This window comes from Didymosphaeria variabile (genome assembly GCF_027946475.1).
Source record: "Didymosphaeria variabile strain IMI 356815 chromosome Unknown scaffold_7, whole genome shotgun sequence".
Classification (NCBI taxonomy): Eukaryota; Fungi; Ascomycota; class Dothideomycetes; order Pleosporales; family Didymosphaeriaceae; genus Didymosphaeria; species Didymosphaeria variabile.
In genome coordinates, this window is record NW_026611626.1 from 3,161,037 (window position 1) to 3,370,144 (window position 209,108).

Sequence of the window (209,108 nt, forward strand, 5' to 3'; positions counted from 1 at the left end):
GACTGGGGCGCGTGTTGCGCTTCTACGAAGCCTTGCGCGTGTATAGGTACGAGTGGCAGCTGGCACACGCTCCTGTTCCTGATGATTGTCTATTGACTACCTCAACGACGTATAGTATAGTTGTGCGCGATTTAGAGATATACAAGTGCACCATGAGATGAGGTCTGACATAAATGCCGCTGTATCCTAGCGCTCCCCCCAATAAGACCAGTATGTCCCGTTTTGCTCACCGACTCTTTTGAGCGTTTTTCGTGAATTTCTACGCAGTTATCTTTGGAAGATGGGTCTACAGTACATTGCGAGCGGCATCCTCTCGTGGACTGACTTGACCGACTTTAGCAGTCCTTTACATCCGTTGAAGATCGCTTTTCCCTTTTCCCTTTTTTCTTTTCTTTCTTTCTTTCCACATGTCCACGGCTATGCTACCTTTGGACGTCTACATTGCGCCGTCTTCCTGTGGACTGTACCTGCCCTGCCCTGCCCTCCGGTGAGGCTCGCTCGCTTTTCCGTCTAATTCCAAAACTGGAAATTCAGCACGTGATCGACCAACACTTACCCCTCTGAGCCTAGCCTTTCTTTTTTTCGACGCGTCGACTCGGGGAGGGCACTTCCATCAGCGAGAGCGCCGCGGTGTCGATGCGTGGGCTGCTATTTCTGTGCTGTGAACTGTCTTTTTTGGGCTTTTAGATTGGCTGCCGGCAACGTTGTACGAGGTCGCTGCGCCACTGTGTAGTACATGTAGGCCTGTAGTCAAAGTTTCGCGGATGAAGCAGCACGTCTGGGGATGGCTATAAGTAACCCTGGGCTCACATAGCGAGGATGCTTGGTTGGTAATGGACTGGATGGGATATACTCTGCTCGAAGCTGATACCGGTCTTTGACATTTGCTACCAGCGACGGCAGACGGGGTCGCTGCTCCACTGCGTAACTGGCCGTAATTAAGTTTCGCGCTGCTTCACCCGCGATCACACCCAGGGACGGCGACGTCAATCTGCCTGATTTGGAAGGGGGTTTCGGTTTGTTTGGTGTTGGACTTGAGGGACATGTTCTGCTCGAAGCTGATGTCGATGAACATACCAAGCTACGGTATGGCGCAATATGTCCGTGGAGAAGGCTGATGGCTTTACTGTGTAGTGTAGTAGCTGCGGATGAAACACTCGCTCAGAGCAGTAACTTATGAGGAAGCTCGTAGATCTCCACTGCGAACCTTGTGAAAGATGGCTGCATGTTAATCCAATGGCGCTATTGGAAGCGGCGGTCTCTGTCTCTGGCTCGCTAAGCTCGAAGAGGAACTCGAAGAAAACCTTTACTTCTAAAGCAGCATCTCAAACGAGTCCGCCGGGGGATACTACAGTAGGTAGGCTCAGAGTCGGCCCTGCGACCGGGACAAGAAAGAACAAAACTAATCCCCATATCCTAAGAAAGGCCCGGTGTCGCGTTGTATACTGCATTTGTAATACTATTTCACGTCCTCAGTTCTCGCGAAGATGGGATTGTTGTTATGTTTCGTAATATGGAGATGTAGGATTATTGTCTACTATCGGTTGAATTGAGCACTCGAGGTGGTGAGCGTTGCATTCGGAATTTGGGGTTTACCGGATGACAGGGAACATGGCATTATTGGCGCTTTGCGATTGTACATGTACAAGTCTCCTTTCCCTTATTGTCAGAAGACGGATTAGCGACGCGCATTGAAGCGAGCGAATGTTATACCCGGCCCAGCGGCTGAATAACTGGGGTTGTTGAAGTCTTAATCTGGGAAAACAGAAGAGGATACGCCCGACGGTCATCTACCTCTCCACTTCGTACATGCTGTATGGGCACTCAGCACCCATAGGGCTGAGAAAGGAACCATCATACCGGCTTTCCAACTTCTCGGCAATTGCTCGCCTCCGCATCTCATCTACGGCTTACCCTAACATCAGTGTTATACATAAGCATGCATACCTGGACAGCCCTTGATGCTAAGTGCTGTTCAAACTGCCATAATCGCCAGAATGCTCCTCTCCATTCTCACCTTCGTCCTTGCCGGACAGGCAGCCGCGGAGAGGCCTCCAAAGCCCATCGTGCTATCGAGCTCAGGTGGTTTTCAAATCGGCGGCACAATAATCCACAGTCCTTTCCAACCGAATATCACGCTTTCCTGCGACCATGGCTACATGGAATACTTCCTCCCCTACCGACCACGCAAGACCTCTTTAGTAATGTGGCATTCCTCCTCCACCCAAGTCTGGCAAAACCGCTGGGACGGCGGCCCCGGCTTCAAAGACCTCTTCCTCCGCCGCAACTACCCCGTCTACCTCTGGGACGGCCCTCGCGTCGGCCGCGCAAACTGGGCCTGCGAGCCTACCATCTACATCCCCTCTTACATGGACACCGCGAACTTCGCCGCCTGGAACTTCGGGCCCAGATACAAGCAATGGTGGCCGGACGTGCAGTTCCCAACTGCGAGTGAGGACGCGTGGCAGCAAGCTACCTCCGCGCGGTACGTCGAGTACGACACTAAAGCAAATGTGGGATTACACGCGCGCGCCGCGGCTGTAGCTGCGGACTCTGGTCGCGTGGGGAAGGATATCGTATACCTTACTAATTCCGCGGGCGGGCTGCGCGCACAGCTAACTGCTACACTGTCTAACACAACGAATATCAAAGGCATCGTAACCTACGAGTCTATAGGGTACGTCTTCCCCGATAACATCAACGTCACCGCGGGCAAGGGAGGGTTTGGACCGTACGTCGTGCCGGTGGAGCAGTTTAAGAAGTTGGCGAGATTATTGGCTGTTCAGTTCGTTTGGGGGGATCACAGGGCGGAGAATATGAGTAGTGTGGTGGAGAGTAGGCTGGTGGCGAAGTTGATTAATCAGTATGGGGGGAATGCGAAGGTGCTCAAGCTGGGGAATGCGGGATTGAAGGGGAGTACGCATATTCCGTTTGCGGATTTGGATAATGAGGAGGTGGCGGGGTTGCTTGAGGAGTTTCTTGGGGAAAATGGATTGGATGGGTATGTGGATGAGGGGGATGATGATGGAGAGGATTATGAAGACGAAGACGAGAATGAGGAACAGTGAGATATGTTGTACACAAGCAGACCCAAAGTTTGGTAGTAATACTGGACTCCTCATCCGTGTTCAGGAGAATCTTCCGCAGAACTCAGTGTGAGCAAAAGCGCGGTTAATTAACACGACAGTTACACATAAGCTATAAGTGCTAACGTCTACACTAGGTGTGCGTAAGAGCGGGGTCAATAAACACGGTAGTCGCACAAGACCTATAAGCATTGACATTCACACTAGGCTCTTCATCCGTGTTCGTCGACCTAAGAGTTCCTCTTCCAATTTCCGTCGCTCTGTGTACCCTTTTTGCATTCTTTCAGCCAGCCTAGAACAAATCGCCAGATATTGGTCTACTTATCTTAGTAAGCTAATTTTACCAACTTAGTGCCCTTTTTCAACGTCTACTAGGCCTAAGAAAAATAAATTAACAGAACTCAGCTAATAATCAGCCTCCCACCGTACGAAAATAGGTACTTGCAGGTATCAAAAGGTGGGAAGGGACTTTTGTAAAGCACCGATAATTATTGGTATAAGCAAGTGCGTGGTTATTCGATAATCAACACAACTGTCGCACACAAGCTATTGATATCCCCACCTGCCGAGCGCCTCCATCGTCTCTACAATACACCTTACTTCAATAAACTTTACCCACGAGTACGACGCGCGGTTGTAGCTTTTAACTCGCTACGATCCGTCGCTGTTTTCACTGATCGCATGGATATCCTGGCGTACCTCCCGCATCGATCCAATCACCTAGTCATCCACCACGCTGAGCCACGCCAACGTCAGAGCGGTGGAAGAGTGAAGCCACGTTGTCATCAAGGGCGCATACATGATCTGTGGCGGTATAACGAGACTTTTATAGTCATATCCTGGCTGATCAATGCAGATCCGGAGCGCGGACGTATATGTAACAGGAGGACCCAATGCGCCCCAGAAGAACACCCCGCTGCTACCCAATATCTCGCTGATCTCCAAATACCAAGCACTGATTTACTTGAAAGTGTCCTATCTGAAAGACCCCGAGAGTAATCAAGCTCATCGCTCCTCATCATCGCTCCTCTTTCATCTGGTGCTTATTTGGCCATATGCCGGAGGCTTCAAACTTGTCACACCTCGTGCGTCGAGTCAGGTCCCAAGAACTCATTATCTATCGAAGTTATGATGCTGGGAGACGGGATCCCGCCTTCAGAGTGGTTTTTCCAACACCGCTGATTACTGAAGTACGCCAAGCCAGCAGATGATGGGCTCCAGAATTGCCTTTCAGAGTCATCGCGGATCATCTTTCGATAGGCTCGATCGTCACCATGACCCGCGATAGAGTCAACTCAGGCGGATTTCAAGGTACTGAGTCTACAACATCGCACTGTGGAACTGGGATCGAGTCATAGTGAAGGCATATATAAGTTTGTCGCAATGTTCTTTATCACCTTCCTAAAACACTACCATCAGTCTTTACAAACCTCTTCACAGTATTAAAATCTGTCAAACCAAGTCCAATTGCTCCCTTTCCACGAAAGCTCTCTGATCTAGATATTGCATTATCATGGATAACCACAACACCAACGTACAAAACCGACCCCTATGGATCACCTCCCCTCTCGCTCGACTCCGTATCCCCATCATCCCCATCACTGACCACAGTCACTATGCACCCTGCACAGACCCCGATCACCCCTGGACCGAAACCATCGTACGCGCTGATGAACCTTCCATGAGGCAGGACCTTCTCGACTATGCACTTTTGAACTCGGACGAAGAAGTGACAGATACACACCTCAAGCAATGCGCGGAGAACCAATTCAGGGCGTTGTTAACAACGCTTGGAATCGACCAAGATCCAGGAAACCCTTTCCGCGCATGGGAGGTAACTGTCGACGCGGCCTTCAAGCCAGATCCGAAGCTATGCACCACAGGCTTCATCTCGCAGGTGACTTCTAAAGGAACCAAGGGTACGCCTCATAAAAACAACCGCTGGATTCTGTACACACTTCTGTGTCTATCAGTCGAAGTGGGGATTCAACTGGTGTGGCCGGTGGATGAGGTGAACATCGAGGCGAAGGAGCGCGAGGCAGAGGGCTGGAATAAAGATTTGCAAGTGGACTTGAAGTGTAGGTCAAAATTCTCTATCTCTATTTGCGCGAGTTGAGAGACGCTAACGGAAGTGCAGTCAGGAGGATATACCAAGCTGTCGTGACCTACTACCTGATCAAGAAGGATGGTAAAGACGCTATCAAGACTGAGTTTATCGTTCCTCTTCTCTTGCCGCCTAAGCCCCCAGTCGATAAGATCCGAAAGTGCGAGCTGAGAGAGGTGGACACGAAGCCTTGGTTGGTGGAGGACCCGTATAGTTTATGAGGATCTGGGCGATCCAAGACTTAGGCGGGAATTCTTTTCTCGTAGTGTTGTCTCCTTTTACGAGTCCACGGCCTGCTTCCTATATATGCTTTGATCAAAGCTGTATTATACTCAGAGATACCAAAAGGCTTTGCCTGCATCAATCATTTCCATTCACTCTCAACCAACCATGCTATAGCGATCCATCAGGCATGACTTCACCCTCGATGTGCACCAATAAACCCGACTAACTCTCGGAGCTGCACGCACCGCAATAACTGCATCATTCTACTCAATAAAACCCAAACGACCCATCCTCCCTAACATCCCACTCCCCCTCAAACCTCGGCTTCGCCAACGAACTTGGCTCCCTCTTGATGAACTTCCCGTATCCTTTCTCACCGAGCAGTCCACCATTCTCTCTATCCCACACAACCTTGCCCCTCAGAATCGTATACCTTGGCCACTGCTTCAGCGTCCGTCCTTCAAAAGGCGTGTAATCCACGTTATGGTGTAGCATTGAGTTTGTAAGTGTAAACAGTGGCATCTTGCCCGGCGGATACCAGATATTGATATCCGCATCAGACTTGCCTTCTACCAGTCCACCTTTCAGCGGGTACAGTCCGTACAGCTTCGCAGGGTTTGTAGAGGTCAACTCGACGAACTTCTTGACATCTAGCCGGTCTTCTCCCAGTGCTAGTGACAGTCGCGTTTCAATCCCTGCGATGCCGTTGGGGATGTACTTGAAGTGGCCGTCGGGGTACTCCTCGTTAATACATGTCTTCTTCCCATCGACATTGTCGTCGTAGCGGAACGGGCAATGGTCGGAAGAGAGAATGGTGAAAGTGCCGTCCGCGAGACCGGTCCAGATGGCGTCGCAATCTGCCTCGCTCTCGCGTGGCGGGGGTGAACACACGCATTTTGCGCCTTCGAAGCCGGGTTTATCGAGGTCGTTCTTGGTCAGGAAAAGATACTGAGGGCAGGTCTCTGCATAGATGGGGATGCCACGGTTTTGAGCGGCCTTGATGTACGCTGTTGCTTGGGGCGTGGAAACGTGCACGATTAAGATGGGACTGTCCATGAATTCTGAGAGGCAGATCGCGCGGTGCGTGGCTTCTATTTCTGCCATGGGGGGATGGCTCGGTCCATGGAACTTCGGCGCGAACATCTTGCGCTTTTCGAGCTGCTTGGTCATCCAGTCTATCAGTTCGCCGTTTTCGGCGTGGATCATGGTGGTGATTTGGTTTTTCCGTGCTTCTAAAAGGACGTCTAGGATCTCGCCATCGTTCAGCTTCAAGGCTTCGTACGTCATGTAGATTTTGAGGGATGTGATGCCTTCTTCGCGCAGCGTTTTGAATTCTGAAAGAGCTCTTTCGGAGGGGTTGCCGACGAGAAGGTGAAATGAATAGTCGATATAGCAGTTGTCTTGAGCTTTGGCGTGGGTGGCGTGGAGGGTGTCGAGGAGGGTGTCTTCGCTCTTCTTTTGGGGCGCAAAGGGCACCATGGTGGTTGTGCCACCGCATACTGCGGATCTACTTCCTACACAACTTAGCTTGATTACACTCAGCTTCTTGAGAACATTCCTTCTTACCGGTCTCGAAATTGTCCGCCGATGATCCTTTGCCGAATAGTGGCGGCTCTTGTAGATGGACATGCCCGTCAACGCCGCCAGGCTGCGTATCTTCAGTGCTCGACCTTTTGATGGCATTCTGGAGAACCAACCATTACATAGCCCCCTTCTGCATCAATTGTTCTTGTCGCCTTTGCATCCTTCAGCTCCCCTCTCTTGACCACTTTCGCTATCTTCTCATCCTTGATTGCGACGTCATACTCGCCAGCCTCGGTGTCTGTCACCACGACACCGTTCACGATCAGGAGGTCAAAATCAGCGAACATTTTCGCAATCAGCTCCAGGATGCGTACGAGAAATATCCCAGGTATACATAGTAGCCCTCACTGCCGACGGCGAACGCATGGCGGCGAAGAGATCCAATCAATGTGGTAGGAGAAGCGCTAGCCAGAAGTGTCAGGTCTATCGCAGCCCCCTCATTTGCGCCCCGCGCCGAGGAACTGCAACACCCATCATCGTCTTCCTCCGCCTGTCTTATCGCCCTGCGTGATGCACCTAACGGCTCCTACGACGCAGTCGTTCCGGCAGTCATTGGCTAGACATTTGCCCGACGGAGAACGTTCGTGTGTGTGATTCGCTACTAGAGATACCATCTACAACTTCCGGATCGGCGAAAGTGCAGGACACGCTTCAAAACATGGCGTTTTCAGCGCTGGAAAAGTGCAGATTTGTCTGAAGAGGACGATATGGCGAACACACGCGAGTTGAAGATCAATGCGCAGAGACTCAACGATACGCTGCAGAGTACGTGTACGTCGTGGGGCGCGTTTGCCGCTCCATCCACGGGCATGTGTCGCTTGACACTCAGCCAGGAAGACAAGCAAGTACGAGACTGGCTCGTCGCAGAGTGTAAGAGCTTAGGATGCGAGGTCAAAGTTGATCAGATTGGTAACATCTTCGCGACTCGGCCCGGGAGCGTGAAGGGTGTGAAGCCGATTGCGATGGGGAGTCACATGGATACGCAGCCAGCAGGTATGAAATGATTCGCTGTACTGACGTGAAGGCAATACTGATTGCAACTTAGGAGGCAGATACGATGGTATCCTTGGAGTTCAATCCGCTCTCGAGGTCCTTCGCACTCTGCACGACAACGATATTACCACACACCTGCCAATTGCCCTGGTCAACTGGACGAACGAAGAAGGCGCGCGCTTCCCAGGCGCAATGATGGCTTCTGGCGTCTGGTCGACGCATTCTTCAACTTCTCTGGAGGCTTGCTGGGATCTGCAAGATAAAGAAGGCATACGCATGAAGCAAGCACTCGAAGACATTGGCTATTTAGGCGACACAAAGGCCGACTACAAAGACAACGGGCTGGAATGCCATTTCGAGCTGCACATCGAGCAAGGCCCATTATTAGAAAAAGAAGGAAAAACCGTGGGAATCGTGACGAGCGTGCAAGGCATGAAGTGGTTCGCTGTCAGGGTTGAAGGGGTGGAAGGCCATGCTGGAGCGACGCCGATGCCTGGCCGTGCGGATGCGATTGTGACCGCTTCGAGGCTGATCACTGCGGTGCGGGATGCGGCGCTCAAGACGGAGCTGGGCGTGGCTACCGTGGGAGTCATCAAGAGCGATACTTCGAGTCAAGCAACGATATCCGCGGGTGTGGATTTCATCATCGATGTTCGCTGCACGACCGACGATATGGTTGATGAGCTCGCGTCTGCGGTCTTCAAAGCCTTCGATAAGATCATCGCCGAGGAAGGTAATAGCACGTCCTACGCCATTGCAAGATCCTGGGGCATGCCGCAATCAGTGTTTCACCCAAGGTGCATCGATGCTTGTAGAAGTGCGGCAATCAAGACCGCTGGCGAGGATCAGATCATGGAAATGAAGAGCAGGGCTGGCCATGACACTGCTTGGACATCTCGCGTATGTCCTTCGAGTATGATATTTGTACCCAGTAAGGATGGGCTCAGTCATAATCCGAATGAATATACGAGTCCGGAGCATTGTGCGATTGGGGCGCAGGTTCTGCTGGATGCTGTACTGGAGTATGATGAAAAGGCGAGGACTGGCCAGTATCAGAGTAGTTAAGGAGCGGTAATACTAGCATGAATTATAAGTTCTGATCTTGTGAATTCAGTGCCGATGCTACAAATATCATCTCGTCGGCGTGCTACGAGACCATCTGAAGGATGGTCGGATATACGCACCGTATCCCCGCCCTCTTATCGATCGCTCCCCCATCTTTGCGTCGCGCATCTCCCACGCGTCGAGCTGCATACACCCCAACCGCGCAGTTGCGCGCCCTCGCTACCCGCATCCTGTCACGCCTGCTTCATTTGGCGCCATGCGCTTATCGTACGACCGGGGTTGACCTCATTCCGACGGAAACCCTCGATTCGACGATTACCATGTCGATAAAATGCGGTGTCGTGCAGCTGCAGTGTCAACTGGGGCTCAACTGCAAGGGCCATAATTCGTGAATCGAACATGACTGAGCCCACAGTTGAATATGTGGATGTGCTCGTAGTTGGAGGAGGACCCGTTGGTACGCGCCGCGCTCGCATCATAGGGTAGCTCTAACAGCCATCAGGTCTCATAACCGCGTTGCAGCTTGCGCGCAACCTTCCAAAGTCCTCGCACGCGGTCAAGATCATCGAGAAACATCCCAAGTCTTCGCAAGACCAATATGGCCGCGCCATCACCTTGTTTCCTCGGTCGTCCGAGATGCTCGATCAGCTGGGTCTTGCTGAAACGCTGGCCCAGCAGTGCTTCGCATGCCGGGAAACGGTCAATTACGATAAAAATGGGAAGGAGTTCCCGGGACGAGGGTGGAGCTTCATGGAGAACATGAAGGATACGAAGTGGGACTTTGCACTTGTTTTGCGGCAGAAGTATCAGGAGGAGATATTTCGACAAGCGCTGAGGAAGGAAGGGGTTGAGTTGGAGGCGCCTTGGGAGTTAAAGAGTATTGAAGTGTTGGAGGGCGTCGTTACGGGAGGTCACAAGGTGCTTGCAAGCATAACGAACCCTGAGACAGGTGTGAAGAGGGCTGTGAAGTGCAGGTACCTCATCGGCGCAGATGGCGGACGGTCCTCTGTTCGGAGAATGATGGATATACCTTTCGATGGCTCCTCGAGCGAAGACCAATGGGTGCGTGTGGATGGTGTGATTGAGACCGACCTTCCAAAACCACGGACATACTGCGCCATCGAGTCCCCCACTCACGGCAACGTTCTCTGGGCCGCGCTAGACCACGGCGCAACTCGGATAGGCTATGCATTCACGCCAGAGCGAAGGAAGGCCTACGACGTTTTCGACGAGGAGGCAGCAGTCAAGGAAGCCATTGCATCCGTCAAGCCATTCTCACTCAAGTTCAAGCAGGTGGATTGGTGGACCGTTTACGTCGTCGGTCAACGCATAGCGCGCAATTTCTTCGTCAAAGACTGCGTTTTCCTCGCCGGGGATGCGTGCCACACACATTCATCGGGTGCCGCTCAGGGTATGAATACGGGCATGCACGATGCTGTCAACCTTGGGTGGAAGCTTTCCCTTGTCCTCCAGGGGCTCGCCAATCCAGACATCCTTGACACGTACGAGGCAGAACGACTGCCAAACGTCCAGAAGCTGATCAACTACGATAAGGACATCTCACGGCTGATGACCATGCAGCTGCCCGAGAACTGGCAGGGCGATCCAGACGCCGATGTGAACGAGGTACTGGGTCAAGTCATGACCGAAGCGGCAACGTTCAGTAGCGGGCTAGGCATCTACTACGAGCCAGACACATACCTGAACCTCACCCAGTCTTCTGACGTGTCGACCGTGCAGCCGGGGCAGCGCGCGCCAGACGTAGCGCTTCAGAAACCTGCGACATTCGAAGCTACGCGCTTACAGACTGTAACGCCCAACACCGCACGCTTCTACATCGTTCTTTTCGCAGGCGACGTCGCGATTACAAGGCACCACCTCTCTGCTTTCACCAGCTCCTTTCCCCAATCGCATTGGCTATTTGATCCAAAGTACCCCGTTTCCTGGATCACTATATTTGATGGCCCTGGCGGACCCTCAACATACGAGTCTCTAGGTGGCATGCCATTCGGGAGCGTCTTTTACGACGCGGACCACAGCGCGCATGAGCGGTATGGCGTGTGCGCTAATAAGGGGGCGATTATCGTGTTGAGGCCGGATGGATGGGCGGGTACTGTCACCGAGCTTGGTTCAGCGGGGAAGGCAGCGCTGGAGAGGTACTTTAGAAGGTTTTTGGTGAGTCGCTCGGGGACGAAAACGCCAAGGGAGCAAGTACTGATTACAGTCTAGGTAATTGAGGCAGGATCGAAGCTGTGAGTGGTGCCTGAAAGGACTTGATGTATGATGCAGTCGACATACGTGCGAGCTGTTTAAGTTTGGGACGCCGTCGTGGGCCTCTATTCCTAGACTCTCAACGAATAACCGAGATGCCCCTTCTGGAGAAATCAAGACATCGCTAGCAATCAGCTGTTTGGATCCATTGGAGAACCCAGCGCACTTTTGTGCCGGCGTTTAAAACCCCACTCCTCTCCTGTTCTGTACCTTGTGTCTTTCTCTCGCTTCATCACTTTCGCTTTCTGACACTCGCTTTCCACACTTCCTTCGGAGCCCACTTGGCTCTTCAGACATGATGAAGTACCTTTCACTCTTCCTCACCGCTGCGTCTGCAGCCACAATCTCTCTTATTCCTCGGCAACTCCCTCCCTCGCAAGATTTGCCTAGCGGCTGGGCATATACTGGTTGCTATGTTGACAACCAAAGCAATCGCGCCTTGAGGTACGGGTTTATGAGAAGCAATGACCAGAGCGGAGCGAACTGTATCAATTATTGCCAGCGTATGGGATTTAATATTGCTGGTACTGGTATGTTTTCCCTGTTCCTTTGGTGACACATCCGGCTTCTCTGGCTTGGACACTTGCAGCTGAATCGACGCTAACAAAGGACAGAATGGGGCCGCGAATGCTTCTGCGACTTCGAGAACAATGCTGTACAGGTTGACGACGAGGACTGTGATTATGCCTGCACGGGCAACGAAGACGAAGCTTGCGGCGGCGCTCTTAGAATTTCCGTCTACCAGTACGTCCTTCCGTCTTCGATCCCAGTACTCTCAGCTACGCAGGCTAACCGCTCTAAGGGGCCCAGATAATCTCCCCCCCGTCACCAACCCAGGCGACGGCTCCACCTTCATTTACGAGGGCTGCTACGCTGACTCGGTGCAAAACCGCCTTCTGCGGTATGCGGCATTTTCTGGACGGGGTGTGACGGTCGGTCGATGTGTCCAGGTATGCCGCCGTGCTGGGTTCGTTTCGCGTGGCAATACTGTTGCGTATGCAGGTGTCGAGTATGGCCAGGGTACGTTATCACCCTCTTCTTCTCTACAAGCTTGTCAAGTGCGTCGTCAAACGTTCGCTACCCTGTGTTCACCAAGCGTGAGCAATGGGGACTTAGCTTTTGGCCCATAATTATGTTTGTGCCCGAACAAGTGTATGGCTAATGTCCTTGCTAGAGTGCTTCTGCGGCCGCAATACCCAGCTGGGGACTGCGTTCACCGGGAATCCGCATGAAACTGGATGTGACATGCCGTGCATTAGCAACGGTACTGAATACTGCGGCGGTAGCAACAGGCTGAACGTCTATATGGTCAACTCGAATACGCCTACTACCACTTCGACTAGTTCTACTTCCTCTTTACCCACGGTTTCGACGACGTATACTATCTCTTACACGTCATCTACTAGCACAACCACTATTACAACCACGAGTACAACCACGCTCACGTATCCTGCGACTTCGACGACATCGACCAGCACCACTTCGTCTTCGTCCAGCAGCCTTTTGCCAACAACAACATCGTCGACATCGACATCGACATCGTCTAGTACATCATCGACGACGTCACCGACATCAACGTCGACTTCAACTTTGACATCAACTAGTACATCGACATTGATATCGACATCGACATCGACTAGTACGACACCGACATCAACTAGCACGTCGACATCGTCGTCCACTTCGTCGCCTAGCTCAACTACCACAACTACCAGCACGAGCACGGGAACTAGTACGAGCACATCTACCAGCACGAGCACAACTTCCACCACGAGCACCGGTACGAGCACGAGCACAGTTACCAGCTCAAGCCCAACTACCAGCACGAGCACGGTTACCAGCACAAGCACGGGAACTAGCACTAGCACAACTTCCAGCACGAGCACGGGAACTAGCACAAGCACGTCTACCATTACGAGCACGGGAGCTTCAACTACAGCTACCAGCACGAGCACGGGAACTAGTACAAGCACTGTGACTACCTCAAGCACAGCTACCAGCACGAGCACAGTTACCAGTTCGAGCACGGGAACTAGTACGAGCCTCACCACTAGCACGAGCACCGGCACCAGCACGAGCACAATTACCAGCTCAAGCACAACTACCAGCACTGGCACCAGCACCAGCACGAGTACTGTGACTACTTCATCAACGAGCACGGTTTGAATGGATTGGGTGCGCCGGATATGGGGTTGGTTGACAATGTAGGTGTCGTTGGGTCGTATCAGGGTGGATATTTCAAAATGGGTAATGGGGTGGAAAGTCAGGGCATTGTGGCGTAAGGCTTTGGGTTTCTGGGTTTCATTCCTTCGTTCTACCAGGGCTGCTTGTGACTTTGGAGAGGACACTGGGTCGGCGTTCGGACCTGGGTAATGGAAACGGCGCAAAGGATAGACTCATAGGTTCGGACAGTCAGACTCTTTCGGTGTTAATCCAAATTTTGGTCTTTCTTCACTGCACTACAGTCATACTCTGTCGCTTACCAGCCCGCCAACCCTCAGCTCCCACGCATCCCTCACGACAACTTCGGAACCGTCCAATCAACCCACCTCCCCTCATCAATCGTAAACTTCCCATCCGTCTTCCAAATATCCGTACTAACCTCCTGCTTCAGCAGAAATCTATTGATGAATGCAGTCAACGGCGCCTGGCTCGCACTCGGAAAACCACAATGATCCGAGTGGCTAACCTGCGTCAACCCAAACCGATCCTTCACCCCTAACGCCTCATGCACCATCCGCCCCGCAGTCGCACAATGGTAATTACTCGTCGGACCCAGATACTCAATCGCCGAGTTCTCGATAACCAAAAGCCCCCGCGGCGGATCCGCATACAGCGCGTGCATCATGTGGTTATCCCACGGCAGCGTGGGCACCGCATCGACGTACTTCGAAAAGTCGGTGCTGAACCACGAGTCGCCGTTGACGATCTGGTGCGCGGTTTCTACTTTCGTGCCGTTCTTTTGGATCTCGTCGGCGATGCGCCAGCAGCCTGCGGCGGATTGGCCGCCTTCTTGGGGGAGGGCGAGGGCGAGGCGGTCGACGAAGGCGCCGGCGATGATGGAGCCTTTGCCGTTGCGGGAGCAGCCTGTTACGCCGACGCGCTTGGGGTCGATCTTAGCAGTCGGTGTCATTTCGAGGGCGTCCATGATGCGGTCGACGCCCCAGGCTGCGGCGATGAGGCCGCCCGCGTTGTGCGAGCTGCCGTAGAGGTCGTAGAATTTGCCTTTTCCGCGCCCGTTGTCGGCGGCCATGTCGAAGTTCTGGTACGTGATTGTGGCTACGGTGTTGGGGATCGGGATGCTGGCACCTCCGTAGGCGATGATGGCTGGGTAGGGTGCTGTGCCTGAGGTTGGGAGCTTGATGGTTACGGAGAAGCTCATTGATTTGCCTCCGTCGGCGACCTTGATGGTGAGCGTTGTGCCCGACATCGTTGTCGTGACAGTTGGCTTTGTTGTAGGCAAGACACCATAGGAATAGCGCTGCAGCAGCTGACGGATCTCTTCTTTGCGGCAAGGCCATTGCGCTTTGCTAGTGATGCGACTGCCACTCAGAGGCAGGAACGGATCAGGAAGCTTAGGATTCGCAGCATAATTGATTGTAGTTGGGAGACTTGGGCAAGTCGTATTCTGCCCAAGAGCTGCCGTGGCAGTCAAAATTAAGGTGTAGAGGAGCGAGAGCATGATGAAACTGACAAGTCCGGTATCAGCAGACTCGAGGCGGCTATGAAGAGCTCACTTATACAACGTGATAGTCCTTCCCGATGTTCATATTCGTATTCAGTTCCTCTTGGTTTCTATTTCAGTCCACCAACGACAATTTGTGCAGTTGAGACGGGTATATCCATCCTTTTATCCATATGGTAGTTGGCTTGGATGATGTTCATATCAATCAACAGCGCAGAGAAGCCATCACCCGTGATCAACATGTTCGTGCCTTGAAGACTGCAATGCTTTCTGGTATAGAAAAGCAACTACGTGATTGCTGGAAAATTGAAATCCTTTGAAATGTATGAGTGATGGAAGGTTAATCTGTTGATGGAAACACTTTATCGGTTGGCGGAGATATCTCGGTCGAACCCCACATAGATGGCTAGGTACGACGCTAGCACTGATTACCTTCGTACAACACTGTGAACTCATAGCTGGAAGCCTTCTGCGTCTTCGCCATAACGTGGCGACTTGAACAACAAGCCGTGGACACGATACCGTGCATGCCAGGATGCAATGAAGTATGTCCACCGTTGCAGAACCTAGCTAAACTACGAGCATCTGGACGACTGACCCGTTGAAGAAAACCTCTACTATCTTCCATACTCCCCTCGCTCGTCATACACATTTTATCACCCGTGGTGGATCCATGTATCTCATCTCCCGTTGCTACGACGTTCCAGGACACCATCTATCAAGGAGGAATGACGCGTGATCCCATAATAAACGAAAACCTGCATATCCATTATTCGACCGCAAGTTAACTTGCATCTCCACCCAAAGACACACATCCCCAAGCCCCGTCTCGGTCACGTGCTTCTCAATACGCTTCTGCAACAACGAACCTAACTCCCCGCGTCGACCATCAGTATCATAATAAACAAAGTCTGGAAAATGCTCTTCCACCGCTGGCACGGGCTGGTCTTCGCCGATGGGTAGCGGTATCCAAACCATTTCTCGCATGAGATATACCTCCTTCGCTGAGAACGATTTGACTGCTGAAGCCCATTCTGCATCGGGTAGTCGTAAGAGACTCCATAGCTGGTAATATGTGCGGAAGAAGCGGCGACGCTCAGTCGGAGTGAGGTGCTCTGGACGACGTCCCTCGTGGTCGCCGTAGAAGTTTCGCCAGCCGACCGCTTGATGACTGGTGTGAGTTTACAGTGCAAAGCCTCTTATCGAATACATACCATTGAAATTCTTGACCACCTTCTGTTCGAACTGCTCGGCGATAGAGCTGGCGAATTCTGCGCGGCGGCATACGCGCGCAGCATCTTCGGCGCTGATTCGAGAGCGTCCCGACAGCTGCAGAGCGCGCGCATACTTCTCCCCCTCGATGCATCTCGGTGCGAGTTCGTGGTAGATCTTGTCTGCATGCGCCAGCCATACGTTACGGAAACTACACGAGGTCGCCGAAAGAGCAAGAGCGTCGGATAGAGAGTCCAGATTAGAGTAGATCTGAATAGTAAGTTCCGCAGGAAGAGGTATATGCGAAGCCATCGTTGTGAATATTTTGTTACCTCAAACGTCGAAGAGCAAGACGCAATGAAATCTGGCTTGAAGTAATGACGTAGAGTGTTGGTGACGTGTTGGTGTTGTGGTTTCTAGGGTTTATCTCGGCTACGTGGTCTCTAGTCTTATCCAACGTCCTGCGGCGTAGTCGTGCAACTTCGTAAGCTGACAATCCCTATCTGTAACTCCTTAGCAAGGCTTTTTCGAGACAAGCTTCAAATAACAGGTCTACACCCACTACGCCACACGCCCTTCAAAAGGTTGGCATCGTGATTTCTAGGGTTTGTTTTAGCAACGTGGCCTCTAGTCCAATCTAACGTTCCACGCCGTAGTTGTGTACGCGCAGGAGCTAGTAGTCTGTATTTACCTCCCTTAGCAAGGCCTTTTCAAAGACAGCTATAAAGAGTAGGTCTACACTCACTGCGTCATACACCCTTCAAAAGGTATGAATGATCAATATTATTGATCATCGAGTGCAGAATATTCATAACTAAACCTGTACAATAGCTGTCTGCTACACTCGTACGCGAAGGCGCACAGAACGTCGATGCGTACGGGATCCGACTCGGAGAATAAGCATTTGTGATTGTTGGGGTCAAAGGTGCCAGGGCAAACGTGGTAAGAATACCTGGGCTGGGACTTTGCCGCACACCGGGCCCAACAGGCGCTGGCTTGAACCGCCTGCCGCCCAGCGCCTGAGTCTCGACGAGCATTTCTTTGGCTGCTTTAGAAACTTAGCTGACAGTCTGCATGGACTTTACTTACTGTGCCCATTTCTTCAGCATCAGGTATCCACCATGGCCAAGCCACGATTCCTACGAGGGCGAAATGTTCGTTCATGTCTCTGCATTTTGGTGATCGTATGAGATCATACACAGAAACTTGGATCTAGAGATGGTCTGGGTATCGGACGAGTCAGATGGACACTTGTATGGTGAAGCCTAGTCATAATATATAAAGGGTTATTTTGAAGCTCATCACAAAGCAGACAGCTTAGCATCTCATTTCTTCCTCTGATCTCTTCACGCATTGAGCAAAGATGCATTCACAGGCATCTCTCCTACGGCTTTCCCCGCTATTTCTCTTCCTCGTCAGTTCCATGCCACGTAATGTTGCATTGGCTGGACAGTGTTGCTCCGGAGAAGACAATGGCACCCCTGAGTGCACCACCGACGGCATCAATGATAACGGTGATCAGACGCCGGCGAACAACGCCGCTAAGATTGGGTATGAGCTCGAAGCAGGGCGTATCAGGCTGGCGCTTGAGAAAGATGGATGTACCGAGGCCCAGACAGATCAGGCGAAAGGACACCTCCTCGCCGGACGTAAAGGGAAAAATTGGATGTTAACAGCCGACAATATTGTAAATGCGTGGGCCTATCAGAAGGTAGATCCGGAGTACATCCTGGATGGCCAGAATATCAAGCTTGGCGCATCGGATCTTCAGAACGCAGCCAACGCTGCGGCTGCTGATTTTGTAAGTTCCATTTCCAGTAGGAAGCAACACCTGGGAAATCCTTCTGACAGCCTATAGATAGCCTGGAACCCATGGATGGGAATGGATTCGAACTCGTTCGAAATCGAAGGCAATGATTGCAACAACTGGAAAGTTGTACGGCCATTCCAACCCGAGGTAGATGAGATTCGATTTAATGCCCAAGCCACGGCCCCACTGCCTCTCGAAGCCGTTCAAGACTTATTCAGAATCTACAAAACAAAAATTCAATCACCGTTGGTACCCGCGTCGGGCGATGCGTTGGAAGCAGTGTACGTGACCAAGGACTTTTTCCAGGCCTCTCCTGGTGGAGTTACATCAGATTCACTGAAGGATGACACGCTGGCTTTCTTCTCAATCGTCATGTCCTACGCCAAGACTTCAACAGATTTCAGCTCGGAGCCGGGTAGAAGTATCAAGAGTATCATTCCGATAATGCCACGCAACGATTTCACCACGATCTATAAGAGATTGAAGGAGGATAATGCCATACCCACCATCGACGGATCACTGTGGGACCTAGTCAGCAAGCTTTCATGCTACAAGAATGAAGGCGATGATGGCACCACTATAGCGTATGTTGAACGCATCCCAGCTGCACTGCGATGCTAATATTTGCAGCTACGACACTGAATATTGTGACGGGGCTGATCTCAAAGATCCAAAACCAAAGGACGGGAAATTGGAGGGTATGATCTACCACGCGAAATCGAGTAGTGGCGAAGACCAGTGCACGATGAAAGAGTGGATTGAAGCAGTGGAAGCTGAGAAAGACGATCCCATCACAAGAGTCGACAAGAAGATTGATGGTTCGGTTGGAAAGTTCGGAAATCACTACGAAGTGGTTCTGGACACCAACCGCGAAGTCCCTGTCTTCGAATTTCGAGACCTCTTTGCTCCTCGGGCAGACGAATTCGGCCAGGCCGTCAAGAAAGTCGAAGACGCCATCGTAGGATACCACAGAAAGTTCGCTAATGGCCCACGAAAGTTCCGCAGGCGGCAAGACGCAAAGTACTCACACATCCGCCGCAACGCTCCTAGAGACGACTGCGCAGCGCCCACACCCGCTGACGTCACGACTACAACCGCTCCATCAACAACGCCCCCACCCACGATCTCCTGCGAGCTGCAGCACGAAGATCCTGACCAAGGGATCAATCAGATGGGCTGCATCTGCGGGTCTACGACTCTGCCTCTCCTCACCGTGACTGACGCAACAATTGACTGGCAATCCTGCGACTACACCGTGCTCCCCACGTCCAGCATCGCGAACCCCATCTCCATCGAGCACCAGACATACATGGCTAACTGCTACCTCTGCACGCTCATCGGTGGCATCGCTGACACGCCATCCTGCGCCACTCAGCCTGTCGACGGCTGCACCCCAACCACACCCGCGGTCCCAACAGCAACAGTCTTTCTCTCGAACAACAGCGTACCCATCGGCGATGAGAACAACAAGAACAACGGTGCCGATCTCCGAACGGATTTGTTCAACAAGTTGAAAGCTCTATGTCCTGATAATGCCAGTACTTGCGACTCAAAGACGCCCGCCGAATTCGACAATATCGAGACCGTCACCGGCGACGAGCCCGTCGAAGAAACGATCAAGTTTGTTATTCAGGACAGCCATTACGATAGCGGACAGGAACGCGACCAGATGATTGCAGCCGCGGTCGCATCGTGGCAGCAGGGCGTCGCCAAATCGTGCAAAGAGGTCGAGTACGAGGACACTGAAGATCTGACGGCGAGTGGATGCGGGACTGGTATCGTCAAGCGTGGCAGTGTCTTAAGAGCGCTTATGACGCCTGAAGAGAGGAGGGCAACGCCGTGGGGCACACCTTGGAAGAAAAGGAGCGCGATTCCGGAGCCGATATGCGATAATTGCGATCCGCCCCCCGCACCTGAGTGTCATTATAAAGCGACCATTTGTTCGGGGCCGGATCATATCGGTGGGTTCTCCTGGTGTATCACCTTCCTTGCCTCCCCCTCCATCTGTTCTGACTCCGCATACTATCTGCTTGCTGACACTCTGCTCCCTAGCCCCCGTTTCAGGCAACGCGCGCAATGGCCCATACGCAAACCACATGGACATCCAACTCGACTACAGCATTGGCCACGGCGACTCGGCCTTGAACGGATTTATTTGTGAGATCGTTGTCGACGGGCTCACCGCACTAGCTTTGGTAGGTACTCCCCTTGCCCTTTCCTTACCCTCTCCTATTCCCTCAGAACAGTTATTCGAGATTGGTCTTTGTGAAAAACGACAATCCATTTACGTGAGCATTGGTCCTTGAGTGTAAGATACTAACAGGAATACAGGCTCTTGCCCCAGAACTAGCAGGCGCAGAGGTCTGGGAGGACATAGAATTGCAAGCGCTGTGTGCCGATCTAGCGGAGCATATTGGGTCGAGGGATATGAATAGTACTATGACGAATGGTATGCTGATTGGAGCTTAGGTCGCAATAGTTATGGCTCTGCAGGTAAGTAGTCTCCTTTGTTAGTGTAGATGCGTGTTATGTTTTGCGTACTGAAATTTTACGGCGTGTGCTTTCATACTATATTCACGGGCATAGATAGATTTTGAGCGTTTTGGATAGATGGACAGGTGTATATTGAATCATTATTCTAGACAGTCTTAAAAAAGTGTGTACTTTCTCTTCTCTAAGCATCAACAGTAGGCTCGGAGGTCGAGGTTCGAGATGGGGTGCGACCACCGTCGATGGAGCCCATCTCTGTCCCTTCAGGCTCTTCAGCAGTGGGATCGTGGCGATGCTCTGTTTGATGAGTCGGATGCGCGATGCGGAGAGTTGCACCCGCAATGATAACCCCGATAATTGTGAGCAACGTGGCGATTGTACCGAAGATGATGGCGTTCCGTGCCTTAGTGTCAGGCACATATAGTGTAGGAGCATTTGGAGGCTGCGGAGTGGTCGACGGCATTGTGAGCAGAGACGTTGCCGTGGATGTGAGGACGAATGATGGAAGGACGGACAACGGTGCCATGGCCAAGCAGTACCGAGGAGTGACGAGATAAGTTTCAAGAGAGAAGTCTGAGAGTTTGATATCCGAGATAGATCTGAAATGTTTGTCAGATTAAAGAACGGCTAAGCGGATTGAGTGATGGTCTCTGAAAGCTGGTCGTTGTCAAGAGAGGTGGAGGGTCCGGCAGGATTTACGTCCCAGATCGCCCATAATCCTAGGCACACAAGTCTCCTGGAGAAGAAATCTTCAGATGCGAGGAGCAATCCGCTGCAAGTTGGGGAGGCTATTCCTCGCCGTGAGGCGAAAGAAGCGCACCTAAGAGTGCGTAGCCAATCGAGTGTTCTTGTGCCCAATAGGGCAGCTGTGGCTGATCATCACTGCCCCACACTGCGCTTATAGCACTCTACAATTCTCTAAGCCTGAGCCTTCAACTGCGCTTGCCACTTGAGTACGAAGGTGCGGAGCCTATGGGGAACTGTCTCGAAAAGAACGTTGGTGTGGCTAGGCCCATTGGAGTAACGCTGGACAAACGAGCCACAGTGAAAATATCAAGCAGCTTGTCTTGCATCCGTATTGGACCAAGATCCGATGACGGTTTCCTATAATCTGTCGCACAGTCAACCAGGAATTAAGGTTGATCCATATGTGCGCAGGTGCGTGGCCACTGAGAGTGCTGCACCGCTGAGGCTCCGGCTGACCTGCAGATATGCGAAGGTGCGAGACCAGTCATCTGTATGCGAGCCATCATGGATTTCGAAGGTCGGTAAATACGAAATACGCCACATGCGCAATATAGACTACTGACCGGATCTTGTCGAACCTGGAATTGTGAAGTGCGAAGGTGCGCAACCAATGAGGAGCAGGACCGGCACAGCCCCCACGAATGTTACAAAACTCACGCGCGCCACGACAGCCTGGTTATCTATGACCAGCGCACTTTGGCGCACTTTCTTCATCTCAAACTACTCGCTAAACTTACACTCATCCGACAGCGCTTACGTATACATTCCTCCATCGACGATAAGTCACTTACTACCAGGTACCTTGGTTGTGAGTCAAGATGAAGGCAAAACAGAGTCTATCTCATACTGTGCAGGTGCTTTTAGCCTGGACACAATTCCATGGCGTCGCCCATGCCAATACCTCGCGCAGAGGTCGCCAAAGTGTCGAAAAGAGTGACTCGCGACAGGGGCTCACTAAGCATGGTGCGCTGCACTCATTGTCGTGAAGCAAAGCAGAAGGTGGTGTATACTCGATCTAAGCAAGGTAGTATCAAATCTGATTGTCAAGTGTTTACCGATTGTTCGAAAATGGCCTTTGAAATGTGATCGATGTATGAAGAGAGGGCTGCCATGCTCGGAACCTACAAGGGCAATCAAAAGACAACGAAAAGACACGACTATCGAGACTGGTACATTGGAGTCCTCATTGGGTCCCACGAATGATCTCAAAGTCTGGCGCACAAGCCCAGATATGTACTTAAAGCTGAGAGATCTGTACGTTCCATGCAAAACTCACCTCGTATGCCATGACTGACAGAGCGCTAGGATTGACATAACGCTTCTCTACAAGAACATCGAATTAGCTTTGGTCTGGCTCTCAGAGAGAGGTCACGATTTGTCCAAGTTGTTCCCAACTTGCCACGAGGAATTCATCACGAACACCCCAAAGATTGAAGGAAATTTGAAGGAGGTTCTGCTGAAAACTGGTTCACTAATTGACGTTAAGCTACGAGAGCTCGGTGCGCTGGCCGACTCACTTGGAGGAGGCCAATTCTCTGCCAAACTCCAACTGTGGCGAGCGTTCCAACTCGGAAGGAGGGAGTGTGAGGTGTGTGAAACGATGACTGGAGTCTACCTGCTCGACCCAGGGTTGGAAGAAAACATTGTGGAACTCATGGAAGCAGAGATATTCTTTCTTGCAACACTTGCAAGTCGTCGCCTCTGTGGACGACATAAACAAGAATACGAGTTCAATATGCCGTTGGAACGCAACAGAGGCATTTACTATGAATGCATGAAATCCCACGGCATCTTGTATCTGCTTCCTCCCATGGCTAGGACGACCCCTAGCTATTTTCCAGACACGCTCATAGAGTGTACATACTCGGATCTCTTTGGCTTGACAGTAGAAGACCTGCTTTCGCGATGCGACCTGCTAGGAAGAACTTTGCTTCATCAACTTCTCGATTCACACAACGCACGCTACGAGACAACCTTGGCAAGAATCATAAAAGCCGGAACAGGAGAGCAATACAAGTATGATCACCAAGATTGTCTTGGTAGGACTCCATTACAAGTTGCATGTCAGAAAGGCAGCATTTCTGTGGTGGAGCACTTGCTGCAGAAAGGAGCTGACCCCACAATCGCGTCGCATGCTGGAGTTCTACCGATACATATTGCCGCAGCAAGAGGGTCTGTGGAGATCTGTCAAATGATAAGGAGTCATCCAGACGCAAGCATCCACGTCTGTGGTCCTGACGGAAGAGTTGCAAGGGACTATGCCATACTGAACAACAACTTCGCTACTGCCACGATCGTGTCCGCTGAGTACGATCCAATTCAAACCGGCCGGTCGATTGAAATGAGTTATTGTTTGCTTCGAGCGATCATGCAAAAGTCAGCCACTGCCGAAGCCTTGATAGCTGGCGCCAATCCGAACGCTTTATTTGATCCCACGTTCTCTGGAGGGAGGCAGTCGGAGAGCGCTTTGATAATAGCTTTGCATCAGGATGGAGGTCTGCTAATAGCTGGGATACTTCGACGGGCTGGTGCTGATCTAGATGCAAGAACGGAAAAGGGCGAAACTGCTCTACATGTATGTGTGCGAAGACTCAATAGAGATGGAGCACGTTGGTTACTCGAGAACGGTGCTGATGTTCTGGCCGGCGATGGTAAAGGCCAGACTGCAGTTATGTTAGCTGTGAAGAAAGGGTGGGAAAGTATTCTAGAGATGCTCATCGAGTTCGCGAGGAAAGCATCGAAGTTGTCTGAGATGGTGTACGCTACGGACAGAGAAGGACGCACTGTACTAGAGTATACTCTTTGGCACAAGAATATGTATGGTTCCAGGCTGATTGAGATGGCCAAAGGGTATGAGCCGGACTGAGACAATTGTCTGACAACTCGGCTCGCAAGCGTTTAAGCTTGATGAGACAAACATTCTACCAGAGTCTATATGCGATTGATAGAGGGTTCCCTTGTCTGCAAATTCAAAATACAACTTGAGCATAGATCTAAAGCTCTGTCTTTCATAGCCTTTCTAAAGAATCATTGCATACATTATTTCCGAGCCACTCTGCAAATTTGTCCAACGATATCATGTCGACCAACAACGACGCCCAGCAGATTATGATACACAATACTACTACCTCGACCTCGAACACGAACAATTCAATGAATTTTCTCTATCAATGGCCACTGCGTAAGATCCATCGAGCATGTCGCTCCGGAACCCAACCCCTGGCCATCTCACCCAAACACGACTCTATCAACACAGCGACCAAGCCTAAGGTTCTTCCACAGTAAGTCTATCTCCAGTACGCACTCGTGCCGAGATACATGCTCATCTCGACAGGACCTACAGCACGTCTCCAGTGACCCGTCGGGGCAAAGGAACCTTCAAGTACCACACCGCTATCATCAACGGCTTCGAGGATTCTGACGGTGAGAATGTCAATGCACAGGAGAGCCATGACTGCCAGGTCAATGGTGCGAAGAAGAAAGATCAGCACAGCATTCAAGTGCGCAATGGGAATGGATGGTTGGAGGTGGAGGAGATGCAGTCATCGAGGTCAAATGAGTGCCGCAGTGGTAGACACTGAGACTTGAACTTCTGGTCTGAAATTTACTTCTTATGTAAGGTGGTACAGTGGTTTGTGGAGACTTCTGGGAGGTATGATAGCTCGAGTTGACATAGATTACACTGTTAGGGTCTGATTTATAAGCACTTTATTCAGCATGCTATGAGAGCTTGACTGGGTACCGTCATTGTGATTCGCGACTAGGAAGGTCATTGTGATGACTTTTTCTCAAGGTGCTTGTAGCGATGATCGCTCTTATTGCAAATGTCCTTAGTTGTGATCGACTAGCGAGCCGCGAGCCACTTCGATTGCGATCGAGATCGAAACCAAGCGTGGGTGTCTCCTAGATATTGTTCTTGAGTTTTCAGATGAGAACTTGAGCTGCGACGTCTACAAGACGCATATGGTAAAGGTCCCAGGAGTAGTACATTACCCTATCAGTGTAAACATACACCTTCTAGAACACTGCCTCTGCATCTGACCATGACGACCTTGAGCTTATGCAGGAGTTTATTTAAGGCTTAGTTGATCTCAATGTCGCCGAGTTGCGCTGACTGAACACTAGTCAGACGACCTCGTGCGAGGCCGGTGTAGACATGCTTAAGCGAAAAGCGGAGGATAGTCGCGTACTTCGGCTGTATGGAGTCAAATAGTGTAGGTTCCAGATCACTTGGTCACTCGGCATTTCGAAAAGTCTGCCAGCTTAGCTGCACAAACATGACCAGATTTTAGCGACAAGTACACACATGCAATCTGTTTGTAAGGGAGGATCTGCACATTTAGCTGCAATGCAACCAGTGTGGCCTTTGTCGCTTCAATGTAGACATAAAAAGGTGCTTTCAAACACTCACACTCACCATTAATTAAAGTTTTTAGGCTGGCTGACGACTGCCACGAACATACGTGTACCTGCAGAACAATATCAATCTAGACGAGGCTGAACTAGAACACAGCTGAATGGGGTGGACCCTTTCAGGGGTCCTGGGGACTTAGCGCCAGTGAGTACGACCGATCTGTCCTTCCTAGTCTCAAACCATCCTAGACGACACCCACAACTCGCCAAATCGGGCAACGGACGAGCTGGATCACATTCACTCGCTCCGCTACACCAATTTTGTTCAGGATGGCGTCGCGGAGAGACCGTCGCGGGCGCTCGACCAGCATCGCGACATGAGAGTTTTAATGTAGGTTTTCAGCCTCGTCCAGAACTAAGTGGGGAGAAGCGAAGCCATGTGCCATAGCATCGGGCTCGCCGCCCATCTCTGGATGTTTATCAGGGTATAAAGACGACGGCATCGCGTTGTTGGAGAAGAACCTCAGGAGCAATTGACCGCTAGACAAGCACACATCCCACCTTTGATTTCAATCGTTGTCAGCACCAAACATGCGTGGATCCATTGCACTTCTTCTGCCCGTGGCGGTCTCTGCAGCCCCAACCATCAACCCGAAGTTGATCAATTCTCTCTTCTGCAAGGCCAACAACCTTGTCCTCACTGTACTAGAGAAGGATGCAGCGGCCACCCAGTACTGCTCTAGCTTTCTGTCCATCCCAACCTCAACCTTGTAAGTAGACCCAGGCTACTATTAATCTATTTCTCCTAATGATTGCAGCTCGACGACTGCTACCATTACGCCCGCCAGTGTGACCACGACAACTCCTCTCACGATCACGGCAGACACGGTCACTTCAACGCAGACGCAGACGGCCACTATCACGGAGACGAATACCATCACATCCACCAGCACAAGCGTAAGCCATCTTCCCAACCCCATCAAAAGTCATACTGATCATCGTAGACTGACTACGCCACGATTACCTCCACGACTTCAACCTCTACAATCACCTGCTTAAACAGTGCTTACACCTATACCGCACCTGTCGGTGTAGTACCTTCAGATGGAGAAGATTCTTCTGCTCCAGCCCCGGAAGGAAAGCGTGGAGCCGCCACCTACGGCAAGCCGAGTGCCATTCCTAACAACTGGTCAAATCAGTACATCTCTAGCGCCTGCTCTTGCCTTTCCATTCCCACACCTTCTGTCACCAGCACTGCCACCACAACCTTGGTTCCGGGTACCGTCACGGAGACTAGCACTATTAACGAGACCCCCAGTGCTACAGCGTGAGTGCACATCGAAACGCTGATACAAATCACGACTGACAGATCCACAGCACGACCACCGAGACCGAGACCGCAACCGAGACTTCGACCGCCACGGCGATTGAAACGACCACTTCCACTATCACCGCTTACGCAGTCGCAACCACGATCGCCTCCAACGGCGTCCAATACCGCAAGTACACCCACACCTTCAACGCCAACAACGGAGATGGAGGCTTCACATCCACCTACTTCAAAAGCCGCACCGCCGACTTCAGCGGCGCCCTAACCTCCCTCTCCTTCTCCACCCCCAACTGGCCAAGCGGCAGCTCGACCCTCACCCTCTCCGACGGCCGCTCCTTCGTCTCCGACCAGGCCGCGCTCCTCCTGCAGGGCTTCTTCATCGCCAAAGAAACGGGCACTTACACGTTCTCATCCTCCGGCAACGACGTCGATAACTACGGGTATGCGTGGTCGGGCGATAGTGCGTATAGCGCGTGGGATGATACCAACGCGGGGTTTAAGTCTTCGCGGACGGCTGCTGCGTATATCTCTGGAACGACCTCTCTGGTTATGAATGCGGGTGATGCAGTTCCGTTCACGTATTTGTGGGCGAACGGTGGGGGCGTTGGACAGAGTAAGGTGTACATCAGGAGTCCGAGTGGGCAGACGACGACGAACTCTGCGGGATACTTTGTTCAGGCTTGTAGTAGCGAGGTGTTTGTGTAGGAGGAGGTGATACCCCGTGTGATGAGGTCGAGATAGGATGATCAATAGATTAGTGAATGTTTAATGCTCTGGTTTGAAAGCTTGTTGGTTAATAAGTAAAGCCGCTCTTGCTGTTCTAAGCCGCGCTCGTAGGATTGATACCGCTTTCATCTTCTTGTGCCCCGTGTTGATGCTGGTCGCAGATGAAGTGCTGGCATTATTCCAACCAGACTCCAACAGATCTATGTATACTAACGACTCTTCGAAGACTTTCTTATCTACACATTCTCCACTATGCGTATGCGTTGTGTGGTGTCGTCTATATCCGTCCACCTGCATGTGAGTCACTTTGCACCTGCAGTCGAGCAGAAAAAGCGGGCCAACACGACACGCGACATGCACACAAACACTGCTGGAATCGCAGCCAAACGCCTGAACAACTGCAAAGACAGGTCTCTCCAAGATTTATCGCAATAGTGACGTTTACCGCGGGTCTTTGCCGAACTCGAAGGGCCTCGCACTGGCCAGGTAGCAGATGACTGTGATCTTCGGCCCCTCAGTGAGCTTGAGCCATGTGACGTCGGTTATTGAGAACCGTCATCCGGGTCTTCCCCGCTGTCAAACGCGCTGGAACTCTCACTTCATAGAGGACTTACCGCGAGCTGTTATCTGCTGCATTTCCTACATGGTGCTGCAGGCGCCGCGTGACTCTTCGCAGTGAGCTGGCGCATCGTTAGCGTTCTGGCCTTCGCGCCCCGCCTCGTACGTCAACCCGAAACGCCGCCCCTGCCAGGGATCACGCCGACTAGCTCACCGCATCCCCAGCCTATAAATCCCCGCCTACCCGTCCTCCCCTCCTCCTCCCCACCACCACCGTCGAAGCACGAATCCCGCCCTACGCCCGCCGTCCCCGTCTCCCCGAGCGATGCCGTTCCTCCCTGTCCTGTTAGGAAAGGCCGTCTGAAGATGAGGACTCTCCTCCGCCGCCGGGTCCATGTGCACACTGAGCCCTGTGGTCGCCCTCCTGCCCGGAGGCTGGTCGCAAGGGAATCGTGGCGTGGTGGGCCCGGCGGAAGATGCCACAGATGTGCGACTGCAAAGTCGCGATAGGCCGAAAGGTCCTGGCACATGAAGCTTCAGACGCACCCTTCCTCCTTTCCCCGCCGTTGACGCGCCTGTCTCCACGGCTGTCCCGCTTTTTGCAGGGCAGCCGTGTCGCAGGCGCACCTGCGGACCGCGTGGATGTCCTCCATGCGGTGTGCATGCTAACTGTGCACGAGCAGATCGTCTGTTCGTAGCGTGAGGCGCCCGCGCGCGCGACACAAAGCACAGTGGGTACAGTGTTGTCGTACGTGGTACGCTTCCTGTCTCCGCCGAGGGCATTGGATGCCATGCCTTCGGGAAACCTGGCCTTGGCCGAGATCACTGGGACTGCCTGCGTGCGTCCAGTGATGACGGCAAGTGCGCAACGTGACGCTCCGCCGTCAAAAAGAGACCTTGAAACAGAACTGCTTTTGAGCAACTACTGAGTTTTACAGTTGGTGTATCGCGAGCGCGGACAGCCGTCGAGCTGATGGCGTAGGCCTACCCAACGAGAGTCCTGAGAGGGTGTCACCTGTGTGCACCCTAATGGTCCAACACCACGCGTGTCGGAACCTACCCTTTGTCATGTCAAGAAAGAAAGAGGTCACCGACCCAACCTTTCAGATTTCAAAATGATTTCAAACAATGATAACTTTTTTGGTTTTGGATCTCTCGGAAAGCTCCCATCTTGGAAACTTTCCGAGAGATCCAGTCTTTGCGAAGGCCGTTTGAGTAGGGGCTTTCCCCCCCCGCCGCTGGGAGCCGACAACGTTTGTTCCATCCGTATACGCTCCCAGAGGAAGATGCCTACAGATATGGAGTCCTTGACTCTGACAGGCCGCAAGGCCCTTGGCAATGCTCGCTCTTGCGCACCCTCGCACCTGCAGCCATCTACAGATGGGCATGCAGTGGCCATCATCCGCTTTGTCCTATGATGGTCAGCGCGGCGGTAAAGTACCGCAGGGAGGCGTAGCTAACGTCCCGCGCACCACCGACCTCGACCCCGTTCGTCCGTCGCGTGCTCCCTCCTTTTTGGTTCCGCAGCTAGCTCTGCACCTTTGATGAATACACCTTTCATTTAAGTTATCTCCGCATGAATTTCATGTGGAGATGGAAAAAAGTGTTCCCTCCTGGGTTCACTGGGCACAAGAGCAACGGAGGACAGGACATTGGAAGACATCTGCTGGGGGTGGATCGAAACGGTGTGTGTAGCGGGGTGGTCCGGACGTGTCGACAATTCGTGCTCGGGTGAAATGGGTCGCGGCCTGCGGGCGGGCGGGCTGGGCGGCGGCAAGAGGGGGCGGGAGATAGAAGTCGGATTCTTGCGCCTCCTCGTGGTGTCTCCTGGATGTAGTCTCGCTGAGACGAACCAAATGCAAGAAACGCACGTGCTGGGGGTGGCGAGCAGGTGGTGGCGGCTACTACCTGTGACTCGCGCCTCCGCTGTAGATGTTGGACTCTGAGGTTGAGAAGGGGGTGGTTCGCGCGTGGTGGTAATCACGTGCGTTACCTTCCCTCATTGTCTACTGTGAAGGACAACCTCAGATCCTGGGGAAAGAATTGCGCGGTGTGGACAGATATCCGCATCAGTTCTTCCTGTATACAGTAGAACTCGGGGTGCTGTTCCATCATCGCATTGTCTCTAAATTGGCGTTCGGTGTGCCTCCTGCAACTTCCGGTAGTGACCATCGTATCAGCTCAATAGTATCACTATGCCCTTGGCTTCACCTCGTTTTCGCTGCGTGCATTGATCAGCCGAAATGGGAGGCACCTTCCGCTTGCTATTAATGACATGACGTGCGTCTCGCCTCCATTCTTAAAGCTCTTGTTCCTAGCATATAGTACGTCTTGAAGGTGGAATAGCTTCATCCATTATGCCTAGCCACGCAGTCTCAGTGGGTGCTCCTGGTTGATCCATGGTAGATATTCTAGGTTCAGTGGCGAAACTACCCTGTGAATATATGTCCGGGTTACGTATCCGCGCACGACGCACGACGCACGACGAACGACGAACGACGAACGATGAACGATGAACAAACTAATAACGGTAGTTCAGAAAACGTGCCAGAGAGCTTGCACTCAGCACCTCGTTACAACTCTGTATGCGAGGCTAGCACTATATCTAAAATCCACCCCTTTGGCATGCTTGCACCCGATGCAGAATATATATCGATAGTTTCGTCCAGGGTCATAAAAACCATCAAGAGGAGCCCCTGAATCCTTGATTTGAGAGAAGAGAAACGACGCAAGGGCGTGGTCCTAGCAAAGGCTTACCCTACCATACGTACAGGAGACTTGACTTGTTTTCAATCCAGTGAGATATACCTACCGCTTCGCTTGACGCTCTATCTACGGAACTAAAACACCAAAGAGCCTGTCTTGACCTTCGTCGGGATACCTGCGCCCTTCATGCCTTTCTCTACTAGCTGGCACAGGAGGAGATCTGTGCCTGCGTGGGGTCTATTCAGCTTGTGCATACTGTGGTAGGTCATGATGACGTATACAACGTACCTGGGGCACCTATGAGGGACGCAGCAATGGGGAGACGTTCTTCTCGTTGCGTGACGAGGGATTGGTAGGGGATGTCGCCGACTGGGTTTTATCCGTCAGGTGCTTTTTTGAAAGCACGGGGATACGTACCTGGGGCGGTGACTTCTGGGGCTTGCATTATGGGGGATATGTGCAGCGGGTTGAAGCCGCTTGATAGGGAGTTGGGGCTGGGAGGCTGTTAGCTCATGGGGGTCCGCTGGTGGGTGAAGGGTACGCACGGGATCGGGGCATCACGGTAATTGGGATGTCCGGTCTCGATGGGGAGGAGCATGACGGATATGGAATGTGGGGATGAGGCCTTGAAGATTCTGGAAAGGAGCCAGGCTCGGTACAGGTTGCAGCGGCGGAGGCATTCATTGCGTTCTTCCCTGGTTATTGTTTTGGCGATGTTCCTAGATAGACCGTCAGCATCATAATGAGGGGTTTATAATATCGTAAAGTAACCATTTACCATTGCCAGTGAAGCGCCCTATGAACAAACGGCGGTTTCCCGTGTTCTTCCTCGTATCTGCTTCTGAAATCCTCTAGATTGTGATATTGGTCGTAATAGAAAGGATAGATCCCAGCCTGCCGGTCAAAGGTCAGGTCAGAATGAGATACTGAAACCTAGGATAGCAGATTCCATACAGTCTCAAGATACTTCGCGATGTTTTCGTGCTCCTTACCGTCTGGACAGTCTTTCTTCCAAAGCCCGGCAAGAGATATCTTGGTCCGCTGGGTGCCCAGAGCAGATTCAAGTCCACATATGAACTTCTTAAGTAATGCAGACTGGTTAGGATCTGTAGTGGGAAGATAGTCTAGAGGATAGAGTATCTTCACAGAAGACTAAGACATGATGTAGGCCTCAGATGGGTAATAGCGAGAGGGTTAATAAGACCTTAGATGGCATCCGGAGCAAGGGAGATACCCCATACCAGACGGAGATGACATCGGGGAACCTTGAGATATCGCTGCCGAACAAGGCGGGCATGTCGAACTCCCTGTGATGAGTAGATGATTAATAACGCTCTATGTGAACGAAGCTGGGAGTGCACTCACGGAAAGAACGCAACCAAGCCCTTAGTGTCCAAGATACCAGTTGACGGCCGAATGGAAAAGCAACCGTTATATGACGCGGGCTTGCGACAACTCCCGTTCGCTACGGTAATGTTACCACAATCAAACAAGCTATAGGAACTTACTGTCCGAGCCTATTGAAAAGTCAAGCCACTCATATGAGCATATACCAGCGGCGCTGCCATGGCTACTTCCAGAAGGCACCTGATACCCATCGCCCCGCGGATTGAACGGAGCTGTGAACTCAACGCATTCTAATGGCTCTTCTCGCATAATCATTGCTTGCAACTTCACTTTACCCACAATGACTGCTCCCGCATCTACAAGAGCCTGGACGCAGGCAGCATTCTCGTCCCTAGGAGGATATAAATCCATCCAAGCACGATTGCATAGCGTATTTTTGTGACCTTTGATGTCGATGCTGTCTTTCACGCTAATACGCACGCCATCTAGAGGGCATGAAACAGAGCCTGGGTTGAAGTAACAACGAGATGGGACCATAATTCTTCCATTCAGACCAGCTTGTGAGCTCTCAATGGCGACAAGGGTAAGCAGCCGTCAGTATGACGTGCGCTTAGATTAGGAACCAAATACTTATCTTCCGCCGGGCTTCCGCGCAGGTTTAAATGCTTTCATAAAGCATGCGTTGAAATCGTGATATATTCTCCACGGCTGCCAGGTCTTTCCCTCCGCAATGACATATGGACCGGATGGCACTTTCTCGGCCGAGTGACCGGCGAGAAATGTTTGGATTTTGACGCCCCAGGTGTGAAGCTCTTTCTGTGCATCAGGTATGATGTGTACGTCTTCTTGTTTTGCCCCATAGAATACCATATGCTCAAAGAAAGTACGCTGAAAGACGTCGTCACGCTCGAGGCGTGCGGACCGAAAGTCGAGCAGGTCAGCTTTGGTGATAGACTGACCTGGGGCTACGCTGTGGACCAAGACTAGGGTCGTGCATTCTTTGTTGCGCGGAACGGCTTGGAGAAAGTTCTAGATGTTTGTGGTGAGTTAGGTATGCGAAACTGAATGTACTGAGCTTGGCGACAATGATGAGTGATGGTTGGGTTAAGATGCTGAGACTTGGGTTTAGGGATAAGGTACAACCTCTTCATTCGGGATCAGGTAGTATTCGATTTCGCCAACAGATAGCTGGAGATCTGCACGACGATGGAAGTCTGAATTCGAGGATAAATTGGAAGACATGGTCGTCGCTTGTGGCGTGACCTTCTTGAGCGTCATCTTTTGCTTGCTTGGGATCGGTGCTATGATATTGTAAGAGAACAACTGCAAGAAGACGTGCAGTGTGGCAAAATTGTCAAGCTGTTTGACGAGCTGTTAGCACCATTTCGCGGCCGGTGCACCTGGTGTCACGGCAGAGCGTAAGGCAGCAATATCCCGCGTTTCTATTGCACGGTCGTTCAAACAAAGGAACAGCGTGCTCAGGCCGCTGTCTTCACCGTTCCTGCATTGCTATGGATGCGGCCATGTCCGAACCGCCTACCCCGCTTCTGCTGTGAATTGCCAAACACAAATGGGCCAATGCTTTATGTAGCTCGGGCCAGCTAAGCTCGGCACGGCACGTTTTTGGTCCACTAAGTAGTGAAGTGAATGCTGATAATTCTAGAGGAAATTGCTAACTCGACTAAACGTGGCTAAGGATGCGAACTTGATATTTCTGTGCGAGTGGTCGGACCTGTTGGTAAGACCGATCCACGAACAATGTACATCTATTGATGTAGTGACCATAGCTAGAACACCGAACCAATGCTGGTCCCCGTATATACGGTCTTTACTTTTAGAACCCCTTTTCGCTACCAACACACATACGGCAGCTGAACACGCCCTTGGGGTCAACAGCCTTTTTGATCTTCAAAAGACGTTCGTAGTTGGTGCCAAAGAAGGTTTCTTGCCAGTTGTCCTCGTGGTAGCCCTCGTTGTAGTAGGCGGCTTCTCCGAATACCTCGGTCATGTTTGCAACAAGGGCAGTGGAGGAAGCGTTCTGCGCAGCGGTAGGCCCTGCCCAAGTACCAAAGTTCCTGCTTCGATGTCAGTACTGGAGCATGGATAGCAGAGTGGGTGGGGTGAGGCTTACACGACATCGATGAAGGCGAAGGCGTTGCGCCAGGCTGGGTGAACCGAGGTCTAGGTACTGTGTTAGTAACACGCGCTGGACAGGGTAGGTATTTATGACGGGATCACTTACCGCATCAGTAGGAACCGACTTAGTCACTCCTCCAACATCTGTTTAATTATCAGCCAGATCGTCCCAGTTCAGACTCGGTGCACGTACAGTTCTGCCAGATGAATGGGATCGACGCAGGCAAGCCCACAAGGTAGTCCTTGATTTTCTGCAAGCTAGCTTCATCATCGACAAGCTCTTGCGAAACAATACGAGAGAAGTCCTGGATATTGATGCCCACGATCGAGCCACCCTCGGCTGCGGGCCAGTATACTGCCTGATAAGCATCGTTCCAGGAAGAGGATCCCGTGAACTGGCGCGCTTCGAGCGTTGAAGTGCATCCTTCGGTCTGTACGAGAGGGTCATATGCGGCGAAGTCTTCAGCCGCGCTCTTCACTGTCTCGTTGGCTTCGTACTTTACTATTGAGGCGAGACTCAATAGATAAGAAGATCCAACGACCTCCCATAAACCCTGGTTTCGGAATGTTAGATGAGCGCAACATTATAATCGCCTGAGTTGGACACTTACCGTGTATCCTGCTTCGCGGAGCGGCTTTTGCAGATCTACGAGCGTGCTGATCATGTTCTCATAGGATTCTCGATCCTTGCAAATCACAGCGCCTGTTGCAGTATTGACTGCTTTCAGAGCCGGGTATGTCTGGAGCCAGACCCGAGTGTTAACTCCAAATGCTCCTCCACCTCCTCGCATAGCCCAGAAAAGGTCTGCATTTTTGCACTTGTTGGCAATTTTGATCGCGCCGTCAGCGGTGACGACCTCGTATTGCATAACATCTAGAGCATCATGTTGGTCATTATTCGTCAATGGTTGCGGAAAGGTCACTCACTGTCAACACCCATGCCATAGTAAGGTACGAGCGGTCCAAGTCCTCCACCGAGGATGTAGCCGCCGGTGGCGCCCACAGTGGTCGTGGTACCGCCGATAGTCACTCTTCCGTTCTCGCCACCCCACTTGTATAATGCTTCGACATCAACACCAGGGCCAGCTTTGACGACATAGGTCGCGTCACTGTCGCATCCTTCGGGGACGAACTCAGGCACCGCCTCGGTTGAATTCAGGAAGTGAGTCCAGATCGAAAGGGCACCGGCTCCCGTTGAGCGTCCACTATAATCATGGCCAGTCTGCATCAAGCCGAATTAGCTTCTCTTTTGTTGGTGGCGTTTGGGAAGACCGTACGTTCTTGATCCGCAGACGGAGATTGTGCTTTGCAGCGAACTTTACAGCTTTCGAAACATCTTGCGCGGAAGTTGCTTTGACAACATAAGACGCCATGTTACCGAGCGTGCATTCGCTCTCGACCGCCGCAGGAGCGCTCCCGTTAGTTAGGGCGTCGGGAACTGGGCAACCGACGTTTCCATATTGCTCAGAGTCTGTGTACATAGTACCGGCTGTTCATTGTCAGTCTTACCAAGATTACGAAAGCTTGGAATATCAGTGCTCGCCTACCTGGGAGCTCAATTCTGTACTCAGGATCGCGCTTCTTTGCGGCCAGAGCGGCGCAAGCCTCTGCGTTGTACGTGGAACCGTAGCACTCGGCACCGTACGGCGTTGCCTTGATCAGATTACCCCCAATGGTGCTGTTAAATTTCGTGAGGACTTGTTGAGATGGAAAACAGTTATTGCCAGGAAGGCAGTACGGTGCCGCCCCATTGACCGGAAGGACGGCAGCAGCAAGGGCAACTAAGCCTGCAGTAAAAGAAGCCATATTGAAAGCAACGAAAAGACTCTCAAATGAAGGTATTGATGCTCGACTCCATACTATTCTACTAAGTATTTATCGACTTCACTGTACAGGCCGCTCATCGCATATTTTCTACAAGTAGTAATCGGCGTGGCCGCGTCGACTTCTAGGGACGGTGTTGTGAATAGTGGAGCTGTTACACCATCGAACTTCTCCTTGCCTGTTTGAACGTACGTTTTCTTGCGGTGTAAGTTGCTAGCGCTCCGAAGACGGCACTCTTCCGCTAGCTTTTTGTTTCCGCCCCCGAAGGACTGCAAACTAGCCTATCCTGTCTACGAAAACGAATTTCCGTGTCCCACAATATTCCCTACTCCATCATCCGACATTCTAGCTCCCTTACAATTGTAGACCATACTTATTCTGGCACCTTTCCCTAGGATTCTGGAATGTCACTCCCCAGTCGCCTAGTCGGTTATACCATAGTAGCAAGGAAATGTAGAGCGCTCATTTCCGAGGCTTGAACTAGCGCAACGGTTTGTGATGTGTGGTGAGGCTCTGCTAGAGCTGTACTGTGATACGCGTATTGGAGATGGTATAAAGATGTGCGGTCGTTCCGATCAAGGTCCACATCACTCAGTGAAAACCAACACACACACTTCTCGAAGAATCTTCAGTACGCACACTCCTTCAAACAGAATGCGGAATCTCGCTCTACTTCTCGCCACGGCGGTTACTTCCCTCGCTGCTACAGTCACCGTCACAGAGGTTGCAAACCTTACACTAGCCGCAAATGCCAGTACCGAGGTCTTCGACAAGGCTGCCAAGGTCTTCCTTGCGCAACCTGGCGCAGTAAAATTCCGCAGCTCTCGACTCGTCGAGAATAGCGACAGCTTCCGTCTGTTCGTCGACTGGGAAACGATTGAGGCAAGCCACGCTTTCGCCAAAACGAAGGCATACAAGCACCTCCAGAAGGAAATTCAGCATGTCCTAGCGAAAGACCCTGTGTACTACCACGTTGCATTCGAGCCCTCGCCACCGGTTGTCTTCGATAACTATGAAGGCAAGGGCGAGTCACCTTTCACCGAGTTCCTGAACTTCTTCTTTCCCGGCGGTGATGGCTACAACAGCACGCGGGAAGCCAACGTAACGGAGACTATGACTGCCATCCTAGAGAAGTACGCTCCTACTGCGGACGGCTTCACAGGACACACCGCTCTGGGCTGGGGTCTCGACGAGATCGCGTACATGGGGGCGCAGCGCCGTGTCTTCGCAATTGGTGTGGGTTGGGAATCGGTGGAGGCTCACGAAACGTGGGAGAAAACTCCGGCGTACGCGGAATTCCTTCCTCAGCTGTTAGGCTTGGACAGCCTTATTGGTATTGAGATGCGCCATGTGAGCAACAAGATCGTGAAGAAAGCCGAGGCCTAGAGTTAGGTGGTGACATACAAGCACGCGTAGACTTGGCACAGGGATGTGAATCCACAGGAAAAAGCAGAGGACGTGGTAACCAGCAAATGAATACGATGGCCAGCTTTTGCACAGATTAGCAGTATGCTTAGAGAGTGAACAATCATGTGTAAAGAGCCGTTGACCTGAGAGTATATGTGCGATTGAGGGAAGCAGTTTGTCTACTAGTACTGAAGCAAAATTGATTCTGTAATATCCTCGAGTAGGGTCAATTGTTTCATAAACAGGCCCGGGCGTTATATGTCTAGTACAGAAGACGTTTAGATCCCGAGGTAATTTCGAGTCCCCAACCAAAAACCTGGCGCGTCGAGCTACCTGGCTCGGTGTAACCGCTGTCCCGCTTCGATTCCTCGTCATGGGACCCACTCATCGCTTGCTGTCATCCGTAGGCAGGATAGCGTACTCCTTTTGAGAGATGACCTCGTATCGAGTGACAACCTCATTCTGATCAATTTCCTCGTTCAAGTAGCAGCACTGTCCAGGTAGGTTGAAGAGTCTCACGGTAAGTGTGACGTGAGTATCAGCTTTGGAGATACTCCACGCCATGGAAAAGCAAGCCTCAAACAGCGACTAGGTAACTCCGTGCCACGATGAACTGACTCGCGCTATAGTACAGTACACGGTAGCATCAAACACGTTTGCAGCACAGTATCCTGTGAACAACGCGAAGAGAGTAGTGGCAACAGTATAGAAGAGTTTGTCTCGCATTTCTAGGCCACAGACAGCGGCGTTTAAATCGAAACAACCACCATTGGAACCTCTCGATATCAGGCGAGTCTGCGCACTTGCTTCTTCTACCTTTCTCTAACGCATGATCTCACCTACAAGTCTGGACTGTCGAGATTACAGACGTGCTAGGTGAGACTCTATATACACGAGGGCAGCACTGCATCTAAGACACGCCCCTCGTGATGCCCTCGCGCTCGATCCATATTACCCGACCAGAAATCTGGGGTGCGTTTGATAACTTCCGCGGCATATAGCCTGGGGTGCATTGCGCTACGAAGAAACCGACTGGGCGGCTGATTCGGCAAATAAGTAGGCGCCGAGCCGCAATTGAGTGCTCTGTAAATTGGGGCGCGCGATCTTACCAACCACCATCGAGATGGCTTACTTGGCGGATAGTAGTCCGGGTTTGGATAGATGAGGGCGTGTGGAGTGGGTTCCTTATATCGAGGATTCAATTTGGGTGGTGCGGTATGACGATCGTAGGCAAACCGGGCCGGGTGGAATCGAGTAGGTAGGACAGCGACTTTAATCAAAGTGAATGGTCTTGGAGGAGTATAAATTGGCTGCGGTGTTAGGGAGGAGCGTGTTCGTTGTGGCGCTTCTGTTCAGCTCTTCGGTCGATATACTTTCGCTTTACTCTTCGCTTTACGATTAAGCCGTTTGTCAATATGAAGTCTGCTATCGTGCTCCTCGCTGCGGCGACTGTTGCCTCTGCGCACTCAACATGGCAGGATCTGTGGGTTGGGACTACGGACAAGGCGACCAGCTGCACGCGTACCGTCAAGGACAACAACCCGATCGACTCCCTCACCTCGAAGGACATGTTCTGCGGTCGTGGACCTGCCACCCAGTCCGGAGTTTGCGAAGTCGCTGGTACGTCTCCCAGCTTGTCCTGATCTCTGAATGGGATGACTGACAAAAGTACGATACAGCTGGCACTGCCCTCACCGTCGAGATGCACGCTCAACCCGGTGAGCGCAGCTGCTCCCAGCCCGCCATCGGCGGCAACCATTACGGTCCCGTCTACGTCTACATGGCGAAGGTTTCCGATGCGACGACCGCCCAGACTGCGTCTTTCTTCAAGGTCGCAGAAGATGGCTACACTGGCACCACTGCCTCGTGGGGCACTGAGATCCTCAACGCAAACTGCGGAAAAAGGGCATTCACCGTCCCCAAGAGCCTGGCTTCTGGCGACTACCTCGTCCGCGCGGAGGCTATTGCGCTGCATGCCGGTGCGCAGAACCCGCAGCCGTACGTGTCGTGCATGCAGGTCAAGGTTACTGGCGGCGGTAGCGCAAACCCGGCTGGTGTCAGCTTCCCTGGTGCCTACAAGTTGAGGTGAGTTAGAGGTTGATGTATGATGCGGTACGTTATGCTAATGAGTTGCAGCGACGCACTGTTCACCAAGGCCATCTACGACTCGTCTTTCAAGTACACCAGCGTTGGACCGGCGGTCTGGACCGGTTAGAAGGTATGTAGGATAAAGTGGCGCGCGCAGCTCACAAGACGCTTTCTTCTTCATGTGTTTATTCAATAGCATTGTCGAATCTCGCTCGTAGTAAATAAATCATTGCATTTGGAAGAACACCCTATGCTCTTGCTCATGATGCGCGCTCATAAAGGTGTATCATCCATGCTGTGGAGAGTCCAGAACGCCAATCCATGCACCCAAACCCAGTTTCGAACGACTTTTTAGAGTCCATCTACGGTTCACTCACGGCGCCGCGCAAGTACCAAAACATGCCCAATCGGTACAATGCCTCCCGAGCCTCCACGAACTCCGTACGATCGCTCTTGACGATTGCCAACGCCTGTTCCAGCGCCATTTTGTATGATTGTTGCGTCTCTTGGTCGTTTAATCTTGCAGTGAAGTCTCCGTAGGGCAACCAGACGCGTCCTTCTCCGTCAATGCCTTCGAACATCTGTCCATAGATGCCTTCATAGCAGACTTGGTAAAACAATTCTGTTTCGGGAGTGACGGGTTTGGTCACTCGGCCCGCGAGCTCCATCAGGTCGAACTCAAATGCTTCTCGCTGGTTGGTGTCGTCGAGAATGTGTTGAATGATGGTGTCTTGTGGAAAGTAGTTTCTCGGCGCTCCGAGCGTCTCAGAGTATTCGTATGCAGATTGAATCATGGTAGCGATTGTGTAGCGCAGTGCTACTGATCTTGATAAAGTTTTGGAGAATCGAATATCGTGGTAATCGTAATTCGTCGTAGTTCTTCAATGCGCGAGTCGCAAGAGTGCAAGATTTCTGATGCGCACGTTTAACTCCGGAAGATCTGAGATTGAACCCAAAAAAATTGCAGCCGATGATCGGTGTAGCAGATGCATCTAGTGAGATTTATAGATGGTGGTGTTGTTGCCTCTCAAGCTGTCGTGTCGTAGTCACGCCGTCACGCGAGATTCTCCGACGTTGCCACGCGACTTTTCCCGATCACGCCAGAAATTTTCGAAACCTCAACGAAAACGTGTCGCCTCACCGTAGCATCGAATCCACTTCACCGCATCTTGAATTGACGTGGACTATGACGCTTTGACGAAATAATTTGCCAACGTGTTCGACTGTGTGGGTTTCTTCTTCTCGGCGGTGTCTGCTTCCGTTTTCTTCCGTATGTTCTCACCGACTCCCATTAGCTTCTTGAATTCTTCCCACTCTTGGGTGTTGATAATACCACCAGATGCCTCTTTGTGACCCCTAGCAAAGCTTTCGCCAAGCCGGGCTCGAAGGTCTGGATCGTCTGCTACAATACTTTCTAGCGTCTTGATGATGTCGACCTTCGCGTCACCTTCTCGCGCTCGCGCGTGCTTTGCAATCCTGCATGAGAAATTGACCTTGCCTGGAAGATAGCCCTCGTTCGCACACATAACAATCTCTAATTTATCCGACTTCAGAAAGCCAGCCCAACGTGTAGCGACGACGGGATGTACTTGGGCGGCCGATTTGATTGTCAGCACAGCAATGGTCGCGTCGCGAGAGAACTTTGGAGGCACGTGTGACCACCGCTCCGTTTCTTGCTTGACTTCAAACTGTGCGTCGCGAAGTTTTCCATTGCCAAGTAAGGGCTGTGGTCCGTCAACGGAAATCACAGCATCCCATGCCGCGTCGACATTGTATGCTGCTGACCGCCTTGGCGCGTTTACGAGGCCAACTGCGTCGTTGATTGACTTCTTCGGATACTTTTTGAATGTCGCTGTCATATCGGGGAATGGTGGTTGCCACTTCAGGGTGTTGCCTAAATCGCCGTGTGTTCCTAGAGCTGCAAGCCATGAAATTTTGGTTTCCAAATCGGGATGTAATGGTAGACAGATGTTGTAGGTTAGAAGCGCGCTTGTTGCGACCGGCGGACAGTCATGAGCCGTCACATAATCTGCGCCTTCAGGAAAGCCACCTTCTTCTGCAAAGTGATGATCGATGATGAGCCCCGTATGCTGGCTGTCGTAAAGCGGTCCAGTCTTCCGGCTTCCCTGATCCAGAACGAAGACATATGCCGGAGACTTCTCAGCGATGGCACTGCGTGTGTCTTCGTCATGTACATTGCTTCCTTTTGGTGGAAAGTATACTGATATCAGGTCTGGTGAGAGACCGAGAGTTGTAAGCGTATGGTGAAGGATGGCTCCGGAAGATAGACCATCTGCATCCTTATCTGGAAGAACAAGTGTGGGCTTATGGGTGTTCGCACACTCTTTGATGATTTCTCTCGCCCGCTCTATCTGCGCTTTTGGTGCTGGCCACACAATCTCTCCATCCTCATCCCGCCTCGATGGTGTGAGATGATATTCCGGTATCTTCGTCTTTGGTTTCTTCGCCTTCGTCGGGGTTGCTTGCTTTTCTGCTTTGCGCTTGGCAGGGCTGGCCATTGTGGAAGTGGTGTCAATGGTGCGCTTTGTAAAGGGGAACGGAGGGCAAGCAATTGGTGAGTAGGCCTTGGGCTTTGAAACACATGAAATCGTCAATCTTCGAAAGGCGCGAAACATGCTCTCATGTAGTACATGATCTGGCGTAGAGGAGGGTAAGGGACATATCGTCGGCCAGCCAATGAATCGATGACGTCTTCCCACATCCAGGCCAAGCTAGTCCGCTTTTGCCCAACATCACCAAACCTCTAAGACGGCCCGATCAAGCGCACTGCCTCGATACGAACGATTCTGGTACATTAACACTACCTCCTGATATAACTCTATGCTTTTCACTGCTGCAAAGTTCTCGTGGAATTGCTGCGCTTGGTATGTACAGAGATATCCATGACGTCACCAGTGCGGCCATCTTCAACCTCGGCTCAATGTCTCGCGAGCTATACTCAGACACGTTTGCTACATAGCAAAGAGCGAGTACAACAGGATATGTCTGAGCACACTAGGTCTGCTAACATGGAGAACAATCCAGTGTGTGGCGATCGTTCAAGCGGCCCCACTCGAAGCCGTGCCTTTGCCCCGTCTAACTGGCAACCTCAGAGCGGGGCGACATCGCATCTATCACATAAAACTGCGGGGTAGCCGAGCCCTTCGCACAAAGCATCACTTCTCCTTTGACATAAGCCTACTTGTATATTTCTGTGCTGTCCCTGACGCCAATCTCATTCCCCGTGTGATCAAGTGTGATCCCAAACACCAGGCTTAGTGTACAGCAAACGTGCAAGAATGACAGAGCAAAAGACAACAGCAAGCCAGCGCCTCACACAGATCAAAGACTTCCTCACCATGAACAAGACCACGACAACAATCCCCTGGGATCCAAACAGCACGAAGTTCCCGACGAGAAAGGAGTTGCCAAAAATCGAGGGTGCTCCAGACGATGCTGCATGGGTTTGGGGTGCCGATGATAACGTTAGTATATGCGTTTTGGAGATGTGCTCTTGCTGACGAAAGTAGATCGGCCGATTGAATCTCCTGACGCCGTCGCGCGTAGCTGCTGCTGCGAAAGAGATCCGAACTGGCGAGATCGTTCCGGTGAAGTATGGACACTTTTCGTAGACAGCGATGGATCACGGAATAAGGGAGGCCCTAGAACCATAGTACTGATGCGGGACAGTCTACCACTCGATGTACCAACTCAACCGGCGTTTGGTCGGGAGACATTCAAACATGAGATCAAGGTCCTCCATGAGAACCTTGCATACGATGATACTTATCATCTGAACACGCAAAGCGTATGACCTCCGCTAAAACTGCATGGAGTATCACTGAACGCACGCAGGGCACGCAATGGGATGGCTTCAGACACGTACGCTTACTCAGGATCATAATCCGGCCCTATCTAACATATCCCACAGTTCGCCCACATCGCCACAGGAAACTTCTACAACGGCACCAAAGGCTCCGACATCATCGGCCCCTCAGCCAACAACAAATGCTCCATCCACCACTGGGCCGAAAACGGCATCGCCGGACGCGCCGTCCTCCTCGACTACCGAGCCTACGCCCACAGCAAAGGAATTGTTTACGACTCTTTCGAACGCCACGCTATCACCTACGCAGAGCTTGCCGCGTGCGGTAAAGCTCAGGGCATAGACATCCGCCCTGCCGCCCAGGGAGGCGACATCCAAATCGGCGACATCCTCCTCATCCGCAGCGGCTGGAAAGAAACTTACGACAGCAAGACGCCTGAGCAACGTAGCGCGGCGGGGCTCCGCCACGGGGACGGCAACGACGGGCAGAGGTGGACGGGCGTAGCGCAAGAGGAAGAGATCCTAGACTGGCTGCACGACAGCTATTTTGCGGCCGTGGGGGGCGACGCGCCTGCATTTGAGGCGTGGCCAACGCAAAAGACGTGGCATGTACACGAGTATATTCTTGCGCTTTGGGGCATGCCGTTAGGGGAGATGCTTGATCTGGAGAAGTTGGCGCAAAAGTGTAGGGAGAGGGGGAGGTGGACCTTTTTCTTTACGAGTGCGCCGGCGAATTGTCCTGGTAAGTGGTCCGCCTGGGCTAGGCAGGGGAGTAATTGCTAATGAGTGTGAATATAGGTGGTGTTAGTTCGCATGTCAACGGCACTGCGATATTTTGAGATGCGCTTAGTTATTGTATCGGTAGGCGCGGGCGCGTGCTACGTCGTGACTTTTTAAAATGCTATGGAGAGATACAAATATCATTTAATGCAGATATCCTTCTTATCGTCCTGCTATAACATGCCATTCCAGCTCGTAACATCATTTCGTCTTCATCTCGTTTATTTTCCGTCCAACCACGGGAAAGCGGTGCAAGCGGTGAACCTGCCGTGGTCGCTGCAGCAAGTCCGGTAGAGGTTGAATTGATCCAATGTGGTAACGTCGCAGTTTCCGCCGCCGAGGTAAGGAGCACCCGACTTGGTGCAGCACTCAACCTCGTAGTTAGGGCAGTTGCAGTATGCCGAAGCTAGGCCAGCGGAGGCCGCGAGTGTGGCGATGAGGGTGAAGAAGCGCATGGTTGTAAGAGGTGGACGGGACGGTGACTGATTGGTCCGTTGATTGGGAGCTAAGGCGGTCGAAAAGTTTCAGGGTAGAATGAATTGCGTGCTTGCCCTAAATTTTGATGAGTATATTTACTACGCTTTATACTTGTAAGATGGTTCACACCGACTGTTTACCCAAGTAGGCTCATCTGTCGCAAGGTCACGACGAAAGAGGCTTGCCGAGAGGGCGTACGAGAAGGATGTAGTAACATGATGCCTCCTTCCCTGTCAGAGGAAGTCCGATATGGCAACTAGACTAAGCGGGGCTAACATAATCCTGCCGGGGGCCCGAAAGGAATCTGTCTCTCTGGGTGGGCGAGTTGAGCGAACGCTAGCAGAAAGCTACCCAGGATTCCATAATACGAAGCGCTATCCTTCTTGTAAGTCGAAAAGTCAGAAGGTGGTATGGTGCTAATGCCGGGACCCGAGTTGGGTTTTTCCGCGCACACCTCTAGCTTCTATGTCGTTCGCGCGAGTGAACGAACGGCGGTCGAACGAGTAGCACAATGTGAGTGATACGAGGCGAAGGCGTTGCGGCTGGTCGGTCAAAAGCGCAGCCGATGTAAAAGCTGGGTCTCTCGGTATGAAGACGTAACGCTCTTTGATGAGCTTTAACGAACGAGGTGAGCTTTAACGAGGCTAGCTACTTCTTGACCCCCAAGCCAGCCTGCGCCCAACGCCTCGCTGAGCTATTCTCGTCAGCTTATTGTATGAATGACGTCTCGAAGAGGTGTGCGCAATGTTCAGGAATGAGTCAACGTATTATGTGGGCTGGGATGACTCGATTTTCCATATATCTCTAGAATGGCGGTGCAATACCGCAACGTCCATTAACACATGTAGTAGTCCGCACCCGCAACTACTGCCTAGGAGCTTCCGGATGCTGTCCAGAGGTACCGTGTTCATTTGAGAATGGGCAACGTTCTTCACACCGCGGCTCACCGTGTTTGATAATCGCGGCTCACCTGCTCTCGGTGGACGGACTATAACAACTTCACGTTATTACACTGCTCCTGCTGTTTGACGTTCAAGATTCAAAGAACCTTCTCGAATGTTTCCGTAGCAATTGAGTCCGGAGTCATTAGGAGCGGGGACAAGGACGATGAGACCGTATCCCAAACCGTCTCCAAGTCGTGCAAGGTGAACCTGAGTATGTTATAGTTACCGGTGGACTCGTTATTGAAGTCATCACAGTACTGGACACCGACGTTCGACCTTGGTACTAGCATCATAGTCTAGCGAATGGTATGCAAATCCTCGCACCATCTCACCCCAGCTTCGGTTGTTTGTTGAGAGGGAATCCTAGCCCATGACAACGAACAATATACGGAGCTGTGGCCATTCCCTGGGCGGTGGTGAGATAGTTGTGCACGACTGGCGCCAGCTGGCTGCACAGCGTTGATTGGGACGAGATGTCTGAATTTTCTGTCCAGATAAGACTATGCCAAAGCTCAAGGGAGACTTCGAGGTGCACGGTTGACTCTTTGAGAGAGGTGTTGAAAGGTCAGAGATAACAAGTTGTATCCTGGATTGACTCAACGGTTGATGCGTCTTCATAATTGTGTTGCGATGCTGTAGGCTCGGTCTCCATACATGATGTTTCGCGTGAAGGGACCGAACACACATGTGCAGGTTGGCTGGCAGTAGTATGAGCCGGTCATAGAATAGATGTATCGTTGCTGGATCTATTGGACCCAAGAAAAGCATGTCGTAAGCGAAGTTCCGTGACTGCAAAGCAGGTCCTGGGTCAACTCAGTTCTCAATGTGCCTCTAAGATCGTCATGCGATACTATAACTTCAGCAACGACAGGTACTGATGTTTGGATTGGGAGGACAAAAAGTTCCAACTGTAGGAGGCAGCGCGGTGGAGTCATTTCCACATGGTGGTGCGACTGTCGGTCGTATATACTGGCTATCTCTGACTGACATATATGATCGTACTTAGAATTATCGCCTTGAGCTATCCGAAAGCGATAGTTTGGAAGTAATTCAGTCGTGCATTTGCTCGTCCAAAGTGGTGTCGAGATCACGGACATACCGAGTGGTGTCCTTGGGTCAACTCAACGCGCAATGCGTTTCCACGAAGGCGGCGTGATACTGATGCTCGGCTCTCCCATGCATTAGATGTTGGCATGCACCCGACATTGCGTTGCTGTATGCGCGGCGGTAAGAGATGTCATTTCTAATTAGATGGCGTAGGTGGTGGAGTGAACGCGTCTGGGGCGGCTCATGTCGCGAAGCACGTTTTCTTGGCACAGCCAATCAGGGGTCGCTGGTGCCTTCCGCACGTGCAGTCTCATTCGTCACATTCCCCGCTCCATCTCTGCACCTTTCCCATCCATCAGCAAAACACTCGGTCCGCTATACTGCAGATACTTTTTACGCATGCCGTCGTGAGGTTAACAGAGAGTGTCGGACTAGTCATGGCTCGCCTCTCGAATCCGTTCGCTTTCACGCCGCTTCCCGTCATCTTCCTCGTGACGGGAACATACATCGCACTTTTTGCTGCCCTGCTCACGGTCCATCTCACAGTACCGAATGTTCCTTACAAGACCCCGGCAGGAACAAATTTGACACAGGCTTGGATCGATCTGGAGCACATAACGCGGCGATATCATCCATACAACAGCCATGCCAACGATGACGTACGGAAGTACCTCTTATCACGCGTCAAGGATATTGTGGCATCCAGGAACCTCGACAGCGACCGCGTTGAAATTATTGATGACAACGTATCGAACGCAACGTTTTCAGCTGGCAACACCACTGTTTACTTCGAAGGGACTAATATCATCGTCGCAATTCGAGGGTCGTACGATAAGGAGCCCTTTTACTCGCCCAACGGAGATCCATTGACAAGTACCCGTGCTTCCAAAAATGGTGGCGTGCTCGTCAACGCCCACTACGACTCTGTCAGTACCGGCTACGGAGCGACCGATGATGGAGTTGGCGTTGTATCTGTGTTGCAATTGCTTTCGTACTTCATCGAGCCCACGAACAGGCCGCACCGGACGGTAGTCCTACTATTGAACAATGGCGAAGAGGACTTTTTGAATGGAGCCAAGGCCTTCATGCGCCACCCGATCTCTCAACTTCCGCATACCTTCCTCAATCTCGAAGGCGCAGGAGCAGGTGGTCGAGCGACGCTGTTCCGGAGCACAGATGCAGAAGTCACCAGTTTCTACAAGGCAGCCAAACACCCGTTCGGCACTGTCGTCAGTGGTGACGGGTTCAAGCAGGGCTTTGTTCGTAGCCAGACTGATTATGTCGTCTTCAACGGGGAGCTTGGACTCCGTGGGCTTGATGTGGCTTTCATGGAACCGCGGGCGCGGTACCATACGATCGAGGACTCCACACGGGAAACTTCACTGAATTCAATCTGGCATATGTTATCTGCTTCCATTGCTACCACTTCCGGACTGGCCTCAGATACGAGTGATCGATTCAGCGGGACAGATGAGGATCGCAAGAAGGGCAAGGTCAACGCTGGAACTGGCTCCGACGCCGTCTGGTTCGATCTGTTTGGAAAGGCCTTTGTGTTGCTGCGGTTGCACACTCTGTTCGCTCTGTGCGTAACATTGCTCGTTGTCGCTCCCATCGCTCTAATCGGACTGACTATTGCACTCTCTAAAACTGACAAGCAATACCTGTTTGCACTCAAGAAATATGTGCACTCCTCTGATGATGACGAGCCAGTGCGTTTGTACGGCTGGCATGGCTTCTTCCGGTTTCCCATCAGCTTTGTCGTGGCTACGGCAGCTGTCATCGGTCTGGCTTATCTTCTCCAGAGGGTCAATCCGTATATCATCTACAGCAGTCCCTATGCAGTATGGAGGTAAGTCTACCCAGGCTAAATCAGCACATTTCAAATGGACCACGGCACTAATTTTGCGTGCTAGCATGATGCTCTCGGCATGGTTCTTTTTCGCATGGTTTTTGCTTCGTGGAGCAAGTGCAATGCGTCCTTCAGCACTGCAACGCCACTACGCTCTATTATGGACGTTTGTTGGGAATTTTGCACTACTCGTGTTCGTCACGGTTCTTGCTGAGAAATACCAGCTTGCTGGCGGTTATTTTGTGCTGTTCGGCTTTGCCGGGACATTCTTCGCACTGCTCCTATCATACATCGAGCTGTTCTTCCTCCCTAAGAAATCTGCTTATGCAGCTCACTTCGATCAAGCCGGAGAACCAAACCACGATCGAGAATCGAATAGCAGGCCACTGTCTGGCACCACCAACGGTACGCGATCAGAAGAACAACTTCCGGAGGACGACGATGCGACGGAGACTACATCGCTTTTGCGCAACGATCGAACAAGCTTCCGAAGAAATTATGGAAGCCGGCGACAATCTGTTGGCGACGGTGCAGAGACTGATGACCATCATGCGTCGTCAGACCTCGGTAGCCCATATGAAGGAGAGCAGGAGTGGAGCGGCAAACTCCCCAGCTGGCTTTGGCTCATCCAGTTCCTACTCACAGTGCCCATAACCGTGATTCTTGTCGGCCAGATCGCACTCATACTGACATCCGCCATGTACCAGACTCCAGCAGATGGCAACTCGACTCTTTTGATCTACATCTTGTTCGCAGCCTTGACCGCGATCCTTGCTGCCCCGGCAGGGCCTTTCATTCACCGCTTCACGTACCATATCCCGACTTTCCTATTGTTCGTTTGCATTGGCACGGTCATATATAACCTCGTCGCATTTCCGTTCTCTCGCGATCACAAGCTGAAGGTGTACTTCCAGCAGCAGGTTGATCTCGATACTGGAGCGAATACAGTATCCTTGACTGGCGTCGACGGGTTCGTGCAAGACATCATCAAGGAGATACCCAGCGCACAGGGCAAGGATCTTAACTGCACGACACCTGACGTTGCGACTCGCAAGGAGCTTACCAAATGTTCTTGGGCTGGCTTGCCGGCCCATGTGGTGCCCAATCTATCGCCATACAGCAACCACACCAAACCTACGTCATGGTTGGACTACTCGTTGCAGAAAGGCAAACATGCTAATGAAGCCACAATTCGTGTGGTCGGACAGAACACCAGAGCCTGCAAATTACTGCTGGACACGCCGGTCGTTGATTTGGGGGTCGCTGGCGTTGGCGCGGTTTCAGACCCCCGCTTCAATGCGACCGGCGAACATGGGACCCGTGAGCTGCGCCTTTGGCATCGTGAATGGTCACAGCCCTGGAACGTTAGCGTGACTTGGAATGACGACGCGAATTCGACGTTTTCTGGAAGGGTCGTCTGTTTGTGGTCCGATGCGAATGCAGGCGGCATTCCGGCGTTCGAAGAGTTGCAGCATTATCTGCCTGTATGGGCCATCGCGACGAAGATTGCCGACGGCCTGGTCGAAGGGTCCAAACGTTTCAAGCTCTAAAAGGCTATCCTGCTCGCCCAATGCATCTGGGTCAATGCTGCTTTGCCTCCTTTTCTTTTGCTGCGATATCCTTTCCGGCTGCATATAAGCAGGGCGTTGTGGTATGCGTACTCGGCGCGTCTCTTTCGTGTCATCTGCGGCACCGTCGTCCCCTTTCTGTTCTTTCGTTCCTTCGTTCTTTCATCATTGTTCATACTTGTCGTGGTTGTGCATAGCATCTTGTCGCGTCTCTACACCTTCAATGACAACGATTATCACGACCGAATCTGCACTACGCCGCTCACGCGATTACCCTATGAATGACCGAGACCTGATCGTATACGCTTACTGAATATTTCATTACATGCTTCGACGTCGCCATTGCTAAAGTTCTACGGCCGACAGGATCAATACATCCGCTGGTAAACGATTCTATTCCAGGTCACGTGCAGTATAAATTCTCAAGGCCGCCTTCACGACATCACGAGTACCATGTTAGACAGCGTCCGAGATTATGCGCAACATAACCCACTTCAAGTGGCGGCAGGATTGATTATCGCATTGCCGGGAACCTACCTCTACATCACGGGAAAGTCTCTCTGTGCTACGGGACTTTGCACCAACGCGACAATGTCGAATCAATCACTTCTGGACAGCGTCACGAACAGCTTGTCCGTCTACGATACGACATCGATAGACCAAAATCTCCGTCTTCCAATATCCAAATGGAGCGACAAGCCTACGCCGACATTCGTAGTTCAAGTCATACGAGGCACCTGCAACAACGCGGTTCTAGTCTTTACCGCCGTAGGAGAACGGCTAGGTCTTGATGTGCGTCAAGTAACGCGAATTATTGAGGATCGCTGGACATCGTGTTTTCCACTCTCGCGCATGGTCTCGGTCGCGATTACCACCGCGTTACCGGGCGTATTTCTCACCTTCATACGAAGACACCCCACCTCATGGGCAGCGCGACACCAGACTAAGATCGCAAATGCGCTGCACGTCTTTGCCCTTGTGACGGTCGCAAACCAGCGGCTGTCGATTCAAGACTTGCTTGTCGCAGCCTTAGTCGTTGTCTCGTTTGAGGCTCTGCAACGAGTCACGCACGAGTCGGAAGTTCCGCACACCGTTGAAACCCTTTTGTCGCAGGCACACGGCGCGGTCGCCCGGTCGGAAATCTCTGGGTCACCCCGGCCTGTCAACTTAACGCGCAAGCACTCGGCATCAAATCCGGAATCGCTTTCGCTGTCTAGCGGGAGCAAGGATGCTGAGATCGACAGGATGCACAAACGCCTCGCGGAGTTCAGGATGACTGAGAAGGCACGGGATATCGATCTGAAGCGCACAAAGGCTGAGCTGCACAATGCGCGTGCGACGCTGGACGAGACTTTCGCGGAGTATGCGTCTTTGCGCGATGAGCTGAAGACCATGAAGCAAACGCTAGGTCGGGACCATCAAGCCGTGATTTATCGGAAGGATATCGAATTATTTGCTTTGCGCAAATCGAATGAGCAGAAAGAGAACTATATCAAAGATCGCGAGGTCAAACTTGATGACATTTACCGACAGCACAAGGCCGCGCTGGAGCTCAAGGACGCTGAGCTTCGAAACGTGAAAGAGCGTATCTTGTTCCTGGAGAGGCAGGCAAGTCCGAAGTTCCAGAACGACGATAAGGTCGACAGCGCGACTGAGAGCGATTCGCAGGCTGCGCTGCAGATCAAATTTCTCCGTGTGAAAGGGAGAAACTCGACGGAGGTCGATGACCGAACGCTTGATGAGAAGGACACCGAGATTGCCAAGTTGAAGGCCGAACTTGCAGATGCTGTTGCTGCCGGCGATGCTATGAACAACACGCAAATCGAGCTGCGGCGAGCATGGGATGCAACATCCGAAGTACAGCAGGCGCTTAACGACGAGCGAAGACAACACCTCCAGAACCAAGAGAAATTGCGCGAAGCAGCCCTACAAATCGAAGAACTTATCAAGAACACCCAAAGACCTTCTCCAATCAGGCTCGACACCATCGAGGAGCAGAATGCGCAAGAGCTGGAAGCCATGTTCAATACCGCACAACAAGACAACTCCCGTCTCTACGGCGAAGTCGAAGCCCTTGAGAAACGCGTCCGCGAGGCAAACGCCCGAGTCTTCATGTCCGAACAGGCCGCCGAAGCGATGCGCGAACAGCTTCGCCTCGAGAAAGCTATCAACGACGATATGGAGACCGCGCGCCCGAGTATCGTCCATCGCGTGCACTTCCAGCGTATGGAGGGTCAACTCAAGGAAAGTCATGAAGAACTCGAGACCAGGAACGAGGAGATCAAGAAGCTGCAAATGGCGGCCACGGAGAGGGATGCGAAGGTTGAGGAACTCCGCAAAGCTGGTGAAGCGTCTTCTTCCGCGCAGACCAAGCTCCAAGAAGAGAACGAGCGCCTCAAGCAGAACGTCAAGGAGCTAGAATCCACTAAAGAACAACTCATGCTCGACCACGAGCGCCTCGCGCGCCACCGCGCACGCAATAGAACTACCTCAGCCGAACACACATCCGCCCGTTCCAGCAGCGCAACACTCATTCATGAACCTCCCCAGCCTCCTACAGTCCCTGCAGAAGAAGAGCCACCTCTACCCGCGCGCCCCGTTCCAATCACCCCGACAACGCCCACGCCGAGCAGCATCCAAGGCACGCCTGAGCGACATCTCCGCCGCGAACCGCCGCCAACCCGTCTCAGTATGATATCCAACGATGTTCCACCCGCCGAGCTGCGGCATTCTAAACGGAAGTCGCTCACGCTAAAGGGCCTGATGCGGAAGATCGTACGCAAAGATGAAGACGAAGTAGCGGACAACCCTGTAGTAGAAAGCCCACGCCCCAAGACCGCCCTCGTGCCGAAAGACAAGAATGCGATGCTAAGGCCGAAGACTGCCGCGCCGGACAGTACCGCAGGAAACAAGGCGAAAGAGGACAGGCCCAAGACCGCTGCGCCGGCGAAAGAGGAGAGCGGGCATAGGAGGTATTACTCTGAGGGGAGGCCGAAGACGGCGGTTACGGGGATTAGAAAGGAGGGGAGGTGCAAGGAGAGGGTGGGAGGCCTAAGAGTAGGGGTGGGCTGCTTCGTAAGTGCCTCTGTTTTGGACTGCTTTTATGTGCGGATGTGCTGACGATGTGTAGGCGGAAGCTTGTGAGGAAGTCGATCGCTTGATGAAGTGTGCGCTAAGGTATGCATACGAGGGTCGAATAGTTCGGGCTCTGTGCTTGTGTTCGTTATTGTGTTTTCGGCGTGTTTGGGCTTTGGGCAAGATATCATGGGTCGGGCAAATAGTCGGCGTTGTAGTAGACAGGAGCATCCGCGCGTTCTTCCAGTGCACGGCAAGATCTGCTCCTCAAGACGAAAGAATTCTTATGCTTTTGCTCGACTCTGTTTTCCCTGTTCGGAATTGTCGTCCCCTGTATAATTGCGTGCTACGATATTCAGTCCGCCGCATAGAACTGGATTTGTTGTCAGAGAGACCTCGGGAACGTAATTTACACGTGAGCTACAGGAAAGACTATCTCAAAAGTAATCATCAAGCAGCCCTATTATCGCTGGAAAAGCAACACATCCATCCTTCTTGGCTCTACCCAACCAGCGGGACATACTCCTTCGAAAACATCCCCTCAGGCACCCTCTTCCACTGCCCCCTCCCATCCAACTTCCCCTCCACCTTCGCCCACTCCGCCCTCACAGCCTCCGCCTTCTTCTCGCTCCTCGGCGTCACAACCGCCGGGAACGCCTCCGGCCGGACTAAGACCCCATCTGTCAACGCATCCGCGTCAGGCACGATGTCGTTCCCAAACTCGTCTTTCTTCATGCTGAAGTCGAACGCCCAGAGTAGCCGCGACATGGCGAGGAAAAGCGAGCGCTCGGCGATGTGCATCCCCTGGCAGAGACGCCGGCCAGCGCCGAAAGTGTACTGATCGCGTTTGGAGAAGTCCGCGTTGTGCGCTGCTTCGGAGGAGGACTGGAAGTCGGCGGCGTAGCGTGAGGGGTTGAAAGTGCGGGGGTTGGGGAAGTGCGCTTCGTTGTTGTGCAGGGCCCTGCGTAGGCGTGTTAGTTCTTTTTGTACCTTGAGATCTAGGTATGGGAGATGGATGGGTGAGCTTACCACACGTTCATCATTACCATTGCGCCCTTGGGGATTCGGTAGCCTGCGTATATGTCGTCTTTTGTGGGGGCTCGTACGACGCCTAGGATGGCGGTTGGCATCCATCGGAGACTTTCTTTTACGCAGCCGCGGATGTACTGCATTTTTGGCTCATCTTCCATCGTGGGCAAGCGGTCGCCGCATACACGGTCGATTTCTTCCTGTGCGGTGCGGGCAACGTCTGGGAAGAGGAGCATGGCTTGGATGAAGCCTATTAGGGTGCTCCATGTAGTGTCTGAGCCGGCTTCATGGAGACTGCCCAGGAGGTATGCAGCCTGGTTATCGGTAAGAGTGTCTGCCTTGTCTTGAGATTTCGCTTGAGCGAGGACCATGTCGGCGGCGAAGCAAGGCTACTGGTAAGTCAGCGGTGGTCAAAGTCTGCGGGCCGGAGGTTTTGAGTGGATCATAGGTTCCGCTTACATTTGCGGTTCCGTTCTGCGCATCGCGCTTTAATTTGTTCCAATGAATGAGATACAGCTCGAGCTCCTTCGCGTGCAGAACCTTTGCTTTCTTCTTCACCGGCACAAGGACGTCGGGCAGGCGCTGCAGAACGGGAAAGATATCCAAGAGCTGGGCTTGCACGGTGCCGAAAGTAGAAGCCCAGTCCTCTACACACTATCATCTTGTCAATCCCATTCTTGAACAGCCGAACTTCCAGATCCGGTGACTTCGAAAAACCTTACCTCAAACAACCGGTGCATATCCCCATCATTGATATCCACCGTCCGAAACCCAAACACCATCTGCGTCGTCAACGCATTCGTATACCTCCGCATATGATCCACCCACCTCTCCGGACTCTCCAAAAACCCCAGCAACATCTGCCTATTCTCCAGATCCTGGTACGGCACATAGCTAATGCTCGCTTTGATGTTCAAATGCTCGTGCACGAGGCTTCGCACGAACCTCCACGTCTTACCGTACTCCTGCTCGCGATCAGCTGCTTTCCTTTTCCGGATCACAGTGCACGTTACCATTAGCAACATCCTCATCCACCCGCTGATCAGGTTCCCGATGTACAAAGGCGGTCTACTGCTATATACGCCGCTGCGTCTGTCTAGCAGCTCTTTCACCGCTTCGTCTGAAGAGCACACTATCATGACGTTGTTTGGACCGAGCATGAGGGAGTAAATCGGGCCATACTCTTCCGCCCATTTCTTGAACTGGTGCCACGCTTTCGAGGACGGCATCTGGTGCAAGTTGCCGAAGAAAGGGATGGTAGGCGGGCCGGGAGGAAGATCTTTGGGGCGACTGCCGACATTGCGGAAGCGGTAGAGGAAAGCAAAGAAGGTGGTAAGGGCTAAGATGTATGTGTACATGTTGTTTGCGCGGGGGAAAGAGGAGAGTGCCCAGGTGGTACGCGAGCACGAGGCTGCCATGTTCGAATTTATATTGTACCTACCTATCTTTTGGCATGTGCCATGATACTTGCTGTGCAGCAGCCTCACCGCTTGCCCTGCATGTACATGCGATGACTGGATGCGGTATCGACTGCGTGCGTGTCGCTACATTGGCCGTGTCGCTTGACTACGCCTGACGTTAGCTGCTGACAGTACCATACCCTTTGCGCCCCGACGTAAGGCTTAGCGTATCAAATATGGTTCCATGTGGGGATTCGCCAAGGGTAAGCAGCTTTTGTGGTGTAGTGCAGTCTAATTCTTCTAGGGGAGGATTTCTTAGTATGGGGCTCTGTGTGCGGGGAACCTTGGAAGCGATAATCAACGGCAGTGGTACTGGTGGCCTGGGACAGGCTGGACAGGGGACTTGCGGTTGTGGTCGCATTATGCTTCTGTCGGGGGGCGTTCATCTGCATTAAACCCGCACCAATGGCTCTGAGGAGAGTGGAGGTGAAGCATCGAGATGGGCGATGGAAGTGGTATTGACTCGTAGGAGCATTAATTGCAAAACGCGCAGTGCTTACGCCTCTGTAAGACGCATTGCCAACAGAATACAAAAACAGGAGCTACTTTATCACTTTCAAATATCGTGATCAAGACTGCGTCGAGCCGTAGGACGAGTCGTACGTGCTAAGCGAAACTTCCCATTCCGGCATTTTCCATTGGCCGTGGTTTGCGGCAGAACTGTCAAGAAAGGTCTGTGCACCGAGGGAACCTTCCTATCTCGGCATTTTTCCATAGCCATCGAACACCGCGAAACTGTACTTAGCGTCATTGAATGGCTCGTGCACTGCAAGTCGCTCTCACGAAACACTGTAAACATCGCCCTCACGAAACACTGTAAACATCGCCCTGTCTTAACGGAGGAATGGTCGAGCGAAGTAGACCGAGAGAATAACGTGTACAACAATTAGATCAAGCGACTACTACGCCGTCCCAGGCCTCCTCACCTCCCAGCCCCTCTCCCACACCTCATCTCCATCTCTGCTTCCACTGCCCCTCGCAAAATCCATTCTTCTCGGTCTACTATTGACACTAACAATCCTCTTCAGCCTTTCCCCATCCATGTACTTACTCAAAAACTTCAGCCCTCCTTCTGGAACGGGCCGCCTGCTGATCAAGCCGCGTCCTGGCCTGTCGATCACACTCCTCTTGCGAACAGGCTCCTCCGCCTCGAGCGAGCGAATAGAGGCAACCGACCAGGAGCGTGTGGCGCGGCGGCGCGGCGTAGGTGTGCGTGTGAGGGTAAAGGATTGGATGAATTGTTTCGTAGTCGGGCTTTGGCTGTAGGGAGGGGACAAGGGAGGAAATCGTGCAGATGGGAAGGCTGCGGGCTTGTCTTTAGGAGGAACTGGTGGCCTGGTGTCGGTGGGAAGGTCGGCCCAGAAGTTCGGGCCAGGGAGGTCAGAGGGAGATGGGTCGGTCCAGAAGTCGAGGAGCTGGAGGGATGTGTCGGGGATTGCTGCGATTGTCCTAATGTTGCCTCCCAAGGAGGCGATGCTGTATGCGCCTCCCCGCATCTCGGGATGCTTCTCCTGCGGCCCTGGTTCTGTCGCACTATTTGCCAGACCTTCTCTAATCACGGGGTGTAGACTTGGTGATGGTGGTAGATGTGGACTAGAGGTGCGCTGCCTCTCCAGCTCCGCATGCATGTTAGTATTGGCGATGCTTGCAAGTGCTTTCGGATGAAGCCTCAGAGCTTGAGGCAAGTGACCGAACTGGTCCTGTGAAGATGATTGCATCCTTGCGAGTCGTGTTGGCTTGCGGGGGATTGCAAGAGAACCTGGCCTCGGCGCAGGCGCATCTTTCCTGTATTGCGATCTCCGGCTCATCGGGGCTGCGACCACACCATCGGAGACCCACTGGATGGTATATGGAGGATGCCGTATTTCTGATCTAGCTTCACCGTACAAAGAGCATGGCGTCTTGTCGCGATATACCGGTTCGCGTCCTAAGGTCCTTTGCGCAGCCGCGACTTCCTCCGTTACCGATCTCGAGGCTGCTTCTTGTCCAGCTCCTTCCATCTGGTTTGGATAAGTATCTGAAGCTTTTCGAGTCCGCGTGGTGCTTGCTCCTATATCTTGTCTCCGAGAACTCCCAGTACCCTCGATGGAGTCCATCATTCGCCTCCCTCGATTCAACCCCGTCATCCACGCCACCAGCACCCTCACCCTACTCGCCTCCATATGAAACATATGACCCATAACGAAACACAATAGCTCTTCGCCTACAAAAGCCCTTTCTATCTCCCACAGGTAGTCAAGAAGCTCAAGATCAGGCTCTTGTTGCGGTGCAAGCCATTGATCAAACTGGCCAAGTATGTACCGCTGGAAGTTCGCGTCGTCGAACCTCGATCCAAGGATATGTGCTTGTATTAGATCGAAACACTCGCGCCAGATGAGGCTGCGACGTGGCTGCGAAACAGGGCCAGTCTCGTCATGTAGGAAGAGAGGCGCATCTCCGAACTGGAGCCACCAAGCGTAGAGTTTGAGAGCTGCAGGCTCGACGACAGGCACTCCGACAACGATGGTATCGCCATGTTTAGATGACGAAGGTATGCGTGCTCTGAGGTACGATGATTTTTCGGCTACTGTAATAGGTAATTGTATAAATTGTTGCGCGACATGTACTCCAGAACCGAGATCCCCGGCCCGTAGATGGACTACCTGGGGTGTTTGTCCCGGAAATGGATTTTCAGTGTTCTGACTCGGCATGGCGGGAAGTTGCGGTGGGTTAGTAATTGTTTGGTGCCTCGCGAAGGCGCGGTGCTCGTGCTTTGCTCCTTTGACTGGACCTGTTGTGCTGTGATTCACTTAGTGTTGTAGTACAACTCGTGAGTCAATGTTATCCTTGTAGAACGCAACTCACCGTGAAGAACCGACGACCTTCATATATGCCTCATCACCGCACCTGTTCTCGTACCAACGCATCATAGTGCAACCCACCCTACCTTCTTCAATTGTGCAATTCCATACCTCACTGCAGCATGCTGTGTCGTTGGCCAAACCGATTCTCTAGACACATTAAGTGGCGTACGGGATCTAGTATAAAGCTCTGGATATGCCCTCGGCCATCGCCATGCAAGGACTTGAACATTCGAAAGCGACGAGAGACACCAGCACATCGCTCCAGCAGCCATAGGCGTCGGGCGAGACAACATCGAAGCCCTTCACAGTCCAGTCCAGATAAGAGCCCTGTGCGGAACTCTCCATCATCATCCGCTTGCTCTTCTAACTCGTCTTCCGCCATGGCTCGGAAACTAGTAAAAGCGATGCCAAGTGTGAAGAAGCGGCCAAAACAAGGGAACACGCCACTCGTGATCGGCAACCCCCAGGGTTTTAGGAAGGGAACCGAGGCCGCGGATTTATTGCTAGAATTGGGAGTGCCAACTTTGAGAGGAGGATTTGATATTGGAAACTACCCAGGTTCCAGGTCGGAGTCGCCGGACGACGATACAGCGAGAGTGTCATTGTCGAAAGCGCCTGCGAACGACTATAGATTGCCACCGCGGACGAGCTCGATGGCGCCTCCGCCCTTGGCGCATCGACATACGGCACCGCCAAAGGTTTCGCTACCCAATCCGCTCAAAGCGAATCCGCCAGAGCCATCGCGATTACCACCGCCGCCACCTGCAGTCGAGTTGGAAGGCACGCCAATAGTTCCGGAAATCCGCAGTCGCGACATCAACAACAATGGATGCAGATCTTCGAGATCGAATCGCCGCAGCGTGATTTATGGAGGCTTCGAACACGGGTCGCCTTCCTTTCCGATCATCGAGCAGGTTGAAGATATACCGCTACCAGAGTCGGATTCGTCTGCTTCCTCAGGTCAAGTCTCGCCCATGAACAGGTCTACAGGCCGAAGCACGCCAAAGAGTGCCAACCAGACACCAAGCTCCCGCCTTCCAGCTATTGGACCGCTTCCGCTCGAAATGCGGGAGCCGTTGAAGATTTGGCAGAAATATATGAAGACAGGAGTGATAGACGTAGAGATTTGCCCTGAAGCTCTCAATGGCGACGGAAACTACACCTGGATGCACTGCTGGGGTCTCTTCAATCTCTACACATTCGGCGCTTCGTTCATGAATGACGTCGAATTCGCCGATCGTGTCATGGACATGCTGTGCGAGAAGATCAAACCGGGCAACGCAGCTGATGTCGATACGATATGTTTGATCTTTACCGGAAGGCACATCTCATCGCGGTTGAAGCAGCTTGTCATTGATCGGTGCCTCGATGCTGGAACGAAGAACTTCCGCCGCAGCTTCACCAGGAATCTGCCTCATCAGTTCGCAGCCTTTGCGCTTGAGGCGGCGATGGAGCGTTTAGCAGATCCGGATTGGCGCCAGCGAGTGGAGTCACCTTGTCGTTACCATCGACACAAGAAAGACGAGGATTGCTACTTGCGGGACTTTGCTAGTGAACGTGATAAACGCATCATAGAGAATAGAAAGGTGAGGAGAAGTCGAAGCAGTACCCACATTCGCTTCGAGCACGACACAATCAAATTCAAGCAATTAGTTCTTGACGATGTCGTGGAGTTGAGTGGAGATGCTGGCGGAGATCAAGTATCGTCCGGGGAGCCTGCGGTGGTTGTTGGGGGGCAAGAAGATGACCAAATGCCGTTGACGAACAGTGAGCCTAACGGTATTGCAAGCGTACAAGAGGCGGACGCGGACACCAGTGTCATCGAAGCCCTGGATGTCGAGGACGATGGCGCAACGACAGCGAAGTTTTGCAAGATTGTCAAGCAGATGGAAGCACCATTAGTTGTCAACATATCCGGCAAGAGCTCTCCCTCATCGATAATTCGGCATGAAGGCAGGCACGCACCGCCCCTGCTAAAGGAATGGTCGCTCTTCAGCGAACTTGGCGTATCCGAGGATTGTTCGCCCCCAGGGGCGTATCCAAAGTCTTGCAGTTCTCGAACAGGCCTGAATGAGTACGTGGTCTAGGTGTGCGTGGGAGCACCATTGAAGCCGCGAAGTTGGGGTCACACTGACCACGCGTGGTCGTCTGGTTCGTTCGATTAGCGATCTCTGAAGCACTTTCAGTGCTGGTTGTAAGTAGTTGAACTGCGTTCTGTGGTTTCGATACATAATACCATATGCGTGGCTGCTGTCGAGTGCTTTGATTGATCCATGTGCCGGTCAGGCTGCTTCTGCTGACGAGTTCCTTCGGACCCGACATCATCGCTTCAAAAAGCGAACTTCGGCTCGCGAGTGAGGGTCTCGGTGCGGATCCCCGTGCGGCTTACTCGTTCTTATCAATGTAGACGCGTCGTGCGAGGTGCGAACTGGAGGAGGAAAGGCGTACGAAGCCCAACACCAGCTCGGTCCCTTCCCCACGCTAACTCCGTGCCTAATTCCGGGGCGCAGTCGCGAGCCTCATGTCAATCCGCAGATATATCGCTCCCCTCCTCCACATAACCTGCACAATAATGTGACACGCACACCCCTTGCGCCCACGATGTGGCTCCTCCACCTCCTAGAATATTGTATCGGCCGTCTCCTTTACCGCCGCCGCGGCTACGACGCCGATTGCCTATTCAACACCGCGCCGTTCGCATCCCACCCACAGCCCACGATACCACTCGAGTCCCCCGACTGCGGCGCTTCAGGCGCGCAGCTTAGAGACGACTACTCTGCTTTCGGCGCCGGCCGCATCCCAAGCTTTACATGGCCCGCTGCGTCACCGCACATCAAAGAATACCTCTTCCTGGCTGAGGACCCGGATGCACCGCTCGGCCACGCAAATGTGCATGGGATGTACCTCGGCATTCCTGCTTCTACGACTTCGCTGTCACCGGAAGACTTGGAGGTCGTAAGGGAAGAGGATGGCGTGAAGGTGGTTAAGAGTGGGTGGACCGTAGGAAAGAATCGGAGGGGGTGGGTGTATATTCCTGCCAGGCCGCCAAGGGGGCATGGGAAGCATAGGTATTTCTTTATGCTGGTGGGTTTGAGTGAGAAGTTGGATCTCGGGAGGGTGGGTAAGGTGCCGACGAAGGAGGAGGTGGTGAGGGAGATTGAGGGAAAGGTGGTGGAATGGGGCCTGTGGGAGGCGACGTATGAGAGTCGGGTGTGATGGGTGACGCTGGAAGTGACTGCATGGATGGATACGACTAATGAGTGATGTGTCGATATGGGATTATGTCGCGCTTGTGGCGGCCCTTCTTAGGCTATAGTGCCTTGCGTATACTTCTCCGTGCGAGATCAGTGTCCTTCAAAAAATGGATGGTACCTGACGACACTCGGTTTAGATATCAGCAAAGTAAAAAGATGGAACATAGCGCATGTTGTTTCGGTTCTACTGTCGCCCGCAATCTACACCTACCTACCCACACTAGTAGGGAGACAAAGACAAAAAATAAAAGTTCCAAAAGCACTGGTGTATTTCTTGTGCGCAGCGACTAAGAGGCAACAAAAAATGCCCACACCCCGAATCGAACGAGGGATCTTGTCATAACGCAGAGAATACGAGTGACACGCTGTACCACTAAGCCATGCTATAATTTGTCAGTAGAGATCAGACTGCGAGAGAGCAGTGAAACTTACCGGGCTGAGAATTTAGAACTTTTCCAAGCATTATCATATATATAGACAACAACATGAGGACACTGTATTGCGGGTCCAATCGAGGCGGCGCAGTGTGGGAGTGGAGTTGGGCGAGCCCCGCAGTGGATGGCTGGCTCGCTTGATCGGCGCTCCGCGAGTGGTGGGGCAGAATGCGTCTCCGCTTGAATGCCTGAATGCTTGAACGCTTGAACGCTTGAATTGACGCATCAAGGTAGCCAGTACATCGTAAACAGGCATCAGACAAAATAGGCGCCCGCTTGTCTACGCATCTGATCCTTCCGCTCAGAATTCAAGATGTTCTGTTTAGAAAGTAGCCCTCCCACTGTAAGCTTTTCTTTGTTGCTGTGGGAAACGTCTCGAGCCTCGTCCTTGTCGGAGTCGAAAGAAATATACGTAGCGCAGCTAAATATAGGCCACCTATCTGTCTCGTGGTCATTAATGTCAACAATAATGACACCGTGTAGAGAGCGGAAGACTCGATCAACGTGCCAGCAGCCTTTGGATGGCCGCTTCTCAAGACGCGTCCTAACTCCGGTCTATGTCCGACGCGTCTTCGACTTCTGCTTTCGATGCGTCTTTCCCTCTCTCTACTCGCTACCTAGACTTGTGATCAGTCTGTGCTTGTGTGAAGACTTACAAAGGAAGCGGATAGACGGTTGCGACTCCTGTGCAGTGCGTACACCCCATCGCCCTCGGTCACCAGAGCACATCCGACCACGCTGCAAACACCCCAGGCCCGCCACCATGCTCGCAAACAGCCTCCCCTTCGACCCCGAGTACGACCCCGAACCCTCAAAGCCTTCCCTCCCGCAGCTCTCCCACGCGCCCACCGTACACTCCGCCTGCTGCCTCGCCCTGAGCACCCCACTCCTCGCCCACCTCGCGTCCCTCCTCCCGCGCTCGCCATCCCTCACCCTCTCCATAGGCAGCGGCTACGGCCTTCTCGAAACCCTCCTCCTCGCCCCACCCTACAACCTCAACGTAATCGGTGTTGAAGTCCAGCCCAGCCCGAACACACATCTACCACCCACACATCACCGTGAGGTAGCTGGGTCGCGGTTCCTGGAGCCGCTTGCGGGTGAGGCGGAGGCGTGGCTGTTTGTGTATCCTAGGCGGGTGGGTTTGCTCCAAGAGTATATTAGGGAGTTTGCAGTGGGGAAGGTGCGGGTCGTTGCGTGGATTGGACCGACGGCTGATTGGGATGATTACAAGGGCGTGTTTGGGGGTTGGGATGTTGAAGTGAGGAGCGCGGATGAGGTAGGCGGGAGGGCGTGGGAGGTTGTTGCTGTTGCGAGGAAGCAGGCGTGAGGTGGTGTCGAAATTTGAATAAGGCGCCGTGATATCAAGGAGTCGACAAGTGGCTATGACGCGACATCTGTGGGAAAGAAAGAGAGGAGGCTCATTGAGCTGATTCGCAGGGAAAGCGCACGCCAGCACAAGAGATTGCAGAGGTTGCCCTTCTCGAGCACCTGAACAAAACGCACGCAGCTGCTGGCTGGAGAAGTGGAAGCGCTCAAGTTGCGACAAATCCCAGACGTTCCGACATCGTCGCACTCTGCCACACCACGCGAAGTGCGAATGCTGCAAAGAGCCTACATCAGGCTTGAACTAGGGGAAACGCATTGCTCAAACATACACGGAATTGTCTCGTCGTTACCGCGTTGTGCATTATACCTCACGACCTCCAGCCACTGGGATAGGGACTGCGCTTTGAGCGGCCGACTGCTGTAATCACAACACACACAGCCCCGACTTGTGTGGCTGATGTTGGACAGCTCATTGCAACAAGCTGATGTGGTGATGCTTGTTGGTAAAAGGCTCGCAAGCTACTGAGCTAATTATAGCACAACCTCTTTGTTCACAATTGACACGGCTGTAAACGTCGTTCAGAATGTGTAATGGAGGACTGACTCAATCTCGAGCTTCTCAAGACCGTCTGCCGGTATCAATAAAACTATGGTGTGCGGCGTCTGCAAATCTCGCGATGCTGTGCGAGGCGCAACGGGTGCGAAGTGCGTCTTCATGTGCTGGTAATTGACACTGAAAAGAGCCACCGCGAGACTTTTCAATTCGTGCCTCAATGAATGATTGCTAACAACAGCATCTTCACTGGAGAAATCTCGCGTTTGGCGTGTATGATCCGGCCTTCGGTCTTCTGCGAGGGGTGTGCTCTCACGCATCTTTCCAGCATCACTATTCCGTTCCAATCTTTGCTTACCTTGTGCAGGTCGCGTGGCTTCTTTCTTTTCGTTCCATTCTCCTTTGTCACTTTCTTTCATCCACCGTGCAACACCAACAATTGGACGGTAACCTCGATGGCTTGCTGCTTTCGTCGCCGTCTCATTGTGCGCAACCTTTGTCCTCCATATCACACTGGACGCCACTTCCCGTTCAAACAAACGTAGAGATAAAGTTTGCCGTCCAGCATGGCTGCCGTCCGCTTTTCCAACTTCCGCAATTCCTGCAATTCCTGCAATTTCCTGCAATTTCTAGAGTCGAGACACTCGTCCGATACTTCGACATCGCGTTGCACGCGAGATAATCTTTCATTCTTCATTGCCCGATAATCGATAAAACACTTTCCCGCCAGTATGGCGCAACTATGGCCCTGCGCGCAGGCTGCTGGGCAGTTCGTGACCGAGTTTCCTATGCCGGCGGCCTATGCCTACGCAGCTTTCGTGGGCTCGCTAGCTGTACCACACTACTTTCCTAACATCACGACTATTCGAACACCCATTGATCCATATCCCATCAATGCTACCGACATCAACAATCTTTTGAATGAAATCCAACGGGAAGAAATCGTCACTCGCGACAGCACCATAGTTGAGATCATGTGGCGCAAATTCGAAACCTCAACTAACAAGAAGCTACCCACAAATGTGGTTGACTGTGAGAAACTCAGCCAGCAGATTGGATCCGTCCTCTCCGCGCGCGGATTTTACCCCTGGCTCCTAGACCATGTCAACTGTACCACTCGATACGAGGGCTACCAACCCCCAAAGCCTTGGACGTTCCCCGATATCAATATCCTACCATCTTGGTTAAAGAATAATCTCCAGGGGTCCAAAACCCCGGATCCAGGACCCGGGCCACCCCCAGGACCCGATGTTAAACAACGACCTTCACTTACTACTATGACGACTGTCACTGTCACAGGGACTGAGCATTTCACCGGCACTGCTTCTGAAGCCTCCTGGATAGAGGAACCGCGAACAGCTCAAGCCGACGCCGACAATTCGTGTTATTTGCCGAGCTGTCTGACATTGACTTCGACGAGGTGGGCGAGGGAAACTGTGTCGGTGACTCATACCACGACTCCGCCTTCGGGACCGACTGTGGCTCCAACTTCGAATGTAGATTCAGAATCAAGTGGGAGTTCAACGTCAACTGACTCTACTTCTCATGTTGCAGATGGACGTCCGACTGACGAGCCTGACTGGAAGGGCGCAGGTTCGCAAGCTGGATCTGAGCCGACAACGAATCACGCCCAGACAGATACAGATACTTCGGATTCAACCAATGAGCCTCCAAGCAAAGACTCCCAACCCGAGCCTCCCGGGAAGCCAAGTTCTACCACGCTTTCGAATCTACGGGACTATCTTTGGGCGCAGGTTTCTAAATCCGCTAATCAGTTAAGCTATTACTACGGATTTACCACCAATAGTAGCCGTGTCGACGATCTGGTTGTAAAAGATTTGGACTGGCTGGCTGGTGGCCACTCTGAGAACATGATCGAGAATGATGTCGCCTGGATGGTCTTCAAAGCCATCACTATCATACCCTGGTCCTCGCACGAAACGGGAGCGAAATGGTGCAGTGACAAGATGGCCCAGGTCTTTGTACCTGACCTGTTCGTTGATGCGTGTACGCATGTTGATAAGGACCTCAGAAGTGCGGCGTTCCGGCGTGCCGTGCTTGAGCTTCCGAACACAAAGAAGCGGAACTGGCAAGTTTGGGCAGACTGGCTGGCCACACCTTTTCAGAAAGCTCGCGCAGTCCCGGCGTCCATTACTGGAACTCTATCGAAGTACTGGCGCGTTGTCATTGACGACCAGCTCAGGGATGATTTTTCAGCTGCTGGGGAAGTGGTGACATTCTTCACTCGTGAATGGTTGCCATGGTTATTCTCCGAGCTCTTCGGACCCCCTAGATTTGCCGACGAACTTGCTCGCTCTGTCCTCATCATAGCAGCGACCATCATCGTCCATGGCTTCCCTCCCATCTACGCTCAATTGCAAACCCATGGTAAACTTGCATGGATGATCCTTGGTGTCTTCATGGCCTGGTGTATCCGAGTGCTCTCTGCCAACCTGGGTGGCTTTTGCTATTTCGATCTCGCGTGTTTCGGCATCGGCTATGTCGCTTCGGAGATCCTCTATCGATTCACGCAACCTGAGTATAATACGCCGAGGCGACTACGCCAGTTCATCTTCCAGTACGTCGATGGCCTCTATCGTAAGGTGCAGGGCTGGCGGCGCGTCGAAGTTGTGGCGGTTCTTGCGTACGTGTACTTATTGTTAACTCCGGCGAAACAATGCCCACACCCTAGGATCCGGCTGCCGCTTTTCTGTACTCTCAGCGCCATGACTGCGTACCATCTTACGCGCCTATACGTAGCTCTAGATCCTTGGACACTTCCATACCAAAACGACGAGGTCTTGATCGCGGCCGTTCAGCACCGATCTAGGCCAGTGATGGGAATGACCAGACTCTATCCCTTGGGTGTCTTGGTCCTCACGTCTGCGATATGGGTACTCTGCTACGAGTGTCTCGACTGGAAGATAATGATCTTCATTGCCTATCTCAGCGGCCGCATTGGCTACAGTCTACCACCTCCTCCAGACAATGAGGTACCAGTGCACGTCCAGATCCTGACTCGCCCATTGGCATATGCTGCGGAACTACATCTCGATCTCGAGGTACTCCAGCTCGGCAGCGTGGGACATCATCATATCCCCTGGAATTGGTGGTGGACCACCATGTACGGGACTACCCTAAATCTCGTTCTCCATGCTTCGTCCACCTACTACTTTCACAGAGTCGAAGGACAATGCTCTCCCATCAACCCGGATCGTTGGCCAGGCATAGCTATCCTCGCCTCCGTGCCGACTGTCTTTTTCATACTCAGGCTTTATTTCCGCGATATTCCCGGCAAGCAAGCGCTCGAAGGCCCAATACAGTACTGCTTCTGGTTGAGTCTCGTCGCTTCGTGTGCTGTGTACTCTATCTGGTCAACCGTATGGGATTCTTGTGGTCAAGATGCGTCAGTGGCGATCATCACAGTCCTGCTTTGGTCACTGGTGCGCTGGAGGTTTGGTGCGATTGGCTCCATCTGGAACGAGCTTCCTACCATTCCACCGACAGTCAGGAGGAAGAAGGAGGCAAAGAACAAGCAACCAGGCCCTCCGGGTTACATTTCGGATCCTCTGGATGCGAACGATGGAGGTTTTGCAGTGCGTGATAATGCAGCCATTGATGCAGGGGCCATCAGTATTGGAAACCCTCCTGTAACTTCGCATGGGTCAGTTACTTTACAGGACGGTAGCCAGGCTAACTTGTACTCCGCTCCCTTGCCTGCCAACGCGCAGCCTACCAATGTCATCATTTCGGACGGCCAAAATCGACGGGGTCTCCCGCAAGAATTTGATCCGGAGACTGCGGTGGTCCTCGACGTTGTCCATGGTGAAACTGTTGCTATACCGGGATACCCCCACATCAAGATCACGTATAGAGGCCGTTGTGATGGAGACAATGAAGGCGATGGAGGCGATGGAGGCGATGGAGGCGATGGAGACGATGGAGACGATGGAGACGATGGAGGCGATGGAGACGATGGAGACGATGGAGACGATGGAGGCGATGGTGGTGATGGGCCAGGCGGTGATCGAAGGAATGATGGGCCAACTGTACCAGATGAAGGTGAAGGCTCATATGGTGAAGAGGACCCAGCTGGTAGTCCATCTGCCCCAGCGCTATCATCACCACGATCTTCGCCGCAACCAGGCGATGAACCAGAAGATGAACCAGGAGATGAACCAGGAGATGGAGGAGGCGACAGTGATGTGAGCGATGGAACTGATTACGGTTCATTAGGGAAGCTCCCGTTCAAGCACAGAGCTTCCCAATGGTCTGATTCATCCGAATCGGAAGGTCCATCGCAGTCGCCTAATCCTTCTCCTCATCCACCGCGAGATCCGCCATCAGGTTTATTTGACTCTCAGCCGGAAGCGCCTGAAGGACAAACTCCCTCGAACACGCCTCCGCTGGGGACCTCAACATCGCCTGAGTCAAGTACTTCGCCAACGTCAGCCGTACATTCTGTCAACGGCGCAACGGAAGACGAACCTGATGAAAGCGAAGATGAAATAAACGATCACCTGCTCAACAACCCGAAGCTAGGAATGCCAAAGCCCCCGGGGCGCCAATTTATTGCTGATCGAGATCGAGAGCCTCAGTCCACAGGAAGTGGCTCTGAGGTGACAGCACCAGGAAAGATCGATGACACCGCTGGCACTGGAGACGAACCGACTAGCGGCACTGACGGTGAGGATATGGCACCCGGGGCTAGCGAGGGAGAAGGGTCTTTTGAGCAAGAAGGTAGTGAATATCGTGGAAGCGAGACTGACGAGGGTGAGTCCGGAACCGCCACAGCAGTAGTTGACAAGAAGCAGGATGCCGCGCCCGGGAGTGAAACATCGGAGGCCAAGACACATACTGCTACCCCATACAAAGACGAACGTGATCCAAGTGTCACCGACTCAAATAACGGCGGGAAAAACCTGACTACACCTGATAACACGACTGCTGGGGTTATGTCTACCACAGGGATCCAGAACGAAGAGCCTGAGGGTACAGAGGCTAGCAAGGACACCGAAAGTGAAGCATCATCGGAACCGCTAAACGCACTGCCCATACGGAGCCAAGGAATTACGCTAACGCCGGTGCTTTCCCCGTCACGTGCTATATATCGCTCAGTCTATCTGACCGAACTGCGGGATGAAGACAACCAACGGTATTGGCGGTGCGACCTTTGCAACTTCATCGTAAAAGTTGGCGAGGACGATCTGCGATATCATATGTCAACAAGAGAACATGTCAAGCGCTCTAATGAAAAACGATTGGAAGCGGAGGCATTAGTTGCGAAGAACAAGCCGTCAAAAGAAACAGCGGTCAAGCCGGGACACTCCACCAAACAGGACGACAAATCTGAAACGGGTACGTCCGAAAACGACGTGCAGAAACATCCTACTTACGAAGAGCTTCAGACCCTCTTGAACCAGTTTCTTCATATGACGGTAACCACGGACATAGCCAAGGCGGGAAAGTATCTCAACTTAGCCGACGGTAATCTCAACAATGCTGTAGCCTTATTCTTCGATCAGCCGGATTACTATTTCCCGACCCCTGAAGAGGTGGAGGAAGAGAAGGAGCAAGAACGAAGGAGAGCACAAGAGCAGGCGGGGAGTCCCTCTCGTGAGACGATGAGGGAGAGACAACAAGAACGAAGGCGAGCACAAGAGCTGAAGGAGGTGGAAGAACGCTCGGCCGAGATCAAAGAAGGCCGGCGCAACTGCAAGACTTGCATAACAAAAGTGCCGGACGAGGTTTGGGACGAGCACGTACGTTCTGTTGATCACCGGAAGGAAGAGGATTCGTATCAACACTGGAAGTACTGTATGATCTGCGACTTATTTTACCGCAACTGGTATTCGCACAGAAATTATAGTTGTCATCAAAGGCTCGAACCTGACCGCTCGGAAGTACTGATCGATGACGGGAGGAATGGTTGGATGTGGTGCTCTACCTGTAATGATAGAGTGGGACAAGAAAACAGTGATCAAGAACACTTTGGCATACAGAAACACAGAGATGCTGAAGAAGCGGTGGCTAGAGGGCGTCAACAACCAGAATACTACCGGTACTGTTGGCCTTGTGGATATGGTGTGCCAGTAATCGCATACTGGGAGCATGAGAGGTCGGAAGAACATCGCAGAAATATAAGCCGACGCGTAAGCGGAGGCCCAGATGGAGGTGGAGGCGATGACGATCAAGGGAACGGAGATGGAGGCGATGGGAGTAAGAATTGCAAAACTATAGCAGAGCAAGCGAAGAAGGAAGGAAGCCCTAGAGAAAGCAAGCTTGATGAGCGAAAGGCAGACGAGAACACTGGTGAGGCGCAAGTTCCTGGAAGTCTTGCGTATAATTCAGACACTGAAGGTATGTACAACGGAAGTTCTGCCCACACGGATGACGGAAAGAACTAACGAGGCGCACAATTGTCAGGCACTACATCCATAGATGACCAAATAGGATCTCAACCTCAGATTCCATCAGGCCAAGGCAGTGAACCTGATACAAAGGATACCGCGGTCAACGCTGATAACGATGTGCCGCAGCCTCAACCTGCCATTTCCACGGTTGTTTCAGAATCTGGTAACGAGCCGGCTCCCTCCAGTCCCGCGCTTCCAGAAGGACCCAATCCTAGTCTACCCGACAACGGACAATCTACGCAATACATCGAGCAAGAACCCGCGCCGAAGACAACTTCATCTCGTGGATCTGAAGAGGACACGCCAGAAGATGCGCCTGCGTCAAGTACTGGCGAAGCAAGTGACCACAAAGGCGATGGTTTACCTATGTCGGAAGTATCGCCCGAGCACAACATTGACAAAGCGTCTGCTTCTGGGCAAATCTTACCAGAGGAAGCATCGAGTCCCCGAAATGATGCGTCTGGTCCTGGCGAAGAGGTCAAGCCTGTGGTTACCGAAGAAGAACATCGCCATCAAACGGATGCACCCGTAAAGGAGTCGATAACATCAGCTGAAGAAAAACAAATCGACCATCCTGACCAAGATCGCTCCAATGGGGTCCAAGAACAACATGACGACAAAGAGGCTGCTACCGTTAGCGAGGCAGGGACGCCTATAGAGGACGACGGAGACATGAAAGAGGAAACGAAGACCAGTCGCCGGAATAGTAGGCAACAGAAGAGGAGGAGTGCTCACAGAGGCGGAGAACACCATGAAATTGATGTGGAGAAGAAGTTCCTGGAGCAAATGGCGACAAAGGGTAATACAAGCGCGAGCGATCGAGAGCATGAAGCTGGTACTCCAGCTGCGACACGTTCGCAAGATGTCACGCGTGCGGAACATCCTAAGCCTACCAAAAATGAAGATCACGCGGACCCTCAGCCCAAGAAACCTAACGGCGAAAACGGCCCACCATCTGAGGCCATTGCAAAAACTGCGCACACGAAGCCTGTAGATGAAAAAAGGCCGGATCAGAGAACTAGAAACAAAGAGAAGGCGCGTCAGGAGGCTGAGGCGAAGAAGCTGGAACCTGAGGGCTCCAATCAAGTGATCTTTGGGGCGGGTGCAAAAACAGCAGGTGATAATACGGCAAGTATGGCTACGGAAGCTGGTAGGGAAAAACCGAAGCAGCATCGTGGAGGGCAGAAGGGGAAACACAGCAAGGATATCTATCGTGAACAGCACGGCCTGCCGCCTTTCAAGAAAGATGTTCCCGCTGACCCATCTGGGAATTTAAAAGGCACTGCAGGGACTCAAATCGGCATTGAGGACCAAAGTCGCGCTGTGAATGGTGGTAAAAATGACGGTAATGGCGGTAGCAACGGGCTTGATAGTGGAATTGGCGGACAAAGTGTGGATGTACCTCCCGCCAAGAAAGTAAGAGGTGGTGGACCTCGCAAACGAGAGGACTTTGAGACATTTGAAGAGTTCGAGCAGTATCAGCGAAATAGAGCGGAGAAGAGTAAGGAGCAAGCAGCTCTGAGAGAGAGAGCTGAGGCGCGTAAACCGCAAGCAGCTCTTGAAGAGACTGGAAAGGCGGATGAACGATCGACAGACAGTACCCAACCAATCGCTGGTCCATCTCAGCCCAAGCCCAAGCAGGAACAGGGTACTCAAGCTGCTGCTTCATCTGATCTTCAATCAGGAAGGATACCGTCAGCTGGAGGTGAAGAAGAAGAGCACGGTGAACCTAAGGGAGACGAGCGAAAGGGAGACAAGCGAAAAGGAGACGAGCAAAGTAGTAAAAAAGCATCCAGGAAAGGTAAAAAGCAGGCTAAAAAGAAGAAGGGGAGGTGATTTCGAGACAAGTTCGATTTGGAGATCAACCATTTCTTGGCCAATCGTCGCGAGATCCTAGGGATGCCGCGCTTGCTGAACTGCTCAGACGGTCCCGGTTCGGCAAATTCGTCGCGAGATGCTGAATCGACCGAAAAGCTTCGCTTGGAACTGGAACAGAGAAGATGAGGTTCGACTGCACGTCAGCCAGCGAGTGATCTACCTTTGTCCGATGCAGCACTGCGGTACTTCAATTCTTGATTCCGCTTCAACCCAAACCCTGTCGATAGAACAAGCAAGGGAGATTGAGGGGACTTTCCCGTCCCATCCATGTCTCCCCTTTATCCAATTTTCACCGCTCCAACTACCTGGCGCAAGTTTGAATGGGATGCGGCAATCGCAGATCGTTGCGGGGACGAAGCGGCGAAAGGAGAGCATTATATCGATTACCCATTTGCCGTGGCACCACATCCTACGCCAGTACGAACGCGTTCAGTTGCTTCGCACCACAATGTTGCAGCATGTTGATGGATCTACACAATAGCGTAATATTTGTTTATGTTCAGGCGTTTAGAAAGTACGTAATTCTGCGTTAATTTGTTTATGATGAAAATGAGTATTCGTGTGCGTATAATCTTATGGTAAAACCTACTTGATATCCAGCACGGCTACATCCTACCACGCGCATCTGATTGTGCTCGAAATGGTGGGCACCATAATACGTGTTTACTGCCCACCGTTGGGGTCTTCACCGTTCTGACAGAACATTGTGCGAACAAATCCTTGGGCTTTTCACTGTTGCCAAGGCTTTCCATTCCCGAGATTGTGAACTTATAATGATTTTCCCAGAGTAACCTGGGTTGCTCAACTTGGGCTCGACTTGCCGTGTTAAGCCTCTGGTTATACCCTTTTCCAACTCCTCTGACTTATCAACCCCCACCGTCAAAGGTAACCGCAACGACTACGTATGCTCTCAGAGAAGTGCAGGGCACCAATAGACTATATGGCTGACATCCTCCACCAGAACAGTTCTCATTACTACGAGCCTGCTAAACGCCAGATCTCGATCGACGAGGATTACAGCGACTGTGACGAAATGTCTCAATCTAACAACCCCAACCTAGTGACTCCGCCTGACGACATGGAAGGCATTATGACACAGCTTTCGCAACTCACCATGAACGCGCAAGGTCCACAGGATCAACTACAGAGTCAAGCGCCTGCTCAATCCATCTCCGAAGCCGTACTAGCCGCCAACTGGGTCCGCATCTTCGAACACCATCACCCCACTCAAAAGCACGTGTTGAACCCATACCGTGACTCTGACAAGCAGATGACCAGCTTCATCCGCTCGTGGTTCGCCTTCTCCGAGCTCAAAGGCTTCCTGCATCTCGATTCTTTGGTCAATGCAATGTCTACTACTATGGAGCCAGGTTCCGATGTAGAGGACCCAAGGAAGAAGTATACGTCCTTCGAGCAGTGGTATGGTGATGCAGAGAAGCCGCCAGGCTGGATATTTGATGGGGAGACCGAGAGTCTTGTGCTGTATTCGCGCTGGCTTGCAAGTAAGGGTTTGGGTGCGCAGATTGCTGAGCAGGGGCCTGGTGCTGGGGTCGAACAAATCGGGACGCAGACGCAGACCGATGATGTCGAGGGTCAAGATGCAGGCCTTTCGGACCAGCTTCAGCGGATGCAGATCGATGACATGATGCTGGACTAGGTACTTCGAAGGCAGTCCACCTTTCGTGGTTCGGTGTTGACTTTGGTGTTGCCTGAAGGCTGTGCGCGTGGATTATGTGAAAGCTCGGGAGACGATGTAAGCTGAAAATATTTGTTGCGCTGGAAATGTTCGGGGATTGCATCATAACCGTAACCCCAATATGTAGAGAATACCATGCTTCAAAGTCATGAGAAAATACGAAATTGATCAAAATTCTCTGGTTCGTGACAGGTATCATTAATTCATCGACCGAAGGCCGTGCATTATGCATTAGAATTCTATATAGATCGACGGACAATGTAGTATCTACAAGAATGGAAGCTTGTCGGTAGTGATGTATATCTTCCCAGGTTCTCCGGGTGGCACCCTCGCTATTTCCGGTGAAGGCGGCGATTCGGCATTCATTGGGTTATAAAGCAAAGTAAAAACACAAAGCCGCTATTGCCCATAACGGCGCTGCCTTGGACCCATATCCCCGGGAGGCAGCGCCCTTTGCAGATTCAGAAGGCGAAGAGCCTCCTGTCGCACTCGGCGTACCAGTCGATGTCGTAAACGTTCCGGTCGCGCCTACGTACTCCACTACGATCTTTTCAACAGTCATTACTGCGTCTTTTGCGGGCGGGCCTCCTGTCCAGCCGGGATTGGCATCGGTCCTAGGAATGATCAGCGGATAAGTATGTACGGGCATGTGGAAAGGACTTACCAATGCGCAATCATCAACTGCACCGGCTCCGTGGGGATGTTCTTATCAAACGTGTTGACGAGCTTGCCGTCCATCAAGAAATACGCTTTGGACTCCGTCCGGACGAGTTTGTACGTGTGAGAGTCATCCGTCTGGTCTGTGGTGACGTTTAAATTGACCTGCTGGATCGGTTGGTCTTTTGACATGCCCTGGACGACTGCCCAGTTGACGTTGGTGCGGGTCAAATATTCCATGTCGACTTCGTTGTTGTCGCTGCCGTAGAGGAAACCGCATTGACACGTGCCAGCCTCTCCACTCATCTTGACTGTCATTTCGAGCGAGCCGACGGATATTTTCTTGGTGCTCATTATCTGGGCGGAACTCAGACCCACGGTGCTTTTAGGGTCGTATGTTTGGCCGCCGGGGACCTTGAGCTTTAGGGCGCCGTCTGCAACTTCGACGTTTTTCGGGTCCATCTGCCGCAAGTAAGGGTTGTCGTTGGAGCCGCCATAGCCTCTGGTGTCGACGATCCACTTGCTGGAATCTATTCCGTTTTCGAAGGTTGTGGTTTCGCTTGTGACTTGGTCTTCGGAATAAAGGCCTAGCATGGGCTGGACGTCGTTAGCGATGGTGCGTCCCTGCAGTTTCGCAGAATGCGCGCTGCAATCGTGTAGGGCGAAATACCTTTGACGCGTCGGGAGTCTGGTCGTTTGAGACCACATCACTTCGTGCTCTGATTATCGGTATCTCATGGTGTGTCTCTGCTGGCGGTCTGGAGGGAAGAGTAGTTGTTGCTGAAGGTGTCTGTATAGGCACGCGAGGCGCATGTGGTACTGATCCGAGCGTAGGGTAACTGACAGCGGCACGCTGCCGGGGATGTTGTGCTACATCAGTGGCAGCTGCCAAGGCGCTGAGGGCGTAGTCCAAAACCTTCATTGCAGGTGTTTCGCAGTGCGAAAATCTTTATCCTAGAGAGGTAGAATTTAATCTGCAAACAAGCGGACCCCCTATGCATTTTATTGTGACCCGTCAGACTCTTCTAAAATCTCCGAATATTGAAAAAACCCTAGTCCCTGATTAGGTCGCAATTTTATGGGTTTAATTAGCTTTGGAAGGATAAGGCGGCATGGCGACTCCGGTCCTTGCCACCGAAGGATTTAATCGCAAGGTTTGATGTTATCGATTTGACTGAGCACATAGCTTAGGTAGGAGCAGGTCAAATAAGTGTACACAGATCAGCATGCCGATCTCATACATTGTGAAACCGTACCGCGCGCGTGGGTGGAAAACAAAGTGGGTGCAGTGGGCACCGTGGGAGCTTGTCAAAATGAAGGCGTGCTAGTCCCATAGGGGACATGTCAAGCCCAAAAGAGACCTGTCATCCGAAAGAGGATTGGTCAGTCGACCAATCAAGGCTGCCCACGCGATCCGCAAATGTGGGGAGACGACCAATCAGACGCTGCTCACGCGATCCGCAAATATGGGCAACAGTGTGGGTGCTCCCCTGATTCCTTAGCCCCCAAATCAAACCTGCGTTCTTCCTCTCTGCTAGCCTGCCTGCTGTGCGATGCTGAGAAGCGCGTGGTAACAACGTTAGTCTGGTCTTGTCAGGCTTCTTTCCGGACTGCCTACGGAACGACTCCGGCCCAGGAATGGACCGGTCGCGTGCTATAGCATATATACTATGGTTGCAGCCATAAGTAATGTTAGTGGGTCCGCCGAAGGGGTGTTTAGCGGCTACTTCTTAGCAGTGAATTGTATTGATTTTGGAGCTGTAAAATACATAACAAAGCTTAGAGACTTGCCCTGTTAGGTAAGCGTCTATAGTACATAATAGCTGAGACCTCTAAGGATAGCTATAATTTCTTAGGCGTGTATAAATTGCCTAGTAAGCCAAAAATAACGTTACATTACTAGGTCTAGAGGGTTCTGGTAGCTTCTGTTACGAACCAGGTAGCAGTGGGGAGATCCGAGCGCTTATGAAGGCAGAAGATGCAACGACCAGGGTTACAACAAGACAAAGACACGCCAAGTCGCTTAGATAACAGTCACGTGACTCGCTCAGCTGCTCAGGGTTCCTGAACACCTGAGCAGCCAAGAGATGCCACGTGACCTGCTCAGTTGCTCAGGGCTCCTGAACAGCTGAGCAGGATCTCTACATAAGGAACACGAGAATGGACCTACATCCTCGTGTTCAACCTAAGTTTCAATCTATCGTTTGGATTCACTCAGGCCTCCCTTATTGACTCGTTACACTTCGCAAGATACTTCCGTATCAACAAGAACCCCTTTCTCCTTCCCTCAGTAAGTCTTGCCCGAGAACCAACCTTAACCCATTTAGGACTAGCTACCCTTTCTGGATTTAACAGCTTCTCTCGGAGCCGTCAGATGTCGGCCAAAACTAACATTACTTACCGTCGCAACCATAGTACAATCCTAAGGCTACTCCCTAAGTATTCACCTTAATGTACACGTGCATCCCGATTTCGAGTTGTCTACTACTTGGTGTGACCACGTAGTATTACCGAGAACGGTGGCACCCGTTCCTTCAATGGCGGACGCACTTTCCCATGACCGGAAAGCGAACAGAATCAGCTCCTGTGAAATTAGCCTTTCTAAGTCACGCTGCTTACAATTTCACCTTCACCGCGTTGTGGCGACGAGATTTGTCGCAAGGCAGCGAAAATCACGTGCTCGCTTAGCCTTTGCTCCACTAGCGTGTTTATATTGGCTGTCCCACAACTTCCGGCGATCACCTTTACACTTTACTACAATATACCCACTTGAGTCGTCCTCTGTTAGGGCTCCACTCAGTATGCCGACCTTCCATGGCCGGCTGATAGCCGCAAATGTATTTATAGTATGTACAAGCCATCGCACAATTCGCAATCTTTCACTGACTCGCGATAGGCATCTGGCGGCTGAGCACGCGTTTGACTCACTGCGTGGCCGATGCAGTGGGCTCGAATCTGTAGTCGCCCCGCTAATCACATGGCCAAGCGTCTCGACGTCGTCAATACCGAACTGTGCGGTACACGTCTCGCAGTGAAAGAACTACGTCAGAACCGCTGTGAGCTTCCACCAGGGTTTTCTCTGACTTCACCCTATTCAAGCATAGTTCGCCATCTTTCGGATCCCAACAGCTATGCTCTTACTCGAATCCATCCGAAGACACCAAAATCAGTCGATAGTGTGGCTAAAGGGTTCCGACCTCGTTTCACTTTCACTGCGCGCCCGGGCTTGATACCCAAACACTAGCATAGTCTTTGGTCCGTGATTCAAGACAGGCCGCTTACAGCCATTACGACGGGTCGACGTCTTGTCATATGATGCATTGCTCGTGGACAACTCACCACGTTCTCTCTCTCTCCCTCACTTCACCTCAACCCCAGTCTCGACCTCAACGACAGTTCGCCAGAGCGGTCCGCCGCTAGCCTTACCGAACACCATGCACCAGCTCATGTGGCGGCTTCGGCTCGGGTCAATCATGGCTGGCTGCGTGGTGGGCTCAGTTGACAGTACAGACCAAGGGCATTCCCAGCTCATGTTGCAGGCCGTGTGGAATCTGAGGGCTTCGTGCCTGGCCTACCTGCAACCTCTCACCTGAGACCCCTAGCGGTTTGCTGTCCTCTGATGCCTGGTGCTAGTACGCTCTTGTCGCTCGCCTTTCCCCCCTGGGTTTGCTCGGCATGTTGAATGGCAAGTGATCGCCATCCTTGACCTTACCGGCGACCAGGATTCTAATGTTCTGGAATGCACCGTGGCCGTTTTCATTGCGTGGCACTGGCTGGCAACACTTACTGGTCTCATTCTGAGCTGCTTCACCGACATCGCTCGTTGTCAACCTATCCGCTCAAGCTCATCATTGGTTGGTTCCATTTACTTGCCCTTAGCAACACGGGCAGAAGACATCACTCAACACGCACCACAGCCACAACTACCAAAGCCGCAGCCTTTCCCCACTTCAGTCCTCAAAGTTCTCACTTGAGTATTTGCTACTACCACCAAGATCTGCACTAGAGGCCGTTCGACCCCGGGTCACCCCCAAGGCTTCGGCAGCTATCGCCATGGCCACCGCGACTGCCACCAAGTCTGCCACCAAGTCTGCCACTGAGACTGCCACTGCCCACCAGCATTCATTCCATCTAGCAGACGGCGCACCATTGTATCATCAACAAAGCTAGAAGCCACGCCATCAACTTGACCTCAACTTCCACTTCCCCGCCCAACAACCTCAACGCACGCTTGCAGCTTGGACACACCATTCAGGACGTTGACCTTAATCACGCCGACCCAGCGCACCCGACCGACCGAACGGAATGTGTGAAAACCACGGCACCGGACAGAAGGCGACTTTTCTCCCGGGCGCTCGCGATCTGCGGATTGGTGCAGCGTTGAGCTCGGTCGGATGAACGTTAAGGATTTGGTATGGAGTGTGGGTCGAGGATGCAGGATCCCTTGCGCTCGGAAGATGGGATCGGTTGGTTTGGATAATGGTGTCGTTGGATAAGAATGATATTGGTAGACGGATGTGGGAGCAGTAGCATGGGATTGGGTTCACGAGTTACGATCACGAGTCACGATCATGTACACTACGAGCATTTGCATTTGCATTGGATGGAGTTTGGGTCTGGGGTCCGCGCATACAGTCACGTCTTTTAGGGTGTTGAGGATACTCTACGTTCGCCTTACGCGTGCACGCTGTTGGGCGTGGTCCTGCTGAGGCTTGGGATGTTTCGTGCGCATATAAGACAGATCAAGACGATCAATCAAAAACGGTGGCTTTCAAAACTCTTTGTTTCGGTCACTTTGTCTTCATGTCTTCTTCTCTGTCTCCACCATCTAGGCTTCCGCTCACCCAATCGTGAACGTTCCATTCAGCCTCAAATCCCGGCTACTCGCCCCAACCCAAACCCCATACTCTCCCTTCTGCAATTTCCACTGCTGAGCCACTACATCCCAAATACTCAGATCCCTCCTCGTCAGCTGAAACTCGACTGCCTCCGTCTTCCCCGGCTCCACATGCACCTTCTGGAACCCGCGGAGCTGTCTCACAGGCGCGTCCGCAATGCCCACATACAATTGCGCGACTTCCGCTGCGACAACATCTCCCGTATTCGTAACATTCGCCATAACAGTAAGCACCTCCTCCCACAGCTCCGGATGCCCACCCTGCACAATCGCCACGCCCTCATCAGGATACTCCTTCGTCCCATTCTCCACCCCACCGATCTCCAGCGCCCCATACTCAAACGTAGTATACGTCAATCCAAACCCGAACTCGAACCTCGGCTCGATGCCATTCTTGTCGAAAGCGCGGTAGTCAATGTACACTCCCTCCTCGAAGTCATCCTGCGGGAAGTAGTCAAATGAAACCGACGAGTTGAGCAGCGCGCCGTAATCTTCTTCCTGCTTAGCTATTGTGTACGGCAACTTGCCGCTCGGTGCGACGTCCCCGTAGAGGATATCAACGAGGGAGTTTCCGCTTTCCTGGCCGGGCAGACCGGCGAAGAGGACGGCCGTGATGTTCGGGTGCGAGATCCAGGCGTCGACTGTGCGGATGCCTGCGGAGTGTATCACGACGATGGTGTTCGTGTTATTTGCTGCGACGTTTTGGATAAGTTTGTCGCTGAACTCGTCGGTTAAGGTTGTGCGGTCGAAGCTCTCAGATGCGTACGCATTTACGAAGACTATGGCTGCCTCGGCATTCACGTACGGCGGGTATGGGTTCTCGGAGTCGAAGTCCCAGCGGATGGTGCCGCGGTTCTTCGCGATGCGGTCGGAGATGGCGTGGAAGGGGCTGATTACGTAGGAAGGTGTGTTGCTGCCCGAGCCGCCGCCGGTGATCATCGTGCCGTTGAGGATGTTCCAGCCGAAGTTTACTTCGTAGCCGCCGCCGAAGCGGGAAGGGTTCTCCCATGGAGTGGACTTCACAGTAGCGTCGTAGCCGTAGACGCTCAGGAACTTGGGATTTTTCAAGGGCAGCGTGTTATTGACGTTCTTCACGAGGACGGTTCCAGCTGAGCCAATTTCGCGGATCAGCTCTGGGTGGTCGTCTTGTACTTCGATGGGCTGGTGCTTGACGGTGTTGGAGTACACGCCCACAGCAGGGTAGTCCTCATCTTGTTTGAGTTGGTACCAACTGGCCAGTATGCGGGTCGCCATGTCATCGAGGCGTTCGGCGCTGACGCTGCCATTGTTGACGGCCTCAGTGAGGTTCTTGCCCCAGTATCCGCCATCTGGCATGACCATGTCCAGCCCAGCATTTGCCGACGCAACTCCAGAGTGGTGCGCGCCCCAGTCGCTCACAACAAAACCTTCAAACCCGAATTCGGTCTTGAGAAGGCCATTAAGCAGCTTCGAGTTCTGGCAGCCATACGAGTTGTTGGCTCGCTGATAAGAACACATGGCCGAAGCTGCACCCTCGCGGAAGGCGTTCGCGAAGGGGAACGCATACAGCTCGTGTATCGTGCGATCATCGACATTGCTTGATACAGCGTCGCCCAGATCGCTTTCTCTTCTGCGGAACTCTTGCTCGTTCAAAAGCCAGTGCTTTGGCGTAGCAATGACACCGTTGTCTTGGATACCGCGAGTGATGGCGCCCATGCCCGCACCTGCAAGATACGGATCCGCGCTCAGGCCTTCCCAATTGCGTCCACCTCTTGCGACGCGACCTAAGGGTCCTGCGACTGGGCCGAGTGCTACATTAATGCCCTTTCCACGATACTCAGCGCCTAGCGCATGCCCGTAGCGGTACATGAGGTCGCGGTCAAAGGTCGCAGCTACGTGAATTCCTGCTGGAAAAGCGGAGACAAACTCCTGCCCACGAATTCCATCCGGGGCATCGGCGAAGCAAAGAGGTGGGATGTCGAACCTCGGGATGGCGCCTGAGTTACCAACGCATTGTCCCGTGTAGCCGCGAGTGATGTTCGCCTTCTCTTCTAGTGTCATCTGAGCGACAAGCGCTCGCGCTCGAGAGTAGGAGTTTGCCCATGCTTCATTGCTTGTCCCGTTACCAATTGCTGCAAGATGTTAGTTTCTTTGGCTTTGGATGTCTATATTACACTTACGGGTTGGGTATACTGCAGGGCTCTCGCCGTACAGCGGAACCTCGGATGGGATGTAACTGCTATTCTGGGCTGCACACAGAGAAGCAAGCGCCGCAATCGGCGCAATGCTGGTAATAGACCTCATATTGTGTTGCGGTCGGCTCCGGCCTGTCGTTCGATTGCTGAGGTTCCCATGGCTTTCTTTTAACATCCGACATCCTGGAAAGTCTTCTACCGAGAACCCGAAGCTTGAGCCGCACCGGTCCTCGTTACGAGCACAATTTGCGGGGAAGAGGTGACATTTGTACAAGAACGGGCCGTTTTACAAGCCGTTGCCTTGGCAGACATGGTGTTAGTCCTGTTGTTGCTCGTTTGTGAGGGGCGGCTGAATGTCGGATGGCGATCCCTAAGCTGCATATGCGGAATCGGCACCTGTATGGTAAGGCGCGGTTTCTCGCAGCGGATACAAGAATGTGAATGTCACGAGAAGCCTTGTCAAGGTGCCATCGTGGGGCTAAGACTTGCTTGGTAGTGGGGATGCGGTGGTGTTGAGATCGGGACCTGTGATGACGTCAGCATAACGCTAGCCTCTTCTGTACTGGAAGCGCCTTTCTCCTTCTACCAGCCGCGCATGTGGAGACAGTCCGGCATGCTACACTTTTGGACATGCTGTATCACATACACAATATTGGCAACTTTAATTTTAACATTCATCGCAAATAAATACTGTGCAAATGTACTGCCCAGCCTTACAGCTGAATCGTTCGTAACCCAGGCAGCCACAGCCCCCACCGCACCTCACATCCATGAATACACATAGCACACTTGTTAAGAAGACTAACACTCCATCTTCAAACCCTATCTACCAACCATGACCGTCTACCGCTCCCACAAACCCCCCAAAATCACCCCCCTCGACAGATATCTCTACACCCTATGGTCGCGCCCCCATCCGCCGCCGCTGCGTGACCACCTTCTTCCATCTCGCCTTCCTCACCTCCTGGCTCTCCGACATCTCAAACTACTTCCACTCCCTAGCCACGTATTTCGAAACCGGAATATTGCGACCTCATGGTGTGGCGATCCGGCCTGATATGAGATATGTGAAATTTGACTGTCTGGAGAGAGAGCTTGGGAGGAGGGGTCGATCAGCATCTTGGACCCTGGTACCGGGGCTGGGGATGGGAGGAAGTGTGCGGATCAGGGGATGTGTGTTGTTTGACAAGATGCCGGGTGAGATTAGGATGCAGATTTATAAGGAGGTATTTGCGCTAGATCCGCGTGTGCATATACGGCATCCGTCGCTGGAGGGTGTGATTAGTGTCTCGCGCTGTCGAAGGAGAAACGATGAAGGCATGGAAATGGAAAGTCTTCAACATCTGGAGTGTAGGAGTGGGGAAGGAAGGAATGGTAAGGAGGCGGCGGGATTACCTCTGTTATTGACTTGTCGAAGAATGTGAGGACAAAATGCGGGAGATTCGTTTTCCAATCAAGCTGACATAAGAAAGATACTCCGAGACTGTAAATCTATTTTACACCGCCAAAACATTCGACTTCTCACTCGACACCTGCTTTACCACTTTCTTGCAATCCATTCCCCAAGCACGCCATAGACAGCTTAGATCTATAGTGCTGTACGCCGTGCCAGAAACGAGGCGCCTCACCAACGATGGGGATTACCTCTTTACCATGGTCAAAGCGCGCTTGGAGAAGTTGACAGGCTTGCGCAGCTGTCGGATTGTTCTTAAGCAGGGTTATCGTGCGGTTAGCCTCGTCTTGGATACGCTGCACAATCGGATGGCGGAGTGGCCGCATAGGCGTGCTTTTTCCGTTGACATCGTGCAGCATGAGGAGGTGGAGGATGAAGATAACCCGTGGGGCTCTGAGGGCAGCGTGGATATGGTGTGTGTTGATAGGTACAAGCTGCTTAAAAGGTGGACGGCGGATGATGAGCTGAGCAAGGAGGATATCCATGAGTTTTGTTCGTGTCGTAGAAGGTGAGAGCATGAAGGGATTGTTTCTGTTCTGTAAATGGGAAGGATACATCACCAGGTCACTGAATCAGCTTCAAGAGGCAGCATGTCATCAGAACGCAGTCAAATTTTCTATCTTACAAAAACAAAAACAAAAACCCTTCAAAAACCCATAATGCCCGAAGGCCACCGTACTCCCAACCCCCACCAACCCCCAAGAACCACCACCGCCTCACTTACGTACGAGCACACGAGCCCGCCGCAAGTGAGGCGGGGTGTTCTTATCAAACACCAGCGCCTCCCCATCCCCACCCACAATCTCCACAGAGCCGTCGCTCTCATTGCTGCCCGACGAGTCGATGAGCTCGGGCGTCCCCGAGCGCATCGAGAGCTTGGCCTCGACATCCCAGGTGATGTCGTGGAGCACCGACCACGTGCTCATGCACTTGTAGTGCACCTCGTCGAGCTGCTGGAGTGCGGAATCGGCCCCCGCACGGGCATGGCGGAGCTGTCGCTCCAGGGTGGCGCAATCGCCACAGGTCTTGTCGGCGGCGGCGGCGAGGGAGGAGCGCGCCTCTTCGAGGGCCAACTGGGCGGCAGCAAGCTCGCGCTTGCGCTCAGCACCAGCGGCCCTCTCAGAGGCGAGGTCCTGGGCGGCGACGGTGGCGTCCGCTTGGGCGGCGGAGAGCTCGTGCCGCACGGTGCGGAGGTCCTCGCTCGCCCGGTCGAGGGTGCTGTGGAGGGAGGAGGTCTTGGCCTCCAGGCCGGCGTTGGTCTGTTGCGCCTGTTCCCAGGCGGACTGGTACTGGGCGAGCTGGTGGTACGCCTGGGCGGCGTCGAATTGCGCCGAGACGGCGGCTTGGTGGTTCATCTGCTGGGCGGCGAGGCCCTTCTTCAGAGCGGCGATCTCGCCGTTCTTCTTGGAGACTGTACGGGAGTGCTTGATGCCCATCTCCTTCTTCTCCTTCTTGAGGGTGTCAAGCTCGGACTTGACAGCGGCGAGATCAGCCTTCACGGCGGCGAGCTCAGAGGCGTCTGCGACAGGCGTGATATGCTCAAGAGCCTTCTTCTTGAAGACCTCAAGCTCAGCCTTGGAGGCAGTGAGCTGGGCAGTGATGGAGCCAATCTCTTCCGTCTTCGAGGCGAGATCACGCTTCACGGTGGAAAGCTCAAGCTGCGCGAACTTGACTTCGAGGGCGAGGAAGTCGGGGTCCTGGAGAGTATACTTCTTGGGGTCGTCCTCACGAGTCTCCATCTTGGCGTCATAGAGCTGCAACATGTCAGTATGTGAACAAACGGCACAGGGAGGGTTAACTGACATCGGCACGAAGCTGCTTGATCTCCTCATCGCGGCGCGCAAGGTCCTCCTTGGCCTTCTCCAGGCTCTTCTCGGCCTTCTCCTTGCCCTCGTACTCGCGCAAGACCTCCACGTTGAGGTCGGCAACTTTGGCTCCGACCTTCTTGCAGCAGGCAGGGGTAGTCAAGGGCCTCGTGATACGCACGAAAGCGCGGTCAACGTACTTCAGGCTTGCACCGTCGCGAAGGAGGTCAGCCTCGATGCGGTCGACTGTCTCAGACTCGCCACGGATGAACTCGACGGTGTAGGCCTTGTCAGATATCTTGTGCTCGAAGGCGCCAGAGGTGAAGTCGGCGGCGTGGGTGTTGAAAGACGTGTTGTGGTCGAAGGCGCCAGAGGTAAACTCGGTGTCGTAGGTGCCGTAGGTGCCGTAGGTGCCGTAGTTGTCGTAGCTGTTGAAGGTGTCGTAGTTGTTGAAGGTGTCGTAGCTGTCGTAGGCGCCGTAGTTGTCGTAATTGGCATAGTGGGCGTAGCTGGAGTGGTTGGCGTAGCTATCGTAGGAGCCGTAGGAGGTGTAGGAGTCGTAGTTGTCGTAAGTGTTGTTGGTGTTGGGAGACATGTCGTGCTCAGAAGCGCCACAGATGAACTTGGTAGCGGAGATCTTGAAAGACATCATGGTGAGTGTTCAAGGGTTGGGATGTATTTGAAAGGTATGAGGTAGATGTCGTGAGACGATTTGCTGTCGCGAGACAAGCGTAAGTGTCGTGAGACGTAAAGTGTTGCCGTTAAGCAGAAAGGTGAGCTGTTAAGCAGGAATTGTCGTGAGACAGAAGAGTGCTGTTAGGCAAGAGTTGGGGTTGGAATATGTGAGGTTGTTGTCGTGAGACGATTTGCTGTCGCGAGACTAGCGTGAAAGTCGTGAGACGAGAATTGATGCCGTTAAGCAGAAAGGTGAGCTATTAAGCAAGAGATGTAGTCGTGAGACAGAAGAGCGCTGTTAGGCAAGAGTTGGAATTGGTAGACAAGAAGCTGTTGCGGTTGCAGAAGAATTTGCAGTTGCAGGTGTGTGTTGGGTGGAAGACTCGAGAGAGCGCGACGGCGGGTTGATATTGTCCAGGCAGCAAACGCCGGCCTTGGCGTTTGCCTTTCGCAAGTGCGCAAATTTCGAGGGTGAGTTGCCAGAGTGACGGTGAACGGGAAGGCGCGCCGGGAAGTGACGCAAGTCAAAGGGCGAGGCGGTGAAGGGGGGTCGGTGATTCACTCGTACACTGCCGGCTGGCAGAGCGCAATGTCAGGAGTCATCTGAACTCCAATGATATAACAAAACCTAGAGCCGGGATGTATGTTCAAGGGAAGGTCCGGCTCCAGGTGTAGTTGACCTTCTCCGGCTCTTTACGTCCCTTCTTGCTGTGCCACGAGACGGCTAGGGAGAGTGCTTCAATCATGAAAGCATCTATATTAAACCTTTCCGCACAGCCCACCTCTTGCAACTCAAATATAACTCTTTTAATCCATCCCACGGCGTCTCCTACCTGGCTCCCGGCTTCGCACGGCATCTGTACTTGAGTGAGGATCTTAGCCACATCGAACTCCGAGTTACCTTCTACCATCTTCCCAATCATAATGCGGCCTAGCATATGTGATGGGAGAGACTTGTGCTCGTCGATGTGCATGCGCCAGCCGAAAGGGCTGGAAACGCTGGAATAGGCGATCGCATCCTCCAAGTCGAAGGAGGTTCCATTTCCGGTGCTGCCCTTAGGCTCTAACCAGAGACCCCAATGATACTTCTGGGGAGTAGGACGAGGCTTAGAGGATGAAATGGTAGATGAATTGGAGGAAGTGGGGCGAGTGTAGACAGCGATAAAGACGCGGATCTTGTCGCTCATGGCTGACGAGGATGCAATAGCGATATGGATGAGCTTCAATGCAAAAATCACGATCAAATATGGGGTATTGGGAATGCCCGGTTTAAACAGAGGATGTACAAAGGTATATCTGATGGGAGATCGAATGTAGGAAGTCGGCACTTGTGCGGACGCTAGACCTGCAACTGTTGATGCGCTACATGACTCGCGTCGGCGCTTGACTTCTGCAGTGATGATTAGCGACCGTCAAATTCGAAGGCTATTCATTGGGCTGCTTGCCGCTAGAACAATCGCAGCCATTCGCGTCGTCGCAACGAGGGCCAGAGCCGCCACCCACGCGCTGAAATGCAACGGGTGATGTACGACGGCCCCTAATGCACCGAAGTTTTCTGGAAGGTTTTCGCACTGGCGGAAAAAGCACCGAATATCAGACCACGACGTGTCGGATGTGAATGTGTTGAGGATGTGCAAGGCCAGGATGAGGCTTGAGATGCCAGTATCCGAAGGCCACTAGCTGCTATTTTCAGGAGCTGGAGATCTTGATTGGCCTTTTCAATGTTAGTCGAGCAATGAGGCTGAGGAGGGTGTGCTTACGGGCCGTCTCGTCATACCGTAACATTGTGTAAAGCGCGATTTGGCGGCGGAGGATGCTCGGATTATATGGAAACTTTCCGCATCCTCAGCCGACGTGCGCAAATGCAGGACAAGCAAATAAACTTCCCTTTTGAGTAGAGTGAGGCTTTGCAATCATTCAAGAGTGCTTACACTACACCACAGGACGCGGCGATGCTTGTCGCGTGATCCGCGTGGGTTTCTCCGAGGGCATGTTGAGGAAGGGTACCAGGTAACACGAGTCGGTCGGTGGTCGGAAAGACAGGTCGCGGTCTCCGGAGGATTGCCAGACACTCTGAAAGCATTAGAGACCCCGTACAGAGTGTCGGGTAGCTACCTGAAAGGTGTCGCAGATCCGCCGATGGAGAGGTAGTGTTGAGGAAGAAGGGCGGCGGAAGTCACAGAAGTCAGGGAAGATTGTCTCATTGTTCGGTTAGCGTTTGCGCAAACGTAAGAACGGAAGGCACGACCGACTATTACATGTGCAATTGGCTCGCGTAAGTCGTCTGAATAGCTGCCAAGATCACATGGAATGAAGATTGAAAAGCAAAGTATAGATTGCAGACACCCGATATCGGTCGATGGGGCCGAAGAGGGTAGATCTGCCTATGAAAGGTACAGGTATCCTATGCAGATGAGCGTATCTCATCTACCTATCCAATAATCGCAAATATCCGTTTCGCCATTGCCGGGTCATACCATGACCATCCGTCGCGAATGCCGCGCTGATGCAAAACAAACCGTGATTATCGTTGAAAAAGAAAAGCCAGTATCCGTGAATATGTCAAGGTGCACTTTGTCACCTGTCATCCATCATCCTCAGAGAAGCCTCCTAGCTTGAGACACGTTCACCAAAGCCAGCCCTTCTTGTTCGGAGCTGGACGCTCGGAACCCTCAGCACCCTCCTCGTCATGCTGTACCTTCTTCCTGTCCGATACGTCCCCCAGCTCGATCAAGAAGTCCTCCATCTCCTTCATTTGCTCGTCGCGCTCGTCAGCTTTCGAGGCCCAGTCGTGCCCGAACTCCTGCACCAAGTGCGCATTCCAGAAACGCTTCATGATCTTGATCATCGTGCGACGAACGTCGGCGCCACCCTGATGACGACGTGTCTGAACCATCTCGTTGAGAATGTGCGTGGTGGGCTTCACGTCGGCAACCTGGAAGATCCACTGAGGCTTGTTGCGCGGGGCACGAGAAGAGCCTGTCCACCAGTTCTTGATGACGCGGGTGATAGGCTTGCGCGCACGAGGGTCTTCGGCGGCTGTGGCGCCGTTCTTCAACTCGGGGATGGCATATTTGCGGATGTCAGCGTGCCCGTCGAATTCAGCGTAGTACTGTTGAGCCTCATCGTCCGGGATGTCGAGGTGGATGATGTCGCCTGTCTGCTCCTCGAAAATCTTTCCGTCGGAAGCGGCACGAATTGGGCCGCTGGTCTCCTCGACCTTGGATGTCATACTCCAGGCCGAGGCAGGTGCTGCCGACTTCGAGTCCGGGTTTGTGACGGAGGCGATAGTAGCGGCGTCCATCTGGATGGCACCGATGTTCTGCTGAGACGGTTCGGTCGGTGTTGACATATTCTTCAGTCCTTCTGTGGTTGACGTTGGCACAACCAATGCTGAGCGTGAGTGTTGCGCTGAATGATTGTTCGCGTAGTTGAGGCTGTTGATAAAACAAGCGGAAGACGTGTGGAAATCTTGACCGATCTGTTCTACAGTTGAGAAAGCTGCTCGTGGTGGAGTGGGTGAGTACCAAGATGCTGAGTGCCTCATGTGCGGTGCGGATTCGATGCTGATATGCGCCCCATTTGACACAAATGCACAGGTCCGTGTCTGAGGAGTGAAATACTGGCCATACTCACAACCTTCATACTGTCCGTGGTTTTCACCGATCACGCCATTTGTCACCCAATTTTGGTCAATCTGATGCATGACGTTGCCAGACGACACGGCCGTGATGCATGAAGCAGCGGTAGATGCCTGCATACCCTCCTGCTTCGTCGGGTGACCTACCCCATCCATGTTCTTATCATGTGCAGCGAGTGCTCCCTCCGTCAAGAGCGTGTCTGATGCTCGAGGCTGTAGCTGTACAGCATCGTCATTGTTCACGCTGTCACGGCGCTGTCGATACTCCAATTGGGTTATGTAGGCGGGATGTAGCATGCGCTGTTGCAAAGGCAACGGGGGACACAAGCGCTGGGAATCTGATCGTCTCGGGACAGGCTCGATACCTTGTGATGCGGGCAGTCTATAAGACTTGGCTGCTTGCTGCTCTGCTTTTGCTAGCCGCTCTGGCGAAAAGCTTGCCGGACGAGGCCGAGATGAGGACATAGTGAGTGAAGGGAGGCGATCTTCTGGACGAATCAAAGCCGTTGAATTGTGGTTACGCCCAGGCCGCAGGCTTGAGTTCTGGTTCGAGGTAGGTGTGCGCAGCTCCTTGCCGTGCGTCTGGGTCTTCGTCAGCTCAGAGGTTGTAGTGATAGCGGAAGGTGCGAAACGAGGTGAGGTTATTCTGTCATGATGAGGTTTTCTTGCCTAGACTGTGCGCACCATGTTGTTGAGGAATTTTGACGTTGCTTTGCCTGGTTCAACCCCACTCTCACCTGCGTCTCTGCGTGGTAGCGAACTATGGGGTACCGCCCATGTGGCGTCGCCGCTGATCCGAAAATCTGGGGTACAGATGATGTTTGCCCGTTTCCCGGTGATATGCATTCCTCGTTGTGCAGCGAGCACGAGATTATCTTGCGGCCCGGTTCCGGCCTGCAAGTCCTGGTCCTGCGAGATAGGAACCAGCAATTGCGCTCCTAAGTATCAAAATAGCTGACAGGCGGCGCAAGGGCAGTACTGTCGCGTCATCAATCACATGCGCTGAGCAACACTGCACCACCCGGGAAGGCGCGATGGTCGCATACAATACACTGAAAGACAACAACCAGGTTCGCCGAATCCACCTGCGCTTTCTCTTTCCATGCAGAAGTCCACCAAGAAGTTGAAAGGTATCAATGTATAGTCGGCTATTTCAGTGGACACGGCTGCTGTAGCCAGAAAAGTTCAGACGAAGCGCCCTATCACAAGACTAGTAGGGTTGTCGAGACATCGTATTGCGACAATTATGAATCAGACCGGGGAGCGTATATGGCAGGTGAGATTGAATGAGGCGTTTGGATGCCAGCGTATACTTAGCTACGGTCGTGTAGCGTGGGACGAAAGTGTTGTCCAGCCTAGGTAGCAGCAGATGTATGATTGTGACCTCCTCTTGCGGAATAGAGAACAAAATGATCATGCCATTGCGTTCGCTCTGTGTCCGGATATACTTCACCTATGACAGAATGCATTTTTCTCAGGGAACGGTGGGATAGCGTTAGGCGTCAGAAACGCGCTGTGGAGCGTGGGTGGGAAGAGCCATGCTGGTGAGGAAGGCAAGTGTGTGAACATCGGGTTTGTGGTCTGCGGCGCGGATGGTATGTACAAGTAGCGATCCGGCAAAACATTCATTGAAGAATTCTGGCTGATCCAGCGACCGAGTATATGCAGATTCAGGTACTACCCATTTCAGAAAGAGAGCTCCTCCTCGAGTGCGAACGTAGAGCGCATGCGACGTTGGCTAACAGAGTGCGAGGGCACGCACGAATAGTGTAGGAATGGTGTGAGACTGAAGCAGAAGGCTCAGTAACTACGCGACTGCTCGGCGTCAGTGGAGAGCTTGAGGCTGATGTCCAGGGATGTGTAATGGCAGACAAACCGGAGCTCTTCCGTAGCAGCGGTCAGGTTCGCTACGTGGGGGTGAGGTACTGCTGGTGCGATCCAATCCAATATCCACCTTCGATAACATGTACTAGCAGGGCGGATCAGCACATACGAGGCATTTCACTAACAAGTGTTCCGCAAACGAATCGCAACGCAGCTGTGACGAGGGCGCGGGACATATGTTAATTAGAAGTCGTTGCTCTGTAACTGAACCACCGTGTATGGCTTACTGGGGAAGGTGAGCCGATATGAGCACTTCCGCTGCTCCTTACTGGCATAGCCCACACACACCGGTGGAAGAGGGCTTCCGAGAGGTTCATGGACTGCTACCTCATGCCCACAAGGGCGATTAATCAACTAAGACGGTACATTATCTCAGATTCGGCTCCTTTTTAATGGACAATTCAAGCGGGGAGGATTTCGCTGCTTCGATGCTTGTCAAGTACAGGCATTTACTGTCATATGAGATTGACAACTCTTGATCCCAACGCCGCGTTCGACGCTGTTCACCGACAGCTTGCTAAAGGCTATCCTGAACACGGTGCCTTGCAGTACCTATGGTATACTTCAGAGAGGAAAAAGGGGTTTGAAAATGGAGGGCGTGACAATGGAAAGGAGGAGCGATGTCAGGATACGGCTTAGCGTCAACCAAAACAAAGGAAAGGAAAGCGCGACCACAATGACACCGGTGCGTCGACTCGCTCTCCTTCATCGTTCATCCAGACCATAGCCTCGCATCTCTCAACAGCTTTTGAAACAAACCGCCTGATGCCCGCACGAGTGGAAAGCGAAGCGCCGCGGTCCGTTTTGCGGCTTTCGCCAAACAGCGGCTCCTATGGTACGCCAACGCCCGCCGCCGGTTTCAAACGCTGCGCACCTTACCACAGCATCAGTGACGCCCGGTGGAGCCTCGCTGGCTCCTATCACAGATGGTAAGTTCGAGACTCTTCTCCAGATCTGCGACGACAAAGGCCCGCAGCGTTGCTATCGATACCGTGTGCCGCCGTTGCTCACGGTAGCGTAGCTGCGGGACATCAACCGGCGCGAAACAGTTGAAGCCAGTGTTTAACCGACCTCAGAAGCGGGTCGGTGAGTTCATGTCGTTCGGAAAGACTAATTCACGACAGAGTCCAATTGTCCGTCAAGCTTTGTGGAAGCGTTGAATGATGAACGAAGACACGCCAATGTGAACGACCACTTGTGGGAAAACGGAGAATTGACCGAGTGCTGCGACGCATAGCAGCAAGCCGACAGTACGTTGGACATTGACATTAGCAATGTGCACATACAAACACCAGCACGGACACACCACACGTGCAATAGCTCGTAAGGTCTCACAGCTCAGCCACTGAAAGAACACCGCCCTATTGACAGTGCGCGGTGTCCACTATCAAGAGTGCAGGCACTGCTCTGTGGTGGAAGCGGACATCCCGCAAGCGGGCCTGCACGCGAGAATCCTCTCAGCTCCGGATTGAACGGTGAGCCACGCCCGCTCCGGCAGCACCTCCACAGTTTCACCCACACTGCCACAACCTCGCAACCTGTGGTAAGACTCATCACCGGAGGGTATACACATAGTCGAAGCAACTCCGTCGCCATCCTTGTGAAACTCCCGAGATTTTGTACGAATAGAGGATGGTGTCCGCCAGTTGCGCTCTACGCTGTGCTTACCATGACCAACATGAAGTCCGCGACACCGATGGTATGCCTCTCCACAACATTGAGGTCCGCATCTTTAAACAGTGGACTGCGAAAAGAACGTGGTGGAAGTGTGGTTAGGGCCGTTAGGCGTGGTGGAGAGCACGGGACAAACGTTAAACGGCGGCCACCATCCCTGTCTCAATTAATGACACCCTTTACATTACGAGACCTGAGTTCTCGCTTCGGATGACGTCTGTGGAGATGTCGCGCGTGACAGTGCGAGAGTAACCGACGATAATTAAACGACATTGAACGACAGCGAAGACAAATGGGCTGCATACGTGGCAGGCAGACAGAGACAGCGCATCGCCTGCTGCTGCGCGTTTGCAGTGGAAGCTGCAGGTATTGAAGAGCTTCGTGCGGTCTCGTTTGACCGATCCTGTCCGCCTCGGCAGCTTTCGGCTGTCCTCCCATTATTGTGCCGTCCTCCCCACCAAAGTGCTTTCAGCTCATCTCCCGACCGACTGCTTCTTGTGAAGGCAGGAAGATCGAAGTGAGCACGCCCCATGCCAAAGGTCTGGACCACCGCTATTCAGTGGAGCCGCAAACTGTTGCGAAGCAACCGTTCTTCGCCCTAAGAGGATTCTACCTCAGGTTCACGCTCCTACGCTGCTCGCGCGTAGAGTTCGCCGGCTGGATTTGCGCTGTGCCCAGGAGCGCTAGTACCTGAGTCTAATCAAGCGTCCCCTCTCGCTAATGTACGCCACAGCGCACATCTGAAACGTGGTGTCCGAACACCCAGGCCGATGATCTATCGACCAATAAACTATTTCTCTTATACACTACTATGAAACGTCGTATAAGATAGGGCGCTACTCCGAAGATCTACGCCTTCTTCGGCGGACAGGTGCGTGCTTACTCAGGTCCAGGTACGGCGGCATGCCCCTGACGGCCTCCAGACTCTTTTTAGCGACCCCTGCTGCGTATCTTGTCCAAACCTGCGGAGAATGAGCCACTGTAGGCAGTTTGATACTGTTTAGCTAAGGCCTGCCCCGTTAGCTTACCGCTGTATGACGCTGAGTGCGGGCAAGCCCTCCCTGACCCCTGAGCAAGCGCATCCAATCGCTACGACTCTGGACCTGCAGGTACCCATCAGACGGCCGAACAAAACGCTGATCGCACCGTGGCGCTCAGAAACACCGCACAGGTGTGACTGCTGGACTGCGAGCTAATTTGGAGGAGTGGAGTGCGGCCGTCCGGCTACCCAGCCGCCGGATTCGCTGGAAGGTCGAGCTTCAGGGGACACACGGAACTATGGCGGGATCGTGCATACGCTGTGCCCAGAAGGCACAGAGTTGCGGAGGATGCGCCGGCCAATCTCCCAGCATTGGCAGGCGTATATAGCCAGCAGTCGCGCGCTCCTCATAACCGCCTACAAGTTTGAGACTTCGACGAGACCAGTCACTCTTTGTTCCATTCACGTTCTTTACACGTTCCTTTGAGGACACCACATTCATTAACAAACGCATAAACAAAGTCGAACAAAGCACTCGACATCACCAAATTTAGCCACTCACATCAAAAACTCGTCGAATCCACTCAACTTATCAACAAAAAACCAAACATTCAAAATGCACTCCTACGCTGCTCTCGGTATGCTTGCCCTTGCGGGCTCCGCCATGGCTGCTCCCCGTCCTCACTGGGGCAACCACGGTGGCAACGCCCACGTCGTCTACGAGACCGCCGTCGTCACCGTCATCGTTGGTCCTGACGGCCAGCCCATCGGCGGTGCTGCCCCTACTCCCGCTCCGGAGCCCACCCAGGGATACGGAACTCCCCCTGCGGAGCCTACTTCGGTTGTGGTCGAGCAACCCGCTCCTACCCCGTCTCCCGAGCAATCCTCTGCTCCTCCGTCCTACCAGCAGCCCTCTCCTTCTCCGTCTCCCGAGCCTTCTACTCCTGCTGCCGAGCCCACTCCCACTCCCACCCCGGAGCCCAGCAGCCCTCCGTCTTCCGGCGGTGGTTACATCGACACCGTCAACACATGGCGCGCCAAGCTCGGTCTTTCCAACCTCAGCCAGGATGACACTCTCCAGAACAACGCCTTGAAGACCTGCGATGACGGCAACGGCGAGATGAAGCACGAGCTCAACCCCGGAACCTTCGGCCAGGTCCTCGCGCCTGGACAGCCCGACGAGTTCGAGAAGGTCTTCGTTGGCGGCTGGCTCTGCGAGAAGCCCGACATGCCTGGCATGGACGGCATCTGCGCCAGCATGTCCGATGGCTGGGCCTACAACGGCCAGACTGGCCACGCCGACATCCTCTCCAGCAAGGACTACACCAAGATCGGATGCTCCAACGCCAAGGGCATCTGGGGCTGCGACGTTGCTTAAGCGCTTCGTCTCGCAACTCTCTATGCACAGCAGAACGATCGGTCGGGTTACCGCTGGAACTTGTCAAAAGCTGGGGATGTAAGGGCGTTGAAGCGCCGGATTCTTGTTCTTGTCAGTACGTTGTTTGTACGATTCTTGATTTTAGACGGCTAGTCGCTGCAATTGATGCGTTTTTCTCATGGCTGAAACATTTCTACTCTGCCTCGTGTTTACTGTGATTGTTTGTTTCGAGGCTAACAAGTGATCGACTGGACTCGGCGCCCAAGCAAGCGCCAGCGCACATCACTAATTTCGCACCCTCAGCTAATCACGGCGCTGGGCGGCTGCTCCTCGCCGACAACGCTGTCGCACAGCTGGCCAGCGTCATGTCCGGCGCTGATCGTAACAAAGCGCGCTTCACAAACAATTGTCCCTCGTTTCTTCCACACGTGGTGAAGTTTCCTGCGTCACGCTGCCGGAAATGAGTCCTACGCCCGAGAAGTGGAGTCCGTGCCGGGCGAGAGGCACCCATGTCAGCTATCACATCGGGATGACTGTTTGAGAGAGCATAATACGACCGGTGTCGCTGTTGCTCTTGCGCGCTTACGATGAGGTGAGGTTGAACGAAGGTTCTCGGGGCCGGCTAGGAAGTGTGTTGGGGCAGCGGCGTGGCGTCCATCAACAACCCCGCTCGAGCACTCTTCCACGGCTGCGCGATTACAAAGTCTCAATGTTGTTGCCATCGACTACTAACGTGCCTTGCAACTACCCCCATTGATCTCCAGGCTGTGTCGTTCGTCGTTGGCCGTCGACTGTCAGATTCGCGCGCAGCAGTCAGAATGGAGGACGGGTACTGACTCCCACAGCGCGGGCTCCGTAAGACGTGACCAACACCGCGCACTAACGTCGCCGCGGTGCCCTATACACAACAGTAGGTTCGTGATTGGATCTATTGCTTGACAATTAGAAGCCAGCGATGGCAATGCATTCAGACAGTCGAGCATCATTCGATATGGCGCTCGGTGTTCGGTTTACGTCGCGATATGCCCTCATATCTAGAGCGCTGAGCTGCCGCCGCACCCAGCCCACAGTCACGGTACAGAGTACCATTTCAACAACTTGAACACATAATGCCGGCTGCTGCTATCAACACCGCCGAAGCTCCGGTGCCTGCTGCCGTCGAGGCTCAAGCCAACGTCGAGCAGGCCTCAAATGTGTCGTTTGACCCTGTAGCGCTCAAGGCGAAGTACCTCGAAGAGAGGGATATCCGTATCGCGAGGGGTGGCGGAAACACGCAGTACAAATTCCTCGATGGGGCCTCCTCGAAGTACTTGAAGGACCCGTGGACAGGAAATGATACGCAGAGAGAGCCGGTCGTAGAAGAGACGGAAGTGGTGATCGTGGGTGCCGGATATGGTGCTCAGCTTATTGCCACGGAGTTGCAGAAGGTTGGCGTGACCGACTTTCGGATGATTGACAAGGCTGGTGACTTTGGTGGCACTTGGTGAGTAAAGTCTCGCTATGCATTTCTCGCGCTCATCTGGAGGATAGGTACTGGAACCGCTACCCTGGCGCTCAGTGCGATATCGAATCCTACATCTACATGCCCCTGCTCGAAGAGACAGGCTACATGCCTACGGAGAAGTACGCTCACCAGGACGAGTTGCTGGAGCACGCGCAAAGGATCGGCAAGCACTTCGGCCTATACGAGCGTGCCCTCTTCGAGACAGAGGTCAAGGAGATGCGCTGGAACGAAGATGAGAGCAAGTGGCTCACGACGACATCGCGCGGCGACAAAATAACCTCCCGCTTCGTCATCCCTGCCGCTGGTCCCCTCCACAAGCCCAAGCTGCCGGGCATCAAGGGTCTCGATTCATTCAAGGGCCACACCTTTCACACATCGCGATGGGACTTCGATTACACTGGGGGCGACGTCAGTGGAGGTCTAGTAAACCTCCAGGACAAGCGTGTCGCCATCATCGGCACTGGCGCTACCTCCGTACAAATCGTCCCTCGCGTTGGCGAATACGCAAAGGAACTCTATGTCTTTCAGCGCACGCCCTCCTCAATCGATGTCCGCAATAACCAGTCTACCGACGAGACGTGGTTCAAAGGCCTCGAACCCGGCTGGCAAAAGAAGCGCATGCAGAACTTCAACCGACTAATCAACGGCGCCGAGCGCGATGTCGACCTCGTAAACGACAGCTGGACCTCCGTCGGCCGCATCCTCATGGAAAACCCCCTCGACTGGTCCGACCCCGTCGCAGCCGGCACCCGCTTCCAAATGATCGACTTCGAGAAAATGGAAGCCGTCCGCCACCGCGCCTCCACCATCGTCAAACACCAACCCACCGCCGAGTCCCTCAAAGCCTACTACAACCGCTTCTGCAAGCGCCCCTGCTTCCACGACGAGTACCTCCAGACCTTCAACCGCCCCTCAGTGCACCTCATCGATACCCGTGGCGCGGGCGTCGACGCCCTCACCCCAACCTCCATCGTGTCGCAAGGAAAAGAATACCCCGTCGACGCCGTCATCTTCTCCACCGGCTTCGAAACTTCAAATGACTGGTCCCACAAAACGGGCATCACCATGCTCGGCCGCGACACCTCCATCACCGAGAAATGGAAGAACGGCCTGTCTACCCTCCACGGCTCCCTCGTCCGCGGTTTCCCCAACGCCTTCTTCGTGCAGTACTTCCAGGCTGCGTTGACCTTCAATCTCATGCACGTCACAGGCGAGCAGGCGCAGCACTTTGCGCACATCATCGCGGCCGCCAAAGCTCAGAACATCCGCAGCGTGGAGCCCACGCAAGAGGCGGAGGACGGCTGGGTCAACACCATTGTTCAAGGTGCGGCGGGCATGGCGCAGTTCTTTGGGGATTGCACGCCGGGGTATTATAATAATGAGGGGACTGTTAGTGAGGCTGGTGCGAAGATGGCGGGGTATCCGCAGGGGGCGGATGCGTTTTTCCAATTGCTGGCGGATTGGAGGGCGGAGGGGAGGTTGGAGGGGTTGGAGAAGAAGTTTTATGGGAATGCACCGTAGGTGGGGGCAAGGTGGTAAATGGGTGTGTGGAGGATGAGAAGTTTTGTATTAACAGTAAGTAAGTATGTAGGAAATGCTCGTGCATTACATCAAAACTGCATCGATGTGTATGTGAATGCGGAGTTGCTGATAGGCCGTCACTTCGTCAGTCGTTGCGTATCGTACACTTTCCTCCCCTTTCTCTTCTCTCTGCCGAGACCATCTCTCTCTTCATTGCCGCTTCGGAACCAGCTCCAGCCGTGACATTCCCCGCCATTCAACTCCACCGCCCGTAGAACTGCTGCGGATGCAAAGGCTGGTGCATAATGCAGCTGATAACTCGCTCGCCAAAGGCAATGACGATGAACAGGTAGAAGACGGAAATCGTTTCGATCATTGTGGGAGACTTGAAGCAAGAATCGACCGAGGGTCGTGGTTGGGTCTTGAGTGCGATGGATAGGATGGTCGGGTTGGAGTGTGGTTAGACACCCAGTTGAGAGTTTTCGGTGAATTAGGGGACTTGTGATAGAAAGCTTGGGTGTTCAGCCCCGAAAGTAAAGGTTTTGACGATAAAAGGCGTGGAGGCTGAAGCTTTGTGAATTAAATGGTGTGTAGGTGAGACTTTGAAAGGCCGAAAAGTGTGAAGTTGAGCAGTTCGCAAGTGAGCTCAATTTCCGGAAGCTGGAAAACCTAATATGAACCGTCCTACCATCTATTATACTCTTCTTGAGATCTCTACTCCTTTCTTCTAGCAAATGTTTTTTATATATCTAAGCCGAAGTTCGGATGCAGACGCGCAAAACGGGACGCTTCCCGACGGCCAGACTCGGAACGGAACCACTCCCGACTTATTCACCACAAAACAGTATAACGAATCCGATAAGAGCGTCAGATGAGTAGAAAACTCTCATGTCCAGCGGTCTCGATCTTATATTTTGTTGAACGGAAAGGCGAGATTCGGATCCAGGAAGACGATGGTGGGCTATGAAGGTGGGGTGGGCCAATCGCGTGGGCGGATCGCGGATCTAGTACCCGGGATAGGAAATGAGGAGCGCTGTGGCTGCGAGTGCGAGTGTTTGGACCCTCGGTGCGAGTACGCTGCGAGTGTTGAAGGAGTGTCTCTTATGGAAATCTATTCCATGTTCTGTATACATGGCTCAAAATTGGTCAAGTTGATGTATTTAGCTGAAGTAATCGCTTTCTGAGCATGTTATTCAAATAGACTTCTCATCGCAACGTCTTCCTCCATTGTTTAAGGTATGTACGAGACATTTAGGTTGACAGATCGTTAAGCTTGGACTCGGTGTCGCAGCCTATTTGAGAAAAGAAAAGGTGAACACCTCTAAACTTCAAATTAGAGGCTATATACCGCGACACTATCTATGACAGCGTTGCAGGATATCTGTGGCACTGGGTCTAAAAAGGATGCGTAAATCGCGCATGTGTAAGAAGGAGTACTTGGGTTCGCGATGCCAGAACAGATTCAGCACTTCAAGCGCAGCCATAACAATGAAACCGAAAGACGGATAAAGCCGAATAATTGCGCGATTTGAGATTTATTGACAGATCGACAACGACGCCGATACCTATCACATTCCCGAAATGCTTTATACACGAAGAAGTACCGCTAGCGGTAGAGAACCGAGCATAGTCCTTATGCCATACCTTCAACCTCCAAGCGTCCAGCGATGCTGCGCTTAAGCGGCGCCATAGAATTGCACATCTTGAAGTATAGATCCATTCCGGTACCAGCACCGCCACATCCGAACACGGGCTCAGCAATGCCCAGCTTGATCAAGGGTTGATCAACGTAGTAAGCCTGAGTCGGGCAATAAGAGTCTTTATCGCAAGTAACGGCTCCGCAGGCTTTCTGCACAGGCGTCAGTTTAATGCAATCACATTATCAGACCACATCGAGCACGTACCTCGGGGGAGTCGATTCCCAGACCGTTGTGGTGACCAGGGCAGTTGTCGGCACCTTCACCCTGAGCGCAGTCTACGAACGAGATGTCGTAGTAAAGCTGGCCGTTGCTGATGGCGTACTCGAATTGCGTCTGGTGTCCGCCTTGGAGGTCGGGTGTGTTGCTGACTTTGAGAACTACGCCGCAGCCTTCGCAGGGCGTGCGGAAGGGCTCCCTGTATTGAGTGCGGGCTGCTACTTTGATGGCGTCGGAACTACCCTATACAAAGGTCAGTATGCGAGGAATAGTCATTTGCTAGAACTCGTGCTGTTCCCTAGCGTCCAGATCAAGAAAGAGTAAAGCGTACCTTGCCGTCCACGCTCCAAACCCAGATGTCGTGGTCGCACCTGTTTCCAAGGACGGCGTTGCCCATGCCGCGTTTTACTTCGACGGTGGGATCGATGCCATGACCATTGCCGACAGTGACGTTCGATGGAGCGGGGTTCGACTTCAAGAACGATTCGAGACGAGAGGTACCATCAGCTGCAGCAAGAGCTGCGAGAGCACCAAGCACTACAGTTTGGAAGAACATATTGGAAGACGCGAAAGGGGTATCTAAGTACTACAGAAGAACGAAGGTCAAGAACGTAGGTTGTAATGAGTGACTGGAATCAACGAGTGACAAAAAAGCAAGCTGAACTGTAAAAGAGTGTAGGTAACAGAACGATATGTTAGAACTGAAGGCCAAGAGACAAAGCTGCCTACGGTACGGTCTTATACAATACTCACATCGGACATTGTGAGGGTAAAGCGGAGTAGCATGTCACTGCGACTGTCCACAATCCTTGCAATGTTCACTGCCCTCGAGTACGCATCTGTAACTTCGGGGCTCGGTTGCATAGTTGTCTGATTGGTTGTGGCCCCAGGTGTGCCGTTCTTTCGGAGATATGCACGCCTAATCGGACTACAGCCTGGATCTTATCCTCAGCTTGAACAAACATAAAATCCCCCAGAGGCCTTCATGAAAGGCCAGAGTGCCATAAATAGCGACCTATCCTCAATCTGGCACATCTAGTTCTCTGCGCTTACGAAATGTAGATTGACTTCCGCATATGGATATACCCACGTGCAAACATAGCCCGGAGAACATTGCGAATTTGTCGTCACGCCCTTGGAACCCGAATAAATGTTGGAAAGAAGAAAGACCACGATGCTCTATAGTAACGCCCTAAGCATATAATGGTACGCTCCAATACGTCGCGAAAAGTTTTGACGATGAAGAGATTGGTCTCGGACAATGGAGTTGTGGCGCAGGGGCCACAAGCAGTCGTAATTGTCCGTAGCGCTTCAAATCGATGACCCGCTGGTTGGCCTGGAACCAAAACCGCTCGTATGCACTTTGCATGCACTTCGTATGTACTTTTAAATTTCCGTGCATGCCGTGGATCGAGTGTAGGTAAGTAACGTGTCGTCCCTTAGGCATTCCTTAACGTCGCGGGTACCGCCTGTTTCTCGGGTAGTCACCAACGCCGGTAATCCTCATCAACATTAAGCTTTTTTCAAATGCTTGGTACGATTAACATTCTGCTCAGCCGAATTTGATCGCGATGCTGCTGATATACCTAATCTTCGCGTGCATATGTGAGGAGGCTTTGGGCGGCCCTTGGAAGCCTTGCCTAAGACCCGCCTGCCTGCGCAAACGATTTGTTTTCTTACCTAATCTCGGAACAAGGAATTTATGAACATGGAAACATTGATACGCACTTACTTTGTTGATCGAGAAATTGCGTGAGTTGGCTGTGGACCTCGGGATAAGGGCTCGAAGTGCGAGCTTCGAAGCCTCGTGACACGAGCTCCTTAGCCCGAGAACATCCACAGCGCAACCCAGACCATACTAAAGCATGCAGTATTCGGAATAGGCTTTTCAGTATACGATGTACGATACTATGATTTTGATGCTTCGAAAGTGACCGCGTTGGTGTTGCTGTAGCTCTTGGGATGATGTGGACCATTAGAATTTAATTGGCAGCCTCGAGGTCGTAGCCGGAACTCCTTGACCCGAGAACTTCGATAACGCGACTTCGGCTAGATTGAGGTATAATACCGTCGGAATAAGGTTTTGGATATGCTATATACTATTTCCGCATTTTACAATCGCCACATTAGCTGTATTGGCGTTGTTGTGGGTCTTGATAATGTGATTCAACTGGGAAGCCTCGTGGTGCGAGCTTCTTGGCCCGGGAACATGTAAAGCGCGACTTTGGCAAGATCGTGGCTTGATATTATCGGAATGAGGTTTTGGATGTGCTGTAAAATATTTCCGGATTTTATAATATCGAAGTCAGCTATGTTGATGTTGCTAAAGAGCTATAGGTGTAGCTACTATATTATGAAACAGCCTTTAATAAGGCAATCTAAGGAGTAATTAATGGCCTTATGCGGCGAATCGAACTGCTTCGATAATTCCATCTGTCTTACTCTCCCCAATTCTCTGATTAACAAGCTGTGATGGTGATATGGGCACTTCGTTGTGCTCCAGCCGTTACGAGGTTCATCGAGCCACAAGTGTCTTCAACCGTTCTGGGGCCTTCTCATCCGAGGGGAATCGTGGGCCAACCAAATGGTCATCAATGTAGTTCTTCAAGCTGTGAATGGAAACATGGGTGCGTCCATAATAGCGTTGTCCATGAGAGCGCGGTCAAAGCCAAAGTCACAAAGGTTGTACCACCCGCGAGAAGAGGAAGAGGAAGTCGGGTTTAACACTGGCTGCTGGATATAGCAGTCTTGTGCGGGCTGTGGCAAAGCAAAAGCTGGCTCGCTGTGCCACTGTGTTGAATGGGTTTCAACGTTACTAGCTGCAAAGGTCTGACTGGGTGCTGTTGTATGAAGACTGGTCCAGTCGCCCTGTTCCAGTTCCGCGTCTAATTCCAGGTCCGTTCGCTGTCGCTCTTCCTCTTCCTCTTCCACAATTGTGTTGCTTGCCATCTGCATCTCTTTGGCTGATGTTGGACAATTCTGTAGAACTAATCGACTTTCTGTTTGATTTGTAGCAGGTGGTAGGGATTTTGGAATTTGGCGGATGGAACCAGGAATAGCGCCCGATAATTCAGGAAATCGTTTGAAAAAGTCGGGTCCCATTGTCCAGCAATCTATATTATTGATTCGTTCATCGAACAGGCGACTGATCTTAAACAAACCAGTCTCGAGATCGTGCGTGTAGCAGTCACGAAACTCAAACGGCCACAAGAGTCGCATTTCGTACTGATACATGCGAAAGAAACCGTTGCCACAGTAAGCATGCTCGTCAAAGATGAAGCGTTGGCGGAAATGGGGCCAAGCATAGTAATCAATGGCATAGGTATGTGAGATGTGTTGCGAGGGTCGGTAGATGTACCATGGAGGGAGGCGCTTATATCGCTCTGCAATTGGCTCCGTGTGATATTGTAGAAGCAAATGCATTGCCCTCAACATCGCCAGACGTTCGGTCCTGGGTATCGGCCGGAACAGAGCTTCGTCGATACGGCGAAGCATTTGCCAGGATGGATGCAGGGGAGCGCGTTTTGCAACGACATCCCAACCTTCTAGCATTGCGCGGATGGGAACATCCTCTGAGTCGACGTCGTTCGCTGGCTGAACACCTTCCGTCCAATCGAAACGCTCACTCATGACATCAACGACAAATTTCCAAAAGTTGCCTTGCCAGACCGCGGGCTGGCCCGATTGACGGTCCACGAGAGCATGACAACAACAAGAAGATCGAGGATTGACCCAATCGTAAGATCTGGAAGACGCAGCCGTATGCTGTTTGTTGGCCTTCGTAGATTGTGAGAAATCCCGGTCTGTCACCCCTGGGCTACTCTGTTGCACCACTTCTGGGCAAGAAGCGATGTTGTGTAGGTCAAAGTCATCATTAGGTATGGTTATGAAGCTGTCCAGGTCAGAAATTCTGGTTGGTATGGCTTCAATGTCGAGAGGATCAGGTTCAGTGTTGACCGCCATTGGAGTATACGCCTCTGACGTGCTCAGTGTGGACTCATTTGTGCTGGCAACATGTTCCGAATCCATCTTGGCCTTTGTAGTACCAACACCTTGTAGAGAAAGCTTGTCCAAGTTTGAAGGTCGTTGAATAAGCTGTTGAATGTCTTTCAAAGTTTTATTCGCCACGTCTCGTTCCTCCTCCGTCTTTTTCAATTGCTTGAGCAAAGCTGCGACCTGCCCGCTTGTATCCTGCTGCTTTAAATGCTCCACCAAGCTTTCGAGATAAGCCACGTGAGACCGTTTGCGTTCGCGGGCCTCGCGCTGGCATCGTCGGTCGACTTCCCGTTTCTTCATGCGACGTGAAGAAATAGCCTGGGCACTGTCCGGACGGACCGTGTGCACGTGCACATGGCAAGATCCCTGACTCTCCGTGGTATCTTTGGTTGCCATTGATGGATCATTCACAATATCCGAACAAGTACGAGAGGTGAGTGGAGTGCTCAGTGGGGTCGGTCGCTGTGATGGTCAAGGTCATGGTTACGGTCATGGCAGGAGAGAAGTCCACCATCCCGTTCCCGCCTTATCTTAAAGCCGGCGCCCCAAGGCATTGATAAGACTATCAGATAGCAATAAAATGGCCGAGAAAAAGGCCGCGTTGACTTGGACCCTGTCACGTGCCTGTGTTATGTGTTGGTTATTGATCTACACGGGGCGGCAGGGTTGCGGGGTTGCGGGGTGATGGTTGGAATAGGCATCCCCACGCGAGGTCGCCATGCTTCCTTTTGATTCTCACAAATATTCACTACTGAGGTGGATGACATGTATCAGAGCAAATTGAATTGGATATAGGCAGACTACTCAATTACGGGTAGGGAGCTCGTCCCTGGTGATGATCCACAGCTTCTTGGAGAAAGGCCCCTTGGATACCCAAGTCACGTGCATGCCCGATGTCAACCCGATTACGTCGCCCGCTTTGAACTGGTGCTTCTTCCCGCTCTCCGTCTCCACCACCTCGACTTCCCCCTCCAGCAGCAGAATCGTCTCGTCCCCCAATACGCCCGTGTAAGGTGTGGTCATGGTGCCATCAGCCTGCAAGTCCGACGCAGCAATGCCCTTCCCCGAGCGCCAGACGCCGCTCAGCATGGTCCCTGTGGTGCCACTGTTGCGAATAAAGTACAGTTCGCCTGCCACCAGGGGACCTTCCTTGGGTTCCTCGAAGTGATACTCAATCCAATCTTTCGGGTTATCGCTGGTATGGTTGATTTGGAGTTCGTGTGCAACCCCTGGGACCGGCCCAGAACTACCGGCCCAGATGCACCAAAATTTCTTAAAGAATGGCCCATCAATGGCCCATTCTACCTCGACGCCCTTTGGTGAGCTGATGATGGACCCAGGGCCAACTCGATATTTCTTGCCGGAGGTGAGGTCAGTCAAAGTGGCGGTGCCCTCGATAACACAGGCCGTCTCGTCCCCCAAAGGAGAGGAATAGTTCGCAATGTTGGAGCCATCCGCCTTACAGTTCGGGGAGGTCGCGCTAGTCCTCCAGAGACCCGCGGAGAGGGCGCCTGACTTCCCGAATGGACGAACGACACTGACCTCTCCGTGCACCTGCTTCCCCCGTTTGGGCTCCTCCCATTCAAAGGGAACCCAAGTTTCTGGAGCCGGGCATGGCTCGCTACCATGAACAACGTGAGTCTGGGGTTGTGCCATCTCCGATTATCACTTGAGTGTGAGTATAGGATGAGAATGTTTAGAATGAGGCAAGATGATTACTTGAAAGTAGGAAGTGAGGAAATCAGTCTGCGTCAACTCCTTTATAGAGATATGGCTCGCCTTGAACTCATGATATTGCCAACAACGCACACCATTTACTGTGTCACCCATACACTGTCGATTCGATCATGTCGACGACCACCTTGATAACGAACTTGCAATTGCTCGTATGCTGATACTCATCCCAGCAAATCAACACATGCAATTTCCTACCTAGGTACTGGTCAAAGCATGAAGTGGCCATGCTCTATCTGGCTCGCACGTTATTCAGTGACAGATCTACCAATGAGGGGTTTAGTATTATTCTAGCTTTAAGCGAGATAACAGCAGCTGCGAAGATCATGAAATGTACAATGCCAAGACCTCGCCATGCTCGAATAGTTCTGATGTGATCGGCATTGATTAGCTCTTACGCTGCGCATCCTTGCGCCTGACATCGAACACATCGATTCGACTAGCGCAGTCTTCCCCTGCGGTTCGTAACACTGCAAAACCCAATCCCACTTTGCCCGCATACAGTTGCCTATCATGTAAGAATTGACCGATTATGATGTCGCACTTTCAAAAGATAGCAAATCATAGGGAACTCTTTGTTCAGCGACGACTTTTAGTTACAGGTGTTCTGTTAGACTACTGTCGACCCCACAGATACGGATCCGCAAAGGGATGCTTCTCAAGCATGTCAACCGAATCGACGTTGCTGATATAGAACGCAGCTATTGGCGAGATGACTATCGCAACTACTGAGATTGGGTGACCTTTCGGTCATTCCGGTTGAGAGATAACTACGGGCATTTCTACCTTATAGGCCATTCAGCCTACAAGTACTTATTAACCCCCTTCCTTCTCTTGTTTTGTCAAGGCCCAAAAAGAAGAGCCACACAGAATTCCCCTCCAAGAACACAAGACAGTCGAACCCCTCCTTCCCCAAATTACCTCAAGGAACACACACCATGCCGATCTACCTCAGCATGCAACGCGTGCGCTTCTCAAGCCCAGACGCCTACGAAAAATTCAAAGTCCTCTTCGCCGACACGCGGCGCCACCTGATGAAACTCCCCGGGTTCCTCCACTTGACATGGTGGGAACACCCCGATGACCGAAGCTGGTACAACGAATGCAGCTTCTGGACGAGTCGCGGCGCCTTATACGACTGGCACAAAGACACATACCATAAGCACTGCAAGGCATGGGCATCCAACGGCGCAATCATGGAAGACATTATCACAAACTTTGAACTTGTTGGCACGAGGATGCTGCGCATCTGCCCCGTTTGCAATGAGACGCAAGACAAGAAGTATGATCTTGCGCAGGAGCAGGCTGTGTTGCGTGAGCAGTGTCCTAAGTGTGGGTTTCATTTTCCAGTCCTAGAAGAGACGCCGTCGAGTTTTGCGGTGTTTAAGGATGCTGTTGTTCCGGGGGGTGGGGTACAAGAGGGGAGTAAGGAGGAGGAGAAAGTCCAGACAAAGACAGAGGAGAATGGCGTCAGCGCGTAGGATGTGTTCATTTACAGGAGAGTGATGGTTGTTGAGGGAGTATCTCTAGACTGGGCATATACTATTCCACGACTATGAACCCCTTGTCAAATTCTGGGTCTCAGATACGGTGCAATACAACAGATTAGTCAAAAAGCAAATATTTTGCTTCTGTGAGCGGAACTGCAGCTGTAATCCGTCTGTTCAGCGTCTCACCTGTTCTTATATGCGTTGAGAGCCTTGCTTTCGAAGTGTTTCAGCTTTCTTTAAGTGCCTCAATATCGATCAGATCACGGCGAATTGGCATTTCTGTATCAGCTGGTCAAGAAAACGCGCAGTCGAACCCTGTCCAGCGATCGAGCTTCGGCCAGCAGCCTAGATAACCCCCTTGTGCCGAAGCTTGTTACACTCACACCCAGCCCTGAAAGATGCTGGAATTTGTTCGGAAAAGGGTTTTTACTGTGCTAGGTATGATATCCGAGATTTGCAGACTCAAGTAGCGACCGTGGTGGTTCCTGCAGCGCTCATGGTAAGGTGGCTGCAAAGTCTCAGGCCCTTATCCCGAAGCCTACCTTGTGTACTACATCCACGCCCAGTACTGGAAGATCATTTTCTTATGCTCGGAAAATGGTTTCCTAGGTAGTAGGTATAACATCCGGGGTTTGCAGATCGAAGAAGCGATTGTGGTGTTATTCCTGCAGCGCTCGCGACCAGGTGGCTTTGAATGTTTGCGTGAAGCCTTGAGCTCTTCTCCCGAAGCCTGCTACCCCCACGCCCAGAACCGGTTCATACTATGTAATCTGCGGGACGAGGTTCTCAATACTCAAAGTAAAATTTCCGAGTTTAGCGGACTCAGAAGATTGATGTGATAGGGTTGCTGTGGCATGCTGGCGGGTATCTCGCGCGAAGCTTCCACTCCTGTTGGTTCACCTTGGCCCGGAGTCTTCTACACACCCCACCCACATTGGTAATGTTAAATCATTCTCGCAACAAGGTATCTGCATACTTAGGAACATTTGCGCATGCTCACTATGACTTTACTTCGCGGTGCTGACGTTGCTGTGGCCCACAGCATATCGGCGGGTACCTATGGTACTTGACGCGAAGCTTCTAAAGCCTCCCCTTATCCCGAAGGCTTCCACCCACCACGCCCACATTAGGAATACCATGTAATTCTCGGAACGAGGTTTCCACGCACTTTAGAACATTTGCGCATGCTCATATTGTCGCAGTTCGCGATGGCGGCGTCGCGTTGGGGCTCGGGTCAGGGCCAGGCCTCAGGATGACGCTTCGCGACACAAGCTCCTTAGCCCGAAGGCTTCTACACACACATCCACGTAAAAGATATTGATTCTGCCTTCGGAACAAGGTTTCTGCATAATTGAGAACATATGTGCATGCTCACATTAACGTATTTCGTGACCGCGGCGTTGTGGTAGGGCTCGGGCGAAGGCCAGATGCTTCGCGCGCCGTTTCGCGACACGAGCACCTTATCCCGAACGCCTCCACGCACCGCCCTCTCTTGGGAGAACATTATCTATTCTTGGCACAGGGTTTTTAGACGGTTGCGGACATTTGCGCCTGTCTACGATGATCAACCTCGCAATGCCGGAGTGGTGGTGGGCCTCGCAGTAGGAGCAAGCACCTCGGGCGAAGCCTCGTAATACGAGCTTACGCCGAAGCTTATCCCGGACCCACGATGCGCCCGACTTGTCACGTATATTTGGATACGGTTCTCGGAAGAAGATCTTGGAACATAGGAGGGCATCTGAAACTTCTTCCACCAACATAAAGCGGAAAGAATGGTGTTGCGGTGGGCCAGCGTTGGGATAAGAGCAGGTGAGCTGCATGTGCACGCGAAGCTTATCCCGAATCCTCAACGCGCCCGACCCACTGCAGATATCTGAACAATATCTTCGGAACAAGCTTTTTGACTACTGGAGCACATATCGACACTCTTCTGTTGACACATTTCCGAAATGTTGAGGTCGTGATAGGCCTCGGGATAAGGGCACCTCCAGGGCTGTGACGAGCTTCACGCGAAGCATTGAGCCGAATCCACAAGGCACACGGAGCACTAGGAAATATCTATGCGTAACTTCGAAACAAGGATTGGAATGCGTTTGCGATCGTTCAATCGTAGAACCTTTTCGAAAAATCGAGGCGTGGTAGTAGTCCTGTTAAGTGATGTACGAGCTTTGGGCGAAAGCGCTTGTTGAGCACTTCATCCTTAAGCCGAATCCTCAAGGCGCGCCTTCCACCGCCATTGTGTAAGATGAGAACTTCGGGATAAAATTGAGAATGCTTTATCTACCGTTAAAAAGCACAATCATCGAAGAGATTGTAGGCGTAATAGTAATCGTGGTGACTAATGTGCGAGCTCCGGGCGAACGTGCTTACGCGATCCCAGAGGTCGTTTATTCTTATGGCGAATCCTCGAGGCGCGCTACCACCAGCCTAGTTCAAGATGAGATCTTCGGAATAAGCTTTTTGAGGTGTCAGCTACAGTCTGGAAATTGATTATTCCGAAAAGCTGTGAAGCTGGCGGTAATGGTGTTGATTTCGTGTTGGAGTCTTGGGCGAAGCTTCGCACGAACATTTGAAGCTTCATCCTTGTGGCCTAGACCTAAAGTACGCTATCCTCCATGTGATTTCTACTTGTTGTGTTCGAGACTGTCTCCTACGACTCTGGAATCTCCTGCAGGAAGGATTAGTAAATTTTGAGCTCGATCGTGGTACGTCCCAGGCCATGTCTGCCACGCCTTCTGCGTTTTCCACGGTAAGCGACGCGGCACGCTTCGAGCTGAATATCTTGGAAGACCATCATTGTGGAATTGATAAAGCATGCGACAGTTCACTCCCTATGAATAGTAATCATCTTGGATGTGTCGGTGCAGGCCTAAGTACCCCGCAAATAAGAACTAGGCATTATCACCCGTGCCGTACAGAGCCCCACAAGGCCAACTGGCCTGCATACTAAACACAACTTGTCGTTCAATTTGTGGCCCTCTCTGAATCGTACTGCTTCGCTGGTTCCTCCACACGCCTGTACCAAGAGTCCACCTCGCTTTCATCATGAAGGCCGTCATCATCAAAGAACATGGCGTCCCCGCCCTCGCAGATATCAAAGAGCAGACAATACGGCCTGATTATATTAAAGTCAAGACCGTAGCTCTGGCCCTCAACCCCACGGATCTGCATCATACCACAGGGGCTGGTCGCGTAGGCGGCATCATTGGATGCGATCTTTCCGGTATCGTCGAAGAAGTTGGCGAAGAATGCAAATCGGATGTGAAAAAAGGCGAACACATCTATGGTGTGTGCCACGGAGCTAATCTGGTGAGTACCAGCTGTACTTGTTTGTCGATGTGCTCTGTGGCTTCGTTTGTTAACATTCTTCAAGAGCTCAGAGGAAGATGGAGCCTTTGCTGAATACGCTCTTGTTCGCGATGGCCACCTTGCGAGGATCCCAGAGAATATGTCCTTTGAGGAGACAGCCACATTGGGTGTTGGCATTACTACCGTAGGTCAAAGCTTGTACATGACCATGAAGCTCCCTCTTCCAGGAGAGGAATCGACCGAAGACGCACCCTTCTTTCTGGTCTACGGCGGAAGTTCTGCAACCGGCACACTGGCCATCCAATATGCTAAGCTGTAAGTTGACATGCCACTTATGTGTTCGGCTGGCTCACTGTACGCAGGTCTGGATGTAAAGTCGTCACCACTGCTAGTCCTGAGAATTTCGAACTTGTTAAGTCGAGGGGCGCCGATGCCGTGTTCGACTATCATGATCCAGAATGTGCGCGTCTCATCAAAGAGTACACCAACGGAGAACTCTACTACGTTCTCGACTGTATATCAACGGAGTCAAGCTACAAGATCGTCGGAGATGCGCTTCCCGAGACACCCCAGAAGCCAGTTCAGGTAGTGACGCTTTTGCCTACGGATGCCTGGCCGAGGAAGGATGTTACCCCTATTGCTATTCTTGCATACACGTCTTTTGGCAAAGCTTTCACTAAGTTCGGCATCGACTTTCCTGAAATCCGTCCCCATTTCGAATACGGCGTGATGTTCTGGAAGGTGAGCCACAAGCTTCTGGCTGAGGGTAAAATCAAGCCTCATCCAGTTGCTCTGCGCAAAGGTGGCTTGGCTGGTATTCCGGGAGGGTAAGTGAAAATAACAAGCGCGGATCGAATCCATGCTTACAGCGAATAGTATCGCGGAACATGCCGAGGGAAAGGTCAAAGCCGTGAAGCTCGTTTACAAGGTGGACGAGACTGAGGAAGGGCAGTCTGGACAGGGAACAGCCATTCAAGGCCCCGAGCTCGGCTCGAAATGGTAATGCAATGATCTTCGAATCCATATTCGCGACTAGACCTGTTCACACTGATCATGTATCGGTAGCGAAGCTCTGCAATGAACGATACACTGGCGGGGCTGTCCATCCTCGGGGTCGATGTGAAAGCATGGCGAGTGAGATGCGAGACTTTAGCATGTCAGTTTATTGCTCACAGAACCGATTCTGCAATATTACCATCAAAGCCACAGCGATCAAGCAAATCGCGGCCATACAAGCGCCTCCGCCAGTTAATGCGACCTAAATCGGGCCCACGGGCTAAGGCAAGAGTACGAACAAAGCTGCGGACCCTATTTGTATAGCACCTATGTAAGTGTGACGCAGATGTATCAAAATACACTAGCTGCCCAGGGACTTAGTCCTGGAGTGGGGTAGTAACAAGTGCGTCATTGTAAGATACAACGTATGTGAGTATGATTCATGGTTCTTCCTAGGCATCATCACTAAACAGACTTCAGCCACCTATTCAGAGAGCTTGCTCTGAGTCCATATTCTCTGGCTTTGCACGAGATTTTACCTCCATCATCAATCAATTGTGGTAGCAGGCGAAATAGACATGACAAAAATTACCTGCCCGGCAAAGTGCCCCGTCGAGACTTGCATGTAAGCGTGTACCCCTGCACAGGCTTCGGTGACATCAGAGTGAGCGTGTCTCTGTGATCCCCGCATTGGCATTGGATTTGGCACCTTCTTAATGCGCTGCTGCGCATGTGCCGGCTTTGGATCGGAGCTTTTCGTATATAGCTTGGGCACTGTTCCATCAGGCATCCTGATGAACCGGCCGTCCCATTCGGGGTTTGCGGGTGCTGATGCACTTCCTGGGCACTGGCAATGTAGTCTTGGTCGCTATGGCGGGATATTAGCGGCCTCTAGCTACGTTGGGCTGCTTTATGATGCCTGTGCGTGGGCTATGTTGTCCCGCACCCCGAGATGGTGCGTGCGGTGTGCGTGTCCACCACGAGGTCGAGATCTCCATGATACTAGTCATCCTTGTTAAAAGTCTATGTTGGATTGCTTACATATATCTGCTAGGTCAGCGGACGTGGGAAAAGACCGCGGAAGTGATATGGTTCTGTCCTTAGCTTCTGTTCACTGTATGACTACTTTTGGAACTGGGCATGGACCCTTCAGAGATTAGCGAGAAAGTGATGACGAGAGCATAGAAATGGGCGGGGCCCTTGCACTACCACAGCCCTAAACCAGTGAAACGTCATCACGCCTATATTTGGTGATACTGACGCGGCGAAGTAGGCTCTGGCAACACGTTTTCCGGGGGCATGGTTGTAGACGTGCGCAAGGGGGCAGGAGGGCGGGACGTGGGGAAGTGTGAAGCTTTGGACGCTGAAACCTTTTGCTCTTGCTTGTGCTACTTTGCTAAAGAGATTGGTGGGCCCAGGCGCCGGTTGTTGTGAGTAGAACAAGCCCAGGGATCTTTGGAGTCGAAGTTGCATCGAGTGGTAAGCTGTGCATTGCGCTACTTAGGTGCTTAATTAACCCAATAAGCTATGTAGGTAGAACGGCAGTAGAAGGGAAAGGAGCCATATACAAGGGTAGAGGTGGGCCGTGATATAGTCGTACGAGCACTGCGATTCGTCTATAGGTATCACATAAGGTCGGTGCTGAATGACTGCCTGTGCACTTCCCATGGATAAAGCGGAAACTTTCGGTTGCGTAGAAAGGCGCAGAACCATATCGTGAATGTTCAGCGTGCGCTATCAGAAATCCTGCCACTAATCTCATACAGATGTGCTCATGATTAGCCATCAGGTTTCGCAAACATGAAACTTGGGTGATTGGTATAAGGTGATGTACGAGCTCATGAAGTCCTGTACTATCGCTATACTCTATGCATTTCAGTCCCAACTGACACTCTCATTTTTAGGATGTATCGTTAGCGGTCCCATATCCATCCACTAGCCTTTCTTGTCTTCTTGATGTTGATTTTGCGTCAAGATTGACTGCGATAATTAGGTCGCACCTGACGATACTATCTCGCTGGTAGAAGTGACTAGCAGCCCTGCTACTGCCCGCGATCTTGACTCAAAACACCTGGCCTAAGCGGCTGCTGTGTTACGGGTAATTTGCGTCTGTACCGCTTAGGCACTGTCGATAAATGAGCTGCCGACTTAGCTGGTAAAACGCCCTATAGGTGGGCAAGACCCCTGGGATTAGTTCCTTTGAGTAATGCGCTCGTTCTACGGGAAGTGGCGTCAACGGGATGTTGGCTAAGAGGATGACTCTCCAGCTGCAGTGCTCATAGAAGCGAGGATGAGCTATGTGCAGAGTGCACTAGAAGCACTGTGACGCCTTGAGCCCAAAACAGATTGGGAGAGCACGTCAAGTGGTCGATATATCTAAGGTGCTACGAGTGCATGGGCAATAGCTTGAACAGAGAGAAGCTTTGGCATGTGCACAAGCACCTTTCGACTCTCTATAGGGTTAGTATCGATTTGAAAGCTCGATTGATGCTGTTGTATGCAGACAATGAGTTTTGAAGAATCATTTAGAGCATTTCGCCAATTCTCAGCTCTACCCGTAGCTGAAGACACAGTAGGCGCAATGTATTGTAGTCTTTTCGTGAGTCACGTACCGAGAATCAGTAACTGCACCACACGTGGCAGCACCCCTCACGATAGTATCTGACTGCGACGGTGGCGCGCAGAATTGCCTGGTCCAAATCTAGTTTTCGTGAGCACAATTTGAGGGGAACAGATCTTGCTCGGCACCAACAAGAAAGCTTTTGATCACACCACGTGGCGGACGTGGCCGATGGTCACAAACCCTAACGGCAGCTCTCAAAGCACCTTCTAGTGACTCTATTGAATCCGGGAGACTCACCATGATAAGGCCCGAGTGACTCTATGACTACTAAGTAGAGCACGGCTGGTGAAAGGGATCGGCGTTGGGTACAAAATGATGGTTTTGCCAGAGAGTTTTGATACATGCTATACTCGATTTACTTTGATCAATCAGTGGACTCTGAAAGCCTCATTACTCTAGTAGCTTAGCCCCACATCCAAGGACCATGACGGCACAACCATTGCAGTCATCGGCATTGAAGAGTCGTCTAGGAGGAGGACCCATCCTCAGAATCGAAAACTTTGAAGAATGGGACTTTGCTCGCATGGGGTTCAAAAGTGACCAGGACCGCGTGAAATGGCTCGACGATAACAACAAATGGAAAAGCTATACCGATATTATCGAGGAACTCCGAAAACCGCGCGAAAAATTTGCCCGAAGAAAGATTTATGAAGCGCACCGAAAAAGCCTCCAGGAAGAGCTCCGGCAAAAGATCAAAGACGAGCTCATAGTCAGATCCCACGAGCCGTACTTAGCAGGGATCGAACTGCCTGAAAATCAAAAAATCAAATCCAACGAGATCCCAGAATTGTGGAAACGCTGCGAAACAGGTTGGATTGAGAATTCATTCGCAGAGACCCAGCTCCTGGGTAGCCTCGATGGTCTGATCAAAGAACTGCCCTTTTTTGACGCGACGAGCCCTTGGGACTTCATGGTCCTTGGGCTTCCATCCCTCTGTATGAAGACTTTCAAGGAAGTTTCCTATCGACAGTATCGTTTCGCTATCGAAATTATCGCCCAGATCACCAGCGCCATGGAAGATCGATATGGGCACGCGAATCACCTCGCACAACATACAATATATCTGGACCACACACATATGACCTCATACCCTGGTCCAGGAGAGACCGATCAAGACCGTTTTAAAAACGCCCTGTTCGAGCGTACGCACCACCTCGACAGGAAGCTAGACATGGAAGTCGCACCACCGTTCGAAAACGAACCGATAATGTTATCGTGGCTGTTGAAAGAGCTGGGAGGCGCAGACGCTCTTGTGAGACTTCCACAGATGATGCTCATCATGTTCAAGCCTGTGAATCCAATCCGGCAGCTGATTCAGCACTTGCTGGACCAGCTGCAACACGAACAGCTTCCGTGTGTCATTGTTTGTGCACCTGGAGATGTCGACAATGTCATGCCGAGTGGGAACAGTCATCTCGCCGAGCTAGCCAATCGCTATAGCGGCGACAGAAGCTCAGATCTGGTGGAGGACTTCCTCACTAGGAATTATCATAAGCATGCACTTTTGACTGACGAAACTCTCGCCGGGTTGGAACACTTTTCTCCAGAGGCGAAGCAGGAAGCAAAGAATATTCTTGGGACACTATGCCTGTTCGTGCGCAAAGATTTGAGGCATAGTCCGCCAAGGGCAAATACTGCATAGTAGGGTGGAAGCCGATGCTCGATACCGGAAGTGGAGTTCACTGTTGCATGGACTGGGACTATACAGCCAAGCGGGTGGGGAAGATGGCTCAGGCGAAGTTTGCCTCGAGCGTCCACGGGATGTGAATAGTGGTTGTCTGAGAAAGTGTATGTTTCCTTCTCCACGGTCTTTACCATGTGTATATTTCCTTTTCCACAGTCTTTACCATATGTATATTTCCTTTTCGACAGTCCCTACCATGTGCTCCTCTCTTTGGTTCAATTGTCTCATGTCTTGCATGTTAGATACCCCACTCATTGTATTATGAATAAAATTGCTTTTCCAGATATGGAAGCCAACCCGGATTGACGCGTCAGTTGAATTGAAAACATGATGTGACACAGAAGCAAGTACGTGATCGTAAGACACGAAGATCACAAGGATGCGCGTCGGAGCACAATGCTTGGCATGGAGAGTGTAGATATCCATCCATCTGTAAAGGTGACGTTCAGTAAACAGCAGCACTGGTGGACACTGTGAGGTATCGTTTCGACATTCTTTCCGCCTTCAAGCACTTATTCAAGTTGCACATGTGAATTGGCAAGGTGTCGAACCCCACAAGAGAGGAACGCCATTCAAACATACGACTACCAAAGAAGAATTATAAACCAGGGTATTCAGATTGCTCCTCATCCTTTTACAGACATCCCAACTGTAGATCTAGTCGAATGCTCAATCACATATCCGTCTCATCCTGCCTGCCAACGAACTCTTTGAGCTTCTTCTGGTCCAGTAGCTCTCCCTCCGCCAAGCGACCCGTCTCCTTCACCTCGCCACCAACACATTGATACCTCACTAATGTCGGCACAGCATTCACATTCCACTTAGTCCGGTGTACATTCGATAGGTCCTTCCACCTGCACATCTGTTTTAGTCGCTTTCTTAACAGGAGATAGGCGCCCGCCGCAGTCACATACTCAGGTTTCTGTCCCACATGCACATATCCAACCTCGGGCGAATTCTGCGCGGAAAAAGCAGCACCGATCAATGGTAGCGCGGCTCTGACATCTGGACACCATGGCTGATTCGTCTCGGGGCTTATTGATGAGATGAAGTTGATAAAAAACGTGGCATTTTGGTCGTTTGCGAGGGGTAGATCCTGGGCGGAATTGGGGAGTTGGAAGGGGTCCTGAGCGGGCATCTTGCCCCGGTTGATCGATGTTGGAAGGGCGAGTTTGAAGGAGCGTCACTGAAAGTGGGTAACCCAGGCGACTGACAGACGCAGGTGTGAAGTGGTGCGATTGGTGCGGACCGCAGCGCGGGATGGTGTTATCGTAGCAGCTCTTCGCTAGGCGACTGCCCCACCACGCTACCTACGTCTTCCCGAGAATTTTTAAATTAACCACCTGTCCTTGCAACAACCACGGTCCAACCCTCGCATAGCACGTGGAACCGCAAACCAAAATCCATTTCAACGCCGCTAACTGTGGTTCTAGAGCCGCTGCGAACGAGTCTTGGCGCAAAGGAGCTAGGGTGTATGCTCGGGACGACGTGATCTACTGAATCGTGAACAAGATTCAGCCTCAGTTTCATGAGTATCGACTCGTGTAGTGCCGAGTTCAGATCGTTAGAAGACGCATTCGGAGAATACATGGCATGAACTTTTCAATAGATATCAATCATTCGCGTCCGCTCTTCCACTGGCAATGGATCCGGAAGCTCTCCCCATGGACCCCATTTACTTTCTTCTTTCCAGCTCCCGTCATGCAGGTCAAGCGCTCTCATCACGTAGCACTCGGAGACGATCTCGTATGAATCGTTGCCACATTTTCTCAGGATGAAAGGGGACCGAGATCCATCTAACGCAAATATCTCGAATTGTTGATTCTCCTCGGTTTCAGCCGCGATTTCTACCATCGCTCCTTGAGGAGGAGGATGAGGATAAGAAGACATGCGGGGAGTGAAATATCGTTCCAAATTGGCAAATCCAACGGAATTCCTGGTCTGAAAGACTTGCGGAGTGGCCCCTGTTTTGCGACCTGCTCCTATGAAACTCTGGACGTAATGCATGGGCATATGAAATGCGGAATGAGGCTGTGGTCTAAAGCTTTCCCAGAAGCCGTAATCTTGAACTGGTGGGTCCCAATCCCAGTCATCTGCTGGCCACCATTGGCCCGCAGAAGCATGCCAAGTCTGCCGTCCGAGTATATCGATGTAATGTGCGCGAACACGCATATAGGGCTTCGTGTGATTTCCAATCGATTTATTCAGATTAAAAAACTTGACTGTGGCAGTGTTTTGACAAGAAGAACGATCGGCATCCTTTGAAACCACTCTCCGAGGTTCATCAAATGACAGAATCGAACTCCAAGCTCCTAGACTATCTCCTTCAAATTGAACGATCCCGTTCTCTACAGGACTACGCCTTTTTTCGTTACCGTAGTTTGGAACCCACGACGGCCAAGCATAGTTAGGCACATTCCAATGCAAGTGCAGTGCGTCTAGATTTTGATGGCGTAAGATGATTGCTTTGGCCGTGCGGGCATAGACCAGTTCCGGACTCATCGAGTAGTCTATGATTATAAGCGATCGGTACGCCGAGTCCACCAGGCTGAGTACAGCATAGATCTTATCCCTTTCATCCGTGGCTGAGCACTTGTGCGTTGCGCGCAGTAAATAAGCAAGGTCCAAAGTCTCCTTTTTTTCTGGAGTCCATCTCAACGGACTCGGCCAATCGATACCAAGCCCTCGCTGGTGAAGCTGCCAGAGCTCATAGAGCCGGCCTATCACATAAATGTTAAGACTGATCTCAGCGTCCGGCAGGTACAAGCGAGCCAATCTAGCCAGTGCCATCTCTTGAATAACCCAAACACGCTTGAACCATCTTCGTTTCAGAAGTTCGGTGGCCGCGTCTATCTCATCCTGAGTTGGGCCAACATCAGGCGGACCTTGCAACCATTTGCAAAGAGGAGCGAAGGAGTCGTTGTGTATTGAAGCATTGATGAACACAAGAACTTGCGCAGCACCTGAATATATTTTCTCCATCAAGGCCACCTGATGATTCCTTTCTGAAATATTCTCTTGGTCGATACAAACGGCGTCAACCCACAAGCGTCGCTCAAAGTAACGTTTCCTTAATCTGCGGATGGCTGCTTGACAGCTGGTTGTAACGGATACGGTGCCACCTGGGCAGTGGATCACTCCAGAAAAGCTCGTGTCTCCGCTCTCCGTAGCCCATGTGTATGATACTGCTTCGTATTGAGGTTCGTCGTCTAGATGGACTACAACGATGTCACAGCGCAGAGGGTCGTCCAGCTCTCCGCATTTTACGACAAGCAATCTGATCTCTTGCCCCAGAGCGTAGTTGAGCTTCCTGTATTGGTATCTAGTGTCGTTTACGTCTACACCAGCCGGAAATGATACCGCGTGGTCGAAGATAGCCTCGCCACAAGCGAGGCAAGTCCTGACACCGTCGAACTTTCTGACATCAGGATGTCGACAAGGGCGCGCCATGTTTCGATGAGAAGTTAATGTCGTGTTGAGGAAAACTATGGAAAGCACTTGTGTAGAAGCGATCCTTATGAATGTGAGCGCGAATTATTGAGGGCTCGAAGTCGACGCTATTGGCCCTATGCATGACTGCATGGAAGCATGGAAGCATGGAAGCGGGGCTTGGGCCTTCAGCTGCACCGCCTTGCTGAACCGGTGAGAGACCCTTGTCAGTGCGAACCTGAAGGCTGAAGACTGTCCAAGGGTTATCAACCTCCAAACATGTACATAATCAGGCAATGTCATATCAAAAGGTTCCATGCAGCGGATACAAATATTGACGAGACGGTTCCATATTTCTTGGATTGGTATTTAAGAAGCCGATGTTGAGGATGATTTCGTGAGTTGAAATGCGCACGGAGCTGACGAACTTGATCTGAAATAAGTCAGGACATACAAGTATGTCGTTGCCTACTATTTCCCAATTTTCGCGTGTTGCCTTAATCATCCCGTTGACCAGTACTTCTTCGCTTATGCGCCCTCCCGACTTTTCTGCTTCTTTTCCTCTTTACTCTTTTTGCGCCACTCTACGCCCCGGAACCCATGCTGGAAGACAGCACGAGATTCCTCTGGATTCATGTTACTAGCTTCGGTGAACCAAACGTAAAGTCCCTATAACCTACGCACCAAGTCACATGGAACCTAGGGGCACTTCTTCACACACACACTTGCTCCTCCAGGGCTTTGGCGAGTAATGCGCGCACTGCCTCAGCACTCGATTCCAAAGAGGCCATATCCTGATCGTATGTGGGGCGTATGCTGTAGGCAAATCAGAACATGACGCGGGCGTTGAGTATTTTGAATACTTTCAAGCGGTTATTGGATGGCAGGATGCAATATCAATAGCCGAGTTATACGATCTATGGTCTTCATAAAGTCAACGCGAAGTGTTAGGAAGTCCGAGGTGTTTGAGAGCGCGATAGCTGTCTCAATGACAGAGCACCGTCATCTCCTACCGCAGACGCAACTCGCGAGTCACGCTTCACTGAGGCGTGGATGTAGTCGTGGCGTACGCGTAGCGGGTCAAGGATGTTTCTAGTCGTGATGACGAGTTCAGGCACTTTGACAGACCCACAAATGGGCTTGACGCGTGAAACGACACCTGCAACCGCTCTAGCGCATCCCCCACGGACCGAAAACGGTATCACAGCCGAAGATCTGCTTTGTTGGTCCAAGGAATACGATGTTTGGATTTTCGACTGGGCATGAAAAGGTCCGCATGGACCATCATCTAACAGCGCTTCTCAACCTGGCAGCGACCGAATTTAGATAGCACCGCACAGATGTCCGTCCAACCTTTCCATATCCAGCCCCTAGAACAAACTTGGATATAGTTCAAGAGATGATCTGCCTGAGGCTGTGACCATACCATGAAGATGGTAAATGAAGGGAGACGACCAGAAAGCAGCTGCGTATGTAGATACGCAAGCAAGTGTGGAGGGGGAAGCAGAAAGTGAACCTGAAAAGGGCAAAGAAATCACGCTACAATGCACCTTCATCGCGCATCACAATCGCTTTTTGTGTATCCACTGCAAGTTCTGAGCACTTCACATCCGCGCGCTTGTCATTCGTTTGAACATATTCGTGGAATTCTTTGTCATTCAATCGTGCATCCACATCGTCATTCGCTTCATCATGCGGTCCTCAACACTCATTGCAACAGTTGTGCTTATAGCGACTGCGACGGAGGCAGCCCCCTACCTCGCTCGCGATACAAGCTCTGAAGGGACATGCACTACCAACCAACGCAAGGCTTGGTGAGTACTAAAAGTTGTTTCTAGCATCTTTGCTAACAATAAGGCAGGCAGAATCTGAGCGACGATGAAAAGGCTGCTTATATCGATGCAGAGCTCTGTCTGATGAGCGCTCCAGCTCAGTTGTTCGACTGGGCCGAGAATCGATGGGATGAGCTTGTGTACGGCCACGTCGTGCAGTCGAACTTTATACACAATGTTGGCCAGTTCCTGCCATGGCATCGTCTCTACATGCGCGCGCACGAACATCTGCTGCAAACAGAGTGTGGATATACTGGTGCACAACCGTATGCAAACCTTCACGCATGAGTCATACTTACGCTGAGGCTAAATCTGTCCAGGTACTGGGAGGAAGCATTGGACGTCGACGATCTCACGGCTTCCGTAGTCTTTGATCCAGATACCGGGTTCGGAAGTGCTGGAACCAATGGTTCCTGTGTCTCCGATGGACCTTTCACCCAGCTCGAGCTGCACATCACCCAATACACGAACTACGCGAACTACTGTCTCACCCGCGAAACCAACACCGATATCTTCCAAGGTGCAACTCTTGACAACATTGCCGAATGCACGAACACCACCACCTACGATGAAGCCTACGATTGCTTCCAGCAGAGCCCTCATACGGCCGGCCACGGCGGCGTCGGCGGTACCATGCTGGATGTCGTGGCCAGCCCGTCCGACCCGCTCTTCTTCTTGCATCATACCAACCTGGACAGACTGTGGTGGAACTGGCAACTCAACAACCTGACCTACCGCCTGACTGATATGGGAGGACGCAACATCCCCACTGATTCGTATCTGGCACAGAACAACTTCACTACCCCTGGACCCGAGCTACTCGACTACGATGGGGACTCTGCGAACGTTACGACTTTGAACCACACTCTTTGGATGGTGGGACTGATTGCTAATGCTACGGTGGGGGATGTCATGGACTTGCGAGGTGACTTGATCTGCGCGGAGTACGTGTGAGCATTGCGTTACCGGATGCCTTAGGCTCTAGCACTACGTCATATCCTGGGGAATTCCTAAGTGTTTGGATGTGTTGGATCAATCAGTTATTTTGTCTTCTCTGGGAGCTTTCAAACTTTTCATGGAAAAGCTATAGTTTGTTTCGTTGTGGATACTATATCGATCTATGGGAGTGCTTTTGATACTGGAATAGATGGACTTTCGCTTTGGCATCACAACGCGCAGAAACATCTCTAATATTTGGAGACTCGTTGGGAAGTGGCTTGATATCCTGCTATATGGGAACTGGCCACAACGAGTGCTGCACGTCTGCGAATGGGAGAAATGAATGGACTCGGAATCTCTCTTCATGACTGCACTTCCCTGGAAATATCTAGGTATACGTATACTGGTTAATCTTGATATCAGCAACGGTCCAGGTCTTGCCGCCATCTGCAGTAACTAGGCTTCCTGAAGCGCCGTTGAGGCCAAGAGTGTTCTTGTAGTTAGGGTCTGCCGTATTCATGATGATCGTGGTGTTGAGGTAATGGTGCTCAGGAACCGTTCCGCAGTTGGCCTGTTGGCATTCCATTGCTTTTGGTCAATCTAGTTAGCGACCTGCTTCTGACTTAGAATGCTCGGTCATCTTGGCTTACCTGTGCCCCAACCTGCGCCATGACCACTCTCTGCGAAAGTCAGCGTACGTATCGAAGCCAGGATAAGGTTTCGTACGTGTGGACAGGGTAGACACTTTGACGCCGTTCACGGACACCGTCTGGTCGAAATTGGCGGTCGCGTCGTTGTATTTATCTGCCAATTGGTAAGAACCGGGGCAGAGTACGCGTGCAGTGACTAAGTGAGCTTACAGTCATATGTGACCTTGTCACCAGGGTTCGCACGGTACGGTGTACCATCATGCTGTTCTCCTATATATAGCTTAGAATTGCAAGCTTTCGCCTGAGTGCACAGAGAAAGTACCATCATATGTACTCGCGACAACGCACCACTTGACATCGGAGGCGGCAAGATTGCATGGAGATCTGTAGACGATGAATATATGCCGGAGCACCCCACCTCACCAAGTAAACTTACCCTTGACCGACGGTGGAGATCGCAAGGCCCTGGACGAGGTGACCATCAGCTCCTGAATCGAACTTGGTACCCATGCCAGGCCATAAGCCCAAGTTTCCGTTGTGCGGACTGTTGAGAGCCGGCAAGACGAGGGTTGTGGTGGCCTGCCGGATCCATGAGTCGGTGGAGACTGCACCGGTTGAGAAGTAGTAGCCAAAGCTGAAGTATTGGGCCGAGGCCACTGGGAGGATTGTGAGATAGAGAGATCTCATGTTTATGACACTGATACAGAAATTCCAATGTTCGCAATGTGGGTACAGTATAACCACGAGAATTAGGAATGTAGCTAAGATTTATATATCAAGCGCAGTGACAGATGCGAACACGCGTCAAGCCTCATTGGAGGATGTTTGAAAGCACCACCACATCGAATTGTAGATTCCACAAGGTTATCATCATACGATTGTTTTACTTATATGCGACAAGGATTAGGGTGGGAAACAAGCATGAACTAGTGGACTGAATCAGAAGCCAAATTGTTCCGGTGGGGGTTTCCTATTTCGCTTAAGATGATCGTACGTCTACATGCCATGGAGAACATGGGCTCTTTGCAATACTGTGTATATTCCCAGGTACTAGCGGGGATCGGAGTACTTCCCCCTCAGATTCTCCGGTGCATCAGCAACGGCGTAATAGGCGAAAAGACGCTAATAAAGCTTGCCATGCTTAATTTGAAACCCTGTCCAACCCCTTCTCATCAACAGGCCCAACAAGGTGGTTTAGTATGCGGGGGTTTTTGGAAGGATGTGTGCAACGCACCAATCGGTCTGAGTAGACAAGAGAAAGAACAAATAAAACCATTTTGTTGACGCGCGAAGGGATGCTTCACGGTAACATACGCGCTCGGATAGAGATAAGGTGTCTTTGACCTGCCGTGTTCAATCATTTTGCGTCGGTCCACCCAATGCGACGTCGACTGGCAGCCCAGCAATAGAAATTATCATTCTCTCGCCTTGCTGTCGTACGAAACCGGTTGCTAGGCTAGAAAAAAGCCACGAAGGAAGCTGCTTAACGTCAGTTCCGAAGTCGATTGGCGGGAAATCCTCAACCTGTATCAGGAGCAACGATAAGCATGGCAAGATCTACAAATTTCTTAATGCATTAGATTGTTGGAGGAAAGGTAACGGGCGCCACGCAAGGGCCGCCCGATACCCGCCTGCTTCGCTACTTATCGAGACTGCGGATCGTGACCTAATTTAGCTTCAGAAATCGCGATAATTGAGAAAGCAGTGTCCCAAAACTCAGTTTCATTGGTCCTTCCATACTTCAGATCATACTCATCGCGCTAAAGATACGAAACGGTCTTATGCACCGTTCCCAAGATCCACAGAAGCGGTTCGCCACGGACAGAAAAGATTTACTGCGCGTTTCCTATCGTGTGGACATACGATGTGCAGGTATACGCTAAAGTCAACGGAGTTATATGGGAGGATACATAGCTCGCTTGGGAGCTCGAGAAAGAGATAGTTGAGCCACACGTGGTATCGGTTGGAGTGCAGTCACAATACGGAAATGTAGACAGGGCCTTGGACGTTCGTCTTTCGACGCTGTGGAATCCTCATCACTTCGAAGCCCTCTCCACACAGGCGTCAATGTGCTCTTCCTCCGTCATCTTCACGCCAAATTTGTGTCTCTCCATCTTTTCATCTTCATCCTTTTCGTCATCCTCGTCTTCCTCATCGCTTGACTCCAAACAATAATCTGGCAATCCATAATCATAATCACAGCCCGCCCCATCATGGCTCAGATAATGCGTCTCCCGCTCACCATCAATCCATCTATTCCACAGCCTGTCCAATCTTCCGAATAGATCCCCCAGCGTCAGAAACAACGGCTCGCCCGGCCGTTTGTTAACTACAGTCTCGTTCTCGATGAGGTCCGAAGAGTAGCGGCTAGCGTTGGGATCGTCATTGCATCTTGCCTCGAGCGAGAACGGAATACTCGCATCGTCTGAGCAAGAAACATCCCAATTGATCCTACGAGCCTCGGGGCGGTACAAGGAGATGTGGCCCCAAACATGTTCGGACGACTTGTGCGCCTCGCACCATTGACGCAGAGCGCGCAGAAGCACAGGGCGGAAGCTAAAGTACCCCCCGAAGCCCCACGTGTCCATGTCCTGAGCTGGGTCGAAAGATAAGCTCGGATCATAGGGAACGTCTTTCATAATGTTCGCCATGATGATGGGGTGCAGGTGCTTGGAGATGTTGTAGATGTACCGCTTGGTGTCGTAGTCTTTTGCAGCCTTGGAGGCATATGGATAATTAGGATCATCTGCGCTCAGTTTAGGTATGAGATCGTCAGGCTGGACGTGCTGAGTGGGATCCGGGAAGTCATTGCGTAGCCATGCCTTATACTGCAAAAGAGGAGAATCGGCAATAAGCTTGTGCCATGTGCGGTTCACACGTTGATAGTGGATTATGTCGAAAGGCGGGAGCTCGGAGATAATATGTTCGAGAAGTTCAGGGATATAGAAGACAGCTGAGGCAGCTGGCATGACTCTGGGATGGAGTAACCAATGCTGCAGTATGGGTGGTGTGCCTCAGTGTAGCTATGATACAGTAGTGTGGGTTCTGCGAGGCAATGTCTTTTCATCCGCGCGTTACCTACCCAGGTGAAGATGTCGTTGAATGTTGAAGGGAGTTTCAATCGCCGCTGAAATATACGAGTGTTGACTACGCCCCCACCAGGCAGACAGCCGCGCTAATCCGTGCTAGGCTTGATGTTCCTCATGCGCCCGAGTATCTAACGGACGCGACGGTGCAAATGCGTGAAGCAGGAGAAATTACTTAATGTTTCCGGGGAATCGCTGACTCGTGCATGTGGTGACTACGCGGTGATGAAGACAACTGCATCTCCTGGTGAGGCTCAGCTTACATCTACGCCGCTAACTAATTAGGCTCAAAGCATCTGATTGAGTGCTTAAATCTACTGAGTGATATTCTAACGTTATTCTTCCGCTTAACACTAAAGGACAGTGCAATTAGAGAGACGTCGTTAAATAGTTGTTTAATTCTTTGCGTACAGCAATCTTTCTTGCGTCGAAATGACCTAATACGCCGTGGTAGTCAATTTGGTAGCCTTAGGCCAGAGATATCATGGCGAAGAGTGGGCGCGCAGCTGCCCATCTATCCTGCATGGTGTGCAAGAACGCAACTATCTTACTCTTTTCTTGTCCGGGCCCTTCAAGCATCGAACAGTTCCAACTACCTGTTCAACCTGGACTTCCCAGCATTGAAGGAGAACTCGCTCGCCATCCGAAAAGCAGATGGTCATTGCGCGCCCTGATCTTCGGGGTCACGGTATTGAATACCTCCGACTATGGGAACATGGTATAAAAAGAGCGATATGTAAGGATTCAAGGTGCAGACCTACTATAGGTAGCAGACCTAAAGTTGTCATGTCCTGTACATATGTGACCAAAACATTTGTGAAGAGGCGCTCCTGGACTTACGGTCAACTAATCATCTCTCATGATGCAAACTGAACAGAGTCGTTGCATTGATAGTGGGGTAGATGCTTTCGTCTCAGATCAAACACAGAACACTGCCAACTGTAGCATGGTTGTTCCTACAAGATGGCAACTGGCAGCTGCCAAATGAGTGCATTGGGAAAACGGTAGTTCGAAGACAGAAGAAGTAGCCATCATGACTTCACGATAGCTGTTGAAGATAGAAGAAGTGGATCTGAGCCGAAGAGGTGAGGGGAAGGGGTTCGACTGTTGTATCGCGGAAAGGATTGCCAGATTGGGAAGTTACAATGAGCAGCAGCTCTTGCTGTTTGTGCAAAGAGCGGTGAACGTCTAGCAATGACTGAAGAGGCATCATGATCTTGCTATGGAACTTGTTGTATTTCAATTGAAGGCGATAGAAATGGGTATATAACATCAAATGCGATAGTGACACGTGAATGATGATGCGCATCCCCAGATTCGGCACGTGTCGGCGTCTCTTCCGAGCCTCGGCCCTACCCGCGCAAGCTGGCGGCCAGCATTCCACCATGACAGCGGCTCCGCAGCTATCGCCAGCGCCATGCAAGACGTCGCGATCCGCCACAGGCCTTCTCTGCATTCCATTCATTGCAAGCATCCTCTGTGCAGGTTCCATTATCTCAACGCCTTTGGATGAGGCGAGCCCGATAAGACGAGAAGTCGCGGGGTGGTCGCGCTAATTGAAGCCCGCCATCACCATGTCCGACTCCGTAGGTACGTCTTGCTGTACGATAGCCTAGAGTTTGGGAGTATTTGCTAATATGGTTGCCATGTGCAGATAGAGTGTTCAGCCATGCGCTCAACACGGTCAACAAGATCCGCACCGGATCGCAGAAGCCGCCGTCGGCGACGCGATTGCAGCTGTACGGGCTGTACAAGCAGGCCATGGGTACGCCGACCCCTTGCGCGCGCCCAATCCGCGCCTAACATGCATTAGAGGGCGATGTAGATGGGATCATGGAGAGACCAGATGGAAACAGCGAGGAAGCAAAGCGCGCGCGCGAGAAATGGTATGGCACGCGACTCTGCACAAGTCCGTAGATGCTGACATGGGGAACACAGGGACGCGTGGAAACAACAGAACGGGCTCTCGAGAACCGAAGCGAAGCGGCGATACATTACTACGCTGATCGACACAATGCACAAGTTCGTCTCGCCGTCACCCGACTCAAGAGAACTCGTTGCTGAGCTGGAGTTTGTGTGGGACCAGGTCAAGTCCAATGTGCCCTCCTCGTCGTCCTCATCGCCCCTGCAGAGCCAGACACTAGGGTCTATGGGCATGCACATTCCGCCAGACTATCAGGGGTACGCAAGCAGAAGAGGCGACAAAGGAAAGGCCCGAGCCGTGGGACTGGGCAACCAGCAGGATGAGGACGACGAAGGCCCATTGCAGATCAAGAGCCCCATGAGCCAGAGCGAGGAAGACCTGGAAGACGAAGAAGCAGAGGCCGAGCGCGAAGAAGAGTTCGTGGATGCGCCGGACTCGCAGTACAATGCCAACTCGGAAGACGCCGCCGTGCAGACCAACCTCAGGCCCCAAGAGCCTATTCCATATACACCCTCGAAGCCTCCCCAACAGCGGAGCTTCATGTCGCGACTCACTCCTGCCATCACACCCGCGCCTGCGCAGCCGTCACGCGAATCCGCCGCAGACAAGAAGTGGCGGGCACGCGTGGAGCAGGCCCTCGTCAAGATGACAGCCGAGGTCGCTGCGCTGCGGGAACAGCTCGAGTCAAGACAGCTGTTCAGTCATTCCCGGAAGTTCCTCTTCCTGAGGTTCATCTGGAGAATCGTATGGGGAAGCGTGAAGCACATCGCCATCGACATTGTTATCCTAGGCCTAGTCCTGCTGTGGATGAGAAGGAACAAAGACAGGAGGCTGGAAGGCGCAATACGTGTGTTGCTGGGCGACGCCGTTGCACAGGTCCAGAAGGTTGGCGGAGCACAGTTGGGCAAAGTCAAGCTGCCTAATCTGGTGGGAAAGAAAGGCGGGAGCAGTTAAAGTGCTGGTACTGCGCGGTTTGTACATAGATTAGAGACGGTTATGATGTGATATGTGACAATGAAGGCTAGGATTGAAGAATCTCCGTTCCATGGCCCAGTCCTCCGGCGTCAAACGCATTCACGGATGCGCCCAACCACTATGGGGAGGTGTCGATGGTGCTCAATTCCAACTTTATCAGAAGGATAAATTAATATTCCCTTTACGCGATAATAGTGATTCAGGCTTATTAACAGAGAGTAGGAGGCGCGTGAAGTCTTTTTCTATAAGGAGTAGGAGTATAATTTAAGCTTAATGTTCGTTCAGGGAAGGGTCAAACCGCGGAAGGTTCCAAGGTTGAGTTAGCGTCATGTGACCTGGCGATTGCCAATGTCGCACACGGAAAGTGGAGACGCGACACAGCAGAGACAAACAAAAACCCTCAAATAAATGCCCTTCGATCCACACAACCCAACACACCCTTTTCAAACTCACTCAGGTAGGGCTTCCCATCATGGCCGATTACAGCGAGGACTATCGCGACTACGAACTCGACGAATACGCAGACCCCAGTCCCTTCAACATCTCAACGAAGCTAGTCACTGGCTGCTCAGTCTGCAATAAGAAAGACGACCTCAGCCGTTGCGCTGCATGCAAAATCATATACTACTGTAGCCGTGAGCACCAAGCAGCCCATCGCAAGGAGCACAAGTCAATCTGTAACAAGATCAAGAAAGCACAGGAGGTAAGGGAATTGCTGCTGCATGCCGAGTGGGGACGCTGACAAAGACTGCACTTACAGATATGCGACAAAGAGGAAGCAGAACTGCGTGCAGCCCCGGGCGGCCCGCTGAGCTGGGCGAATCCATTTGAGACGGCTCCCGGCCATTTCTGGGGTATCGTGGAAACCCGTCCGTACATGCGTGCGCGCTTCTCTGTGTAAGTATTCATTAATCGAGGAGCTTGGAAGATCATACTCATGCGTCAGCTGCAGTGTAGATCTTCAGATGAAAATCAATACGCGGGCAGCAGTGCAGGCTGCGCTGAACAACATCATGGACATGCTTCGTCTATGCCGTGGCGACAACATGGGCTTGCGGGATATCGCCCCCGGACTAATGCTGCGGCTCGCTCGGGACCAGGCATGCTACGACTTCGTCAAATGGTGGGAATGGCGGTACAACCAGTCCGACTACGACTCTGGCGACATGAATGCGCCATATCTTGATATCAAAGATGCAGACGTCTTCGAAGCGCCTGATCTCTTCACCAACACAAGGTTTCCCAATCTTTCGCCGCTTCTCGACGTTACGCTGCTCAAGATACGCCTGCTTATCGACCTGAAAGCCTTGCAACGTGTAAACCTAGAAGCAGGTCCACATGTTCCACAGGAAATCCTGGACACCATCAACGCCCACGCCGTTAGCTCCGTGATCGCGGGAAATCGGGAGATCCTGGAGCGAAAGGATCTCGCGCCACAGATCTCGGAGCTGGAGAAGCAGATTAGGAAGCTGTACGACACGGTGCAAAACGCAAATAAGTACATTTGGATGGCTATGGTCAAGCCAGGAAACCATCTCACTGCTCGACCTGCATACACGAGTGCGGGAACAATCAGAGAGATGCAGCTCAAGTTGCAGTACATCTACAATGCTTGGTCAGAGACTCCAGGAGCTATTGGTGTCATTGAGGAGCTGCAGAAGAGCTCCGGGGCAGCCCAAGAAACGTGATCGGATATCGACAGTCATGCTCCAAACTTCCACCAGACCTTTACATGCAGTCCTCGAACCTTGCCTTCAAGTGATACCATGACTCTAGCTACCTCTTTCCCGATCTGTCATTACATTTCACAGCGTGAAGAAGCTCAAAGCTTCGGCTGGGTGAACAGGAACGGTATGGCCCACACCCAGAGCACTATACCCAGTCAACTTCGTCCCATCTCCGTAAGTCATCCGAGTATAACCAGCCTGCGGCGTATTTGTCGAATTCTTCGCAAAACTGACAGCATGCACATTACTCCACTCTTTCAACTCCTCGATGAAATTCTGGTACACAACAGTAGCGTCGCTTGTCCCATGCCAGATTTGCATTCTCGGCCACGGCCCCGCAAAGCCAGGATTATATCCACGCACGATGTCGCCCCACTGCTGCGGCGTTTTGACAATCCTGCCCAAGCCGCAGGGATCGTACGGATTCGGCGGCGTGCCATCTGGCACCGCCATGCAGCCGGCTGCATCCCCAGAGTACACGGAGACAGCGGCGAAAACGTCGGGATATACAGCGGCGAGCACGTTGCCCATCATCGCTCCCGACGATGTGCCGACTACGTAGACGCGAGCGGCATCGGCAGAGTACGTTGAAAGCGCATAGTCGACCTGTTGAGCTTCAGCACTTTACTCATGCCCAAAGTACGACGACGCAAATATACCATACCATCTGCACAATACTTTGGGGGTCTCCACCTCCATCGCGCATAAGGCTTTTCTTCGTGCCGCAGTCCCAGCACAGTAAATCGTGCGTAGACGATGGGTAAATGAGTATAGCGCCTTTCTGCTTGGCCAGTGCGGGCAGATTGTTGTCTTTGTAGTATGCTTGTGCGGACCCGTGACATCCATGAAGCTATATTGAAACATATCAGCGCGTTTTATAAGGTTCTCTCCGGGATCAACGGCTTACTGCGAATATTATGGGCGCTTTGGGGGCTACGTTCGCTGGCACCTCAAGCCACATCTGAATGCCGGATGGGTTGCTTCCGAAATCGGACACTTGGGTGAGGGCCGCATTTGTAGAAGCGAGAATGAAGCAAGTGAAGATGAGTTTGAGGACAGGCATAAACATGGTTGAGAACGAATTAGTCGTGCTAATTGTTGCATCGACATCTGTAGATGAGGGCTTGCAAGCTATACACCCACATGCAGTGGGTCACGTGGCAGGGAACGACTGTATCAATCGATCTTGTTAAAAGTCGGTCTCATGAAACCGACCACGTCCACTATTACATGGTTCATCAATAACCTTTCAATGCGGTCCTCGTACCGATGGAGAGTAAACGCATGTAGAAGGCACTATTGACCCCTGTGTAGCATCCTGGACCTAGTAGCCAGCAACCAACCAATAACCGCACTGCCTCGCTGTAGTGATCTCGGTGAACTACGGATCGCGCCTGACACTGATGCAGGTGGCTGACATGTTAAGAATCAAACTCTAAATCACTATGTAAAGTAGTCACCGCTTAGTGCGAAGTTTTGTAAGGATGTGTTGTTCGGACTAGAGAGCACCGAGCGGCAATGACCAGAAGCGGGGTATGTTTGAGCAACATGGACAGTCGCGCACTGAGATGCAAGGCTCATGTTATCGGTCTCGCCGCCATGTTCAATCTCGCGTCGGTGGTCTTTGCTGTTAACACCTTCGGCACTTGCTCTTCCGCTCAATTGGCGGCACATTGGACTTCGCCATTGACAAAACCATGGAAGCATACGTCCCGGAAGTTGTCTTAACGCAGACCTAGGCAGACCTATGACGAAGGTTTTTGGTGTGCATATCTTGTGGAGGAGTGAGACGTCATTCACGTTCTCATATTCTACTTGTTTGACACGAACACCGAATCTGGGCTTTTCACCTCGCATGGTAGCTGAAAATGGATCTCAAAGACACGACTTGTATTAGGTCGAGTAGTCTGTTCGACGTTACCGAAAGTGATCAATGGGTGATCTATTCATACAGCAATCGGCCTTTGGTTGGTAGAAACGGAGGAAAATATTATCTAACGTAGTGTACCTCCAAGCAGCTAATGATAGCTGTCGCTGGCAAGGCAAATGAGCCGCTATGTTGTGTAAACAAGGTGTTGCCCACGAATATCCAGCCATGATTCACGTTGTCAAACGCACTTCGTCGGGGAAAAGCCGTTCTTTTATTCATATAAGAAGGGTATCGTGACGCAACTGCAAATCACCCGGCCATCTACCATCCTCCGGGTCCACCACGCCCACCTCCGCCGTGTTGTCCCGGACCTCCGAATCCCCTAGGTCCACCTCCACCGTGATGACCGCCCGGACCTCCCATCCCTCCACCACCATGATGCCCTCCTGGACCTCCCATTCCTCCACCTTGATGTCCTCCTGGTCCCCCCATTCCCCCACCAAAGCCGCCAGGTCCACCAGGTCCTCCCTGATGGCCGCCTCCCATGCCACCAAAGCCGCCTTGAGGTCCACCTCCTATCATACCGCCTCCTCCCTGGTGCCCTCCTCCCATGCCACCAGGCCCGCCACCGAAACCTCCCTGAGATCCACCTCCCATCATGCCACCTCCTCCCTGATAGCCGCCGCTATGATGACCACCATGTTGAAAGCCTCCTTGTGGTTGTCCTCCGAAACCGCCCTGTGGACCACCTTGGTTTTGGTATTGTTGTTGCTGCATGGGAGGTTGGTTGTTTGCGTAGTGTTGATTGTGCTTTGGATCCTTGTGGAGGACTTTCTCTTCCAGTTTGTGCAGGAGGCCCATGGTGATGAGATTGGCCGGTTACTGTTTTGTAGAGTTGAATAGGGAGATGGTCTTCCTGCGTGGAGTCGCAACGAGTCTTCTGTGTATACTGTGACGATTTCGGGTAATTGTGGGGGCAGTCGATGTAGTCAAAGTTTGGGTTGTGCGTGAAATGCTTTTTCCGACTTTGGTGTGGCACAGAGTCCCTAATAAACGACCGTTCAACGCCTGAACAAGAAATTGTATGTGCCGCGTCATCTGCCCTAACGGTGGCTTTTCTGGGAAAACAACGTCCTGAGGTGTTACGCGGCATGACGATGTAGCGCCATAGGTGCGCCACAGCACAGCGAAATGGACCCACTTAGTTCGGGTCGATCGGGTTGAGGCGCGCATGGGTACGCACGCGTGGTGCTGGAAACTTGATCCCCAGTGCTGGAATGTGGTCATAACATTCTCCCGAGCGGACTGAGTCTTTGCTTCATGCCGGCTTCGCTTGATGTTGTACATTACTTTGTTTGCTCTATATTCGGGCCGATTCATGGCAGGGAGCGATGATCATATTAGCACACCTTAAAACTGAGTACCGTACAAGACAAGCTTGTCATATGCTACTTTAGATAAGCCGACCATAATCTCGGAGTGCTGACTTCAATATTACTGCCAAACATTCACGGTTGAATTTGGTGTCGCATCGAGTTGAAGAAATTAGTGAACAGGGTGAGGTACGAGTTGCAAAGACAACTACTAAGTTGACATGAAGCGCAAGAGACCTCGTCCCATCAAGTTTTGTAATGCAGCAATCAAGAGAACATCTATCCGCGCGAGATGTTGCAGCCAGAATCCTTGCCCAGCATCCGTATCTTACTTTGGCTGCGCCCCCACGGGCAATTGGATGGTCCGGTAACCTCAATATTAAACATATCCATCGCTTCCTCCATCTCTCGACACCATGGCGTCTCTAGATCCAATACTTATCATTGGCGGCTTTGATAAGGTTTTTCACAATGACTAATACTTTCGACATCAGCAAAGCAAAGGCGTGACTTGGATATCCATCGTAGTGGACAACGTAGGAGGGTATAGACAACGCCATACATACGCTCCTGCAGTCTCAGGACAATAAGATATCTATGTGAATGACCAGAGTGCAGGGTGATCCCTCTATTCTTTTGAGGCACAAATGTGTATATGATAGACCGGACTATCCCAAGCTTGGGGAGACCTATCTACTAACGATTCGCTAATTCTTTTGGCGATTCCGATTTGGAGCCACATGAGTTTCCACCTGATAACGTTGTGTCGCCAGAGATGCTCCCTGTTCGGACCTCCTCGTTGTGTATCGTAGGTAAGCTAATGGTACGAAATTTGAACCGTGAAGCACCAAATGCAAGCAGTGCATGCTCCATCAGCGGCTTAAGGAACGGGGCACAAGCCGCAATGACCAGCCCGATCTCCTCGACGCGATACCACCACAAAAGTGGCACCCAATCCCTGAATTGCGCCTCTCGTGGGTTCCATGAATGGATGTGGTAGATTTTCATTGCGCTGGCGAGGGCTGCGATAAAGCCAAAGCTCATAAGTAGAATCCCAAGCATGCGCTCTAAGAAGGGGCGATTCAACGACCAAAACAGATGAACAGGCATGCTAGCAAAGACGAGGTCGCTCAATGTGCCAAAGCCTGCTGTGAGTCAGCGCTTGCCGAACAGTGGTGACTCCGGAAACGCACTTGCGTATAGGTATCCGTAAACCTGAGAGACCTTAGCTGACCAGCATACTGCGTTCGGCACCGGCTCCCACTGGGCACGGATGGGGCGGCACTGCAGTATTTCGAAGAGATTCGCACCAATGGGCATAATGATCTGGATGACGATCAGGATCCGGAGGGTAATTCGCCAGGCCTTAGAAATAGGAAAGCGAAGGAGCATGCTTCCTATCGATATCCGCGCCAGTGATGACGCCCAGAATGCTAAGAGACCCAGAGAAAAGAACAGCTTTCCGATTGTGATTCGGGCTGTTGGAGAAATGTATTCGTCGTACCCTGACACGCCAAGCGTGATGGCGCGTAGTAGAAGAGATATTGTGATCAGTTCGCATACCTACAGTCTCCGTTTAGAGTGGGAGCAGAGATGCGAATGTTGGAGTCGACTTACGAGCCCGATCGTCGCGAAGTAGTCGGGGGCAGCCAGCTTGAACGTAGGACGCATCCTAGTGTACATGCGAATGGCGTAGGTGAAAAGGGCGAATGAGAGTAGAAAAGATACTCCGACAAGTCCAGGAGTCGCATTGCTGGCATTCGGCTTCGTGTGCTGTTCTGTCGCCATGATTTGGACATACGTGAGATCTCTAAGTCAATTGATAGCTCATGGGGCATTCAAAGAGAGGGGGAGACGATTCTTTATGCATCACTGCGGAATGTGGTTCTCTTTTGGCACTTTGACCACGTGCTGGCAAGCGGAATGTGGTTGGATGTCGTTGCTGCATTCGTATGCGTCGGAGGGAGTGTCAGCACGTAGTCCGCAGCTTGGTCGGACTGCGAAGAACTGAAAAGTCTTCGCTTTCATGTAGACTTAGTTAGGGTATTCTCACATCCTAATCGCGGGGACTTGAGCGTGTAGACGCAAGCTCGGCATGCACACGTTCGAGACAATGAGAGATTAGCGCGCAATGTACTCCTATGACCAAACGATTACGCTGATCTACTGCGATAAGCTTGTAATGTACGCATTTTTGATTGGATAGTGGAAGACTCTCGACCGGGAGCATAGCATGTGACCAAGGAATGAGATCTTAGACAATAATCATTTTCAGTAATCATTTTCTGTCTAAGACTTACTGTTGCAGTGGTGACTGCTAACGGCTGAATTCTTCTAAGTCCTTAGGCTCCACAAGAAATACCACCCTATGACTGAGTTCATCTTGTATCACAGCGGCGTACTGCTGGTCCGTACTTGAGATACGTGTTGGGAAAAGGATACCGGTGTCAGTCTTGCCTAAGAACTTGGCAAACTCTCTGAACAGTGCAGACCTGGAGTAGACTACTTGGAGACAATGGGGAAGAGAAACTGCAGCAATGGCGACATAGATAGATTGCCAGCCTAGAATGCGAGAAAGCTACAGTTGTACAAATCGAACATATTCGGCTAAATCGCCACCAAAACCCATCTCCACCGCTACACTGCTATATGCACATCTTGTGACGTAGAATGTTTACGGCGAGCTTATTTGACAGTCCAACGCCCTGAGTACCCTCCGTCGATGTTTAAAAGACCCACGTTCTTGGACGAGTTAGAATTGCTAGCTTCCCAATTGCCGGCGGTGAAGGAAATCCGCGTATCGCCCACCACAAAATTGTCGATGATGAGTCCCAATTTATCCGGCGAGTTGTCGCCCAATGCGATCGCTTGATTTCCATTGGAGGCGTCTGTGAAAGATCTGAAAGCGCTCACGCCCACCTCAGTAGTAATAGGAGATAATTCCTCAATCCAAATGTTAGAGAAACTCATCGTGTCGATGTTCTGGAGAGGATTGATGCCCATGAGTGCTGGGCAAACCCCCTCACAGCGCCAGTTGCTAATCGTGTAGTTGGACAAATGCTTCGTTATGTCGGCGACGGATGTAGATTCTTGGTTAACGTAGCTGGCTGCAGACGCCACGAGAGCTCGGGGCCAGAGCGCTGACTGCGAATTATATCGAGTATGGATGACATCTACGCTATCAACGGTGACGTTGTCCACGTCTCGTTGGTACCAGCCGAACTGGACAATGGGCGCGTTGTTGGTCTTCCAGATCGTCATTCGCTCACAGAGCACGTTGCTATAGTACGTCTTGATGGCGTCGTCGCCAACGTGGTAGAAGACGTCACGGATGCGAGATCCCGGGTACATCTGGAGACCATCTGTCTGTCCGAAAAAGGCACCGACTTGCTTATAGTCGGATGCGTCCACAGTGAACGACTCGGGATCGGCTCCGTAGAAGTCCATGCTGTTGAAAGGGGGTGCGTTCATCGTTAAGCCATTGATAGTCCATTTGGCGCCACTTGCAGCCTGAGCTCGCCACATCTTCAAAGACGTGTCATCAGACTTGATGTTTTGGTAACCCTGAGCTGTATTGGCTTGGTAGAGGTACTGTTCACCAGACAGAACTCCAAAGCCTGTAGCCCGTAAGTCCAAGCTCTGACTGTTATATTCAAAGGCACCTTTCACGTAAGCTCCGGGAGCAAGGTAAATCCATGATACCGAACTGGAGAGGTTCATGTGCGCTGAGCCTGTGCACCAGTAAACGCCCGGACCGAAATAAAGTACTGACTCTTCTATGGTGTCCAAATCCGTGATCAAACCTGGCGTAACGTTGTAGGTATTCGTCGTGATGTCAGGCACGTACTGGTCGGCTGGAAATGGGCTCATAAAGACCATCAAGGCGTTAAGAGGCTCTACACCAACAACCGGCATGGAGCTGGTGTAAGACTCAACGTAATTCAGACCATCTGAATTCTTATTTTGCACATAGTGCGAGTCACCACCCCCGCCGGCATTGCGATACTCCCATAAGTTGTCCTTGAACTCGACAGAGAAACGATACCCAGTAGCACTATGCGGGACAGCGATAAGCAGGCTATCATTGCTACTCTGCATGCTGAAATCGAGGGTCTGCGGCCTGATGACAACATCTGACGGATTGACTAAGCCTTGGTCTGAGCGGGCGATTTTGACGATGCTTCCACCATTAGCGAGATACTGAGTCCAGGCCATGTCGGCGCCGATGTCTCCTTCGATGGTGATCTGATCATCTACATCGCAGCTAATTGAGGGCTTTGTGGGGTCACAGATGTTGCCATTGCCGTTTCGAGGGATGCTCTCGTACACAAATGAGTCATAGAAGTCGGTAGGAGTTGATGCGCTTGCGATTTGGACTGAGTACACGTGGGATTGGCGGACATTTTCCGGTCGCACAGCAGTCTTTGTGTTGATCTCTCCAGTGCTGTGCCACCAGGTTCGAAGGTTCTCTGAGTCTGCGGTCCGGTTCACGCTGGCAGCTGTAGCCTTGTTAGCCGTTCAACTTGGTCAAAATGTTCTCATCTGCACGTACCACGCTCCGAAAATTTGTTGGTATGGGCATTGGCAGTAGGAGCGCTCGCCAATATCAAAGCAATGCCAAAGGCTTGAGAGTAGGGTTTGAAGTGCATTTCGAAACCAAACGTTGCAGTGATTTAGTGTGCGTGGCCCAATATTGACATCTGGTGATGACTGTGAGCAAAAGCTCCGATGGTCGCAAGACTACATTTGACCGGAGTTCACGTTGCCATCGGTCCTGAGCTTTTCCAGATATCGTGCTTTGGCGGCGTTTCAAGCTCGAGCTAGTTCATCTTCCGCTAATTTTGGGCCTCCCATCCTCTGATTCTCTTCCGGACTCGATCACATACAAAGGTGGAGGCGCAATTAAAGCGATGAGGCCCACCTAAATCTTGTTTCGCGCTGTCCGGAGATCATTATCGGGCAATGGAGGGGTGGCTGTGCCCATGTTATAGTCCTAGATCGGATTCCACGACCAATCGGGTCCCTGGCCGTCGATCTCGTTTCAGATTTTGTTTGGCCCCCATCTGCTCATCGTGGTACCAAGGAAGCTTCGCCTGCGGATAGGGGCGCACGTACAGCGAGTTCCTGCGTCGAGGCGCGCACGCCGTCGTCTGTTCTGGAATTACCCATTGGTGATGTAGTGGTTGCAGTTAGGTTGCGCAACGTTTGGCATATGCGTCTTCAAGTCCTGCTTCTGCTGCAACTCCTCTTGCGAACTCCACGCGCACCATATCTTGGCTAAGAGCACTTCAGCCCGTTTAATGCTCTGTTTAAAGATAGGAAATGCAAGAAGCTCATTTACCCATACCTTGCCACTGGGCGCCTTGTACGGTGAAGTTGATCGCTAGGTCTGGGCTTTCGGCTGATTTCATTGGTGGAGAGATCATGGACTGTAAGTTTAGAAGATCAGCCTGTGACTGGAAGATGACGAATGATTTCCGGGCTAATGCCATTCTTTGGAAGGACATAGTATGAGCGAGATTATCCAGGTATTGAGAACTCAGAAGAGATGGAGCTTGAGTGAAACAAGACCCAAGTGCTTGAGCTTGTCTTTCTATACCCATCTTATCGTGCGCAGATAGAACGATGACCTGCAGATGTCTTTAGGGACTCTCGGAAGCCTTTCTTGTGCCATTTTTCAGAGCATGTTGTACAATCTCAACTGTCCATTCGGGAGCTGGATCCTTCACGGTCAGATGAGGTGCTGTTACTCTGTGTTCCTCCAGGACTGGAGAACAAGAAAAACATCATCAAGCACCACGTGCTATAGTGACATTAGGCTTGTTCAGATTCTGTTTGATTCGGGAACGAATGTGGCTTGTAAAATTTGTTCCCGCCTTACAGAGAGGGTCTACAGAAGCCCGAAGAAGGCCTTTGATAGGCTATGGCATAGGCTCAAGCGGGAATTAAGATCACTTGACTTCTGTGGAGAAGCCCAGGGTGCGCATGACCGCACATGCTCTACTGATTACAACGCCCGGTAATTGAGACTCTCAAATTTGAATGACTGCGCAAAACTCTCGTGCCATGGAAGATGGCGGAAAGGCAACCGCAGTCTGTACATTTCGTAGTGAGGGGGGCAGGGTGAGTATATATGTACAACAATGTGAGGGCCGCTAACAGTATGGCAAACTGAGTACAACTACACAAAAAGACAGATGACTGATTTGCATCTAAGACGTTTTTATTTCTATCAGCTTGAATAATGCATATTTAGATTTTCATCCTAGTAATCCCCGGCTCTTGACTCAGATTTCGACACTCCATTCATAATCTGCTGTGCCATCCATGCAGCCCAACTGTCCACATCTCTCGTATCCTCCGCTTCTCCATCCCGCAACGGCGGAATCACATTACTCCCCTTGAGCCTTTGCACAGTAGCCCCCTTCTCTGCGCGGACGAGATAAGCCAAGCTTTGACGCGGTAGTTGCGCCTGAGTTCCTGGAGGGGACACAACGCGATGGAGTGAGCTTCGAAGCAATCCACCAGTCCACTCTGTCAACGTATCTGCAATGTTGATGAGAGCACAGCCCGGCTGTGGCCGAATGTAACGCCAGTTCTCATCTACATTCTCCGACCCAGCGGGTAGGACTTGAAGGCCACCAGCGACATTGAAAAGGAGCGTGATGATGCCGATATCTGTGTGGCCTCCAAAGTTGATGCGACGAGGGTCTTTGAATGGCTGCGCCGGGCTCAATAGTAGACGCACAGTCGTAGCGGATGGTTTGTTCAAATTGCAACGTGCGGCCAGCGTGCCTGGCTGGAGATCTAGGCGTTTGTCTAAGTGACTCAAAATAACACTGACCGCAGCAAACGCAGCTTGAAAGAAGCCGCGACAGTTATTGCGGCTGGTTTCGATGGGCTCGGGATTGGATAAAGGGAGGATGTTCCCTAGGATATCGTCTTGGCTTAGGGTATACACCTCTATGCTGTCTCTCGTATTGTCATCCACCCTCAGCATGCCCTTACGCTTGTACCTGGTTGATGCGTGTTAGTCGAAATTCCTTTTGCTCTTGTACTGCACTTTTCTATGTACATACCCTATCAAGCTACGCGGAGCGTCGCAAGCATACTTTTCGAGAGTTTGCTGATCGAGAGTCAAGGTTTCCTCGATGAGATCGAACATCTTTCCACCATATTGCAACAATGTCTTCCCCTGCTGAGATTCATTCAGGTTGAGGAAAAGGAACCCCTCTTTCCTACATGCCTGATAGAGTCTCAAGGATTCTTCGTCCGACCCTGTCTGAAGCTTTTTCAGTGATATCGTAGGGATGTCGGCTACAGGAATAGCGGAACCAGACGGGAAAACGGGATATTTGGAAAAGTGTGTTGATGTCGGCATGGTGTATACGAGGAAGCGGTTGTGCTTTTGATGGAATCAATGCACGGCAGGTGGTGGATAGGAACCAGCTTCGCCACCTGGGCACTGCGGCGTAGGCACTTTGCGGGTATTGACAGCTTAAAACAGAGACAAAGCTCACCCGCCCCACCATCAAATGATAGCATGATGTGTTCTTGTCTTATGCAGTGTAACAGGGCAGTGCCACACGCCTACGCCCACCTCAACGGCCACCCCTCGTCAGAATCTACGTACTCGCACGTGCAACACAGCCTGCAAGAGAATCTCGCCCGATCAGGGAACGTAAACTAAGTAGATTAGGGTTAGCGCGTCGCTGGGCTTGTCAGCAGGCAACTCACGCACCGTGCCGCCGCCCAAGCATTGGCTTCCAAAGCTTTACCCACCAAGCACTACCGGTGGCTTACGGAAGCTTGCGCTCACTCACTTTGGATGACAATTAACGCAGTCGTGACCTGAAAGCAATCTTGCTCTGCGATACAACACCAAGATTCTCAGCTTGTCACCAGTCAATCAACCATGCCACCAAAACTCCCGATCAGCCCAACGGAGGTGATGAATCTTGAGTCTTCGTCTTCCTCGTCGAGATTGATCACACTACCAACAGATATATGCATTGGCTCCGGTATTTACCCTTCGTCCTGTTCGAGGTTCGCTTCGCTAACACCGGGAAAGGAAGTTCTGGGGGTCTACTTGCGTGCTTAATGACGAAGCATGCTGCCTTACACGCAGCCCAAAATCCCAAAACGAAGTATCAGACAGACGTCCGTGCGGCTCATATCCAGTTTTATCGCCCCATGTTCCCAGCTAAAGACCCTCGCGTTCAACTTCAGCTTCGAGAGGTCAGCATTGGCAAAGGATGGTCGACCTTTCGCTAGAGTTAACTCAAGGACCGGACGCAAAGGTGGCAGCTTCAGCAGACGTCATGTAAGTCTCACTGCCGCGAACTCCAGGATGCGGCGTAATTGACCGGTCTCAGAGTCACTCATTTTGCGATACCCAGGAAGACACTGCCAACGAACTGGGAGCTATCGCCTCCCGCCCATAGAGTAGACCTTTCCAAGCTCGAGACTTTAGAAGACCCCGCGTGGGCGTGCTACCATACTGCGTTCCATCCTAACGGGTTCCGAAGAGGTATGGCCTACATCAAATATCATATTCCAGTTAAGATACCATCTCAAGTCAAGTTCGTTGAGCAATGGGTATCGCCGGGCTGGGACTGCATTCCAGGCGGATCCCGGGACGCCAACACCGAGAAAGCGATATGGACAAACGAATTGATCCAGTTCGCAGTGGACCTCAGTCTGCCCGTGCAGGAGAACTTCTGGCCTCCACCTGGTGTTAAAACCTCCCTCGGGAGTATTGTCGCTACTTTGGCATTTTCCGCAAGACAGGAATAAGCACGGATGAATGGTCATTCCAACTGGAGGGAGCTGGCCGATGATGGGTATCTACCTGAAGTGGGACCCGGGTTGTTCAAGAATGCCATGATAAACGTGACACTAAGCATTTCTACTGAGATCAAGAAAAAGCTGCCGAAAGAAGGGGTTCGGTGGCTGTACATGCGTACGGAAGCCAAGAGACTTGAAGGAAGCCGGATGGACTTGGAAGTTCTTTCGCTTGATGAAATTATGGATCTCGTCGCAATCAGTCATCAGGTCGCTTGGATTGTCACGGGCGTCGAGAAAACCCAGAGAACCTCTAGCCTTTAGCATACACAGGCGCACTTGTATCTGTATAGTTAACTCGATGATCCTGCTCATACCGCTCTCGACATCCGGCTTAGACTCGGTTACATGGCCAAGGACGGAGCATTTCGCTGCATGACACCGATCTCCTTTTCCCATTCTGCTTTTTCTTCACTCTACCCGCACTGGCTGGGACGTAGCCAACGGTGTCCCACCCCTCGGTTTGAACCTCTCCTTTCGCACGAAGCATACGTTACCCTGGCGAAGGGCCCGCGAACCGGGCCTGGCCCATGTCGAGTATGGTCCAGGAGCCGCTGAACCACACAGCGTTTCGACCTCTGCGTAGCACAGCCCTTTGGAACGTGCTGGGCCGTGACTCAAAAGAAGGCCCTACGTGATTGCGGGCTCCTCTCCTGGACCCCAGCAAGACTCTATACTGGGCCCAATCTATGTCCGTTCCCGGTTCCCAATGTCCGACTCCGGCCGAATTGTATAGATCTCTCTTGGTTGTCTCTTTTCGCGTCGCCGAGGAGGATTCGTTATGGATTCGCTGCGAGAAGACGTCGCGAAAGCCGTCGAGGAGTCGATGGTAAGTGAACCGGCGGCAGCACTCATCGCGGCGATCGCAACGAGCGGGCAGCTATGTATTCGTCGGAGGATCTGGGCCATCGCATCCCGAACTGAAGTTTAGGACCTTCTCATACAGCGGCGGAAGGGAGCGATCCAGCGTAAGACGACGGATTGAGGAAGGGTGATCGCTAAAGTCACATTGCATTACTGAGCAAATTGCGAGCTACGGTCAGAGCATCCGATAAGATCGTATCAAACGAAGGAGGGAATCGTGGTGTACGTGAAACTGGGAAGAGTCGGCGCGGACTGAATGCTCACAACACGCCCCGCTTTAGCGTACGGGTGGCTTGGCAGATTGTGCGCCACCCCAACATGATCGCTCGGCCAACACTATGAGGCTATAAGACGCGTACAAACAATATCATTACGAGATCTGCTAGATTTAAGGTCTCTAAAGCCTGTTGATGATTGCTAGCTACTTATGTCATATATTCTTACTTGCTGTTTTAGGGATACGACCTTTGCGCGTTGATGAAGTCCACGGGTTGGTGGAGCCGACGTAGCCTTAGTACCATCTCGGATAAGTACTTGATCATTCATATCGCTTCGGGCAGTATGATATGCGAGCTCATCTTCTTCGGCCTCTTGCGAAGGCCGAAAGGCGACTGCTGTGGCGAAGCGCCTTGCGCTAGCCAACATCTCCAGGGCTGCTACCCTTGGCTCACACCAAACCGCAGGACGAACTTTGGAACGCATGGGTTCCATTTACCTCCGCGATCCCTGATAATTATCTCAAAGATAGCAAGCACAAACGCCTATTACCCCAACTTCTCCGGCAACTTTTGCATCAAGCACTTCGACGAGGCCAACGGAAGCGAAAATGTCTACGTCAAGCATACTGCTGAAGGGCGGTTCAGTTCTTATTCCAGACGAATGGCTACACTATTAGACCTAGCTTCTATCCTTTACTGTCTTGGCTGCGTCCAGTATCGCTGTTGACGCTTTGAGAGCAATTTCCGAACCTAATCATTGGGTCCAAGATGTGAGAGGGTATTTCGAGAGGCACGGCCTCTACGTAAACGAGCCGGTACCTACCATTGTTTGTGTATCTTGCCACAGTTCTCTAGGTGCTTCTCCGGCCGCTATGGCGTATCGCCTTGCCGAGAAGCACAACTTAACGACTTCGACCATCAAAGAGACGACGCGTCTGCTACGTCATTATACCTTCCTAGGACCAGAATATCTGCCCCTGCGACCGGCTGGATCACCTCCGCATCCACATCTCCACGCGCAACCTGAGCCGCCATCTGTGAAAGGTCCACAGAGTAAAACGGAAGTCGTCGATTTGGCTCAATGACCATGTGTTAGGCAGCTTGGTCCTACAAAGCTTGAATAGCACAACTTTCTCCAACACCGCAACAAACTCGAGACAGCCCTTCCTGACCTGCTGTGCTGGGGTAACACGGCTGGCTTGAGACTAACAAACGCAATGCCCGCCAGCCTGGAAGAGTGTTGCTTGAGGGACGGCTGCATAAATTACTTGGGTCGTGTGTGGTAGGAGGAAGTTACAATCGAGGAAGTCTGGCACTGGATGCAGCAGATATCAAAGATGAACTCCCCGCCCCATCAAACGCTATTCGGACACAGGATGTACGAGTCGAGTTATTCGCAGTGGAACAAGGAACACCGTGGGATGCCCATAGATGTTTGCATAGCACAAGGTTGGTCCGAGAGACTTCAACGTCGGACTGGCGGAAATCGACGACCCAGAGCACGTGAAGGACAGAATAATGGAGTCATCCGAAGGCTGATTAACACACATAAACGTATTTGGGCCAGTTGGAAGTTCGCAGAAGAGACTAATCACTGTACAACTTTATGTTCTAGCGCTATCTTGATGCATAAGAGATAATGAGCGTATACGGTAATAGCAATGAGTAGATGTAAGAGATTTCAGACCGAACAGTATCCGACAATCTACTCTCTCCTAACACTGCCCCATCACCTAAGAAAGCAAGCCTAGCGTGTTCCTGCCGAGCACTGGGTAACACCTCTTCTTCACTCGTCCACTCGTCTCAGCAGGCGGCGGTCCAGGTCCAACATTCGTGATGATTAATTGCAGGTATCATCGTTGCCCGTGCCATTATCATTGCAGCCATGCTTGCAGCCCTTCTTGAACTTGATGACGCCGCTTTCTCCGCCTACGCAGTGGAACAGACTATTTGCGCCGTCCCAACCTCCGTGTCCAGCATCGTGCAAAGACTGATCGATCTGTTCTCGATAGTTGCCTAAAATGTAACAATTGCATGTCAATGAAAAAGGCACAGGGCAGAGAGACTGTGGGATGTATGGAATTACCAATGTCCAAGAGGGTGTGGCCACAGTAGTTCAAGCCGGGAGTGCAGTTTCGGCCAACGACGCCAGTGGCGAGGAGAGCGATGATGGGAGCGATGATGGAGAACTTCATTTTCGTTGAATGTCCAGTGAATGGTGGAGCTAATGCGATGTGTGGATATGTGGTCAACTGAATGAGGACCCGTGTGAGGTCTTTGCAGTGGAGTGACTTGTTGAGTGCGACATTCTGGGGGTTTATATACACCTGAAGATACTAATAGTACATAACATTACGTGAACAAGGCCTTTTATTTTGTGTCATTTATCAGGTAACTTCTGGGACGATTGATGCGCTGTGTGTTAGGCTTCCCACGGCGACCTCCATGTGAGTGTACTTAGGTACTCGGCAGGTACATCACTACATTACTAAGGCTGCAGGTCAAACGAAACAGGACAGACTAGACTACTTCGATATAACGAATTCCCTCTCTTTGGCGCCGTTCACAAGATTCCTTCCAAGTTGTTTCCCCGGCTATGGAACTTGGTAAGGCGCGCCAGGCTACCCATCTTGGACGCACGGTACCTTGCATGGAAACTCTATTTGGGGCCACGCTGATCCCAGGCTGCCACGAGGCAACCGCAAGTCGGGATCTCTGTGCTATGATTTGCTGAAGAGCACGTCTCGTAATAACCTGCCCCGTAGACGCCCATATGACACAATCCGCCAGTGGGGGTAAAACTTTCCTGCTTCGTCGATTCAACCACACGGTAATAATAACTGTTGCAAAAACATATCCATGACGTAGATAAGAAAGAAGATAGGAGCATTGAGAAGAAGAAAGTATGCCGCGTGCGGTGCGTGTCGCTGACTAATGCGTCATTCGCTTGATGTCGCGAAGGCTATCTAGAACGAAGCTATAATATTTAAAGGAACAGGTCAAGACACGGGGCGAGTTCTACGGGCGCAATGTAAGGCTGTACCGGAAATTGGATCGTAAGCCGGTCAGACATATACCAAGAAACACCATGTAGAACAAAGGCAGTAGGCCACAGCTGCAGCAACCCCTAACGAAACAGCAGTGAACATGAAGACTGGCATCTATTGCTCGCACAATCTTGTAGAGTGCTCCTATACAGTAGCAGATACCTACGCTAAACAATCCTCACCGTCCTCACCTCAGCTCCACAGTCCTGCCTATAAGTCGCTTCCACCATGATATCCCCATCACACCCATGCCTACCACCACTCCCCTTGACCAACCCCCTGAACCACACCACACCCTCATCATAAACCCGCATGATCGCCAGCCCAAACACCGTTCCCCACACCCACACCCACAGCACCGCCAGCGTCGCCATCGCCACCGCCACCCAGCCCTTTTCCTCCCAAATGCTCAGCATTTCAGTCAAGGTCGCTCGCCGCACCTCTTCCCCGACGCAGAAATACCCGAACCACGAGCAGTTGCTCCATGTCGCGATGCCCACGCGGCGGAATGTGTGCGGGTCATCAGCCGTCGCCTGCAGCGCGAGCGTGTAGATCAAGCGGCGGGACGCTGTTACCGTTGCGGTGGTGTAGCGCCTGGCGAGGGATGAGGGGAAGTTGGCGGCGGGCGTGGAGGCGAGGGCGAGGAAGGTGACGTTGCGTGAGATGTCGAGAATTTCGTCGGGGAAGAACTCCACTGGTACAGGGGCGAGTCTATGGCGCCAGGAGGGGTGTTTTGAGGAGGTGTAGGTGAGGTGGTGGCGCCAGGAGTTGTTTGTTTTGAAGGATGAGGGGTTGTGGGGAGGAGGGGTTGGGGATCGTGGTACCGGTGAAGTGGAGGTTTTGGTAGTACGGTGACACGAAGAGGGTGCGTGTCATACCTATGTGTGAGTACGGAGTCAGTTAACTGGGATAAGACGGTTAGATACGAAGTGTATGTCTTAGACATCGCGACTTCGTATCGAGGTATCGTACCGCGGAGGATGAGCGTGCCGCTTGCGTTGAACGGGGTGCCGTGGGCGTCTGCGTGAAGGACGTTGCATGTAGGCGTTATGCGTTTGTCGTATAGGGGAAACCAGTTCACGGGGAACGTGGTCGAGGCCCAGGACCTGAGGCGAGATTAGAAAAGGGCCTGCAGGTCTGTGAGGGTGCGTACCATGAAGGCGCAAACACTTGCTCATGTCGACTGGAAAGGTACGTTTTTGCTTCCTTCTCCAAGGCATGCCACGGCCCGCTCTTCGCCAAAGTCCAGGGTATGTACCACATGAAACCAAGCGGGAGTCCTTGTGCCCAGAGGCCAGCGATATAACGGTCAGACGTGCGAGTCTGAACACTTTGCGCGATACCGTCAATAGCAATGAGACGGTCCGACGACTTCGTGATGCCGCGGCGTGTGTAGTTTTTCACCAGCTCGTACCATTCCAAGCCATGATATGCATCGTTTACGGAGTCGTCACAATTATCTGCAACCAAGGTCATCGAACCACCGATCACATCCCATATCTTCTTACCATCCAACGGCCGCTGTTCAGACCCACTCATCGTCACACATTCCCAATGGACCTGCTCCCCGAAGAATATCAGTTTCGCCCGACTGTTGAACTGCTCCTGGAGCACCCACGCTCTAGTGAACAAAACGGGATTAAACTTTGGCATCAGCCCCTGCCCATGATCAGGTAGTTGGAAGCACGCATCCCAAGCCTCCGACTTATCCGGTGCGTTGAACCGCAGTGTCAACGGTAGCCCCGCGAGGCCATCTCTCGTCACGAAACAACCTTTGTCGCCGCCACTTGCGTGAGCAGCCATGATCGTGAAGAGTGCGCGCTCGTAGATGGTGCACATCTGCACGCTCTCTTTCATCCAGTCGTCCACGGAGTCTTGTATGATACAGAGACTGTCGATCCAAAGATAGCGCAGTCCCAATCTGTGAGTGGTAACCACGGCATCTTGGAAGGTCTTGGAGAGGTCGCGGAAATCGATGCCGCGTTTTCGGTCTGCGAGTGTAGATGTGGTAGTGGTGATGATTTGCTTTGAGCCCCAGCAGTGCGAGAGAGCCACAAAGACGAGGGTATTTGACGATTCAGACTTGGAAGACGGAAGATCCGCGGTCTCCAACAGTCGAGGCGGATCCTTGCCATCCGCATCGCCAATATCGATAACACGCGTGGGCAGCCACCCTAGATTGTCCCTCGCACAGTTTGGGTGACCCACCAAACACTCTTCCAGCCAGAACCTAGCCATTTCTAAACTTGCCGCTGACCCTGTAGAATCATTCTCCAACCTTGCGCATTCTTGTAGCGTTACAACGAGCGGATCCTGATGTTCCAAGCCCTTTAGGTACTCCCCCAGACAATTGAGCTTCCTCGTGCTCTTGACCGGATTTTTGGCCGTCATGCGAATGGACTTGATTGGCGGGTCAGTGTCGAGCATGGCCTTCAGGGTGGGCTTTCCCTTTGTTTTTTCAAGCATGAGTACGGTTCGGACGGCCTTGAAAGTCTTGAGCGAAGCCCAATCGCCCCGGTCGATACATTTGAACACGCGGCGACATAGTGGACACGGGGTATTGTAGGCTGCGCGGAGTTCCTCTATATTGTGGAAGAGAACTGCTTCGTGGGATGGGCAGTACGTGGACAGGTCTGGGGCTTTCCGAGGGCTTGTATGTGCGGCCTCCGTTTGATCCTCTCCATAAACGAGGCGGTTCTGGTGTATCAAGGCTCCGATGTCGTCTTGGAAGCGCGAGCATCGCTGGCAATACATTGTTGATATCTTTTACATTCTTCGGGAATATAGACGTTGGTACCTAGCGTCTTTGTCAATCTGCACATGTGACCGACAGTCTCGTATATATGCTTGGCGGGGTAGCCTCATTGGAGTTGTCCCAATAACGTGACTGTTTATCGTGGATTCTGCTATCATCAACAGCTATACGCGCATGAGAAGAAATGGCTGAGCCCGGAATCATGTGCATGACCCAGCCCTGAAAATGGGCCGAGTAGGAGCGGAACAGGGTGTCGCGAAGTCGAACTACCGATGCCTACCTATATAGTATGGTATGCTTGCGGCATACAGATCCAACGGAGAGCGATGAACATTGAGGCACTAAGCCATGTGCCATTTTCGTGTACAGAAATATTACTCACGCTCACAAACTACATGCACTGCCTTGCACAGCACGATTGGCGCGTGCCAACGGCCCGGTCGGACTCTTCGCCAAATGCATGGCGCATGTTCTTGAAACAACTTCGCATCTTGACCCGCTTCCATATGGCTGAAGTATAGCGCATTAATGTCTTGACTGAGTTCCCCGTAAGATGGTCACCACACAATTTACTGTGTTCGGCGCGTAAGGGCAGCTTAATGATTGGCACTAATAAGCTAATGTTAAGGTGTATATCGTAGTATCATAAGGCTTCCGGAACTCCGAAACTGTGTGCTATGATTACCTGAAGAGTACGTCTCGTGATATCCCGCCCAGTAGACGCCCATACGACAAAATCCGCCAGTGGGGGGATTTCTCCGAGTGGTCGATTCAACCACACGGTCATAATAACCGTAGCATAAACACCCCCACACTAGAATAGCTCATGCAAAACGACGCCATGTGGCTTATAACGCCGCACGCGAGTGTGCGTTTGCGTGTCTGCAGCGAGTTGGACCCCTCCCATACCGCTTCCCGTTCGACCGCCTTGCTCGCTAGACTTATTGCGATATGGTCCATGAATGCTTCGGGCTTTGCGGGGTAGCCGTAACCAGCGCCCCAGCCCAATTGCGGCTTAGCACTTGCTTCTCACCTGTCGATAGTCGCTTCGCATCATCACCTTCCGCCGACAACTATAGTAGGACTATAGTCCCCGACCCCTTGAAATCTCGTGTTCTTTCGCAAGGGCTGCAACTTATGGGCTTTGTTCAGAACCCTCCACCTAATCACTTCGCGTAAACAGACCGCACCAGGTATATCCATGGAACACTCTCGCGGCTCTTATTCGAATTTACTAATATGCTGACCGAGAAGCGTACGCAGCGCCCGTCGGCGACAGTCTACAGAAACCCCACATCCGCCCCTACCTCCATGCCAGAATCTAGTCACAGCACTCGGAGCACTCTTGGTCCTGGAATTTCTTTCCTTTCTAGTGGCGTAATGAGATCTATGCCGCCCTTCTAACGCGACACAAGTCTCTGACACAAGAGGAGGCACTCGCAGCCGAAAAGCACCTCCTTCAATGGCCTTCTCTAGCAGTATCTCCTCATTCGCTTCTTCAGCGCCTATGAGGATTGTTCCATGTATTCCTCCAACGTCCAAGCCCAAGCCGGAATTTCAAGGACAAGTTGACGGCGACAACAAAGACTGCAATGTAAATTGTTCATGATTCAGCTCCTTGGAAGATGGAGACTCACCCTATGTCGACGATTTCACATGTCGTGCCCGAGCTCAGCTCCGAAATCCACTGCTAGCATTCAGGTATTGAGTGTTTTATTGAGAGTAGACCGATATTTCTACTAAGGGGAGTTGAACTGTTACCAAGGCGAATCTTACCAATGGCGAACGAGTCGGACGGATGTATGGCAGTTACGATACTCCTAGCTCACTCCTCACAGATAATCTTCATAAAATCCTGTGTCACCAGACACGTCCAGGCGCATGTCTGTGTGCTTCAACACCAAGTGGCTCCAGCTATTCTGATGTGGGCCAATGAGCTCACCGAACGCTGTGCGCAAGACAGGCAACCTAATGGTGCACCCCGCAGTCAAGTCTCTGGAAGTTTGACAAGATCCACGAATGCATTGCTTAGGCGCGCCTTGGGTAGGCCTCTTCACCCTAGTCCGGAAAACAGCAGGGGATGAAAACCACCAATAAGCGGTGTCCCCAGGCATGACGACAGCACGCTATGTTTTTAGACCTTGGACGTTCTACGGAAAATAAATAGTCCAAATCAGCAGATCAATACACGGAACATATCAAAATCTCGTCTAGGGTATAAAGGTTCTTGCTGGCGAGGCAGTCGCTGCTTATAACAATTCTGAACTCGCACACTTTCTGATCTCGGCTTCTTTGCTATTACTTTTTGCTACCTCCGGTATCAGCTATGTTCCTCAAGCGAATCCTAACATTTGCTTCATTCGCTTTGGCCCGGTATGCTGCGGCAGCCGGTGTCACCGGCGCGGCAGAGGGTTTCGCCAAGGGCGTGACCGGCGGTGGCTCAGCAACCGCGGTCACTCCGTCTACCAACGCGGAATTGGTCTCCTATCTGGGTGACAGCTCCGCCCGAGTAATCATCCTGACGAAGACCTTTGACTTTACTGGCAGTGAGGGAACCGTGTCGGGGACCGGATGTGCACCGTGGGGAACCGGCAGCGCATGTCAGACCGCTATCAATCAGAACAGTTGGTGCACGAACTATGAGGCCTCAGCTCCAAGTGTTTCCGTCTCTTACGACAAGGCTGGTGTCCTGGGTATTACAGTTGGCTCGAACAAGTCGCTGGTTGGCCAAGGATCTTCGGGTGTTATAAAGGTATCAGGATCCCACCGGAGTGATTTGACCATTGTTCGATCATTCGCTAATACAGTCCCACAGGGTAAAGGCTTAAGGATCATAAACGCAAAAAATGTTATCATCCAGAATGTGAAGATCACGAATTTGAATCCCAAATATGTGTGGGGCGGCGACGCTATAACCCTCGATAACACTGACTTAAGTAAGACTCCATACACAACCCCTCCCCAAGAAGTCAGGTTGCTCACGCCGAATGGCTGAGGGCATCTTTCATCAGTTCTCAAGATCTTGCTGACTTGCTGATTAATACAGTCTGGATTGATCATGTATCTACGTCACTCATCGGTCGACAGCACATTGTTCTGGGCACCAGTGCTAGCAATCGTGTAACGATTTCGAACTGCGATATTGATGGCACAACTTCATGGTCGACAAACTGCGATAGCTACCACTACTGGAATGTCCTGTTCCTGGGATCCCAGGACTTGGTCACTTTCAAGAACAACTACATTCACCACTTCTCAGGCCGCGCTCCCAAGGTTGGTGGCAACACCCTTGCCCATGTGGTGAACAACTACTTCTATCAAACCGATAGCTCAGGACATGCTTTCGAGATTGATTCCGGCGGCATGGTTCTAGCTGAAGGGAATGTTTTCCAGAACGTAGTCAATGTGGTGACTTCGCCCGTCGGAGGCCAAGCTTTCACGAGCCCCGACAGTTCGAGCAATGCCGCTTGCTCGTCTTATCTCGGCCGCGCCTGCGTCGTTAACGCCTTTGGGAGTTCCGGCGCTTTCAACATCAAAGACACGGGTTTCCTTACTAACTTCTCGGGTAAGAACATCGCTTCTGCTTCCAGCGCTACCGACGCAAAGAACGTAGTGAACACTGCTGGTTACGGGAAGATCTAATGTTATGGGGGGAGACAGGAGCACCTATTATATATACCATACCACGCCTAGGAGAAGGGCCAGAATCATGAATAAAACGTCTCCATTTGCCATATCTTTTTCCTGTTTCCGATACTCTAGTATAGATTCATGCAGCGCCTTCGCCACAAGGCTAGTATCGGCAATATTCCCTCCTCCAAACAATTTCTTATAGAACCCCCCGCGCGATTTCTCCCGCTGCAGTGTAATCTGCAGGCCAGATCGAGCCAATAACGTGCGGGAAGCCAATCTTCTGAAAGGAATTGGTGAGATGGATGGACTCGTCTCGAAGTGCGCCATCACCGATTTCCGCAGTAGAACACGCAGATAGACAGGCCAAGTACACGATGTTGAGATCTAGCTTCTTAAGAGTCGATACAGTGAGCACGGCTACTTCGGATGCTTTGTCGTCTTCGAGGAGGATGACGCCGCTTCGTGCAGGGTCCTGGTGGATGGACACACGATGGCAGGCGAGGTGGATGAAGGGGAAGTCATACTTGCATGGGTCGTTCTGCTGATGGTAGTTGGCGCAGACAGGCTTCTACATGCAACACATTTCGTCGTTAGTAGCTCTTTGTGCATAGTTTCTAACGCAAAGCTTAACCTAACGTTGTTTACAACATTTACAACCTTCACGTAATTTAGAGTAAAGGCGCTGGGAACTAGTGGCCTGGCGTATTATCACGGAGGGGCTTTTGGTCTTGTATCTTATAAAGTAAATAAGTATTTCAGATGGCGGCCGCGAAAGGAATTCGAAGTGTCTTGATTTGGACACAGCCACGCATGCAGCCATCTTCTAGTGCTATGAGTATCCCCGTGCCGATCAGGCCCACACCCGCGATATCACTTCAGTTTATGGGAACTGCTTGTTAATTCGTTGTGACTTTGGGCTTTCGGTATCCAAGGTTCAAAGAGACTAACAGAGGTGCTGGACTAGTTGTTCTATCTAGACCTTACCGCCTTAAAGTCACTTTATGTATCAATTTGTCTCCTAAATATCTCAATTATCAATAGGTAATATCATGTACTTAGAGATATGGTTATAGAGTATGAAATCTATCTTTGAATGCTGTTTGAGCCTCTGTTGAAAGATCGAAGTCTACCAAATTCTAATGAAGCTTTGCAGACATGCCTCCTTTTTGGAATGGCTTGAGAACTGGTTCGGAGCTTTTATCAAGGAGTTGGGTTACATCTTCGCCGAGCCAGTAAGGTCTCAACGTACGGTAACCTTCCTCGGCCTCAAATACCCGTCCGTCAACTAGAAAGACCCCACTGCCATTCAGACCGTCAGACAGTCCAAAAAATGCAATTGTCTCGGCAACCCTTCTCGCGGTATTGATGGGAAGGTTCAAGTCCTTAAACATCTTCAACGCAGGACCTGCAAAAGGCGTGTCGATCATAGCGGAGGCAATCAGATTGATACTCACGCCATAGCTTGGTGCGACAGTTGCAAACGATCGGAGTAGTCCCACGAGCGCGTGCTTACCACCGCCATAGGCGCATACAGGAGTCGCGTCAGCGTACCCGCTGAAAGATCCCGTGATGACAATTGAACCAGATTTCCTCGCGCGGCGGAATGAGAGCAACGACAATTGAATGGCTTTCAAGGTTAGTGGCGAACAGACGGCAAACATTTGTCTGAATTTTCTACTTACTGTTCAACGTGCCAATGAAGTTGATGTGCGCGGACTTCCAGCTGTGCTCGCGGGCAAGGAATCCTTCGCAGAACCAGTCTTCCTCGTCGTGAACGCCGGCATTGGCACAGATGATATCGGGAGCTCCCAAGGTCTTAGTGCTAAGTTGGAAGAGCGCCTCTAGGTCACCGAAGCGCGCTATGTCCGTCTTACAGAATAGAGCCTCTCTTTGAATGCCATACACTTGTCAGTTTCCGTCGCGGTCGCGCAGTTGGTGCTGTCAAACCTACGATCCGTTGCTCTTGAGTTTCTCTGCGAGCGCAGAGCCCTTAGTTTCGTCAATGTCCGCAATGGTCACCCTTGCACCAGCATCTGCAAACAGCAGGACAGCCTCGCTTCCTACACCTGAAGCGCCGCCAGTAACGAGAACATGCTTCCCTTTTGCAGTCTCGAAGATTGCGGGGTCAATGATGTATTCCTTCGACGGTCTTGTATGTTGTTGAGCCATGCTCGTGGCTTGTCAACTTAGTGGACGAAAGATGAAGCGGCGCAACAAAGCGCAAAGCAGAGCTCGCATCATATATGCCTTGGAACTTCGGACGTGCTCTACATCGCAGATGCAAGGCCCGATCCACACGCGCTAGACCGGATTCGATGTGGGGTAACATCTGCAGCAGATCCATGTCTACTTCTACCTACCGTGCTACCATAGTAAATGTCCAGCGGCCGGCTCATTCTGACGCTTGGGGCTGGCAGTTCCGGGATCCGGAATCGAGTGCGGGGCCCCGCACCCAGTCCATGGATCGGGATTCCAATCCATGAACCACCAGAGCTCTGCATCTTTTCCTTACTTTGCTTCCGCTTCAGTTTGCGACGTGAACCCGCAGTATGCTGGAGACACTGCCCAACTCCGGCTCGAGACCGCGCCGCCATGTTGACACTGGTCTCCCGGCCAGCAAGTCTCACAAGTGCCCCAAGTGCCCCAAAGTCTTCAGAAGAAGCGAGCACTGCGCGAGACATGAACTTGCCCACACAAAGGAGAGACCTTTCGAATGCCAGTTCTGTCACAAGACGTATGCTCGAAAGTATGCTGCCCCCCTCCCCTCCCGTAACAGCCGTCGCGCACGAACTGTCGTTCTGACGTGATGCCTTCGTCCCTGCAGGGACCTTGCGAAGCGCCACGAGAAGACCATTCACACCGAACAGTACCAGACAATCACAAATTCCAATGCCCCTCGCGGACCAAGCCGCCCTGATATTGACTCTCGTACGCATTCACAGCAAACTTGGAACACCATCTTCGTGGATGACTTTGCACTTTCCTCTGTCAATCTTCCCAAGACGCAGGCATTGTGGCCGTCGCGAAGAAATACCCTCGCCGGACAAGTCGCTGAAGGATCCATCGGTCATGCAGGATGGCAGGCACCAGCGCAAACCCATGCGGTATCTACTGACATTTCTCCACATGCCCGCGGGGCTTCGGGCCTGAGTAACTTACCTCAAGACTTGCCCACACGCGACCTGGACGCCATCGAGATCGATCATGGAGAGACCGCCCCATTGGTCCCCATAGCCTTCGACTCCTCCACAGTAGCTGATTCCACCAAGTCAAGCGAAATGTACCTCCTAAACGAGTCTGGGGACAGGCCAGAAAAGCGGCCTCGCCTACAACTCGAATCGCCCGGTATGCTTTCAGCCTTGCTAGACCCAGCGCCTCCCACGCTAAGCGCAAGCTCTCTTTTACCTAGCGATCAACTGAACTTGTATGGAACGCTCGATTATCTGGGAGATGGCTTGATGTTGGGCGAGATTACGGACGATTTCTTCTTCCATCAGCTTGCGGGAGAAGATACAGCCACGTTGGGCATGAATAGTAGATTCAGCAATCCCTTCGACTCTTCCAGCAGGAGCGCAGCCTCGAGCACCGATTCTCCGGATACATCCCGGGCTTCTCATGCCGGAGAAAGCACCTCCAAGTTGAACAGAGCGTCTGCGCGACTGCCGACCATTCTAAGGGAAAAGTTTGAACATGCTACGCGGATCATAGTGGACGATGACACGTACGAAATGATCTGTTCTGATGCTCGCCGCCGTCGCAATGTAGAGGGCCAGCGGCTACTGCCTAGTTCGGCACGTGAGATGCAATATTTACTGAACGGTTACCTCGGGTGCTTCCATCAGCATCTGCCAATCTTGCATATCTCTTCTTTAAAGATGGCGGAGACACCAAGTCCGTTGATCTTCGCAATGTGTTGTATCGGCGCCCTGTATAGACTCGAGAGGCGGAAGGCTCGCAAGCTGTTCGACATCGCGGATGCAATGGTCGACTTTGAGATGACACAGAAAAGCCCTTCATCTTTTGGCAAGCCAAAACAGATGTCGACTTCCGAATCGGTTTCGTCAAATCTAGCAATATTAGCTCCTCTGTGGGTAATGCAAGCCCGCATGCTCTTGTCCCTTTATGGCGCTCTCAGTGACGATGAGGCGACTATGAGGGCCGAAATCGACAAGGCGGCACGTTTTGGAACGGTAAGCAACAAGGCTCCCAGTCACGGTCTTACGATGTCTCTGCTGACTATAAGATTGCACGAAGGATTATCGTTCTCGTCGAAGCATTCTCGCAGCTGGTATCTGCCAAGACCAAAAAGTGTCCTGGGAGGAATGGACGTTGATCGAATCGAATAAAAGACTGCTGTGTGCCATCTTCATCTACAGCAACATGCTTGTAGTTGCATTCGACATACCACCCGTGTTCGGCATCATGCAGGATCTCGAAATTCCTTTACTAGAAGAAGAGGTGCTATGGAATGCTCCAACCGCCGAAGCATGGCAGAGCCTGCGAGATTCCAGGCCACCAACACCTTTCAAGACGATCAGAAACTTCATGGTTGATCTGTTGGCTGGCGAAGACGACAACGACTCTAAACCATGCACCGTTTCAGGCTTTACGGCGCTCATAACTGTACATGCCGTGAATATCCTCGCCTGGAACTTGAGCCAGTTCTCACAACTGCCTATCCTTTTGGCTATGGAGTCGTGTGGCAATGCAGCTCATGCGCTTCTCTCGAACACGTTAATGACGTTCTTGAGGTGCCAGGAAGCATTACGGCGAGCTAAACCCGAAGGCATCGAATCTCTCTGGAGCACCTCAGAAGGGCCATTGCTTCTGAATTGCGAGGCTATGCTTCGCGTCGCATATACGCGAATCCTTCTTACCAAACACTTGCCCGATAGACTCGAACTTCTGTGTTCTACTGGTCAAAGAAATTTAGATTCGCTCAAGCAATTCGTCCATTCGTACCTAGAGAGAAGCCCGTCCTTTACTAAAGTAATGGCGAGTATGTGCGAAGCGTTTGCCGTCCCTTTCAGAGCTGGCTACCTCCTTGTACAGAAGACAGCAGCCATCAGTTGGAGCGTCGAGCATGCTATGGCCGGGTGGGGCTGCGGTGAGTAGTCTATTTGACATGCTTAGCAATTTCCACTGACATTAGCTACGAGTCGTGCTTCTGTCAAAGTGGGTGCACTATATCGAAACACGTGTTCAGCCGCAATTCCGCTCCGAAGCGGAAAATGATATTCTGGCAACGATAAGATCGTTACTTGAAGGGGTGGACGGTTATGAGGACAGCCAGACACGATCCTTGGCAGCTGTTGTGGTGACCAGCTGGACGGACCTGTTGAGCGATGTATGCATATCCTTTGATGGCTGTTACTCTTACCGAACTTGTGTGATTAACGAGTATCAAGGTCTGGGTTTGGGGCATCACCACAAAGATGGCTCGAGTTCTCGTGGCTCTTGCAGAGGTCTATGAAACATTGCATGCGGAGGCGCAATGCGAAAGCGAAACCCATTGAGCGCTTATTCAAGTCTCGATATCCTATACATTCTTATTTGGTTCGACTCGCCCCTGATGTTCCTCATCATGGTTATCCACGGCTACGGCAAAGCTCCAGACGACTCAGGAGACTTTTGCAGCGCACACGGAAGTGTCTCCGGCTGCGAAAGAGAGCAAAATCTGTACACACTGTATCCAGTTATCTTCGGACTCAGGAGGAATGCACAGATATCCTCGACCAGGAAGTGATCGCATCCGAGTCTCGCTTGTGCATGGAAGATGCCTCGAAGACGAAGACAATAGGGTTTGACGATAGTTGCGACGGGATAATAGAGGAAAAGCTTCGTTGGACAGTAGATTTGTTTAGAAGGGGTATCAGTGGTCGCCTTGAACGAGACATCTGCAGGACTATCAACGTGAAGCGTAGAAGAGCTCTCTTACTTCTGTTCTGTTCGAGGTTTTCAATTTTTGAAGTGAGCTGAACAATGAAAAGCCTGCCGAAAGATCCTCGAGAACTCCATCCTTTTGACTGCTTATGTGCAAGTACGTGCAGTACTACGGGATAGTTATTTGATTGCTAGATGACAAGTCTGACTCGGCGCACCTCTTATGATAAATCTCTGCTCGACATAGCACAAGACCACAGGGTGCAGACGGGCGACAACGGCTCTACCGACGCCATAACAATACCGCACCTGGAAGTGCAATGTGGCGTCGTCGTGGTGGGGAGTCAAGCGGGGCGCAACCCTTTGGGGGTTGGGGTTACACAAGTGCTGGTCCGACCGAACAGTGCAAGCGCGCCACTAACCCCATGCTGAAGGTCGCCCTGGTGTACTGTTTTTACTCGCACCGCCGCATATTCAACTACGGTCCAACGACCGATTCAGTGCTCTGAACATGACAATATGTTGTAGCACATTCCAATGGTTCGGTTGTGGCACATCGACCAGCCTCAACAAACACTGCTGGCCGTATTCACTACATGCCCAGTAATTATCCTTTTGGGATCGTACTTCTGGCTTGTTCCAAACGTCATCACGGTGTATTGATTGGCTGTCACCAAGATGCCGTCGCGCAACTCTGATGTATCCATTAGGATTCGAGGAGGCGCCACCTACCTCCCGGGCCCCGCGGCCTGCCTTTCATCGGGAGCATGTTCTCGATTGCCAACATTGACAATGTTCAACACGTAGTGCGGGAATGGTACCTACGGTACGGCGACAGTTTCTACATCAAGGTCGGCGGTACAGATTACGTTTGGCTGTATTAGCCAGCCCAAGACTTTAAATCTAAATAGGTAAATAGTTAAGGATATAATTAAAGAATATTATACTTACTAAAATCCGTCTTATAGGTTCTTAAGGCCCCAAGCATGAATTGCCAAAGCCTTGATACTCCCTATTGTTGATAAGACGATGAGGGGTAAGTCGCTTTGGGTCTCCGGAGACCGTGTCACGGAGCTACAGGGCATACTCCACGATCTAGCCACCTTGGACGGGTCAAGACGTGAGCGTTACCGTCGAGAAGGGACAGAGACGGCTGCTGGAGGGTGGAATCAATTAATGACAAATTCGTCGACCACAAATAATGCTTTGAGAGCTTTGAGCGAGAAGATGGGTTTCGCCTTGTCCACTTTCGGCGTAAGTGCCGGATCTACTGCGACGTGAACGTCGCACGTGCCAATCCCCCACATAAGTCCAAAAACGGCGAGAGCTCTCCCACACATGTGTCGGTGTAGCCTCAGACAAGGCGATGTGATGAAGTGTGTGGGTGCATTGCTCTAAGTACAAGCGCTTGGTGGGGGCTTCCAAAGTGTGTTTCGATCAAGCTACGCAAAAGTACTACGAATATCACGAGCCATACAGTAACGTGGTTTTGGGTTTTGTTAGGAAATTGTCTGTATATTGTGTAAGCCTTATTCTGAAAGGTAATTGAAAGCGGTGGAGCGTCGCGGGCAGGTATTTAGGAGGGTTGGTTAGCAATTGCCCGACGATGACAGTGGCCATGGATGGGTAATTATGAGACACCGGAAGTTCAGCATCATACCTTTATTTGAACCTTAATTAAGCCTAGAAATGGGCGCCCGAAGACTGGACCTCCGATTGAGGGCCTCGTATGTCGACCCCAACAACCACGAGCACATCGTCATCCTGGACTACTCATGGTCGAGTCGAATCATGAATCTGAGCTCTAGCTGCTCACCGTAACCTCATGCCACAACAATGGCCTCTAGTTGAATTATTGGGGAAAAGGACGGCACAGTGATTTCAAATCCTGAATAACTTGGGGTCGCAAAGTTCTAGCCGGCCCATACCGGATATTGGGTGCTTACCCCCGCGAAGCTTGTTTACCCCAGTTCGCTCTACTGTATGATGCACAATGCGTAGTCTCGATCCATGGCAGGGATCAAAGACAGCTCTTGCCGCAACTTTAGAGACCAGCACATACGGCACTCTTGCCTCATTGACGTTTTTCCCAATCAATCTTCAATCAAATTATGGGTTTTTTGGATACTACAGCCTCGTGGAGATGTTCACGTTGCTGGCACTGTACTCCTCTACGGAGCCGGTACGCAGTCGGAGGCGCAGACGTCCAATCTGAAGCATGACTCCGGAAACAATCAGGAAATCATTCTTGTACCTCAACCCTCGGAAGACCCGAATGATCCTTTGAACTGGTCTAGCTTCGAGAAAAACACCATCCTAGCTATCCTTTGTTATGGATCCATCACGGGTGCCGCTGTTCTAGTATGTGTGCTTCACACCGTCTAAAGGAGCTCAGATTAAGGATCGATCACGGGCTGACCTAGTTCGTATAGGGACCTCTTCTCGCATCTGGGACCGTACAGATCGCCACCGAGCTCAATGTACCGTTGACGGACGTCGCCTTGCTCTCTGGCTACATGCTTCTCACTGCAGGGGCCGCTGGACCATTCACCTCGGCCCTCGCGCGCAAATTTGGCAAACGGCCTCTGTACATCTTCTCATCATTCATGGCCCTGGTCGGATGCATTGTCGGAGAGGTTGCCAAGAACTACAACACTCTTCTGGCGGCTCGAATCTTGCAAGGCTTCTCGACGGCAACTTACGAGTCCTTGATCGTTGCATCGATTGGCGACTTATTCTTCGTACATCAAAGAGGCTCTCGAGTCGCCATCATCATGTTTATCCTGACCGCAATCAACAATGGGGTCGCGATTATCGCTGGACCTATCACGGATCACCTTGGCTGGTCGTACAACTTCCACATACTGCTTCCGTTCGCGGTCATCCAGTTCATCCTTTTGATTCTATTCGTACCAGAGACGACATATAGACGGAATAGTCTTTATAACACGGATGTCATTGCATCGTACGAGGATCTAGAGAAGCTGGGTAGACTAACGGACAAGGCGCGTCGCCCTCGAGAGACGGCTCGACTCGATGACACCATCACTCACATGGAGAGAGTCTCAAGCATCGAACTGAGCCAAATGCCCGGTCGTATAAGTACAGCGCCACCTCGCAAGACATTCACTCATCGCTTGTCCATATACAATGGAGTCTTCGTACGTGACTCTGTACTGAAGATGTTGCTCGCCAGCGTGGTCATCCTGCTAAATTTGGGTGCTTTGTACAACGTTATTGTCTCTGGTATCATCATCACCTGGTCGGTAGCGACTTCCCTTATCTCTTCAGTCCTGTGGACGGCACCACCGTATTCCTTGACTACCTCCGGGGTCGGTTTCATGTCTGTGGGACCACTCATTGGTGGCATCAGTGGAGCAGTATTATATGGGTCTTTTTCTGACTCATTCATCAAGAAAATGGCGAAGAAAGATCAAGGCATCTATGAGCCCGAGTTTAGACTGCCACTCATCATTCCCTCCACTGTCATTACCGTGGCTGGGCTCGTCGGCTTTGGCTATGCTTGCCAAGGCGGAGCATCCATATACGTCATTTCTTTCGTGTGGGGTATCATGCTATGCGGAATGTTCATCTCCGCTTCCGTCACTACGGGCTACGTCTTGGACGCCTTCAGAGAGTACAGCACGGAGATCTTCATCATGAACATTGTCTTCAAAAACTTCTTCTTCTATGGGTATGCATGCCCCAGCCCAGTGGCTTTTCACTGATCACGTGGACTAATATGCTGCATACTATAGATTGTCCGAGTACGTGGTCAATTGGCTCTTGGTCCAAGGTGCTGCGGAAATGTACAACACCATGGCAGGCATCACTGCTGCCGTGTCCCTGACGACACTCCCACTGTATATCTACGGTAAACGGTATCGATGCTACTGGCAACAACACAATCTCATCCGACAGTGGCATCTCGAGACTGACAAGACCGGTGCCGAAGAGTAGTGGGTATGGAGCGAAGCCTGCGTCTGGCTTTCCAGCTGAAACATGTCCCAAATTGGCTAGGGAGTGCGATCTTATGTAACATTTGAGTAGTGATTCCGAGCAACAATTTCAATGATTCGTAATTCTGAGTTGGGTAATAATATGATCCAATTGTCAACTCCAAGTAACTCTGATAGAACGACATTGGCCCGTTCATTTGCGTATCTAAGATCAATGTACCTCCGGAATCGCACAATCTTGTAAACCTTACAACACGACCTCAACATTCACAAACTATCTAATATAGAATCTGGTACTGTTCCACCGTCGTTGGGGAGGCCTCCTAGAAATTCCACCTTGAGATCATACAGATTCTGTTCTCGGATTAAGTCTCCCATTGTTGACACATAGGCGACGTCCTGTTCGCAGTCGAAATATCTTCCTGCCAGTGTTTTGCCCTTCCCAGTCGCGAGGAAGACACAAGTCTGCCCGCACAGAGACGGTTTGCATTTGAATTGCGCACAGAATTTGGTGTACATCTCGGCTCCTTTCGGATAAGCCTCGGCGACATCGTCGTTCAGAGTCTTTTGGATGCCAGTCCTAGTAGCACCGGGGTGGAGGGCAAAGACGTGGATGTCGGATAGACCGTCCATCTCAAGTTCTGCTTGCAGACACCCTGTGGCTCTGACGAGAGCGGCCTTTGCCGCGCCATAGTTCACGCAAAAGACCCCATTAACGGTTGCGCTTCTGGATGAGATGTTGATAATCTTGCCTCGCTTCCTCTCGCGGAATGAATTGATGAGCATGTGACTCCATAGCATCGGCTGCTCTGCAAATTAGTCTAGATGCAGTGTAATGGCTTAAGTGGCAATCTCACAGCTTTCAGGTTGATATCAATCATGCTCCAGAATTGGTTGAAGGTATTCATATGGAATGGTCGATCGATCGATCTGCGACTAGTTCAGCTACGTTATCTCAAGTAAACAGAAAGGAAGAAGCGCACGCTCCAGCATTGTTGACCAAAACATCCACCGGGCCAAGAGCGCTCTGGATCTGCGCGAGCGTCTTTTCAGACTGCTCTTCGTCTGTTACGTCGCAGAAGTAGATGTTGACATCTCGCGTGATCTTTTCACATTCGGTGTTGACGGCTTTCAGGGCCTCCGCTGCTCGCGGTATGTCGATGAGGGCGAGTTTGGCGCCAGCGTTGGCAAAAGCCAGCGATTGCCCTCTGCCAAGCCCGCCGGCGGCACCCGTAATAATGACTACTTGACCAGCGAGAGCGTCATACAATGTCTCCTCGCTGATTGCAGGATAGGGTTCTGTGTTGATACTGGGTCTTTCGACGCTGTTGGCTGCCATGATGGTAGATTTTTTGGGGGTGGGCCGCAGTCGGCAGCTTTGAGTTCGCACGGACTGGGAGCCTCTACTATTCTGGTCCCAAACCCCTCAACGCTGTCCATGAGACTGTCGGTTCAATCAATCGCATGACTGGTCGAAATATACGTTCTCCAAAAATGACCCGAGGCCGGGTTTCAGCATAGTGTGGGGTATCCCCCACTTGTGTCCTCCGGGCTTCCCAGTTTCGCGAGGAACAAGATTTCCCCACTCCATCCCCAGCCGCTGCGAGGCTGGGCCTGGCACTTCACCTCTCGCGTGTCGTTGGCCTTGGAAATGGTGGGACGCCCATGCTGGACAACAACTATATTGTTACCAACACGACGTACTAAAAGCGGTGACTGGCACACGGTAAGCCAAACCCAACATGCCCGAGGTTCGTCTTTCCAATAGCCAGATCGACCACTACGAAATCGACGATTTCACAAAACCCTGGCTGGCAAATGATGTCGAGATAGTTGTCTTTCAAGGGGGCATTACGCGCCACACCAAAATGCTCTTTAACGTCGTTCCGCTGCTGAGCGGGGAGGTGCGACTCATTCGTCGCGATTTGCGCGGACATGGGCAAAGCTCGATTGGAGACGATAAGGGCTACAAGTACGAGCTCGATACGCTGGTGGACGAGATGGCCGAGTTCGTCGACAAGGTCGCTGGACGGCCAGTCCACTGGATCGGCGAGAGCACCGCAGGCATGCTCGCTATTGCGTTTGCGCGCAAACATCCCGACAAGGTCAAGTCTTTGATCGTCATGTCGACTCCGCTTGCACTAGGGTATGAGCAGAATGATCCCTTCTCCGCAGGATTTTGACAGACTGCTAATGGTGCTGCGCAGCGAAGCGTTCAGAACAATGACGTCCGAGCCATATGACAGCCCGGGTGAGGCAGTACGAAAGCTCGGTCTACTAGAGTGGCAGAGAAGCCGACCCATATCTCGTCTTGCTGCGAATCGCAAAGCTGACACCAATGAAATGGGCGCATTCTCCGGAGAGGCATACAGCAAGTGGTTCGAAAGTATGATCCAATTGCACCAGAAGGAGGGTATTGCCCGATACTTCCATTTCATCATGCAGGTCGACGTGACGGATCAGCTCGAGCATATCACTGTTCCAACGCTGGTCATTGCGCCAAAGAACAGCATGGCTAGTCCAGTAAGCCTGAACAAACATATCGCGTCAGAAATCCACACATCCCGCCTGGTCATTATCGACAGCGTTGGGCATATGGTGTACATGGACCAACCGCAGGCAACGTGCGATGCACTACTGCAATGGCTGCAAGATGTCAAGTCGCAGCGCGTTTGAGTATGGAACCTTAGTCAATAAAATTTGTTGAATCATCATCGTAGTGTGCATAACACCGGACATTTTGGTGCCATGCTCATCTGATTTCACTCACGAATTGGGCAAAACTTTGCAGGGGCATCGCAGTGACAGCTTTTGATTAATCTCTCAAGAATGCCTCGGTACAGATGCTAGGAAACCAACGTATGACTTGCACCTCGTAATTGCGTAGGAAGAGACACCATTGACAAAGAGATGTAAACCCAACATCAGAAACGGGTCAAATCTATTTTTTTCTTTTCTGAAAACAAACTACGAGAGACGAATGAAAAAGACGCTGCACTCCTCACAACCTTTTCGATTTTTATCTCACCTTGTGTCCACGACTTGGCCATTTGACTTGATGTTGTACTCCTTGCGGAAATCATGCATGATCCTGTGTATACTCTGTGCACGTTGTTAATAGTCGATTGTTGTGCAGGCCGGGTGGACTTACGGTTGCCATTTTCTGCGTGATGGCTGGGTCCTTCCGAGCTTTGGTTAGCAGATGGAAGAATTCGTCCTGCTCTGCCGTCTCGCCATCTTGCCAGAGGAGACGCATGTTGGCACTTGACACGGGATTCACTACGTCGTTGTATTTTTGCCGGCGTACCTCACTGTAGCGATCGAGAATCTTTTCGTCCGCAAGACCTTTGTGTATTCCGACGAGGCAGTCGGAGAGATTGCCTACATCGACGAGACCACCCGTGAGACCCAAGCCCCCACTGACAGTTGGGTCAGCTGCGAAAGGGAGGGTTTTATGTGGGATACTTACAATGGGGTGCAAAGATGTGCAGCATCTGCTGCGAGCAAGAATCGGCCCTCTCTCATGCTCTTCGCTAATCTCTGATGCACCTTGTAAGGACTGATATTGACGACCTTGAATTTATCGGGATCTGGGTGGCCAGGTAGCAAGGCCTTGTATTTGGCTGGCTGTCGGGCAATGTACTCTTCCCGGGTCAAGCCTGGAACCTCACCATATGTAATTCGAAGCAGACCGTCAGTCTGAATTCTGGCAATCATTGACCAGTGGTCTTGATCGACCAGAAAAGCTGAATCGTCACCCCAGCCGGCTGAGGCCATGTCGGGGTAATATGCCTAACACGTTCTCTAAGCTCGGCTCTCCCCACAAAGGTGGAAAACCTACGTTTGTGGCCACGATCTGTTGGTCCCAGGTCATGCCCGGAAATTCAAAGTCTCCGAACAGCGATCGCCGTATCTGACTGTTTGCTCCGTCACAGCCAACAATGTAGTCGGCTTCAAGGCGCTTCTCTCCCTCAGTCATCACGACATCGATCCAAGCCCTCGATGCATCTTGACCGATACTGGTGACCTTGTGGCCCCAGAGGATCTCGGCGTTTTCCTCTTTGGTGATGCGGCCGTAAAGAATTTTGGCCAAACCATTCAGCGGCAAGCACACCATGCGCTCCTGTTCAGGTATGTTTTCGACGTCAATCTGACCTAGCAGAGTCCCGTCAAGTTTCCGCCACGATACGGATTTGTCAACCCGGAACCCAGCGGCGAGAATCTCATCCAAGACGCCAGCCCTGATGAATTCATACTGTGCCGGCCATGAATAGTGCGTGGCGCGAGGCGCCTCATCCAAGCTTTCGGCCATCTCGACCAGGGTAGTTTTGATACCCTGTTGACTGAGAATCAAGGAAAGCAGCAGACCAGATGGGCCGGCGCCCACGACAATGACCTAATAGCTCGTTAATGGCCCGTAGCCATACGCTGGTTCGATAGCGTTCGGATACCTTTGCGATGTGAGTCATCTTGTCTGTCCAAGAGGCCGTCCAGAGACTTCTTTCGGCACTTTGATCACGTGCTGTTAGGCACCGTTTGTGGTCGAGAGACTTTGTTTGCGAGAAGGATTTTTTTGTGCAGAGCTCAAGATCTCTTCGCGACATAAGAAGACGTCTCTACCATTCATTGACTGAGGGCAGAGGACGTGACTCTCGTGATGTGGGGGAATCGCTCAAATGGGCGTACCTAGGTAGTGTACCCCACACCCTCCCGCTCAGGGTTTGGGACGAGAGGCGCGCGGACCCACCACCTCGACAGTGAGCCCACATGCCAACAGCCTCTTCGATGTTGGAGAAATGTCTGTGTGCATTGCATTTAAAGACGGCTGCACGACTTCGGCACTGAAAGTACGCCCCACGCTTCTCGTCTGGCCCCAGACTTCAACCGACACCAACTGAGTTTCGATGGCTGCTGTCGACTTGCTCCTATCGCGCCATGCCCAACTCTCACTCATCGTTTTGATTGTTGCTGTGGCGTACTATGTTAGCTTCAAGGCCAAGGGCAAATACAAATATCCACCGGGTCCTCGAGGCTTTCCCATCTTCGGCAATCTCTTCCAGTTACCCCCCAGCTATCCCGGTCCTCAGTTGGCAAAGTGGGCCGAGCAGTATGGAGAACTGTAGGTTGCGGGACATTTTTAAGGCAGGAAGCGGGCTAATTCGCCATCTTCAGCTTCACATTGCAACTGGGGTCAAGGAAATGGGTCTTTCTCAATTCCATGAAGGCCGCCCAGGAGCTCCTAGACCGGCGCGGTAAGCTGTACATAAACCGGCCTGACTTTGCCATAACCCAGGATGTGCTCTCGGGGGGCAATCGGATTGTCTTAATGCGTTATGGCCAAAGATGGAGAAACCTAAGGAAGATTATGCATCAACTGCTCATGGCCAGCAATGTCAGTGAAATTCGCTTTGCATTAGGCGCAGTAGCTAACAGCTCACCCAGTCGGACACGTACAAGCCGTTCCAGGAGGTGGAGTCGAAAGCGCTAATATGGGAACTTCTTCATCGTCCGACCGAGTTCTATCTACATAGCGCCCGTTTCGCCAATTCAGGTTCGCACGCAGGAAAGACCCCAAGCTATCATGTGACTTCACTAACTCGAGAATGCATACAGTCATTTTTTCTGTGTGGGTCAATATCGTAACCGTCTCGTCACGAGGTGTAAATTGGAACTAATACGATCTTACAGAGTCTTCGGCCGGAGGACAAGCATGCGCGACGAGAATGTACAGCTACTCTTTTCAACCATCGAAGACTTTCTGGATTCACAGAAATCCCCATCTGCTAGCTTGATCGAACAGTTTCCTTGGGTGGCGCGGAACCTGCCAAAGCAGTTTCAGTGGTGGAGGCCAAGGGCCGAAAAAGTGTTCAAGAAGACCGTAGGGTGAGTGCTACGTTCTAGGCATTGATGCGTGATAACGCCTGAGCTGACAGGCTCCTCTTCAGAGTCTACGCCTCTTTCTTGGACGATCTCGAACGCCGGGTTCAAGAAGGCCAGGATCCAAAATGCTTTGCCAGAGACATGGGACTTCTAGCCTCAAAGTACGGCTTTGACGATGCGCAAAAGTATTTCTGCGGTGAGTGAACCCAGAGGTAGCAGAACCAGTGGCGCAGCAGTATTACTGACAAGGTCTGTAGCTGGCTCCATCATAGAGGCTGGGAGCGACACGACGCGTAACCAGATCAATATTCTGCTGGCTGCCGCGGCGAAATATCCGGCTTGGGTCAAGACTGCGCAAGAGCAGATAGACAAGGTTTGCGGAAACGCCGAGCGACTCCCAGGGTTCGACGTACGTGCCTGTCCTCCAGTCCCTTCCATAGACCTAACAGTCGCAGGACTACGAGAAACTCCCATACATCGTTGCCGTTATCAAAGAGAGTTTACGATGGCGGCCCAATATGACAACCTCGGGCGTGCCTCGTGCGCTCATCGAGGACGACTCGTACAAGGATTACAGTTTCGAGAAGGGCACCGTAGTGACCTACAATCATTTCAGTATATGCCATAGCGAAAGAGAGTTTCCCGAGAATGAGAAGTTCAAGCCAGAGCGCTTCATGAACGAAGACCTCTACGACTTGCTGAAGGGCCACATCGGTTTCGGAGCCGGTACGTATCGCTTGCAATGCTTACACGGACTCTCTCGCTGAAGTAACTGTTCATAGGGAGACGTTTATGCCCAGGATGGCACCTGGGCACGCGCAACATGTTCATCGCTTTCTCGCGCATCCTATACTGTTTCGACTTCGCGGAGTATGCGGACGCGCCCATCGATGAGTATCGTATTGATCCCTTGGCACATGACCACTCGCCATTCAAAGTTGAGATCACGCCGCGTAGCCCTGGGCACATCAATTTGATAGAGAAGGAGTGCGCACAGCTCGGGAAGGAGCTAGAGATGCTAGATTGATAGGTTCAAGGGTTGGCATTGGGTCTAGAGAAGGAAATTCCGAGGCTTTCGTTCTTAGTCACTCTCGCCGCGACGGTCTAGTATCGGTAGGGACGGACCCGTTAATGCATGAAGATGTTTATTACCAAAATGAACTTTCTGGACAACTGTGCAGTGCAGAAGTCTTTTACCTCACTTCCATTGCACGTGTCGTTGATGGACTCGGATCTAGGATCTAGGATCGCAGCGAAGAAGAGGTCGCTGTACATCAGACTAAATGCATAAACTATGTATGTAGGAACAGAGTTGTACCTACGGGATCCAACTTTGCGTTAAGATCAGATTCAGACATCCTGAGGTTTTGTAAGAGTGCAGGATGGCCCGGGTAGTCACGACCGCGCAAGCTCCTCTAAGTGAGTCCTACTCGACGGGATTGCATTTCAGGTTTACAACTTTGTGAAAGCCCCATCAACAGAATTTAAGACCCTAGTGCACTGATATTTGACGATACACCTGCTTCCTCGTGTTATAACAGCTAACCGGGGTTTGAAGGAGCATAAAGAAAAAGCAAACGAGCGTCGTACCACATCCCAGACCAACCAATTAAGATGGGTATCACCAGAACAAGGCCGCCTAAGGCTTACCATTCTTGTGCATGTGTTGCTCACGAAACCCTGCTACAAGGATGCCATAGGCGTGCGCAGAGCGGGTGTCGCCCTACGACGGATTTTAAGTTGCATATCATCCTGGAACGCAAACCAGTACGTGATAACGTTCCACGGCTTCTTGGGGTCCGGGAATTCAAAGTCAAAGTTCCGTATGAACTGTGCTGTGAATTTGTGCATCTCGACCTGTTAAGAGTTAGGTTCGGCAACAGACGGGCGCGCAACATTTGCAAGTCTCACCAAAGCAATATTTTTGCCCACGCACATGCGCGGTCCATTGCCACCAAAGGTCATTGTGCAACCATCAAGGTGCTTGGCCTTTTCGTCGCTCTCAAGGAATCTCTCGGGACGGAATTCGTCCGCATCCGGGCCCCAGATATCGGGATCTCGGTTTTGCGCTGCTGGGCTAATTCCCACTGGTGTGCCGGTTGCAATGTAGTGTCCTCGAACGATGAAATTCTCTGGCGCATAGCGAGGAAGATTGTATACAATGGACGGGCGGAGCCTTGTCGCTTCTTTGATAACGGCTTTAAGAATGGGCAACTTCTGCGTGTCTAGGTAGGAAATGGGCTCAGTGGAGCTACTCTTCTCGTAAAAGTCGTCAATTTCTGCCTGTACCTGTCGACAATGCTTTGGGCTTTGGGCGAGGTAAAAGAGGCAGTTTCTCATGCCGATAGATGTTGTGTCTGCACCAGCGCCTCTGCGACATGCTTATCAGAGCCCACCTGCGATCTTTATCATTTCGAGATACTCACATAATGTTGATGGCTTCAATCACAATCTCGGGAAGCTCCACTGGAGTTCCGTCCTGCTTTTTCATCCTGCAAAAATGGCTGAGCATGTCATCCCTATCCACCGTCTCCAAATTGTTTAGCCGGTGTTTTACTCGTTCCTCCGTCCAGGCCTGGAAGCTCACCAACGGCTGTGGTAGTCGTAAAATCCAAGTCAGAAGATTCGTCACGGGGTTTTGAGCCCAGCGTGCCTGGCCGGGGTAGTAGCCTAGGATTGAAAGTACTTGGAAGATCTTGAAGATTGTAGAGCGAAGACCGCCAACGTCTTGCTCATTGTCAAGATGTCCTAGCTTCGCTCCATACGCCAGCTCTCCCACGACGTCGAACGCGAAGGCATTGGTCCAGTCAGACATGTTTACGATCCCTCCTTGACTTGCGTACTTCTCAAGCTTGACAAGGAGCAGATCGAGGCAGCTCTGAATGTAGACCTCATAGCTGAGTATGGCTGACATGGAATAAGCTGCGGAGACGCGCTTGCGTAGGAAGGCGTGCGTGGTCTTGTTTTGTTCCGAGAACATCTGGGCAGCTTTGTTTCCGGGCGGATCCCAAACGTTGTACCACAGGGTCTTGGTCGCGTTGTGGCCGTGGCCGTAGAGGTTCTTCATGGCAACCGCATCCACAATAGATACTTCATTTGGTGCGATACGAACCAAGCGTCCGTACTTCTCGTGAAGATCCTGGATGTCTGTGTCCCACAGTCCAGCCCGGAGTTGACGATTCCGCCATTCGCCAGTGATCTTGGCTATGAAAGGGCCCGGGATCTGGGACAGTGGGTGGAAGAATAGTCGATAGATGATGCCCGTTAGGAGCGCTGCGGCTACAACGACGCACAGAGCTAAGATGGAATGGTTACCCAACCGAGCTGTGCTTAAGGGCACCAGAAGCTCCTTTCCTCCAAGGACGAGGAGATACAGTTCTTCACACCATGTAAGCGTTATAATGGCGGTTTGTCTAGAGGTTCTCGCCTGAGACTACTACTTCGTCCAGCAACATTTACTAAGGCGAGTGAGTGGAGAGGCCGAGCTTCCCCATAGGATTGGTTTTATCTAAGCTACGAACATGCCGTAGTGTCTCTATAGATAAAGCTGCGAAGCGTAAGAATTATTATATAGGGTATTAATTTCCCTATCCCCCACTTCCTAGTTGGGAGTGGGGTGGTATTATTACGAAAAGTTTTAATTTACTAAACCTTATAATGTGCGCCATATACTTAGTGTAGGTAAAATTCCTAGTAGGTGTATAGTAGAACCTTCTAGAATTATAGTATACCTAGTATATATAGGAAATATCTAGAGAAATTTTAGAGCTAAGAATATTTAAATTATAGAGAATTAAATTCTCTTTAAAATACACTATTTAGAATTTCTATAACTAGTCTAGTAATAAGAATATTAAAGTTTTAAATAAAAATACTTTTAGTATTAGATAGGCTATATTTATATATATATATATATATATAGTATAGGGTATAATATATTATAGAATAAATATATATATAGTTATATATAGTTATATATATAGAATAAAAAACTAGGTTAGAGACCTTTAGTTAGGGTTATAAAACTTAGTAGTAGAGCCTATTATCTAGCTCTAGGTATCTAATATAGTTAAAATTCTCTTTAAATAGGAACTTACCCTTATACCCTACTACTAGAAAGGACTAGTGCTAAGACTAATAAAAAGTCTATCTAATAGGGCCTATTAGCTAACTAAACTATACCCTCTCTATCTAATAGGGCCTATTAGCTAACTAAACTGTGCCCTCTCTATCTAATAGGGCCTATAACGGCTAACTAAGCTATACTAAGTAGCTTTATAATATAGGATATATAGCTAATAGCTTCTATTCCTAAGTAGCTTATATATTAAAAAGCTATATAATACTCTAGACTCTATTAAAACCTATTACCCACTATAGAATAAAGTAAAGAAAAGAGAAAGTAGGTAAAGTAGAAATCTAATTAAAAGGTATAGGCCTAAAGATACTAGTTCTATATAGCCTCTCTATAATAGCCTAATATATAAAACCTATAGAGAACTATAGAAGTAGTTCTAAAGCTTATACTTATTACGAACTAGATAATAGTGGGGAAGTTTGGGCGCTTATAAAGGTAGAAGATATAATAACTAGGGTTATAATAAGATAAAGATACGCTAAGTTACTTAGATAGTAGTTATATAACTTACTTAGCTACTTAGGGTTCCTAAATACCTAAGTAGCTAAAAGCTATTATATAACCTACTTAGTTATTTAGGGCCCCTAAGTAACTAAGTAAGATCCCTATATAGAAATATAAGGATAAACCTTTATACTTATATTTAACCTAAGTTTTAATCTATTATTTAGATTTACTTAGGCCTCCCTTATTAACTTATTATACTTTATAAGATACTTTTATATTAATAAGAACCCCTCCTTCCTTCCCTTAGTAAGTCTTACCTAAGAACTAACCTTAACCTATTTAGGACTAGCTACCCTTTCTAGATTTAATATTTTAAATACCCTTAATATAACTATAAGGACTCCTACTTCTTCTATAGCTTTAGATAATAATACTATTACTCTAATAGGTAACTCTAAGAGTAAAGTATATAAACCTAATTTATATTATAGTAATAGAAAGTATACTAATATCTAGCTTCTTTAGTTAGACCTCTACTTCTTTAAACTTAATAAATAACCTAAAGATAAACGAAAGGTTATCTTTATAGCCACTTATATATAAGATAATACTAGAGAATAGATCTAACCCTATATAACTAAGTATCTAGAAATAGACTATAATAATAAAGATAAGAAATATATAGATAACTATATAGACGTAGTTAATATTATTAAGACTATACTAATTTTAAGAAATACCTTAAATAGATATTTAGAATTACTAATAAAGTACCTATTGCAGCATAAAATATTTAAACTATAATATAATAATAATTAGTAGCTAAATATATAGTAGTTCTATAAGAACGCTATATAACTTAACTAGAATAATAAGTTACTAATAATAATATATAAATAAGGTCTTAAGAAACCTCTATAAGAAGAACTTCTACGTAGTAGAGGAATTATTAGAACCCTTAATAAATTATATAATAAATTAATTAGAATTAATAGAGAATAGTTCGCACTATAATAGGAATTTTAATATAACCTAAGGAACGTTAGTTTTAGATAACTAGTACCTATAGTCTATAGGGTGCTACTAAAAGGACCTTAATACGCATTATAAGACTCCTATAGATACTAGCTAATAGAAGATATCTAGTTTAACTACTTAGGTAAAGGAAAAGGAAAAGGACTAGGCTTTTATAAGCCTAATATGCGTATCTTAGATAGAACCTAACACTAGGGGACTAAGACTTATATATATTTTATATATAGTAAACTAGGCTATATTACTAGAAACTATAGATCTAAGAATAAGGTTATTAGGTAGTTAAATATACTTACTATCCTAATAGGAGGAATTAAGGACAAAGAATAGACTATTATAAATGCTATTAATAACCTTATACTTAATAATAAATCTAGATTAGAGTTATTAACTAATTTACGACTTTATAAGGATATAGAGAAGGAATAATCTAAAATAGTAGATAAGAAAGTTAAGTGAACACTAATACCTTACCTATAATTTAAAGGTAAAGAAGTAATCTTTACTAATAGAGTAAATATATAGGAATACTTAGATAAACTACTAATTTAACTATAAAATAGAGATATATTATTATTATTTATAATAATCTTACTATTATTCTCTATACCACTAGAAGCTTATAATAAACGCCAGCTAGAAATCGTTATAAAGGAAGATAAATAATAGGTAGATTATAGATATATATAATAAAACCCTAGTAAAAACTTCTATAATAAGAACCTAGATTATTTATAGAAGTACTACCTAGACTACTAAAACCTATAGTACTTAAATATCTAATAGATTAAATGTAGATATAACTAGTACCTAACCTACTATAGAGCTAAGGAGCTATATAGAGGTAAATAACTACTAAATAAATAATAATACTATTAGGAATAGTATAATTACCTAATTAATAAATGCGATAAATATCTATAGAATAAGTAAGAAAGGTTATACTTCTTAAGTATAAATAATATATAAAATATAGTAACTAGCACGCTCTATAATAGAATATACACTTAAGATAGATAGTAAACTTACTTAAATATTAATTATAGTAGATACTAGGATAATAAGTATATCTATAAATTTAGTAAGAACCCTAACTAACTAAGAATAGTTATTAATATTTATATAGAAATAAGTATAGTATAGAAAGGTAAAGCTTCTAAAAAGAAACTATAGTAGAAGAATAACTATAGTAAAAGAAGAGAAGGGTAGGAGTAAAAGGAATAATAAAAGGGGAATATAAACTACCTAGCTATTATAGCTACTATGCCGTAATAGAATTACGGGACTTACGTTAATAATAGTAGTAACTAATTAGATTATATAGGAGAAGAATATAATTATAGGTTAGATACTAAGTATAATATAGGCACGTAAGAAAGTCACGTAATTAGATCTATAGATCTATAGAATAGAGCTATAGAGCCTAGATCTATAGGATCTATAGGTAGAGCCTATAGAGCCACTATTAGATAGTAGTATATAGAGATAATAGATTACTATAGGGTAAGCCTTTATTATTAATCTATAATATAGTTTACTATATCTAGTTTTCTTATGGAAGATTACTATTAAGTCCTTAGTAATATATTCTTATAGTAGTAATTAATTAACGTTTATACTTTACGTAATTAATATAACCCTACACGCTACTTATCTCTTACTAGAACCCTAATAGGGCTATAGCTAGTAATAGAGTCCTAGAGGCCCTATTACACTTTAATAATTATGTCTTAAGAGTCTCTATAGGTACGTACCTAGATTACTATTATTAATAATAGCTTCTATAGTAAACTAACTAATATTATTAGACCTAATAGACCTAGTCTAGATAAAGGAATAACTTAACTACCTTAATAAAGAAAATACTAGGGCTAAGGAAGCCTATAAGTAATTAGTTAAGTAGGTTAGAGTTATATTAGAAGGAATAGGGGGAGGAGCTAATAATATAATAAAAAAATAGATCTAGTAGATAGAACTCTAAATAAGGAATAGACTACTAAAACTTATAAATCTAGAGAAGTTTAATAGTACTTAGACTAAACTTAGGGGATTCCTAGCCTTAATATCTCTTTACCTAGACCTAAATTAAGAATATCTTAGGGATAAAGACTAGAAGGTGGCCTATATAGCTACCTACTTTACTAAAAAAGTAATAGACTAGTTTAATAGTTACCTTATAGATTAGAGGATAAGCTAAGTTAATAACTAGAAAATAGAAACTAACCTTATCTTTATAAGCTACGCTTATTTTAAGGAAAAACTACGACTAACCTTTAGTAACATTAATATAGAACGTATAGCTAAATAGAAGCTTTTAAAACTCTAATAAACTAAAATAGTGGTAGCTTATATATTAGTATTTAAGTAGCTAGCTAATAAGGTCTTAGACTATAGAGAGAGGGCCCTAATATAAAGATTCTATAAAAGACTAAAATTAGATATTAGGTATAAAATAATTAGGATAGAGAAACTAATAACTCTACCTATAATAATTAAATAAGCTATCTAAGTAGACAACGAGTTATTCCTATAGAAATAAGATAATAAGAGAGAAAGTAGATATAGTATAAATAGCTAAAACTATAAAACCTATAATAAAGGGGACCTAATAGTCTTAGATGCTAATAAAGAAAAGGGATTAAGTTAGAACGTAATAAAGGAGAAGTAACGTAAAGAAGGCACCTACTTTAGCTATAGTAAGAAAGGTTATATAGCTAGAAACTACCTAAGTAAAAGCTAGGATAAGTCTATAAGGGGTACTAAAGAGGAACTAAGGAAATAAAAAACCTTAAGAAATACTAAGGAGAAACTAGCTAGTAGTAAGGAATATAAGGCCACCTATTAGGCTAAGTGCTCCTAGGATATATATATATTATACATAAAGATAAAGAAGGATATAGGATACTAGCTAATAGGTAAGAAGTTAGTAGTAACCTAAGAGGGATAAATAATTTTATAGCTTAAGAAATAAAATACCTAAATCCTAGGATTCTTTAATATAAGCGACTTAAATAGTAAGTTAGATAATAAGGAATAGGAGAGTAGTTTAGATAAATTAGTAGATACTCTATTCTAGTTAACCCTCTAAGGGGAGGAACCCTTCTCCTTATTACCTATATAAAAAGCACCTATATCTTCTAGAAAGAATATCTATATTAGAGGAATAGAGTACTTCTAGCTAGAAGGACTAGCCCTTAAAGTGGCTAAGATAATTAGGTTAGCTAACTTTAGATAGTAAGTAAAGGGAATACGCTTCTACTATAGGAACTTATATAGAGAAATAATCTATAAAGTCTATAAAAATTAGAAGATCTAGTTTCTAAGGAATACTAAGTTTACTAGCTTTAATAAGTGGGTTGAAAGGAATATAATTTTAGTGGTAGAAATGCTAGATAGTTAAATCTAGGCTTAGATAGCTAATAAAATTAGATAGGTAGATAAAGCACATATACTATAAATTATAATAAAATACTAGATTCTAATTAAGGAAGAACGTTTAGAGGATAAAATTAAACCTATAAAGGGGGATAACCCCTAAACGCTAACTAAATATCTAGCGTATTATAAACTCTTATAGATATTATATATAGTAGATAACTATCTAATATACCTAGTACTAAAAAGGAAATACTACGCCTTCCTAATCTAAATAATAGATAATCCTTATAATAATCTCGTCTAAAGGGATAAAGTACATAGATAGTATCTAGAAAAGAAGGTTAGTAAATATCTAGTACTAGCTCTAGGACCCCTTCTACTATATAAGTATGTTAAGGGGCGACTATAGTATAAATACCTAGAAAATAAGTGCCTAAAATATATAGTAATAAAAATTTAGACTAAGTATTAGCTAAAGGGTAAGGAAGCCCTTAGGGGGATGCTTAGGCTATATATAATACTTAATAGAGAATACTAAGGGAGACCTATCTAAGCTATAATTAATAGTAGAGCTACCTAGAACTTTATATTAAAGGACTTTATAGAAGAAGAAGGGCTCTACTATATAAATAAAAGAGAATAATAGACCTTATATAATATTAAGGGGCTGCTATTCTAGGAATAGATTAATATAGAAACTACGCTAGGTACCTTCTTATTAGATAGATTAGTAATTAATAATTTTATTATAGATTTAGCTAAAATAGATAACTAATAGGATATAATCCTTAGAATACTATAGCTAAGGTAAGTTAACCTAATTATCTATTAGGGAACTAAAGGAATTAAGTACCCCTATTAGCTAGCCGCTAGTAAAGAATAAATTCTAGGTATCCTAGAATAATACTAGGAGTTTATAGACATCTTTAATAAACTAGAAGGTTACTTACTAGAATATATAAACTAGGATTATAAAATTAAGTTAGAAGAAGGGGAATAACCTATATAGGAACTAGTTTATAAGACTATAGAAAAGGAATTTAAGGTTACTAAATAATATATTAAAAATAATTTTAAGTAAGGATACATTTAACCTTCTAAATCTTCTATAGCTTATAAAGTCACGTTTGTAGAGAAGAAAGATAACCCTAAACTATAGTTTTATATAGATTTTAGGAAAACTAATACTATAACTAAGAAAGATTAATACCTATTACTACTAATTTTAGACCTATAAGATTAGTTATAAGATGTAAAAATCTTTATACACTTAGATATTAAAAATGCATACTACTAAATTAGGATAAAGAAAGGTAAGGAGTAGAAGATAGCCTTCTAAACTAAGCTAGGACTCTTTAAATATAAGGTTATGCCCTTTAGGCTTACTAACGCCCTAGTAGTATTCTAATAATAAATTAATACTATCTTAAGAGGGTGCCTAGGAGAATACGTAATAATATACCTAGATAATATACTAATCTATTTAATAAATAAATAATAATATAAAGGGCACGTTAAGAAAGTGCTTAAATAAATAAGTAAGGCTAAGCTCTACCTTAAGCTTAAGAAATATAAGTTCTATATAACCTAAACTATTTTCCTAGGGTTTGTAGTTAAACTAGGGAAACTTAAAATTAAATAGACTAAACTATAGGAGGTCTCTAAGTAGGGAACCCCTAAATATATTAAAGATATTTAGTCCTTTCTAGGATTTTATAATTATTATAGGAAGTTTATTCTAGGGTGGACTAGGATTATAGAACTACTTATAAGGTTAACTAAGAAGGAAGTCCCTTTTAAGTAGATAGATAAGTGCTAATAAGTAATAGATTAGCTAAAGAAAGAGTTTATAAAGAAACCTATTTTATAGATCTTTAACCTACGCTACCTAGTAATACTTAAAACTAATGCATTAAATTTTACTATAGGAGCATACTTACTCTAGTAAGACCTAAAAATAGATAAAAAACACCTATATAGCTATTATTCCTAAAAAATAAAGGCTATAGAACTTAACTATAATATCTATAATAAGGAAATATTAGTAATAGTTAAAGCCTTTAAGGAATAGAGAACGTATCTCTAAGGAGCTAAATATTAGACACCTATATTCTTAGATTATAAGAACCTAATAGGATTTATAACTAATAAAGCCCTTACCCCTAGATAAGTAAGATAGGTATAGACCTTATTAATATATAACTTTAAGATTATATATACTAGAGGAATAGAAAACCTTAGAGCTAATACCCTAAGTAGATAGCTAGACCTCTAAGAAAAAGTAGAAGTATTAGGGGCCTTACTTAAGTTTAATACTAATAGTACTATTATATATAACATATTTAAGCTTATAGTAATAGTAGAAGTATAAACTAGTGTATAGCTTAATTAGATCTAAAAGGAAACTATAATTAGCGAAGAAAGTATAAGCTACTTACTAATAGGGATAAAATATAAAGATAATGTATATAAAGTCTTTAATAGGATCTTTATTCTAGTAAAAATCTAGAGAGAATTTGTATAATAATTCTATAAGGTACTAGTATATGGCTATTAAGGGATTAAATAAACACTAGAATAACTAATAAGGGACTACTACTTCCCTTAAGCCTAGTAGATAGTTATAGAAGTCCTTAGGGATTACGTAGACTACTATAGAAATAAACTAAATTAGTACGCACTATATAGGTAATTATAACCTATAGAAGTACTAAATAGACTATAGGGGAGTTATTATAATAGACTTTATAATAGGATTACTAAAGTCTAAGGACCTAGATAATAAGGTTAAATATAATGGCGTAATAGTAGTTATTAATAAAACGACTAAGTATGTATACTTCCTACTATATAAGGAAGTTAGTAAGGTAGAATATATAGTATTCTAGTTTACCTCTATAGTAATAGTATAGTATAGTGCCCCCTAATAAGATTATTACTAATAGAGATGTATGCTTTATATCTAAGTTCTAGTAGATAGTATTTACCCTTATAGGTATTAAGTATAGTATATCTACGGTATACTATCTATAAATAGATAGTTAGACTAAAAGAATAAACTAGATAGTAGAATAGTTCCTTAGGTATTACCTAAACTACTAATAAAATAACTAGGTAGGGTTACTCCCTATAGTATAGTTAGCCTATAATAGCTTATAATATAGCGCTACTAGAGTTTTACTATTCTTTATAAACTATAGATTTAACCTAGTAGCTTATTAAGTGCCTAGGATAATAAGATCCTAGAGTGTAGATAGAAAAGATTAGGTAAAGGAAATTACGTAAATCTATACCTAACTCTAGTAAGATACTATATTCCTATAAGGAAAGATAGGTAAATACTATAATTATAAGTATAAGCCTACGCCTACGCTAGAGAAGGGAGAGAAGGTCTAGCTACTATAAAAAAATATTACTAGTAAATAACTATTAAATAAACTAGACTATCTAAAAATTAGACTATATAAAGTCCTTAAATAGATTACCCTAGTTTTGTTTAAACTACGCCTCCTAAATAATATAAAAATACACCTAGTATTCTATATAGCCTTATTAGAAAAAGCACTATAAGACGTAGAACCTATAGTTTATAAAGTGGATATATATAGAGAATAGTAAGAAGAATAGGAAGTAGTAAGCATTAATAAACACTAACTAGTAAATGGTTAGAACTACTATAAGGTTAAATAGCTAGGATATAATAAAAAGGGAAACCTATAGGATAATACCTAGGAGCTAGAAAGTAATCTTAACTACCCTAAGAAGTTAAAAGAATTTTAAATAAACTAATCTCTTAAAGAAAGCCTAGAGATATTAGACTAAGAGTTAAACTACCTTATAGTAAATTATAAAGAATGCTACTATTAGAGAAGGTATAAGTAGTATCTTAAAAGACTACTTTACCCTCCTTAGAACTATTCTATAGACTAGTAGCCTTTAGCTCTACTTCTTTCTAATCTAATTTAGCCTCTAGGAACGCTAACTAATAATCCTCCTACTTATTAAAAAGCTTTTTCTATTTCTATAACTATAATATCTTTACTTAGGTAGTAGTAAGGGTATTATTACAGCTACTATGCTGTAACAAAATTACGGGACTTACGTTAATAATAGCAGTAACCAATTAGATTATATAGGAGAAGAATATAATTATAGGTTAGATGCTAAGCATAATATAGGCACGTAAGAAAGTTACGTAATTAGATCTATAGATCTATAGAATAGAGCCATAGAGCCTAGATCTATAGGATTTATAGGTAGAGCCTATAGAGCTACCATTAGATAGTAGTATATAGAGATAATAGATTACTATAGGGTAAGCCTTTATTATTAATCTATAATATAGTTACCTGCATCTAGTTTCCTTATAGAAGATTACTATTAAGCTTTTAGTAATACACTCTTATAGTAGTAATTAATTAATGTTTATACTATACGCAATCTATATAACCCTATACGCTACTCATCTCTTACTAGAACCCCTATAGGGCCACGGCTAGTGACAGAGTCCTAGAGGCCCTATTATACTTTAATAATTATATTTTAAGAGTCTCTATAGGTACGTACCTAGATTACTAGTATTAATAATGGCTCCTATAGTAAACTAACTAATGTTATTAGACCTAATAGACCTAGTCTAGATAAAGAAATAACTTAACTACCTTAATAAAGAGAATGCTAGGGCTAAGGAAGCTTATAAGTAATTAGTTAAGTAAGTAAGAGTTATATTAGAAGGAATAGTAGGAGGAGCCAATAATACTATAAAGGAATAGATCTAGTAGATAGAACTCTAAATAAGGAATAGACTACTAAAACTTATAGATCTAGAGAAGTTTAATAGTACTTAAACTAAACTTAGGGGATTCCTAGCCTTAATATCTCTTTACCTAGATCTAAATTAAGAATATCTTAGGGATAAAGACTAGAAGGTGGCCTATATGGCTACCTACTTTACTAGAAAAGTAATGGACTAGTTTAATAGTTATCTTATAGATTAGAGAATAAGCTAAGTTAATAACTAGAAAATAGAAACTAACCTTATCTTCGTAAGCTATACTTACTTTAAGAAAAAACTATAGTTAACCTTTAGTAACATTAATACGGAATGCATAGCCAAATAGAAACTTTTAAAACTCTAATAAACTAAGATAGTGGCAGCTTACGTATTAGCATTTAAGTAGCTGGCAAATAAGGTCTTAGACTATAGAGAAAGGGCCCTAATATAAAGGTTCTATAAAGGACTAAAGTTAGATATTAGGTACAAAATAATTAGAATAGAGAAGCTAATAACTCTACCTATAATAATTAAATAAGCCGTCTAAGTAGACGACGAGTTATTTCTATAGAAATAAGATAATAAGGGAGGAAGTAGATATGGCGCAAATAGCCAAAACTATAAAACCTATAATAAAGGGGACCTAATAGTCTTAGATGCTAATAAAGAAAAAGGATTAAGTTAGGATATAATAAAGGAGAAGTAACGTAAAGAAGGCACCTACTTTAGCTGTAGTAAGAAAGGTTATATAGCTAGAAACTACCTAAGTAAAAGCTAGGATAAGTCTATAAAAGGTACTAAAGAGGAACTAAGAAAATAAGAAACTTTAAGGGACACTAAGGAGAAACTAGCTAGTAGTAAGGAATATAAGGTAACCTATTAGGCTAAGTGCTCCTAGAATACGTACACATCGCACATAAAAATAAAGAAAAATACGGGATACTAGCTAATAGGCAAAAAGCTAGCAGCAACCTAAGAAGGATAAATAATTCTATAGCTTAAGGAATAAAATGCCTAAGTCCTAGGATTCTTTAATATAAGTAACTTAGATAGTAAATTAGATAAAGAGGAATAGAAGAGTAGTTTAGATAAATTAATTAATACCCTATTCTAGTTAACCCTCTAAGGAGAGGAGCCTTTCTCCTTATTACTAGTGTAGGAAGCACCTATATCTCCTAGAAAGAATGTCTACATTAGAGGAATAGAGTACTTCTAGCTAGAAGGACTAGCCCTTAAGGTAGTAAAGATAATTAGATTGGCTAACTTTAGGTAGTAAGTTAAGGGAATACGCTTCTATTATAGAAACTTATATAGAGAAATAATCCACAAAGTCTATAAAAACTAGAAGGTCTAGTTTCTAAGAAATACCAAGTTTACTAGCTTTAATAAGTAGGTTAAAAGGAATATAATTCTAGCGGCAGAGATACTAGATAGTTAAACCTAGGCTTAAATAGCTAATAAAATTAGATAGGTAGACGAAGCACACACACCCTAAATTATAATAAAATACTAGATTCTAATTAAAGAAGAACGTTTAGAGGATAAAATTAAACCTATAGAGGGGGATAACCCCTAAACGCTAACTAAATATCTAGCGCATTATAAACTCTTATAGACATTATATATAGTAGATAACTATCTAATATACCTAGTACTAAAGAAGAAACACTACGCCTTTCTAATCTAAATAATAGATAACCTACATAATAACCTTGTCTAAAGGGACGAAGTACACGAATAGTATCTAGAAAAGAAGGTTAGTAGATACCTAGTACTAGCTCTAGGACCTCTCCTACCACACAAATATATTAAGGGATAACTATAGTATAAATACCTAGAAAATAAGTGCCTAAAGCATATAGCAATAAAAATCTAGACTAAGCATTAGCTAAAGGGCAAAGAAGCCCTTAGAGGGATGCTTAGGCTATATATAATACTTAATAGAGAATACTAAGGGAGACCTATCTAAGCTATAATTAATAGTAGAGCTACCTAGAACTTTATATTAAAGGACTTTATAGAGGAAGAAGGGCTCTACTATATAAATAAAAGGGAATAACGAACCCTATATAATATTAAGGGGCTACCGTTCTAGAAACAAATTAATATAGAAACCACGCTAGGAACCTTCCTATTAGACGGATTAGAAATTAATAATTTCACTATAAATTTAGCTAAAATAGATAACTAGTAGAATGTAATTCTTAGAATACTATAGCTAAGATAAGTTAATCTAATTATCTATTAGGGAACTAAAGGAATTAAGTACCCTTATTAGCTGGCCACTAGCAAAGAACGAATTCTAGGTATCCTAGAATAATACTAGGAGTTTACAGACATCTTTAACGAACTAGAAGGATACTTACTAGAATATATAGACTAGGATTATAAAATTAAGCTAGAAGAAGGGAAATAACCTATATAGGGACTAGTTTATAAGACTATAGAAAAGGAATTTAAGGTTACTAAATAATATATTAAAAATAACCTTAAATAAGAATATATTTAACCTTCTAAATCTTCTATAGCTTATAGAGTCATATTCGCAGAGAAGAAAGATAACCCTAAACTATAGTTTTATATAGATTTTAGGAAAACTAATACTATAACTAAGAAAGATTAATACCCGTTACTACTAATCTTAGACCTATAAGATTAGTTATAAGATATAAAGATCTTTATATACTTAGATGTTAAAAATACATACTACTAAATTAGAATAAAGAAAGGTAAGGAATAGAAGACGGCCTTCTAAACTAAGCTAGGACTTTTTAAATATAAGGTTATACCCTTTAGGCTCACTAACGCCCTAGTAGTATTCTAATAACAAATTAATACCGTCTTAAGAGGATACCTAGGAGAATACGTAATAGTATACCTAGATAACGTACTAATCTATTTAATAAATAAATAATAACACAAAGGGTACGTTAAGGAAGTGCTTAAATAAATAAGTAAGGCTAAGCTATACCTTAAGCTTAAGAAATATAAGTTCTATATAACCTAGACTATCTTTCTAGGGTTTATGGTCGAACTAGGGAAACTTAAAGTTAAATAAACTAAACTATAGGAGATCTCTAAGTAGGGGACCCCTAAGTGTATTAAGGATGTTTAGTCCTTCCTAGGATTTTATAATTATTATAGAAAGTTTATTCTAGAGTGGACTAGAATTATAGAACCACTTATAAGGTTAACTAAGAAGGAAGTCCCTTTTAAGTAGATAGACGAGTGCTAATAAGTAATAGATTAGCTAAAAGAAGAGTTTATAAAGAAACCTATTCTATAGATCTTTAACCTATACTACCTAGTAATACTTAAAACTAACGCGTTAAATTTTGCTATAGGAGCATACTTACTCTAGTAAGACCTAAAAATAGACGAAAAACACCTATATAGCTATTATTTATAGAAAATAAAGGCTGTAGAACTCAACTATAATATCTATAATAAGGAAATATTAGCAATAGTTAAAGCCTTTAAGGAATAGAGAATGTATCTCTAAGGAGCTAAATATTAGACACCTATGTTCTTAGATTATAAGAACCTAATAGGATTTATAACTAATAAAGCCCTTACCCCTAGGTAAGTAAGATGGGCATAGACCTTATTAATATATAACTTTAAGATTATACATACTAGAGGAATAGAAAACCTTAGAGCTAATACCCTAAGTAGATAACTAGACCTCTAAGGAAAGGTAGAGGTATTAGGAGCCTTACTTAAGTTTAATACTAATGGTACTATTATATACAACGCACCTAAGCTTATAGTAATAGTAGAAATATAAGCTAGCGTATGGCTTAATTAGATCTAGAAGGAAACTATAATTAATAAGGAAAGCATAAGCTACTTACTAGTAGGAATAAAGTATAAAGATAATATGTATAAGGTCTTTAATAGGATCTTTATTCTAGCAAAAATCTAGAGAGAATTTGTATAATAATTCTATAAGGTGCTAGTATATAGCTACTAAGGAATTAAATAAACACTAGAATAACTAATAAGGGACTACTACTTCCCTTAAGCCCAGCAAATAGTTATAGAGGTCCTTAGGGATTACGTAGACTATTATAGAAATAAACTAAATAGGTACGCACTATATAGGTAATTATAACCTATAGAAGTACTAAATAGACTATAGGGAGTCGTTATAATAGACTTTATAATAGGATTACTAAAGTCTAAGGACCTAGATAATAAAGTCGAATATAATAGAGTAATGGTTATTATTAATAAAATAACTAAGTACACTTACTTCTTGCCATATAAGGAAGTTAGTAAGGTAGAATATATGGCATTCTAGTTTACCTCTATAGTAATAGTATAGCATAGTGCCCCTAATAAGATTATTACTAATAGAGATATACGCTTTATATCTAAATTCTAGTAGATAGCATTTGCCCTTATAGGTATTAAATATAGTATGTCTATAGCATACTACCTACAAATAGATAGCCAGACCGAAAGAATAAACTAGATAGTAGAATAGTTCCTTAGGTGTTACCTAAACTACTAATAAAATAACTAGGTAGGGTTACTCCCCATGGCATAATTAGCCTATAATAGCTCACAATATAGTGCTACTAGAGTCTTACTATTCTTTACGAACTATAGATTTAACCTAGCAGCTTATTAGGTACCTAGGATAATAAGATCCTAGAGTATAGATAGAGAAGATTAGGTAAAGGAAATTATATAAATCTACACCTAACTCTAGTAAGATGCCATATTCCTGTAAGGAAGGATGGGTAAATACTATAATCTTAAGTATAAGCCCGCGCCTACGCTAGAGAAGGGAGAGAAAGTCTAGCTACTATAAAAAAATATTACTAGTAAATAACTATTAAACAAACTAGACTACCTAAAAATTAGACTATACAAAGTCCTTAAGTAGATTACCCTAGTTTTGTTTAAACTACGCCTCCTAAATAATATAAAAATACACCTAGTATTCTATATGGCCTTATTAGAAAAAGTACTATAAGACGTAGAACCTATAGTTTATAAGGCAGACACATATAGAGAATAGTAAGAAGAATAGGAAGTAGTAAGTATTAATAGATACTAACTAGTAAATAGTTAGAACTACTATAAGGTTAAATAGCTAGGACGTAATAAGAAGGGAAACCTATAGGATAATACCTAGGAACTAGAAAGTAATCTTAACTACCCTAAGAAGTTAAAAGAATTTTAGTTAAACTAATCTCTTAAAGAAAGCCTAGAGACATTAGACTAAGAGTTAGACTACCTTATAGTAAATTATAAAGAACGCCACTATTAGAAAAGGTATAAGTAGTATTTTAAGAGACTACTTTACCCTTCTTAGGACCATTCTATAGACTAGCGGCCTTTAGCTCTACTTCTTCCTAATCTAATTCGGCCTCTAGGAACGCTAACTAATAATCCTTCTACTTATTAAGAAGCTCCTTCTATTTCTATAACTATAATACCTTTGCTTAGATAGTAGTAAGGGTATCTAGAATCTCCTCCTAAGCTTTCTTAGCCTTAATAAGTTTGGCTTAAATTTTGGCTTAGGAGCGACTAGTATTATATACTATAAATAATTAGTATAGATAGAATAATAGTAGTAGATAATATACTCTTAGCCACTAAGATACTATTAATATTGCAAGAACTATAGATATTTAAATGAATATAAGCTTCGTAAGTAGGACGCCTAGGCGTATTATATAGGGAAAGCTTATATAGAATTTTTAACTAATTATAGCGAGAATAAGGTATAGCGAGGAATCTATAATAACTAATTTTATTAGTAAGTATGAGTTGTTCGTTAGTTTTATAAGAAGGCATAGAGGGTAATAATAACCTAACTTATAATAGGGCTTACCCTACTAATATAGCACCACCCCTATAACAGATTAATCTTTAGGCTAAAGACTTAGAAGGGGGAGATAGTGTTATAGCTACTACGCTATAATAGAATTATGGGACTTACGTTAATAATAGTAGTAACTAATTAGATTATATAGGAGAAGAATATAATTATAGGTTAGATACTAAGCATAATATAGGCACGTAAGAAAGTTATGTAATTAAATCTATAGATCTATAAAATAGAGCCATAGAGCCTAGATCTATAGAATCTATAGGTAGAGCCTATAGAGCCACTATTAGATAGTAGTATATAGAGATAACGGATTACTATAGGGTAAGCCTTTATTATTAATCTATAATATAGTTACCTACATCCAGTTTCCTTACGGAAGATTACTATTAAGCTTTTAGTAATATACTCTTATAGTAGTAATTAATTAACGTTTATACTACACGTAATCTATATAATCCTACATACTACTTATCTCTCACTAGAACCCCTACAGGGCCACGGCTAGTAACAGAGTCCTAGAGGCCCTATTATAGGTATCTAGAATCTCCTCCTAAGCTTTCTTAGCCTTAATAAGTTTAGCTTAAATTTTGGCTTAGAAGCGACTAGTGTTATATACTATAAATAATTAGTATAGATAGAATAATAGTAATAGATAATATACTCTTAGCTACTAAGATGCTATTAATATTATAAGAACTATAGATATTTAAATAAATATAAGCTTTATAAGTAGGACGCCTAGGCGTATTATATAGAGAAAGCTTATATAGAATTTTTAACTAATTATAGTAAGAGTAAGGTATAGTAAGGAATCTATAATAACTAATTTTATTAGTAAGCGTAAGTTATTTGTTAGTTTTATAAGAAGGTATAGAGGGTAATAATAACCTAACTTATAATAGGGCTTACCCTACTAATATAGCACTACCCCTATAATGGATTAATCTTTAGGCTAAAGACTTAGAAAGAGGAGATAGTGTTATAGCTATTATACTATAATAGAATTATAGAACTTATATTAATAATAGTAGCAACTAATTAGATTATATAGAAGAAGAATATAATTATAGGTTAGATGCTAAGTATAATATAAATATATAAGAAAGTTACGTAATTAGATCTATAAATCTATAGAATAGAGCTATAGAGCCTAGATCTATAGGATCTATAGGTAGAGCCTATAGAGCCACTATTAGATAGTAGTATATAGAGATAACAGATTACTATAAGGTAAGCCTTTATTATTAATCTATAATATAGTTTACTATATCTAGTTTCCTTATAGAAGATTACTATTAAGTCCTTAGTAATATATTCTTATAGTAGTAATTAATTAACGTTTACACTTTATATAATTAATATAACCCTATATGCTACTTATCTCTTACTAGAACCCTAATAGGGCCATAGCTAGTAATAGAGTCCTAGAGGCCCTATTATACTAGCTCCTAAAAATAGTTCTTTTTTAGACTAAATCCTAGCCCCTAAGGCCTAAGAAACCCTTAAAGACTAATAGATAGGTAATAAGATACTATTAGAGAGTTAAATACTATTAATAGTAAGGTATTAATTAAGCTACTAGTTTAGCTTAATAAAATATAGATTAAGGCACTACTAGATTTAGGCGTATTAGAAAACTTTATATCCTAAGAAGTAGTACTATAAGTAGAACTCTAGCTAATACTTAAGGATAAAGCTTATTCTATCTATATTATAAATAAAAGCTAAATACTAAATATACTATATATTACTTATAAAGTTACTACTATACTTTAGGTCTATAGACATAGAGAGATAATTATACTTAATATACTAGATAAATCTAGATATAATATTATATTAGAATTACCCTAGTTAAGGAAGTATAACCTATATATTAACTAGGGTTTAAGAACGCTATCCTTAGAATACTATAAATATATATTATAAGCTAAGCCCGTGTAATAATAGAGATTAATAGTAGATAAAAGTATTATTAATAATATAAACTTATAATAGGAAGTTAAAAAATAGAAATTACCCTTAGTAGACGCTAGTAGGAACCACTAGATTATAAAATATAAGAAGAAGGAAGAAAGCATACCCTTAGAAGTACTAAAAAAGTATAAAGTATAGATATATATATTTATAGAAAAGGAAGAAAAAGTAAACCTACTAGAATATTAACCCTAGAATTATATAATTAACCTAGAAGAAGGGAAGATGCTACCCTTTAGACTACTATATAGTAAGATAGGAGAAGAACTCTAGAAAGAATATAAATTTATTAAGATAAACCTAATAAAAGAATATATTAGACTATTAAAGTTACTAGTAGTAAGTCTCTTTATATTTATTAAAAAGAAGGATAGATTAGATAGACTATATATTAACTACTAAGTAATTAATAATATAATAATTAAGAATAGATACCTATTACCTAATATCTTAGAGCTTAGAGATAGACTCTTAAGAGTAAAAGTTTTTATAATAATAGACTTAAGAGATAGATACTACCTAATTAGAATAAGAAAAGGTAAAGAATAGAAGATAGTATTTTAATTATACTATAGACTCTTTAAGTACCTAGTAATACCTTTTAGACTTACTAACGCACTAGTAATCTTTTAGGTACTTATTAATAATATACTTTATAAATATTTAAATATATTTATTATTATATATATAAATAATATTCTTATCTTTTCTAAGAACAAATCTAATTATACTAAGTATATATAGATAGTACTAAAAGCACTAGATAAGGTATACTTAAGGATTAAACTTAAGAAATGCTAATTTAACGTTAAATAACTTAAATTCCTTAGACACGTTATTACTATAGAAGAAATTAAGATAGTACTAAGTAAGATAGAGAGTATTAGAAACTAGCCTATACTAAAAACTATAAAAAATATCTAAGAATTCTTAGAATTCTATAGATTTAATTAATAATTTATTAAAGATTACGTAAAGGTTATAATACTATTAATAAACCTTACTAGAAAGGATATGCCTTTTAAATAGATAAATAAGTGTAGAATATTATTCTAACTCCTTAAAATAGTATATATTATAGAACTAGTTCTTATTTATTTTAGGAGCGACAAACTACTATAATTTAAAACTAATATAAGTAATCTTACACTAGGAGCATATATAAAATAAGAATAAAATAGTAAATGGCACCTAATAGCCTACTACTTATATAAGTTTAATAACGCAGAAACATAATATAATATATATAATAAAGAACTTTACGCTATTATTAAAGCCTTAAAACACTAGAGAATATACGCTTTTAGCTATTTAACACTAGAAATCTATATAGATTATAAAAACCTACTTAGGTTTATAATAATAAAAGAACTAACACTATAATAATAAAGATGGTTATAAACTACTAGATAGTATAAGTTTAAAATTATCTATATAGTAGGAAAAGAAAATAGATAAGTAGATGCACTTAGTAGATAAAGTAATCTAGTAGGAGAAAAGGTTAAGACCTACTTAGTAATCCTTTATAAAAATAAAAATGGATTTCTTAAACTAATAGTAGAACTTAATTAACTTTTAGTTATAAACTAAGAAGTACTAAAATAACTATAAACTAAGATTATTAGATAATACTACAATAACCCTATATATAGACATCTAGGTATTATAAAAATAATAGAACTTATATAACGAAATTATATATTTAGAGGAATAAAAGAAGCTGTAATAATATATATCTATAGATGCTAGATTACTAGAGAAATAAATATAGTATATACCTTAAGTATAGAGAAATATAACTAATTAGAATACTAATAGTACCTTTTAAAGATATTGCTATAGACTTTATTATAGAAATACTAGACTTAATTAACCTAGCTATAAAAACCTCGTATAATAGCATTTTAGTAATTATATATTAATTTATAAGCTACGTTAAATTAATTCCATATCTAAAGAATATAATAGCTAAAGAACTGGCTTATCTCTTTTAAGATAAGTGGGTTAGACACTATAATATTCTAAAGACTATTATTAGTAATAGGGATAAACTCTTTATATTAAACTTCTAGATAATATTTATAGTACTTATTAGAATAAAATAAAAACTATCTATAGTATATTATCTATAGACGGATAGAAAAATAGAAAGAATAAATTAAACTATAGAAATATATCTATAAATATACTATAATAAATAGAAAAATAACTAGGTTTTACTATTACCTATAGCATAATTGGCATATAATAATAAGGTATTAATAGTAATAAAATAAACACCTTACTATACTATATATAGAAAATATCTAAACCTCTTTAACTAATAACTACTAACGAATATTAACGCAAAAGAAGCCATAGATATAGTAGATAATATAAAAAAATATATAATAAACTCTAAGAAAACTTTAAGAAAGCTTAATAGTAAGCTATTTCCTATATAAACTAGAAATAAAAAATAGCACCTTAGCTAAAGAAGGGGATAAAGTATATCTACTTATAAAGAATCTTTAAACTTAGAAGAAAAAATATAAGAAACTAGATTATATTAAGGTTAGACTATTTTATATTTCTAAATAAATATTACTAGTAAACTATAAATTAGAATTACTACTAGATATAAAGGTATACCTAGTATTCTATATATTACTATTAGAACTAGTAGATTCTAAAATACTAGTTAAAACTACCTTCTACTATAGAGCTAAAGAAGAAACTAAATTTAAAGTTAAAAGTATTATATATATAAGAACCTATAAAGGAAGCTAATAGTACCTTATTAAATAGAAAGAATACCTAGATAGTAAAAATACTTAGGAACTAAGAAGTAATCTAGATAACTATTAATAAGTGGTTAAAGAATATAAATAAAACTAATAGAACTAGTTATATAATAGAAAATATAGAAGATATACCTAGCTACTAGAAATAGAAGGAATATTTTCCTAGAAATTAGAAGAGAGATTATCTATTACTAACTAAATAGAGGGGTAAAGCTCTATAGGACTAGTAGGCTAAGTAGGCTAAATAGAATTTTTATCTAACTCTACTAATACTATATATTCTACTATAATAACTTTACTAGTATACTTCTTATTTTATAATAACTACTTTTTTAACTAATCCTCTTTTGCTTAAGCTATATATATAGCTTTAAAAGTAGCGTCTTACTTCTTTTATACTTTATCTAACTACGCTTCTAACTTCCTCTTCTTAGTAACTAACTAAGAAAACTTATTTTAAGTAATAGTAATATTATACTTTAAATCTTACTTCTAATACTTACTATACTTTCCTAAACTAATGTAGACCTTATAAACATAGGTATATAACTAATAGAATAAGCACTTTAATACTATAATAATACTATAGTTTTTAATAGTAAAGATAAGGTTGTAACAACACTTTATAGAATAATAGTTAGTAGGCATAATTCTTTAAGAGTAAAGAATAAGAAGGGGAGTAATAATATTATAAACTAGATAATAGTAGGGAAGTTTAGGCGCTTATAAAAATAGAAGATATAATAACTAGGATTATAATAAAATAAAGATACGCTAAGTTACTTAGATAGTAGTTACGTAACTTACTTAGCTACTTAGGGTTTTTAAATACCTAAGTAGCTAAGAGTTATTATATAACCTACTTAGTTATTTAGGGCCCCTAAGTAACTAAGTAAGATCCCTATATAAGAATATAAAGATAAACCTTTATACTTATATTTAACCTAAGTTTTAATCTATTATTTAGATTTACTTAGGCCTCCCTTATTAACTTATTATACTTTATAAAATACTTCTATATTAATAAGAACCCCCTTCTTCCTTCCCTTAGTAAGTCTTACCTAAGAACTAACCTTAACCTATTTAGGACTAGCTACCCTTTCTAGATTTAATACCTATACTATACTTTCCTACTATCTCCTATATACTAAGGCCCTCTTTTATAACTAGATCCTACCTATATCTTTATTCCTAGTAATCCTTATATAGTAGTAACTCTCTAGCTAGTAAGCTACTACTATAGTAAAACTAGAGTACTTATAGTATAATTACTATTACTATAGTCTCTAGTAGTAAGTAGGTCCTAGTGGTATATATAAGTGTGTACTTAAATAAGAAATAGTACTTATTAATTTATATATAGAGAAATCCGAATAGCTCCTATAAGGGGATAATATAGTAGGGGAGTAGTAAGTAAGCGCCATTAATACTATTATTATAGAGATTCTACTTATACTATTACTTATAGATCTTATCTATTATAGTAAGGGAGACTTAATATTCTTTCTAGATTCTATATAATTTCTACTAGTTATCCCTAAGATTTAAAAATACACGTCCCTTACTATAGAGATAGGAGCCCTTATAGATATTCTTAGAGAAGGTAGTACCTCTACCCTACTACTATAGTAAGTAAATATAGCTAGAATCTAGCGCTAGATTCTCTACTACCTAGTTATTAAACACATACACCTTAGAATTATTAAAGGGTATTTTAATATTAGCATAGAACTATAAATAAACTAATCTATTTATATTCTTCTAGCCGTATAGTACACTAGATAGCGTCTAGCCTATTAAGTCTCTTACTATAGCCTATAGGTAGGTTATTACTTAAGGACTACCTCTTACCTACTTACTATCTTCTAGTAGCTTTATGCATATATAGGTATATAACTTAAGGTAGTACTACTTCTAGAGATATATCTTAGCCTTAAACTTATTTAGGATAGAGTTATATAGATATATATAGTCTTCTAATATAATTATTTTAGTAATATCTATAAAGGTCTAATCTCTACTATAGAACTATAAATAAGTAGCTTCTACCTAGGTATTCTCCTAGCGCCTATACGTAATATTTAAATTATTTATTATATATATAAGCTTAGTGTTCTTTATATATATAAATAGGGTAGCGTTATTAAAGTAATCTAAGCTAGGGTTTTTAGTAATCTAGTTAAGGATAGTAGTCTATAGCTAATTAAGGTACTAGTGCTAGAGCCTATATACTAATAGCTATTTCTATATACTCTCTTTTTACTTTAATATTTCTACTAATACTATAGTTACTCCCTACTAGTATTATTCTTAGAGGCTAGAAGGTATAACACTAGGATTAAGTTATTTACTATTTTACCTATAGCTAGGAGTAGTATAGTATTAAGCTAGAGCTACTAGTCTTACTTACTTAGGTAGGTACTATACTTATACTAGCTTTTAAGGTTAAGCTCTAGGAAGAAGATAAATATTAGTAGTAACTTAGTATAGCCTATAACTAAGCTAAAGTAGTAATAAGAGATCTTATATAGTAGTAGGTTCCTTATTACTAGGTTACTATAACTATTATATATAGATACTATAAGACTAAAATATATATCTATATCTAGATTTAGGATAGATACGCCTAAGGGTACTAGTTAATACTATTTTAGGTAAACTAGACTACTAGAAAAGTAGTATATACTATCTATATTAAATTTTACCTTAGTAGTATATCCTTTTCTACTACTACTATAGTGCTACTATAGGTATAAATTATAGGGTAGCTTCTTATTTAGGGTGCTAACGTCTTTAGGGAAAGCTATAGGACTAGTGCCCTTAAATATAGCCTTTAGGTCTAAGCCCTTAGGTAGAGTAAATAGCTTTATTAGCTTTAGGTTACTAAGAATATCTAGTAGGGACGTTCCCCTATTATATACTCTATAAAGTAGGCGCGTTATCCCCTTAAATAATAAGTATATAGAGTGTATATTAGAATACTTATAATACTTCTAGTAATATCTATTTACCTCTATATACTTCTTATAAGAATAGCCCTAGAAGTTCTAAAGCTACTTAGTAAGTTTATAGGTAGTTTACTTAGTAGGTAGTATAGGTAGACTACCTACTCTAGGTATAGACTATACTAGGAATATTACTTAGGTAGTAGCTAGGCTTAGTATACTACTAGAGTAGGTAAAGGGTAAGGGTAATCTAGTAGCTAGTATACCTTACACGGCTACCTAAGGTATACTATTACTATTAGATAGCTATAGTAGGTAAGGTATACTATAATTAGATAAGGGGGTAGTAGTAGAGGTATACTATAGCTAAGAAATAGCTATACTAGCTATAGTATATTACTATTCTTAGATAGTTATCTAGATATAGATTTAACCTAAGATAGTAGTATATTACTTTAGGCTAGAAAGGTTTTATATTAGCTAGTTAACTAAGCTAAAGAGATGCTACGCTAGCTAGGTATTTATATAGGCTATTTAGAGCTTCTAAAGAAGCGTAAGTAGTTTTTACTAGGGTAGGTACTAATATATAGCTAATACTATAAGTATTTATAATAGGGGCTTTTCTATAGTAGCCAGCTCCTTAATAATAGGCGCTATAGATAATTACTATAGGTTACTATTCTTAATAGCGTAAATCTAGGCTACTATATTATTAAAACTATTACTATCTAGCTCTACTAGCCTTTCTAGATTCTCTAAGTGCTCTAGGATTTTATCTATGCTTATATATACTAGTATAGTTCTAGCCTATATTTTAAGTAAAATATTAGTAGTCCTTATATCTTTATTCTTTATCTATTATAGTATATGCTATTTATACTTAATACGCTTATTTATCTATTCCCTATTACTTACTTAGAGTTAACTAATAACTACTATAGCCTCTATATTGTCTACTACTAGTAATATAAGAGAAGATAGTAGTCTATATATATTCTTACCTTCTAGTAACTTATCTAGCTTAGTAAGAGAATTATAAGAAATAGAAATATTAGTACTAATTTAAAGACTAAGGTCTAAGTGGGTAGTTATTAGTATACCTAGGGGTATAGGCTTATAGTAGACGAACTTAGGGTAAGTCTTATACTAGAAAGGATAGCCCTTTCTATATAGATATTCTTTATAGTTATATCTTTACTTTACCTTAGCTTTAGTTTTAGCTATAAGGTATTTCTTTAGTCTTCCTCCTAGTATGTTATAAGCTATATAGTTTACGTTACTATTATAAATAATCTATAAGCTAGAGATTTAGGAGGAAACTCCTTTTAGCTTAGCATATTTAGAATATAACTCTTTTTAGTATAGTGTCTTTGCTTTACGCGCCTTACTAGATTAGGACCTTACTATAGGGCTATACTACTTTTAATATAGATAATTCTATAACTATAACCTTAATTAATAATTAGAAGAGGGTATTTAATTTGTATACCCTTACTCTATATTTTAGTATATTAAAACTAAAATTTTATCTCTTAAAATTTTCTAACCTTACCCGTGTATTATATATTTATAATCTTTAGGGTTAGTATTAGCTATTTTAATATTAGATTACTTATCTCTACTACTACCTTTACCCTTAGATAGGATATCTAGGTCTTAAGGGTTAATCCTTTTAATAGAGTTTAATATTACTTTCTTATTAAAGGCCTTAATAGCTCTAGAGTTAAAAGAAGACTATTCTATACTAACTAATTATATATAGTTCTTAAGACGCTCTAGGGCTTTCTTAATTTAGAGTTTATAATTACTAAGGCTAGGTATATTTACCTTCTTCCCCTTTTTAAGGGATTCCTTAGCCCTTAGTGTAGTAATTATAGTATTTAAAGTATATACCTAAATTTAATTATATATATAATAAGGGTATCTAGTAGTATAGAGTTTATCTAGGAATTCTAGGGCTATTATATTCTATATTTTTAATTAAATTTATTTATAGTCTACATACTAGTAAGCTTACTTATGTAATTTCTTTATATAATAAGGTAGAGGGCGCCACTTATAAATAGCCTTTATATTATTTATTCTTATAAGTAACTTATATATTATAAATAGGATATAACGCTAAACTAGTATAGCGTAATTATAGTAAAGTATTAGAGAGAGTACTAGACTATAGACTATAGAGTCTATATTTTTAATAAATTTAATATATATATAAGAAATATACTATGTGTTATACTACTATTAGTCTAGGTTATTACTATAGTAATTAGTTATATATAGATTTAGGTACTTAGTAATAACCTCCTCTAGGTTATTAGTAAAAAGGGTTACTAAGAAGTTATATAACTTATTACTATACTACTAACTACCTTAAGACTTATTAATAAGTATAGTATTATATAAGGATATAACTTCTAGGTACTAAGTAATAGTAGTAAGATTCTTAGTAGTAGTACTAAGAAGCTTTATAACTACCTTTCTAGTAGGCCTTATATTCTTTACTTTTTTATAGAATTTCTATTCCTTAGTCTTAGTAAATGGCTAGTTTAGATATAATAGCTCTATAGAGAAATCTAGTATAATTAGTTAATTAAAATTTTTATAGTTATTATTATTAAACTCTTTAATAGGAGTAGTAGGTAGAATAGGTAGAGTACCTAAATTAAAGATATAGCCTAGACTCTTCTAGGGAGTATAGGGTATAGTAGTTAGTAGGCTAGTTCTAGTATTATTACTATTAATTTAGCTAATATTAGGATTAGTACTACTAGCTAGGTTAGGACTAGAGGGTAGAGATGCTATTATAGATCTAAAAAAAATTAGCTAATAATTAGAACTATAAGGAGGGGGGAGAGTTCCTATTTTAGGTCTAGCCTTAAAATAGGGTTTATCTACCCTCTCTAATATGCTTACCTAGGAAAGTAAAACTAATATTAAATCTAAGTAAAATAAAAGAAAGGATTAAGTAAAAAACTAATTAAGAATAAGGAAAAAAGGAAAAAGGTGTCTATATATTATAAAGTTAGTATTAGGATTTCTAGAATATAGTAAGGGTGCTATTATAGAAGAAAGAAAATCCTAGAATATTTCTAGTACTAATACTATCTTTTTTATACTTAATAGAAAGAAGATTAAAGTATTAGATAAACTTCTAGCTCTTAGAGGTAGGGGCTAGTCTCTAATTCTAAAAAGGGAAGTGTAGTAGTTTAGTTTACCTAATAGAGGTAAAGGGCCTAAGAGGGGGAATAAATCCCTATTTCTAGTAAAGAAGAAGGGCCTTAGAAAGGGGGGTAAATTTCTATTTCTAGTAAAGAAGTAGGGCTCTAGAAAAGAAGGTAAGTTTCTATTTATAGTATATAGTCTATCTAGCTTTTATTAGTGCCTATTTACCTAAGGTTTAACTCTAGGAGCTATATAGCTACTAGTAGTAATATATTAATTATTTTTTAATATATAATAGCTTAAATCTATACCTAGCTTTAAGAGTTGCCTCTAATAAATAGAATATCTATTATAGTTATAGTATACTAGTTAATAAAAGTTCTAGCTAAAGTTTAAATATTAGTATTTTGGCTAAGGTCTCTAGCTAGGTAGGTAGTTATACTTAAAGCTAGTAAGTACTAAGGTACTAAGGAAATAGAGATCTACCTCCTCTTTTAGAGTATAAGTATTTATATATAGGTATTATTCTATTACTTTAGATTAGGGTAGTAGTTATATATTTACTTATTTAACTATATAGAAATATAGGGATTTTCCCCCTCCTTATAGAATTATATCTTCTCTAGTATTATACTCTACCTCTTATACCCTATATTTATCCTTCTTTATATATACTTATTTATATCTCCTATTTTAAGACTATTTTTAGTTAATCTCTTTTCTTTTTATTTCTTATAGCCTACCTCTTATAATTCTACCTTTATTTTTAGACCTAGTATTTATATAAAGAATAGGTCTAGTAGAGCTATTACTATTCTATAACTATTAGTATTAAATTTTATTTAACTATTACTATATTATACCTATATATATATTTAATAATATTTTGCATCTTATCTTTTAGATTTATAGGGGAATATATTCTATTCTACTATAAATATTAGTCTTTTATATCTACTTATATTATTCTATACTACTATAGACTATATACTAAGTAGTATACTATAAGTTATAACTCTTTATTACTTATCTACACTTATTTTTTTATAGGTATATCCCTATATTTATATTAGTATCTCTCTTTACTATATTCTCGTGTTACGCTATATTAAGCTATATTATTATAGATTATACCTAGGTTAATTAGATTAATAAGTGTCCTCTCTCTTAATATATACTAAGAATATTAGAGAGTCTAGATTTCTATATTAGTAGCTTAAAGTTAGTTTCTTATTTACTTTAGTAACTAATAGGCTATTCGCCCTAGGGTAGGTAGGCTTAACCTTAATTTACTAGTTTCCTATTAATCTTATTTAGGCCTTAGAGGAAGCTTATAATTACTATTATTAATTAGACTTAGAGTTTAATAAAGTAATATACTTATAATACTTAGTATTTAGGTATATTAGATCTATGGTTAACTCTATATAATATTATTATATAGGACTATATATATATTACCTACCTTATATAGGTATTTAGTTATTCCTTCTAAGCTTAACTACTTATTACTAGATAATAATTTATCTAGATACTTTAGTACTAATATAATAGTATATATCTTTTATTTTTTTATATTATATTTTACCTTATATCTTCTCTTTAGGTATTTTATATGCGTTACGTTTATAGTATTAAATATAGGTATAGTAGGGCTATTAGAAGGTCTATAGGCTAGCTCTAGCCTTAGTAGGCTAGTACTATTAGTTATAAACCCTAGACCTAGATTTATATATACTTACCTTAGTAAATTACTTAGTAGACTACTTAATCTATTATTTTAATATACTTTTATAGCTCTAGGTTAACGTGTAAAGAAGCTATAGGGTTAATAGTTTAGTATTAAAGATATAAGGGCCTTCCCTTTACTATTAATAGGTATCTATAGTATACTAGCTAGGTGCCTCTAGTTATATAATTATACGTTATTTAATAAAGATATATTACATAGGTATAGATAGATATAGGGTAATATACTTCTTTAGTAGTAGTATATATTTTATAATAGTATTTACTATACGCCTTATATCTAAGCGCGCCTTATAGGATTAGATTTTATATTTTCTAGGTTATATAACTACTTACTTCTACCTATAATAATATAGTTTAGTTCTTATCTAGGTAGCTATTATGCTAGTATATATATTAGTTAATATCTTTAGTTTAGTGTATATATTAGTAAAGTTATAAGTTAATTCTTATATATTTAGAATAGAAATAATTTTTTAAATATATTTATATAAAGATAGCTATAAGAAAAATAGTAAGTTAATAGAAAGTAGAGATAAAATAAGGTTACTATAAACTATATATACTATCTTTTTCTATTATATTACTTACCTCTTTACTCTCTTTATTACTAGTATACTCTCTTAGCTTTACCTAAGGACTAGTACTCTTATATCTATTATTAACCTAAAGGTCTTTTTAGTGTTTAAACCCCTTATAGAATCTATTAATAGCTTTTAGAGTTAATAGTATTCTACCTATTTCTAATATATCTATTATAAGAAGAGGGTATTCCTTTACTAGTCTAGTATTATCTATAGTAAATACCTTATATCTTCTAAAAATCTATAATATCTCTTTTACTATAAGCCTATTATTACTATCCTTCTCTTTTATAGTTATATAGTATTAGTAAAAGTCCTTCTAGCTAATTCTTAGAAATATCTATTTAGTTTATTCTAGCTTACTCTAGCGTACTCTACTTATTCTTATTATTTAAGAGTTTCCTTTAGTATCTATACTAGTAAGCTTAGATACTTATATTTTTAAATAGTATAAGATTTCTTAGATATATTAAGCTATATAGTAGTAGAGTATTTCCTAGTACTATTAGTAGACTTCTAATAGTACCTTACCTAATAGTATAGTTTTAAATATATTAAACTATCTAGCTATATATTTTATATATAGAAGTTTCTAAAGCTATAGTAGATTATCCTTATCTAGAGTAAAAAAAGGGGTAACTTATCTTTTTTATATTCTATCTACCTATTACCTAAAGTACACTTCTTATTTACTATTATATTACTTAGTATAGTATATTATCTTAATACTAAGATTAATAAGGAGGTACTTTTTAATAGTAGAGAAGTGTATAACTTCTAATTTATTAGAGTATACTTTTATTATACCTATATATTTATAGAATATATCTATACTATGTCCCTAAACCATACTACTAAGGTAGGGTTAGGTTACCCCTAGGGGCGAAAATAGTGGCTACCCCTAGGGGTAAAGGAGGTAGAAAGCTACCTCTAGGAGTAAAGAATAGAAGGCCTACTAGAAATATCTAGTAGGGGCTAATAAGCTTAGGTATTACTTACCCCTAGGGGTAAGGGGTCTATACTAGAAATACTAATATATAAAGTCTTAACCTATATATAAATAACCTCTTATCTTTAAAGATACTACTTAACCTAAATACTCTAACCCTAATAAAAGTAAAACTATAATAAAGCGTAAAGGCGCGAACGTCTCTACTTAAATAGAGAAAAGGTAATATATAGCCCTTAAAGAAATTAGGGATATAGACTCTATTTATAACTAAGTTATACTATACCTACTAGTAATAGCTAGATTTCTAATTAATATACTTACTATAGAATAGAGTATTAGTATAAATAAACCTATTAACTAAGCCTATAAGTATCGCCTCTACTAGATTTTTAATAAGGTAGGCGTTCTTTAGTAAGATATAAGCTACTAGCTATAGGTTACTTACTCTAAGGCGTAAGTATAGTAGATACTAAACTACCTAAAAGAGGGTAACTAGGTTACTATAGCTAAGAGCGCTAAGGGGGGCGATTTAAAGTAGCTGTTATTTAAAGGTTAGAAGGGTATTATTAGGGAGAAGATAGAGCTAATTATAGGCTACTATTAGGTAGAAGCCTTTAAAGAGTATCTATAGCTTTATTAGTTACTAGAGGAAGAGTAGTAGTAGGTATATAGTATCTATAATAAAGGTTTTAGCCCCTATATATACTAGCTAAGGTAATAAGCTAACCTAGAAGATAGATATACTTCTACTATACTTATAGATCTAGCTTTATACTAATTAAAAAGATATTATCCTTCTAGATAACTATAGCTAGATATAGACTAAGCTTATAACCTTAGTATCTAATAATAGCTAGCTATTTTAAGGTTTAAATTAGTTAGTTAAGTAGGAGATACTAGAGAAGCTTAGACTTAGTAATTAAGTAAAGTTTCTAGTATAATAGTTAGCTATACTATAGAGAAATCTTAGCTAGAGGCTAATAATTACCTAGTAGTACTATACCTTAATTAGATAGATAACTTTTAATATCTCTATATTTAAGTAGATAGTAAGCTATAGAATAGATAATATAAGTATAACTAGTATTTAAAACCACTCTATATACCTATACTAAGTAATACCCTAGTACTAGTTCTCTATATTTAATAAGATTATATAAATTACCTTAGAGATCTAAGACTAGTATAGACTAGATATCTAACTAGCTAACTAGAATAAGCTAGCTAGCTTACTATAAGTATAAAGTGTAGATAAAGTATAAAGCTTATTCTATTCTAACCTTAAGCCTAGCGTAGAAGCTTATCCCTTAGGTATATACTAATAAGACTTCTTCCTAAATATTAGTAATAATATGTACTTCTACCTTTATTAATTAGTACTTTATAAGCTAAGACGCTAGTTTATTAATATTTAGGCACTTCTAAAGACTATAAAGTAGAAAAGAAAGCTAATAAGCACTATAATATCTTACGTAGGATAGTGGCTAAATAAGGAACCTAAAAAGGTCTTAGACCGTAATAATAATAAGCCTATACTATAGAATAACCTAGTTTCTACACTATAAGTAAAGTATAGTAATAAGGCTAATAATAAGTCTTAACGTCTCTAGTAGATAATTCTTAACTATATTTATAAGAATATAAAAAAGTTTACTAATAGTATACTAGAGTACTATCTCTATAAGTTTCTAAGTAGAAACTATAACACCTATAGTATATATTTTTAGTATAAGGTATAGAGAAGCGTATTATCTATTATTACTAATATTATAGGGCCGATTCTATAGCACTAGTATATGGCCGGCCTTATTTTAGAGGAGAATTATAAGATTAGTCCTAGTATAATTACCTAAACTATATGTAATCTTATATATTAAATCCTAGAGGTTATAAATAATCTAGTGCTTTAGTTAATAAGCGTAGCTAAATAGTTACTTAGAATAGTATAGCTAGTAATTACTTAGTAGATCTCTATATAGGGTATAAATAAGTTAGAGTATTATAGTAAAGATAGAGAGCCTTTTACTATCTACCTACTAGATAAAGAGAGTAGAGATAGTAAACTATTACTTAGGGTATTATAAAGCCATATTTTATTATAAGGGTAGATATTAGTAGTAGTATAGAAGTAGGAGCTACTCCTCTAGATTTTAGAGGGATCTAGCATGTATAGATCTATAAAGAAGCTAGCTATAGCCTAATTACCCTAACCCTAATACTGGCTATAGTAAAATAAATTAGATAGCTACTATAGTTTATATTATAGTAACTATAGAGGTAAGTGCTAGTCCTATAGCTACCCTAAATAGGAGGAGTGTCTATTTTCTATATATCTCTATATACTACTAAACGGGCATAGGGGGGTCTTTTAGTATTACTTATTAGCCTTTATAGATATAAAGCTTTAAAAGAGTATATAGGACTAGCGTAAGGTAGAATATTATTACTAATATAGCTAAAAGAGAAGGGAATATACGACTCTAAAGTATAAGAGTAAACTAGATAAGTAATTTAGAATTATTATTTTACTTCTAGGGTAAATTAGTGTATTTCCTATATTTATATTAGAATTATTATTTTACCCCTAGGGTAAATTAGTCTATTTTATATATTTATATTAGAATTATTATTTTACCCCTAGGGTAAATTTGTAATAAATAAAAAAATAAAAATATTTTTTAATTAGAAGTAGGAGTGTAACTATACCCCTAACTCTAACCCTAAAAAGTAGAAAAAGGGGTAGGGGTAGGCCCTTTAGGTATTAAAAAAAAATAGAAGAAATAAAAGAAATAAGATAAGAAAAAAAAGAAAAGGGTAGGTAGTAGGCCCTTTAGGTATTACTAGAGTAAGAGTAACTAAAAAGGGTCTAGGAAACTAAGAGGGTCTAGAAAAGTAAAAGGGTCTAGAAAAGTAAGAGGGTCTAGAAAAGTAAGAGGGTCTAGAAAAATAAGAGGGTCTAGAAAAGTAAGAGGGTCTAGGAAAGTAAAAGGGTCTAGAAAACTAAGAGGGTCTAGAAAAGTAAGAGGGTCTAGGAAACTTAGAGGGTCTAGAAAACTTAGAGAGTCTAGGAAACTTAGAGGGTCTAGAAAAGTAAGAGGGTTAAGAGAAATACTAAGGTAGAAGAGGGGGAAATACTAGAATAGTATAGATAGGTAGAAACCTATAAGAAACTAGTTAAGGGTAGGTTAGGGAACCTATTTAAGAGTATATAAGATATTAGGTTAGGTTAGAGAACCTATTTAAGAGTATAGTAGATATTAGGTTAGGTTAGAGAACCTATTTAAAAGTGTAGTAGATATTAGGTTAGGTTAGGAAACCTATTTAAGAGTGTAGTAGATATTAGGTTAGGTTAGGGAATTCTAACTAATAAGTAGTAATAAATCTAGCCTAATTTATACTAAATTAGGTTTAACGTTAGAGTTTAAGAGTCTAGGAATAGAAATTTAGGGGGTAAAACTATATAGTAAATCTATATATAATCTAGCGTAAATCCCTTTAATCTTCTTATACTAAAAGTGTTTCTCTTATTTTTCTATATAATTTTATTACTTTACATCCCTAATTAGATATATATAGGGTTGCATAGTAGTTAGGGTAAATAGACTTAGGATTATAGAACTTACCTAGAATATATAGACTAGTAATATTTAAAATAACTAATAGCTAGTACTATAGTACCTATAGCTAACTACTAGTAAAGGTGCTTAGGAGGTAGTAGACTAGTTTATTAAGAATATTAAGAAGTATTTTTAGTACCTATATAAGTATAGGGTCCTAATCTATAAGTGCTATAAGACTAGTATATAGAATTTTAATATCTATCTCTACTAATAGTATACTATACTAAGGAAGGCCTATATTATAATTATTAAGTACTTTTAATACTTCTATATTAAGGATCTAAAGATAGTTAGTCTTCTATAGCTACTAGGAAGGCTAATTAAGGTGCTTAGAGAGCTAATAGATATATTTTACTATAATATAGAAGAATATAATTTTATTACTATTAATATAGATAGACTAAGGAAGCACTATAAAAAGAAATATAAGGAGTTATAGAAGGGTAATACTACTTAACTATATATAAAGGTTAAAGTATAGACCTTCTTTAAGATGCCTAGACTATAGCACTACTTTATTATAAATTATAGTAGCTAACTAAGTAGCCTAGCTACTATAAACTATAGAGATAAGATTAAGGCACTACTTAATAAATAGAAAGGAGACCTATAGCTATATAAAGAGGAAGTATAGGTTCTAGAGGTAGAGGTAGTAAAGACTAATAGAATAGGTTAGTTTAATTAAACTAGATAGCTAGAGTATCTAGGTAGGTAAAACCTAAAGTATCTAGCCTATATAGTAAGGCTTACTAGCCTAGACGAGCCAAAGCTAAAGTATACTAGTAACCTAGTAGAGAAGCTAGTTAAGAGGAGTATGGCTAGGCTATAAATACTACTATAAAAGATATAGTAATAGCTAAAGAGTGTAAAGGCGTCTAAGATTAATTAGTAACTATAGGGGCGGCTCTAAAATTCTAAAATATAGGCTTACTACGCTAGTTATATAAAACTATTTATATACTACTTCCTACGTATACTATCTAGTATAGAAGTAATAGAGAGTAATAAGAATAATAGTAATAGTAGTAGTAATAGTAAGAGTGCTAATAGTAGTAATAGGAGTAGTAGTAGGATAGAGAGGTTTTAGGTAAACCTAATAAAGAATATATAGGAGCTATTTCTATAGTAGGGTAACTAAAAGATCCTAGCTAGTAAATTCTAGGCTTCTCTAGATAGCTAAGATAAAAGCTACTAGATAGAAGCCTTACTATATATACTAGTAGTATTTATATTTTATAAGTATAATAGATTTACCTTTACTAGTAGGCTTATCTACTTTATAGCTATTCTAGGTATTAATATAGATATAGGCCGCCTATATTCTATAAAGCACTATTTCTACCTACTAGCTAGGGTTATATACTATATATAGATTCTTAGAGTAGAGATACTACTCCTAGTATTTTAGTATAATTAGTAGACTAATAATAAGCTAGATATATTTCTAATAAAGTATAGGGCGTTTCTAGTAGATAGCTTATATAGTCCTATAAGTAAAATACTAAGCCTATTAGTATTTAGTAAGTATATTATATTTAATAATAGTAATACTAGTATAGCCCTATAGTTATAGAATAAAAAGATTTTATACTACTATAAAAAACTAATCTAGATTAAACGCTTCTAGTAGATAGTAAAGGACCTAATAACTAAGCTTAAAGACGAGATATAGTAAGAATTACTCTAGGTTCTAGAAAAAGAGGGTAGGTTTTCTATCTAGCTTAATTTAATCTAGGATAATATTACCTTCTCTTACTATAGCTCCTACTTTATAAATAAAGAAAATAGGCTTACTAATAGGCTATAATCTATACTTAAGTAAGCTTTTAAAAGTAAAGAAGGGTAGAGGTTATAAGTAACTAATAGCTAGTAAAATATCTAGTAGGTAAAATAATATCTATAAGCTATAAACTACTTTCTAGGTAAGAAGTTAGTTACCTATTATATATTTAATAGGTAGCTACCTTAAGGTAGTAAGCTTATAGCTATATAGTTTTAAAACGGTATACTATAGGATTAAAATTAGGTTGTCCTAGATAGAATTATAATAACTATTATTTACTACTATAAATTAATATTATAGTAGAATAGTTCTAAGGTTATCCCCTACTTCCTACCTATATAACTAGGCTAGATTACTACTATCTATCTAGCATATATATAGCCGTTTATAGAGTATCTATAGGTTAAAGTACTAGGTAGCTTATTTAGTAACTATATCTAGGCTAATAGCTATAGCCTATAGGGAATAGACTATTTAACCTAAGCTTTAAAGTAGGAGATAGAGAAGTGCCTAGATATAGTACTTAATATATATAAGTATTAGCACGTTACTATTAGTATTAGAAGAGTTATTATAGGAGAGTTATTTAGCTATAGGTACTAGGATAAGGTTAGTAAGAAAGAGGAGCCTAAAGCTAAAGATAAGAGCCTACTAGAGCTATAGAATTTATAGATAATAGTAATAGGTATCTCTATATATAGTATACTAATTAATATTATTAAGCACCTAAGTAATTAGTTAATTAAGGCCTTCTAACTACTTAGTAAGGTATAGTATAACTTTCTAGGTCTTAGAAAGTAGTTAAATAGTAAATAAGTTAGTATTCTATAGGTTAGGTAAGTGTCTAAGTAGTA

General features: G+C 47.6%; 45 protein-coding genes and 1 non-coding gene across 46 annotated transcripts; 26 read left to right on the top strand and 20 right to left on the bottom strand.

The window, feature by feature from the left end:
- Window positions 1-1,997: 1,997 nt before the first annotated feature.
- On the top strand, window positions 1,998-3,068 carry N0V89_010202 (uncharacterized protein; the record flags this gene model as incomplete). The annotated part of the gene is made up of 1 exon (XM_056218947.1): window positions 1,998-3,068. One exon carries the CDS (start codon window positions 1,998-2,000, stop codon window positions 3,066-3,068), a length of 1,071 nt encoding a protein of 356 aa, XP_056068212.1.
- A 2,614-nt stretch (window positions 3,069-5,682) lies between these two features.
- Window positions 5,683-7,286, bottom strand: N0V89_010203 (uncharacterized protein; the record flags this gene model as incomplete). The annotated part of the gene is made up of 2 exons (XM_056218948.1): window positions 5,683-7,071; window positions 7,113-7,286. 2 exons carry the CDS (start codon window positions 7,284-7,286, stop codon window positions 5,683-5,685), a joined length of 1,563 nt encoding a protein of 520 aa, XP_056068213.1.
- Window positions 7,287-7,706: 420 nt separating this feature from the next.
- Window positions 7,707-9,057, top strand: N0V89_010204 (uncharacterized protein; the record flags this gene model as incomplete). The annotated part of the gene is made up of 2 exons (XM_056218949.1): window positions 7,707-7,992; window positions 8,045-9,057. The coding sequence occupies 2 exons, from the start codon at window positions 7,707-7,709 to the stop codon at window positions 9,055-9,057; spliced, it is 1,299 nt and encodes a 432-aa protein (XP_056068214.1).
- Window positions 9,058-9,388: 331 nt separating this feature from the next.
- On the top strand, window positions 9,389-11,286 carry N0V89_010205 (uncharacterized protein; the record flags this gene model as incomplete). The annotated part of the gene is made up of 2 exons (XM_056218950.1): window positions 9,389-9,395; window positions 9,560-11,286. The coding sequence occupies 2 exons, from the start codon at window positions 9,389-9,391 to the stop codon at window positions 11,284-11,286; spliced, it is 1,734 nt and encodes a 577-aa protein (XP_056068215.1).
- Window positions 11,287-12,716: 1,430 nt separating this feature from the next.
- N0V89_010206 (uncharacterized protein) lies at window positions 12,717-13,241 on the bottom strand (the record flags this gene model as incomplete). Its single annotated transcript, XM_056218951.1, has 1 exon — window positions 12,717-13,241. The coding sequence occupies one exon, from the start codon at window positions 13,239-13,241 to the stop codon at window positions 12,717-12,719; it is 525 nt and encodes a 174-aa protein (XP_056068216.1).
- A 602-nt stretch (window positions 13,242-13,843) lies between these two features.
- Window positions 13,844-15,413, bottom strand: N0V89_010207 (uncharacterized protein; the record flags this gene model as incomplete). Its single annotated transcript, XM_056218952.1, has 3 exons — window positions 13,844-15,050; window positions 15,305-15,311; window positions 15,407-15,413. The coding sequence occupies 3 exons, from the start codon at window positions 15,411-15,413 to the stop codon at window positions 13,844-13,846; spliced, it is 1,221 nt and encodes a 406-aa protein (XP_056068217.1).
- Window positions 15,414-17,820: 2,407 nt separating this feature from the next.
- Window positions 17,821-18,656, top strand: N0V89_010208 (uncharacterized protein; the record flags this gene model as incomplete). The annotated part of the gene is made up of 2 exons (XM_056218953.1): window positions 17,821-17,826; window positions 18,084-18,656. 2 exons carry the CDS (start codon window positions 17,821-17,823, stop codon window positions 18,654-18,656), a joined length of 579 nt encoding a protein of 192 aa, XP_056068218.1.
- Window positions 18,657-18,780: 124 nt separating this feature from the next.
- N0V89_010209 (uncharacterized protein) lies at window positions 18,781-20,196 on the top strand (the record flags this gene model as incomplete). The annotated part of the gene is made up of 2 exons (XM_056218954.1): window positions 18,781-18,788; window positions 18,834-20,196. The coding sequence occupies 2 exons, from the start codon at window positions 18,781-18,783 to the stop codon at window positions 20,194-20,196; spliced, it is 1,371 nt and encodes a 456-aa protein (XP_056068219.1).
- A 6,020-nt stretch (window positions 20,197-26,216) lies between these two features.
- Window positions 26,217-27,660, top strand: N0V89_010210 (uncharacterized protein; the record flags this gene model as incomplete). The annotated part of the gene is made up of 3 exons (XM_056218955.1): window positions 26,217-26,220; window positions 26,576-26,582; window positions 27,003-27,660. 3 exons carry the CDS (start codon window positions 26,217-26,219, stop codon window positions 27,658-27,660), a joined length of 669 nt encoding a protein of 222 aa, XP_056068220.1.
- A 6,466-nt stretch (window positions 27,661-34,126) lies between these two features.
- N0V89_010211 (uncharacterized protein) lies at window positions 34,127-34,430 on the bottom strand (the record flags this gene model as incomplete). Its single annotated transcript, XM_056218956.1, has 2 exons — window positions 34,127-34,347; window positions 34,424-34,430. 2 exons carry the CDS (start codon window positions 34,428-34,430, stop codon window positions 34,127-34,129), a joined length of 228 nt encoding a protein of 75 aa, XP_056068221.1.
- Window positions 34,431-36,906: 2,476 nt separating this feature from the next.
- On the top strand, window positions 36,907-37,638 carry N0V89_010212 (uncharacterized protein; the record flags this gene model as incomplete). The annotated part of the gene is made up of 1 exon (XM_056218957.1): window positions 36,907-37,638. The coding sequence occupies one exon, from the start codon at window positions 36,907-36,909 to the stop codon at window positions 37,636-37,638; it is 732 nt and encodes a 243-aa protein (XP_056068222.1).
- Window positions 37,639-39,074: 1,436 nt separating this feature from the next.
- N0V89_010213 (uncharacterized protein) lies at window positions 39,075-39,874 on the top strand (the record flags this gene model as incomplete). The annotated part of the gene is made up of 3 exons (XM_056218958.1): window positions 39,075-39,279; window positions 39,339-39,744; window positions 39,796-39,874. 3 exons carry the CDS (start codon window positions 39,075-39,077, stop codon window positions 39,872-39,874), a joined length of 690 nt encoding a protein of 229 aa, XP_056068223.1.
- Window positions 39,875-40,931: 1,057 nt separating this feature from the next.
- Window positions 40,932-42,266, bottom strand: N0V89_010214 (uncharacterized protein; the record flags this gene model as incomplete). Its single annotated transcript, XM_056218959.1, has 1 exon — window positions 40,932-42,266. The coding sequence occupies one exon, from the start codon at window positions 42,264-42,266 to the stop codon at window positions 40,932-40,934; it is 1,335 nt and encodes a 444-aa protein (XP_056068224.1).
- Window positions 42,267-43,207: 941 nt separating this feature from the next.
- Window positions 43,208-44,356, top strand: N0V89_010215 (uncharacterized protein; the record flags this gene model as incomplete). Its single annotated transcript, XM_056218960.1, has 2 exons — window positions 43,208-43,211; window positions 43,698-44,356. 2 exons carry the CDS (start codon window positions 43,208-43,210, stop codon window positions 44,354-44,356), a joined length of 663 nt encoding a protein of 220 aa, XP_056068225.1.
- A 2,902-nt stretch (window positions 44,357-47,258) lies between these two features.
- Window positions 47,259-50,220, top strand: N0V89_010216 (uncharacterized protein; the record flags this gene model as incomplete). Its single annotated transcript, XM_056218961.1, has 2 exons — window positions 47,259-48,670; window positions 48,735-50,220. 2 exons carry the CDS (start codon window positions 47,259-47,261, stop codon window positions 50,218-50,220), a joined length of 2,898 nt encoding a protein of 965 aa, XP_056068226.1.
- An 870-nt stretch (window positions 50,221-51,090) lies between these two features.
- On the top strand, window positions 51,091-53,358 carry N0V89_010217 (uncharacterized protein; the record flags this gene model as incomplete). Its single annotated transcript, XM_056218962.1, has 2 exons — window positions 51,091-51,099; window positions 51,181-53,358. 2 exons carry the CDS (start codon window positions 51,091-51,093, stop codon window positions 53,356-53,358), a joined length of 2,187 nt encoding a protein of 728 aa, XP_056068227.1.
- A 456-nt stretch (window positions 53,359-53,814) lies between these two features.
- Window positions 53,815-54,485, bottom strand: N0V89_010218 (uncharacterized protein; the record flags this gene model as incomplete). Its single annotated transcript, XM_056218963.1, has 2 exons — window positions 53,815-54,274; window positions 54,481-54,485. The coding sequence occupies 2 exons, from the start codon at window positions 54,483-54,485 to the stop codon at window positions 53,815-53,817; spliced, it is 465 nt and encodes a 154-aa protein (XP_056068228.1).
- Window positions 54,486-55,007: 522 nt separating this feature from the next.
- N0V89_010219 (uncharacterized protein) lies at window positions 55,008-55,940 on the bottom strand (the record flags this gene model as incomplete). Its single annotated transcript, XM_056218964.1, has 2 exons — window positions 55,008-55,779; window positions 55,933-55,940. 2 exons carry the CDS (start codon window positions 55,938-55,940, stop codon window positions 55,008-55,010), a joined length of 780 nt encoding a protein of 259 aa, XP_056068229.1.
- A 764-nt stretch (window positions 55,941-56,704) lies between these two features.
- N0V89_010220 (uncharacterized protein) lies at window positions 56,705-58,492 on the bottom strand (the record flags this gene model as incomplete). Its single annotated transcript, XM_056218965.1, has 1 exon — window positions 56,705-58,492. One exon carries the CDS (start codon window positions 58,490-58,492, stop codon window positions 56,705-56,707), a length of 1,788 nt encoding a protein of 595 aa, XP_056068230.1.
- A 557-nt stretch (window positions 58,493-59,049) lies between these two features.
- N0V89_010221 (uncharacterized protein) lies at window positions 59,050-60,732 on the top strand (the record flags this gene model as incomplete). The annotated part of the gene is made up of 2 exons (XM_056218966.1): window positions 59,050-59,056; window positions 59,081-60,732. 2 exons carry the CDS (start codon window positions 59,050-59,052, stop codon window positions 60,730-60,732), a joined length of 1,659 nt encoding a protein of 552 aa, XP_056068231.1.
- Window positions 60,733-62,204: 1,472 nt separating this feature from the next.
- On the bottom strand, window positions 62,205-62,283 carry N0V89_010222. Its single transcript has one exon. It is a non-coding gene; the product is annotated as a tRNA-Thr (tRNA).
- A 2,495-nt stretch (window positions 62,284-64,778) lies between these two features.
- Window positions 64,779-70,619, top strand: N0V89_010223 (uncharacterized protein; the record flags this gene model as incomplete). Its single annotated transcript, XM_056218967.1, has 2 exons — window positions 64,779-64,787; window positions 64,971-70,619. The coding sequence occupies 2 exons, from the start codon at window positions 64,779-64,781 to the stop codon at window positions 70,617-70,619; spliced, it is 5,658 nt and encodes a 1,885-aa protein (XP_056068232.1).
- Window positions 70,620-71,076: 457 nt separating this feature from the next.
- Window positions 71,077-72,461, top strand: N0V89_010224 (uncharacterized protein; the record flags this gene model as incomplete). Its single annotated transcript, XM_056218968.1, is given in 2 exon segments — window positions 71,077-71,083; window positions 71,101-72,461. The coding sequence occupies 2 exon segments, from the start codon at window positions 71,077-71,079 to the stop codon at window positions 72,459-72,461; spliced, it is 1,368 nt and encodes a 455-aa protein (XP_056068233.1).
- Window positions 72,462-73,443: 982 nt separating this feature from the next.
- On the top strand, window positions 73,444-74,160 carry N0V89_010225 (uncharacterized protein; the record flags this gene model as incomplete). The annotated part of the gene is made up of 1 exon (XM_056218969.1): window positions 73,444-74,160. The coding sequence occupies one exon, from the start codon at window positions 73,444-73,446 to the stop codon at window positions 74,158-74,160; it is 717 nt and encodes a 238-aa protein (XP_056068234.1).
- A 699-nt stretch (window positions 74,161-74,859) lies between these two features.
- Window positions 74,860-75,564, bottom strand: N0V89_010226 (uncharacterized protein; the record flags this gene model as incomplete). The annotated part of the gene is made up of 2 exons (XM_056218970.1): window positions 74,860-75,502; window positions 75,560-75,564. The coding sequence occupies 2 exons, from the start codon at window positions 75,562-75,564 to the stop codon at window positions 74,860-74,862; spliced, it is 648 nt and encodes a 215-aa protein (XP_056068235.1).
- A 4,132-nt stretch (window positions 75,565-79,696) lies between these two features.
- On the bottom strand, window positions 79,697-82,036 carry N0V89_010227 (uncharacterized protein; the record flags this gene model as incomplete). Its single annotated transcript, XM_056218971.1, has 2 exons — window positions 79,697-81,864; window positions 81,913-82,036. 2 exons carry the CDS (start codon window positions 82,034-82,036, stop codon window positions 79,697-79,699), a joined length of 2,292 nt encoding a protein of 763 aa, XP_056068236.1.
- A 2,060-nt stretch (window positions 82,037-84,096) lies between these two features.
- On the bottom strand, window positions 84,097-85,185 carry N0V89_010228 (uncharacterized protein; the record flags this gene model as incomplete). Its single annotated transcript, XM_056218972.1, has 2 exons — window positions 84,097-85,134; window positions 85,180-85,185. 2 exons carry the CDS (start codon window positions 85,183-85,185, stop codon window positions 84,097-84,099), a joined length of 1,044 nt encoding a protein of 347 aa, XP_056068237.1.
- Window positions 85,186-88,486: 3,301 nt separating this feature from the next.
- N0V89_010229 (uncharacterized protein) lies at window positions 88,487-89,656 on the bottom strand (the record flags this gene model as incomplete). Its single annotated transcript, XM_056218973.1, has 2 exons — window positions 88,487-89,614; window positions 89,648-89,656. The coding sequence occupies 2 exons, from the start codon at window positions 89,654-89,656 to the stop codon at window positions 88,487-88,489; spliced, it is 1,137 nt and encodes a 378-aa protein (XP_056068238.1).
- A 4,997-nt stretch (window positions 89,657-94,653) lies between these two features.
- Window positions 94,654-95,415, top strand: N0V89_010230 (uncharacterized protein; the record flags this gene model as incomplete). Its single annotated transcript, XM_056218974.1, has 1 exon — window positions 94,654-95,415. The coding sequence occupies one exon, from the start codon at window positions 94,654-94,656 to the stop codon at window positions 95,413-95,415; it is 762 nt and encodes a 253-aa protein (XP_056068239.1).
- A 1,109-nt stretch (window positions 95,416-96,524) lies between these two features.
- Window positions 96,525-98,440, top strand: N0V89_010231 (uncharacterized protein; the record flags this gene model as incomplete). Its single annotated transcript, XM_056218975.1, has 2 exons — window positions 96,525-96,898; window positions 96,946-98,440. 2 exons carry the CDS (start codon window positions 96,525-96,527, stop codon window positions 98,438-98,440), a joined length of 1,869 nt encoding a protein of 622 aa, XP_056068240.1.
- A 1,874-nt stretch (window positions 98,441-100,314) lies between these two features.
- On the bottom strand, window positions 100,315-100,912 carry N0V89_010232 (uncharacterized protein; the record flags this gene model as incomplete). Its single annotated transcript, XM_056218976.1, has 2 exons — window positions 100,315-100,599; window positions 100,688-100,912. The coding sequence occupies 2 exons, from the start codon at window positions 100,910-100,912 to the stop codon at window positions 100,315-100,317; spliced, it is 510 nt and encodes a 169-aa protein (XP_056068241.1).
- A 2,048-nt stretch (window positions 100,913-102,960) lies between these two features.
- On the bottom strand, window positions 102,961-104,652 carry N0V89_010233 (uncharacterized protein; the record flags this gene model as incomplete). Its single annotated transcript, XM_056218977.1, has 1 exon — window positions 102,961-104,652. One exon carries the CDS (start codon window positions 104,650-104,652, stop codon window positions 102,961-102,963), a length of 1,692 nt encoding a protein of 563 aa, XP_056068242.1.
- Window positions 104,653-105,156: 504 nt separating this feature from the next.
- Window positions 105,157-106,008, bottom strand: N0V89_010234 (uncharacterized protein; the record flags this gene model as incomplete). The annotated part of the gene is made up of 1 exon (XM_056218978.1): window positions 105,157-106,008. One exon carries the CDS (start codon window positions 106,006-106,008, stop codon window positions 105,157-105,159), a length of 852 nt encoding a protein of 283 aa, XP_056068243.1.
- Window positions 106,009-110,621: 4,613 nt separating this feature from the next.
- N0V89_010235 (uncharacterized protein) lies at window positions 110,622-111,716 on the top strand (the record flags this gene model as incomplete). The annotated part of the gene is made up of 3 exons (XM_056218979.1): window positions 110,622-110,885; window positions 110,959-111,200; window positions 111,248-111,716. 3 exons carry the CDS (start codon window positions 110,622-110,624, stop codon window positions 111,714-111,716), a joined length of 975 nt encoding a protein of 324 aa, XP_056068244.1.
- Window positions 111,717-114,928: 3,212 nt separating this feature from the next.
- Window positions 114,929-116,146, top strand: N0V89_010236 (uncharacterized protein; the record flags this gene model as incomplete). Its single annotated transcript, XM_056218980.1, has 1 exon — window positions 114,929-116,146. One exon carries the CDS (start codon window positions 114,929-114,931, stop codon window positions 116,144-116,146), a length of 1,218 nt encoding a protein of 405 aa, XP_056068245.1.
- Window positions 116,147-121,643: 5,497 nt separating this feature from the next.
- On the top strand, window positions 121,644-122,403 carry N0V89_010237 (uncharacterized protein; the record flags this gene model as incomplete). The annotated part of the gene is made up of 2 exons (XM_056218981.1): window positions 121,644-121,651; window positions 121,770-122,403. 2 exons carry the CDS (start codon window positions 121,644-121,646, stop codon window positions 122,401-122,403), a joined length of 642 nt encoding a protein of 213 aa, XP_056068246.1.
- Window positions 122,404-125,074: 2,671 nt separating this feature from the next.
- Window positions 125,075-126,007, bottom strand: N0V89_010238 (uncharacterized protein; the record flags this gene model as incomplete). The annotated part of the gene is made up of 1 exon (XM_056218982.1): window positions 125,075-126,007. The coding sequence occupies one exon, from the start codon at window positions 126,005-126,007 to the stop codon at window positions 125,075-125,077; it is 933 nt and encodes a 310-aa protein (XP_056068247.1).
- Window positions 126,008-127,885: 1,878 nt separating this feature from the next.
- N0V89_010239 (uncharacterized protein) lies at window positions 127,886-129,002 on the top strand (the record flags this gene model as incomplete). Its single annotated transcript, XM_056218983.1, has 3 exons — window positions 127,886-127,889; window positions 127,938-128,010; window positions 128,063-129,002. 3 exons carry the CDS (start codon window positions 127,886-127,888, stop codon window positions 129,000-129,002), a joined length of 1,017 nt encoding a protein of 338 aa, XP_056068248.1.
- Window positions 129,003-129,900: 898 nt separating this feature from the next.
- N0V89_010240 (uncharacterized protein) lies at window positions 129,901-130,711 on the top strand (the record flags this gene model as incomplete). The annotated part of the gene is made up of 2 exons (XM_056218984.1): window positions 129,901-129,904; window positions 129,981-130,711. 2 exons carry the CDS (start codon window positions 129,901-129,903, stop codon window positions 130,709-130,711), a joined length of 735 nt encoding a protein of 244 aa, XP_056068249.1.
- A 117-nt stretch (window positions 130,712-130,828) lies between these two features.
- On the bottom strand, window positions 130,829-131,449 carry N0V89_010241 (uncharacterized protein; the record flags this gene model as incomplete). The annotated part of the gene is made up of 2 exons (XM_056218985.1): window positions 130,829-131,356; window positions 131,444-131,449. 2 exons carry the CDS (start codon window positions 131,447-131,449, stop codon window positions 130,829-130,831), a joined length of 534 nt encoding a protein of 177 aa, XP_056068250.1.
- Window positions 131,450-136,678: 5,229 nt separating this feature from the next.
- On the bottom strand, window positions 136,679-138,642 carry N0V89_010242 (uncharacterized protein; the record flags this gene model as incomplete). The annotated part of the gene is made up of 2 exons (XM_056218986.1): window positions 136,679-138,492; window positions 138,546-138,642. 2 exons carry the CDS (start codon window positions 138,640-138,642, stop codon window positions 136,679-136,681), a joined length of 1,911 nt encoding a protein of 636 aa, XP_056068251.1.
- A 3,701-nt stretch (window positions 138,643-142,343) lies between these two features.
- Window positions 142,344-142,789, top strand: N0V89_010243 (uncharacterized protein; the record flags this gene model as incomplete). Its single annotated transcript, XM_056218987.1, has 2 exons — window positions 142,344-142,350; window positions 142,554-142,789. The coding sequence occupies 2 exons, from the start codon at window positions 142,344-142,346 to the stop codon at window positions 142,787-142,789; spliced, it is 243 nt and encodes an 80-aa protein (XP_056068252.1).
- Window positions 142,790-148,043: 5,254 nt separating this feature from the next.
- Window positions 148,044-149,897, bottom strand: N0V89_010244 (uncharacterized protein; the record flags this gene model as incomplete). Its single annotated transcript, XM_056218988.1, has 2 exons — window positions 148,044-149,708; window positions 149,892-149,897. 2 exons carry the CDS (start codon window positions 149,895-149,897, stop codon window positions 148,044-148,046), a joined length of 1,671 nt encoding a protein of 556 aa, XP_056068253.1.
- A 2,715-nt stretch (window positions 149,898-152,612) lies between these two features.
- Window positions 152,613-153,363, top strand: N0V89_010245 (uncharacterized protein; the record flags this gene model as incomplete). The annotated part of the gene is made up of 2 exons (XM_056218989.1): window positions 152,613-152,616; window positions 152,768-153,363. 2 exons carry the CDS (start codon window positions 152,613-152,615, stop codon window positions 153,361-153,363), a joined length of 600 nt encoding a protein of 199 aa, XP_056068254.1.
- Window positions 153,364-164,938: 11,575 nt separating this feature from the next.
- N0V89_010246 (uncharacterized protein) lies at window positions 164,939-165,379 on the top strand (the record flags this gene model as incomplete). The annotated part of the gene is made up of 2 exons (XM_056218990.1): window positions 164,939-164,947; window positions 164,969-165,379. 2 exons carry the CDS (start codon window positions 164,939-164,941, stop codon window positions 165,377-165,379), a joined length of 420 nt encoding a protein of 139 aa, XP_056068255.1.
- A 40-nt stretch (window positions 165,380-165,419) lies between these two features.
- N0V89_010247 (uncharacterized protein) lies at window positions 165,420-165,872 on the top strand (the record flags this gene model as incomplete). The annotated part of the gene is given in 2 exon segments (XM_056218991.1): window positions 165,420-165,424; window positions 165,443-165,872. 2 exon segments carry the CDS (start codon window positions 165,420-165,422, stop codon window positions 165,870-165,872), a joined length of 435 nt encoding a protein of 144 aa, XP_056068256.1.
- Window positions 165,873-209,108: the final 43,236 nt, after the last annotated feature.